This window comes from Raphanus sativus, chromosome 6, assembly GCF_000801105.2.
Source record: "Raphanus sativus cultivar WK10039 chromosome 6, ASM80110v3, whole genome shotgun sequence".
Lineage (NCBI taxonomy): Eukaryota > Viridiplantae > Streptophyta > Magnoliopsida > Brassicales > Brassicaceae > Raphanus > Raphanus sativus.
This window is the reverse complement of record NC_079516.1, coordinates 17,568,395-17,854,507: the sequence shown is the minus strand read 5'-3', so window position 1 is coordinate 17,854,507 and position 286,113 is coordinate 17,568,395. Positions and strand designations below refer to the sequence as shown.

The window sequence follows — 286,113 nt, the reverse complement described above, 5'->3', positions numbered from 1 at the left end:
GAAACATGTGGACAAATATGTTTTGAAATCTGCCATTGATGAAGAGGAATTTCCAGCAATGATCAGATCACCGACGTAGACCAAGACGCGTAAAATTATCCCTTGTTTTGTGTAGACAAATAGAGAGTAGTCGCTTCGAGATTGAGCAAATCCAAAGGTTCGAAGTGCCATTGTTAGCTTTGCGAACCAACAACGAGGGGCCTGTTTAAGTCCGTATAAAGATTTTCGTAGTTTGCAGACTCTGTTATCAGTAGGAGAGCGAAAGCCGGGAGGGAGCTTGATATAAACTTCTTCATCTAGATCACCGTGAATAAAAGCATTATGGACATCCATTTGATGAACATCATAATCTTGTTTCGCGGCTAAGTCAAGAAAAACTCGTATTGTGGTCATCTTGGCAACAGGAGCGAAGGTTTCTTCATAATCAATGCCTTCTATTTGATTGTTTCCGAGGACCACTAATCTTGCTTTGTATCGTTCGAGAGTCCCGTCTGCTTTTAGTTTGATTCGGAAGACCCATTTGCAACCAAGAGCTAGTTTTCCAGAAGGTAGCTCTTGAATATCCCAAGTGTGATTTTGTTCCAAGGCGTCTATCTCAAATCGCATAGCTTCTTTCCATAATTTATCTTCCATTGCTTCTCTCCAAGACCGTGGTTCAACCGCAATGGAAAGAGAGACGAGATAGCTGCGATGGGAGTTGGAAAAACGATCATATATAAGATAGTTAGAAAGTGGGTGATCCGTACCTGAGGTCGTTGATGGAACGGTGGTCGTGAGTTGAGTGAGAGTGACTGTATTTATTGAGACTGGTTTAATAGCATCAGTGATGTAGTCAGTAAGTCTCGTAGGCGGTTTCTTGATTCGATGTCCGCGACCCAGAGGGTCAGTAGCTGTCGTAGTAGTGTCAGTATCAGTCGGGTTCGGGTTAGTGGTCAGGTTAATATCAGGGTTGGTCGTATTTGTTGGGTTAGGATCGATGATAGGTATATCAAGGGATTCATGGTCGTCGATCATCGGGGATATGGGAGGCGTTGATGTTGGAGTTTCGGTAAGGGGTTGTGGATATGGAAAAACATCTTCCTGAAAGTGTACGTCTCTGGAGTTGAACACTTGTTCTTTATCAAGATCATAGAGCCTCCATCCTTTCTTGCCATAGGGGTAACCGAGAAAAACGAAACGTATACTTCGTGATGCGAATTTGTCACCCCGAGTTTCTTGATTGTGTGCGTAGCACAGACACCCGAAAACACGTATTTGATCAAGCGCCGGAGGTCTTCCAAATAGTAACTCGAAAGGTGTCTTGTCGTTGAGTAATTTGGATGGGGTCCGATTGATAAGGTGGCAGGCAGTAAGAACACATTATGCCCAAAACTCTATCGGAAGATTAGCCTGAAATCTTAATGCTCGAGCAACGTTAAGTATATGACGGTGTTTTCTTTCTACGCGCCCGTTTTGCTGTGGAGTTCCAACGCACGATGTCTCATGAATAATGCCTTTTTCCGAAAATATTTTGTCAAGCACATAAACTCGGTTCCATTATCACTTCGTAGTGTCTTGATATCACAGTTGAATTGGCGTTTCACAAGAGCAACAAATTCTAATAGACGAGCAGAGACCTCTGTTTTATCGGGAAGGAGATATAGCCATACTGTGCGAGAGTAATCATCAACGATTGTCAGGAAATATCGGGAACCACAGAATGCAGAAGTTCGGTACGGACCCCAGAGATCACAATGAATTAATTTAAAAGAACTAGCTGCTTTATTATAACTGTCAGGAAAAGGGTTTCGAGTTTGTTTTGATCTAAGACAAATATCACAATTTGATAAGCAAATTCTACTACTAGGTTGAAGATGAACGCCATGAATAAGTCCCACTATACGAGATGAAGGATGACCAAGACGTCGATGCCAGAGAACTCCTTCATCGTTTGTAGTTGTCTGAAACGCAGTCACAGTCTCAATCTCTCGGAAGTGATACAGTCCCTCACTCTCACGCTCACCCGCTCCAATCAGCGTCCTCGTGATGCGGTCCTGCAAAATTACAATTTTATCAGTAACTTGTCCGACCAAAGGTTGATCAGATAGTAGTTGGCCGAATGAATTTAGGTTCGTATGAAATCCATCCACATAATACACATTCTGCAAGTGTATTTGGGATGTCAACTCCACGGTTCCTTGTTGATTTGCTATGACATTAGCTCCTGCAGGTAAAGTCACAACAACCGGAGGAACATGACGTATGTTTTGAAGAAGATCATGTCGTCCAGTCATATGGTGTGTTCCCCCTGTATCCAATACCCAAAGTGGTTTATCATTCTTACCACTTAACCGAGTTTCTGGTCGTGTCTTCTGTGAGTTCATCAAAGTAACCAAAGTTTGCCATTGAGTATCGGTGAGACCAGCAAGACCTTGGCGATCGATGTCTGTTAAGGCAGAGTTGGCTCCGATTTGAGTGTTTGAAGATGCTATCTGAGACGAGTTTACTTTTGCAGTGTTATCGGTTGCTTTTGTATTGTTCTGTCCTTCTTGGTAGTTGTTTCGAGTTCGTGGTCTGGTCCCCCACCATTCTGGATAACCGATGATGCGAAAGCATCCAGTTGCTCGATGACCAAGACGGCCACAAGCAGTGCAGGTTACGTTGGCGTCAGGATTGATGAATCGTGGTCGAGAACCGTTGTTTGTCTGTCGGGAGTTATCGTAACTCGGGTTTGTCTGTCGTGGAGCAGAGGAGTTGGAATATGACGCTGTTTGAGCTGCAAAACTTAGCACGGCTGGTTGTTCTTTCTGGCTATTAGCTTGAACAGTTTCATTCTGAACTATTGTTTGATATACTATATCAAGATCCGGAATAAGAGTTTGAGCACAGATTTGTGAACGAACTGCACCATGTTTTGTGTCGTCGAGACCGAAGAGAAAATCATGGACCTTGATAGTATCTCGTTCTTTTTCTTGTGCTTCATAGATATTGCAGCTGCAGTTGCCACACTTGCAGGTTGTAATTGTCATACATTCAGCCATCGAGTCCCAAATTTTAGTTAATCGCCCAAAGTAATCTTCGACAGAGGATCCAGATTGGCGACAATTCGCAAGAGAAGCACGAAGTTGTTGGTATCGGGCTCCACTTTTTAGTGCAAAACGTCGTTTAATGTAATCCCAAAGATCCTTGGCGTATTCTTTATGAGAGATATTGGAACGTAATTTGGTTTCAATGGTTTGTTTGATCCATGTAAAGAAGGTGATTGTTAGCCATCCAGTCTTCATAGTCGGTGGAGTCGGTGTCTGGTTTAGGTATGCTTCCGTCGATGAAAGCAAATTTCTTTCGTGCGCTTAAAGCAATACGCAAATTTTGTGCCCATTCGTCGTAGTTTCGCCCATTGAGAAGAGGTTGAGAAATAACCGCTCCGGGGTTATCGTTTGCTGTCAGATCATATGGTGATATTGTTCGTCGAGTCTTCGAAGAAGAAGTAGTTTCTGTCATGGTTGTGTAGATCGAGTTCGCAAGTCAAAGTCGGTTTCGTGATTCGAGATCGGGAAGTCGTGATCAAACTTGAAAACTTTGCAAGAGAGATCGTTCGTTTCAGGTTCGTGGCTCTGATACCATGAGAAGTTCTATAATCGATAATCGTTTCTGTTATTATTCATTCATGACCTCAAGGTCTTTATATACAAGTCATAATATCATAAGTCTATCAATACTAGGAAAACCAATGCTAGCATAATAAGGAAATATAAACTAAGAGATAAAGATGATCTAGATATATCCTACTAGTAATACTCCTACTTGGTCTGAGAAAAAAAGAAACAAGCTAAGAATAAATAAGATCGATCTCCAAACGTTTAAATGTGTAATTTATCAATATTAAAGAAATGTATAATTTATCTAAACTATACTATTTTAATATGCCAAAATCAAATATACGATTAGATAAATTCGGCATATTACGCGTCTGCAGACAATAGATGTGGTATGACTTCGCGCAGACATATTGGGTCATCAAAGTGTCTTTATATTATATTGATCGTTGGGCTTATAATTGATCTCTAACTTAACTGAGCAAGTTTTATGTCTCAACCAAAAATAAACTAATGATAGTTATGTATATGATGCCTAACACTTAAGTCGTGAAGATAATCTCGACATATACTTGATCAAGAAAAAAAAATCTCGACATATATTAAACTAATCCAAACAATTTTTTTTCAAAAAAAAAAAACTAATCCAAACAATTAATGTGGATGGATACACACTCCCTTTTACATTTTCCCATCACCTTCCATTAATGACAGTAACATACTCCCTCCGTTTCGAATTATATGTCGTTTTTGAGCAAAATTTTCGTTTCAAAATAAGTGTCGTTTTATGATTTCAATGCAAAATTTATTGACTTTTTAATCTAAGATATTTTTCTATCGGTTGAAATCTAATTAGGTGTATTGGTAATGATGTTTTTATCTAGTAAATATACAAAATTAAATGTTTTATTAATCTGTGTGCCGAAGTCTAGAACGAAAAATAAATTGAAACGGAAGGAGTATCTATCTATATATAATACAGTTAACTTTCTCCTCCTTGCGCCAAATCAGCATCCAACCTGGAAACTCATGCTCTTTGTGACTGACACGTCGGATTACTTAATATAAATAGATATCATAGACATCTCTTCTAAATGCAAATCTAAAATAAAAATTATAAAACTATATAAATAATAATAACCTAGATTACGATATCCCGTCCGTAGGACGGACCGACCCTAGTATTTATATATTGGACGCTAGAGTCAAACAAGAATTTATCAAGAATTGGAATCTTTATCTGAAATCCTCTCTGTATAATAATGTCCATTTTCCGAGGTTTATATGAAATTTGGAAGCTTTAACCAACTTCTTAAAAAGTGTCAGAATACTTGAATATATCACTTTTACGGTCCGCTTCGTCACAAAAAAAAAAAGAGTTTCGAATTTTGATAGTAGCAGTGATATCGTATCTTTTGATTCAAATTAGTTTATCTAACATCTTCAACAAAACGTGCATACATATCACAAAATATCAGGTTTTTTTTCGTATTTATGTGTCCATACAGTAGTAGCAGTTTTTTTTTTTTTTGTCAACTACAGTAGTAGCAGTTTAAACTTTAAAAACACATAGAGAATTGAATAAATCATCTAAAAAGTGGAGTTGGTGTGACCGTGTGAGAGAGGCAATCCGATTCTCCGGCGGCCAATATTTTCGCAGTGCTCAAAATTGGCCCTTTTTAAAACAATTAGACTCGAGAAAGCCAGAGAAAGCTACCACAAATAATAAGTAATTAAATACCATATAATATCGTGGCAATCAATTTCACTCGTTATTATCCCACAACATATTTGTATACATCAGCATTTTAAACCAACTCTTTAGAAAAGTAAACAAAAAAAAAATTATCGATCCGGAGATTTTTGGTTCCATGATCGTATGCAGATATACGTCACAATAGTAATATTTTTTACAAAAAAAAAAATAGTAATATACAAACAATGGTCTCATATATAATTGTATAAACACCAAAACTTTCGTATTAGAAACTGACTATCTAAATAAAGAAAGGATACATGAAGATTGTTGTCGGATTCCTTATTTTTATCTGTAACTAATTATCGTATATGATAATCAGGTAAAACAAAGATTTAAACAATAATTTCGGGAACTAAAAACCAAAGTAGACGATTATCTCCTCTAATATAATAAACTAAAATTTAAAATATATAAAAACTTGAACAAATTGGATCCTGACAGACAAGTCAAAAGAGTTTTTGTTTTGTTTTGTTTTGTTTGCAAGTTTCTCATACAAGAACCTTATCTTGTCTTTTTCATTCATTTTATGTTATTTCAGTTATTTCTATTTGTTTAACTGAGAAGAAACTTTGTAAATAATGTAAATTACTAAATAGTGTAAACCCATCAATCTGAAAAATACAATGAATTAAGGGATTTAAATCCTGAATTCGACAGCGGATCCATTCTCAACCAGCAAAAATATTAAACCAAATTTTGTTGGTTGGTATGTTTTGTTACATTATGTAATATTTCTGAAATGTAAGGTTGTGATAGGCAAAAGCCATCTTTTAAAACACGGATGAGTTAGACATTTAATCGCTTTTGAAACGTGATTTATTCATAATCTTATGCGCTGAAAAACTCGCTGAAAAACTCGAATTTTCAAAAAATAGAGAATCAGTTTTTTATAGATGTCAAAGTTAAAATCATATATCTTGTTAAAATCATATTGTAATTGAACCAAAATACAAGAGAATAAGTTTAAATGATGCTGAATTATGAAAAACATGGTGAGAGGAGGAAATTAAGTTTACAGATCGACAATTGGGGAAGATGAAGATGAAGATAGTTTTATAATTGCATACTTTCCAAATTATAATACAACTAAAACTGTATATACACTCAAAACTAATCTCTGATTTTTTCTCAACTCGATAGGTCATTAATAGCTACACGTGTTATGCCTAGCGCAATTCCGAACAGAAGGTAAAAGTAAAAAGAAAATGGAGTAAATAAATAAATAGAAGTGAATTGAAAGTAAAACATGTGATAAGAGGATAGAAAGGAAAAAACTAGAGTAAATGTTTTTTTTATCAAAACCAGAGTAAATTTTTTAATCTTATAAAACTCGGAATAAAGTTTTTATCGAAAAAACTTAGAATAAAAGTTAGAATTTTTCTCTTTCTATACAGTAAATAGCTGAAATGGTGAAAAACTTTTTTTACCTAATTGGTAAATTTGTAGGTGACTGTATAACAATCTACAAGTTCCATAAAATCAAACCTAAAAAATCATGGAAATTTGGGAGCTCTCAAATTCCAAAAAGCCAGGAGAATTTATGAGACCTTTTTTTGGAGAAAAGTTAAGTTTTAAAAAATTACGAGAAGATGAAAATATAAATTAGACACTCGTTATAAGAAAATTGAATACTCTCTCTGTTTCGCAAAAAAAAAAATATTTTAACTCTTTTCACACATATAAAATATTATTGTAATGTATTCATATTTTAATTAATTACACATATTTAATAAATATTATTTGAGATAAATAAAATTATGTATAAAATTAATGCATTAAGTAACTAATATTGAGATTAAAGTAACTATAAATTGTATTAAAATTTAAATGAAATTGTTTGTATAACAAATAAATATCAAATAACCCTATTTATATAAAAAATGAAGCATAGGCCTGGTGCACATTAATTTAGATTTTTCGAAGAAATATTTTATTTTTTTCTGTAATGTGATACTTTTTTGTCTTTTATATTCTTTCGAAGTTGTTTTTTCTATGCAATGTGATAAATATGTGTTTTTGGTAAAAAAAATATGTGTTTACTTGACACTGTTTTCTTTTTCTTTGTCTAAAATATGATGATTCTATTTCATTTAAAAGAAATACTATAGTGACAAGTTTTGAGCGGATAATTTATATATTTCATAAAAATCTATGATAGACAAATTCACATATATTATAACATTTAAAACTCTATTCTAAATATCACTCTAGATGAAGTTTATACTAAAAATTATTTAAACTTCACTCATTTTCTATTTTATAATAGAGTAAGAAAATAATTTGCTCCAAAATAGAATAATAGTTTTGTTTTTTATTATTTTATTTTTTCACTTCAAAATAAAATAGAACTAAAATAAAATGCAATTCCATTATGGAATTGCCTTTTTTTAAATGAAAAATAGTATTTTACAATGGAAATTCTCTTACACCATGACAAACAACTCTATTTTTGAGAACAACAACTCTATTTTTGATGTAGTAGTAGATATTATCTCGAGAAAAGTTTACCACCATAAATTTATTAAAATCATGTCATATAAATAGAAATCAAATCTAAAACTCACTAATATAAAAACGTTAACTGACCTTTTGTTTAGCTATCAGACTAAACGAGTTTTTACGGACACAAATTAGGTTATAACTTAGTATAAGAATATATCATAAACTCCTATGATTACCATATTCGTGTTAAATGACAGATATACATAGTCACAAGCAGAACCTCAATTCGTTTGCTTTAATATCGCATTCAACATTCTGCAAATGTTTTTATATAACGATCCTGCCTATAAACACATGCTTCCCATTATAGTAGAAGAAACTAAAACGGTATTAAGATGCTTGAGAATATACAAAGAATGGAATTAAGATAAGGCATATTATCACAAGAGCATCGGCCATATTATTTGTATATATGTATGATTCATGCTTGCAAACGATTCCCCGTGGGGAAAATTTAAGTTAGATTTGTCACCAAAAAAATAATTTTCAGTGAGGAAGGAATAACCGTAATAATTAAAATTATTGTTAATCTATTGCTTATGATTATAATAATTGGGTTCTTTAGAACACCATGCTTAATTTTCAAAAAAAAAAAAAAGAACACCATGCTTGTAAATGAGCCTATCAAAAGCTCAGGGGGAATGAACTTCAAATACTATTCAGTTTTTCATTTGAATCCTTTTTTATCCACCCTGCCCCAATTCCTCATGCAGCCCTGCCCAGAACAAACTATAACAGTTATAATTTTTTCTGGTCATTAACATAATAAATTAACACTAACAATATATTCCCTTGAAGAAAATAATAACTAATATGCCATTCATTTTATTTTCAATGTTAGTTTAGATTTATGCACATAAATTACGAAAAAATCAGTTTTATATATTTTTCAAAATAAAGTCATTATTTATACATATAACTATATTTCAACTAATAATACAATAAACATAAAAAGTCATTTATCATATATATGGAGTTGATAATTTTTTTATTGAAATTTTAGAATGCATTTATTTTATAACAAAAAAATTTACTCTACAACGATATTATAGAAACGGAAGAAATATCTTTTAGTTAAAGAAGAGTTTCGGCTCCAATACGGATCCGGTTTCGAAATTGCGTATGGTTATCCGGGTTAGTCTTAAATTGCAAGAATACATGGAATGTCATGGACATTTTGGAACACTGGAACTAGTCTGACTTCGATCGCCTGATCCCCACGGTTATAAAAAAAAAGAGAAGAAAATAATAACTATCTAACAAACTGTGAGGATAGTTGGTATGTCAAATGAAATGGAATGCAGAATAACATATACTGTATTCTTTATCAAAAATAATGAAAAATATTCTAACTGCGTGAATCTTCTTGTGAATTTAAGTTGACCCACAATATACACACACAAAACCCATACACCTGCCCATATGTATACTTTATCCCCTTAAAACACACCAGTCTACAAATTATAAAAGGAAATAAATTGAAATTAAAATTATTAAATACGTACATGAACTTGATGTTTTCTTATTTCCCTCTTGTCTCTCTATATATACACGTTATTGTCACACACGTTCACACATACATTTCAGACAACATTACCAAATCTCTCTCTCTTCATTCTCAAATTTCACAAACTTCTTGTGATTTCTCTAACATGGAAGCTCTGAGTAGTGTGGACGAGAGCTCGACAAGTACAGTTTCCATCCACACTCCGGCAAAGATTCCACCGCCGCCGCGGACGGTAAATTCATCTTCTCCGGCGAGTTTATACAGAATGGGAAGTGGGTCAAGCGTGGTTCTTGATTCCGAGAACGGCGTCGAAGCAGAATCAAGAAAGCTCCCGTCGTCAAAGTTCAAAGGCGTCGTCCCTCAGCCAAACGGAAGATGGGGAGCTCAGATATACGAGAAGCACAAACGCGTGTGGCTCGGGACATTCAACGAAGAAGAAGAAGCGGCGCGTGTCTACGACGTCGCCGCTCACCGTTTCCGCGGTCCTGACGCCGTTACTAACTTCAAACCAGACTTGACGTTAGGTAACGGTGACGGTGACGACGGAGAGGAAGTCGAGTTCTTGAACGCACATTCGAAATATGAGATCGTTGATATGTTGAGGAAACACACGTACAAAGAAGAGTTAGAGCAGAGGAAACGTAAACGTAACGGTAACGGAGACGACGCGAGAGAGACGGCGTTAACTAACGTTACGGTTGGGACAGGGTTTAAAACGGCGACGTCTCTGTTTGAGAAAACGGTAACGCCGAGTGACGTCGGGAAGCTAAACCGTTTAGTGATACCGAAACACCAAGCGGAGAAACATTTTCCGTTACCGTTATCTGGGTCCGTGAAGGGGACGCTGTTGAGTTTCGAAGACGTTAACGGGAAAGTGTGGAGGTTCCGTTACTCGTATTGGAACAGTAGTCAAAGCTATGTGTTGACTAAAGGTTGGAGCAGGTTCGTTAAAGAGAAGAGACTCTGTGCCGGTGATTTGATCAGTTTTAGAAGATCTAACGGTCAGGATCAACAGTTGTATATTGGGTGGAAATCAAAGGCCGGATTTGATCAGGATACGGGTCGGGTTGTGGTGAGATTGTTCGGCGTTGACATTGCTTCGGGTAAGTCTCGAAACGATGTCGTAAAGAAGGAAGACACGGAGATGTAGTTGAGTAATAAGAAGCAACGCCTTGTAACTTACAATTTAACAACTCTCTTTGTTTTTTCTTGGGTTCAAAACTCTCTTTGTTTTTCTTGTTGTTTCTTGGAAAAAACCTTTAAATTTTTATCTGTTAAATACTTAAGAGCCAAGTGAGTAGTGAACATTTATTTTCCTTTTTTTCCACATTTTTGCAATTTGATGTGTCTTCAAGGCTTCAAGAACTCCAAAACACATTAGAAGTTACCAGAAATCCATCTCTAGTGGAAGATTATCCCCTCGTCTTCCTGTTCCTGATCACATACCAAGGCCTTCATATCTTGAGTCTAGCGAGCCACCAAAGATATCAAGTGCGTATCAGTTTTCTGATTCCAAATGCATTGTGAATTAGACTGTGCAGGAAATTCGGCTGTAGTAAGTACAGATTAGTATTTCTTCTTTTTCTCGTGGTTCTCTGATATTTTTCTTTACCCTCTGCCTAGTTGACTACAAAGGTAGAAGAACCATCTCGAAGGAGCACCGATTTGATGATGGAATCAGAGAACTAGGAGTTGGCTAGTGGGTAGAACTCTTTGATCGCCTAGTAAAGATCTAAAAAGTTACATATTCCATTTTCGTTAAGAGGGATATGTTCTCTAAAGAGTTAATTTAATATGGTTTGAACTTCATCTTTTAAAATGTATGGGCATTCAAGTCTTGAACTTCGTAGTTATTCCAAATAATTTTTTTGTTTGTTTTAGATTTTGATTGATTCCCATAAAAGCGACATGATTACATGTGTTTTTTTTTCGGACAACTAAACCAGAAATTAAAAACTAATCCAAAATATTAAGCAATTTATTCTATACAACATGGAGCTCTCTTCTTGATTTCTTTCCCAACCTTGGGATGTCATCTAAGAGTCCAGGTAACTCCTCCCTCTCAAGACTCACGCCCAAGCACCTCTCACCTACTCGAGATTATTTCTAGAATTAGGGCAAGGCTGAAAACAACAGACCAAGTAAGTTGAGCAGATAGAGATATTTTTATCAGTGTTTTTTTTTTCTGATGGACTTAATGGCAGATTCTGACTTAAATAGCTTCTCTAATGATATAACTTTGCTCGTGAAAACTATTTTATTAAGACAATAAAAATTTTGATTCGTAAAGAAATACGATTGTGTTATATTTACAATTCTAGTTGTTAGTGCTAGTGTGTTGATATGTCACCAGTCGGATTCAAAACATGCATTATACGTTGTTGACTAGATGATGGCCCGGACTGATTTTTAAATAATTAATTCAAATTTTAACATAATTTTAAATTTTAGTATAGATTATATAATTAGCTTAGAATACTAAATTAATCAGAAGATAGATTTTACCTTTTTATTACAATACAACATAGATAATAGTTTGATAATTGTAAAAGTTTTTATTCTATTACCAAATATCACATGTAAAAATACATCATCATCATAATAACCTAATAATTTTTTTATTAATACTTTAAAATAACATAAATTATAAATCTACAAAATAAACCATAAGTACCAATTATCAATGAAGCTTATGAAATCATATATCTTTTCATCAAATTATTAATTGCAATTTATATGAATTTCATCTTCAACGAAGTCTATATAGTGACACATATAGGTAAATCTATAATAATTAAAAATATACTTCAATTTAACAAAAAGTTTATAAACAAAAGTAATAAATTATATATCTGTAGTAAAATCTAGACTCACATATATAATTTTTTATCGGTGAGAGATTGTATTATTTATATTCATATTTTTTGAATGGTAACATAATCTGGTGATATAAAATAGAAGCAAACTTTTTTAAAAATAATAAATAAAAACACTAAATAATTTAATATTAATTTAAAGTAATCATAAGATGAACAAAACTATAAATTATTACTAAATTTGATAATACTTGTTAATAAAATCCCTGAATGTAATGAAAATATTTATTGAATAATCACTAAAATGTTTTAAAACTAACAATTTGAAAAAGTTATTTATTAAAACTAATGACTCAACTTAAATCATGTAATACAAAAAACAATTTTCTAAAAATAATAAAATATGATAAATAAACAAAAAAACTAAAATCATGGAGAAAGTAAGCAAAAATAAAATTAACACCTACAATTATTTGAAATATGAAAGTAAATAAAATTACAAATTAAAACTAAGAACATGACAACTAAATAAATAACCTAAGTTATGGATAATGTGACAAATAAGTAAAACAAATATTATTAAAAACAAAATAAATAAGAAAATTACCTAAGATTATTAAAAGTATTAAAAATAAGCAATAAGCAATGACAATACTTAGGTTGTTTATACGCACATGCGGGAATAATCTTCTTTCTGAATACTTATTAGTTTATGTCGTATTAATCTAAAACCAGCACAATAAGTTATTATTTATGTTTTCAAATATTTAAATCAAACATCAAAGTATTAACATATGTCAACTACTTTTTTATCAAATATATACTTATTATTGGGTTAATATTTTTTAAAAAATTCATATCTTAGAAATAGTTTAGAAAATATATTTATATAAATTATTTTGCTTGCTAATATTTAATGTAATTTTTTGTATCTTTACTGTTTTTAAAATTTATAGTAAAAATATTATTTTCAGATATCAACACAATATATATAAGAATGATCTTTCTTAAATTTTTTTTGATAATTTTACATATATTATTTTATTATCAATTATTTAATATTTAATATAGCATATAAATTTATATTATTAAAATAAAATTCGTTTTTAGTTAAATATACAATTCACTAAGGGTATTGCTTAAATTAATAAATTAGTGTATCAGTTAGAAACTAATAATAAATCAATAACCTAGCTAAAAGTCTAAAATCTAAATATGACAAATAAGAAAACTAACTAAATTTTAATATAACATATAAATTTAATATTACTAAAATAAAATTCGTTTTAATCGTATATAAGATTCATTAAGTGTATTCTTAAATTAACAAATTATTGACTTGGCTAAAAACAAATAATATATCAATGGTTTAGCTAAAACCTAATAAAAATATGATGAATAAACAAAATTATCTAAAATCATGTAAAACATGATACATCAGTCAAATCACTTCATAAATAATAATATAGATAACAAATACAACAAGTGGAATTACAATCTTCCGAATCATTATTTATTTTATTTTTTAAAAGAGAGGAAAAACTCGAATTCACGAACCAAGAATCTACGAATTTGAAGGTAAAGGACTTATACGAGGAAGAGGAATGCAGTTAAGAGGATGAGCCAAAGCCAATAAAGCTCTTCCAGTGGCCTCTTCCATGTTGACTTTATCTCCTTCAATTTTCCAGTCAAAACACTGCACCATCACTCCAATAGTGATTCCTCCTAAGATATAGGCCACATTTGATCCAGGACATGCTCTCCTTCCAGCACCAAAAGGAAGAAAGTTCAGTACATGCTCTCTTCTCTCACCCTCTTCCCCTAGAAACCTCTCTGGCTTAAACTCATTAGGATCCGTCCAAGAATTAATGTCTCTCATCACAGCATAAGCGTTAATAACAAGTGACGTGCCCTTAGGTATGTAGAACCCTTGGATCTTACACCCTTGTTCAAATTCTCTTGGCAAGAGAGCCCCTGGTGGGTGTAATCTCAGAGATTCCTTGATGACCGCTTGCAAGTAAGGGAGTTTTGGTATATCAGTTTCTTGGATCAACCTTGTTTTTCCCACAACGGAGTCTATTTCTTCTCTGTCTCTCAAAGATCTTATGGTTGTTGAGGATTTCAGCCATTGCCCATTGTGTTGATTTTGAAGAGGTGTCACCAGCTCCAAAGAAAAGCTCCTACAATTGTTATTATTTACTGTTATTTTAATTTGGTTCAGTGGGTTATGGTGTGCCAAGTACTGGAGATGAACCAGTTTTCTTTTCTGAAAATGGATCGATTTTTTTAATAGCTTGAACCGGGGTAACTCTACTTTACTCAAAGTGTAACCTCAACGAAACCCGAGTAATACTCCCATCTGATTCATTTTGTATGATGTTACTAGGTGTTTTCCTGCACCATGTGCAGTAAAAAAAATTTAAAATATTTATAACAGATAAATATAATTATATTTAATTTTTATTAATATTATAAATTTTATTTTTTATCAATATTTTAATATAAACTTGATTTAACTGAACATTAAAATTAAGATAAAAATAATTTTATTTATTTTGATTATATTTAAGAATGTCATGTATATATTTAAAATTATAATCTTAGGTAGATTTTTCTATATATTTATTTTAATTAAATATATTAAATAAATATATAAAATTGCATAATTGTCAAAATTAGAATTAAACAATATTTATAAAATCTGTAGATATATATAAGAAACTAATGATTTTACTATTTAATTTTATTTTATTATTTATTTTTTATAATTTTCTAAAAATATGTATATATTTTTGAAATATTTTTAACTTAAATGATATTTCGAAATTTGAAATGCCATAATTGAATATATCTATTTTAATGATGATTTATGAGTTATTACCATATTTTTAAAAAGTCCAAAAATATAAATTGACAATAAATATAATATATTAGCTATTACCATATTTTAAAAAGTTTACCAAAAATATAAATTAATAGTAAATATAATTTTCCATGTCATATTAATCTATAATACATGTCATCAATTTTAGTAATTATGTCATATTATTTTTGTGAAAATAATTGTAGAGAAGACAAACGGCAAAATTACTTCTCAAATATAGTCTAGGGGATGAAAATTTCATAATTGTCAAAAATTAAAATTTAAAAATATTTATAAAATCTGGAGATATATATAAGAAACTAATGATTTTACGATTTAATTTGATTTTATGATCTAATTATTTTTCTAAAAATATGTATATATTTTTGAAATATTTTTAATTTAAATGATATTTCGAAATTTGAAATGCCATAATTGAATATATTTATTTTAATGATGATTTATGGGTTATTACCATATTTTAAAAAAGTTCAAAAATATAAATCGAAAATAAATATAATATATGAGTTATTACCATATTTTAAAAAATTTATCCAAAATATAAATTAACATTAAATATAATTGTCCATGTCATATTAATTTATAAGACATGTCATCAATTTTAGTAGCCATGTCATATTATTTTTTGTGAGAATGATTGTAGAGAAGACATGTGGTAAAATCACTTCTCAAATATAGTCTAGGGGATATCTAAACACATAAATACTAAGAATTTAAACATAAAATCAGAAAATTTTCAAACAATCATAAAATACTCGAAAATTTAACTAAGTTAACAATCTAATCTATTAGTTTAGGTTCCTAGTTTTTATCTACTATAAAAAAGTTATATATAGTAGGACCACTAGTTAGTAACTTAACAACTTAAACCTAAATTTACTCACATATTATATTTTCTAACAAAAACAAAATATACACCTAAATAATTATATTCTCAGTAAATGCATGTATCAGATTTCTATCTAATTATCGTTTGATGCATATATCAGATTTCTATCTAATTAGTATATCTCTCCGACAAAAGATAGTATAATGTCTTCCTTATATTTATTATGTAGCTACATTAAGTATACAAACCTCAATTTATTCTAGGTTCACCTTAAAAAAATTAAATAAACATTACAATTAGCTGATGTTTCAATCATTATTATTTAAGGTCGAATAATTATTATTAGGTTTACGGGTTTGGTGTATTCGGTTAGTTCGGATCAGTTAGTTTGAAATTCGGTTTGTTCGGATCGGTCAAAATCTGGTGGACAAAAACAAATTGATTCGATTTTGTTTTCGGTTAGTTTGGTTTCAAAACGTTTTAGGAGAATTCAATTTTGGAGTTAATTTGGTTAAATTTTTATCTAAATTTGAAAAAAAGATTCTTGGTTAAATTCTTGGCAAAAGATTTATTTATAAAACCAAACTAACCAATTACCGAACCAAACCAAATCGAAAATGATTTTTTTTAGTTTCCGAACTAAACCGAACTTTTAAATCAAACTAACCAACAGCCAGATTTTTTTCGTTTTTGATAATAGCTGCATGCCTAAAAATTATAGTAAATAAATTTCATGAAAAAAAATCAGCAATTTTAAAATTTAAATAGTGTTATATAGAAAGTTGATATAAAATATATAATTTTAACCGAAATAATTAATATATATCTGCGCGGACGCTCCGGTTCAAACTCTAGTTTTTATTGAAGTTAACATATAAATGTCAAAACATCTTATTCTAGAACAACCGAAATATTTTAATTTTTTTTATATAAACAGGTGGAGTATATTAACCAAATAAACTTAATATTAAATTAATAATTTTAATCAATCATATAAACAAACAAATTTAATAGTTTTGATCAATTATATTTTAATGTATTAAGATTTAAAAGTGTATTATTAATTAATTAGTTTCTTTTTATCTAAAACCAAGGCAAACCGAATACCCAAAACTTTCAAACAATTTCCTTTTTCAAAAAATCAGTTTTATTGGGGGATTATTTACAAACTGCAAAAACCAAGAAACTAGGCTTGACATTTTGGGTATTGGTTTGGTTCGGATCGATTATTTAGAAAATTGGATAGTTTAGATATGAGATTTTAGGATTCGTTTAAAAACCGCTAAGTTTTTTTGTTTAGATGGATATAGATAATTTCAGGTTCGGACTGATTTGATAATAAAACTAGAAATTGTCTGATACCTAGAAAAATATGGATCTCATTTGAGTCCAGTTTAGTTATTTTGTATAATTCGGGTAACTCATATATATTTGAATGTCTATGAAAATATCAAATAATTAGGCATGATTTGGATAAAAATCTTGAATAATTCGGATAATCTTAGATATCTTGGATAGCAATATCTGGATAATTTTGAGTAGTTTGATTAAGATAATTCGATTTTTCAAAAAAATTATGATATCTTTAGTAGACTTTTAATTTATATATAATTATAAATATCTGGTTATGTTATATTTATAATTAATTTATATATATACAGAGATCTGTTTGGTTTTTTTTGTCTGGATGTAAAAACATAAGAACGTTTGGGTATTTGATGATTTCGGTTACTTTGATCTGGTTCGGTGGGTTTCTTCGGATTCTGGTCTAGTTTGTATTTGAAATGAAATGTTAGACCAAACGAGAGAGGATAAACTTACCGCTAATAACGCCTTGATATGGCTCCTACTTATCTTATACTCCGCATCATCGTTTCCACAAGCTGCCAACAATGTGTCCATGAGTTCACTGCCTTGATGCTCGTCCTTTTTCTCTTCGTATTTCACAATGAGCTTTTCCAGGAGCTCCTTTTTAAATGGTGGTGAGAGCCCTAGCTTCTCAAGCGGCTTACGCAGTATTTGTTGCAAAAATATCTTCTGTGACAAGGCAGCGATCTCGACACTAAACTCAGAGACTCTCTCCTCATCTGAGAAACTCATTCCCAAACTCATCTTCCCGAGGACACCGTTAAAAAGTCTCAACGCCTCCTCACCGATCTCAACGCTCTCTTTCTTCACTGCCTTATCAAGCAGATCTCTGTAGGACCTCTCTATCTCAACTGCACGAAGGTCTCGTGACCGCTCCAACGCCTGGGGTCCAAGTGTTTTAGTAGTGATGATCTTCTTCATGAACTTCCAGTAATCTCCAACAGGAGCTTTGATGAAGCCAGAAGATCCAAACACGATGCACTCGTCGATGCCAATAGGACCATGAGAGGAGATGCTCATGTCGTGATCTTTGAAGATCTCGTAGGCCACTGAGGCAGATGATACGAGAAGGATGGGGACATTGAAGATGCGGAGATGGAGCAGAGGTCCGTACTTGGATGATATTTTTTGGAAAGACTTGTGGAGTGAAGTAGTGAAGAGGAGGTGAAGGTGACCGATGATAGGAAAAGAAGGAGGGCTCGGAGGTAGGTCAAAGACATTATTTGGTTTCTTGAAAAAGAAGATAAAAAGAAAAAAGGTTGACAAGATGAACACGAGGATTAAGATAAAATTGTTTCCAAAGTCAACGCTAGCCATAGCTTCCATTGTTGCTCAGAAGAGAAGATGAGGGAGATGAAACAGAGGACAGCAGAGTATATAATAGTAACATTGTACTATCAAATTTTATATAAGAATTCCAACGTGAACAAACTATGATTCTAGAGATTCAAGATTCTTGTTTCTCGTTGACATGTGAGAAGTTGACTTGCTCATGTGGAAGAGTTGTCCCTGACAGAAGATTAATTTCTGTAACGTGCAAACCAAATAGATACTCCGACTGAATAGAAATATACTTACTGATTGATCAACAATTAGAATGAGAGACTGAAGCACTTTAGCATGCAACGTTGAATTTGATGTTTGGAACTCTGTAGTCGTAAGGAAAAACATTTTATATACCTAAGATGTTTGAAGTAAAATGATTAGAGTCTTGACTGGTTTACAGTGAGAACTTGCCTGTCTTTAGACGCAGTCATCATAAAGTACAGGCAAAAGCTTAGAGAATGCAGATTAACGAGGATTGTTAATCATCTCAAGAACCTGCAGATTAATGAAAACAATTGGTTGGATCTAATAATAAGATAAATAACTGACTTTTAATTTTAATTTTTTTTTTTGAACTTTTTCTTGCATAAATTTTAAAAAGGGGTAGCAAAAGTGGTTACAAGAGCCAACTTTAAGAATTGAACTAAGCCTAAAAAGAGAAAATAAATCGAAAGCCCTTTTAGAAACCCAATTAAAAGCAGACCCACTAAAAGCAAGACCCATTAAGTCGCCCGAAGCCCGGCCCAGTAGAGTAGAAATCGGTTTAGTGAAGGAAACGCAATCGACGACATCTTGGGGATGTCTAACCAGAGCCATTAGAGATAGAGAACCAAAGCTGCATGAGATCGCTTGCCGTTGAGTTGCCCGGTAATCGAAGGGAAGAGATCCTGTTTTCGATTAATCCCTTAATCTTCTTCTTGATGTTGTTCGATGATCTGAAGATCCGCCGATGAAGCCTCGAATTTCTTTCCCACCACACTTCATAGATTGTCGCTTGCCAGGAGAGAATTAAGAGTTACTACCTGAGATGATTTGATTCGGTGAAGGACAGAAGAGAGTGAGTTACCGCATCCCAGGTTCGATTACCCACCGCTGCTCCCATCAAGCTAAGGAAGAATGCTTCGGGATGCCTCGCTTTAACCAAGTGATTGAGTGCCAAGGAACATTCGGTGATTGCTCAAAGAAGGATCTGTACACCGTCGAGGATGAAAAGGTTGTTTTGCGGATGCCATTTATTTTTTACAAAAACATAATTGAAATTATGAACATAAAGCTTTTGGAAATCTCAGCAAAATTAAAAAAAAAACAATTGAAGAAGACACTTCGTAAATTTGGAATAAGAAGATTAAAAATATTAGAACTATCTTACTCTATGTTGTGTATAACAAGATCTCTTTCTCACTTATAAGTTTTCTCTTTATAACACAATCTCTTTCTAACTTATAAGTTTTCTCTTTATAACACAATCTCTTTCTCACTTATTAGTTTTTTCTTAGATTTTCTATTATTTTCTTTCACAAACATTTACGGTGGTTCATGAATAAAAAAAATGGTTTGTTAAAAATATAAGTTACTACAATAAATTACATGTTTTATCAAAAAAGAGACAGAGTTAATAACGAAGTTAACAGAGTTTATTATTCTGTTTATCTTAACATCACATAAACACGTTAACCATTTTGAAAGCTTTTGTTAAAAATGTTTTTTATTTCAAGGTTTATTATGGAAACATAAAATTTAGAGGTTTCAAGTGGAAGTATTTGCTATTTTGAAGATTTTTTGTGGGAATTTTCGGATTTTTAATTGATAAAAATGTCAGAAAGAAGAAGAAAATTTATCATACCATATTAACCTTTAGTGTATGATTTGTTAACATAACCATTTTGACATTGGTCAAGACGCAATATTTACTTTCTAATTTTCCATATATGCATGTTAAATTTATGCAACTCCTTCGACTCATCCGGTTGTAAATTGCATCACAAAATTCATATTTTATTCATCAATCGATTTTCATTTCTCTACTTCTCAAACAATAATTAAATAATGAAATTATTTGCTTTCTTTGTTATGTTCTTTCTCTTCTTGAACTGTTTCACAATTTCACAAACTCTAATTCGAGATTCTTGTAAGAAAGCTGCAGAATCATCAGACACACCTAATTTCTATGATTTCTGCGTCCAATCTCTTGAAAATGATCCACAGTGCAAAAATGCAACAAGTCTCGACGAATTGGCCATAGCAGCAACGAAGATCGCTGAGTCCGTACAAATTAACGTGAAAGGCATCATAGAGAAGATTCTTACAGATAAAAAAGCTTCGCCGGGTATTGATTTGCTTTTACGAGAGTGCATTGATTTATATGCCACCGTTACTGATTGTTTAGAGGGTGCTTTGACGAACTTTAAATCGCACGCTTACAGCGACGCTAATATGGAGCTTAGTGGTGCTTTATTCTTTACAGAAGAATGTGAAAAACGATTCAAAGAGAGCCAAAATAAATCTCCGGTTACAAAAGAGAACAATGATTTATATCAGACGATATATATTCCTTTTCTTTTTGAAACTATCCTAAATAAAAAATTATAAAATGTGTATTATTATAATAATAATGATTACTAAATAAATCTAAGAGCAAAGAGGTTGTCTTCCCGTAAAAACACTCTTAAGTATTTTACAATCATATATATAATGCCTCACTTTCCTCTCTTCTCAATGTGTCCACGTCAGATTTTCATTACTGCCTATGGGTCCCGCTTTCCGGTTAACTTGGTTGTCTGATTCGTTTATTTTGTCTGATTGTTTTTGGTTGGTTTGATTTACATAGACATTTTGGGTTAGAGTTCTGTATTTTGTTTTTCTAATGAGTTAAGTAATGGGTTGGGCTTCTGTGTTTTGTTATTAAATTATTAAACGAAAACATTGCGTTTTACTTTTATTCTGTAGGACATCATCGTTACCTTCTTCCATTGTTGAAGTCGTTGCCTTTGTTTCTCTAAATATGTGAAGCAAACAATTTGCATCTCTTTTTCTTCCTCGACTGTAAATGTATCTTAAATTCGAGATTAAGTGTTGTGTTAATTACAATAGACTCTGTAACGTTTCGGTATTTTTCGTCTGGTGATTTCGTATAAATAGAAGATGAATGAGGCTGTGACTCACAGCCTGTGACGCTCGCTAGCAATCACTCTCAGTTTAAATTTGTTCCTTCAGCTTCCAAAGAATCTCAGAAAGATGTCTTCCTCTGCTGCCATTGTTGCCCCAACATCGTTCGACTATCTCCGCCTGGGTAGATATTCTCAGTTCATCGTCGCTCGCCTTCTGCGGTTTTGGGACTCCAGAAACATTAAAAAACAAGGTGAATTCATGGGAATCACCTTACTTTTCCTTGATGAGCAGGTAGTGTACTATTAATTTATGATCCCACTTTTAAATCATGTTCATCACTGATTAGATGCTTATTTTTCATATTTTTTTGTCTCCGGTTATGTTTTATACCTCTTCGCGATATGGTTTTGAATCTGGTATTTTCTTATTGTGATTTTCCCAGTCCTTTTAGCTCATGGTCATCACTGTTTTGAGCACACTGTGGTGTTTAGATTCATATTTATCAGCATTATGCTTTTGGTTTTATTATCCTCTTTGTCGTATGGTAATGCAAGTGTTTATATACCAACAATCTTGTCTGCTATTATTTTGCATTTCTAAATTGTGGCTTCCTTTCGCAGAAGAGGAAATACAGAAGAATGATTCTGAGACTGAATTCTCCTGCAGACATAGATGACAAAGCTATCACGACAGAAAAATCTGAAGATGTGGTTGTGGCCTTCGCTGAAGCAGCCAAGGTATTCTCTCATCTCATCAAGCGACAGTAACAACTTAAATTTGCCTCATGTCTCCACAATTACTTGCTTACTGGTCATGACAATTATAGGATATAGTATTATTAACTCTGCATAATTTTTTTAATGATTCTTATTTGACTATGCAGATGAGATACTACTGAAACTGGGAGGTGAAAGCATGTTTTCTTTGGATCCTCAACTAATCTTATCGATTAGTGAGTACTGCACACTGTATGCTTATTTTTTATGATCATTTATTAGAATTTGTTCTCTTGTGATTATTATTTAAATCTTCGTGTGATTGTATGTATCTTAGGTTATTGTATTCAAAGGTGTCATCAGAGAAAAACCAATCGCCTAGGAAGAAGCACCCAAATCTACCCTGCAATGGCTGTGGTAAAAATTGCAACTCCTTCAAAGATTCTTTTGTGATTGAACATTTTTCAAGAGCTAATGAAACCAAACCAACGAGGATTTAACGTTTTCTTAATTCTTTTTCTGGTCCCTTACAAAGGACTAGCTGTAGAAAATGACGTACTTCCAGATGGACAGAGTGAAGAGAGGGGATAATGTCTAATACACGGCCTATGCAATGGTAAGGATAACTTATATGCAGAAAACGTCAAGCCAGAGAGATGGCCAAAGGACATTATTCAAATTCATAAGCTTTCATGTGTGTGTACTCTCTCACGGACAATCACTTAGTGTGGTTAAGAGTAAAGACATTGTCCTCTGATATGTTTTCTTTTTTAATTGTGTATGTTGGCTGGTCCAAGAATTTATCTTCATAAGGATTTTGCATACAAGCAAATGAACTACAAAAACACATGCATTTGCCAACATCCCCGCGCTTGCGTGGGGCTAACCCCCTAGTTTATATAAATATGATAGTTATTTGATTGAAATGCTTAAAACATATCATATGTATTTGTTATAATGCTCATGATGATGTGATCATCACTATATCTGGGATGCTGAAGTAAAATTCTTGTAAATATATTGTGTTACGGGATGAGTGTTGCACATCCACACATGTCTTTGTTCTACATTCACTACAAATCAAATGATAGTATATCTCCCTGGCGTCTTTGGCAACAATTCTTAATCAAGGTTGATAGGCTACATTCGTGTCCCATATTAGAATACATGGTTTAGTTCATCGGTTATTCGTTTATCAGTTTCCGGTTTATTTAGTGACTTCTGGTTATTGTAAAGTCTTAACTATATAAAATGATGTGGTCACTCTCTCTTTCCTTTTCTCACTTCCTCTATCTGCTATCATACCTCCGCAACCATCCATGATCATATCACCTAGACCTAGATCTACTCCGAACACGGGCTTGGTTAAAACGCCTGCTGTTTGTGGAAGACCGATTGCTATTATTATACTCTTCTCGGAAGAAAATGCCATTATCAGAACTTGTCTTACTAAATGGACCTCCAGATTCTTTATACCCATCCTCCTTTTCAGGGCCATGACCATTAGCATCTTCTCAATACTTGGAGCACCATCTATAATCTACTTTTTTTTTGATCAACCACCATCGATAATCTACATAATCGCAAAATAAGTTGTTACAAAATAAAGGGAAGAGCCATCAGTCTCCATTGAACGCATATGGGCAACTGCTTTCTTACATATGCATTGAAACACTCAGCTTATCTAAAGAAAAACTCTCAAAGACCAAAGTTTTTTTGTTGATAAAACAACTTGCATATGACAAATGAATGAATTCAATCAAACCCATCTCCAGCATCCAAACAGAGTCAAAGTTAGAAGAAAAAGACATTAAAGAAAAAAAAAGAGCAGACCTGATCATTGACTTGTTCTTGATCCGGTTTGATTTCGCCGTCGGAATCTAACGTCTTAACATTAGGGAGTAACATCCATCAGCTCTGCCTCATCAGGAATCTCATCGTCGCGTTTCTTATCAAGGTGATGACAGATGCTTGTGTGCCGCTTATCGGCCTCATCGGACGATGAAGAAGAGCAGTCGTGCTTGCCTTGGTGAGAATGAGATTCGATTCATCAGCCATCAGGCAGAGACTCTCCCTCCCGCCCGAGTCACAACCACTTGGCACTATATTAAAGGCAGAGCCTAAAACAGAGGAAATACAGAGGAAGTAAACTTTGAATGATACTTTAGTTACTTGAGTTTTACAGAGTTACAAGAGTTCAATATATAAAGGAGATGTTGAAGGATCTAGACACACGACAGCTGTGATGTCAGTAGCTGGCAGTCAGCAAAGGAGTATAACGGTTGGATAGGATTGCTGACTGCTTTATCGTACTCCCACAGCCTCCTTGCAGTCTCATGTGTTTTGTAACGACATGAGCTTTGTCTTGTTGCTGAGTTGATGCTGTGGGCTTTCTCAACTGATGATCTCGTGGCCCATTGTGTAAAGAAACATGGGCTGCACTAATATCCCCTCGCAAATTGGTGGTGGAAGGCTTCATAACACCAAGTTTGGATCGAAGAGAGAAGTAAGGTTCTTGCGCCAAGAACTTTGTAAAGATGTCTGCAATCTGTGACATAGCTGACACATGATGAACGACCAGTGAACCCTTTGCAACTTGCTCTCTAGCAAAGTGATAATGAGTTGCAAAGTGCTTAGACTTCTTGTGCAACACAGGATTGGAAGTGAGATGTACAGCCGATAAGTTGTTACAATACGCCTCAGCAGGTTTCACTAAAGGAAAGCCAAGTTCTTTTAACATGTCAGTGATCCAAATGATCTCAGCAGCAGTATCAGATAGACACCTATACTCAGCTTCAATCGAGGAACGAGACACTGAGTCTTGCCTCTTTGCAGACCAAGAGATAAGATTTGAACCAAGAAACGTGCAAAAGCCTCCTGTTGACCGACGAGTCTCATTGCACCCAGCCCAGTCACTGTCACAATAGGCTTTAAGAGTAGAGTCTGAGTCAGACCTGAAGTGTAAACCCATCGTGATTGTTCCCTTGACATAACGTAGCACACGTTTGAGTAAGTTGAAGTCTGCTACCTTGGTTTGTGCATCTTCTGGCACACCAAATTTACAGCAAACTGAAGATCAGGTCTTGTTAAAGTCAATTACTGGAGCTTCCCAGCAAGACTACAAAAGTAAGACGGCTCCGAGAAGAATTCGTCTTGATGTGGAACTCTGTCCAACTGCAACGGCAATGGCGTAGGCATGGGAGTACGATCAAGCATCCCAACATTATAGAGTAAGTCAGACGCATACTTCGCCTGATTCAGAAACATACCAGTAGGAGTATACTGAACCTGAATCCCAAGAAAGTAACTCAGAGCCCCCATATCCTTCATACGAAACTCAGAACTGAGAGAGCTCATCAACTTCTGAATAGTAGCTGCATCATTGCCGGTTAAAACCATATCATCCACATAAAGCATGAGGTAGATGATGGTTTTACCATGATTGTAGATGAATAGAGAGGGATCCTTCACGCTGCAGATGAAGCCAAACTTCAGTAGAAAGGAACTGAATTTATCAAACCACGCACGAGGAGCTTGCTTGAGTCCGTAGATGGCTTTGTGAAGAAGGCAAACGTACTCAGGATGAGCAGAGTCTTCGAACCCGGGAGGTTGCTTCATGTACACAGTCTCTGTCAAGTCGCCATGAAGGAAGGCGTTCTTAACATCCAACTGCTTAATGTCCTAACGGTTGACTGTAGCAATATGCAAGACCTCACGTACTGTCGCAGTTCTAACGACAGGACTATATGTTTCCAAGAAGTCGACGCCCTCTTCTTGTTCGTTACCTTTAGCAACGAGCCTTGACCGCAGTTTCTCTTCTGAACCGTCGGCATTATACTTCACTTTACGAACCCATCTACACCCAATAATGTGAGTATTTTCGGGACGAGGTACAAGACTCCACGTTCTTGTCTCTTGACAAGTATCAAATTCGTCTGTCATGGCTCCATTCCAACCATGGTGATTCAAGGCTTCAATTAGAGTGTGTGGCTCACGAGTAACACTCTTAACTGTATGCAACACGTACCTAGGATTTGGCTTCCTAATCCCATCTTTTCCCCTCATAACCATTGTGTGAGTATTGTCCTCTGCAGGCGGTTGAACTGGAGGAAGAACAGGTCACGAGGAGGTGGAGATGGAGAGTTATTTGGTGTGGGCAGGGGAGGGAAATCATCCTGTTGAAATTGGAACTGAGCAGGAGAAGCAGGCTGAGGATGGAGATTACGTCTGCTTCCAGTGATATCTTCAGAGCTTTCCAAGGAAGGAGAGTCTGAAGTAACATGCGTAGTTGAGAGACCTTTGTACCACGCCGCAAGCAAATGAGTAGTAGCTTGTGGAACACTCTGTTTATAGATATCAGAGTAAGGAAAACGACTTTCATCAAATAAAACGTGACGGCTGATGTAGACACGTCCCGTTGGAGGATGAAGACAGCGATATCCCTTATGTTTCTCAGTATAACCCAAGAAAACACACAACAAGCTTTTCGAATCAAACTTGTTCTGAGCGTAGGGACGCAAATATGGCTAACATGCACAGCCCAACATACGTAGAGCAGAGTAATGAGGTGCTGTTCCATTGAGCTTTTCAAATGGACTCCCAGCTTGACCATTAGCCGTGTGAGGCAGCATGTTTGACAGGAAGTTTGCTGTGAAAAGAGACTCAACCCAGAGATTTTGTGGCAGTTGTGCATCAAACATGAGAGATAGGCCAAGCTCAAGCAAGGGTCGATGCTTTCTTTCGGCTAGACAGTTCTGTTCTGGTGTGTGAGGACATGACAGGTAGTGCTTGATGCCACAAGAAGCCAGATGAGCAGCAAACTCTTTACTGACATACTCTCCACCACCATCACTTTGCAGAATCTGTATCTTCCTTTCAAACTGCGTTTCGACCATACTTTGAAAGGATTTAAAGACTGCAAAGACATCTGATTTTCGTTTGAGAGGATAGAGCCAACTGAACCTCAAAAAATTATCAATGAAAATCACATAAAATCTGAATCCTTGAACTGAAGTTACAGGAGCAAGACCCCATACATCACTATGAATCCTTTCTAAGGATTTTTCAGACTTAAAAGAAGAGCTCGAAAAGGGTAACTTGCAGGTTTTCCCTAACTGACATGAATCACACATAGTCTTAGAGACTTTATTAACCAGAATGGCTTTTGTTGAAGATAAAAACTGCAGGATCTGATGGTGAGGATGCCCCAATCTCTTGTGCCAAATAGCATCACTCGCTGTCTGCTGTCTTGATGAATAAAAGGCCAGAAACTGAGGATTCTCTAACCGGTACAGTCCTTTACGCTTGCTTCCTCGACTGAGAAGCTGCTGTGTCTTTTTGTCCTTAACAAGCACAGTTTCAGAGTCAAAAATAAATTTGCAGGGATAGTCATCAGTCAATTTGGAGACAGATAGCAGAGACTTTGTGATAGACGGGCAAACAAGAACTTCTTTAAGCGGTAAAGTACCTGATAAAGCTGGGATTGCAATATAACCAACATGAGTAATAGGTAGGAAGTCCTCATTACCTACAATCACAGCATCGTTGCCAGAGTACGGTTGAGCAGACTGAAGATGCTGAGTTGAGTTCGTGATGTGGTGAGTTGCAGCTGTATCAGGATACCAGTCATTGCCCTCAAAGTCTTCATCTTCATTAGTACGCATGACGACATTTGCTTGAGGCGGAGGGTCACGCTGAAAGTTCTCATCGAAACGGCTGTAACACTTGAACGCAGAGTGACCGAACTTCCCGCATATCTGACACGTTGGACGGTTTGAAGCTTGTGGCTGACCACATCCATTGTTCTGTCCAAACTGCTGATAGAACCCTCGGCCTTGAGTTGAGTAACCACCACATCCTCTGTATCCACCGCGGTTCTGTCCTCTTCCACGACCAGAGTAACCACCACGGTTAGTGTAGAAAGCTTGGTGAGGAGTGACTTCAGTGGACGCAGCATATGTATGCAACTTGTCTTCAAAAGACACCAGCTTTGCAGTAACATCATCAAGAGATGGCTCAGGGAGAGAGTCCATTGTGTTCTCAATCACCGTACAGATAGACTCATATTCTCTTCCTAACCCATTAAGAACACCAAAAATCTTCTCGCTTTCAGAGATAGGAATACCAATGGAATCTAGTTGATAACAGAGGGTTTTGATCTCAGACAAGTAGACAGACATCGTCTTGCTACCCTTAGTAGTAGTCTGGATCTTCCTCTGCAACGCTAGTTTCCTAGTAGCAGACACACGGTTGTACTTCTGTCCTAGAGAAGTCCATACCTCATGAGACGAACAGAGGCTATAGACAGAGCGCAGAGCAGTTTTGGTGAGTGTTCCGTAGATCCACGCCATGATGAGCTGATCTTTTTGGATCCATCGGATGAACTCAGGATTTGCAGCTTGCGTGTCTTGGTCTCCTTGTCGAATGGTAAGGGTTTCAGCAGGACGAGGTTGGTCTCCAGTAACGTAGCCGAGAAGCATCTGAGACGACATGAATTGCTCGAACTGCAGCTTCCACAAGAGATAGTTATCATCTTTCAGCTTCAGAGTAACACACTGGGTAAGGCTGGGTTGCGGGTCAAACCCGCCCCGCATGACCCGCAACCCGCGGATTTCATTTTTTTTTTTCAAAATCTTCGATCCGCTCGACCCGCGAACAGAGATAATTGCACCCGCACCCGCCCCGCTAATTTTGCGGGTAACCCGCAGGACTCGCGGGTTATATATATTTTTAAAAAATAATTATTTAATTTATTTTTTTTCTAAAATTTATATATAAATAATATATTTATAATTATTTTTTAATATATTTAAAATTTTTTAATTATTATTTTTTTAAAAATTCGTATTTTAAAAAAATATTTATCTTTTTAACAAAAAAATAACATTTAAAAAAAAACTAAAAAAAAATAATAAATTGCGGGTTGGCGGGTACCCGCAATTCAAAATCCACCAACCCGCACCCGCCCCGCAGAAAATATTCATAACTCGCACCCGCACCCGCGAATCGATTTTTAAATTTCTTCGACCCGCCCCGCGGCGGATCAAACGGGGCGGGACCCGCGGGCTGTGACTCAAATTCCCAGGCCTAGCACTGGGTAATGGTAAGATTTGACGCAGAGTGAGGATCATGATTGCCTTCCATGGCTCAGGATGTACTCTCTGAGCTCTGATACCATAAAGGCAGAGCCTAAAACAGAAGAAATACAGAGGAAGTAAACTTTGAATGATACGTTTATTACTTGAATTTTACAGAGTTACAAGAGTTCAGTATATAAAGGAGATGCTGAAGGATCTAGACACACGACAGCTGTGATGTCAGTAGCTGGCAGTCAGCAAAGGAGTATAACGGTTGGATAGAATTGCTGACTGCTTTATCGTACTCCCACAGCCTCCTTGCAGTCTCATGTGTTTTGTAACGACATGAGCTTTGTCTTGTTGCTGAGTTGATGCTGTGGGCTTTCTCAACTGATGATCTCGTGGCCCATTGTGTAAAGAGACATGGGCTGCACTAATATATATGTTATGTTTTCTTTGTTAGACATATTTATGTTTTTTAAAGTAAAATATATTTATGTTTATATACTAAACTTATATTTTATGTTTTAAGATACAATTTTATTTATTTCGAGTAGGATATGGTAAGATTTCAATAAAATAAATAAAAAATAAAAAATTTAGAATAGGTCATAGAAACAATATTGAGGAGGTTCCAATAGAATTTAATATTTATTGTATAATAAATTTTAAAATATGTACTACCTTTTAAAGTATAGCTAATCAAGCATCTTTGGATGTATATTATTGGTCATAAAATTTGAAAATACCATATTAATAAAAATCATTTAAGTAGATTATACAGCACATGGAAATTGTATTTTGGATTGACAAAAGTGTAACATACGGTTATATTCGTAAGATCAAACTAAATATACCGTGTGTATTATATCATGTCTCATGGATTGTATATACAAACTTGTTTCTTCTGATGTTTTACATACATTGTAGATGAAGACCAAACGAATGAAAGATAACTAACACAACAATGGTGTGGTCACCTGATCAGCGGGATATTCATGCTGCGGTTCATACGGTTGCTCATGGTGGTAGTGTTCTTCTTCTCCGCCGTGGCCGCCAGAGAGATCTTCAATTTCGAGAATCTCAACTCTCCGTTTCATCTTCTTCTGCAGCTTTACTGCAATATCCGATGGTCTAAATTGTCCGCAAACAATTATCTTGCGTTCCTTTTTTTCTATTACGTGTGTCTCAACTTCTTCATATATAAAAAAGCATCAAAAATGTATAATAATAGTATTAGTGTCGCTTTTCGTCTAACCATTATACACATAAACTTTAATTTTGATTTCTTACCATTCCTTTTGCTCATATTTTACAAAGTTGTTTCTACTTTTTTTTAACGATTACATGTACCAACCTTTCATATTGATGAGAATCCTTCTTACTTTTCTACAACATGCATTGCAATCCAAGTTAATCCGTATCACAGCACAACATAGCCTCTGCTTTTCACCATCAAACATCAAACCAGACACAAAAAAATAAATATTATTTAACAAAAACGGACAAAAAAACAAACCTTTTCCGACATGGGTAGAAAAAGCAACAATGTTTTATGATATGTTTTTCGTCAGGAGAATAGAGATTTTATGATAAAGTTATATATTAAGCTTTTGGAATCTGATTCTCTAACTTAGGTTGAGCAGAGAAGATACATATAACCCAACTGGTTTTGTTATGTTACTTATGATCATTGAGAAGCATCTAATAATATATCTGCCTTGTTTCTAGATGGTTTCACAAAAACGGGGATAAAAAATGAAATAACCGGTTTAAGAAACGAGCAAACACTCCCCAAAACTGGACTTGCGACCGCACCCACCGCAATTTTTAATTTTCAAGAATATTACGCCAATGCTTCTTGCAGCAATGGAATGCCACATATATACAACAATAAGTCTGTCTGTGTCGACAAAAAATAATACTAACACAGCTTATGTGAAATAGTATTTTTACATTAATAGCATTGAATTTTTTTTAAGCACAAATAGCATTAATTAGTTAGTTAAATATTCTTTGCCCAAAAAAAAAGTTAGTTGAATATTCATCTCATTAACCGAAGCCATAGATGGACGGTCATGTAAATCTGCAACTCCACGTTTGGTTACTATTTAAGGTAATAGGTAGTTGACAAAAAAAAGGTAATAGGTAAAAAACTACTTTTACTTTCTCAAAATTGATGAATTCTTGAAGTCAAATGTTCAAGTCAAGTCATCTTACTTTCTCAAAATAAAATTATATAATTTCGACTTCAGGGTGTAAAGGTTCACAGACCCAAAATATTCTAGTTATCGAGTACTAATTAACAGATGTAAAACATCTAATTTTCTTTTGAACGAAAAAAAAAAATCTAATTAACATTATAAAATGTAAAACATCTAATACTATTATATGGATGTGTCCTATACGAAAGATGAATATAGTCGCATATAGTCTTTTCTATCCTCTATATGAACATCAGCCGAGCCTTAATTGGGTGTAATTTAGGACAAGCGTACAAGAATAAATCTATTCGAGTTTATAAATAACTAGTGTCCTCCCCGTGCTATGCACGGATAAATCTATTATATTTTCAATTTTTGTTATAATTTTAAATTAAAATAATTTTTTAATTTTTACACATCCTATAAATATTTTTACATAGATAATATTGAAGAAAATAGGCTGTTACAGAATATCTGATGTTGTTTTCAAAATAGATTTTTAAAAGGATTTTGTTTTAAAAAGTATACGGATGATATATGTTATCTATATTTAATTCATTCAATTTTTATGTATTTTCCTTACAAATAAATATTTCACAAAATATACCTTTTGTCCTGAATAGAAGTAGTTAAAAAAAACAAAACAAAAAAAATAATAAATTAAGACAGAAAAAACCAATTATTAAAAATAATATCAATATTTTGATGCCACGAAAAACGTGTGAGATATTTCTTATTTTGAACTACGAAAAACCTAACCATCACATGGTGGCCCAGTGGTAAGCGCCAAAGAGGAAGCGCCCTGGGTTCGACATGCGGTGGCCACCGGGGCTAGCGTTAAATCGCAAGAATACGTGGGTTGCCGTCGGCCTCGTGGGATTAGTCTGGGCGAAGCCTGGGACCCCACGGTTATCAAAAAAAAAAAAAAAAAAAAAAAAAAAAAAAACTACGAAAAACCTATTGTTATGGCATTCATCATCCTCTAAACTCCACAAATCCTTATATATATTTTAATGGTTTCCTGTATTTTCCTTCTTTATTTCTATTTTGTTACTGACAATATAAGAAAATTGATAATTTATGCTGATAATGGATTTTGATAATTTACCCCTGTGATAATTTAAATGCATTTTTAACCTGTGTGATAATTTATCTTGATAATTGATTTTTGATAATGCAACTATGTAATGACACACGTTAATTAAGAAAATAATATCTGAAATTTCTTACATTTCTAATTTATCCCACAACTGAAAATTTAAATTCATTTTATTGGTGCATGGTAAGTTGAGAAAAACTACTCCCTCCGTTTCATGTTACATGTCGTTCTATCCTTATACACACAGATTAAGAAAACATTTAATTTTACATATTTCCAAAATAAAAATATTATTACCAATACACCTAACCATGTATCAACCAATAGAAAAATGGAAAAAAAAATATTATCAATAAATTTTGCATTGAAAACCGAAAACGACACTTATTTTGAAACAAAAAATTTCCTCTAGAACGACATATAATTTGAAACAGAGGGAGTATTAATTATTCCTGTGCGATACAAAATCGTGGGTAGTTACTTCATATTTGTCTCTTTTTATTTTTAAATTAATTTAATAGGAGTTTGTATCTATATATATTTATTGATTTCAAATATAGTATAATTACTCAGGTTTTGTGATAAAAAAAAAAGAAAACGTGAGTGAGTAGTTAAAATATACTAACATATATTATGATTTTTAACTTATACACGAAGCCGTTTGAAAATAACTGACACTATTTTTAAATTAATAGAATATGAACATAGATTTCTTAAGAAAAAATAAATCCATTTGAAAAAAAAACTGACACAATTTTAAGATTAAATATGAACATAGATTTCACCATCTTGAGATGGTTGAGCATAGTTGCAGGTTCTTGTCATCTTCTTTAAGATTTGCTCTCTCTATCTATAGAAAATATGTAACAGAGTTTTAAAATATAATTGAGAGAAACAGATTCAAAAACTGATATCTAAATTTATATTATAAGCCAAAGAAAACGCACATTGATAACAATGAAACACAGTATTTCAAAAAAAAAAGAACAATTAAACACTTACTTCTTCCCTCGATAACGTGATGCGGCACTTTGTTTTGATAATTCAACAACAAATGAAAGTAAAAGAGTAGATTCGCGATTTATATAAAAGAGGAGATGAAGAAAACAGTTTCAAAATATGTAAGTTAACGTGGGTTTTGATTTGTGAGAAAAAAAGGAATATAAGTAGTTACAAATTTGGATTGCAGAAAAATAGGATGAAAATAGAAATTTAATTGTTTTTATTTTTTAAAATACTTCTTTCCACGTGACAGAATTTAATTGGCCAAACGATTTGCGCTTTAATATAAAGGGGATGTAAAAGGAAGAGTTGATAAATCAACCCAGTAGCTAAGCTATATTCTAAAAATCAACAAAAAACCCAAAAACATAAGTAATAATTCATAGACATATGATATCTTAAATTCTAACACAAGCTAAAAAAAATACATCTAAACTATTAAATGGGAAGTACAAACTGTATTTAGCCCAAACTTTTCCTAAATATTTACAATTTTATGCCACTCTCCAAAACACATTCGTTTTATTAAAAGGTTTCATGGCATTTCCTACGAAGTCTCAGAAACCTCTAATTGAATCTCTGGTTTATGTATGATAGGAAAATGTGTTGTGCCTCACCGCTATGAAATCCAAGTGACAGAGAAACTAATTAGTTTACCGTAACATCAATTCATCAACAAGCAACAGAGATCTAAATCCAGATCCGATCGAGAAAAAGAAGCAGACATCCACAAAAAGAAAGACAAACCTGAGGTAGCGTGAAATGAGGTTGATGAATTCGCTCCTCTTTTATGATCAACCCAGATAAAACTAGGATAGGAAAAAAAAAACATATGATGGTGCAAACCCTGTCTTATTTGTTAAGTAATTTAGTAAGTTACTTGTGGAAAGTATTTTTTTTTCTATTCCGTTGACATGGTGTTTCTGTCCAACATAGGCTGGTAAGGAAGGTGAACTGGCACATGAGGGAACAATGATTATAACCGGAATCCTGGATTTAAGCGAGAAGGTAAAGGTTTTTATTAGCCGTGCACATATACAAATCTGAATAGATTATGTTCTAAATGAAATGGATTTTTTATGAATATTATGTTCTAAATGAAATGGGTTTCTTATGAATATTTGTTGTATGAGACTGTTAATAGAGGACGACTGACTTACTGATGCTTACTTCCTTATGTCATCATCCAGTTTGGAACATACTTAATTTTTATTGCTTCGAGATTATTTCCACTGGTCTCATTCATATGCTTTCATTTCTTGGAATTTCAGACTTCAGAGTGGTGAGGAAGCTATGCGCCAGTTTAGTTAAAAAAAAAGAGTTAATTCTTCTACATAAGTTTTTGTCTTCTGTTTGTTGGTCAGTGGTGGGCTTGGTCCAGTTCTAATCTAAACTCTAAAAGTCCTTTCGAGTTTTAATGTTTTGTTAGCCTATTTTTTATACATATATATTCTAGCTTTTGTAACTTTTGTTGACATATATAAAGACAAATAAAACACTATATATACTTCTAATTTAGTCAAATGATCTTTAAATTTATGTTTTAATAATCTAAATTCAAATCTTACATATCAAATACATAGATCACTATATAATTGACTAACATTTTGATGATATATAAAGAATTCTAATATCAAATTTTGAAAATAACTTTGTGTACAAGAGTGTTTGATCACAAAATTTTTGAAGCTAATTAAAACTTGTAGAAATACTAAATTATAGTTTGATAATAACTAACAAAACAAAAATGATAAGTAAATATTCAATATGTATATGATATATAAATTAAATCTTTGATAATATTTAAACATGTTATATCATGTGTATCTTTTTAATTCAAGCAATCCTATGTATTTTTAATAAAATAAATATATAATAGGAACTGTCTAATGTAATAATGGTTCAAATTAATAAATTAATTTTTTTATATGCAAGCTTTAAAATTATGAGTTTGGAGTATATAAAATTAAAATATGTCTATATATACCACCAATCACATAAATAACATATACAAAATTGGAAAAAACATTTGCATATCCGTGCAGATCGAACTCTAATTTTTGCTTAGGAGAAAGATCAGCTTCGATAGTACAGCTGTTTAGTTAAGTTAAATAAAAACTATTATACCTATTTTAACTTAAAAGGTCAAATCTTTTGAAGCTAAATCATAAATCCAAATACAATATTCACACAAAGACTCGATCTTCTACCACCTTCAAATAGTTGTGAAATATTAATATAATTATCGAAAATAAATATCCGTGCGGGCGCACGGGTTAAAATCTAATAAAACATTGTTGTCCATGTAGATAACCAAAAAAAAACGAACTGTCAATTTAAACAATTGGTCTTATTTTTAATGTAATAGTAACCAATTTGATGTTTGCCTCGGAAAAAAATTCTAGAAATTTTGTAAATAAAGGGAATACGACTAATTTTTTTTTTTTTTTTTGATCATAAAAACTCAAGAATGATCAGTTGCACATTTTAATAACTCCACATATTGATTCAACAGGTTTCCAAGCTTCATTGACTATGTACGACTAAAAGACAAATGTACAGTCATAGGTACATAACAGAGAATGCTCGATTACTGTTATTGTAAAAACTCAATTCAAAATGTATACTTTTTAGATTGTAACATGTAACCGGTGGCATATGATGCATAATTCCAGAAAATATGAACATGTTTAGAATGTTCACCAAGCGTTAGGAGCATAACACAAAACATAAACATTCAAGATTCAAGATTCAAGGAAACTACATCAATGAGAGAAATGTTTTCAAGACTCAGAAACCAAGGGATAAACATAAGTACCATAGCAGAGAAATTTCAAGTCAACATATACAATTTATAGAATTTAACATAGTTACAGTAATCATCAGCTTAGAATGCAAAATTGAGAAGATGTCATTCACATGTTTACAATGATCACTGAGGGTTAGGAGCCTAAAAGAAAACATAAACAATCAAGTTCAGTGAAAGTACTACCACCATTCTTTCACACATGTTATATATCTACAAGAGATTCCTATAAATGCATCTATTTCATAAAATGAGAGATCTTATAATACATTCAAGCGCCAAACTGAAGAAATTACTGATACTGTTCGAATGATCACTGAGGGTTGAGAGAAGTATAACACAAAACAGAAAAACATTCAGGATTCAAAGAAACTACCACCACGTGTGCAGGAATCTCTCACCTACGTTGATCTAGAAGAAACTCCAAGGTACAATCATTTCACAAGCACCAAACCAAAGCCAATCGAAACATAAACATATACAATTAGAATCTAATATAGTAATCATCATAGCGATGAATGCAAAATTTTGAAGATGTCATTTGATCCCAGAGGGTTAAGAGCATACACAGAACACAAACATTCAATATTCAAAGAAAATAATACCACAATGTGCTGTCTTTCACATATTTTGGTATACAAGAAGACTCTAATAAGATGCATCAGTTTCGCAAAAGGAGAGAACGTATTATACATACAAGCTCCAAACTATAAAGACATTACTAACATTGTTTGGAATGATCACTGGATGTTAGAAGTATAACGCAAATTAAATAGTAATATTCGAAATTAGAAAAAAAAACTACCAACACAATATGCATGAGTCTCTCACCTACCTTGATTTTCAATAGACTCCAACTAACATTAATTTAACAAAACTAGAAAGTATAAACACTGTAAACACACAAAGCAATGCTAGCAATCAATTTCTAGAATCTCACGTACGGATGCTAGACCAATGAAAGAAATATTGACTAGTTAATTTTTTTAAAAACATTTTCAGTTAAAAATGAAGTTTAGATATTCATTTCCAGTTTCTTTCGTTTAATTATATATCACTAAACTACTTTGCAAATTTTCACAAGAGAAAAGGTCAAGGAAAGCATATACCTGAACAAAGCCTTGGCGTCAACGAGATCATGAACAAGCAAGCAAGCACAAACCTAAACAATTGAAACCAGTCTTTACTTACATGTATGTGTCTGGTTCTTATGAATTTTATCAACTAAATAACAAACAAGTTTGAAAAAACACATACATACCTGAGAAATTCAGAAAGTATAATTACAAAGTAGAAACCTGAAACACTTCAAATGAGCACCTTCTGAAGCACATGCATACCTGAGAAAATCATAATTAATTAGTCTTTACTTCACGTTGTGAGTGGAAAATGAGGAATATGATATATTCATATATTTTTCTTTATGACGTTGATCGTGTCTTTTTCTCTATTCAATTAGTCAAATCTTTGCAAAGACTTTATGATATCTGTTTTCAGTTATCACAAAAGAGTCCTTATACTCCGTTCATAGTCTTAGGTTTATGTATATGATAAATTTTTATAAGACTTGGTTCATAGTCTCTGTCTTAATGAGTCTGTTTTTGATTCATATTAACTCCAAAACCAACTCATAGGATTGTTGTGTAAACTTCTTTGAAGCCGTGGGTACTGGTATAGTATAGATTCAGTCTTTCTCAAAGGACTTCTCATAAGCCGCTGGTAGTATTGTTGTCTAAAGACTCTAGCCGTTGGTAAGTTTTATAGTATTTTTGTCTAGTCTTTTTAGTAAGCCATGGGTGTTAATCCATCCAACGTTTCAGTCTTTATCTAAAACCAACTCAACTTTTGGTACATACTTTCTCTCTCTCAAGACTTGGTTTAAGCTGTTGGTCGTTTATACCATCCAACAAGGCAAAAACCAACTCAGATTTTGGATCATACACTCACAGCTGTTGGTCGTTGTCCATCCAACAAAGCTAAACACTGACATGTAGTCTTTGTCAAAATACCTTTTTCGAGGCCTTGTGGTCGTTCTTTGAAGTCTTGTGGTCGTGTTCACCGTACGATAACTCAAAGAGTCTGTAAAGATATGGTTTTTGGTTCATAGTCTCTGTTTTAAGTTGTTGGTCGTGTTCACCATACAACAACCCAAACAACCATAGTTTTGTGTAGAACTTTCCTAAGCCGCGGGTAATTTTTGTCCATCCAACAAGTAATAGGTTTTCCTAAGACCTCTTTAAACCGGTGGTCGTTTTTTTTTCATCCACCGTTAATCGTTTTCACATTCAATAGACTTAGAAGTCTGAAGGGTTCGTAGTTTCCATCTTTAAGACCTTTTATAAGCCGTGGGTAATAGTACTGTCCGAATTGTGCTAAGACTGTCCAAAAACCTTTTGTAGTGCCATGAGTAGTGGTACTGTCTAGATCCAGTCTTTCTCGAAGGAATTTTTTATAAAGCCGTGGGTGGTAGTATTGTCAAGATTCAGTCTTTTGTCTAAAGACTTTTGATAAGGCTGTGGTAGTATTGTTGTCCAAAGACTATCCATAAGCCTTGTGTAACAATCAACTCAAACTTTCATAAGCCATGGGTAGACATTGTCTAGAGACTTTTCATAACACGTTTTCTGCTCAATATTTTGTCTATAGACTTTTAATAAGTTGTGTGTAGCAACCAAGTTAAAGTTCTTGTCTAAAACTTTTCCATAAGCGGTGGGTATAGATACTGTCTAAAGAACCGTCATAGCCCATTTTCAAGTCTAGGTATTTGTTTAAAACCTTTATAAGCCGTAAGCCTTTTGCCTAAAAGACTGTATGGTGTAACTGTTTGTCGTTTTATTCATCCAAACGTTCATAGTCGTCTTTGTGTGTCTAAAGACTTTTCTTTTTCTTTTTTTAAGTTTGGGACTTGTGGGTCGTTTGATCCATCAAATGTCTCATAGTCGTTTTGAAAGCTACGGGACATTTGATCCATCCAACGTTGGATTTCACAGTTTTGTCTAAAAATCTTATTGCAAGCCATAGGTACCATCACAGTCTCTGTCTACAGACTTTTCTTAAGCCGTCTGTTGTTGTTAAGGTAAGCCGTGGGTACATATCACTCAAAGTCTCTGTCTAAAGACTTTTCTTAAACCATCTGATGTTGTTTATGTAAGCCGTGGGTAACTCTAAAGTCTGTCAGTACTTTCCATCTTTTACTTATACATGCACTACCGACCAATAGTTGTTGGGACCAAGATTTAAAAAATTCCGATTGGTATAGGCTTCAGGCAACGGGACAATGTCCCCAAATTAAGAATCTGACAGCACACTATTAGATTAGAGTCTGCCTATGATCTTTTTGGGGGAGTTTGATAAATAACCAAAACAAAGGTTCTCTGTTTTGATAAAAAAAACCAAAGCAGAAAAAGCTCATCTCTTGGATTTGATGAAAACGTTTGAAATTTTTTAATTAAATTTTATGTTTGTTGTTGAATCAAAATAAAAAGAGGAAGTAAAAGAGCTTATCTGTTTTGTTGCTTCAGCTGTTCGGCTCACAGATTCAGACTTATCTTCAGTTGTTATGGCTTCTCCGCACAAAACACACTGAAGAAAAGAAACAAGAAAACATAGAGAGGCTAAAAGTGAGAGACTTTGTTACTTCTACGGTTGCAAACAGCTAAAAGAACAAACTTAGAAACTCAAAACAACCCAAATCTCTGTTTGAATAGTAATCGTTCAATCTGTTCACTATTTATATGATCGATCCTAAGTCCCGAATCCATAATAGAACATCAAATACCCCAAATCTAAAATCACTATCAAACTTAACAAGAGATCAAACTCTAGCAACAGGCAGATAAGTACCTCAACGACGATGGTTTCGAGCGCTTCCATGTAGATTCAACATCACTACAACAAACAAACAAACAAACAACGAACGATTAAGGAAACTTGAAACCCTAACTCACAAAATCGCGAAAACAAGATCATACGAAACCCAAACCGATCGCATCAGTTTCGCGCGAGCCCTAAACAAAAATATAAGGACAAACAAATGCAAAATTCACGATCTAGAGATTAGAGAAATTGAAAAAAGAAAACATACTAATCGAAGAATCTCACCAGTTCGCATCAGGTTCTACATTTTTCACGACTCTCAACGGTCTGGCATATTAGATGGGTTTCAACTATGAGCCTAATAGAGTTTAGAACTAAGGCCCATTAAAAGCTCATTAATTCGAAATTCAAAACCTTAAAATCTACACTCCTTCGTTATCCGTATCTCACAACGTTCCATCTATGCGAGTCTTTACATTCTTCCTTCTTCAGTGGGTAATTCAAACACATGATACCTAACCTAACCACACCGACTAAAACCTTCTAAAAGAAACAATCAGTCTCAATCGAAGATGCAATCTTCTACATAAAAAATGATTTTATATATTGATGAGAATCCTTCTTTCTTTCCTACAACATGTAATTGCAATTCAAATTGATTCGGCCCAGTATGTATCATCTCTGTAGGCCTTTTGGTTAAATTGTGTATTTCCAAATAGTAAGGTCTTAAAGTTAGATGACTATAGACCAACCTGCGATTATAAAGCATGTGTAGTTCGAAACCAGGAAGCCATCTTATAGATGTTACGACGGAGGGTTATGGGACGGGGAGAGTTCATTCGGTTTGAAACTTTTATATAGTTACAAAACACTTTTTTTTAACAACTGTAGTTACGAAACTAAAAGTATACTTTTTATGTAATCAGTGTTATTTGCATTACAACTTATAGGTTCTTATTCTCATAGTATCTTTTATTAGAGAGAATATAAAAATAAAACCATGATAAAAGAAAATATATCCCACTAGATTATGTAATCTAGTGCTTTTGTTAGTGCAAATATTGTGTCATTCATTACCATTTTACATTTATATATTTAAAAAAAAATAGAATTCAGAATTTTATATTTTAATTATGAATAGTGATTTCATATCTGCTGAAAAAATTTGGACATTGTCACACAGACGCGCAAAAATAACTGATCTCAATCTTATATGGGGGTAAAATCTTGATAATACTTTAATTTAACACAGACAAAGGAAGAAAACGATTCAAGATCACCAGAAATATGGATTCTTATAAAACTAACCTAAGCAATTTACTAGACTAACCATTTGATTTCTCTAGTCCTAAAAATCTCAGAAAAACATATAGAGGTCCCTATATCACTAAACAAAGCAAGGCCGCACGCTTTCCACAGAACGCCGTCGTTTAGCTTAACGAAAAACACTCACGAATATTGTTTACTCCGCCGGTAAAGTTTCCGGCCGCCATGAAAACAGGTCACCGGAATCTAAACAAACATCGGAATATTCGAATAGTCCCTCATCCAGATCGAAAGCTCCGAAGCCCGTAACACGCTCCTCAAATCCACATAACTCGCCGACTTCCGACGAATCCGACGACGGAGGAAGAAGCGTAGACGGTGGCGGTGGTGGCGGAGGCGGAGGCAAACCTAGCTCGTCGTCGGAAGCTTCGAAAAGGTATCCGAGATCCGGAAGAGTCTCGCCGGAGCCTTGCTCCGTCGCGGTCGACAGCTCATCCTCGAAGCTTTTCATCAACGAGTCGAGATCCTGAATCTCTGAGTCATGGCCCGAGTCGTCGAACAAATCGTCTTTCAACCGCTTCACGTCGGGCGAGTCGAGGACTAGCTCGTCCAACTCGTGCCTAACTCGTTTCTTAACGACCGAGTCACTCCGTGTTAGTGTCTCGGCTAATAAATCGCTCATAGCTGTTAACCGGTTACGGTTTATTTCCTCCGGTTTATTAGTTGGTACGTTTGTTTTAGAAACCAATGGCAATATCGAAATTAGCGTGAGATGTCTGTGTAGAATCGGAAGAAGGGAAACACGAGATTTTATAGTGGGAGACAAAGAGAGAATAACCATAGAAGCGCGTGACTTCAGACCCGAATATGTGCGCGTGGAAGAGCGAATCGTCTGGGCATCACGGATCTCTTGCTTTTTATATATATAATTTTTTTTTTGTTAATTTTCTTTGGCACTTTTATCGTTTTATCTGTTGCTTTTTTCTTTTTTGCTAATATTGGTTTTAAACTTTCAGGAGTCGCTTTCCAAATTTTAAAGGTTGTATGAACTGGTTTGAATTCGGGCTTGAAGTCCGATACGTTACAGGATGGACATACTCGGTCAATTACGCTATGCGTCAATAAATATTTCTATTTTTATTGTACTTTTGAGTTAAGCTATTGTAAACACATCTTTTTAAAGCAGGGATCTGAATCTGGAATTCTGGGTATCGGACCGGCGTTAAGTATTTCGAGAAACTGGATCTGGATCAATAATATAGCGGATCAATAAACAATAAAATATTACAAGAGCAAAAAATATAAGGAAAAAAGATTAATTTTTTTATTAAAGAAATCAATAAAAATAAATTTATTCTATACTATATATATATAGATAAATAATTAAAAATTAAAACTTTATTTAATATTCAAATTCATTTTTCAAATTTTGTTTCAGGAAATTATTTTCAAATATATTTTAAAATTTATTAAATTATCAAATATTAAGATTTATTAAAATTTTAAATCATAAACCCTCTTCAAAAATCCCCCCATCTAAACTCTAATTTATATTAGTTAATATATATATGTATGTATGTCGGCAAAATAAACAATAGATATAAACATCTTTAAAAACAAAATTATTCGTATGATCACAACTGATCTAACATAAGAGTAATTGATAGTATCAAAACATTATAACGACTATATGACTTATATTAAATTAAAATTTCATTTTTTAGTTAAGTTCTTTTTATTTTATAAAATTATAAAATTTATAAATGTTTATATTTTCTATAAAAATGTAAAATAACTATTTTAATTTATTTTATTTTTAAAATTATCGTACAGAATCCATGTCAGCAAAATTAATTGACATGACATCCACGTTAGCAAAATCATACGATGTAACAGATATATATATATATATATATATTGGCCAGAAAAGTAACTAAAATGTATGTTATCTGAAGTATTCAAAAGTACATATATATTTTTGAACTGTCATATAAATCAGATATGAACTAACCCATCAAAATATATTAGGTATGAAATATTCATTTTCCATTATTTTAAATTATTTTCAACAGTATATTTAAAGAAATTGAATTTGGATCTATATTTCAATATGTTAATTTGTATATATTAATTAAAATAAATTTTAGTATTGCCATTTAAATTTTTAGCATAATATTATATAAAATTAGAAATAATTTGATAGACTACGAGAGGTGAAACCACCTAGTTTTGTAAAACTTAGGACTGGTTTTTGGTGGAAGTACTATGCTTGGCATTATTATTCGGTACTTGTACTTTAAAGCTTTAAATTAAATTTTGATCCGCGCTTTTAAATATAACTAAAAAGATATATACAGACTGACGATGCATTGATATTGGTTCGGATTCGTGTCAAAGACAAAGTATCTATTAAGTATTTTCTTAAACCAACGGTCTCTGATATTCTAGATATTACTCGAGATCTGATAGAGTACTCAAATTACCTGAAACTTTTGTGTATATTAGATATATTTTGATATTTTGAATATGATGTCATACTACTAATATTTTTTTAAATTTTGGGTTTTTGTTTTCGGTTATAGTTTCACGCTTCAAGTAAAATTTCAAATTTAGAAATATATTTTGGGTATTTTGATGAAATTTTAGATACTTTTTGGTTTATCGGGTCAGATTTCATGAGTATTTGAATATTTTTGGGTATTTTTGTTGTGTTTCATGTATTTTAAATATTTTTGGGTATCTAGTTTAATTTTTGTGTATATTAGGTTTTCTGGGATCTCAAATATGTTTTCGGGATTACAAATACTTTTTTAAGTTTTGAGTTTTTGTTTTCGATTATATTTTTTGGTATCGGATAAAATTTCAATTTAAAAAAAAACATTTCAGGTATTCAGAAAAAGAACTTTTTGGTTCTTCATGTCAGATTCATGTAAAAATTTGGGTGTTTTGGGTATTGAAGAATTTTTAGATATTTATTTGGGTTTTCAGATTGTGTTCGAGTATTTTTTTTTTTGAGATTTTCGGGTGTTTAAATTATTTTCCGGGTTCTGAACACCCAAAACCAATCTGGACTTTTTATGTATTCTTATAGGTATTTTCAATTATGGACCAAGACCGACATGAATCTCAGAAAGACAGACCTGAACACGAACCAAAATATTTGAAATACCTAGTTATGTCCAAAAATTTAGAATTCAAAGAACAAAGACCTGAAAGGAATCGATTTGTATCCGCCCCAAAAACTTGAATTGCCAAACCTTCTCTCTCATTGATTTTTTGACCTGCGCTATGGATTATATTTTTTTGAAATAAAATCATATATTTTAATTATTATATATTATTATGTTAAAAAATATTATGGCGAAGAAGAAATTTTCAAAATTATTTAGTTTATGAATTAGTTTATTTGAGATTTTGTATATATATTGTTATGTAATTCTCTTTTAGGCTTGAGTTTTTACTCAGACCCAAAAAAATGAACTGAAACCTACTCAAAAGATACATATTTGGGTTTGGTCCAATTAAGAACAAAAGTGTTATTGGATATCTTTTTTGGACCCGCAAGTCTTTGTTGAGTTCATGTCTTACACGAAAACCCATAGTGTATCCAAAATTACCCAAAATATTTTGTGTACATTAGCTAGTGTATCCAAAAAAAACCCAAATTATTTTGTGTAAATTAGCTATATTTGAGCATTTCAAATATGTTTACAGTATAACGAATAATTTTAATTTTAATTTTAATTATAGTTTCGGGTTTCAGGTACAATTTCAAAATTTTAAAATATAAATTGGGTATTTTTTGGTTCCTCGGATCAAATTTAAAGTTAAATTTTGAATTTTTTTAAGTATACGAATATTTTGGGTATTTATTTGAGTTTTCTGGTATGTTTTTGTGTTTGTGATTTTTTTTTTTGGTTTTTGAGTATTTTTGAGATTTTAGATATTTTAAGTTTTTTTCATGGTATTAAAAATTCGAACCGATCTAGACATGTTATATACCCAGAAAATACATGTGCTTTACATGTATTCATTGAATTATTGATATGTACCCGAAATGAATCAATCCGAACCCGAATCACAAATTTTCAAATACATTATTAGGTCTAAGCATATATTATTATATGAATGTCTCGATATAATTTCGGTTTTGTGATGTATTAGCCGTCGTCTAACATTATAATTGGACATTACAATTCACGTGAATATTAATGTATGATATGGTAACCATATTATTTAATAAAATAAAGGTAATAGTACTAAATAAGAACAATATTCTAAGGATATTATTGTAGATGTATATAGATAATATTCTGATGATATTAATGATACTCTAAATCAGTACCTTATATATAGGAGCTAATATAATTAGAAGATATTTAGAAAGAGTATTTAGTTGGTCTAAGTAGATTAATGAAAGGGTCTAAAACAACTTGTATAAGTCGACTTTTCAAGACTGCTTCCCTTTTATAGTATAGATTATTATGAATTTAGCTTTAACTTTTTATACTGGTCAAAATTTATTTAATTGTAATATAAATTAACTATATTTCATTCAATTCGTCTCATATTTGATAAATATTTACATTTTTTATAAAATAATCTAAAAACTGTAGTTGTTAAATATAACCTATAGTTCAATGTATCATATTATTAAAACAACTAATTTTATTATTGTATTTTTATCGTTTCAGATATATTTAATTCTATTTTAATATTCTAAGATTCTAATTTAAATATGTATATTAAAATATAAATTATTTATAAGTTTTAATATCTTAATATAACTTACAAGACAAACACCTTATTTGAGACTTCTGAGTGAGTAGCCTAAAACCTAATCAACCAACATAACTATCAACTCTGACGGTATTAGGCAACCCATTGGCTTTGCTTTGCTTTGGTAAGGCTAATCTGATTTGCTTCGTGTGTGTTAATAATTTTTCCTCTGGCTCCATGATTTTTAAAGATATTTTCGCGAATGATTTTAGATACCAGCTGATAAGAGTACCTTCTAGAGGTTTGGGCATCTACAAATGTGTAGATTCGTTTGAAGACGTTGGGAACGAAAGTGAAAACAATAAATAAGGTGAAACATGATCTAGACTTATTTAAATAGTTTATCTTGGTTCTCTATATTTTTTTATTCTAAGAAAAAATCTCAGTTTTCTTAATATTTTAACCCAAAAAAAAAACTCAGTTACATATTCTGATTTAGTGAATAGTCATTTGACATAACAACTACGATATAAATAAAACCATAATACAAAATTTGTTATACTTTAGTGATAACTTTTTAATCAACAACAAATTTTGAAAAAAAAACTTGTGATTATCATTGTTCAAAATTGATTATATATATTATATAAATGGTGAAATTACATCAAAATAGACTTTGGACGAAGTGGAACAAAAATTGGAAAAGGCAAATTTCCAAACACCTGTGAAAGTAAGGTGAATAATATTTAGATACTGGGTCTTATTATAGTTAGTTTGTAAATGTTGAACTTTTATTGTAAGAACTAAGTCTGTAAGTTTTTTGAACTAAGTCGGTACTCGCTTTATACAGGTTATTTGATTCGTATCCGTCTTAAAAATTCAAGTATTTAACATTGTCATGTCAAATAACAAGTCAATAAATTTATTGTTCGTAAAGACAAGATAAATATCGAATATCGTTTTCTTTTTCAGTATCTGCCTCTTTACTTGGTACTGATTATTCATTTTATAAAATATTTGTTACTTGCTAAATAATATTTGTGACGTGCAAAATAATATTCATCTTATTTTTGATATTAGTTTAATTCCAATACTATTTTAATAAAGAGTACAGCCCCACTACTAAATAAGATATTAAATTCTTACTCGTTAATCGGCTTAATATTACTTCTTTATATTATGCACAACTTTTTTTCTTTTAAGTAACTTTTATGTTCTTTTTAGTAGAACAAATAAGCAAACTGTCATGTCCATTTCTGATAAAATATTATTTAGTCAGTAAATTCTTAAATACTCAAAAATATTCATAAGTAATTTATAAATACTAGTACATAGCAAGTAATAAAGTGGTGCAAGTAAACTTGTAAGTAAATTATTTTTGTTCTAATACTCAATATAGAAACTATTCGTTTTAAAAAATCAAATACAAATGAGAAATTGTATTACTCGTACAAGATAAGTCAAATATCAATAACAAATAAAATAGTAAATAGTCCTTTTGTGGCCAGCGCTAAAAAGTAATGCAAAATATATAATATAGACATCTAATGGAGAAATAATTTGAAATATACTAAGTTAGATATTTTTTCATCAAAGTTAGACATCATTGTCAAAAATACAATTAATCAAAAATATCTTTAACATCTAAATTTATAGTTTAATGATTATTGTTTAGGGTTAAGTATCTGGATTTGTAAATTTATGTAAATTTATAGATGGTATTTAGAAAAATTATTATTATTTAAAAGTGAAAATTTCAAAAAATATTAAATTTGAGATAAAATTAGATTTACACTCAATTTATAGATATTTGCTGTTTATGTGATAAATGTGTGAAAACAAAGAACACGTAGAATTGTATAACACATCACGTGAGTACTTAAAGCAAATGAAGTACACCCAATCTCCGCACCATGAATCACGCCGGGCCCATTATCGTTAATTTTTTTATTGTTAAAGCATTATCGTTAATGATCATCACCACACCACATCTAATCGATTCAAATTTATTTATTAACAAGACACAAATTGTTTTTAGGAACACAGAACATGAGAAAAATATATATGATCCAACTAAGGTTGGATAGAACATCATACACTAGGGGGTGATTGGTTGAGGATGTAGGAGGTGTGGACAGCCATTTTAATTTCTACAATCCTTTTTTAAACCAATCATGCTTTTTATTTTTAAAATTGAATCTAAAGTCAAAACATTATAAAATGAAATATATTAGTTTTAGAAAGCATTTTCTCTATAGATTTTATTCAGTGCTCTAAAAATTCTCTACATCAAAATAAACTAAAGCCAAAGCTAAAAATCTAAAACATAAATCTTAGAGCAAAAAATAGAAAGCCAAAGCTTCTACCAATCATCCCCTAGATTTGGTATAATTTCATCTCTAATGGAATAACAAAAATGGTGTGTCATACCAAATTTGGTGTAAAATAAATAGTATTAGACCAAATTGAAGTAATACTATTTATCACACCAAATATTTTATATATGTATTTTGTTATGTTTTATTAAATAATATAGTTCAATTATTATTAATCATTTAAAATTTGTAATTAAATATAAACATATTATATTATTTATAAATATATTATATTATTTATATTTTAAATTATTTTAACATAATTAAAATATTTTATTTTAAGTAAGAAAACACTAAGTTATTATTATCATTTTATGTTATAAAATAATATCATAGAAATTTTATGTTTAAAAAAAAAATCACTAAATGATTATTATCAATTATTTTATTTTCGAATATTGATTATAATTTTTATTTAAGTTATATTTAATACTATTAAATTCACCAAACTTTAAAATATTTTTTATTTTTATTTTATAATATAGTTAAACATGTATTACTAACTAATACAAAATTTGTTAGATTATATATTGTTTTTTATGTGTTTTTCATAATTCATATTCTGTAATTTCTAATATAGTATTTTAAATAAAATAAATACATGTATAATATTGTTAAACCAAAATATAAAGGTAAATAAATTTAATAAATATATAATAAGAAAATTTAATAAACATAATATTAAAATGTGATAAGACAATTATTTATCAATTTTAAATAATAAAAATGTAGAAAATTATTAAAACATAAAATATCAAATAATATATAATATATAATATATAATATACAATATTACTTTGGTGTAATATTCTGTGTCATGGTTGGAGATGACAAAAAAAAATTGACACTTAAAAACTAAATTTTGTGTAATTTTAACACCAAATTTGGTGCCGTGGTTAGAGATCTCTCACGAATCATATATCCGGATTTTTTAAAGTATTTGTGATCAAAATTATTTTATCCGAACAATTAATTATCGGATCCGATCCGATTTGTAATCATTTAACTTTCGGCGTTTCGGATATCTGAAATTTTTTAAATTTTGACTGGACATCTAATTTGATCCGTAAAAACAAAAAAAATTATAAACTAAATATTTTAGTTAAAATATTATTATTTCTGACAAATAAAAATTAAATACTTTTTTAAATTTTAATAGACACTTTTAATAAATTTATTAAATAAAAATACTATAAAACTTATATACTGTATAACGGATTGAATATTTTTTTAATATTAGTATTTGTGATTTGTTTTGTTTCTTACGGAATTACGTATTAGTATTTGTTTTGATTCGTAAAGTTATGGATATCCAAATTTTTTGGTTCAAATCGAACTGATTAACAAATAGAATCGAAGTTTACAGATATCTTGTTCGACCCTTTATAAGGTATTTTAAATAATTTTTTGTTATAATATCCATTGTGTGGATGGACCATAACCAAGTACTTAACCAAATACTAGACAAGTCCAACAAGTACAAGAGGAAGTCCAAGGAGGTTTACATCCGGTTTACTTCGGTCCGTCTACATTCCGGTCCGAGATGAGAAGACTCAGTCAACCTCGTTATCATCACCTTGACCAAGTCTTCATGTATGACATCAATGTAGTCAATATAATTAATGTGTGGATTTTATTCCTTGTAAAGCACTTGTAAACTCTTGTATCAAACCACTATATAAAGTGGTGTTGGCTAATGAGAAATACACAACATTCCTCACAATTCACTCTCCACATTTCACACAGATTACAATACGTTATCAGCACGAAAGTGCTCTCCACCTGACAAGTCTCTCTCCACTTGAGCTCTCTTTTCCGGCCATCTTTTCCGGCCAGAAAATCCTAATTCCAGGCGCAACTTTAAACCGCCCTATCTCTTAAACCCCGTGAAGCCAGACGACGATCCACCTATCAATCTGAAGGCCAAGACGAGAAGAATCCATTGCCGAAGACGGCTTGTCGATCCGATCTCTGACGCGTCTTCAATCGCATAAACAATTCGCGCCGCTGACTCATGGTTTTTCGGCCAACTCCTCCACCTCTCTCTCAACTAGCTCATCCGTGGATCAGCTCTCTCTCATGGTGGTCCATTCAGATTCTTGAGGTGTAAAATGGTAAACTAATCTATCCATAAAATCTAAAAACACCATTATATCTGAAAAGAAATCTAGGATCTATATGAATCAATAATGTTAATCTTGTTTCTATGATCCATTGATCCATAAGAAACTTGATTCTGAATTATTTTGAATCCATGAAAGTTATATTTCTCTAAAGGTTCTAAGTATCTCAAAAACAGATTAAAATATCTAAAGATCTATATGAATCTTGATTCTAAGAACTATTTGAATCATAAAATTATTAGAGAAATTCTTAAAACCTTAAAGCCTTAAATTCGGTTGTTCCTTTCTCTCCTAATTCATCCGGCCTTAAATCCGGATTGTCTAAAGGATCAAAACCTATAAACAAATCCTTCGATCATCCGCATCACCAGCTGTTCAAGCAGGTTGTATAAGTCGGCTATCATCACCCTAAGCCAAAATCGATTTGATCCTTTGTGATCAGTCAAAGTCAAAATAAAATCGATGTTAAAAACCAATTGATTGCATATCTTTGACTGTCATTGCTTGCTTTGCTTTGATTTTTATAAATGCATATTTGATTTTAATAAATGCATATTTGACTGAAAATGTTTATAAAGTTTTATAACATATAGTCTTGATTTTAAAATGATATGTCATAAGATAGAATAAATATGCATTAAATCATTTGATCATATAGATTGATAATTGAACCAACCTTGAATAGATTTCATATCATACTGAATATTGATCACATAAGTTGATAGTTAATCTTGATCTTTTACCATGCTTGAAATTGATGATTAAATTATATAGTGATCTTGTTGCATACTTGATATCATCAGTTTAGTAAAAATTTGAATCATCTTGAACCAACTTTGAATGCAATTTTCATATTGTTTAAAATCTGACCATGCATAATTGTCATATTGCTAAGACTGATTTTATGTTTGCATGTCATTGGAAATCCTGATAATAATTCATATAAATTAAAATGGTTCATATTGCTTGCATCTAAATGATTCACACTGCTCGCATACAATTAGACTAAATCGTTTTTCATTTAAACTTAGCATGTTTGCTTTGATTGAAATTATAAACCTGTATAAACGGATCAAACATGGATTAGTAAATTGTTAGATCATTCACATATCATGAACTGATCATTTCCATGCATCTTCTTGTCATATAGTTTTATTAAGGATTAAGCATGCTTGCTTTTATTCATATCATAAACCAGCTTTGAAACCAATTAATAGAAAATCTAATTGAAATTGGTTTAGACATATTCTTGTCTTGGTTTACCCTGTAAAGGGGGGAATGGATCGGTTATTATTTTATGATCTTTGAAAACCAAATATCCTTCGGTTTAAGTTTCATTTCATGATCTTTGAAAATCAAGTATCCTCTTGCATTAAGAATCACATTTATATTATTGGTCCAATGCTTAGGACAGAACATACATCTGATTAGTTCTTGATCCATGCATTTATCATTTGACCATTGTGATTAATTTCATCAATCTTGCTTGATCCCATTTAATAAAATGATGATTGATCCTTATTCAAATCCTAAAGGGCTTGGAAACCCTATACGAAATTATATACATATATATAATCAATCCAGATTTGAATTATAATTAAAAGGATCACTAGATGCAGTGATCAATTGATCATTGTCATACTAGAAATGCTTAAAGCAATTATATTATTTGGGGGAAGCTTTATTAAATTATTATTGAATCATATAAATTAAATCATATAAATTAAGGCTTCTATTGCTTACATAAATTCTTGATGCTTGAAAGCAATGAATATTCAGATGTTGAAAATCATCTTGAAATCTAAATCTTGGTGAATGTATCTAAATTTCTCACTTTTGAGATAGATACAAGGCGATTTTCTTAATCATACGCCATCACCTTACTGAAAGTCTCAATGATTAATATCTCACTATTGAGAATCCTCTGGACCTTTTTGGATAGACCTGAAATCCAGATATGATCATTATATAATGGTGTTATTACCAAAGGTCCTATATGATTTGAGGGACCTAAAGATCCAAGACTATAAGTCTGTGGATGAGTATAACTCGGCTCTATTCATGATAGTCTCAAAGTTGAAACTGTGTGGAAAGACTATCACATATGCTGACATGTTAGAGAAGAAATTCTCTACATTCCACAAGTAATGTTTTGCTTCAGCAATAATACCGAGAAAAGGGTTCCTCAACATATGCAAATTTAATCTCTTGTTTGTTGCTTACTAAGCAAAACAATGAGTTACTCATGAGGAATAGTGAGATGACGCCTCCTGAATTTTAAGGCATTGCCTAAGGCGCATACGGCCACAGAGCCATATGAAAGAGTCAAACCATGGCCATGTGAAAGGCCATGGAAGATGGCAAGGGTGTGCGTGGATATCACCCACAGTCACTCCATAGTCGAGGCTGAGGCCAAGGTTATCAACCTAGCCGTGGGTATAAGTCCGACTTTAATACCCATGCCTCGACCAAATCTGCTTGCCATCAGTGTGGGATGAATAATCATTGGGCCAACCGATGTAGAACTCCCAAACACTTTATTGAACTCTACCAGGAGAGCATAAAGGGATAGAACCCTATGACCCATTGGGTCCATCTAGATGGTGCGAATAATTTCGACCATGAAAATGATGATCAGCTTGAATACGAGACTTCATATTGCCTTAAAGAGGCCAATTAGATTTCGACATCATTTTACTTTGTCTTTGTTCTCTATAGTGGACCAAGCCACATTACATTAAGAGACAAAAGATATTTTTTTATTCAAAGGTCATGGCTAGTCCAACCTCATGATGCCTAAAGGCATGCATCTAAAAATCTATAATGCATTATATTCCACATAAAATCAAAGTGGAATTTATCAAAGTTTCAAAGACATTCATATGAATGGTCTATATATTGAAACTATGGGCAAAGGAAAGAAAGGATTCCTTATGATTTATGGAAATGCCCAAGGCCAAAGGAAAGTCCTAGAGACTATACCTAGTATATCTATAGGCCTTCATTAAGCCAAGATAAATATGATTGTGGGTTAAGTACCCCAAATCACTTTCCAAAGAGTTCAGAGAAGCCTTTAACATATGGCACGACATGCTCGGCCATCCAGGCTCTATTATGATGCATAAAATACTCTTGAACTCATTTGGACATTCCTTGCAAGAAAGAAAAAGAAGTACGACCAAGGCATTATATTCATCCTATAAGACCCATTGAATTAAGAAGAAAATATGGTTTCCAACAATGAGCAAAAAGAAATAAGAGTACCTAAATTAAAATCGCCTAAGTGGTCGAGACTACATTCTCTATTGATCTAGAGATCAATATGATATTAGGCAAATAGCCAGGGTAATCATGTTTGATTCACCAACAAAACTTATCACTTAGATGGCATTACCATACTTAGCCATCTGGATTATGATGCAAAGATTTAAAAGGGCACAAAAGCTATCCCATAAGATCTCACGTTTGTGCAATATATATCTATGCACAAGAGAATTTATTGTCCCAAGCACCACGAATTAGAGTATGTTCATGAGGGGGAGTGAGGACAAATTCCATGATACATGACCATACTAAAATCCGCGAAACATGGTCCACAACCATTACCTATAAGGTTCAAAATTCAAAAGTCCATATGCTTGGGAACACCATGAGTTATAAAAGATTAACTTGCATCAGGCCATAGATATTATATCAGGCCATATAAATGATAATAAATATTCCCAGCTCAGACTAATACGGGTCATGAGTCCAGACATATATCATATTAAGATATTATGAATTAAGATATTATGAATAAATCCACCACAAATATATGTGCCATCTAAGATCATATGATCTTAGAATATCATAAGGAGGATTGGGAATATATGTTGGATATATATTATGAATATACTTTCTCCATAACATTAAAAGAAACCTTGAGCCAAAATGGGTGATTTAATCATAGGCCAAGGAACAAGGATTACATAAAGTTTATGAATCCCAATATCCAACATTGAAAGGAGAAAAGTAATAAGCTGGTAAAGAATGGTATCAACCATCATTGTCTTGGCAAAGATCCTCGGACTAGAAAAAGATTTATAGACGTCCATATGCTAAAAATGATAGCAAAATAAAATGCCAGACACATTGACCCGAGAAAGAATGACTATGTCATCCCAGCTTAGCACCACACGGTTTTGATGTCTTAAAGACACAACCAAGTTGCTACAGAGTCTAATATAAGACCGAATATATGTTCCAAAAAGAACCTCGGAAATTAAAGAAAGATGCAAAAGAAATCGAGGTCATAGATTGTCCAGACAAGGCCGGAATGGCTATGCCTAAGGTACCTACTAATGGGGTTCGGGACGCTGAGCCTCTTGGTACTGAAGACATAGACATTGATAATGAGATCTCAATTAATTATTTGATGTCTGGAAATGAAAGGAACCATATATATATATAAATGTGTCGACACATACATTAATAGAAAAAGCGCGAATATGTAGCACATGAATAATGAATCGAGGATCATGAACCCACGCAAGAGTACTCATAATAATGAATAAAAGAAAGAAACGTGGGGTTTCTAAAGTGACAAATAAAAGGCGTATTGAATTGGCCATGAATATGTAAACGCCATATGATGCCCAGTGAATAAATAATCCTGAAAGAAGGATAAAATCGTGAGACAGACCAAGGGAGGTCTATATAATCTAAAGTGGTGGATAATACTACATATGTCACTACATATAATGTCTGGAAGAAATTTAAAAGATATAGTATGTTATATATGACTCACTGGATGATGATAATATTATTGGTACGTAAAAGGTTTACCAAAATATACTGAGCTCAGAATCATAAGATGAGAAAAGAAGTTCTCATGAACAGCATTTTCCTAAAGTTGTCCCGGGATTGAATTAAATTGCTTGTAAGCAAATAAAGAGTTCTATAAGAACAGTTCAAATCAGTCTATAGAGGAATTTTAAATTCCTTGTGTTATACTAACCAGCCTAAGATAGGTTAAATGGTTATTCATGAAACCTTATAAAGGTTATAGACCATCACCACAAATTAGCCAAATTTTGGTAATACTTATGGTTAGTCAAAATTTTCAGCATGAACCAACCAAGCTGTGGTATTAAGCTATCATAAAGATAAGCTATAAGATCAAAGTTCATCTTTGAACAAAAGGTGTAGGACCGCATTATGCGTCCATATGCGACCCAACGGGTCCGACCATATTATAAGATTTGGTCCATGATAAAGCTATAGATCATGGATGTCATTAGACATAAATTTGAGGATCAATTAGATCAATTCCATGTCATGACCATGTCCGGCCTTGATCAGTCCAATCGTCCATATATATATATACATGTACGAATTGCCGGCATAGTAAGACTGCAAAATGTCTTAGATCGATCATAGATAAACTATGGATATAAGGATCATGATCTAACCGACATGACCTATGTATAAAGTTGTCTATGGCAAATAATATTATACTCATAAAGCTAAGGCATGTCCATAAGTCCTAAAGAGCTAAGTAGCTCATACTTGATATAATGATGATCCATATTATATAAAGGATCTAAAGTACTAGTCCAACCAATATTATGGAAAGACATATAAGAGTGATTTGGTCAAAGGGTCATAATCAAACGACCAGAGTATAAAATAGTACATTTTATCTAAAGTACTAAAGTGGTCGATATCAAAGTGGTACATTTTCTAAAGTACCATCAGGATTCTAAGAGACATGATATGTCCGAACAATACAAGATTATTCAAGTAAGAATCCATGAACATCTATTCAGAAAGTGATGTTCAAATCAGGGGGAGTAATATGTGTTGTACTCTTTTTCTTTAACTATTGTTTTATCCCAATGGATTTTCCTAGTAAGGTTTTAATGAGGCAACATTAAGCATATTATGAACTCATATGGTTATGACATCCAAGGGGGAGTGTTATAATATCCATTGTGTGGATGGACCATAACCAAGTACTTAACCAAGTACTAGACAAGTCCAACAAGTACAAGAGAAAGTCCAAGGAGGTTTACATCCGGTTTACTTCGGTCCGTCTACATTCCAGTCCGAGATGAGAAGACTCAGTCAACCTCGTTATCATCACCTTGACCAAGTCTTCATGTATGACATCAATGTAGTCAATGTAATTAATGTGTGGATTTTATTCCTTGTAAAGCACTTGTAAACCTTTGTATCAAACCACTATATAAAGTGGTGTTGGCTAATGAAAAATACACAACATTCCTCACAATTCACTCTCCACATTTCACACAGATTACAATATTTTTTTATTATTGGTTGATTATTCATCCTACCGGTGCAAGGCTACTTATTTTATTTATTTTTTCAACTAATTTTTCAGTATCCGATAAAATAGGTTCACGAACCATTCTCATGAAAAATGATTAAATGCATTTTAGTTGACTATGAGAGTCCGGTCACAAGGCCCCATGCCTGAAAAGGCACAACCATGGTTTTTTTTTAAATTTAAATTTAATTCAATTTATCAAAAAAGAAATTCAGATCCGATGACAAACCCGATTCGTACACACCACCCAAATCAATCTATTACATTCTTAGCTTTAGCTTTGTCCATTCACTAAACCTCCACAATCATAGTTCTGTAATGTGTCCGGCATTTCTTATTCATATCACCATCTACAACTATAGTTAATTAATATTATGTTTCTTATATACAATCACGTTACAGATCATAACTTTATGCAATATTTTTTTACAACAAAATCTTTATACAATCTATAATAGATAAACATAACTTATAGCCAGACGGTTTAGTTTGCAGTGTGGTATAACATCCAAAAGCTTGCAGACGGTCGATAAGAAATTGTATTCTTTATTGATAGAACATCAAAACAAATGTGAAAACAAAAAATATTGGATAAGTATGATATTTAGAGATATATATGAGTTATGTAGATATATATGAGTTGTGTAACGATAAACATAAAGTCCATAAGATAAGGACTATAGAGTTGTATATATACCTAAGTACATACATGAATAAGATCACGTTGTTCAGTTATTTACATGGTATCAGAGCTTAGATCTGAATAAGCAAATTTTTCTCGGTTCTTTTCATCAATATGGGTGATGATAGTAAGGAGGTGACGGTAGCTAAACCTAGCGAACCAACGATGATTTCTCCATACTCCTTGTTCTCGTCTGATAATCCAGGGGTTATGATCACCTCTGTTAAACTTCAAGGAGACAACTACAATGAATGGGCCTTGGAGATGGAGAATGCTCTGAGAGCAAAGAAGAAAATAGGCTTCATTGATGGGAGCTTACCGAGACCGAGTGAAGACAGTGACAAACTGGAAGCGTGGTTGAGTGTTAACTCAATGATTGTGGGCTGGATACGAACTTCGATCGAGCCAAGGGTGAGATCAACGGTGACTTTTATAACAGAAGCTCATAAGCTTTGGGAAAATCTGAAAAAGAGATTTGATGTTGGGAACAAGGTGCGTGTACACCAGTTGATGGAGCAACTAGCTTCATGTAGACAAAACGGTCAAGCCGTTATTGACTACTACGGACGTATGGCAGTTATGTGGGAAGAGCTGCAAAATTATAGACCTCCACCTATGTGTACGTGCTCAGCAGCAGCAGCGTACGAGAAGGAGCGTGAAGAAGAGAGGGTGCATCAGTTCATCATGGGCCTTGACGACTCTAAGTTTGGTAATGTGGTGACTGCGATAATAGAAGCTGATGAGCTACCTGACTTGGGTAAAGCTTATGCAAAAGTAATCAGAGAGGAAGCTCGTATTAATGCTTCTAAAACTAGAGAGTCGAACCAAGATGCAATTGGTTTTGTTGCAAAACGTGATGTTCCACAGAGTGAGAATCGTGAAGTTACAGCAAGCAACATGAGAAGTGAAGGGAGTAGACCAAGAGAAAGGGTCTGTTACCATTGTGGGAAGCCGGGTCATGAGAAGAATGCTTGCTGGCAGCTTGTTGGATATCCTGAGTGGATAAATGAGAAACAGAGAGGTCGCGGTGATGGACGTGGAGCAGGCAGAGGCAATGGGCGTGGCTATGGTAGAGGTGCTGGACGAGGAGCAGCAAACGTAGCTACTGCAACGAGCTCTTACGGGGCTGTATCTAATGACCTCACACCTGAGCAATGGAACAAGATCACTCAGATTATACAGGAGGGCAAGACGAACGGTGGTAATGAGAAACTCTCAGGTAAAAATCTCGGTGATGTTATTATCGACACAGGGGCGTCTCATCACATGACTGGAGAAGTGTCTCAACTTGTGAATATAAGAGATATGGCGCCTTGTGTTGTCGGTTTTGCGGATGGAGGAACAACAACATCGACGAGCATGGGTGATCTTGTCTTGAGTGATACTATATCACTTAAAGATGTTTTATATGTGCCTAACCTGGAGTGTACACTGATATCGGTTTCTAAGTTCTTGAGACATATGCATTGTTTTGCCTTATTCACCGATGCTATATGTTTGTTGCAGGACCGTTCTTCGAAGACTCTGATTGGAGCAGGTGAGGAGCGTGGTGGGGTGTACTACTTCAAGGATGTCTCAATGGCAAAGGGCAACAAGGCAGTCGACAAATCTGATCAGTTGTTGTGGCATCGAAGGCTTGGGCACCCATCGTTTTCTGTTTTTCCTTTGGTTTCTGGTGTTATGAATAATGTTTGCTCAAGTCTCTGTGACATTTGTTTTAGAGCAAAACAGACTCGAGATGTGTTTTTTGAAAGTTCAAATAAAACTACAAGTTGCTTTGAGTTAATTCATGTGGATGTTTGGGGTCCGTATAGAGTTCCTGCTTCTTCTGGAGCACAGTATTTCTTAACGATAGTAGACGACCATTCAAGGGCCGTGTGGACTTATCAGTTGATCGCAAAGTCAGAAGTAAAGAAGGTGGTGGAGAGATTTTGCAGGTATGCAGAGAAACAATTCGATAAAAGAGTGAAGATAGTGCGAAGTGATAATGGAACAGAGTTCATGTGTTTGAGTAAATTTTTCCTGGACAATGGGATTGTTCATCAGACTTCATGCGTGGATACGCCTCAGCAGAATGGGAGAGTGGAACGAAAACATCGACATATCCTAAACGTAGCCAGAGCTATGTTATTTCAGGCGAAGTTACCAGTAAAATTCTGGGGAGAGGCGATCTCGTCTGCTACACATGTCATTAACATGACACCGTCAAAGATATTGCAAGGAAGATCACCTTATGAAATTCTATTCAAGAAGAAACCACATTACAGCTCGCTACGAGTGTTCGGATCGTTGTGTTTTGTGCATCGGAAGGACAGGACAAGAGACAAATTCAGTCCTAGAAGCAGAAAATGTATGTTTGTTGGGTATCCATTCGGGAAAAAGGGATGGAGAGTGTACGATTTGGAGACAAATAATTTTATGGTCTCGCGTGACGTGGTGTTCAAAGAAGATGTGTTTCCATATGAGAAGGAAGAATCAACACTGATTGATGAGAAGCAATTAACTGGGGGACCTGATGATGATTGGGTCATATACTCTGTCTCCGACACAGAAGACAGGGGGAGTGATTTGATAACTGGAGTTACAACGTCAACAGAGAAGAAAAAGGATGATATTACAGAGTTAGAGGAGGACAGTGGTATGACTGATGATGTGGTTGTTGTGGAAACAGAGGCAGTCGATAATGAAACAGTACCAGTTCAAGCAGAGAGTAGAGTCGAAACAGAGGATAACAGAAAGAGTGATCAGCAAGAAACAACTAATGTGTCGAATCAAGAACCAGAATTAGGACGGGGGTTGAGAGAGAAGATACCGTCTGTAAAACTACGAGACTATGTGAGTTACAACGCCACTTGCTTTGAGACACCCCATCACGTACTCATCAGCTCAAATCCAGAGCCTTCGATATCGGTCTCAGGTACGTCAACAACGCCATATCCCTTGATGAATTATATATCTGACGAAAATTTTTCAGAGTCTCATAGAGCCTTTCTAGCGGCTATCACGAAAGGGGGTGAACCGAAGAGCTATAAAGAAGCAGTGAAGTATAAGGTTTGGCGAGATTCTATGAAAGATGAAGTAGTTGCGTTTGAAGAGAACAAGACGTACAGCGTTGTGGATTTACCACCTGGGAAAGAGGCTCTTGGAAACATGTGGTTATATAAATACAAGTATGGAGCAGATGGCACTATAAAAAGATGTAAGTCTAGGTTGGTGGTGCTCGGTAACCGGCAAGTTGAGGGAGTAGACTTTACAGAAACATTCGCACCTGTCGCCAAGATGACAACAATTAGGAGCATGTTGCGTGTGATAGCTGGAAAAGGGTGGTTTGTGCATCAAATGGATGTACAAAATGCGTTTTTACATGGAGAGCTGCAGGAAGAAGTATATATGAAGCTTCCACAAGGTTTTGCTGCATCTGATCCAAAGAAAGTTTGCAGGTTGCATAAAGCGGTGTATGGTTTAAAACAAGCGCCCAGATGTTGGTACGCGAAGCTGAGCGAGGCATTGACAAAGTATGGTTTCAAGCACTCATATGAAGATTACTCTCTGTTCATGTTCACTAAGGGACGCATTGAAATCAGAGTATTGATATATGTAGATGACTTGTTGATTTGTGGGAATGACATGGAGGTTCTGAACAAGTTTAAGGAGTATCTTGGGAAGTGTTTCCACATGAAGGATCTTGGCAAACTAAAGTATTTCTTGGGGATAGAAGTCGGAAGAGGAGACGAGGGTTTCATGATCACACAACGGAAGTATACATTGGATCTGATAGCAGAGATGGGTTTACTTGGAGCCAAACCGAGTGCAACTCCAATGGAACAGCAACATAAGCTTGGGAGAGACCAGAGTCCGTTTATTACACATGCGGGGAGATACAGGAGATTGGTTGGGAAAATGATATATTTGTCAATCACCAGACCAGACATAGCTTATTCTGTTCATGTGTTAGCTCAATTCATGCAGACTCCGAGAGAAAATCATTGGGAGGCAGCACTGCGTGTGGTACGATATCTCAAAGGAACAGCTGGTCAGGGCATATTACTGAGTTCGGATCCTGATCTACGACTCTCAGTGTACTGTGACTCTGACTGGTCATCATGTCCTGCATCAAGACGATCGGTAAGTTCCTATGTTGCGATGGTAGGAGACTCTCCTATCTCATGGCGTACACAGAAGCAGGATGTAGTGTCGCACTCATCAGCAGAGGCAGAGTATAGGTCCATGGCTGAAGCGACGAGGGAAATCAAGTGGTTGAAGAGGTTGCTGCATGATCTCGGCTCGCCACTCAAGGAGTCAGTACGGTTATACTGCGACAGCAAATCGGCTATATACATAGCAACGAACCCAGTTTTTCATGAGAGGACGAAGCATGTGGAGTCTGATTGTCATCAAGTAAGAGACGCTATAAAGGCAGGATTGGTTTCTACAGTTCACGTGAGGACACATGAGCAGGTTGCAGATGTGCTAACCAAGGCACTTGGAAGAGTCCAATTTGAGAAGCTGTTATTCAAAATGGGAGTTCGAAACTTCCATCTTCCCAAATTGAGGGGGAGTATTGGATAAGTATGATATTTAGAGATATATATGAGTTATGTAGATATATATGAGTTGTGTAACGATAAACATAAAGTCCATAAGATAAGGACTATAGAGTTGTATATATACCTAAGTACATACATGAATAAGATCACGTTGTTCAGTTATTTACAAAAAACAACAAAAAACAATGATCAAATTCGTATTTTTCTTTAAAACGTATTTTTAATCTGCCACATTACAGTATAGATATAACCAAGATTTTATTATTAATGGATCAATTTATTTCTTTAAGACATCTATGCTATCTGTTTTTTTTTAATTGTAAAAATGAAAGAAATTTATTAACGATATCAGAAATATGTTTAGCTTACATTTTGTTCAAAAAAAAAATATGTTTAGCTTACATTCATTTTTTTCAACGATAGCAAAATATGAAAGTAATGGCTATCCAACCGGTTTCATCAATTATTATTATTGATCAATCGGTTTCATCTAATCTTTTTAAATACACAGCTACAATTTATGTTTTTGAGTTATAGGATCATTTTTTTCTGAACATAAACTTTTTTTGATGTGGTTGTATTTAGGGGAATCGCAAGCTTGCAGATAGATTATTTCCTCAGAGCATTCAAATGGATCACAAAACATTGACCAATATTTGCGTTAAGTGAAAAAAATAATATGACTTAGTTTCGCATAGCAGGAAAATCAAATTTGAAATGTATTTGCGTCTCAGACCCGTCTACTACCACTTGACCACAAGTTCCGTCATATAGGATGAAATTATTGGTAGAAGTAAGACTTGATTGGAATCACACATATGGCATGAGATGGTTGGGCGTGAAGTGTCTTCTCTCCTGAAATGGAAGATTTACAATTCTAGCTTATAACAGTTTATGAAACAACCCATCCAGTTAACATAAGGCAAATGTTTATTTCACCTTAAAGCCTCAAAACTTTAATATTTAGCAGAACTAAAGTTTCCCGGTTCATTAGTGTGACGTTTAAAGTGTTTCTTATCTTTTAACTCTTAACCAACCACCGAGAAAGAAAAACTTGCGTAAAGACATTATATTCTTTAATTTTGGTAACTTTTAATTTTTCTTTTTGCAATTTGTAGATGCGAATATGTGGAGACTTCTCGCAGGCACATGCATGATATCGAACAAGTTTTAGTTGTGTCCTAACGTCCTCTGTGGTCCTTAGGCAAATAATTGTTCGGATGAGAGTTAGGTCCATCGATTTAGGCCGTATCAATTATTGTTATAGTTTTTTTTTAAATGTCAGGACAATTCAAAGTTATTCGACCTAATTGTATAGATCCACGCACATGTTTATCAATTTAACAAATATCAGTGGACTCGAACCTTAATCTTTGTAACTTTCTGTTTAAATATATATATGTAAGTACATGTCTATACCATATCTAGAAATATATTCATGTTCGTAGTTTTGAAATAGCGATTTGTTCTTAAAACTTGTCAGTTTAAATGAATTAGTATATTGATTAATCTAGTCAGGTCTCAAGGTCATCTTTTTTTTTTAATCTTAAAGTTCTGGGCGGCTATCTTTTTTTCAAAAACTTTGAGCCATTAATCTTTTCGACCAGCGTCTGGTGACTTTTTAATATTCAACCTTTGGATTTAAATCTGATTTATTAGATCTATAAGTGTTGCTATTTCGCTAGTGGATTGGTATGTTTTTTTTTGGATCTAGTTAGGAGTCTTCTTCCTTTGCTTCAAAGGTGTGGTGAACGCGAACTGTTGAACTCGGTCTCATAGCTTGTATCAATGGATCTGGTGCAATACTGCACCAATGGTTCTCAGCAACAACTGTAATATTTGTTTTTGTTTCTAGTCACCGTTTTTTTATTTCTTTAGTTTTAGGTGAGTTCTTGGATTTTTTCTTTTTAAAAAAAAAAAATTGTTTAGGATAGTTGTTCAAAAAAGAAATTGTTTAGGATCTTGTGTCGTCCTAGTTTACGTTTTGCTTTCAGATTTGTTAGCTGTGGCTTCACCAAAACTCACTTGAACAAATTGGAAAGGGCAATCGAAAAAGAAAATCTATTTAAAATTATAATAAGTTTTGTTTTTTAGCAAAAAAAAAGTTTTGTCATTATGAAAAGATATTAGAAACCTGTTTGGTAGCGTAAGTAATTGAAAAGGCCAATCAAAAAGCAAAACTATTTAAAATTATAGTAAGTTTTGTCATAGTGAAAAGTATTACAAACCTGTTTGGTAGCGTAAGTAACGTCTAGTTATTTAGCTTACACACGAAACAAAACCGTTATAGTATTTTATAATATATTATTAAAAAAATATATCCATTAATTTCAATATACAAATGATATAAAAAATTAAAATGGATTTCAAATCAGTTTTGATAAACTAACAAGATTTTGATCCATTTTTTAAAGCGTATAATTAATTTTTATTTGAATAATAATTTATTTAGAAATTTTATACATTTATGTTTTTTATATAAACAATTAAGTATAGCTAATCAAATCAAAATTCTATAAAATATAATTCTAGAAGAATAAGATAATTTATTAATATATCTGTCCAGTATAATTTTACTTGTACTTTAAAGCTTTAAATTATTATGAATTTAGCTTTAACTTTTTATACTGGTCAAAATTTATTTAATTATAATATAAATTAACTATATTTCATTCAATCCGTCTCATACTTAATAAATATTTACATTTTTTATAAAATAATCCAAAAAACTGTAGTTGTTAAATATAACCTATAGTTCAATGTACCATATTATTAAAACAACTAAATTTATTATTGTATTTTTATCGTTTCAGATATATTTAATTATATTTTAATATTCTAAGATTCTAATTTAAATATGTATATTAAAATATAAATAATTTATAAGTTTTAATATCTTAATATAACTTACAAGACAAACGCTTTATTTGGGACTTCTGAGTGAGTAGCCAAAAACCTAATCAACCAACATAACTATCAACTCTGACGGTATTAAGCAACCCATTGTCTTTGCTTTGCTTTGATAAGGCTAATCTGATTCGCTTCGTGTGTGATAATAAATTTTCCTCTGGTTCCATGATTTTTAAAGATATTTTCGCGAATGATTTTAGATACCAGCTGATAAGAATACCTTCTAGAGGTTTGGACATCTACAAATGTGTAGATTCGTTTGAAGACGTTGGGAACGAAAGTGAAAACAATAAATAAGGTGAAACATGATCTAGACTTATTTAAATAGTTTATCTTGGTTCTCTATATTATTTTATTCTAAGAAAAAATCTCAGTTTTTTTAACATTTTAACCAAAAAAAAATCTCAGTTACATATTCTGATTTAGTGAATAGTCATTTGACATAACAACTACGATATAAATAAAACCATAACACAAAATTTGTTATACTTTAGTGATAACTTTTTAATCAACAACAAATTTTGAAAAAAAAACTTGTGAGTATCATTGTTCAAAATTGATTATATATATTATATAAATGGTGAATTTACATCAAAATAAACTTTGGACGAAGTGGAAAAAAAATTCGAAAAGGCAAATTTCCAAACACCTGTGAAAGTAAGGTAAATAATATTTAGATAATGGGTCTTATTATAGTTAGTTTGTAAATGCAGAACTTTTATTGTAAGAACTAAGTCTGTAAGTTTTTTGATCTAGAAAATATTTAAAATTTTAAACAGCTGATTTAAGGAAAAAATATAAAATATATAGAATTGCAAATTTAAGGGGGAGAGTCCATTAAATTACTTAGAGACTAATTGGAAACAAACGTTATAAATTGTTTTGAGTGAACTGAAACATGTAAACAATTCAACCAATTAAACAGCATAACTACAATTAATTTTTGTTCATTTTGCTCTTCACCTTATATATAATTTTTACTAAAAAAGTAAATATAATATTTTTTTGAATCGCGTAAGACAAAAACATTGAATAATTTACTATTAAGATTATTTATTAATTTGATACATTTATATATATCACATTAATAGTGATGTATGGATTACTATTTATTAATTTGTTTCAATAATCTTGCTAAAAGTAAATATTTATATAGAAAATTTATATAATGGTGATATATGAATTAATAGTCATTACCATTTTAAAAAAGAACTTACCAAAACATATAAAACTTTATACGGAAAATTACATATATCACAATTAGATTATTGGTTGTCGCATTTTTTTTTGTTGAAATTGAATGTGGTAATGATAATGACATACAAAATTGCGTAGGAGATATCTTATTGTTATTTCGGAAGCTTGAAAGGTTTTATCAATTGATTTCATATCATCATCATTTCATTCAAAGATTTATGTTTTCAATTATTCTCAATTGAACAGAGTCTATTCAATAACACCTACAATGTCGGATTTAAATTTTGAGTGGTGCGACATCGACAACAGGAACATTTTGTCTTTATCAACATAGACCACTAAACGTTAAACTATGTTCTATCATTATATACGTTAGACATGTTGAATTGGTAATTTTGGACGAATTAAGTCTCAAAATAAGTGGATCTGATGATTTATAAACATCAATTTTACTGAAAAGATAGTTGCTAAATTTAGAATATGAAATGATTTTAATATTGTGCCTCGTGGTATGTTCCTATTAAAATACATCTAGGGATGTTAAAAAAAAAGGTGATATGGTAATCTTAACTATAAAACGCGTTGATCCTTCTATAGGAAGTTAAATTTTGTCGGTTGTTCTATTCCGATCTAGTTATCCAGACCATCTTAAGCTTGAGTAATAGAATAGCCGTTTGCCGTCGGAAAAAAAAAAAAACTATAAAACGCTTTAAGTCGTCATAGCTTATATTCAAATCTACCGAATACAATATTTCGCACGGTCAAATATATATTTGCGTTTTCTTTTGTACTCGTTATCTGTAATCTGCTTGCAAAAACTCTTTGGTAAGAGCCCTTTTTTCAAAAAAAAAAACACTCTTTGGTGAGAAACCTTTCACGAGAATTAGTCAAATGGTTCGACGAAATCCTAATATATCACTTTTACAAAATAATTCGAATATATCATGCTAAATCAGCAAAATAAATATTTAAAGTTGCTTAAAGAAAAGCAAATAATTAAAATTTAAAATGTTGAAAACTACTTTTAACCACTAAAAACGCGTTGCTAAACAGAGTCCAACCAAAGTTGAAATGTTTTAGGTTTGCAACAATTAATCTTACAAAAAATGATTTTCTAATTCTGAAAATACAACTTTCAAAACTATGATTAGGTAACTTTCATTATTAACTATATATGAGTTTTTGGGAAAAGTGTATATGATTATGTTTTTTTTTTTGATCAGAAAGATAGGATCTGATTGATAAAGACTGAAGCTTTAAATTTTTTTTGCTGTAAAATTGAAGCTGTAAATTTTTTACTGTAGTTCTAGATTTTATTTCTATAGAATTTGAGCTGTAGTTTTTCTTATAAAGCATGATTGGTATAAATTAATTGTAGATTAATATTATATACATATATTAAACAATATATAAAAATATGAAATAAAAGTCTTATAATAATAAAAACTTGTGCTGAATAATAATAAATAATAATTCTAAAATTTTAGTAAAGTAGATTAAACATCTTTAACAATTTTTAATAAATAAAAAATATGCTTTGCAAAATAGAAAATTAATAAAATATATACAAGGTTTTTAATTTTAGGGAAATTTGGAGAAATACACTTATATGAGATTTTAATTTGAAAATTACACTAGCATTTAATATTTTTTGAAAAATATACTTTTCTATTTATGAATTTACTAAACTATCCACACTTAATTTTTATATCATAATTTATTTAATATTTAGAATAACAGTTTTAACAAGAATAAGAATTGTTTTAAAAAGAAATCTCTATAATATTCACACAATATATTTTTAATATATCTGAATATATTTTTAGTATGAAAAGTAACAAGCTAACGTCGTCTTGTCTTCTTCCTGATATTTTGTTCTCCATTTTTTTAAAAAATATTTATCTATGGATTCAGATTTATTCTTGAGAAATTTGCCCGTATAATCATTAAAAAACCCTCAAACCCACTATCTAACTAAAAACACTCTCTCTCTCCTTATTTATCTTCCTATCTCTCTCTAACCTCTTACTAAAAATCTATTTTTTTTTTGTTTTTGGTTATTTGGCAAATAAACCCTTTGTTCTTCATGTCATCCAGAAGTTGAATTAATTTTCCCCACCCCCTTAAGTATAATTGGATTTCGAAAATTCTATTTTTCTATTATTGCACACATCGTATATTGATCTTCAAACACAAATTTGATCTCTGTAGCTTTCTCACCTCGATTTTTATTGTTCTCTTAGATCTAGAGAATTGGAATCTGGTTTTGATTGTTCAGTTTGGTTGTGACCTTAAGTAATCAAAATGTGTCTTGCTTATAAAAAGAAAACTGAGTTTTGAGATAACAAAGTTTTTTTTGGAAAGGCTAGCACTGACGTTAACTAATTCTTTTGGCTATAAAACATAAGAGTTATAATGTTATTAAACATAAAGAATTATAATATTAATATTATTATTAATTTTGAAGCTATGATATAATTACCGAGATATGTAATCTGGATAAAAATGTATTTTCACATTTAACAAAGTGTAGTTTTCAAAAAACAGAAAAGACGGTATAATTTTCAAATTTTGAACTATTTCAAGAGTATTTTTCGAATTATCCCTTAATTTTAATCATCTCTCTAATTTTTTTTTTGCTGGTTTTGGTTGGCAAAAAGACCTTTTTGTCAGAATTGTCATTCTTGTTACGAGGTTTGTATGTGTTTACGAGGGTGAAAACGTTGTTACTATAATTTTATTATTTATTATATTCTTTAATAAATGGTAATCTCTCTGCTATGGGGAGAGCCATGGACATGCATTTCCACAAGAAAATCTTAAGTTTAGGTGGTATCTTAAGGAACCAAATCCTCTCCTTCAAAGGGTTTAGCGAAAGGCAACGCCTCTGCCTCCATCTTTGCCTGCGAGGAGCTTAAGGTATAGCCCACCCAATACCCTGATTTGGTCATATAGGCTCCACTCTTGTTGTACTTCCAACTTTGAAATCCTCCTCTCCCACTGCTACTTTGATCTTCAAGATGAGGTGAACATCTTCAGGGTAAAAGATATCATTTAAAGTTGCAAGATCCCAGTCTCTTGTCTGTGGATTAAGGAGGCTAGATACCCGTAAATCTATGTTGATAAACTGGTTCTTCATCAAGGGTGCTCTCATCCATACTCTATCATTCAGCCAGGGAGACGCCCATACCAGAAACTTAGATCCCGATCCAATCCTTTGCTTCAGTCCTTTATCAAACGGTTCTTTTCCAAACATAATGCTTCTCCATCCATAGGAAGGTCTAGACCTCATACTTGCCTCATCAAAGGTCTTCCCATCAAAATAACGGCTTCTAAGGAACCTGGAGAGAAGGCATTCCGAGTCATTCAACAGCTTCCAAGCCTGTTTTGCCAGTAAGGCTTGGTTGAACAAGTGAATATCTTTGAACCCATCCCTCCTAGACTCTTCAGCAAGCACATTTTCTTCCAACTCAGCCAGTGGATCTTCTTCTTGTCTTCCATTGAAGTCCACCCGTATATTCAGAACCGGCCCTAAGTGGAATCAGACTAAACCCTTGCTTCCGGCTGACATAAAATGCATATTTATTCATCTCTTTCTTGTTTTTTTTATTCAGAACCGGTCCTAAGTGGAAACAGACTAAACTCTTGCTTCCGGCTGACAGAAAATAAGTAATTTTTTTCCCAACGAGATTTATTAAAGGACATAGACCGAGAACAAGAAACTACAACACGGCCCATTACAAACCAACCAACGGTCAAAGTTAAAGGGCCCAAAAACAAACAGCAACGCAAAACGAAAGAGCTAAGCCTACAACCCTACAAGCCCAAACACACAGCGGAGACCACTAATCTTATCCTCGACGCTGAGGACACGTGTCACCCATCGCTTCAACCTTTCCACCGCCGACGATCTAACCATCGTTTCACCAGCGACTCACCATCACAAACACCTTCATCGTCTGACAAACTTCAGCGGAGAGCATCCATCAAACCCAATTGAGATCTCATCCGGTCGCCAAGCTTTCAGACACGATCTTTAACCTAGATCTGAAATCGATCCCTTCCTTACGTAGGCTTCATCTTCGGAGAGCATCGATCAATCTCTATTGGGATCTCATCCAGAGAAACAAAGCCGACAAAGAGTAGATTGAAGGGTAACGAGACCACCACACACATAGGAACTATCCTGGAGCCGGCGGCGCAGAGCTGAAGAAGCCTCCACCCCCGGAAACTTAGACAGCGACGGCGAAGCTGCAGAAGCCTCCACCCCCCGGACACTTAGCCGATGGCTACAGAGATATATGAGCCTCCGCATCCCGGAGCTTTACCACCTCATATCAAAATCCAAACAGAAAGGAGAAGAGGAAGCCTTTCCCTCGCAAACCAGACATGCAAAAGAAAAGAAAAAAGAAAACCATAACCGGACCGACGGTAGCTGTGAGAGCCCCGACGTCGGCCGGAAAAAGAACTCATGGCACCTTTCTCTCTCTAGCTCTAGCTCTCGACTCTCTCGATGGTTAACTTTCTGAGAATAAGTAATTTTTGGTTGTATGTTTCCAATAAGTTTATATTTATATAAAGTTAAGTTTGCTCTCTCCTGAGCTATGCCACATAGGATGACAGGCTGGAAACTCATTTCATAGAATAGTGACACGTGTCCAAAGGAAACCGCAGCGTTCATCGCTCCTCTTCATGCGACAGCTAGGCGTGACGATTGCGATTCTTCTCACGACTGTAACATCTGATTAATTGATTCCTGATTAATCTTCTTGATTCATGCTTCCACGAGGTGTCTTCAAAGCGTTGTTTGGATCTGAGAGCCGGCGTGAAATATGTGTAGGGTCCCTTACCTTGAACTCATCTTCTCTTTGTATCTCATATATCTCATACTGACTACTTTTGATATCGCTAATACGAGGGTTTTTTTCTCCGATTTGAAAAGGGGTCGTTCATTATTCAGAAAGGAATCAAAACTGAAACGTTGGAGATGATGAGGTTGCTTGAGCATCATGATCACATTCGGTTGATTGGATTGAAGTAAAAAAACATCTTTCTATCTTCAAATCAGAATTAGGTTAGAGCCAGCCATTTTTGATTCTTTGTGCTACTGATAAGATCAAATTCTGCTCATGAAACATGTGTTTCTGTTTCTTATTACGGAAAATCTTGAAGACCAACTTAGGGTGAGTTAGATGAGTTAAAAGCTTAGTTTCATATCTTCGCTCTATATCAAAATGTATGTGCAAGTATCTACCTTTGTATTTGCTTATCTTATTGAATATCAGACTCATGTAAGCTAATAGTAACAATTGTATTTTTTTTTAACCTTTCTTGTGCAGATGGAAAGTTGCAATGCTACAGCTGCAGATGAATGTAAATCAGGGGAAGCTAAAATCAGAAAACAGAAACATGATTTTGCAAAGCTTGTTTTTGGAAAGAGTTGTGAGGTACCTTCTCTTGAAGCCAGATTTGTGTGGTATGAATTCAAACGCATGAAAGGTAGAGTGGATCGAAACTCATAAACGCATCATAGGAGAACAGCAGGAAGAGATTCAATCAACTAAGGTAAGCAATCTGCACAAGCTTACTTCATTATTCTTACCTGCTCTTTTCCTTTGTTGATTAGCGATTGAAGTCCACTCTTTTCGAGCATAAGGGTCATGCCACTACCCTTACCCGCTCTTTTATCTGTGATCTGGCTACAAAAGTTTGAGCTTATGTTTCCTTATTTGTGTGGGTTATAACAGAAACTTGAGAAGTCCCAATAACATCAGCTCATGGAGAAGCCATTTCAGCGGGGACTGATGAAAATTCTGTCTACATAGATTGGAACAAGTGGAAGATTAGTAGTCACGTTAAAAATGATATTGCTTATGTTTGGGAGGATTAAGAAGATGAGTGATATGGCTGATTATGCTTTCCTTCGGTTCTGATGAATAAAGTAGGTTCAGAACTTACTTCAAGTTTATGCATAGATCTTATTCATGCTTACTCTGTTAGAGTGATGAAGCTAAGATGCAAGATGAAGGGCCATCTTATAAAAGGACAAGAATCTTACTGTTTTCTAAGTCATTGATCTATACTTTAAACCATTATTGAATGATATACATGTGTAAGTGCATGTAGATATGACCATATATGCAAATATATTATTAATAATAATATACACAAAAGTATTGAGAAAAAACAGAGTGAAGAAATAAGTGAGATTTGATTAACTTCTCAACGGCTCTTCTGCTAATTACAGTCTGAAGAAGCATTAATGCCTTCACATGACAACTTAGATGTTATACGTGACCAAGAACTTAGAGAATACATGCTATTACTAATTCTGAGTAACTCTGTTTCACATAGATATTCTCTCTTAGTTAATCACATGTTATAATCATAAGTAAGCATGTAGGAATCAAAACCATACATACATTAAAAGAACTTTACCTAACAAGAGCAACCAAAACCAGTTTTTTCTTCAACTTGAAACTTAGACTTCTGGGCCACATTTTCCTGTAAATACCAACCACCACAAAACTAAAACCGTTTTCAAAAAAATCTAAAATTTACAAACAAAAAAACATTAAAAAATGTTTGGATATATTTCAGTTGTATCAAAGAGTAGTGATAATAATAAAAGTTACCTTTGAAGAAGAAAAGCACAAGAGGACTAATGGGAATAAACAATGCAAAGGTGCAGAAGATTGTTAGGAAGCGGGTCAACACAAGACACAACAACTGACTAAACAGTCAGTACCTCCGAGTTTCTGGCGTAAATACTTGAGCTCCGACCAGTCCTCCTATTATTCCAACTACTTTTAACATCTCTCTCACCATCAGTTGTCAACACAGAACACACATATTTTGTGGAAGCCGAGTTCAAGAGAGACCTCAGAGGAAGTTGCAGCTAGAGGTGTAGAGTTCATTAACTGGTGAGTTTAATCGATACCAAAATACATTTTTGTTTCTTTTTAGTTACTAATTATTTTCCCAGTGACTTCATACATGGTGACTTGAGCTGTTTTGGGGAGAATTGTGTTGACGACGTAAAGAAAGAGTTTTCTATACAGTAAGAGACCTTACCGCAGAAAGCTGAAGAAATGCATTATCTTTTTTTTTGCCAAAAAGAAATGCATATGCATTATCTATTTACTAAGAAAACTATGTAACATTTTTTCAGCTTCAAAAAATATTATGGTAGAGTAGAGGATCGATATTATAGTCTTTAAAACACATGCATTAGCCATGCATAATTTTTTTTTTCTTTTGATGATACATTTTTCCATGATTCTATACACACAACACACTGATCTTCTGTTACAACTTAAGAATTACAAGGTCAAGCTTCTAAAATAATCCCCACTGAAAATTAAATTTTCGAAATACACTATTTTATCCACAACAGACCGAGAAGTATCACAATTAAAAAATATATATATATATGACACTGGGTAATCATATGTAAATCAAACATACTACATACATCTCTCCCCCTCACCCCTCAAAACAAAAACAAAATTTATAGGAAAACTATTTGTAGCTCGAATGTAGTATTTACATTCATTATTTTTTTTCTATCCTAACCAAATGTTTTCATCGTTAAGATATTAAACATGACCCGACTGACTACGTGAATTGTTTTAGCAAACTTCTTGACACCAAGCTCCAGGGGCGAATCTAGACCATACATCTTGTGGGTGCACCATTAAAAATGAAAAAGAAAATAAGCAGAGTAAGGAAACGAACCTTGGTTAATACTTAATGTAGGTGTACAGCATGACCCTTCCACCTTAACTAACAGATTTTAGTTGTTTTCTCACATGGAATTTAAAATATAAATTATTATTATGGGTTCACAGGACCCCATAATACATAACCTGGCTTCTCTCTGCCATGTTCATATTGTTTTTTTCTTTTGATACTTTCTCTTGATGCAATTTAATTTATTTTTTTCCGTTAAAATGCAATTTAATTTTGTTGCATTTAATATATTCTTTTTCAATTTTTTTCATTTACTAATATCTTTTGTCTAAATTACATGCTAACGAAAATTCTCAACCAATAAAATGAAAAAATCTATCTTATCAAAATTTATAATACCCACAGAAGTTTAGGATTATAACACAATGTATATTAAAGAACAAGAAGAAGAAATGACAAGCTATAATATAACTTGACGCCTAAAAATATGTAGTATTAGTATCTTAATGTAACCTAAAAATGGAACTAGAAATTGTCGCAAAATATATAAAAACAAACGAACATCTAAATGCAAATCCGAACAAACAAAAATTGCTTATAAAAATAAATAAATTTATTTTAAAATTATATATATAATTTGAATAAAAAATACGCGCGGGCTTCCTCTAGTATTTATATATAAGTTGGTTATGGCATTACAGTTAGCTGTCTAAGATAATGGGTTACAGCTTCTCTCTACATTTTACAGTATTTTTTATTCAAAGTTAATACTCAACTAGATTTTAACCCGCACGTTCGTGCGGATATATTTATATTTTTAAAATATATTTTATATTATTAAAAATGTTTTAAATATATAATTTCTATTTTAGTGTTATATATTGTATTACTATATCATATTATTGTTTATATTTCTTATTAAGTATTATTAATATATAATGGTTTTTTAAAAAAAAATTACTTTGTTATTGATTTTATTACTTACTAATATATTTTCGAGTTAGGTAAAATAAAATAAAATATGAAATACTCAAATAGAGAACCCCATTCAAATTATGTTGTTTTCTTTAATTTAAACATTTTGCATATAATACATTTTTAAATTTTATTTATTTATATTATAGAAAATAAATATGACTAAAATAATTATATTTACATGTTGTGTTTAAGAAAATATACTTTAACATATCTCATTTTAGTATTTTACGGGATTTATTTATTTTAAATAATATAATCCTATTGTTTTAGTAAACTTTATACATAGTAGTATCTATCATACTATTTTATTAAATTTATTATATAGGATATTTGTTTTGGATGTTATGATATTAAGTTCTATTTTTTTTTTTAAATTAAGACGTCAAAACATTAGGTTACTTTAAATTTTTACAACATATATAGTTAGTTTTTTTCAGGTACATTTCAAAAAGTTAATCTTTATTATCCATGATTTTGTCTTTTGTAAAATTTGAAATATTATCATTTTGAGTTTGAATATTTATTTTCAAAATAATATATTTTTCGAGACAACTTTGGAAAATTACACAACTATTTGAGTTTGGAATAATACATGAATTTTGAATTTGTTTTGGTAGTACATTACTGTATCATTTTATAAAATATTTGAATTTTTGGTGATATTTTTAATTCTTTTATCAACAAATTTTGTTACAATTAAAATAAAACAAAATTTATAATTAAAATTTGATTTTTTGTCACTAATATTTTAAATGAATTACTGAAATTTCATATTTTACTAATAACATATTTTTAATAGTATATGAACTAAAGGTTATTATATACTATTATATTTTTGTATATAAACATTTTTAAGCACTATATTGCTAATAGTTTCAAAATAAATAAAAAGATAATGTATGGCTGTAAATATAAAATTTTAACTTATGTTAATACATTTATTTTAATATAAAAGTATTATATAGTTTTAGAAGTTTAATCCCTTATAATGATGATCAATAATTTATTTAAGTTAAAAATAAAATATATTTTTTTGTTAATTTACCTATTTAATATATTTTTTATATTTAATTCATATAGCACTTCTATTTTATATAATACGGAATATATCATAGAATCTATAAAAAGTTAGTATAAAGAATTTTTTATTTTCTTTTTTATAATAAGTTTTAGTTAAATTTACTTATAATAATATTATATTACTAATTTCGAAATATATTAATGTGTTATTTATAAAAAAATATTAAATTTTAAACTAAGATTTTGTTAGATTCTTTCTCAACAGATTTTATTATAATTAAAAAAATTAAATTTATAGTTGGTTTATTGTTAATATATTTATAGTTGGTTTATTGTTAATACAAATAATCAAATATGTCATATTGACTAATTCTTTAAGTGGTCCTACTATGACTTGTTAATAGTAGATAAAAAAGAACCCTAAATTAATAGATTAGATACTAACAGGCCCAATAATTTTTCTTGCTTCTGGCTCATAGATTTCTTAGACTGGCTCTACTTTTACCCATATTGCTCTATTAAAATTTAGGTTTCCATTACACGTCATGTCAACTACCAAACTATTATGAATGGTTAGACATATAACTATTTAAAACTTTTTATTGTTTTATGCAAGAAATAAATAACTTTTTGTGGTAAACGAAAATATAGAAGATTTGAGAATTTGTAGGGAAAACATGTTAGCATTTATACTTCAAAATATAATAATATATAACTAACCTTTATTTCATGTGTTATTTACAAAATATGCTATTAGGAAACTTTAATTTTTTTGTAATATTAAAGGTACTAATGACAAATTAATATTAACTATAAGTTTAATTTTTATTTTAAATTATAAAAATCTGTTTAGAAAATATAAAAAGTTTACCAAAAGTTTAATTTTTTCAATAAAATAACATATTAATTTAGTAAAACAAAAATTCAAAATTCATATAATCTTCAAAACTCAAAATAGTTGTGTAACTTTTCAATTTTCTTAGACCAAATATAAAATTTTAAAAACAAATATTCCAAACTCAAAATGATAATAAACCAAATTTTACAAATATAAAATCATAGATGCTAAATTATAATGTTTTGAAATGCAACACGAAAAAGTTATGTTGTAAAAAAATCTAAAGTAGTATAATATTTTGAAATCTTGATTTTATAAAAAAAAATTCAGAAAACCTAATGCCATAAAACATTCAAAAATATACTATATCGATAAATTTAATAAAATAGTAGAGTTAAATTAATCAAACAAAATAATGTATTTACTTATAAAATCCCGTGATATACTAAACTGGTAAGTTCTAAAATATACAACATGAAAATATAAATTATCTTAAACAAATATATTTATATAGTATAACTAAATAAATTTTAGAAATGTATTGTATGCAAATGATTGAAAATTAAAAAAAAAACAATATTTTGAAGGAGATTTTTTATTTGATTATTTCAGATTATGAATTTATTGTATTGAAATGGGAAATATATTATTATATAATAACAATAAATATTAAGTTAAAATGTATAATATGAATAATTATATATTAATAATATCAAATAAGAAACTTAAACAGTAATACTATACAGTTACGCAATACGTAACACTAAAATGTAAATCATATATTTAAAAATTTTATGTTAATATCAAAATTATATTTATAAAATAAAATAAAAAATCTGCATAGACGTGCGGATCAAACTTTAATTTATTTTTTGTTTTTTCTCTAAAACTCTTTGATATATTAAAAGAGTAACAATGCTCAGACCTACAAGCCATCTCCCTTCAGGAAGTATTTAAACAAAGAACAACCCCACTCATACAAACCAGCAACCCTCGTACCCTAACCTCCATAAAAAAAACTCTCGTGAAATAAACTAAGTAGACGTAACTCCTTTCACTAACAAAGAGATCATTCAGCCATCCCGGATGACCCGAGGTGACATAGGATTGCTTAAATCCACAACTAATAACACTTTGAAGTATAACCGAAGCGTACCTCTGTTAGCTTCCATGTTCACAACCCTAACTTCCCACTCTTCAAAACCAAAAAGCTTCATAATAACTCTAGTTTATCTTATAACCAACTTTTGACTTGTTCAATTAACTTAAGCTTCGTAATAAAGACTCATTTCCTCCCAAATTTCTGTCCACTTACAATTACAACTACAACGTCAAATATAATTATTCATTATTATATCATAAAGTTTAAACTATCAACAAAAACGTTATTGGAAAAATATTCGATAATATATTGCTTTGAATACCAGCAAATATTGACTCTATATGTGAAATACTTGTGTACAATGTGTACATTACCTCTTTTGAAAACATCACAATCAAACATTTTTACCTAATACAACCCTTCCGTGCTGGCTAGCGGGTTTGGAATCTTCTTAGATTAGATTAGCCTTTTGTTGGAAAGAAAAAACACTAATGCAACCAATGAATCACAAATTGGAAAAATGGAAATTTGAAAAATAAACTTTCCACTTCATTGTAGGAATTTGAAGGTTGAACTTGAATTAGACCAAAATATTACCAACAAATTGAAATATTAATATTATATAAAGTATGTTGGAATACTATAAGCTGCCGGGCTTTTAATAAAAACTAGATCATAACCCGCCCAATCGGGTCTTTGTTTTATGATATATAAACATTTCAAAAATTACAATCTAATGGTTCCAGTTTTATAAATAAACTGTTTAATCACTGTATTGTGTAACAGGAGCGTCACTAAAATGTTGTGACCCGTAAAGACTATAGTAATAGTTTTACAAAGTTATATACCTTAAAAAATTTAGTCATATTTTTGAGTTAATTCATATATGAACCTATTGTTTTTTTGTTTATTTTTTTGAAAATTATTTATTTTTACAGTAGTTTTCTATGAATTATTATTAATTTTATGATTTTTTCAACTTTTTTTTTTAAATTATGTTTTTAGCTTTGGAATATACCAATACCATAAAGTATCTGCAAATGCAATATATACATTTATTCTATGTAGTAGTTGGAGCAATAGTTTCCGGAGAGTGAGTTTCTTATAGAAGTATAGCATATGTTGTGGGTGAATTAAAATATTATAGAAACTATAATTTCAGTAGATTTTATTAAAAAATATGCTTGATATTCAAATTGATGGCCACGAGCACTAAATTCGGGATACTTCGTTACCATTATAAAATAATGTTGCATATATGTTAGATATAAACTAATTAATCAGTTATAAACGTACAGGATATTACGTTTGGTATTCTATGGAATATTTCCTTATTCATTTACTATTTTAAAAGAAAAAGGCAGTGGCAAAACTTATAATATTTAAGATGAATCGAGTGTTATTTTCCGAATGTACTTCAATTTTAATAATATAGATATATTAATTATGATTGTTTAAAATGCTGATAATACAATAAATGCTAAAATTTAGGATTATAATCATTAGATAGTTATCCAGTGGCATTAGTTGTAATTAAATTGTTAGGTTAAGGGTTAGTTTATTTTTGTACTTCAGTTTTAATGTTAGTTGTAATTAAATTGTTAGGTTAAGGGTTAGTTTATTTTTGTACTTCAGTTTTAATAGTGTAAACTAGTTTATTTTTGTACTTCAATTTTAATAAGAAAAGGCAATGATTCCTTAAAAATAAATTGTTAGGTTAAGGGTTAGTTTATTTTTGTACTTCAGTTTTAATAGTGTAAACTAGTTTATTTTTGTACTTCAATTTTAATAAGAAAAAGCAATGATTCCTTAAAAATAAATTCATTTAATTACTTCAGTGGTATGTCATTGTAAATAAGTTGAAAAATTTTAGGGATATTTTATATTTGTACTTCTATTTTAATAATATAGATATGAATGTAAATGACATGGATTTTAGGTGCAGTAAATCCAATGAAGTGTCAACTAAATGAAAAATAGCAACCGGGAAGAGTTTCACATCGGCCAGGCAGAGAAAAATAGAGTAGTATATATATATATATATATATGTATGTACACTGATATGCCATATGCTAAATGGCTCGAGGAGAAGGAAGTCTCCTAACGCTGTGTTGCCGCCGACCAGTTCAGCTGGGCGTGGATTTTGGGTTTTGGGTTTTGGCCCATTAAGATTTTTTAGACCAAATTAAGTTTAACCTTTTGCTTTTTCATTTCTAAAAATTAAGTAACATATGAGATTAGTGTATAAACGACTCATAGTTCGTCTAAAACACACACACAAATTTTATTTGTTTGGAATAGATCAGAACGAGTCAACAGAGGAGAGATATTGCATAAAAAATTTCTCAACGGTTATGATAAATTTTTCTTATAGTTTTGGAAAACCGTTCCAATACTTCTCTTTAAATAACTTGTCTCCTCCTCATTCTTCTCATTTTTACACTGAGACCAATAGAGAAAATCTCTTAGCATAACTCAATAATTCAAGAGTATTTCATAGAGTTTATAGTTCGTCGAAATGATCATAAGTGATGTATGTTTCGTCTTACATGATTGTATTCTGAGACTCGATATTTTATTGTACCCCATCTCATTATGGAGCGAATATTTAATTAAAGAAGTAGATAGTATCTCGACTGTATGTTACGTTTATGAAAACGTTTTCAGTCTGTTTTTATTTCGTTTTGTTTAATTCCTTAACATATTTTATATATATTATTTTAATTCGGTTTCTGATTTCTACAAAGCAAAACTTTTAGTACAAGTAATAACTTGAGATAATATAGTTTGTAATTAAAATCTTTAGGTATCATATAAATTTTGATTTACAGCTCATGTTTAATGAGTTTTAGACTTTTAATTGATGACAAGCATAAATGACAATTTCTAATTCGAGCAAGTCTAAATCGCGAGTGCATTGTACGCATAAGAATGTAACTTTACTGAGAAGAATGAGCGAAAATTATCTGCACCAATGTGCTTGATTTGCTTAGGCCACCTCCTGACCACCCATCCGTCAATATTTTTGTGTTACCCGCTCATCAGTCTGTTTGGACTTTGTTTGGCCGGGTTTAAACACCAAAGAGAAAACCTATAATAACCCAATTAACACACTTTTCACCTTACATGATTTGTCAGAATTAAATTTCCTAAGTTAAAGGACATATCTACTAGATAATTTTGTGGAACCTGATATACTGGATTTATTACTAGATCATGTCTGCTTGGCCCAGAGGCTCATTAGGCCAATTTTTCCCAAAGGCACATCTGTGGAAAAATAAGAAACTACTATTAAAATGCTTTGTTAAATATCAACTACATTTTTATCTGCGTACTCGTGCTGGTGTATTTTTTTACAAAATTTATTGTTATTTGTTTTTCATGTTAATATTAAGGTTCAATAAAAAACCCAGATCCAAAAAATCGAACCGATCTTGATCCAAAAATGTAGTATCAAATCCGAACCGATTTCGATTAAATATCCAAATTATTCAAAATTTTAGTATTTAGAGAACTGAAACCGCATCCGATCTGAACAAAAGTATTTCGAATACCTAAATGTATCTAAAATAGATTTATATACTTATATATATAATAATCATTTTAGATTTAATGTATATAAAATCATCCAAAATATATATGGTAATTTTAAGTTGGTTTAAATACTTGAAAATATATATAAATAGTCAAAAGTAAATATTTAAAATAATTAAATTATATCCAAAACGCCAAAAATACTTAAAATAATTATAGATTTTCTATCCAAATATTTAAATCAAACCAATTTATATATTAAGTTTATGTATTTTTGACATATGTTATTCAAATATATATTAATATATTATTTTTATAGATTTTGAGAAATTTAAATTATATAATGAATTTTAAAAATTTTAAAATAATTTAAATGAATTATTCCAACCCGAACCGAAACCGCAAAGATCTGAATCGACTTTGATGCAATATTTATATATATCCGAATAAGGCTAAAATCTTTGACCCCGAAAACCTGAAACTCAAATAGACTTGAACCATACCAGAATGGGTATCCAAACGCCCACTCCTACTCAAAACCTTAGTAGCATAAACACGCACAAATAATTAATTATATTTTATATGTATCATTATATAAGTAATCATAAGTAATAGTATTTTATACATAATATTATATAAACAATCACATATATTATATTTTTAAAATTTAATGTAAAATATAATAACCATAACTTGAGTTGGTATATGAAATTGGATTTTGTATGGTGTTGTTCTTATATATATTGAAAACACTTTTTAATAATGGTTATTGGAATATATTTTAGTAAAAATTTTTTTGAATATATGTATAGTTTTGAATTAATGTTTGATATAAATAAATTTAGATTATTATTTTGATTTGAAATATATAAAAGATGTTTTTAGATAATTAGATTACCTCATTTTCATATATTTTAAAATTGACCCTAATAGATAATTTTTCAAAATATAATGGATTTCCAAATTTTTAATAATATAAATTAGTTTTTTCTTAATATAATGCTATGCATATTTTCAAACAACATTATATATATTTATATTATTATTCATGTTTTCAAACAAATTTTTTTTATCTGTTATTTATGTTTTCAAACAAATTTTTTTTAATCTGCTATCCATGTTTCTAAAAAAAGAAAAAAATTCAAAACTATTATTCATGTTTCGAGACAATTCTTATTTTTTAAATTGTTATTCATGTTTTCAAACGTACAATATTTTTTTTTAATTACTATCTATGTTTTCAAAAAAAAAACTAATTTGTTACTTCGGTTTTTTTTCTTTTTGGTAGGCATTTGTTACTTACGGTTTTAATAATAATATTAGATTCACTGATCCATTTCGTCAATAATATAAACGGTGTATATAATTAATAGCGCGTGAAGGGACCACGATGTAACATTTTTTACTACCAACAAACTACAGAGACTTCTGTTCTTTTATTGTTAAAAACAAAGATTTTTATTGGCAGCATTTATGATTTATGCTCATGAACAAGAGCTAATACGAAGCTTCGTAAATATACTACTATAAACTAATATTGTCATATAGAATGTTAAGAACTATTTAGGTAATATTGAAAAATAATTATAGGAAGAAAGATGTAAAACTCTGGAGAAGGATTACAAACTAACGGTTTCAGGTTCCGGTTTACAGTTCAGATCCAAACCCGAATTCCTTAACCCGACCCGAGTTATTCCATCGAGTTCTCCATCTCTAACACCGTTACCATGCAATGAGTTTACCAAACCAAGACTCTGACTCCGTTTCCTTTTCTTAGACGGTAACTCTCGTTCATCGACACCGACGTTAACTTTCGCAGCCGTCCGTGTTGCCACGTGTACTCTACGTAGTATCTTGAAAAACTCATCCACTTCTTCCTCCGTTACCGTACGTACAACTTCCGTTGACGATAACCCTTTGTTTCCATCACCGTTATCTTCTCCGAGGCGTTCTTGTTTCTTCTCCGAGCTCATGTTTACCACAAGAAACGACACTTTTAGACGTGAAAGTTTTAATAAGCTAATTTTCTTTTTTGGTAGAACTAATATGATACTCTTCTTTATAGGCCGTCGGTGTGGACTTTAAACGGTCGAATATCGTCGACCTCAAGATTAAGAAATGGACGTTAGAGATCGATGATGACATCATCATTACGACGTTAAAGATTAGCTGCATGACGTTGCCGTTTAAGTGGGGTGGGGCATTATAGAATAAAGGAAGTCATGTGGAATCTTTGTTATCGGCTTATTATAGATAGTCTACAGTTTAAGAAAGACCAAGAACGGTTGAGAAAAAAAGACCAAGACCTTATGAATTGTTATCATTTTAACGTGGAAAAGGTACTCCTGTGACTATTTATTTAGTTTTTTTATTCGACTTGTCGTTTCAAAACAAACTCCGTGATTGCAATGGTTTCCGACTGATATAAGCACTAATAATTGATATTGGTATTTTTATATTTTCTAATGAGAAACTAATGATTTACTTATCACAAATTTAATAAATATGTTGAATTTTGTTTTAGTTTTTATCCTTAACTAGAAATAATTTAGACTTTGAACTTTTAAATTTTAATCCTTTATTGTATGTCGTCAATATAAGTTGCTATTTTCAAAAATAGGAAATATATATAGTAGAAATACAGTTTTATTCTATATATTTTTATAATAACAATATTTTTATCATAGGATAGAAATAGTTATTTATTTTTCTATGTTTTCGGACAAAAAAATATTATTATAATTTTTTTTAAAACAACAGCTTAGAAATATTGTAACTAATCTTTAGCAAAAAAAAAAAATATTGTAACTAATCTAAATATAACGTAAATCTTTGTTTCTACCAAATTTTGAAGTAGATGATGCACAGTAAAACCAACATCTATGCTTAAACCATTAGTTTATAATTTATTACGTCTAATGGTAATTTTGTTTTAGTTGATATTGATGTTTTTATTTTTGAAACATGTTACTGATTTGCTTAAAAACACTACTTTTGTTGAAAATTGAATTGTAGAATATTGTGTATATATAATGTTTTAGGCCTATCAATACGTGATTCTAGAAGACACTCGCCGATTACTAACAATGCTGAATAGTAAATAAACAAAGACTTCAAAGTACAGAGTTAAACAACGACTTAGAACAGAGTTGTTACAAATTGATTATCGTACTAAATTGCAGTCAACAATAACAAAATTTCTATATTTATTTATGTATTTATATATTTTGTTATCATTAAAATTGTACCAATTTTAATTGTTTCAATATGTTGCCATTAAAAATTTTAATAATATAATAAAATATAAAGTTTTTAACAAAAAACAAAGACCTTAAATTATTTTTAACTCATTTATATTTTCATCTCTATAGTAACATTAATAGTATTTAGAGGTGAAACTATTTCGACCGATTTCTATTTATTCTTTTTTAATAAAGGTTACTATTTTCTCTTTATTTATAAAGAAAGAAATGGCATTTTTATCTTTTATTTTATATTTAGAAATTATTGTAGAACCAAAAAAATTAGAGATTACCGTTTTAAAACAATACACTAGAGAATATTTCACCTTTATCATAAAATCAGGCTGCTTAATAGTACGTGCAACTAGAGCGGTCGAATATGGTCCAAGTATAAAAGTAAAAAAAAATAAGAATTTTTCAACAATATATACATAAATTGTGGTCTGAAACTTTAAAATTTAGATATATCATTGACTAATTTAGAATTTATATATAAATAGAGCTATTAATTTCTAAAATTATTTTATTATATTTTAAATGTGTCATTAATATTTTTTGAACAGGGTCTGAAAAAAATTTGAGACGGTCCTGCATAAAATTATTCTATTTCAAAGAAGAAAATAGCAAATACACTGAGTTTTTTTGGTCATCAGAAACAAAAAAAAATAGATTGAATATGGTCTAGTAACTCGTGGAAAAATAAAACATAGACCTCGCATCTCTCAACAATCAGGATTGAGAATACACATACAAAAGTAGGCCTAATTTGGGCTTTTCGTTAACAATATTTTGGACTTGAACTCTTTATTGGGAGAATAAATAAATATCTGTAATTGAAGAATAAACGTAGCGAGCCCGGAAGTGACAGTGGGGACCACGGTAGGCGGCTAAGCTGTTTCCTCGCTACTTATCTGACGTGTCCATTTATTACTTTAATAGTTAGATGTACTATTTATTTATTAAAAGTTTCAACATTTAAATGATAATAATAGCTTTTTTTTTGCTTATAGGGTGCAATTTCCGTTTATGATTATCGATCACGTGATCTAATGTAATCTCTACATCTAATAATTAGATGTACTATTTATTTATTAAAAGTTTCCACATTTAAATGATAATAATAGTTTTTTTGCTTATAGCCTTATAGGGTGCAATTTCCGTTTATGATTATCGATCACGTGATCTAATGTCTACATTTAACCTCTCCTGTTTTTTTTTTTTTTGAAAAGACCCCTAACCTCTCTTTTTTTTTTAATTTTGGTAATCACCCCTAACCTCTCTTTCCAACCGAATAATGAAATAGATATTTTTATAAGAGTGCCAGTTTTAATTATTAGTTTGGTTATACAATGATACTATGGCGCATGCTGAGATTATCAAATCTATGACCTTTACATAATAAAATCGGGAAATCGACCAAAAAACACTGAACTTTGCAGGAATTGCCAAAATAAACATGGATATATGGGCTGGTCAAACAAAACACAAACTTTTCATTGACTTTAGAATTAATTAACAATGTTTTCGTTGACTTGCCAATTTAGCACGCCGTCAGCAAATTTAACAGAAAAAATGACATCGTTAAATGTTGGTGTTAGGTGAAACGACGTCGTTTTGAAATAAGATGAAACGACGTAGTTTTACATGATTTCAAAATAAAATAAAGTCGACCATTGGGTTTGAACCCAGGTTATTTGGACCAAATGACAAGGTACTTTACCACTAGGCTAGTGGCTCAATCAATGAAACTATTAACACATTTAATTATATTTGGTACTGATTGAATATAAAAAAAATTATCTAAAAACTTAAAAAGATCTTTAAAATTTCTAAAAACTGAAAAATTAATTCCAAAAAAGAAATATTTCATTTTCCGGATTATAAAAAAAAATTGAAAAAAAAAATCGAAAAAAATTCCAAAAAGTTAAAATATTTCAAATCGGAAAACATATAATCAGAAACTATAAAAAAATAATTTTTATTATTATTATTATTATTTATTTTTTATAGTTTCTTATTATATGTTTTCAGATTTGAAAATTTTTATCACTTTTTTTGAATTTGTTTTCGAATTATTTTATTTTTTCAAATTTTCTTTTAATAATTTAAAAATGAAAATTTTCTTTTTGGCATTTTTATAAAAAATAAAAATAAAAAAAAATTATTTTTATAGATTCTGATTATTTTCAGATTCAAATTTCTTTATAACTTTTTTTTTGTTATTTTCGATTTTTTTTTATTTTTTTCAATTTTTTAATCTTAAATGAAAATTTTCTTTTTTTGGAATTTGTTTTTAAAAATGTAAAATTTGGAAGATTTTTGATTTTTAAAAGTAAAAATAAAATTTTATTTTTAATTTCAATTCAAAATTATTTTATAAAAAGTTTCTTTATTTTTCAAAATTTTGGAATTTTAAAGATCTTTTAAATTTTTAGAGAATTTTTTATATTCAAAATTAATACTAAATAAAAGTAAACGTGTTTGTTCATACATTGAATGTGCCACTAGCATAGTGGTTAAATACCTTGCCATTTGATCCAAACAACTTGGGTTCGAACCTTGGAGTCTACCTTTTTTATTTTCAAATCAAATAAAACGAAACGACGTCGTTTCACTTAACGTCAACAGTTAAGGTTGGGTTTCTGTTGGTAATTCTTGCAAAGTTCAGTGTTTTTTTGGCCGATTTCCCTAATAAAATCACATCTAATATTTTGTAAGATAAAAATACATCATAAAATTGTTGGGGTTAATTAAATGGACTATAATTGTTCTTGATCTAAATTGAAGTTTAAATTGAAGTTTGGCGGAAGAGAGAGGAACTTACAGTTTCCAATGTCAAACCCCTGGACTTCGATCCGCCTTGTTTCCGCTTTGTTTCCGCCGTCGCTCACCACCGGTGAACAGCAAAACCCCATCCCTCCTCTGCCGCCTCACCCCCCCCCCCCCGACTCCTCCCCCCGCCTGTCCCTCTCCCAATACCCTCCCCTAGCTTCTCCTCCATCAACTGCTCGCTCCTTGGTTGCTACTTTTCCAGCAGCTAAAGAGAGTTCTACTACTCCCATGTCCTTAGCCTCACAAGAGATCGTCCCAACTTGTGATATAGAAATGCCTCCTGCTTCCATCACCTGTGAAACCCAAAACTCTGGATTAGTTGCTACTGTAGCTACTGTGGATAATGTAGCTACAGTAGCAAACGTTGATCCATCCCCTTCCTCCCCCTCTAGCCCAAAAAGAACCCACTCACTAAAAAGATCCCGCTCTGACCCTTCTATATCTCCACCTTCCAATCATTCCTTTCCTTTAAAACCTCCATCCTCTACCCTCCCACCTTTTGTTACTCCTAACCCAAACTCTTTTTCTGTTTTGGCTTCTTCTGACTCTCTCTCCTCGGGGGAGTCTCCTAACCTTACCTGATGTGTGCAAAGTTATTTTTTTGGAATATCCGTGGCCTAAATGACCCCGATAAGCACACCCATTTTTCTGATTGGCTATCTATTTATAAACCCTCTTTTGGTGTAATTCTTGAAATCCATATAAAGGATCAGAATGTTACCTCACTGTTATCAACTATTTGTCGCGGTTGGAACTACTCAACAAACCACTTGAGTGATGAGGACGGAAGAATCATAGTTATCTGGCAGGCCAATGTTACAGTCAACGTCCTTCATCAATCGCGCCAATCTTTAACTTGTGAAGTTACTCTCCCTAGGACTCCCCCTTTCATATACACAGCAGTGTATGCTTCAAATGAAAGAGTGGAAAGAGCGGGTTTATGGGTGGAGCTCTTGGACCTGCAACAATCTTTGCTTCTCAATACTAGACCATGGTTATTGGGAGGTGATTTCAACGAGATAACGCATCACTCTGAGCACTCTCTCCTGGATGTTAGTACAACAACTGAGCAAATGGCTGAATTCAGAGATTGTCTTCACCAAATGGGGATGTTTGATTTGCGATTCTACGGTCCCCTGTTTACTTGGAGTAACCACCAGCCTGATTTCCCTATAGCTAAAAAGCTTGACAGACTGCTGATTAACACTGAGGCTCTCTCCCTTTTTCCCAACTCCACTGCCACCTTCCTCCCTCCCCTAATCTCAGACCACACTCCCTGCCTTGTAGACCTCTCCCAAGACCTCCCAAAAGCTGGAACCAAGCCTTTTCGTTTCTTTAACTATCTCACCAAACACCCGCTGTTTCACCAACTGGTGCAGGAGACGTGGAATCAAACCGGAAGCGAGGCTGTGACTCTTACACGGCTCTGTTGGAAACTTAAAAATGTCAAGAGAGTTTTGAAACAACTGAACAAAGATAATTTTTCAAATTTAAAAGAGAGAGTTGTTGAAGCTAACTGTTTGTTACAAGCTGTGCAGGTTCAAGCGTTACACTCTCCATCAATGCAGCTGTTTCAAGAAGAGCGCCTCTTGCATCAAAAATGGACTTTTTTAAGAGAGATAGAAGAGAGCTATTTTAGGCAGAAGTCAAGAATTAATTGGTTGAATGAAGGGGATCAAAAGACTGCTTACTTCTTCAGAATTTTCCAAGCAAGACTGAGTTACAACTCCATTAGAGCGTTCCTCCTGTCGTCTGGCATCTACATAACGGATCCGGTTTTGATGAGCTTGCATGCTGTCTCGCATTTTCAAAGCATGTTAGGACCTGAGTTTTATGTTTCTTCAGCAACTTTATTCCTCACCAGCCTGGTTCGCTCTACTCACTGCCTTCTCTCCGACTCCGATTCAATCTGCACAAATGATAACTATTCCATCAGTATAAGAAATCACGAAGTCTATGTTTAAACTCAATGCAAACAAGGCGCCTGGGCCTGATGGTTTGACCTCAGGTTTTTTCAAAGCTACATGGGACTTTTTGGGAAAGGAGGTTGTTAACTCAATTGCTCAATTCTTCACATCCTCTTTCATGCATACTGCTACAAACTCTACCATCCTGGCTCTAGTTCCTAAATGCCCGGGTGCTTCTCTTATCACTGAGTTCCGGCCTATTAGTTGCCTTAACACTATTTATAAAGTTGTTGCTCGACTGCTAGTAAAGAGACTGAAGACTATACTCCCCACCTTAATTCTTCCTAATCAGACAGCGTTTGTGAAGGGAAGGCTTATCGTGGAGAACACTATACTAGCAGGAGAACTTGTCAATGGATACCACAGGAGGAAAGGACCTAAGCGAATCACTATAAAGGTTGATATAGCTAAGGCTTTCGACACTCTATCGTGGGAGTTCCTTTTCAACTGTCTAATAGGGCTACAACTACCGAGTGAACTAATAGGCTGGTTGAGAGCGTGTGTGTGTACTCCCTCCTACACTGTTGGATACAATGGCACCGTGCAAGGATATTTTAAAGGGAAACGAGGCCTCCGACAGGGGGACCCTCTATCCCCTTATTTGTTTGTCATTGCAATGAATATGCTCTCTCATATGCTAAATCAAGCAGCAGTGGAAATGAAGATTCAGTACCATCAAAAGTGTAGTTCATCGAAGCTTACTCACCTTTGCTTCGCTGACGACCTGTTGATCTTTATTGATGGCTCCATCAGCTCTGTCCAAGGTGTGCTCCAAGTGCTTAAGGAGTTCGAACTCCGATCTGGCTTGGCAATTAGTGTGCAGAAATCGTCTTTCTTTGCTTCAGGACTCACGCAAGAGGAGGTTGATGCCATTAAGGTTTCCACTGGCATGCCCAACGGTCTTCTTCCTGTCAAGTACTTGGGAGTCCCTCTCACCACCAAGAAGCTGACGCTCGCAAACTGTAGTATTCTCCTGCAACAGATCAAGGCAAAATTCACTTCTTGGACAGTAAGGGTTCTGTCTTTTGCTGGACGGTTGCAACTAATCAAAACGGTTATCGCATGAATTACTAACTACTGGTGCTCAGCGTTCATCTTGCCTAAAGCGTGTGTCGAAAAAATCAATTCTCTATGTGGAATTTTCCTATGGAAAGGCAACATTGAAGCGCATCATTCTGCGAGAGTCTCTTGGGTGACGGTAGCAAAACCAAAGGCGTATGGAGGCTTGGGGTTAAAGGATCTTTCAACTTGGAATAAGGCTTGTTGTCTTAAACTAATCTGGTTACTATTTTTTCAAGGAGGATCAGTGTGGGTGGCATGGTTCAAATCAGAGATACTACAAGGATCGCTATCTAACTTCTGGATAGTCAAGCCTAGTGCAAAGAACTCTTGGTTGGTGAATAAGCTAATCAAATTGAGAAGGGAGGTTTTTACCTGGATAAGGATGAGTGTGGGGAACGGACAGAGCTGCAGGTTTTGGACAGACAATTGGTCTCCCTATGGTGCACTTGAGGAGTACATACTTGGAGGACGAAACACAAGACAGGGGATTGGTCCATCTGCTAACTTGTCTGACCTATGCAGGAATGGAGTGTGGCTGCTTCCGGCACCAAGATCAGAGGAGATACTCTCGCTACAAATACATCTCACAACCTTTCAGCTGACGGGGGAGGAAGATAAGTATGAGTGGATTATAGATGGAAAAAAAGAAGTTTCCTATAACACCAGCAAGATCTATTGTAAGTTGATGGGAGAAGAACAATCAGTACCTTGGGAAAAAGCGGTCTGGATCAAAGGTGGAATACTGAAGCAGAGCTTTCTAACTTGGCTCTTCGTCCTAAACCGATGCCCTACTCGTGATAGACTTCTGAACTGGGGGCTCAACACTGATCCCTCTTGTCTGTTGTGCAACCTACAACCTGAATCAAGAAATCACATCTTTTTCAGTGTGAATTCTCATGGCTAGTGTGGAAACGGGTCTCAACTCGTTGCGGCTTCCAAGCGGTGCGAGATTGGGAGCAAACTCTTCTACACATGCAATCTAATGGTCAAGATAAACTTCTCAAACGGCTCACCTTACTCTCCTGGCAGTCGACGATCTTTTGGGTTTGGCAGGAGCGGAACAAGCGCCTCCACAACCACCAATTCAGGCCTGAAGATGTCCTTGTGAAGCTTGTCTGTCGGCAAATCAAGGATCGAATCTCCAGTTACAGACACACTAATCCTATCTTCTCTTCACAGCTCATGCAACTCTGGTTTTCAAACGACAATCGCGACTGATGAAAAGATCGGCCTCTCCAACAACAGTGACAAGATGACAAAGAGTGAACTGGGCTCTTTTGCTACTGGACTTTTTAATTTTCTGATCCTAATCTATGGGTTTTAATTATATATGGGTTTGGCCAACTAAAAGGGTAGAACTATAGCCTTGTGCTTGTAAATAATTTTATTTCTTTTCTATTAATATGAATGCCTTCAGTCAAAAAAAAAAAAAAAGTTTGGCGGAAGTTGTAATTCTTAAGTGATGATTTTGACTAAGAGCATCTCCATAATTAACTTCAACTTATGCAGTTTTGCATATTTTATAATTATCATTTTAGTTTTTATAATTTTTATCTTATACAAAATATAATATATTAATTACAATAAAATGAAATACTACACAAAATAATATTAAATGCACATTTAATACAAATTACAAAGCAAAAATACAAAAAAAATAAAATTATATGAAAATAAAATTGTAACATCAACTAAAGAAAATACAAGATGTTAATTAATAAATTTTTAGCTTGTAATATGCATATAAAGGACTTGGTTATTAAGTCGAAACGGATGTAATATACTATTAAAATATATTAGCTTTACTAATTAATATTGTGTATGATATGTTTGTTATATTTTTATTGTTAAATATTTTTTTAAGAATGTAGAGAATAATACTTTCTTTTGCTAACTTCAAAAATGAAGTTGATTTAATGCCAATATTACAGCAACTTTTGATTAAATAAGGATCTATCATGTTTACTCTCATACTCACGACAATGTTTTGTTTAGAAAAATAATATTTTACATGTCTTAGAGCATCTCCCAAAAAACCCCCTAAAACTTTAAATATAAAGTTTTGTGCACTCCAAAAACAATCTTAAAACTATAAATTTTAAGGTTTTGTACAGTGAAATCTCAAATATAAGGTTTCACTGTACAAAACCTTATATTTAAGGTTCCTTATTTTTCTAGTCCTTTTACTTGTGTAACTTTCAAATAATGTTAATAACTTTCATGTTTAATCATTCTAGTCTTATTTTAATAAAAAATATTCAATTAAAAATACAATAAATATCATACAAAAACTAAATAATGATATTACATGATATAATAACATCATGCATTATTTTGCATTACACGATTATTGAAAATGAACATAATATCAACACACAGATTAGAGATGCAATATTATCTTAATATTACAAGTTGAAATGACAATAAACAAAAATGCTCATTTTCATAACTTTTTAGCTTATGATCCACAATAAAAAAACAAAGAAACTCATTTATAATACTTGTGTTGTATATTTTATAGTTATTGTAAAAAAATATGCTTTTAGTTAAGTTTTATCAAATATAAGGAATATTATGTAAAATAAAAGAAGTTTTAAGGTTCAATATAAGGTTTTGCTTTTGGAGAAAAACACACTCAAACCTTATATTTGAGGTTTTGCTAAACCTTAAAATAAGAGGGCTTTTAGAGATGCTCTTAGCAAAATAAGACTTTTTATGAACATTTTTTTCCTTTTGTAACTATCAATAGGAAAAATTGCTAGAGTTCTTCAAACTCCTCGAACTTCTCTCTCGTTAGTGTTTTCTCTCGAGAATCAATTCTTTCTCAACTTTTGCTTGCTTTACCATTTTTTTAAAAAGTCCAATTTCAGTGGACAAAAGCTTGTATCCAAATTTTTTAATTAATAATAATATGTATTAGAAAAAACAACCATCAATAGAAGTAAAATCTTTTCTCAAAAAGAAAAAATATCCATGGAAAGTTTGGCTATTGTAGGATTGATGATTATTATTAGCATGGATCATCTATACTATTAAAATAAAAGTACAAATAAAAATTATCTTTTAAATTTACAAATTTACAATCTTATGCTAGTATGCCACCAAAGTAACTAATAAATTTAATTTTAAGCATTTATTAATAAAAAAACAAAAGTATTACTTCTTATAATCTAACTAACAAACAAATTTATCATATTTTGGTACTGTATGCAATAAAAATTTCTATTTTTTATTATTGTCTGTCATGAAATAATTTAAAATACTCCTAATTTTGAGTGTACAAATTCTTTTTATTTAAATCCAGTATATTCTGAATATCTTAGCCACAATTTAGATGAAATGTATAAAATAAATTATTTTATATTAATAATAAAATCGAATAAAAAGATCTAACCAATAAAATTATAGAATTATATAGCACTTCTTTCTCAAAAATAGTATATAGCACTAAAATATAAATCATATATTTAATATTTGCGATAATATCAAAATAATGTATATAAAATTATAAATTATCCAACACAAACGTGTGGTAAAGTCTAGTTGTATATCAGTTTGGAAAAGAAAAAAATATTTTTTTTTATTATCTTTCTGCAATTGTATGTCTTCACGTAGGGTAGGCAGTCACATGCATTCAGGCATGCGTTCATTGTTTACTTTATTTTTACTTCTCGCACTCCTTTGCTTTTGTTTTAGGCCGGGCCTTAATCTCCATCTGCAAACCTTCTTAAGTTTTATTAATGAAATCGTAGTTGAACAAAAAAAAAAGCTGTGACTGGTATTAAATAGAATAAAAAAGTGAAAAACAAAAAAGTGGAGCGGAGGAAAAAGAAAAGCGGAACTTTTTTTTTTTAACGTCTGGATCGATTATTATCGATTAAATATGCTATTATAATGATGAGAATATTACAAAGACGATTTTACAGCCGACAATTCTACCACCATGTAAGAATACCCGCCTGACTGCACCACTCTGAGCCGTCCTATGAGATCCATGTTCGATGGTACGCCCTGCACCAAGCTGAAGATCTCCTGTAACCTGTTTTTCCATAATCTGCATAATTTGGTATTTTTTGGGGTTTGAACCCCAGACCTCCGGGTGTAGAAGTAATTGAACCCTTAGTCAAACCATTGGACCAAGGGGGCTTCCACAGAAAAGCGGAACTAAGAGTAAAATTTTTCTTTTCTTTTATGTAGAGTAACAAATTTCTCTGTTTATTTTTTTCTTTGGAGCAAATCAGATAAAAACATATTTCACTTAATTGGTGAAAGGTAGAGTAATTGAGCAGAAACTTTTTTCTACTCCACTGTATCAAGGCTATTAAAATCATCCAGTCACACTCTTAGTTGTCACGAAATTAAATAGTCTATTAACTTAGTTCTCCATACAGGCAAAAAAACAACTTAGTCCTCCATGCAGGCAATCTTGTAATTAAAGAAGGGAGTCTGGAGTCTGGACGAATGTGGCAGACGCCACTCGCCAGCGATAAGAGAAAAAGCTGTGAAGATCACATAGAGGAAACAAATCTAGAAATCACGAGTGCGTAACATTTTATTTTATCAAGCCTCAGTTCAAAAAAAAAACATTTTATTTTATCTTTTCAAAAGAACATTTTATTTTATGAAAACGAGAGAACAAGACCTCTTTTCTTTAATTTCAATTCCTTTTTTACGAAGGACCAGGCACAAGACCGACGCAGCTGGTATGGGTATCCTACAATAAAATCTATTTTAGATTTATAGGATGTCCCGAAAACATATGCATTCGATCTTATATACTTTATCGAAAGGTGTGTAACTAAAATATCCGAGGACTTGAATATTCTACACTCAAATTATAGGAATGTAACTAAAATATCCGAGTACTAACTAATATTTGAGATTTCGTATTCCGAATTAAAATCCTCGTGGGCTTGTAAATACTTCAATTTCCTCAATCATTGACTCTTTGAAGACTCCTATGAATTCAAAACATTTGTTGGTTTCTGAATTATTCTCATTAGATTAATTACAAATAGTTGTTCAAAAGAAAGAGATTAATTACAAACTTGAAAATGGGAATAAAGGACTTGTGATCGGAATGAAAAGCATTCAAATTGATTGGTGCGATTTGAGTATTAGTTCGTAGTCAGTACCTAACATATTTTCTACTGTATTTTATACTCCTTTTGTTTTTTTTTATGTAGATAATTTTAGTTGAATGCCACTGTTGAATGCACAAAGATTAAGAAATATATTATTTATTTTAGAAATAACATTTGATATATAAATTAGGTATAGTTAAACCAATCATAAATAAATCTATATTATTTGATTGGTCACACTATATTCAATAAAAGTAAAAATTGCATAGAGCAGTGTAGTAAACTATCTCTAGTTCATTTATTGAACCTTCCAACTGATTAGTGTAATTGAGTATTACTCCAACACATTTTCAATTGTAGTCACTATCCAACACATTTTCAATTGTATTTGTAATATTTGCCTACCTCACGGAGCCACGGTGCACTGTAGAACAGCGATAAGTAGTGCTGTAGTGGTCACTATTATTTTACCAACTGTCCATAAAATAATGCCAAAAATAGTATGTTTTGTTAAGCCAATCTGAATACCAATAAAAGGGCCATCGTAGTCTCTGGTTTAATTGAAGACTCTTCAGGATGAAAACAAAAGGATAGACCAAAAGAATTCAATTCATCTACGTTTTTTAGACTTCAATGCTTTTATTATTGTGATCTGTGTTTGTTCAATCGTTTTGTTTTTTAAATTTAGACTCATCGATATTAAATTTCTCATTTACTAATTTGATGAGTCTTTTTTTCAAAGTAGCTTTCTATTTTCAGACATAAATTATTTTTCTGTTTTATAAATAATAATATCATTATCAATATACATGGTTTTCAACCAATAGAAAATAAACAAAAATTAAAATTGATAAATCTATAAATTATTAAAACTGAAGCACAAAATTAAATTAACCCTAATTTTTCCCTAATAATTACATTCTCATGCCATTGTCTTAACCAATCTTAATCAACCGTAATCACTTAAAATAAACCAACTAAATATTTGGGTTTGCCTTCATCCCTATCATCTTTATCTTTTGGGTTTGTAATAGGTTTAATTTGTAAAGGATTTTCTCCACTTTCGAAACTTATTTGTAAACTAACCCATGTGTCTTCTTTATATATTTGTTGTCACTGTTTTAAGCATCCTAAAATGTATAGAAACAAAATATCTTTTTATATTATAAATGGTTAGTTATGAACTTACGATTATAGATATCTATTTGTTTCTATACTTTTTTGTTAATATAATTTTGTTGCTTAGTTAAATCAATAACATTACAAAAACCTATCATATTTTTAAATATTGTTTGTATGATCTTGCAAAAGTCAGCTTTAATAGAAAAAAAATAGAGGTAGTTATTTTGGAGAGTCGATTTTGGCATATGCTAAATTCTTTTATTTATCCTAATGTCATCTGGTGATGTGTAAGTTTATTAGTATGATTATACATATCGTATTGGCATATTCTAAGTTTGTTAACCTGTTTTAAGAATATTGTATGATTAAATCTATCTATATTATTAAAGTTGAAGTATACAATTGGATTATTTGGAAACAATGATAATAAAATAAATGAGATATGTTTGAAAATATGGATAGTAGAATAAATGAGATATGTTTGGAAACATAGATAGTAGAAATGTGTACTTTTTTATTTACATATTTAACCATTGTATTTTCACTAAATTAATAACAAATAAAAATTGTTTAGAAACATGAATAACATATTTAATACTTCTTTTTATTTAAACATTTATCCATTGTTTTTACAATAAATTAAACAACTTTCATTCTATGTTTCTTTTTATTTACAATTCTGTCACTATATTTACAATTCTTTTTATTTACAATTCTTTATGGTGAAAATAAAAACACAAACTGAAATATAAATAGTATATTATATATATTTTTTAAAAACAGTATTTTTACCTTCTTTAGTTTAGTCAAATATAAAAATTTCAAGAGTTCAATTTTCAAAGAAAAAATATCATAAAATTAATAATAATTCATAAAAAACTAATGCAAAAAATTAAAATTTTGAAACATGGATAAAAGTATATCAGTTTTAAAATATACAAAATGGACTAATCTAATTACCTTAAAACATTATTTTTCTAAAATAAAAATAAAATAAAATTGAAATTATATATATATATATATTTCAAATCAAAATAATAATTTAAAATTGATTTACTAAAATATTTTCAAATAACCATTATTAAAAAAGGTTTTCGATATATATAAGAAAAATACAACAAAAAGATTAATTTCATATACCAACTTAAATTATGGTTTTTATATTTCATATTAAACTTTAAGAATATAATATATGTGATTATTTATAAGATGATACATATAAAATACTATTAATTAGTATATGATTATTTTTATGATGGAACAATACAATTAATTATATGATAACATATATATGATACATAATAGTGACTAGGGCTGGGCGTTCATGTATCCATTCCGGTTCGTTTCGGATCTGATTGGGTTTCAGATTTCCGGAGTCAAAGATTTCAGCCCCATTCATATATTTCTAAATTTCAGTTCAGATTATGACTAGGCTGGGCGTTCAAGTATCCATTCGGGTTCATTTCAGATTTATTTGGGTTTTGGGTTTCCGGAGTCAAAGATTTCAGCCTCATTCAGATATTTCTAAATTTCAGTTCTAATTATATTCGGATCTTTGCGGGTTCAGTTCAGGTTTGGATAATTCATTTAAATTATTTTTTATAATTCATTATATATTTTGAATTTCTTAAAATCTATAAATAAAATAATATATTGGTTTGGGTTTGGTATTACTCTTTCAGATCGTGATCTGTTCGGTTCTTCAGATTTGAATTTTTTTATAGAATTTTGATATTGACATGAAAAATAAATAGTAATATATTTTTGAAATATACACCCGCACGGACGCGCGGGTCAAAGACTCAAAATCTAGTTTTACATTAAAATTCTACTAATATTTTGTCATTGTTATTAGAGTGAAAGTCTGGAAAAATCTTGGCCATAGATCTATTCCATCTTCTTCTTATATATACTATTATCACTTTGGGGAAGTGCAGAGAAGGAAAGACAGAGAGGAAAGGTTCCTCTAAAGTTGCCGGAATTGTTTAACCGGAGCTCCGACTACTCTCTCTCTCTCTCTCTCTCTCTCTCTCTCTCTCTCTCATCTATTTCTTCCTTCTTCTTAATCACTTTATGCTCTCTGTTTCTTGGGTGTGTCTCTCGTTCATCAAAGCTGCATCTACTAGCTTACACAACACAGTTGTTGATTCCTCGTATTTACATCGTGTCCCATGCAAGTTAAGCCCTGAAAGGTAACTGGGTTTTATAAAAGTAGTTACGTTTTTTTTGTTCATAGTGATTCTGTTCGTGTCTAAAGTGGGTTGGTGTATGTATTTTTCTGGATATTGAATTGAAACAGGACTCCTTTTAAAATAACAATTGAAACAGGACTTGTTGGGTAGTAAAAACTTGTGGAGACTTTCGCATAAATCAACACTTCCTGTTCTTCAAAGAGAGGTCGTTATCTCTAGGGTTTTTATAGGGTTTGGTTTGAAATGGCTGAGCAAAAGAAGCGCTCTTACTTGGGAGCCACGAAACCCTGCAAAAACCTCAAGAGGAATACTTTTCAGCTAAACCGCCTCCCTGGTTTATCTGAAGATTTGAAGACTATGAGAAAACTTCGTTTCGTAGTGAGTGATCCTTACGCTACTGACTATTCATCCAGTGAAGAAGAAGAAGAAACGTATCAGACAAGGAAACGTTATGTCTGTGAGATCGACCGTCCCTTTTCTCAATCAGAATCTGAGAGCTCGTCTTGTCATAATGATGAAAGCAAAGCCAAAACCTCTAGTGTCAAGAAGCCTGTTGGTGTAAGGCAGAGGAAATGGGGCAAATGGGCTGCTGAGATTAGACATCCAATCACCAAAACAAGAACTTGGTTGGGTACTTACGAGACACTTGAACAAGCAGCTCATGCTTATGCTACTAAGAAGCTCGAGTTTGATGCTTTGTCTGCTGGTGCTTCGTCTGAGAATGCTCTGTCAGATGAGTCTGATTCGGCATCAGGATCTAACGTTGAAGCTGTGTCAAGCATTGATCTTGATAAGAAGTTGATTGACTTTAACTTGACAGATCTACAGATTCCAGATATGGGTTTCTTCATTGATGAGTCATTGATCTCGAATGCATGTGAGCTTGATTTTCTATTGCCAGAAGAGAGCGACCGGTTCTTAGATGATATGAACATCATTCGTCTCGAATGTGACGGTCCAAGCGACCTTCCAGACTATGACTTCTCCGACGTGGAGATCGATCTTGGTCTCATTGGAAACACCATTGACAACAAGTTTGCTTTCTTCGATCATCATCTCGCAACTCCTCTTAATATCGCGTGCCTATAAGTTTTGCAGCTAGGTGTTATTATTAATTAGTTATAGGTGCCAAAGTAAAAAGCTCTGTTTTTTTTTTCAAAAGTTATTACAGTAAAGAAGAGGCAGTTTATCTCAGGTGTAGCAAAGAGATAAGTTTTGTGTGTTCGGTGTTACAAAACAGTTCTGTTGACATTAATAGTTTTGATGTTGTGGAGAAGATGAGAGAGGTGAGATTGAAATTATAATCGTTATTTATGTGAAACCTAGTTATTGTTTTGTGATTTCTTCTTCTTCTCGTCCTCTTTAAATTCATTACTAATGTTTCATTTTGATTCGGTTTACCATGATCATACAACTTTAGATTCAGCTATGTATATGAGTCCCGTCTTTTGACATTTAATCTAAACCATATGGTAACCCCTTGGAGTTCAACAAGTAACCCTTGTGTTAGGGTTTAAGCTTTTTATATGCTTTCAGTAGTCTTCTTAGAAAGTCGACACAGTAACAGGTGTGGTCCAAAGTATACGTGAAAAGCTAATGCAACATAGAGAGATTAGTGGGGTTTGGTTGATGATCACATTAGCAAACTAATAATCACAGCTCTAATTTCGTTGGTTCTTAAATCATTTCCAGAAGTTATTTATATATATAGTTTAATCTTGTTTTCGTAAAGAAAAGTATAAAATCATTCGTCTATTACAAGTTTGTCAAAAGGTTTCCTTAAAGCTATATCTTTTAAGTTTTCAACTAATTCCGCTTTAGTGAAAAAAGATTATGACTACAGCTATTTTCAGTAATTTGGTGTCAAGCAATCTCTTAAATTCAAAAGCAGCTCCCTAGTCTCGTTTTATCATAATCATTTTTTTTCTCTCTAGCTAGGCGATTTCCGGTTGGTTTATGACTATCGATTATTTCCTTATGTAATTCTTTCTCCTCCACGTTTTTTGTGTGAGCAAATATTTACCGGCTCTTTGCTACGGTTTTTTTGTATTCTTTTCATTTATTAGAGTTTCCTTATTGGTATTCACAAATCAAATTTCTTTGCCCACTATCCCGCCCTTTCCATTTCCCTACCATTTCTTTCCAAATTCTCAGATCAAGAATCTCGCAGTTTGCCTTTTTTCGATGATTTCCTTTAAGATTGTCTGGGAATTCTGTGCTACTAATGATAATCCCTCGTCAATCACGCTAGACCTCCTACCAGCTATCGATCTCCCCCGCCGTAACGTCACCTTTGGTCTCTCGCTTACCACCGGAGATATGGCTGATTTACTACACAAAGCGATCAGCTCTATGACGATTGAAGATGAAGCTCCGCTCACACTACCTGACGAACCTCGTTTCAGGGTGGTAGCTGAGAATGAGTGCAGTCTCCTGGGTCGCTTGCTAAACCCAGACTGCCAGATTATGGCGAGGATGATTGACTACATGCCTATCGCCTGGAGGATCTACGGTCGTGTTCGGGGAATTGCTCTGTCTAGAGACAGATTCCAGTTTGTCTTCCAGAGAGAGGAGGATCTGGTTACGGTGCTCAAAGATCGTCCCTGGTCTTACAATCGTTGGGCCATGACACTTGAAAGGTGGACACCGTCCCCCCCCCCCGGAGAAGTTCTTGCAAACTATGGAGGTCTGGATCCGGATCCGTCATATACCTCTAGTCTACTTCACCATTGATACCATGTTCACTCTAGCCTCGGAGGTGGGTAAGGTTAAGGAGATCGCATATGATCCGAAAGTTTCGCAAACTAAGGATTATATAAGAGCCCTGATCACTTTTGATGTTGACAAACCGGCGAAAGCTACTCGTCAGCTTAATGTTCCGGGAGGCGAAGCTGTGACTATTGGCTTTGTGTTTGAGAAGATACATAAATGTTGCTTTCATTGTCTCCGACTCACCCACGGGAAAATCAGGTGCCCTTATCTCAAGAGAGGTTTTAACAAGGACAAGCAACAGGAACCAGAGAATCAAATGGTGGTGAGAACATCTCAGGATCATGAATCTCCATCCACTAGCACTGAGCCTAAGGGCAGACAGCTTGAAGGCCCTCCAGGCTTTCCCCACCCCCCCTCTTCCCTGAACTCTCAAAAGAGGAACATGCGATGGCTTTGCTCTATATCTCTCACGCCGACGAAACAGAGAGGAGAGCCAGAATCCAGAGAGTTAAAAAAGGGATAGCAGACAATGCAGTGGAGTCATCGCTACGTATCACTAAGATCACCAATGACCTTGACAAAGGGAAGGGTCACGTGTTTGACTATGCGAGCTCTGCAGACAACATGTCACGTGCCAAGCAAGCTAAAACTGGGATCTCTTTTGAGGGCAAATATCGCTTTAGTCCCCTGGATGATGAAGAAAAGTCTTCTGGTACCAATGGTGATACTCTCTCGGCTCCTGTAGTAGCTCACCAGGATTTTCAGTTAGGCACTTCATTTGTAGGGCGAGTCTCTACAAGCACAAATGGAAAGAAGAGTCAGAGGAAAAGACCACCTGCGTGGAAGAGAAGAACCGGGACAAGGCAGTCTGGATCACAGGCAGCATCTTCGTTGCCTCCTCCTCCGTAACAGAGCATGAAAAGAAAAGCATCCCCTCCTCCATCTTCATCAGACCTCAAGACCTTGAAACTCACAGATATTTCGGTGGCTTCCGTATTGAAGCCGCTGCAACCATAATGCATATCTTGAGTTGGAATTGTCAAGGTGCTGGTAGCACTGAGACAATTCAGAGATTACGGGAGATGCGCCGGGTGCATTTTCCGGATTTCATTTTCTTGAGTGAGACTAAACAAAAGAATAAGTTCATGATAGATTTGCAACGAGAATTGGGATATGACAACTTGACCACAGTGGAGCCGATTGGTTTGAGTGGTGGTTTAGCGGTGATGTGGAAACAATGCTACAAGGTAACGATATTACAACAGGACAAAAGGATCATAGATCTCCAAGTTGAGATGGGCTCTTTGACCTTTTACTTGACGTGTGTATATGGTGACCCAATTACAAAAAAAAACAGGCTGTCTGGGATCGGCTAAGTGATATTGGAGTTAGCAGAGACGAACCGTGGATGTTAGTCGGTGACTTCAACGAGTTGCTTTGTAATGAGGAAAAACTTGGAGGGGCAGTGCGTAGTGACTCAACCTTTTGGAACTTTCGAAACTTGGTTGATAACTGCAAGATCAGAGATATGAGAAGCTCTGGTAACCCGTTGTCTTGGGCTGGTAAGAGAGACAATGTGTGGGTGAAATGCAGGCTTGATCGCTGCTTTGGTAATGATGAATGGTATCGGCTCTTTCCTAGATCACACGTGGAATATATGTCTATGTACGGATCGGATCATAGACCCCTGAGGGTTGGCTTTGCTTTCGAATGCGACGCCCAAGCTAGAGGTCGTTTCTTCTTTGATAACAGAATGGTTGGCAAAGAAGGAGTGGAAGATGCCGTGAAGAAAGGCTGGTGTAAAGAAATGTCTGGTAGGCAAGTATGTATCTTGGAACGGATTGTTAACTGCAGGAGAGAGCTTTCGAAGTGGAAAAAGGGATCTACTAGTAACGCCAAGGTTAATATACAGCGCTTTTACAAGTAGAACTTGAAAGAGAAATCACCAAGCAGTATCCTAATGAAGCTCTTATGAAGAACTTAAAGTTGGAGCTTAGCAAAGCTTATAGAGAAGAAGAAGCCTTCTGGCGACAAAAATGTAGAGAGCAGTGGTTACGTGAAGGAGACCGTAACACTGCTTTCTTTCATAATTGTGTGAAGGGAAGGAAAGCCAAGAATAGAGTGCTTATGCTAATGGATGAGCTTGGAACAGAGCACTACTCAGAAGGAGCTAAAGGGCACGTAGCTACAGAATTCTATAGAGACCTGTTTATGAGCTCAAATCCTCATGACCTGGTGAGCTTATTTGATGGCTTCACTGAACGTGTCACACCAGAGATGAACACTCTACTGTGCAAGGAGATCACGCCAGAAGAGATACGCAGAGCTGCATTTGCAATCAGGGGTAAGAGCGCACCTGGAGAAGATGGTTTCAATGGTATTTTCTATGAGAAGTACTGGCACATAGTGGGAGCACAACTGATTGATGAGATCCAAGGTTTCTTCACGAGTTCGGTTGTACCTCCATGTTGGAACCATACGCATCTGAGCTTGATACCAAAGATCACAAATCCGGTCCAGATGAGTGACATGAGGCCAATCAGTCTATGCTCAGTCCAGTATAAAATTATATCCAAGATACTGTGTGATAGACTAAAATGCATCCTGCCAGATATCATCTCCGATACACAAGGTGCTTTTGTTCAGGGCCGCCTCATCTCGGACAACATTGTGATAGCTCATGAAATGGTCCATGGCCTGAGAACCAATGTTGCAGTCTCTCAAGAGTTTATGGCAATCAAAACCGATATGTCAAAGGCTTACGACAGAGTTGAATGGTGTTTCTTAGAAGAGCTGCTCGGTAAAATGGGGTTTGATCATATTTGGATCAGATGGGTTATGGCATGCATCACTATTGTCTCCTATTCTGTTCTGCTCAACGGTAAATCCCATGGATTTATTAAACCGGAGCGAGGAATAAGACAAGGGGACCCATTATCTCCCTTTATTTTTATCTTGTGTGCTGAAGCATTGGTGAGCAAACTCAATCACTCTGAGGAAAATGGTCGCCTTACAGGGATTGGGTTGTCTTCTTCTGGGCCGAGGATACATCATTTTCTATTCGCTGACGATAGCTTGCTTATGTGCAAAGCCAACGAACTTGAAAGTCAGGAAGTAGTTGATTGTCTGAAAGCGTATGGCGAGGCTTCGGGTCAGAGAATTAATTTTCAAAAATCATCTATCATCTTTGGAGCACAGGTTCCTGGAGCTGTAAAATACTAGATTAAACAGATACTGAGTATTGAAAAGGAAGGTGGAGAGGGCACTTACCTAGGTCTTCCAGAGTGTTTCAAAGGCTCGAAGAGAGAGCTCCTCAGCTTCATAAGAGAAAAGCTACAGTCACGCCTACATGGATGGTTTGCTAAAACTTTATCCCTTGGAGGGAAGGAGGTACTTCTAAAGTCTATCGCAATGTCCCTCCCAGTCTATGCAATGTCCATTTTTAAATTGCCTAAAGATGTCTGCACAAAGATCACCAGTGCCATGATAGAATTTTGGTGAGGAGGTGGCGATGGCAGAAGGAAGATCTCTTGGGTTGCTTGGAAAAAATTGTGTAAGCAAAAGAGAGAAAGTGGTTTGGGTTTCCATGATATCACTAAATTTAACCAAGTCCTATTGGCCAAGCAAGCTTGGAGGATCATGAGTAATCCTAACTCACTTGTGGCAAGGGTACTGAAGAGTAGGTACTTTGCAAACGGAGACTTCCTGCAGAGTAGTATTGGAGCTCGGCCCTCTTATGCATGGAGAAGCATCATATATGGCAGAGATTTGCTAAGTAAAGGTCTGGTAAGAGATATTGGCAATGGCGAGCAATCAAACGTGTGGGCAGTAAACTGGCTCATTGATCTGATACCAAGAACACCTAACTACAGGTAAGACAGTGTTATTGATCTGACGCTGAAAATCTCAAACCTGCTTCTCCCTTTACGGATCATGATACTGAGATCATTTTACGCCTAAAGCCAAACAGGCTGCAGGAAGATGGTTACAAATGGGATTTCACGAAGGATGGTATCTATACTTCAAAGAGTGGATACAAGTTTGCAGATTCCTTGCCTGAGGAAGATGGTAGCATATCCCCTCCACTCCCGCCATTGGAGCAAAACTTGTGGAAGGCTCTATGGAAGATCAAAGCGCCTCAAAAATTAAGCACTTCCTGTGGAAAGCGCTCTCTGGAGTAGTTGCAGTAATGGATAGGCTACGTAGCAGAGGTATCCAGGTGGACCCGACTTGCAGAGTCTGCAATGGAGGTACTGAAACTATATGCCACTTACTCTTTACTTGCCCTATGGCGAAGGACGTCTGGGAGAGATCAAATATTAAACTCCCCTCAGCTGGTTTCTCCCCGAGCTATGTTTTTCTCAACGTCTACCACCTCCTGGAGCAGATGCGAAAACTCCCTAAAGATAGCAGCATCAAAAGGTTTCCATGGATCCTCTGGAATCTATGGAAAGCGAGGAATGGTCTGGCTTTTGAAAAAATTCAATATTCATCTATCTCTGTTCTCACTAAAGCTAGAGAAGAAGCTTTGATCTGGCTAGAGCTCAATGTTCCAATGACTGGAGAAGATATACCACCAGATATTAACATAAGGAGCACAAGCCTTTGGTCCAAACCCCCTCCAGGTTTCCTCAAATGCAATATTGGAGTTTCTTGGGTAGATATCCAAGCTAATTGTGGTGTTGCTTGGGTCCTACGTGACGACAAGGGTAAACCTATTCTTCATAATCTAAGGGTCTTCTCAAATATAGGGTTCCAAAGAGAAGCGGAACTTAAAGCCTTACAATGGGCAGTAAGTGATGTGATTAACACTCGACAGCAGAGAGTTATGTTTGAATCAACGTGTGCTTTGGCAAGAGAGACTTTCCTAAACCCTCCAAGATTTTCTCTTCACCAGTCGTTGATGTACGATATTTCCTCACGTCTTTGGTCCTTGGAAGATTGGGTCTTCCTTCACTGTGATCAAGAGAAGAATACGGTGGCTCAGGAGATTGCTAGGAGTGTTACTTCTGATCGCCGGTATCAATCTTACATAGCTTCAGGTGGACCATCATGGTTGCAGAAAAGACTTGAAAGTGAAGCTAATAACTAGCTGAGCTGCAACTTCTATCCCTACTATCTCGTGATTGCTCTGAGGTGCCTACTGGCAACTCTCATGTTTTAGAACTTTTGTTGAACTCCTTTCCTTTTGTTTTCTGTTCTTGTTGGGAGTTTCCACTCTTTTTAACCTTTAAGGCTTGTACTTTGTCTGATTTTTTTAGGATCTTTTGGAAGTTAATTTGACCAGTGTTAAAAAAAGTTCCGTTTTATTGGACAGAAATATGGATATATATATATATATGCATATATATACTTATTATTATTATTATTATTTTACTTAGAATAAATTGAAATGAGGTATGAAGATTATGACAAAATAATAATGTTTCTTAAGATTAATTGAACCGAGAGAAAGAAGACATCTACCTTCCCTAGGAGATTTGCATACTAAAATGTATAATTGGGTTTATTAAGTTGCTAGTTTCAATTGTCATTATCATTCGGTAGAAAAAATCGTAAAGCGTGGAAGTTAGTGATTTGGAACTAAATGAATAATAAAAAAAACTTAGTATTTTTTCTCTTCAAGCAATCAGCTATATAATTAATTCCTAGATAGATCATTCGGTAATGTTTAGCATTTTTATAGAATTATTTATATTACAAATGGTATTTGCTTTCGTCAAGCAATCAGCTATATAGTTAGTTCTAGATGATATAATTTTGAGTGAAAAAAAAAGAAAGAAAGATGATATAGTTTTGTAGTGTAGCATTTTGACTTTCGTACTTAGCATTTTGGACATAACTACCAGAAGAAATAACCCGAGACAACGTAGATAATGTATCAAATTAATCATTATCGTACTTTTAGTCCACATAAAAATACCAATAGGTTACCATGTGCGTAATACCGACATCCCAAGTTTTCGTCATGGGCTAGTGATTTATGAAATGCAATTGTTTTATGGATGTACTTAAAATTAGATCATCAACATAACTGTCTTGTTGCTAGATCTTGCTACACCTGTTCTGATTACATACATGTGTATTACTCTTAGATGCTAGAAAACGTGCTTATTTTATTTGAATCCCGTGATAGATTCTGGGACGAAGTGGCACACTTCAAGACATAGCTATAACCGAGCTCTTGTTCCCGCATCTTTTGGCAGCTATGGAGCCTTTCTTGCTGGTAGATCTGATTACATGTGCCTTTTTAAGAATCATTTGTTGAGAGAATTTGTACAAGTCAAATACTTTGGCTTTCTGTAAGATCTTCTTAATTACAGTGGAACCTATGGAGAGACCATAAGTTTGGATAAACTAAAAGACTTCGATATATAGGAGAAGACTTCAACTCCTATTGGAAGCTCGTCCTGATCTTCTTGCTTTTGAAACCATACCTAATAAACTTGAAGCTCAGGTTCACTTTCTTGCCCACCAAATATTGCAAAAATGTTTGCTATCAGTCTTTTTAATGTTGCAAATCACTAAAACCTCAAGCGTGCGTTGACCTTCTGGAGAAAGAGAATGTACAGAATCACAGCATGGATCTGTTTCACATTTGTAGATGGTGAGAATGCTCCATGATCAGGAGAGAACTTTGAGGACTGCCTTTAAACTCTTAACAAAAGCAACAACATTTGCGCTGTTGGCATTCAATTTCTAGATCATAGGGATCTTCTAGATTACTGCCTTGAGATTGAAGAAATGATCTCTAATGGTTTTGTTTGTCAAACTTTGGCAGCCATCGCAATGCTTTGGTGATGTCGAGTTTGAGGTGTTTGCAACTAGTTGGCTGTAAAAGAACTGAAGTTTCTAGAAAGAACAAAGTATAAGAGATGAATCTCTTAAAAGGGAGAATAAGAAATAATTCTATATCACAATCATATAGATCGTGATCACTTTAAACTTAATGAACAAGCACTTCAATTTTTATTAATAAAAAATAGAAATATGAACTTATTGTTATACATCACAACAACAAGAATTTATATAGAAAATGAAATTACAAAGTGAATAGTTGTGATCACTTTAGATTGTGATCACTTTAAACTTAATGAACAAGTATCTTTTCATTGTTTCTCTTTAATGCATCTCATCAATGAAGAGTTGTGTCTATTTCTCTATAAAATTCTTAAATAAAACTATTTAACTAAAGTCACAACTCTTAATACATGCATCTTTTCACTAAACTTAATTACAACCAACAATGGCGTAACCTTGGAGCTAAACTCACAGGAGGATGTTGAATGACTACTCCTTCCACCATTAAAACTACCTCCAGGGATTTGAAAAGAATAGAGTTTTCTTGGAAGAAGATTGAAGCTTCTTCTACTTCTTAACTCGTTTGGCCATTCTTAGGTTTTTCCTCTCTGTTGTTTTCTTGCTTTTCACGTTTCCTCTGTTATCTTAAAAATGTATTCGTCAACCAGGTCTTGCGTTTTTTCATATAAAGGCCCATAAAATGTTTTCTTCTTGGTGATAGCCCAATTTGAATCCGTAATACATCTATTTAATTATAACAATTAAGGTTTCGGTTAAATTGTGTACATATTGGACAATTGGGTTATACATTTATGAATTTATGATTTAGTGTCATTTGTGTGTATTCTCAAGTTTCCTTCATGTAGTTAAAAGTATGCTAATCGTTGTATTAAATTTGACAAAATCAGAATTTGATTAGCAAAAACCTAATCGTTGTTTGATCTAGCATAACGCATTTGGCGAATGCAGACATCTTATTTTTATAATGCAAACCAGGGTGACTTAGTCACCTCATATTCTCTTTAGTGTCACACTTTACAAACATCAGAGAAATTGTCATCTTTATAATGCAGTCCTTTTACATTATGCAAGTAATTAGTGACATAAAGTTGCTTCACATAATAAACATAAAATGTTATTTGATATGAAAATAAAGAAATTTATATAAACTAGAAAGGAGAGAGTACTTATTTGTTGGTCAACAAATATTACGTTATAAAGAGAAACAAAAATAACCTTTGTTTAGTTTACGAAAAATTTATTAATCAAATTCCATAAAAATGAATGTTATCTATATTTTGGAAAATCATAACCGTGAAAATCATAAAAAGAACAAAATATCGGGTTCACATTTTTCTTAACGTTTTAGCAAAGACAAATACACCTGAATTTTCGAGATATCGACCGACATTATAGTACGTACAATTGCAAGTGTGAATAGCAAGTACTCATAAATTAATATGATAATTAAGAAATGAGCATTTTTATTTTTAAGATTATTATTACAAGTACTAAATTAGCGAAGATTCTAAAAGCCAAACAGATAGGGACAAAGCCCCTTCGCCGCATATTACGTGGAGCTGCACACATTGGCTTCTCTGTCTCTCATAAAACACCCAAATTCGAGACCTCTTTTTCCTACATTTTATTCTGACTTAGAAAAAAAAATACGACTTATAATATATAAATATATAATTGCTTGACTTCGTATTGACTAGACTACAATCAAGTGGCAATAAAATGGAAGAATTTCGAAAACTCCAAGTCTTACACAAGAAAATGAATACATAGAACTTGTTTTTACTGTTGAACAAAAAAAAAAAAAAAGAACTTGTTTTTACTCGCTCTTTTTAAGAAAACAGTACCAAGATCAATTTTTATCTCTAAAATACAGCCCATAGTATTAGCCTTTCTAGCTGAAGTTACAACTTTCCAAAAAAAAAATTTATTGAATAAACATAAAAGTTACAGTATCATTTGCGTTTCATAAAAAAAATTACTTGCGTTTTCAACTCAACTACAAAAACGACTTTAAATAATCTCTCTTACATGATGACTAAATAAAAGTTTAGTATGAAGTACATGAGCTCAAAAGATTTAAGTCCATTAAACAAAAAGATATAAGCCTTTATGGTGTAAATTGTAAACTGTAGCACTTCACTTTTTTGTAGGTTCATATATTGTCCTTCGTTGAAGAAATTTTACATTTTGCTGTGGATTGGATGCTAAATTAGGAATGCTCATCACTTTATCTACGGTCCACATGAATATAACATATGCACCAAATATTTTTTGCATGAACATGATCACTCGTGGATTTCGACTTAACTTGACCGAACTATTTTTAAAATAATAATGTTTTCGTAAGTTTTTAGCAGGTCACGTGGATATCAATTTTACCTTTTGTCAATGAAGCTTTAGACCATCTGCAACGGAGACTCATGACAAATCCTTAACTGTTACTTTTATGTTTAACTGATTATAATATTAATATTAAAGCTAATATAGTTAAGGATCAGTATGTAAATAAGGGTTTTAAGGACCCAATCCTTAGTGCACGTGGCATGTTGCCATTGAGTCTTCTTCTGTTTCTTTCTCTTCTTCATCTTCTTCTCTGCCGATTTCACAGTCAAACTTTCTGAATCAAATGGGCAAAGCGAAGAACAGCTTTTCCGCGAATCAAAACACCCAGCCCATTGTCTCTCTTCCCTCTTCTCCTTCTCACTCTGGTACCATCTTCTTACTCTTTAATTTTCATAAAGTTTTGATTTTTTGCCTCTCCTCCATCTGGGTTTCTCTCTACACTTAATGATCCCTTAGTCTAAAGCTTTTTGCCATTGGTGGGGAACTATTTTGAAGTATTGCGTCTTCTTCTTCTTCTTCCTCGTGCGAGTCGTAGCCGTTGAGTATTGCGTCTTCTTCTTCTTCGAGCGGGAAGAGGGCTCTGTGGCGTGGCGGGTCAAACTCTTCATCTTCTTTGAGAAGGAATCTGAAAGGGGAGAGAGATGAAGAGGCGAGTGATTGCTTCTCTGATGGCCGTAGAAGATGCGCTTGGATCACTTCCAAGTCTGGTAATAACCCTTTTCTTTATCGATTTTAGTTAGCGTTTGCAATTGTTGCTTGACTTGTTTAGAAGTTTTGTGGAAGTTTTTTTCTTTTTGGGTTTTGATTTTGTCATTTCTGGGTTCTGTTCTTTAGGCCTTTTGGATTGTTTCAATCTTGTGAATGTTTATTGTGCTTGTGTATTTGTTAGATTTCGAGTTACAAGATGAAACTCTTTGATAATTTGGTGGGAAAAGCATAAAAGGTTTTGGAGATTGGCGTTGGAACAGGTTACTACTCGGTTATTCCAAACGTTTATGTCCCTGTAATTGCCTTTCCCCTCATATTCTTCTGTTATTGAATCATTTTGTTTTCGAGCTTGTTTTTATCATGTCACTGTGAGCTGAATTTTATGGTGCTACTTCAATCTTTTATAGGGAAAACAAAATAGTCACCTGAACTCGAAGTATGTGGAGACTATTTTTTCTCATTGAACGTTTTTATAAACTGCGTGAGCCTGTTCTTCTTGTTGGTGAAACTGGGGAAGGCAAAACAACAATCTGCCAACTACTGAGGGAGTATAAGAAGCTAAGGTTGCACATCCTTAACTGTCATCAATACACAGAACAGCGGGGAAGCTTTACAGTATACTTTCTTTGCGTTCTAATGAGCATGAGAGCAGAGAAGTTGTTTCATACTTTGGGTATACTTTCTTTGTGACACATTCTAATTGGTTTTACAGTAGATTCTTCATAGGACAATGGATTCAGAAGTAGTTTTATTGTTTATGTTATTGATGACTATTTATTTCTAAGAATTTCTAAAGGAGTTCACCATTGGACACACAAAATATTGTGGAGTCCTTGATTATTCAAAAAAAAAAAAAACAAAAAAATTACTATAATAATTTTTAGGATTCCAAGAGCAAATCCACTATTGTGGATGCTCTTATGTTTGAACATTGCAATATAGTACAAGTTGTCTTTTTAATTTATTTTATTAAGAACCGGTACAAATGTAATAAATATATTGCAAAAGAATAATTCCAAACGCTACCGTCCAGACTATTTCTTTTGTTTTCTATCATTTTTTTTAAAAAAATTGTTTTCTATCATTTTGTGACTGTAAAAAAACAATCTCAGATCTCTCGTGTTGTTAACTTTGCATCTTGTCCGCGAATCCCAATGGTAATTAAAAACTTTTTCTTTTCACCTTAATAATACGTACCTAAAGATATTTGAACTTTAATATACGTACGTATAGTTTAACAGATCATGCTTATGTGTAACTAATGGCTCAACAAACGTCTGCAGTGATATTGAACATTTATAGTGGCACTATTAAAACTTACATGTAAAAGTTTGGGTTTCCCTTAGCCGGGTAGACACATAGTTAAATCAAAAGGAAAACCATATGCTAAGTCTGATTTAAAAAGAAAAAAAATTATATGCTGATTTTGATTTTTTTAAAGTTTTTTTTTACTCATCTAAGTTTCCATTATTTTAAAAGTTTTTTATTGGTGTTTAAACACGGAAAAAACTCATATTTATATATCTAAATGAAAAAACTATTGATTCTGAAAGTTTTTTTTGTTTTATTGAATATGATAGTTTACGAAATGGTATACTTTGGGATAATTTTCTAGTATGAATTTTATGTTTTCTACAAGTGTATATTATCATTTTGAAGGTGTATCTATATACCAAACATCTACTTTCTCCCTTTTATAGTGTAAAATATTCCGATACTTGTAAAATTATTTTAATTTTATTAAAATTTGTTGATAAATAATATTTTACAGTATTATTTATGATTAGTTAACTTATTTAATTTTTATAATTAAGAATATAATTTAAAAGATTTTTTTTTGTATTTTTAACCAAAATATTTTTGTTTATAACAGATGTAATATATCTCAAGCTCATTTATCTAAATTTTTGTGCTATTATTAAATGATAATTTCGATGCAAGATCTTTTTCTATATAACTTGAACTAAGAATCTGAATGATAAAATCTTGCGATGCGATTTTAATAGTAATAAAAACACACACACACATATATATATATATATATATATATATATATATATATAAATAGAACCATACTGTCAAGATTTTACTTTAAAAAAAGAAGTATAATCAGTACTGAGTATAATGATTTTTAGTTTTAGTTTAAGGATATGAATGACATGAAGAACAAATACAGATGAAATCCAGATTATTTATTATGAAGATGAGACTGCATTACTTGTCCATTTATGTTTTTAGTTGCAGAACTAAAAAAATGCAAAGATAAAAATTGATTTGCATGCAGATTGATATATGCCTATAAATAATTGTCCTGCATGTATAAGGGAAGAAGGAGCTAGTGTACCACAGATCCCCAATCTAGTGTTTTGCCTCTCTTTTTTCTTTCCTTTTAAAACTAAAATTGTTTTACAATACATATTCTCATGAATTATCTTATACTGGTCTAATATTTATATATTATATACTCTTGTATCTTTGTAGACAATTATATATATTTAATTTAGATATTTTTATATATTATTTATTTGGCTGCTATTTTATACAATATAAAATATATAACTTACTAAATAATCATATATAATATTTGGAAAACTATATAAATATTTTGTTATATTTTGTTTAATTTTTGTTGTTGATAATATATAACATAAATACAATAATCAATAGTTGTATGCAAAAGTTAAGTGTAATGTTATAATATATTTTATAAACCAGTTAATGAATTCATGCATGTTGTTGATAACTCGTACTACTTAATATCAATAAAATATTAGACATATATTTTTGTTCTTAGATATACATGTATGCATTTTTATATTTTAAATTTTTAAATGAAGATTTTATTGATACAATAATATAAAATTTTGACAATATTAATTCTATAGTTGAACCAAATGGTAAGAAAAAAATCGAAAATCAAATAAGGATACAAAAATAAGAGCAAAACAAAAGTATTCTTTATAATTTCTGTAATTGTGATAAATTTTTAAATCATTTAAAATTTCACTATATTTATTAAAATGATGATATTTATTGTTATTTTCAATTTCTCCCTCCGTCTCTTTTAGGTCGTTTTAGAGATTTTGTTTTGTATTAAAATATTAGTCGTTTACAAACTCCAATGTAACATTTGATCATTTTTACTTTATATATCCTTTGATTTAAACTTTATTTTATCAGTTAACCATAAATGCACAAGTAAATTTAAGGTAAAAAGAGATAAAACAGACATTGTATGAACTGCCTTAATCCAAGTGAAATATCTAAAACGACTTAAAAAAAGAGACTGAGGGAGATCTGTTGATCACTGAATACTTAATTAATATAGATAATATCCCGGTTTGCTGAAGATTTAAGAATGTCAAAAACATATTAAACTAAACAAACATTCTGCCATACCAAAAACGCAAAAACATATGTTCTCTCTCTCACTCATATACATATATAACCGATGTATGTATGTATAACTTGGATCAGATTAAAATTTTAATTCAACGATATTTACATATTCATTTGATTCGCTGCAAATGCATGTGTCACCAGACGTGACGAGTACCAAGAAGAAATTGATCAGAACTTTCAATTTAAGTTCCTGTCCCAAACAAAAAAAAAATCATCAGGGTTTATACTCTTCGGCTTCTTATATGTAGAATCAAATGCAGAAAAACAATACACATTTCTAATAAAACTTCAACATCGACACGGTAAATGTTTATATCAGAAAATGTTTATAAACCAGTTATTAAAATCTCCAAAATACCCTCGTTTTCCCCTTATATTAACGAAAAAAACGTGGGTATTTTAGTTAAAAACACTCATTGATTGATTACATAAGAGGCTCGAGAAAATGAAACATAAATGAAGAAAAATCAAAGGAACTGCTTCGATTAGTTATGGAGAGGATCGGAACAACTTGGTACCGTTCTTTTACTGTCACTAGTCCCTTTTCCGACATAAGAATCCACGGGAGGAAACTTTCCGGCGCCGAAGTACTTCTTCATTAGATTTTCTTGGTTATTAGCCGCAGGAGCAGGAGAGGTAGCCTTCGTCGGTGCTGCTGGATATACCCGAGTTGCCCCTATAAGGGAAGTTAAAGAAGAAAGACAGAGTAGATAAGAAAGCAAGATCACCATTAGCAGAGAAGAGTTTCTCCATTCTCGAACATGAGTCATATCCCAACCCTAAACCCTAACATAAAGCTTTTCCTCTTGCTTAAACCCTAACCATCGATTTATCTCTCTCCTCTCCTCTCAGAGTTAGATCTATCTTCAATCTGTAAATATTTCTGAAATTGAGAGGGAGGGGGAAAGAGACTGAAGTTTTGTCTTGTGAGAAGAAGAGTGGCTTTCATGCAAATTATGAATGGCCACGTGAATGGGTACATATAAATACAAGACAAGATCTGAGACTTTCTTTTAGTTTTTTCTTTCGACAGATTTTATTTTAGTTTTATTAATAGTACATATGACACAGCTAATTATGATAAATAGTTGAATGGTACGGTTATTGGTGTCTAGTTTCTTATGTGTAATTGTGAATATATTTTTGTAAGAACACTAAAATAACATAAAACAGTGTTTTCTGTTGCTAAGGAATTGTCAAGAATTTCAGACAACATAAATCTATAATTAGCTTTTGTAAACGTAAAGGTATTATAGCTTTATGTATTGTAAATTTATAAAAAATTAATAAAAATACATAAATTTATACATAAATGTTTTATATATTATGTACTAGAAAATTACACCTTTTAATATATACTTACATAAATAGTTTAAAACTTAAGATATTCTTTAGACCAGCGAGAAAACAAAACTTTCAGTAAATCAATAAATCACCACCCACCAACGTACTTACCTTTTTTGGTATGATTTCAAAAAGTTGTCATTCTGGAGTTGCTTTATAGATGTAGATGTAGTCATGTAGAATAGGTTTACTTTAGTTAGAACAACTGATGCAAAAGTTAAAGTGCTATTTCTTTTTTGTCCAAAAATAAAGTGCTATTTCTTTTTGTTTTTGTTGGTCAACCTCTCTATATATACACGAAGTGATATAATGGATTTGAATGTGGATATGGAAAAGAAAACTGTGTCATTATTCTTGACTAACATGACTAAAACAGACCGGTAATAACCACGGCAGAGCTTTCGTTGTTATCTTTCAACATACTATTATATATATTGTTTCGACATACAATAATGTATTCGTCTTGTCTTCAGAAATGAGGATAACGTGACGCAACCAAATGGTAAAACGTTTGGTTTTGCTGTCCAATATATAACACAAAATGTTCGTTTGGATATGTGAGATGAGTTTGAATAAAGGGTGTCGTTTTACTAACTGCACTTTGCCGTTTTGTGTTTGTTTCTTTTCCAGTTTTGCTCTTTACTTTCGTCTCTTCCTCTTGCCTTCTTCCTCTTCGTGTCAGAATTAAAAGATGAAGATCCCATCATGATTCCTATCATGCGACTGATCCAATCATTTTTTCTTATTTAAAAGTTCTGTAATTAAGCTTATAATTAATCCATTAGATAAAATTTAGTAAATTAACCTTTTCGGACAATATCGATTCTTAGATCTAAACTATGCCAAAAGTTCTAATAATCTGCAACAACAAAAGAACAGCCACACATTTTTGTTTTCGTCTAATGGCATCAGTATTTTTTTTTATAAAATGCATTACTGACTCTGCATAACTGATTATATATACCAGATGTATATACACTGATACAACTCAAATGGCGTACTGCCAGTGAATAAATTAGTTTCTGCTAATAAATAAATTAAATCCTATTCGGCTTTGTTATTGGTAATTGTTTAGCTTAGGGTGCCTAAATATAATATTTTCATAACATACCTTCCTTACATTATGAAAAGGAAGTATTTGTTATCATCTTTTGGACTATAACGGGCCAGTACAAGTGAGCTTGTAGATGAGTAGATTTCTTTTAATACCAGCGTGGGTTTGTATCTCAAATGAGGGATAGAGAGTAATCGGGTGTTGGTTCTGTCCAAGTGGTCGAGCTCAGGCTTGATTTTCACTGACCCGGCCATGCCAAGTTAGGAAGTGATCCCTGCTGTTCGAGCGATGGCCCTATAGGTCACATGGTTCTTAGTGGAATGCATGAGGCTGGTTTCACGAGCAGCGAATACTTCCCACCGATAACGAGTCAAATTGTTTGTGTTCAAATATGAACTCATGGACGCAGTGATGGAACCACTCAACAAATACTACATCAAAATTGATTTTGATGCGTTAGGACATATCTCCTATATATATTATAGGATAAACATTTAAAAAGTTATAACATGCAGTTTGTACTAATTAAAAAGATGACCTGCTGAGTTGTCACATAATTGAAATATTAATTTTGTTTACGTGACGATTTGAAAATCAATTAAAAATTTTATTAGTCCAAAATTAAATTGCTATGAAATGTTATATTATAGTATGTCTATTATAAACCATTCATTTATCAAACTGAAATTTATTATCTATTATTTTATATATTAATTTCAGATATATAAAATATTTTAAAATATAATTTATATATTAAAAATTTATATTAGCATCACTAATTTTTAGTTTATACAATTTATATTCAAAAATTATATTAATATCTATCATGCAGTTACACTACTGATAAAAAAAAAATTTTCACATCAACATGAATACCCCCCGGATCTCCCGGCCGACTCATCTCAACAGGATTCAAATGACGTCACGGATGCTATTGGCCCTGACCCGGAGGTAAACAGCAGCATGAACACCTCCGACGAAGACATCGCTGACATAGCACCGGAGTCATATTTCAAAACCCTGAGCCTGAAGTACTTTGCATCCGAACCACTACGGATGGTGTATGGCTACCGAGACTTAATTCATTCCTGTCTGGAGAGCAATAACCCCGAATCCCACTTTATTGAAGGTACAAACCAGTATTTTTTCCATAAGAGCACGAGCAACGCATTAGAACATCTAAGACTCTCAGCTGTTGGGAAATATGATAAGGGTACTTACCTTTTTGGGATACTACTGCTGTGCAACGGAAAGCTGAAAAGGGGAAGAAAGGTTCTAGACACTCTAAAATGGAAACATACACTGACCACCACAAACAGATGCTGGCGAGAGATTAAGAAGGTACTAAGCGTTTACGGTATTGATCTAGAAGACACGTATCTGACCAACATGGCCAAGCTCAAGCCCCCCCGAACCTGCGATCTCCATAAGAAAACGCATTTGTGCAAGAAATGTTACTACTTTATAAGGGTGCAGATGTTTGTCGACTATATTGCTTATCGAAAGTGATTTTTGTTTTTTCCATTTTAATTTATTCTACTTTCCGAACCTTTACAGCCGCTCATACAACATCAAATTTATCATGCATAAGATTGTTTAGTACTGCTTCTCAAAGTGATTTTGATTTCTTTTCGTTTTTTTATAATTTATTTAATATTTTTTAGCAGCCAATGATACAACGAAAAATTATCATGCGTAAGATTGTTTAATACTTTAAAAAAAATATGGTTAAGAACTTCAGAACGTAATAAACATCCCGCCCGTAGGGCGGGTCGACCATAGTTCATTATATATGTTACTATTCATATTTTGATTTAAACCGCTTATTTTAAATAAACCGCAATTATTTCAACAGCCCAGAGCTCATGAAAATCTTGATAAGAAATTTCAACAACTCAAAATTCATTGATATATCACAGATGCAGAATTAAAAGACGGCAGTTTTACATTCAGTTTGGTTCGTAGAATCTATATGATTCTATACCGACAAAAAATCGCAATTGTTTCGTATCATGTATTTCTTTTATACAAATCGTAGTCAAACCATATTGTACTGTTCCATCTGCTTGTTCTGCACATTCAGTTCGTTGGACTTGTTACCATTCAGAGCAAAAATTATCAATTATGAAAAAAAGAAATTAAAATGGAAAATAAGACTTATGAAAACGTTCTTCATTTTTGATGAAGTCTGAGAATCAATTTGAACTACGTGGATTTTTAGAAGAGATTCTTTCAAGTTCCAAGTGACTATTAGTACTAATTTAGTTTTGATGATGGGCCAAGTTCCAACTTCCAAACATGGTTTTCTTTGCACTGTGTCTCCATAGCTAATGAGCACATACTTGGTTCTCTCATGAATAAAAAAGGCTGCTTAGCTAATGGACTAGGCCTTGTAGAACATGTTTTAATTCTTGTAACTCAATTTTATAATTTTGATTAACAAAAACAATTTTGTTTATTAGTATTATACTTTTCCACGTAGCCAATATAAGCTTAATAAATAATTCTGAAAATCTTCAAAAATAGTCAAATCAAGCTTTACTATTAAAAGAAAAATGGTCAATTTGCTCAATATTCATAAGGGCTCTCACAATTAAGAATATAGCGATGCAATGAAAAGTGTGTCAATTTGCATCATAATAAGACATTATAATCCTTCATGGAGAGTGAACATAAGAGTGAGTGTGTGTATTTCAAACGCCGAGCTATATACTATTCTATATATAACATAGATATAGAATAGATTATTCCAAAAACATAAATGTAAACCCTAAACCCCAAAACGTACATTTTAAACCCAAATCCTAAACCCTAAACCCTAAACCCCAAACCATACACTTTAAACCCAAATCCTAAACCCTAAACCCTAAACCTAAAACTAAACCCTAAACCTAAAACTAAACCCTAAACCCAAACCATATACCCTAAACCCAAACCCAAACCATATACCCTAAACCCAAACCATATACCCTAAACCATAAACCCTAAACCCAAATTCTGAACCATAAATCCAAATTATATACTATAACCCAAACCCTAAACCCAAACTATATACTCAAACCATATACCCTAAACCATAAACCCTAAACCCAAATTCTGAACCATAAACCCAAATTATATACTCTAAACCCAAACCCTAAACCCAAACTATATACTCAAACCATATACCATAAACCCTAATCCTAAATCCTAAACCCTAAACTCAAACCATTATCCATTACGTGACTATGTTATACATATTATGGTATGGAAAACTCGACACACCCACAAACTTTGTATATAGGAAATTTTCTAAAATTTTTTTAGAGAGAGAGCTGATGAGTGGCGACGGTATTGGAGAACAAAACAATGTAACTGATCAAGTAGTGAGTAAGAAGAATTAGGAAGCAGAGAAGGAGATACAAAGTGCAAAAGAAAAGAAAAAGAAATGTATCATACTATACTGTAATTTAAAATCAGTATAGTATGAGAAATTGAGAAAGAGAGAGAGAGAGAGAAAGAGAGAGAGATAAACCCTAAACCCAAATCATATAGTATAGGCAAATACAAATAAACAAACACAAATCCATATACCCTAAACCCAAATCTAAAATTCTAAACCCAAATCTAAAATTCTAAACCCAAATCATATACCCTAAACCCAAACCCTAAACCATAAACCCTAAACCCAAACTATGAACCATAAACCCAAACCATATACTCTAAACCCAAACCGTAAACTCAAACCATATAACCAAACCATATACTCTAAACCCAAACCCTAATCATAAACTCTAAACCCAAATTTTTATCCATTACGTGACTATACTATACATATTATGGTATGGAATACTCGACGCACCCACAAAATTTGTATATATGAAATTCTTTAAAATTTCTTTAGAGAGAGAGATGATGAATGTCACCAATTTTAGAGAATAAAACAGTGTAACTGATCAATTAGTGAGTAAGAAAAATCAAGAGGCAGAGAATGAGATTTATTTTACAAAAAGAGAAAAAAGAAATATATCACACTATACTGTAATTTTAAATAGTATGAAACATATGACGCATGATCTGGAAATAGGGATTATGAAAAAAATTAGAGCAGTTTACAAATATATGTCAGTTTTACAACATTTAAAACATGTCATATACAAAAAAAAATCTATATTTTTAATAAGTATATAACAAATTCAAATTATAATTTTTAAAACTTGTAAAGTAAATTAAAAAAGAGAGGTGAAAGTGAGAAAATGTAATATAGCAAATAATGCATAAATATCATAGCCTAATTGCTCTTATGGTTAGAGACTTAGTTTAAATCCTACTACGTATATGCATCCAAATTTCCCAAAGAAAAATCCCAAACAAAACAAAGACCTGTTTAAGAAAAATACAAGAGGTATTCATTGTTAAAAATAAGTATATCTAAATAAATTAATGTGGACACAAAACTTTGTACGTTATATGTATGTAAGCTGTCGATGAACAAAATGCCAATCTTACTGTGAAAATATATTTATTTATTAGTTTTGCTAAACTATTGTTTTTTAAACTAGGATTTAGCTAAATTATTGTTATAAATATATTAATATCTCCCGACAAAAAAGTAAATAAATAAATATATCTATCTATATTGTTAAAGTTGAAGTACAAAATTAGAGTGTTTGGAAACTTGAATAGGAAGATTAAAAAAAATTGGAGTGTTTGGAAACTTGAATAGTAGTTTTAATGAAATTTGTTTGGATACATGAATAGTAGTGTATATTAATTGTGTTTCCATATTTCACTTAGTTTAATAATTCAATTTATTATATTACCTTAATAATAATTTACATCATTAATTATATTACCATAATAATAATAATGTATACTTTTATTTATTAGTTAATCAATATTAACTTTGTGTCAATTATAAAGTCAAAATGTTAAATAATTAAGTTTTATATATGATTAAATGTTTGGTTTAGTTTATTTTAATAAAATATTTTTATCTTAGTTTCAATTAGTGGAAAATTACGTATCCAGAAACATAGTTCAAAGATATGTTTTTTGAATAAAATAATAACTTAAAAATAATTAAAATGTGCTATATTTATTGCCACTTGATTTTTCACTCCATATAATTATTTTACTTGATAAAAAACTCTTTGTATTTCACTTAATTTAGTCAAACACATAGAAATAGTTTTTTTTAATTAATTTATAAAATCAGTTAGACATGAACATTATATGTTCATTTAGGTACATGTTATTCCTTTCGGGTATCTAAAATATATAACTCTAATTATGAAAAATAAATATCGATGTATAAAAAATATTTCAAGAGCCAATTTAACAAAATATTAGCTTTTTAAGTTATCAACAAAATATTAGTTGGTTCAGTTGAAATAAATATATTAAAAAAATTATATGAACTAAAAATGAATATAAAATTACCGTACATTTGGATTCAAAATAATTTCGTTTAACAACAAACTAAATAAATATATTGATTAAAGAGAATAAAACAAAACCAGAGAAACATATAGTGTGTCGAATTTATTATAAAAAAGTTTTACTAAAATAAATAAATTCAATAATTACAAACAAATAATATATTTTATAAAAGTGAAAAATAATATCCGCGATTCCGAAGCGCCGATCAAATTCCAGTATATATTATATTTCGACCAAAAAAAGGAAAAGAAAGTAGCCGCCTCATCTTCCTCGTCTGGACTCGACTCGTTGGCTCTCTATATGCGGAGCCCGATTTAGGGTTTTCATCCAATTTATCCATCGATTCACCATCTCATCTCCCTCAAAGCTCCAACACTCTCTCCGGTAATCCCATCTCCTTCTTCTCAACTATTATCCTCACTCTTGTCTTCTTTTCCAGTTCTAGGGTTTTCTGCACATTAGGGTTTGATTCATGTATTCGTCTAGGGTTTCTTCCTTTCGTCGATTGAACATATGGGTATATCGATTATCACAAAAAGTATCAAACTTTCTAGTCCTGTAACGATTTATTTGTTTAGGATCTTTATGGAAGAACAAACCTTTGTGCTAAGTAACTGTTTGTTGTAATCATGTAGCTTGCAGGTTTTAAGTTAAGACCATGCCTAAAGAGAGGAAACAACGCTCTGTATCTCATGAAAGGCTTAGAGGATCGCCTATGTATTGTGAGTCAAGCCGTGCTCTGAAGCCTAGTGAGAAGCAAGTTAAGGAATGGGAAGAAGCAAGATGTCCTGTCTGTATGGAACATCCTCACAACGGAATCCTTCTCGTTTGCTCTTCCTATGATAATGGCTGCAGGCCTTACATGTGTGACACTAGCCACCGGCATTCCAACTGTTTCGATCAGTACCGCAAAGCTTCTAAACAGACAGAAGGTGCAGCAGTAGCTTCAGCTTCAGCTTCCGAGGTGACAGTTGTGAATCCGAGAGAGGATGAAGAAGGCATTGTGGCAACCGAAGGCAAACCGAAGCTTACTTGCCCGTTATGCCGTGGAGATATAAAAGAATGGGTAGTTGTTGAGCCTGCTCGATGTTTCATGAACGCGAAACATAGAAGCTGTTCTTCCGAGACTTGTGAGTTCAGCGGAACCTACTCTGATTTGAGAAAGCACGCGAGGCTGCTGCATCCGGGAGTGAGGCCATCAGAAGCAGATCCGGAGAGGCAGAGAAGCTGGAGGAGGCTAGAAAGGCAGAGAGACTTGGGTGATTTGCTTAGCACACTACAGTCTTCTTTTGGAGTAGGAGGAGAAGAGAGAAGCAGCAGCAATGAAGATGGGATCATGTCGTTTGATGATGGTGGTTGGCTTACAGTGTTCTTCCTCATCCGCGTGTTTAGGCCAGAATCAAGTGGTGGGGCAAGGAGTAGTAGTAGCAGCTGGTCAGGTACGTCTAGAGCTAGGTCACATATAGGTGTGAGAAGAAGATCTTCAAGGCTTTGGGGAGAGAGCTATGAAGGTGGTGATACAGGAACATCAGCAGCTAGAGATGGGGAGAACAATAATCAGTCTTCTGATGGACAAGAGTCTGGAACTCAAAGACGCCGTGTCAGAAGAAGATATTACATTGAGGATGATGATGATGATGAAGAGGCGTAATGGCTCTCTCTCTCAAAGTATACAATTTGGTTTTTTAACTTTATGAAACAAAATATTGGGGGAAACTTTGTATTAATAACCCCAACTCGTTAAAACCTATTCTGTAAAATTTCTTTGCAGATTGAAAAATGTTTCTATTGAGAAACAAAATGCTACAAAATAATTTAGTACCCTTTTACAAAATCTTTCATAGACAAAGCTATCTTTGTAGCTTTTTACTTCATTAAGGAGCTTGAAGTTGAAGGTGTTTAAGCAGAAGCTGCTTCTGGTGCTGCAGCTCTCTTCTTAGCCAAGTATTCATCAACCCTTTTGCTTCAATGTCTCAAGTGACACCTTCAAATCCAGCTGTTTCTATATCTTTGAGATTCACACGTATTTGGGTAACTCTGAACGCATACCTGTTCAAAGAACACAACAAGAAGGCGATTGTTGCATCAAGAAACTAAACAAGGGCGAGTAAATGAAGAAAGATCTTTCTTCCACTGTGGATAGAGAAACTGCTTTGAGCTTATCAGCAAAACAAAACATCTCTACGCACTAACTACAAATCTAGCTCCTTAGTTCTCACTTCTTGCCTTGAGGCCAAAACACATCTAACTAAATATCCCCACCAAGAGAGAGAGCCTCTGGATGATACTTTCATGTATGATTTCAGTTTCGGCATAGCACTCAACTATTAATGGGCCTATGTGGCCCATTTTGTGTGTGTTTACCGACCAACTATTTCAATATTTTCATCCTTCTTTTGATTACGTAAAATATGTCTCATCTCTCAAATGTCTTTTCCCTCGGTTTCCAATTATTGGTTGTGTAATTGTACTATTAGGATTTGTGGTAAATGTGTGGCTCTTGATAAGAACATTTTTAACATATGATTAGCTGAACAAAAGAAAAAGGTTTCATCTTATAAAATCTCTTCTCTCCATGTTCCCAGTTTAGCAACTTTGGTCTTATGAAAAACATATTTGGCTTTACAGATTTGTCTTCTTTCTATATACTGCTTCTCAATTTGTAAACAGTAGTTTTTCAACTATACATACAATTATTGGTTGTGTAATTGTACTACCAATTAGGATTGTAGTATAATTGGGTTCTAATAGAAGGGTAAGGTTCCTGTGGGTTTTTAATTAGGATTGTATTAATGTGGGCTTTAAGCCACTTTTGCTACTTTTCATATTTTATTTTTAATGCAAGAAAATGTTCAAAAAAACTATACATACAATTTGTAAACAATAATTTTTCTAATTTATATATTATTTATTTATATACATACAACCAAATGTTCAAGTACAACCCCAAACTAACGTAATCATATATTTTACATAATGACAATCGCATACAATACTACATATACTGAATTGTACCATCTGAATGTTTGCCAAATCTCCTTGCTTCACTTCACGACCAAAAGAGAACACTCTGTAGTAGGTAAACACCTGCATTTATATAAAGATAATGGCCATTATATTTGTTTTTCGTGCATTGCTCCTATTTCATATATTGTATAATTTTCTCGTTAAAAACAAAATAAAAAGTAAGAATTTTTTTTAAATGAAATATTATAAATAATATAAATTTAAAATATTTTCCTATATTATTAAATTATGAATAATGTATTAAAATATAGATTTAATACATTATTTTAAAAAGTTATTTTAAAAATATCAAAATATTTTATATTTGAAATATATATCTACATATATTTTAAACCTTTTACATTATAAAACAGATGGAGTATTAAGTTTATTGACCGAATAAAAAAACCATCGAACTATTTATGAATTTCTTACTTTTTAAGATTTCGGTTTTGTTCATCGCTGATAGCTATTAAGTTGATCTTTTGCTCTTGAATTATTTTGTGGATTGTATCTTTCAAGTCTCCAACATCAGTAAATGTCTCTGCTTTAACCTGCTTTCAACATGATTATGATGAGAATAAACATTTCAACAAATGGGTGTTATATATTTTTTAATTTTCTTAAAACACAACAAATGTTTTTAATGACATAAACCTTGAATATGATTTGGTCAAACCATTACCCCATTATTTTCACATAACTTCTTGGCTTTCTGTAATATACCCAACGCAATTTTTGTATTCCTTTGTTGAGCCAATCTCATGAGTTCTGCATCTGCAAAATATACAAACACATAAGAAAAAACAAATAAACAAAAAACAAATAAACCTTTAATGAAAATCTAAAGAACATGGTCAATAAGGCGACTTAACTGGGTGAAAATGGACAGAAAATCTGAGCAAAGCCAACCGACGTAGAAAGTGCAGTAGGAGGAGTGAAGGAGTTTTGTGGCTGTTTTGCGAAGATCACAACTTTGGAGCTGTCAATGACATCTTTTAGATTTGTGAGGACCCAAATGAGTAAATCATAACTTGAGTTGCTCTCGTCGATAATCACCATAACTTTCTTCATCTTCTCTTCTTGTTGTTGTTCTTCAAGTTTTTGTTACAATTAAAATCTCTTGTCAATGTGCTAATTTATAGTATAGTTTCTGAAGTGGAACATGTCTAAGAAAGTAATTATACGATTGGGTAAGGGAAAGGACTCCTTCACCAACTAGATTCTGTCTTTTTCATTTATAATAAAAATACACACTAAATAAAATAACAATGAGTAATAAATTATTTCATTTTTTTGACAAATTATTTCATTTTACGGCGTTGATTTTTTATAATAGTTGACATATAACAAATCACCAATTCATCATTGTTTTTTTTTAATTTTAAAATCGTTTGAGTGGATTGCGTTTGGTATTTGCCGGATACACGCCAGTAATAACATTAATCACGTAATTTTTATAGTCAAAAATCTAATTAAAATAAAATATTATTAGGGTTGGGAAAATAATTAGCTAAACTGGCTGGAAACAGTTTGAGCAATTTCAGCCGAATCCAGTAGCGAAAGTAACTCTCTGGGAGAAGGTCAAATGACCCATGTTAGATTTTAATAAAAGTACTAGATTCTAACCCACCTTAAAAATACGGGTATATTTTTTGTTTTAATTTAATTTTTATATTTGTGTTTTCTTTGTGTTTATATATATGATTTTCTTTATAATAAATCTTTATCAAAATATATTTTATTAAATAATAGCAATTTAAAAATTGATCTGGTATATTGTCGGTTGAACCCGCCAACCCGCAGATTTCAATTTTGTTTCGTCTAAAACTGAAACCCGCGGGTTGATAATTGAAAATTGAAGTCTGTGGGTTTAGTCAACCCGTTGAGAAATATATTCTGACCCGCCCGAATATATATTTCTGTTTTAAATTTAATTTTTGATATTTGCTTTTTCTTTTTGATTATATTTGTATTTTTTTGTAATTATATTTGTATATAAATTTTAATCAAAATATATTTTATTAAATAATAGCAATTTAAAAATTGATCCGGTATACCCACGGTTAAGGCTGGATTTCAGGTCGAACTCGCCCGTTGACCCGCCAACCCGTGGATTTTCAATTTTTCTTTGGTTAAAAAATATGACCCGCACAACCCACAAACAAATAATTTTGTACTCGCACCTGCTTTGCTTTAATTATTATTAAAATATATTATAATAAAAAATTTATACATGATTTAAATTTTAAATTATTATTTTTAAATTTCTGTATTTAAAAAAAAAACTTTTTTAATTTAAATTTTTTAAATACTTTGCGGATCGACAGGTAGCCACGATCCGAAATCCACCAATCCACACTATTTTCAATGTAAGAAAACATTGAGAAATATAAAAATTCAGAAATTATAAATATCCGTTGAAAATTATAACTGTTTTTTACAGTGTTGATGAGAATTTTTTCAGAAATTTTTTCAGACGCAAATACCTATTGAAAAATATAACTGTTTTTCCTGGGTTTCTTTGGAACTGAGTTAAATCACGAAAAATATAACTGTTTTTGAGAAATTGTCGCATGAATAATTTCTGAGAGAATTGAATGTTCATCAAAACTTAATAATAATAAACATATGACGTGGTTAGTAACAATATTAAAGTAGGAACAATTATAAAAATAAATAGAAGTTAGTTATTATTAATTGAATAAATAAATAATTAAACATAATATATATCAATATTTAGAAGGTGGTTATAATTATTTAGATACAGTTATAAAATATTTAGTTGGACACAACGTATTAATACCAACCCATTAGAACCTTAGTAAAAAAAAAGTAGACACAATAACTAAACTGCTTACAAAAAATGTATTATATCTGTATATATTGTTATCAGTTGTTAATATCAAATACGATCATCATTTATTCCTTTTGCTTTGTTATTAATATAATTGTCTAATAAAACTGTATTTGGAAAAATGGGCTCCTAAAAATTTGGGATTACAGTGAATGTTACGTGTATATATGTATAGTAAAAAGTCGTTATTTTTATATAATTAGTTTTATATTGATATATGAATCTAATATAATATTGATTATGTAGTAACATTTTTGTGGACCCAACTACTATCAATTGGACATGTTGAAGAATTAATAGTATTGATAATTTTACTTATGTTTTGAAAATAATAACATAAATATATTTTTAAATAATTTATTGACCATATAATATATGCTTACTATGTAAATGACCCCATTAAAATGTTTAGCTGGGCTCTGCCACTAGCAGTATCTAAAATGTAATGTTAAAAATAAAATAGTACCTGGGTTTAACTCACACAATATAAATCACTAGTTTTTTTTTTGCAAAAGTATAAATCACATGTTAAATCTTTAAATTAATGTATGTTTTTTTTAAGATGTGCAAGTACTCGGAGAAAAAATCTCAAAAATACTAGTAGGTGTGGTTAATAATTGAAATAGTAAAATGATTTCTAATTGGTTGTTGTCAACGCAAGTTAATATTTAATTGGAAAAATGAATTTGACAAAAGAAACAAGTTAGGAAAAAAAAAGAAGTAGGTCCTACGAAGACGAAACAACCTTACCTCATCAAGGAGCTTCATCTAGAAGACTAGAAGACTAGAACACGCTAGCTCTTGGCGTGCTTCAATATTGGTGCCTTTCTACTCCAAGTAAATTTAAGGCCCACAAACAGAAAGATCACACAAAGCAGGCAATAAAGTATGGGCCCAATAAAAGCACGAGATAGTTCGATCATAATTGTCATTTCTTATACTATCACTTCACATTTATTAATTAAAACATCGAAATTTTTGTTTATAAATATAACACTGATTATAATTAACTATTTCCAACAATTTTTATCCAATCAAAATTTAATAAACACAATTAGTTTTTTAAAGTTTACAATTTATCATAATTATTTAAATAAAATACATTGAAAATGTTAAAAAAATTGAAACAATATTTTTTTTCTTCTAAAATATGGATTATTTTGAGATATTGGAAGTAAGACATTTTCTTTTTGAACAACAATTTGATTTAGAAAACTGAAACTAAGAGTGATTAACATCTAGAGGTGAAGCTTGATAATTAAACTCATTATCAGAATCAAACCACTTCATTTCCTGAGTCAAATCTTCAACCATCAAATAAATCTTTTCACAAAGAGGATGAGATCGATCTTCAGCATTAAAAGCACAAACTTCATTTCTAATCTCAATCCAGCTCCAACCTGGAACTTTCTTCACACCTCTCTCCTTCATCACCTTCTTCACACTCGCTTTCTCTTCCCACTTCTTGGCATCACTATACATATGAGACAACGACACATACGTGAAATGATCATCTGGCTCCATCTCCAGCAAATGGTTAGCCACCTGAGTAGCCATCTCAATCTCCCCACAGGCCCTGCAAGCTCCAAGGAAAGTCTTCAACACCATTGGATCAGGACTCAATGGCATTGATTCGATTAACTCTTTGGCTTTGTTCACAAGCCCTGCTCTGCCTAAGAGATCAACAGCAGCTGCGTAGTGTTCTGTTCTAGGTTGGATTTTGTAAACCGGTTCCATCGAGTGAAGCAACTCGAGTCCCTCTTGTACCAGACCAGAGTGGCTACAAGCTGTTAGAACTGCAGTGAAGGTTACATGGTCTAGTTTCACGTTTTGGTTACACATTTGAGAGAAGAGATCAAGTGAGACTTGCCCTGAACCGTGTTGAGCGTATCCGAGGATCATTGCGTTCCAAGCTACTGTACTGTGTGTTGAGCAAATCTGCTGGAAGCATCTTTGCGCGTTCTCAATAACTCCACATTTTGAGTACATCAAGATCAGAGAGCTAGTTACAAACTCGTTTGATTCAAAGCTTGATTTAGTAGCCAGAGCGTGAATCTGCTGACCTAACTGAAGTGTTGCAAGGTCAGAGCATGATCTCAGAACTGCAGAGAAGGCGTAATCATCCACTTCTATATTTGAAGATCCCAAGTAGCTAAAGAACTTAACCGCATCCTCGCTTGGACCTTTTTGAGAAAGCCCTGTCAACACTGAGTTCCAAGAGACAAGATCCTTAGCTTCCAAGGTTTCAAATAGCGAGAGAGCATCGTTCATGAAGCATGTAGGAAACTGAATATACATAAAGATCAACGCGTTCGAAACTGAAGTTACTTGTTCCAGTCCCTTCTTTATAACCAAACAATGCAAGGACTGTCCGAAGAATTGATGCTCATCACAAGAGCTTAAGATGCTGGTGTAAGTATAAACATCGGTTTCGATTCTTGTCCTAAGCAATTCAACAAACAGCTCAAAAGCTGAGTCCTTTCGCTCTAGCTTAGAGAAACCAGCAAGCATCGAGTTCCATGTAATCAAATCTTTCGACCCACCCAAGCCATCAAAAACTCTCTTGGCATCAGATACAGAACCACAATCTGCATAAGAGCTAACCATAGCATTGCAGATAGTAATCTCTTCCTCAAGTCCAAGCTTCAAAACCTTACCATGTACCTCCCTCAACAAGTTACACAACATGGGATCATCAAGCAGAGTAAGAAGTGGAGCAAAAGTCCCATCGTCCATCATCTTCACCTCCATACAACCAAACAACCCAAAAGCAGTCTCCACATCCCTCACCTGCACAAACCCACCAATCAAAGCGTTCCAAGAAACAGAGTTAGGCTCCCAAATCTCCTCAAACGCATCCAAAGCATCCTCAACTCTCTCGCATTTCGCGTACATGTCAACAAGCGCACTCCCAACGTAGACATTATTACACTCATAACCTCCCTTAACAACCAAAGCATGAACTTGCTCCCCAAGTTCAAACCTTTTCGCAGAAGCAACACCTTTCAACAGCCTACTGAAAGTAAACCCATCAGCATCGGAACCGTATCTTCTCATACATGTGAACAAGCGCCACGCGTTGTCTAGCTTCCCGGAGCTTGTGTATCCGGATATCATCGTGTTCCAAGAGACTGTGTCTCTGTGAGGCATTTCGTCGAACAGGTTGTGGGCGTGACCCAGGAAGCCTGATTTTATGTAGGAGTCTAGGACTCTGTTGGATACGTAGACGTCTGAGATGTAACCGTGTTTGATGGCGTGGGAGTGAGTGGAGGAGAGCTTTTGGAGGGAGTGGAGAGAGCTCTCTAGTAGAGAGGCTAAGAAAGGTTTCATTCATCTGTTTGGTTATTACAGTGATTATGGTCTCATTTGAGTCACTGACTTTATTGGTAGGGTTCTTGTGATTTGGCTCAAACTGCTGAACAATAGAGCAGTGCACACAACACAACACAACACACACAACTATAAAAGAGAACTTCGTTTTTCTGAACTTCAAAGAGGTTTTTTTTTTTGTAAAACATAAGGGTTAAACCCCGTATCCGCTTTAGATGAACAAAACAATGTGAATGATCGAACTTGAAATTTGTTGGCGTCCCAGACCCGTCCACTGCCACTTCACCACAAGGCCCGTTCTCAAAGAATTTTTTTTAAATGTAAATATTTTTCATTTTTGCATTTTAAAATATTTTATTTATTTATTTTGTAACGAATAATTTTAATGTTATCCCAAATTGATTGTGAGATTTCAAATTTAGTTTTCAATGGTAAATATTTTTATAAATACATAAATTTGTGATATACAAAGATTAAACTAACCCTCCTAAATCATTTATAAATATCTAATAATTATTGGTAGAAGATTACAAACTCAACCTCACCCCCTATAACTAAATCTTTAAATAATATTTACTAAACCCAAAACTCAAATGCTATAATAGATGTTAAAATTATGTATGCTTGTTTTCACCATGTTGTCTTGCTTTTCATTTCAGTGCGTTAAAAGAGAAAAGTGATAAAGAGATCATGAGGGAGAACCAAGCTATTATGAGACAGTTTGATTCCAACGTTTCTTACTTGCCTTATCGAGATGACGCATGTAACAAAAAACCAAAGTGATCTGTCTATGTCTGTTTGGGTATCTCATTCTAATTCTCGTTGTTTTGGTTTAGGTGTGTTTGATGTATTGGCATATACAGACACGGAAGTTGGCTGTTCCATTCACCTAGATCGAGTCCTCTACTATACATTCACGTTGCAAAGAAGAAGAAGTAACAAAAGTCTCTCTTGTTAAGCTATTCTCATTGTCTCTGTCCCTTGCATATCTTTGATTCAGTTCTTTCAAACTCTACCAATCTAACATTAGATGAAATGTATCGACGAAATATATGTACAAAGAAAAAAAAAGGGTTATCTTCTAGCTGCCTGCACTACTCGTTTATCTCATCATCTCATTCCTCGGTACAAGAGACCAGGTTGAAGATCATCCATACTATCTACATTCCGAACCATACCGTCTATGTTCCTAAACCCTCCATCAAACTCTCTCAGACACGTCCATCCTCTTCGTCCCAAGAACTCTCTGTAATCCTCTTCCGTGTAAAACACCTTCTCCTCTTGATGAACTGGTAACGGATCAGACTCATCATAATGACACACTCTAACAGCTATTCCTGCATTTTTTGGATATATATAGATGCTGAGAAACCTCAACACCAGAAGAGAAAAGCCAAAAAGACTTTACTTTTACTTACCTTCATCTACATGGAGTGTATAGTTCCCTAGAGGCATGTCTCTGTCAAGAGAGCGTACAACCTGTTCTTCATCCTCAACCCAAAAAGCTCGCCTTGTTCTTAACCTAAACGCGGATCTGATAGCTTCCTTGATGGCCTCACCTGTACCATCGATCCCAACTCTTCTTGTATAGTCTCCATACTTCACTGTTATGATCTTCCCCACAAACTGCTGACCATCACTCCCTGCTACATAACATGACACTATGAAACCACAGACAAAAACAGAAGTGGAAACATAGAGTTCTATGAGAAAAGATAAAAACTCTTGCCGTTTCCAGCAGTAGGTTCTCTCCAATTCCAAGGAGTAGGAACTCCATTTGCAGTGACGGCATCAGCAGAAGCAATGGCGAGTGGATGCCCATCATGATCAAGCTCCCTTTCAAGATTTAGCGTTGGCCTCCCATTACCTGTACACAGTAGACTCACATCAACACTTAAAACTACAACCACAAATCAAGCTACACTACTAATGTAAGAGGCTAGAGAACTAACTAAACTAACTAGCTACCCAAAACTAAACTAGCCAAGAAAGACAACATCAGCTTCACAAGTCTACGGTTCAACAAACTATTAACTCATTGCAAGGACTGATTCAATACCATTTCAAGAAGATTAGTACCTTCAGCAGATGCAAAGGACATGCCTGCATCATCAAAACCTACAGTAACATAAAGACCATATCAGCAAAGACTTATCCTTTACAGCACAAAAAGGGTAAACATAAAGTTTCAACCTTTATCAGGAAACTGCAAAAAGGAATCAACTTTAGAAGGCGTAGTAACGCTCTTATAAGACGTGGCCACCGCCGCCACTTTCTTGCTCCTCTCCCTAAGAATATCTTCAATCTCCTTGTAATGAGACATCTTCCCGCCGGACCCACCTTTGTCGTCATTACTAGCCTTCTTAAACTCTTTCAACAGGTTCCTCCACTTGTCCGTACACATGGCCGGAGACCGATCGAACCCTCTCTCCCTCATCTTGCTCAAGATCTCTTCCCAGAGGTGCTTGTTGGACTTTGACGTGTTGAAAAGAGTGTCAGTTTCTCTCCGGAGCGTGATCAGGGTTCGGGTCTCGTCTTGCACCCACGCCTCAGCTCGCTTCTTCGGGGCCTTGGTGGTGGTGATCTCGTGGTCCTCGCTGCTGCTGCTGCTGTTGTTGTTGTCTCCCAGGAGGATTTGGTGTTGGTGTTGGTGTCCGTCGATCATCATCTCTATGTCTCGTGAGGTTGGAGATTGGTTGGAGTTGGAGTTGTCGTCTTTGTAGAAATCGATTGGAGAAGGAGGTTTGTCGGAGGAAGTGAACATTGTTTTTTTTAGTTTTCTTGACCCTCTTCTTCGTGACGAAGGAGGAAGGAGAAGATAAGAAGACTCGTGTAAAGATTAAAGTAAGAAAGTAATTTCTTGTTTCTTTTTACAGCCATTGGCGCGTGGCGTGTGCAATAGCAATTAGGCTTGGCAACTGTCGAACCGAAATTCTTGGTTCTAGAATTCATATTCGATTATGAGTTCTGTTTGATTTGGTGTCGGTTATCAATTCGGTTTGGTAATCAATTTTCATTTTCTTAAAAAAGGTTTTAACCATGTTTACCAATCACAACCAAATATATTGACCTTCTCATTCCCAATCATAACCGAAAATTATGACTAAAAATATTATCTGTCATAACCAAATTCAACCAAAATTAATTTGTAATTAAATTGAACCGAAATCTAATTTAAACCGAATATCAATTAAACACGAACAATATTTTCGTAACCGAACTAACCAGATTCAAGCCTAATTTTTATTTGAATAATTCCACGAACTTTTGTGCCAAATTGTTACCTCGAAACCACAAGCTCAATCTTAAGTTAACTGGAATGCATAGAGAGAATAATAATCCAAAGCTCATCTTTTATTTATTTTATTATAAATAATTGTCTAAAACCAAAACAAATCTTTATGATAGTTATTATTCCTTCAACGAAACATGGAAGGGAAAGCTTTATTCATCATCAAACGAGAGGTGACGAGGCTTCGAGCAACCAGAGCACAAAAACTCCAGACAAAACGTCTCCTCGTACACGCCATTGATGCACCGACCACACTGAACACACCTCTGTACGCAAAGAGAGCAAGCACGGCACTCCTCCTTCCCTTTACAATCTTCCGCTGGACAGTCATACACAATCCTCCAGTTCTCACATTTCCGACACATCTCAATATCTAGCCCCCGGACAACATCGTCGCAGGTGGCGAACGTGTATCCTCTATGGTAAAACCGCGGCTTATGCATAGTCCTGTTGACACTGTTGTCAATGTCCAACAAGTCCAACAACTCATCGTAGTGATCTTTAGTAACTCCATAGAGACCACCGGTCTCTAAATGTTTCACTTTAAGCTTCCCCGCAGACTTCAAATCCTTCAAGATGCTCACAAGGCCATCGATACTGATCCTTGTGCATCCAGGCACGCCAAGCTGAAAAAATAAAACAATATTAGATTTAAATAATCAAATATTAACTCGTCACAGCAAATGAAAGAAACCCTCACCTTGACTACTTGTGGGTTGCGTTGCAACACCTTTCTAAGACAATCCTCTGTAATTTTCGAGCAATCTACGAGCCTCAGACACTGCATAGTGCCGTGAGCCCTCTCGGTCAACCGCAGAAGAGATTCATCATTGAACTTGTCATTCAACGGTTGAGAAATGTGGACGTGTTTCCACAGTAGCGAGTCATCACAGACAGTATTATGCAGAGACTTGCAAACCATACTGACTGAAAGAAGATCCTTTACTCCCAAGTGGTAGAGACAAAAACCAAACGCTGGATGAACGTCTGCACCCTCTCCTCCAACCTCATCCACACTAGTAGTAGCGGGTATGAATGCACCAGGACAAGGTCCATCACCTTCAAACCCAAACAATGACCCGACAAACCCATTATCGTACACACTGCTCTCCCTGAACTCCTGAAATCGCATTGCATTGTTCCAAATGAAACTCAACCCAGCAAAGAGCTGGTGGTCTCCATCACCAATCACAATCTCATCTCTCCCATAACCAACCTCCAAATCCTCAAGCCACCCAGTAATAGCAGTGAAAGTATTGTTCATATCCATCCCAAACGGATCAGACGGCAGAACATCAAGTACATCAGCAGAAGCTGAATCTCCCCTGCTCCTTCCATAGTCAAAGCAGTCACCTTTCTCGATACCTAAACCCCAAGGATGTGAGAAAAGACCACCACCATAGTCAAAGGAGCCACCTTTCTCAATACTTGAACACCAAGGATGTGAGAAAACATCACCACCATAGTCAAAGGAGTCAGCTTTGTCGATACTTGAACACCAAGGATGTGAGAAAAGATGACCAGTGTTCCTTCCGTGACCAAAGGAGTCACCTTTGTCGATAGAGTGGGAGAAAACAACACCGTTCCTCTCAGATAACCCCTCAACTGGTTGCTCAGAGACACGGGAAGAAAGGTGTCTATGAGAAAAATTCAACGCCATTCCTATTAGTCAATCTAAAACCTAAAAAAAAACCCTTTTTGTACAGAATCCCTAAAAAAACTAACTTTTTTTGTGTGGGTTTATTTATGGAGACAGATAAGAAAGCTCTTTGATGGGCAACACCAAAAAAAATACTAGTCACCAGAGCTTCCAGAAACCTATAGGCTATAACTAAAAAGCTAGATGAGACGTATCAACAGTGACAAAAGAATGAATGAATAAATTGGAAATTTTCTAAATTTCTTGATCTAAACTAAAAGATAGTAGGATTTGCTGATCGAATTGGATAAACCAATATATAAGGAAACCCCTTTCAAACGTGATCAACGGAGAAACCAAACCGAACTAAACCAAACCCTCGCCGCCAGATCTCCTTTTAATCGGAATGTAAAACAACACAACGCAGCAAGTTTCTTCCTTTAAGGTGAAGCAACTTCGATTCAGGAGGGACAGAGAGAAGGGGTTGTTTTGTTCGTCGACTGAGTCAAAAAAAAAGAGAGAGAGAGAGAGAATATCGCGCGAGAAAAACTCCCAACTTTTTTTTCCTTGATCGAGATTTCACGAGGGAGATAAAAAAAATATATATATATACTAATCGAGGAAGGAACAAATAAAAAAAAGGAAAGAGATAAGATTAGGGTAACGGTGAGATCACTCAAACTCTTTAGGGGGTGGTGGACACGTGTCGTTTTGTAGAGTTCTCTGTCATTCTGCTCGCTCCTTTGATCTGTCCACAAATTCGGATTCTCTGATTTCTTTCTAGATTTGATGATAAATACACATAAAACATGTTTATTTGACGATTTAATTAGGCAGCATACACCTTTTATTTTAATTGTTGCAGCACACCTTTGATTTTTTTACTTAATTGTATATTTTTTTAATGAATACAGTTTTTTTTACTATGAAAGTTGAAGACTTTTTAATTAATGATGATAAAATTCATTTAACATCATTATTATTATTAAAATAAAGATATGGTGATCTCGTTGTAAATCAATGGTTGCTACTTTGATATTTATGCTAATTAAAGACATTGTACAGTGAGTTTGAGACATGTTTCTTTGGTAAATAGAAAGTGGAATAAATGATGTTTTTCTTGGAAACCATACCAGATTCACCAATAAGAGAATGTAGATAGATAGATAGATAGATAGATAGATAGATAGATAGATAGAGCATTAATAATTAGGTGATGTAGATTTCAAAGCGAATAAAGGTTTGTTAAGATGTGGTGGCATCTAAGCAAAAGCAAATATATCAGATAGAAAGGAATGTGTTGTCTTGATTTAATTGTGGTAGAAAACTACTTTTTTTTTTGTCACGAAGTGGTAGAAAACTACTTATAAAATCATGTTTAAGGAAAAAAGGGAATATATGCCGTATAAATATGAGTTTGTTTTTTTGAAGAGTTTGTTTTAACAACACGTTAAGTGTGACGCAGACGGGTAAGGGAATGCTTCGTTGAAGAAGTTAAGCTTCGAACCTTCATAAACGTCTCCAAGATTCTTCTCCTCTTTGTGACATATTCGGAAATGAACAAAATAATAAGAATAACGATACACTATGAACAAAGCAGACGATTTAATTTCTCGAAGATATTTGGATGGTCAGTAGGTTGTATTGTTACTAAGTTAGACAAATGTTTTTTTTCTGACAAAGGAAGTTAGACAAATGTTTTTTTTTTTGAAACACAGACAAATGTTTTAAAACAGGAGATTAATTCGTCTAAACAATAAATAACTGAATAAGCAATCCGTATAGTCTTCTGTGGTTGGGGACCTTGGGGAGCAATGTTTTAGGTTTCATCATCATGTCTCCGAGCAACGGTGATTGCAAGACGTTTTCCCTGCCTTTTTGGAATCATGTAGGTGCATAATAACGTTTGGATGTAGTTGCTGGTCCGCAAGGTTAAGTGTAATAATTTAGAGGCGAGTTTAGACAAGCCAAATTCTATTTGCTTGTGCCTTGTGTGTTTACTGCAGCCAGTCTCCTTCCGATCTAGTGACATGTCTACTCTTTCCGTGGTGGCAGGTTTCTTGTCGGTTTTTTTGTTGTAGTTTGTTTCTCAGTTTGTTCATGTGTAACTTTTGTCAAAAAAAAAATGAAAATGCTAATAGATTTTAACATTTTAACCATAAAACACATGTTAAAGACCATCCATCATGAATGCTTCTCAAAATGGTTTTGGACTCGGGATTTACCAGGCCCATCCCGAGGCCTCGTTTTAAATCTAGCTCATGCAAGACAAGAGAGAGGAACAATAAGTGATTGTCATTCTGTTGAACAAGAATCGGAGAGAGCGAGAGTCGTATTTCTCATCTATTTCAATAAGTTTTGCCCACTTAATCAAAGCAAAGAAACCTATCTCGGGTAGAGAAGTATGGTAAGCATGGGACTTCCACTTATAAGATCACATCATCCATAGAAGATGATATTCTTCTTTTACGTAAACGCCACGCTCGAATACAATGTCATCCTTGACAACTCAAACTGCTAAAAAAAACTAAAACGACGTGTTCCTGTCCTAGTCTTCAATTTTTTTGGGTTAAGTGCTCGCTTCAAAATTCCTTTTATCATACAAAACATGAAAACAACACAAAGTAAAGACTAGTAGCAAGCAGCAGCCTAGACGCCATTTGCACAAGATTTAATTAATTAAATTAAAATACTATTAAAAGAAAGGAATGCTGGCTCAGACAAGAAATCAATTTAAATAATTAACAAGAGAAAAAAAAAGAAAAAAAGTCTGATCGATCAAAGGAAAGCCGTTGGATCATTCATCCGAAAGAAAGAGAAGAATTATAACCAGATCACACAAGAAAAAAATAAAAATAAAAATAAAAACAGATTTTTTTTTTTTGGTTCTCAAGTCAACAAAGAACAACGAAACAAAACACAAAAGAGGTCCGAAGAACTTTGAATGTTGTTATCATCATCATCATCATCATCGTCATCGTTGTAATCGCTTTTTCTTCTTTCTCATCTGGGTATGTCTTTCTGTTGACCTTTAATTCGTATAATCAAATTGGTAGAAGAATGAATGTAAAAAGCTTTCATCTTGTTTTTCCTTATCTGATTCTCTCCAATCGCGTTTTCATCTGAGATTCTATTACAGACCCTCGATAATCCCCAAGAAAGGTCTTGTCTTTTTGGTTTAGATTTGTTCTGCGTTAAACGAAGAAGAAGATAAAAAAAATTTCTCGATTTTTTTTTTCCAGGTTCGTGATTTGATTTCTGTTCATAAAGTTGTAACCTTTGATCTTTTAGATTCGAACCCTTTCTTTTTTTTTTTTAAATTTTTTAAATTTTTTGCGTTTATCAGATGATGAAGAGAATCTAAGTTGTGGTTGGTGTTAAAGGATGTGGAAACAGATTCTAAGTAAGCTTCCCAACAACAAAAAGTCTTCAAAGAACGAACACCATCATAATCATCGTGGAGGAGGACGTGAACACGGTTCCCATTCTTCTTCTTCTTCTTCATCTTCATCTCACGCCTCCACTTCCAAAAGCAGTGACAATAATGGCGTCGGGAAAACAAAGCATTCACAGACAAAGAGCGCTCCTCCTGTTGCCTCCTCCTCTGATGGTAATCCAAAGAGCAACAACAACAACAACAATGGAGGAGTCTTCACTCCTTACGAAGCGTTACCAAGTTTCAAAGACGTCCCAAACACCGAAAAGCAAACCCTCTTCATAAAGAAGCTTAACCTCTGCCGCGTAGTCTTCGACTTCACTGATCCCACAAAGAACATCAAGGAGAAAGACATCAAGAGACAAACCTTACTCGAGCTCGTGGACTACGTGAACTCCGCGAACGGGAAGTTCAGCGAAGGTAGCGTCCAAGAAGTGGTGCGCATGGTCTCAGCAAACATCTTCAGAACGCTAAACCCACAGCCACGCGAGAACAAAGTCATCGACGCTTTAGACCTCGAGGAGGAAGAGCCTTCGATGGATCTCGCCTGGCCTCACTTGCAGCTCGTCTACGAGCTTTTCCTGAGGTTCGTTGCTTCCCCTGAGACCGACACCAAACTGGCCAAAAGATACATAGACCAATCCTTCGTCCTGAGGCTACTAGACTTGTTTGATTCAGAGGATCCTAGAGAGAGAGACTGCCTCAAAACAATCCTCCACCGGATCTACGGCAAATTCATGGTCCACCGTCCTTTCATCAGGAAGTCGATAAACAACATCTTCTACAGGTTCGTCTTCGAGACAGAGAAACACAACGGGATCGCCGAGTTCCTCGAGATCTTGGGAAGTATAATCAACGGTTTCGCTCTTCCTTTGAAAGAAGAGCACAAAGTGTTTCTGGTTCGGGTTTTGATACCGCTCCACAAACCCAAGTGCTTGCAGATGTATCACCAGCAGTTGTCTTATTGCATCACGCAGTTTGTGGAGAAGGATTGCAAACTCGCTGATACGGTTATAAGAGGGTTGCTCAAGTACTGGCCCGTGACGAATAGTTCCAAAGAAGTCATGTTTTTGAATGAGTTGGAGGAAGTGCTTGAAGCGACTCAGCCTCCGGAGTTCCAACGGTGTATGGTGCCGCTCTTTCGCCAGATAGCTCGGTGTTTGAACAGCCTGCATTTTCAGGTAACCTGTAACGCTACTTACTGTTGTATCAAATGGAATACTAAGTTTTGCATTAATGAAAGCAATGTTCAACAAATCATTAGGCGGCCTGTTAGGTGCTTTATATGAGATCAATGTTCTAAAAATCGCTAGGCTGTTATTAGACGCTTGATAGAGGACTAGTGACTAGGTGGGATTATTCGGAGCTTCCTCGCCTAAACGTTAGCAAATTGTTGATTTATTTCAGATATATTATACATTTATATGACATATTTTAGTTTTTAAGTTTAATCATAAGATTATTGTAATGAATTATCAAAATTAAATATACAAAACCGAAGAAATTGTATTATTTTATAGATTTATAATAATATTATTGCTTAACTTAACATATTTGTTAATGTTTAGAACTAAATAAGTATTAATGTTTTAGAAATGAATAAGTATTAATGGTTTAGGACGGTTGTATTCTGCACTGGATGATGCTTACTTGAGAAAAGGTTATTGGATAAATCGATTTGCTAATAGAAAGTTATGCAACCAGTAAATGTCTTTGGCATTGAACGTCTAGTAGGTTCAGGATCTAGTTGAGTTGTGGCTAAGTCTCTAGTCTTTGTTTCATACTATAAGATGTATCTGTTTGTTTGGTTTGTGTGCAGGTTGCAGAGAGAGCTTTATTCTTATGGAACAACAATCACATAGAGAATCTGATAATGCAGAGCCGCAAAGTCATTCTCCCAATTATATTCCCTGCGTTGGAAAGAAACGCACAGAAACATTGGAACCAAGCTGTTCATAGCTTGACGCTAAACGTGAGGAAGATATTCCAAGACCTGGACCCTGAGCTGTTCAAGGAATGCCTTGCTAAGTTCAAAGAAGACGAATCAAAGGAAGGTGAGACCAAGGCCAAACGTGAAGCCACTTGGAAACGGTTGGAAGAAGTTGGAATGCGAAAAGGGTAAATGAGGGTTTAGAGCTATATAGAGAATTGTGATATCATCAATTCAGGAGAAAAGTTTCAATATTTGGGTCTCTTCTTCTTCTTCTTCCAAGTTCCCATTATTATTATTATAATATTTTTTTTTGTTTCCTGTAAAATCTTCTTGTTAATTGTTTTTTTTTGTTGTTGTTGCTACATTGTCTATGTTCCCACGTTCTTGAGACTGTCTTTGTTCATTCATTTTCTCTGCTTTGATACCTGCAAAATTGCCACGCTAAAGAATCAGTTTGTTGTTTGTATTATAAAGAAAAAATCGTGACTTTATCAAAAAGATTTGGGTTTTGAATCTCAGTTTAGTTTCATTGGTTTGTGACTTTGGGTTAGGGTTATGACTTAATAAACGTTGTGGACGTGCTGTTCCGTGTTCAGACAGTGTTAACTTTTTAACTGGTCATGCGGTCTTATCTCAGTCACCATCCTCTCTCTCTCTCTTTTTTAACTTTCTAATCTCTATCCACTTCGTTTTCTCTCTCCACATGCCAACGAAGCAATATAGCTATGAAAAGCTAAACCCTTCTTCCTCTGCTTATTAGATTACTTGTGCTTCATTTTGTTATTCATGATGAATCCAGATCTTGCTTGTTGATTCATGATACAAAAGCTTTTACCTTTTTGCTCTGAGTTTGTCTTCTTTGTCTGGATGACAGAGATCTAGTCAATATGCTTGGTGAGATGATCTTAGGGGTTGTCTGAGATCTGACTTTGCTTTTAAAAGTTTGATTAGTCTGTTGAAGTTAGAAAGTTTGAACCCATATAATAATAGATCGGAAGATGTTTAAGCAGATACTTGGGAAGCTTCCTAAGAAACCTTCTTCTTCTTCTTCTGCTAAGTTTTGGGATAACAACAACAACAATCAAGTTGATGAGAGACCATCATCAAATGGAGATTGTGTTGAGGTGTTGCCAAGGCTGAGAGATGTTTCAATCTCCGAGAAGCAAGAACTCTTCCTCAAGAAGCTTAGGCTATGCTGCGTAGTGTTCGACTTCGTCTCCGAGCCTCCTCAACTTAACCTCAAGGAGAAAGAGATCAAAAGACAAACACTTCTCGAAGCTGTAGACTATGTCATCTCCTCAGGGAACAAGTTCCCCGAACCAGTTATCCAAGAAGCTACAAACATGGTTTCAGCTAACCTCTTCAGTAATAACACTCACCAACAGTGGAAGAACAAGAAAACTCCACAAGGATTAGATTCGGAAGAACCAGAAGAAGAAGGAGTCTCTTTAAACCCTTCTTGGCCTCACTTGCAGATCATCTACGAGTTCCTCCTGAGACTCGTCGCCTCTCCCAACACAGACGCCAAGATATCCAAGAAGTACATCGACCAAACCTTCGTCCTCAAGCTCCTCGACCTGTTCGACTCCGAAGACCACAGGGAGAGAGAGTACCTCAAAACCATACTCCACAGAATCTACGGGAGGTTCATGCCCCACCGCCCTTTCATCAGGAAGACAATGAACAACATCTTGTACGACTTCATACTAGAGACAGGGAAACACTCCGGCGTCGCAGAGTTTCTCGAAGTTCTCGGATCGATCATCAACGGGTTCGCCTTGCCTCTCAAGGAAGAGCACAAGCTCTTCCTCACTAAAGTGCTTGTCCCTCTCCACAAACTCAAATGCTTGCCTAGCTACCACCAGCAGCTCTCTTACTGCGTCATACAGTTCGTTGAGAAAGACTGTGAGCTCGCTGATACGGTGATCAGAGGGTTGTTGAAGTACTGGCCGGTTACTAACAGCTCTAAAGAACTCATGTTCTTGAATGAGTTGGAGGAGATACTAGAAGCCACTCAGGTGACGGAGTTCGAACGGTGTATGGTTCCCCTCTCTCGCCAAATCGCTCAGTGCTTGAGCAGCTCTCACTTTCAGGTAGTTTTTTAGAGTTCGTTATTGTTTTGTGTGTTTAAGAGTCTTTTTTTTACTGTTTATGTGTGTGTGTGTGTGATTAGGTAGCGGAACGGGCTTTGTACTTATGGAACAACGATCATGTCAGTAGTTTGGTGAGACAGAACAGTAGGATCGTTTTACCGATAGTGTTCCCTGCTTTGGAGAAGAACGGTAGTAGCCACTGGAACCAGGCTGTGAAGAACTTGACTGAGAATGTTCTCAAGGATTTGTCTGATACGAATCCGGAACTGTTTGAAGAGTGTTTGCGCAAGTTTCGAGAAGATCAGCAGAGTACAGCGGATGCTAAGAAGAAGAATGGAGAGACGTGGAGACAGTTAGAGGAGATTGTTGCTTCCAAAAGACACACATCAATTGAGAAGTGAGTTTTTTTTTTTCCTTCAGCTTTACACGATACAAAGAAAAGATTATTTTATGTTATGTTTTTTTTTTTGGTCTGGTCTTTGACGTATGAAAGGTATATACAGTTTTTACTTGCTTGGTTGCTTCAAGTCTCTGGTTTTGTAGACAGATGTTTGTCCTTTTTCAGTTCTTGAATTGTCTGTCTGTATACTTCTGTTCATGTAATCATCTTCTTATGAAAAAACTCGAGTTTTTCTATTGTCTGAAAGTCACTTAGATTGAAGTAAACGAGACATTATCAGTTGATTCCATAGAGACAAGTTCAAAAACTACTTGCCCAAGCGATTGAATGTGGAGGCATTGACTATAAGAGTTTGCATCTTGTCGAGTGCTTGGTCTGCGTGAAACTGACTCCGGTTAGGGAAAACCGGCTAGGTTCGGGTTTCCTCGGTTAGACAGAAAACATCTTACCGGTTCAAAGTAAGCGATGGAATGGATGCCTGTGTGAATCTGAATGAACAAGAGGAAGATTTTTGAAGAATATAGAGAATTGCTCAGTTTAAAACCTTCAAATTGATATTTATTAACATTTAAACTTTAAAGTTATTTTATTAATATTTCTAACTTTCAGAATGATATTTTTATCATAAAAGATGAAACAAGTAAATTTTATTGAAAGTTTATATATGATATAAATATCAATTTGAAAACTAAAAGAGCTAATTAAATAATTTCAAAATTTAGAATATTGATAAATGTTATTTTGAATGTTTTTTATCGATTTTTTTTTGTAGGTAGGCCAATGAAAAGTTGAAATTGTAATTAAATAACAACAAAAATAAGATGATGCAATAAATAAATATTCTAAAGTGAAGGAAATTTGTCAAAAACTAGAAATAACTTGGGAAATTTTTAATTTTACCACTTGGTTGATATAACTATTCATGTTTACCCAAGTAACTAATGCTTTTCACCCATGTATTACCATGTATTAATGTTTTCTTTTGCAAAATATTAAAACATGCAAGATTTTGTCAAATTTTCAAGATCAGCTTCAAAACTTTATTACTTTCTAAAATTTATTTATTTAGCACTAAAAAAAATTTTTACATGAAGCACACTGTCACAATTTAATTCCAAAAGGAAAAAAAAAATTATTATTTATGGCATATTTTAAATATTTTTTTCATATATAATAACTCAAGTATATAATATTATAATTAAAAAGATCCCAGAATACTTCCTTTGATATTTTATCGTCTTTTCGTCATTTTCATTATGCTATTTGTTATTTTTTTATTATCATACATATTATGTATGTTTTTGTATTATTTTCAACGGTCTAATCAATAAATTTAAGTTAGACAAAAAAACACTAAAAGTATAAAACAGTAATTCTTTTTCTCAAAAAGAAAAGAGAGTATAAAACAGTAATTTTGTTCCTGTAATTGAGAAAATATTATTCTATAAATGAAGTTAAAAAAATAAGGGAAGTAGCCGTTAGGGGAAAGTTTCAAATTATATGAGTTGAGAGACCTACCGAAGAAGAGAGCTGCCTAATCTCGATAAACGTTTCTGCGATTTTGGGGATTAAAATTAGGGTTTTGGAGACTATGGGAGACTCCTCCGTCTGTCTTGTGAGATCCTTCTCGCAACCTTCAGAAACTTCGTCTCACGAGGTCAGTTTCTCTCTATTCGATCTGTTTCGCGAGAATCGTTGATGGATCTGTAAGTTTCTGGGAAGAGAATTTGAGATTTGAGATTTGGATTTTGTTTTTGATTTGCAGGTGATTCCTCGTGGTGTACTTACGGAATCAGTATCCTTCGGTAGATTCGCGTCGGAGACTCTACAGTGGGCGAAGTGGTCAGCTTTTACTCAGAACCGTTACTTGGAAGAGGTTGAGAGGTTCACAAAGCCTGGCTCTGTGGCGGAGAAGAAAGCCTTCTTTGAAGCTCACTTCAAGAACCGAGCTTCCGGGAACACTACAACAACAAAGACTGTGTGTGAAGTAGTACAGAAAGAGAATCTCATTGATTCTGAAGTAAGGCATGGAGATGTGGTGAAGACTAGTCATGAAACTGTGTGTGAAGTAGTAGTAGTGAAAGAGAATCTACTACCACTTGTGGATGAAGAGGTGTCTAATGCTGAGGTGGGTTCTGTTCCACCTCCATCAGTTTCTGTAACAGAAGCAACAGTTGCTGATCTTCAAATCGGGGAAGTGAAGGATACAATTGCTGAGAACATTGATTCCATGGCTGTTGATGAAGACGAGGAACTTGACAAGGTAAAAATGCATTACATTGCAAAGCCAATGTTGTTGTTGTTGTTTTTTCTTTTAACGTCCATTTGCATTTTCAGGAGAATTCTATTTCTTTCAGCAAAGAAAGATGTTCTAGTTCTTCCATGCCTGTTCCTGAAGACGAGGATCTTGACAAGGTAAAAAGTGTTCTTCTGCATCAATAGAACTCTTATTTATTAAATTGGAAAGCCAATGTTTTTTTTTGTTATTTCTCTTAACGTCCATTTGCATTTTTTCAGCAGAGTTCTACTTCTTTGAGTAAAGAAAGGCGTCCTAGTTCTTCAGGATCAAAGACCTGCAGTAGAAGTTCAATTCCAGAACCCTCCTTGTCTGTAGGACTGGATCTGCCACTTAAGAAACCAAGGAAAGAGCCCCTTTCGGCTAGGAAAAGGTCAACTAGTAGTGTATCGGATAACCAAAACAGATCACCTCACATGTCAATCAATTGTCCTGCTGGTAATGCCGACAAAAAGATGCCCCAGGACGGTTCTAGAAGCAGTAAGGATAAAAGGAAAGCAGACAATAAGGAGAGATCAGGTCCAAGTTCAGTTCACATGCCACTCAACTCTGCTATCTCTACTCGACAAACGACCAAGACAGGTCCAAAGAAGCTACTACCAAGAAGATCCACTACACAGGAAACAAGTTCATCAAATGCTGGAACCAGTTCAAATCCGAAGGGCAACGAACCAACAGTAGCTTCAAAAGGCCGCAAGAGACCATTGTCTAGAGCAGCCAATGAAGATTCAGATGCTCCAAAATGTTCAACCAGAGTAATTCTCCTCCCATGTTTCTCTCTTCCATGCGTATATCTCATACATATTTGCTGAGACTGACTCTTGCATATATTGTAGGCCTCTGCTTTCAGGTTACTAAAACTTCCTCCTCCCAATACTCGGCCACTAGACGAGAAAAGGTATTGCTCACTTTATGCAGCTATACTTAAACCAACCCTATACTTAACTTTGTTTCTTATATACAGGAAAAACATAACTGTAGGCAGTTCAGTTTCTTGCAGAATACCCAACAATGTGCAAAGACAGCCTTCTCCGAGGTAGGCAATTCGGTTTCTTTCCAGTACATTCTTATGTTACTACTGCAAAGGCTTGAGGTTGTTTATTGAACGTGTGTGTTAGTTCCCTTCTCTGGTTTATGTGGAAATAAGTTTTTGTCTAACGCATTTGCAGCTGCGATAATATTTCAACTCATAGCAGAACTAGAGCAAAGTCATTCACTGTTTCTTCTCCCTTCAACTTCAGAAGTGATGAACGGGCAGAAAAGAGGAAAGAGGTGTGACTATAGAAAGACTCCTTTATTTCTCAAATTCAGATAAAGAGACATTAATAGAGAGCATAGTCTAACGGATCTCTCTTTTGTTTATGGCTGTGTTTATTGTAGTTCTTCAAGAAGCTAGAAGAAAAGAAAAGGAAAGAAGAGGATGCTGTCAAAGAGCAAGTTAGCGGTGTTCAGGTATAACAGATTGATGGTTATTGTAAGTTTGACTTCAACCAAGATGAAGCTTGACATTATAATCATGTGCAGGCACCAATGATAAGTCTGACTTCTCCAAGATTCCGCAGGAATCAAACTCCAGGAAGAGAGAACATACAAAAGCCTCGTGAATCTCCCCACAAAGTTTCCTCAGTGCAGACCTCTACCACCAGAAACCCATCGACAGAGAAGTACAAACGCTGCAAGGTTCATCCCTCGCTGACAAAGAAGAAAACTCAAGAAAGTTCGTCTCCTAACGTTCTATAGAAGTAAGTAAGGTGCACAAACCCGATCTGTCATATGTTTCATTTCCTCTTCTTCAACACAGCTGATATTAAAAAAACACAACCGATGATCATCATGAAGATTCATCTTTTCACGTTGAAGATTTCGAAAGTTTGTAGTTCAGCATGTAACCTTGTCAAGCTTATGATATAGGTAAACTAGCCCTTGATTCAAACTGTGTAACGTAAGCTTTTAAGTAGTTGCGTAGTTGGATAGATAGAACTTAATTCTCAATATTACTATGTACTCAATAGTTTTTCTTTACTAATGACTGAGCAAAGTTCTTCTCTTTTTCTTTGTGTGTCTGTGTTTTAGTGTTTGTATAAGCTTTTAAGTAGCTGCGTACTTACTTGAATAGATATAAATTAATTCTCCATATAACTATGTACTCAGTAGTTTTTTTCTTAACTAATGACTGAGCAAAGTTCTTCTCTTTTTCTTTGTGTGCCTGAGTTTTAGTGTTTGTGTAAGCTTTTAAGTAGCTGCGTACTTGAATAGATATAAATTAATTCTCCATATAACTATGTACTCAATAGTTTTTCTTTTAACTAATGATTGAGCAAAGTTCTTCTCTTTTTCTTCGTGTATCTGAGTTGTAGTGTTTCTGTTTAAATAGAAAAGAGCCATGTTCAAGAAATTGCACGGTGGTGGTTGAGGCTTTATAGAAGATTGTTAAAACAGGCGTCTAAACTGATTTTTTGAGTGCCACTTAGATTAATTTTTAGAACACTGGAGAAATAAAACAAGACCGACATTTAGGGTTGTTAGTGAGATATGAATTTGTAGTGATTATTAAAATTCTCAAATTCTGATTCTAAACATTCTTACTAAAATTTAATGTTATTGGTTTGATGATTATTTAATAACTTACTAGATTTTGACCCGCCCTTAAAAAGGGCGGGTATATTTTTTGTTGAAAAAATTATTTATGTAATAAAAACTATGATTTTTGATAAATTATATATTTTAAAATTTTATGACTTATTTTTGTTATTTTAAATATGACTAAATATTTGAAGACTCTAGATAATTCTAATCAGTAATATGATTTTATTTATTGAACCCGAAGTTCAACTTATTTTACACTGATTTTTTTTAATTTAAATAAAATATTTTATATCTTCCACCCTCTCTGTATTGAAAAATTTATTTGTGCATTTCAAAATATTTTCTTTAATTTCATTAAATTTAGTTTATGTGATTTAGTTTTTTATTTTCAATGAAACTATTTTTTTAAAAGTTGAGATAATTCAGACCCGTATTATGATTTTGTTGATTTAATCATTTGTTATTTCAACTTGATTTTATTTTGAGGTTTCATTTATTAAATGCTTTCAAATAATTAATAACGTGAAAGATTTTCTAGAAAATATGGCGTAAATATTTAAGAAACAAAAAATTTTAAAATGGTAAGAACTGAATTATTAAATACTATTTAATATAATTGCAAAATAATGACTTTTTATTGGTTGCAAATACTGACGGAAAAAGTACATACAATATTTGTAATGAATTGGAAAAGTTAAGACCATATTCATAAGAAGTATTATGCTTTAATAGTATAGATGCTCATGCCTAACTGATTTTATAAATTGATAAAAAGACTGTTTATTTTGTAAAATAATTATACTAAATGAAAAATTAAGTGACAATAAATGTAACACATTTCTATTTTTATTTAAGTTATTATTTTATTCATAAAAACATGGCTTTGAATAATTTTTTTTTGATTACGTTATTTTCCACCGGTTGAAACGAAAATAATTTTATTTATTGAACCCGCAGTTAAACTTATTTTACACTGATTTTTTTTAATTTAAATAAAATATTTTATATCTTCAACACTCTCTGTATTGAAAAAAATTATTTGTGCGTTTTAAAACATTTCCTATAATTTTATTAAATTTAGTTTATGTGTTTTAGTTATTATTACAAATTTAACTATTTTTAAGAAGTTGAGATAATCTAGACCCGTATTATGATTTTGTTGATTTAATCATTTGTTATTTCAACTTGATTTATTTATTTTAAGTTTCATTTAATAAATGCTTTCAAATAATTAATAACGTGAAAGATTTTTGGAAAGTTTTGGCGTAAATATTTAAGAAACGATTTTTTTAAAAAATGGTAAGAACTGAATTATTAAATACTCTTTAATCTAATTGCAAAATAATGACTTTTTATTGGTTGCAAATACTGCAGGCGAAAAGGTTCATACAATATTGGTAATTAATTGGAAAAGTCAGGACCATATTCATAAGAAGTATTATGCTTTAATAGTATAGATGTTCATGCCTAACTGATTTTATAAACTGATAAAAGACTGTTTATTTAGTAAAATAATATATTAAATGAAAATTAAGTGACAATAAATGTAACATATTTTTATTTTTTTTATTTAAGTTATTATTTTATTCATAAAACATGGCTTTGAATAATGTTTTTGATTACGTTATTTTCCACCGTTGAAACTAAAATATTTTTTTTACTAAATCAAACATTTAACCATATATAAAACTTAGTTATTTACATTTTTGATTTTATAATTGGCACAAAATCTATATTGATTAACTAATAAATAAAAATATGCACTATTATTGTTATGGTAATATAATTAATGATGTGTATTAACGCTAAGGTAATATAATTAATAAAATTATTAAGCTAATAAAATATGGAAATACAATTAATGTAATACTACTATTCATGTTTCCAAACAACTTTCATTTAGAATACTATACTTGTTTCCAAACATCTTCAAAATGTACTTCAACTTTAATAATATAGACTAGATATCTGAACGATCGCACGGGTATTATTTTCAGTTTTAGTTTTCATTTATTTATACTAAATAATGTATTTGTAATATTTGCTCGTTTATATTGACTAAGTTAGGGTGGGTATTTGGGTACCCACTCAGATTCGGTTAAAACTTATTTGGGTTTGAAATTTTTGAATTTAAAGATTTTAACTCTATTCGGATATTTATAAATTTTGGTTCTGGTTTGATTCAGATCTTTGCGGGTTTGGATAATCCGTTTAAAATATTTTAAAATTTTCAAAATTTATATATACTTTAAATTTACCTAAATTTAAAAATAAAACAATATAACATGTAAATTTAAGTAATGCAAGCCAAAGTACCTAAATTAAAAATTAAAAATAGTTTTAACTTGAATATTTGGATGGAGAATAAATATATATATATATATATATATATGAAGTATTTTTGTGTTTTGATTATTGTTTATCTACTTTAGATGTTTACTTTTGACTATTTTTTATATTTCAAATATTTTAAACAACTTTAAAATAACTTATATCTTGAATATTAACTCTCAAAATAGCTAACATATTCAAGTATATAATATGATTTTAAATACATTCGGATGCCTGAAATATTTCGTTCGGATCAGGTTTTGGTTATGGTTCTTTAGATACCAAAATGATAAATCCATTTGGATATTTATATAGTTTCGGTTCAAATTTGGTATATTTTTCGTTCAGATTGGTTAAATAAAAAGTTGATATTATAATTTTCATGAATTGTTTGTCCAATAAAAATATATTTTTAAGTTAATATAAATAAATACTTCTGACATTGATTTAATAGAAAATTTAATGAAGTGTATTTAATTCAAATTTAATTTAGGAAAACACATTAATCTAAGCGAAAAAGACAAAACATTAGAATAAGAAACATTATTTAATTCTCAGTGGCATAATAGTGTAAATAAGTGTGAAAATTAAGGAGAAATTTTAAATGGTATTACTCTTTTAATAATATAGATTACAAAACTTTTTGTTATTAAAAATGTTTAGTTTTTAATGATTCTAAGTTTCCATTAGATCCAATGTTATTGAAAATTAAAATTCTAGACAATTTCACTTATAATTTTTTAAAAAAAAATCTTATATATTTCTACTAAATTTTTAAAATTCTTGAACTAGAATATTTTCATGAATTTTTTAAATATGAAAAACTCTTTAGAAGTTTTGCAAACTTAACAAATCTCTTGACTTTTATAATCAACAACTCTACATAAATTTTCCTCCCACTAACTATAAGTTTATAACCAAATGTTTATAAAAAAGTTCAATCTCTAAACATTGTTAATCTTGTTAGTGTTTACAACAAAACAAATGAATAGGGATTTCAAAGATCTTGACCTTGTAATCTTTTTCATGTCCTTAAGGATGTATGATGATATAATGATGATGATGTTGCTGCATTGAATGTTTGATGATGTGTATTTTATCACACATTATCCATATAGATTTCACGTGGTACAAACCCTTTTTTTGTCAACTCGTGGTACAACTTAACACGTTCACTTGCACATTCAGGACCCAGCCAAAACAAGTTTTTTTTACATGGTTGTTTCTTTTACAACTTGGATTAGCTCTTTTTAACAACTTTCATAAAAGAGAGTTCAAGGTGAAAAATGAATTCATTTAAAATGTATTTTGGTTTTATTTTTATTTGATGACAAAAATGATTAGGTATCTTCCCAATTAGACATGTACATACATCAGCATTTCACTGTTAAAAGCATGTTTCTAGTAAATTAAATAGGTAAAAGTCTTCAGTCTTGTCAATGAACAAATTTTAAACCATCATTTGAGATTAGAAAAATAACAATTTATATATTAAGTAATTACAAATTATCATGGTGACTCTTTCCAAATAATAATGATTCTCATCTCTTATATAATATGGGACATTATTTCCCAAAGAAGTTTTTTTTCTATTTACAAGGTTTTGGTCAAATGTAAATGGCAATTATTGAGTCTCGTCGCTTGCAACTCTTGATGATGTTCTCCCAAGATAGTTTATAAAATTGAAGGGAATCTTTATCAGTTTACGTTTCACCTAGCTGTTAATTCAATAGTTGTTAAATCGTAGTTTATTTATTGTTTAGTGTGTTTTTGCATTCCAAACACTTAAATTCCACTATTTTGAAAATTCCTTAAATATTGGCCCCTAATGATTCATAAACTCATCCTATGCTTTAGAAACATTTTCTGAAACATATGTGTGGACCGTGGTACTTTAGAAGTTATGAATAATAAAATTTATTATTAATTTTTATGAATATATAATTTTATTTCAATATATATAAACACACATTTCAAATGAAATTTTAATCCAAATAAAAAACTTCGAACTTATCAGTTTATTAGTCATACTAAACATCATCACCATCTAATAAAATCAAAAGAAAACAAAACCTTTGTTTTTCTAAAATTTTAAATATTATCTTCACTTGGAAAGAAAACAATATGAAAAAAGCAGATGGGAATATTCTTGTACATGAAAGCCACAACTTGCGCTTTGTATTGCTATTTGCTAGGTTGATATTGCCTCCAACCTTACACATCTTCCTATCAAATTTTGTTTGGTTTATATAAAGTTATAAAAACAAACAATACACATTTAATAGTGTTTGGTTCATAAAGTTACGGAAACAAACACTAGTCATTTAATTGTGTTTGGTTTATAAAGCTACGGAAAACATATACTAACACATCTTCATACACAATCAGTACTAACACATCTTCATACACAATCAGAACAACTATTAGAAGAATCAGTTAATATTCATTCTTAACTTCACTATAAAATGGAATCAGGAAACTGAGTTCAAATGGAATCAAGAAACTGAGTTCTTTCTTTTTCATCAGAGAAAGGAGAAGAAAAAAAATAAAAAGAGGAATGTCATCATAGTGGATAACTATGTCAGGACTCATGATGAGTAGTAACATTTAATACTCTTTTAACTATTAAACTATAAAGATCCGTTGGATTGATAACTTGTTCCACCACTCAAACCTTGTTTCGGATGCACACGCATGTATGTATCCTAATACAATGCATTCACGATGTTATACACCATTACAAGTATACGTATATGTGTACATATACATACATACATACAAGTATCAAAAGTTATGAGAGAATGTTGCAATAGAGAGATCCTAATTGCTTTAAGACCACCGCATAAAGAGACATTTCCTCTTCATTCACTTCCCTCAACGCACAAATTTGCAGACTTTCCGAGAAAGAAAACTAAAAATAAATAAAAAAAAAAGAGAATTTTCACCGTCAATTCTCTATAGAAAAGAATTAACCGATCATTTTTTCTTCAATGCTCTGATCAGACATCAAAACCAACACAAGAGAAACCACTTGGGCTGTCTGTAAATTCCAGAGGTTCGATTCTTGTTGTTGATGATGGTGATGATGGTTTGATGGAGATATGGGTTTTCAGAAAGTTCGATCCTTTTATGGTTTGATCATAACTTTGCTTGGTTCGGACAATTAAAACTGTTGATCTCTCTCTCTCTCTCTCTCTCTCTCTCTCTCTCTCTCTCTCTCTCTCTCTCTCTCTCTCTCTCTCTCTCTCTCTCTCTCTCTCTCTCTCTCTCTCTCTCTCTCTCTCTCTCATGTGTTTGCTGTTCAATTAAGATTGATTTGGTTATGTAAGGTCAAAACAGAGTTGCCTTGTGCAGAGGAGAAGGAGAGGTTCTTTGCGTGTGTGACAAACAGTTTTCTTTTAAGATTCATTTTTTTTTCTTCTTACCATTATTGATTACTACACTTCTCCTTCTTTCATTCTTGAGATGATTTGATTTGATTGTTTCTGAGAATCTTTCAATTTTCTTGATTAGAAAGAAAGAAGTCTGTTCTTGATTAGGAAGAATAAGCCTTGTCATAATAACCCACCCATAACATTGCTTCCTTAATAGTAATTTATAACCTATCGTTTGGGAGTACTGTGACTTGGATCCTAATATGTTGCTGTTTCCTTTGTAGATCAAAAAGCTATAGAAACTTGTTGAACAATACTAGACTACAAAACTTTGCAGGTAAGTTTAGTAGTTTCAATGGTTTTTTCTTTCCTCTTTCAGACAAATCGAAACGTGACTTGTCTTTAATTTGAGATTTGTTTGGTGAATCTGTGTTTCAAGAATGGATGCTACAACTAGTGGAACTCCATCTTTACAGTATCATAACTTACCAGAGCAACCGGTTGCTTCTCCTCCTCCTCTTGTGACTCAGTTTCAGAGACAAAAACGCCAATGCTTTGGAGATTCAACTCCAGGAGAGTTCCCTTTAGCAGCTAACCCTTCCATTGTCCTTCATGTTCTCACTGAATGTAGATTGGATCCTCGTGACCTCGCTAATCTCGAGGTTCTTTTCTCATATCTTTATACTGAAACCCAAAGATTGATGGTGGTTCTGCTGATTTGAGTCTTGCTCTTGTTGTTGTTGTTGGTTTAGGCAACATGCTCCTTCTTTAGCCAGCCAGCAAACTTTGCCCCGGACAGTAGTTTATCACTACCTGAGCTCGCTGCTCTCGACATGTGTAACAAAAGGGTGATTTTTAAACCTATGAATGAACAAGAACGTGAAGAAATGAAAAGCAGATGCGGAGGGTCATGGAAACTAGTCCTTAGGTTTTTGCTGGCTGGTGAAGCGTGTTGTCGAAGAGAGAAATCTCAAGCAGTTGCTGGTCCTGGTCACAGCATTGCCGTCACATCGAAGGGACAAGTCTATACCTTTGGTCACAATAACTCTGGACAGCTAGGACATGGCCATACCGATGAAGAAGCTCGGATACTGCCCATCAGGTTACTTACTCCTCATTAATTAACATCAAATCATTTAGTGTTACAACCACTTACCGTGTTGTGCAGGTCACTGCAGGGAATCAGAATCATCCAAGCAGCAGCTGGTGCTGGTAGGACGATGCTGATAAGCGACAATGGGAGTGTTTACGCTTGTGGGAAATATCTGTTCGGTGAAGCTGAGTACGGAGGAGGGCAAGGAGGGTCTAGACAGGTTACGACTCCTCAGCTTGTGACATCTCTAAAGAGCATATTTGTTGTGCAAGCGGCGATAGGGAACTTCTTTACCGCTGTTCTGTCACGAGAAGGGAAGGTTTATACATTCTCTTGGGGTGAAGATGGTAGACTCGGTCACCAAACCGAGGCTAATGATGTCGAGCCACGTCCTTTGCTAGGTCCGTTAGAGAATGTACCCGTTGTCCAGATTGCTGCTGGTTATTGCTACCTTCTTGCTTTAGTTTGTCAACCAAATGGCATGTGAGTTCCTTCTCTTATATACACTAAGACCATCTCCGACCCATTTCTATATTTCATTTAAAAATGAAAATAGTATTTCTCTATATCTTCTCCTAAAATATAAAAATTCTATTATTAGAGTCATACGTTGGAGCAGCTCATTTTTATAATAGAGTTTCTCTATTTTAACGGAAAATATAGAAGTGAGTTGGATATGCTTATATTTGTCCCAAACCGGTTCTGACGCAATAAGCATGTTTGTTTTAGGTCGGTTTATTCGGTTGGTTGCGGTTTGGGAGGCAAACTCGGTCACGGGTCGAAAATCGATGAGAAGTACCCACGTGTTATCGAGCAGTTTAAGGTACTGAACTTTCAACCTAGGGTAGTTGCAGCGGGTGCTTGGCATGCAGCGGTGGTAGGTCAAGATGGAAGAGTGTGTACTTGGGGTTGGGGGAGATACGGTTGCTTAGGACACGGTAACGAGGAGGGTGAGTCAGTTCCTAAGGTCGTTGAAGGGCTAAGCCATGTCAAGGCGGTTCATGTCGCAACAGGAGACTACACTACTTTTGTGGTCTCGGATGATGGAGATGTTTACTCTTTTGGTTGTGGTGAATCTGCTAGTCTCGGTCACCATACAGCCGTTGATGAACAGGTTAGGTCTTGCTTATGGCTTTGATTTAACATATAAACACACCTTATGTTTTGGTTTGGTTTTGTTTTTTGCTGTAGCGTGATCGGCAAGCTAATGTGTTGAGTCCAGCGGTAGTAACATCGCTGAAACAAGTGAAAGAGCGGGTGGTTCAGATTAGTCTAACGAACTCGATATACTGGAACGCTCATACGTTTGCGCTCACGGAATCGGGGAAACTATTTGCGTTTGGTGCAGGAGATAAGGGTCAGCTTGGAGCAGAGCTTGGTCGTGACCAAACAGAGAGGTGTGTACCCGAAAGAGTAAATATCGATCTCAGTTAGTATTTGCACGGAAAAAGCTAGGAAGTTGCGTTTTAACTTTGTTATGTTTGGAAGTTTGTACAAAGGGGGGTGGGACATAAGTTAAGGAACTTGTCTTAACATAATAATTGTTTGTGGTTTTAGATTATTCTAATTGTTCAAGGGGTCATGTTTTAGGTTATGTTGTTAGTAATTGTCGAATAATTTCAATTAATCCATTTGGTAAGTGAAATTGTTAATTTCATTTGTATAGAAAGCTTAAAGTGCTAAACCCAAATTCTGGTTGAAAAGGTATTCAACGGGCTGTTTAAGTTTCAGTGTAGATCACGAATATCACTTGTAATAGCATTTCCAATGTATTACTCTGTTTTTTATTCTAAAATAGAGTAGTGTTTTGTTCCAATGTATTATTCTATTTTTTACTCTAAAATTAAATATTTAATATTTAATATTTATTTTAAAATTAATAATATCACCTTTCATTTATACTATTTGCAAAACAGTCCATTTTAACTTTGTAACATTTCTATTAAATACAATATTAATCATAATTAATTTTTTTATTATATAATTAAAATTACTCAACAATGTTTAAAAGGGAAACATTTAATACACTAAAAATTACATTACATTACTTAAACACAATAATACATCAATTTATATAAATTATTCATTAGAATTATTATATTCATTCACTACAGATCTTTTACGCTTTATATTATATATTTTGTTGAATAAAATATTTCATTAGATGTCTGTTTATATAATTAATAAATATTAACAGTAAATTTAATAATATATATAGTAAAATAACATTATTATACTTATTTATAATAATATTTTATTAAAAACGAAAATATTTAAATGTGAATGATCATTTTATAAATAAAAAAGTTCAACTCCATTTTGGAGTAATGAGTTGGTTTACTCCATATTTGGAGTAATCATATACTATATCACTCCATTTTGAAATGCGTTTTAGAGTGAAGTTGGAGATGATTTTACTGTAAAATAGAGCTTGGAGTGGATTTTAGAGTGGAACTAGAGATACTCTAATTTTGTGAGACACGGGAGAGCGCCCAAATGAAATAAATATATAGACATTGGTTACACCATTTTTATTGGCAATTTCTTCCAAATAAAATAATGAAAGAGAGGAATTGAAAGAATGATATATATGAGGGAAAGTTCTTCAATCTCTAATGGTTCAAATTATTTTAAGATAGAAAAAATATAATTTTGTCATAAATTGTCAATATTTTTATTTCTGAAAAATGTGTATGTCTCATTAATAATGATGTTGTCAGATAATCTACGGATCTATAGTGACCAAATAAATGAATGGAAATATGTTATTTTTTAATTCCTTTCAATTTACATAATTTACAAAGAGTATTTACATAATTTACAAAGAGTATTTGTTACTTATGATTCATTAACATTTCTTCATGTTTAAGAAATAACATACTACTTTTGTTTTTTATCAAATTAAATTAATCACCAAAGCAAAATCTGTTAAAATTTGGATAATTATTTTATGATTAACTATAACTAAAGTTACTAAATTCCACTAAAGAGCATTTATGGAAAAAGCGTTCTATTTGTTGTTGTTTTTTTGCTAAATTATAAAATAGAGTAATACATTGAAGATGCTGTTCCAAGTGATATTCGTGATCTACACTGAAACTTAAACAGCCCGTTGAAGACCTTTTATCTATTTGTTGTTTTTTGTTTGCTATGTTTGATAGGATTGAGACAAAATGAGAACAAGACATTTTTAATGGGCAGGGAAAAAGCTTAAATTAGCAGTAGTATAAATGGTATGCCATCAACTTTTTTTTGGCAAACCTTAAATTTCGCATGTTGATCAAAAAGCTATATAAATAAAGAGCCTCTCTACACAACTAAAAACCGTAAATAAATAAAAGGAAAATACCCATTAAACTTTTTTTGAAAACGTTTTTTGGGGACTATTAACTAACATAATGGTGCGCCTTCACGTAGCTCTCCTTCTTCTCTTCATCGCCGTTTCCACCGTCATCGTATCAGCTACTGATAAACCGTCGGTGACCACCTCTGGACCTCCAACCGCAACAGCTCCGACCAGTGGAGATATCGAGGTAGCACAGGCTCCAGCAGACGACAACGCCATCGGAACAACCGATGACGATGCGCCTCCGACTCCCGGAGATGATGATGTGGCAGTCGCCGGACCTATCGGAAGCGAAACTTCTTACGCAAACTATCCGCCGCCTCAGCAAACTTCAGGAAGTGGCCTCACCGCTATGATTGGAACCGTTTCTATTGCTGCTACGATGGTTGGATCGCTATTATTTTTCTGAGGCGTGATTGGTATATGTAATCTAAGAAATTAATATGTTTTTAATGAATATTTTGTAATATTTTTCTTGTGTAGAATTATCATGTATAAGCATTTTGCTTGTCCCTTCATGTATAACATTGGGACGGTACAGATCATTACAACATAAAAACTTTGTGTATGTGATTCATATATATGGTTTATAATACCTTGTGATATTCATAAACCGGTATTTACGTGTAACCTAACTACAATAGTTACCTTTCACGGGAAAATTCCTTAAAAATACACATACTAGATTTTTTTTGCTGAAAAAATATACGAACTTTTTAGGTTTTCCAAAAAATACACAGACTAATTTTGGTTGTCTATAAAATACATAAACTTTTGAATCAGCGTTAACGTCTTCTAACGGTGTGTTAACGTTCTGTTAATCAGAGTTAACGTCGTTAAAATCGAGGTGTGAAATTTCCAAAATTCAAAAGTTCATGCATTTTATGGATAACCAAAATTAATCTGTGTATTTTTTTGGGAAATATAAAAAGTTCGTGTATTTTTCAGCAAATAAAATTCAGTCTGTGTATTTTTAAGGAATTTTCTCAATTGTAAAACCATCGATAACCTCTTTAGTCGAATTTCCTTCTCCGTTCAATATGATCAGTTCGTTTCAATTCGGTTCAGGTAAAAAGATACCCAAGTCAATCTATAATTTCGAACAGAAAAAGAAACAAAGAATAAAGAATAAAGAATAACAAAATCATTAAACAAATTCTCTAATATTTTGACCATAAGTTGAATGATATTGTATGGTTGCCGAGAAGAATCATATTTGTACAACAAATAAAAATAATTATAAGTATACATTTTAGTTTTTTCTAGTGGGGGAAGCAAACGTGGTAAGCAAGAAGTAGTCATTATTTTATCTGAAAAAGCGAAAACCAAGATTATGGTTTTGGGGGAGTCTTCTTCTCGAACCGAGATTTTCATGTGCACGTGTGTTTGGTCACTGCTTCGTGTTTAACAAAACTTTCTTCATTACACAAATATGTGCACTAAACAAAACTGTATTTGTTAAAGAAACAAAAAAACAAGAATGTTATAACAAACAAAAAACAAGATCACGAATATATAGTTTCTTTTTTAATAGTTATTTAACATTTACACCAAAAAAGAAACTTTTAAAGATCCTTGATTCTTACATCATTAAACCTTCTTGTTTTAATATTATAACTAGCATGCATTTCAATTTAGTGGTCTTGTGTATCAATAATGTAACCTCACATTAGACTCATTTGAATGCCCAGGAGAAGATCTATTCGTGGGCTGTACCTCCACCCGAAGGTTAGGCTTGTGTATCATTAACCCGGATTTAACCCTTTTTTTATAGCAAAAAAAAATAATGTAACCTCACATTCGCGAAACGAGATTATCCTTACGGCTTAACACGTAAAGAGTTAAGACTGTAGCTATATAATGCCGATCAATGGATTATTTGTTCTTATCATCTGGAGTTTTGAAAGGGTTTTTTTTTTTTGTAAACTAGTTTTGAAATGCTTTCAACGAGAGTTTTCCCATTTTTATTTGCTGCGGTAGTTACTCTCGATTCACCCGTCATCCTCTTTGTTCGATTCAGTGATGGTTTTTCTCTGAAACATACTTGACAGTTATTAATATACGACTTCTCACTTTTGGGGTTCTTGTTTTTCTTTTTCAGAGTTTCAATTATTTTTCGTAAGAAAATCTGCAGAACCTATAAATTAAAGACAAAACATTTTCCACGTAGTCAGTATTCGTGTCGCGTATGGACTTTAATCTACAAATATATACTGCCTCGTAAACCAAGAACCCAAGCCTACCAAAAAAGTTAGTAGGGGTATTGACGTAACTTCACGAAAAGGATTATAAGCCACAGTCATTTTCGAGGAAACTTAAATGCTTATGGAAAGACATAAAGAACACAAATTAAAAAAAATTAAACATTTGTTCTCTTCCACTGTCTTGTCTATAGAGAGTAAAGAGAGAGAGAGACGACGACGTTACAGTACTCTCTCACACGATCACATTCACCGGTAACAACATCAGTACTCCGGTTAGACAAACAACAACAAACCCTTTTAAAATGGAAGATTCTAGAGCTTCTCCTTTAGACCCTCGAGCTCAAGAGTTTGTACCACTAAACCCTATCTCCTCCCGTTTTTACTTTCCCTACACTTCTCTTCCGCCGCCGCCGCCGCCGCCGCATTTTCCCACGCCTCCTCCGTCGTCGTACGGATTATCTCCGACGGAACCAACGGTTTTCACGTTCTTTAACCTCCCACCACATCCCTTGATGTTTTCTTCTCCTCCTCCTCCTCCACCACCACCACCACCGCCCCCGCGTCCGTATTTTAATGGTGTTTCAGCCGTTCAACGGCTTCCTATCCCGTCAAAGTCTCCCACGCGATCTCTTTCTCTGATCTCCGTACCGCGTGACGTCACCGAGTCTACGGTGAGACGCGACTTGGAGGTGTTCGGCGACGTGCGTGGCGTGCAGATGGAGAGGATCTCTGAAGGAATCGTGACCGTCCATTTCTACGACATCCGTGACGCTAAAAGAGCTGTTAGAGAGATTTGCGGTAGACACATGCAGCACCAAGCCAAGGTTGGTGGTGGTGGTGGAACCGTTTGGAGCTTACCATCTTCTTCCTCATCGGTTCGTGGGTTTGTTTCCGGTAGACCTGTGTGGGCTCAGTTTGTAGTTCCGGCTACTAGCGCGGTTCCTAATGGTTGCAACCAAGGAACGTTGGTGATCTTTAACTTAGACCCTGAAGTCTCTTCCATTGCTCTCAGACAGATTTTCCAAGTTTACGGTATATGTTTTTCTACTTGTAATGTTTCTGTCTTGATGATTATGTTTCGTTTTTTTTAGTTTTGCTTACTCGATTTGTGGATATGTCAGGAGTAAGAACCATTTTTCAATTACAATATAATTAGTATCAATCATTCCCTTATTTAGATTTTGACATATAGACAATATTATTATACCGTTTAATTATCAGCAGTTGATAATACATACTGTAATTTTTGTCTTCAGGTCCCATCAAAGAGTTGAGAGAGACACCGTACAAGAAACATCAAAGATTCGTTGAGTTTTACGATGTGAGGGATGCAGCGAAAGCTTTTGATCGAATGAACGGCGAAGAGATTTGTGGGAAGCAAGTTGTGATCGAATATAGCCGACCAGGTGGGATTAAGAACAAGTTCATGTCATTAAGGCAACCACATGTACTGTTTCAACCGGCTCAACCGCCACCTATTCTAGCTCCTCCTATGAGACAGTCTCTTACCCTGATGAAGGATAAAAACAAAAATGTGAGCCCTAATAATGGAGTTGATGTTGTCGAAGCTTCTATGGGTTCGTTGTGTATCAATGATGATGAGGATAATAAGATCCGAGGAGCGGAGTCCGAAACAAAGAGCAAGAACATGGCTAAGTGGGGGAAGAAAAGACTTATGAAGAGCATGGAACTAATTCAGTTCCTTATTAGTGAAGAAACCATGGATGATCCAAGTTGCAGAGATCCACGTACCACTTTGATGATCAAGAACATACCAAACAAGTACAGGTTCGGCTATATAATCTAATTATTAGTATTAGAGTTACTTTACTCCAGTTATCAGTATTATAAAGTTACTTTATTCTAATTATCAGTATTTTAAAGTTACTTTAATGCTAAAGACCAACGACTAGATCTTCCAGTTAAGTTTTTGTATGGATTATAAAGTTCGAAGCTTTTTCAAACTCTAGGACTGTTAAAGATCAATTTAGATCTTTCTAATCTTTCATTATAATATTCACATGGATTCGTGTGCCAGTATGCTGTTTATATATTCAAAGCTTTATATTCTAGATAAAATTCTCTTATGCTATGTTCCATCAAGCTTTTAATTATCTTCTTGTTTCATATTACACTAATTGACTATCATTTTCCTGGATGATCGTATATTTCAGATTCCTATAGGTTTTGTTTATGAAATTCCACTTTAATTTTGTAAAGGTATAATGTATTTTAATGGTTTTATATAGTCAAAAGCTGCTGTTGAATATGCTGGATAATCACTGCGTTCACATCAATGAAGCGATCACCGAGGAAAGGGACGAACATGAAGCTCATCATCAACCCTTTTCTTCTTATGATTTCGTGTATCTCCCGATGGATTTCAAGTAATCAAACATCGAACTTTATTGACAGTATAGTATCGGTTATGTCTATTACTAAAAATGACTGACTCTTTTATTTATTTTTGCTGTGAGATTAGCAACAAGTGTAATGTTGGTTATGGGTTTGTGAATATGACGTCTCCGGAGGCAGCTTGGAGGCTTTACAAGGCGTTTCATCTTCAACGTTGGGAGGTTTTTAATTCTCGTAAGATTTGCCAAATCACATATGCGAGAGTTCAGGTATACATTATATTACACATTCATTTAGTGTTTTGAAGTCACAGACAACATAAACTTTATTTAACCCTCAAAATATTCTGCCATATATAAGTTCCACCAGATGACTCTTGGACATATACCAAAGTTTCAGCTATAAGATAAACAAAAGTCTTGTACTGAACTTTATGATAATTATGTGTCATGTCACTATGTGTTTATCTTGTTATTTTTAATCGTCAAAAAGGGTTTGGAAGATCTAAAGGAACACTTCAAGAGCGCCAAGTTCCCGTGCGAGGCTGAGCTTTACCTTCCGGTAGTCTTTTCACCTCCACGAGACGGGAAGCAGCTAACGGAACCTGTCTCTATCAACATTGACGGTTGCACCGGACTCGATAGTAAACATCTTGAGCCAATGGACGGTCAAGATCACTCTGTCAGTAGATCAATTTCCGGTAGTGACCATTATAAGAGTCTGGAAGATGAATTTTCCAGCAGTAGCATCGACGGTAGCCAGGGTTTAACGGTGGTAGGAGAGACATCTTTCTAGAAATTGTGTTTGTAATGTAAACCATAAAATATAAGAAGTGTAAGTAGACACATTTTGTTAAGTTTTTGTACTTGGTATGTTGTCTCAACCTAACTTATTATAAGCATCAAGTTTTTTTTTTCGTGAACACTCGTCACCAGTTTATTATAACATCAAAAGTTATAAAAAGTGCATGATAGTTTGGGTAAGTGTAACATTTTATCAAAAAAGAAAATTCAAGTAAGCGATTAAGTGGTTAACCATGACGTGATGGTCCAAGTATTAAATGGTAAATTTCATATTAATTAGGGGGATGTATTTAACCGAGAGTTTCAGGTGATTTGTATCAAAATGACAAATCCACTGTTATTCAAACATGAATTTTAAAAATTCATTTAAAATCCACTGTTATTGAACTTGACATTTTGTAAAGTACTCTGAAATCCACTGTTATTGGAAATATTTTAAGTTGCGGAGTTTTAAAGTTTTGAGGTGATTTTAGGGTGTTTGGGTGGAGTTTCTTAGTTAAAAAAATTAAAACTCAAATCTCATTGTTTTATGTGATATTCTAGAGTAATTTAACAAAAATTACCTAAATCTCTGCAACTTATTAAAATCATCTAAAACTCCATTAAAAATCAAATCACATCAAATGTTAAATTGAATACATCCCCCTTAGTGCTGCAAAAAATATCCTTAAATTTGATTCTATTCGATAACCGTTTGATTTGAACCGAAAAATTTGAAATCTGTAATTCTGTGAAGCAAAGTAAATATACTAATATTAAAATATCTGTAAAAAAATAAAATAAAATAAATCACAAATACAAATATTTTTAAGATTGGATATTGATCTATTATATGCACATAGATATATTTAAAGAATTATATATATAAGTTATATAAATATCATATTGTACATAAGTTTTAAAGTGTTTTTATTTACTAAATTTATTAAACTATCTATTAAAAAACTAAAAAGTGAATAAATTTTCATTTTTGTAATAACATATTGTTATTTTAAATTTATTTATTTATTTTTAAGAATTACTGTTAAAAATCTAATTTGGATATCTAAAACATCAAATATTTGGATGGCTACATATCGAAATAAAATCAGATAATTAATTATTTAAACAAAATATATCGGATCACGAATATCTACGAATACTTGAATACCGATTTGCACCCACTCCTAATATTCATCCATTTTGTTTCGTTGTAGACAAAACATGAACTTAGAAAATATTTTGGAATTATATATTTCCTTATATGGTGAAAAGGGATTGGGTCTAGAACTGGGTTGACCTAGGGTAAGGGAGTTCTTTTTCAGGCAAAAATCTAATCGTTGTTGTTCTAGTGTTTATAGCTGTCTTACTCAGTGACGTGTTGAAAGGGACAATAGACGGACTCTGTGATAGTGATGATCACATCCTGTATCTCCCTCTGATTGACGGGGTTTCGACACGTGGTGATATCTTCGCCTTTTGTATCGTGCCTGACTAAATTGATAGTGATCGTTGACTACAGCTTTTAATCTTCTTTCCTGGTGTTAGGTAAGATTAGATTAGATGTGCTTTGCTCTAATTTTTTTAGAGTATGAAACGTGAAATCATATTTGAATTAGATGGAAATAATCATTTAGGCATTTAGGCTGATTTAGAGATATTGGGTCTAGTATAAAATATTACGAAATCCAATTAGAATTGAAAATCACTTTGAGAAAGTGTTTTGAAACCCGACCCGGACCTGTGGTTGAACCGGTAAATCCGGTGTCCCGAAATAAATTCGGTTTGAGTTTTGTGAAAAATCCAAAATTTGAAAACCTGTAAAAACCCGCAAAAACCCACCAAACCCCGAAACCTAGTACCGGTTGAACCAATGGTTGAACCAATAGATAATTTTTATATTTTTTAAAAAATTCTTAGTTATGTTTTAAGATACCGTTTTATATTCTAAATTTTCAATTAAAAAATTAGGTTTCTTTCAATTTTTTTTCCGTATTCTTCTTTATGTGTTAACATCTACTGATTTTGTATTTCTTTTTTCTTATCTTTTTCTTTCTTTTTGATTATTTTGTATATTATAAATCTGTAGTACTAGGTTTTACGTGTTCTAAGTCTTGCGTATATTGTTCTGGTGATAAGTTTTACAATGTAGATCAAACTTTCTGATTTTTAATCATACATAATACGAATCACACTATTTAGTACAATTATGTTTTATTTTTGGTTTATTTTTAGATTTAAACTTTAATTTTTATTCACATTAAACGTAAACATCTATTAAATTTTATTCTTAATTTTTAGATGTTACAACTCTTAACTAGTTACAAATTTTTTAAATAGTCTAAATTATATTTTGAAGCATATCAAATGAAAATAAAATATAAAAAGTAAAATTAAGCATGTTTTTAAACATAAAATATATGCATATCAAAACCATTATTTTGTGTTTTAATATATTTCACAAAATATTAGTTATCTTGTTTAATATATTTCAAATATTTATAATCATAGGTGAAAATTCATTACAATCTTTATTGAATTAAAATAAAAAATAAAAATGAAATATTTTCCATGTAATGATTTTTCACTTAAGATAATGAAAAACTAAAAAATAATAAACAAGACAAAAGTAAAATTTTGTTTGTCTGTAGTGCATTTTCATTTTGGATCTGTTTCTTTCACATCAAACAAAAATATTCTAATAAAAGCGGCCCAATTCTAAACACCGATCCAAGTTAACGATGGACCTCTAAGAATCTAGGCCGCAGTCAAAATAACCCGGCCCATTAACTGAATTCCCCTAATTTGAATCTTCCCCGTCGCTCGTTCTCTATATATAAGAAAGACCCTTTAAACCCTAATTCATTCAAACACCTCCATAGCCGTCGTTAATCTTATATTCTTCTTCAGCCGTCGTACTTTCTTTTCATTTGAATTAATCTTTAGATCTGAATTGCTTCATAATGGTGAACTCTCTTAGATTACAAAAGTGAGAGATGTTCAAGTTTCCGGAGCAAAGATAAAACTGGCCAGAATTTAAACAGCACTGTGTTAATGTATCTCTTTAATGTTCACAGTGTTACCTGTCTTCTGGTATATTTTATATGTTTTGTTTTGTGTGGCAGTGATGATTAAAATCTAACAGCTTTACGCCAGTTCTGCTTCAGAAAATTCTTGATAGAAGAAGCTGTATATAAATTCTGAGCCTTTTTTACATGATTAATTATTTATTGTTGCCGATGAGGAAATCCAATTACGCGAGGTGCAGTGGAGCTGAGACCCATGTTTACAGGGAGAACCCCTTGGCAGAAACTGCAATTTCTATGAAGCTTATGGATTTAAACTGAGGCGTTATCTCTGGATAAAAACTAGTTGTGTTAATATCAGCTCTGTCTCTGGTTTTGGCTTTCGTAAGTTTAATTAAATAGCCTCGAGATAAATGAACTTAAATTAATAACCCAACAAGAAATAAATCGTAATTTTGTAAGAAAAATTTTCAGGAAAAAAATTAGTTTTATATTTATAAACTTTAAATTGTTTTGATAAGTTTCAAACTAGATTTATCTTGCAAGACAATCATCATGAGGAAGTTTGCGATACTTATCTCTGATCTTCGAATTAAAAAACTATCTTTCCAGGAAATTTTGAAAACCTATGTGAGAAGGATTCATTGGTGGCTGAGTAGAGAAGCCAAGTCAATCTATTAACGCAACTGAAACCCATCGAAACATTTGTTCATTTAACCTTTTTTTTGTTTTACCTCAGACCTGTATGTATCTAGTTTGAACTAGCGTGACTTTTAGCTTTATGTTTGCCCCTGATGCATCGAAAGTTGAGGTTATCTGGTTACATGCCATTGCTCGATAAGATCTTAGGTAATTTCAATTGCTGGTCTGCAAAGGCTTTGACGTTTGCAGGACAAATTCAACACTGGACAAATAATATCTGGTTCAAGGGCCACGTACGTACGGAAGCATGCTTTTATCTAGATGGGGTGTGAACGTCACGCCTCTCTGTTGTCTCTGCAACTTGCTCGAGGAAAACAGAGATCATCTCTTCCTTCGCTGTGAGATAAATGAAGCAATATGGGATTTGGTTTTGCAGAGATTCATGTATCGTCCTCTTGCATTCCATACGTGGACTGCTTTCTCTGATTGGTTATCTATGCTCAAGAGACTCGTCGCTCAAGTAACAATATTAAGCATCTGGACTGAGAGGAATAAACGACTACATGATGGTGAAGCAGCAGCTATTTTCAAAATCATTGACCACTTCGTAGGGGATACAATCCGGGGGAAAAGGAAACTAAAGTCCTTCACCCCCACTTATGCAGCAATGGCTTCGGTTTGAATAACACACCTTTTCTTCAAATTTTTTTTGGCTCAGCTTTGTTTTTTTTGTTTTTTTTTTTTGCCAAGGCTGACTCAGGCATCTATTTAAAAATTTTGTAATTATTTACAAACTCTGCTCATATTATGGTATTCACATTTTGGCAAAAAAAAAAAGCTTTTACGTTATTAAATTTTGTAGTAAGCGGATTGGATGTAGTTAGTTTATATTGAATGTCTCCATGATTTCGTATACTAATAAGCTACGTGAGTTGATAAAACAAATTACCAATGATAGATTTTCTAGATTAATCATTTTGCCAGAGTTATGTGGTTTTGTGTCTTTGGGCACACTAACATAATAGCATTATATTAGTTCTTCAACTGATTTTGAACCATTCATGTAATTTTCATAGGGGGAACAGAATATACTAGGCTTCATGAGTTACGTAACTAATTGCTAATCCAACAGATAGAATCATTTATTTATTGACTTTGACGATCTTAAACCACTGGCTCATCGGATCACACGAGCTATCTTCGCCGTTCACACACCTGCAGTTGGTAGCTACGAGGGTATTGTCTCCATCGACGTCAAGACAAAGCGAGTTATTAGTTGACGTCGCAGCTAAGAGCATATTAGAGGCTGAGATGGTTTGCCATTTAGACAAATTAGAGCTCGAGCAACGCGTCTCACTGAGCTTGACCGGTGCATTTGGTCCAGTGTTCGCTAAGCATAGAGACTTGTTTTGAAGTTTTAAGGTATTGTCAGTAGTGTAGTTCCATAGTTGAGATTCATTACATCGACCGAGAGTGACCTTGGTGGGATCTAAGAAAGATTGTAGCATGCAAAGTCCAGACAACGGGTGGAAAACAAGATTGTTGACTTTGGATTGATGATCCGGTCCTGGTAAACCAAGTTTGTTAACCAAAGAAGGTGAGATGTTAACTATGTAGGGAAGAGAATAATATACATAACAAAGAAAAACAAATCATTGCAGTTAAAACTTGAATACTGTACATAAATTTGTTTTTTTAGTCAACTTCTGGATTTTTATTAATCCATAACAGTAGCCCAATCATTGTAGGTAAATTTGTTAAAAAGTTTTTTTTTTGTTAATTACCCAGATAGTTAAACCAAGTTTTGACCCATAGAAAGATTATTCAGAAGAACAATTGTAATTTATTAATTAAATCTAATTTGAAGATTATTCCTATATGATTATGTATATTTAATTTGTTTTTTTGATAAAATATTTAATTTTTTAACTTAGTAGAGATTGATTTTATACTATCAAGTATCATGTAATCCAAATTTGAAACTTGAATGTTCATGAAAAATAAAATAAAAATACTCCTTCCGTTTTTAATATAAATGGTTTTAGAAAAAAAAAATTTGTTCCAAATAAACGTTTTCAGTTTTCTATGTAAACTTTATTAATAATTAATGTTACTTTGACGAATGATAATATACTTTCTATTTTATTAACTGTTGGATTATGGTTAGATAAATAATTAATGATGTTTTTGTTTAGAAAATGTAAAAAGTTAATTATTTTCTTAATCTACTTGTCCAAATCTAAAACAATTTATATTAAAAAAGGGGAGAGTAAAAAACTTCCAGTGATAAAAATTATTTTGACCATCAAAAACATGTGGAATAGTTACCTTGAAGCTGGGATTGAATCAGAGACAGTCTTTGCAGGAAACTGTTGTTTCGAACACTTATCCAATCAGAATCCAAGACACTGTAATATTCAATCATTCCGACCACACCTTCTCTGAGATAGTAACTTCCACCAAGTTCCCAAATCGCCCAATCTACGTCATTTTCCGCCGCCCAACCTAATAGACATCCTAAATTCCGGTTCTGGACAACATTTACGCCTCTCACATCGATTCCAAACTCACTAAGAAACACCGGGAATTCCCGGAGGTTGAAACCGACTCCGTCGTCGAGGATTTTCAGAATGTCCCCGCATGCGTCGTTAGGGTTTTTGGAACTCCATATTTTTGTGTAGGGGATAGAGTATTGATGGATCTCAAAGACGAGTTTCCCGGAGAAAGTTAGGTTAACGGGTCGTGACCGGACGAAAGAAAGGTCGGTGTCGTAGGTGAGACCAGAAAGGATTATAAGTACGTTAGGATTTGCTCCGTGGACCGCCTCGGCTCCTTGTTGCATGTATCTACATGCATATATAATGAGACAAAAATTAGAGCTATTTTATGTTATCATATCTCACTCTCATTCCCTTAATATATAGAGCAGATACAATTTTAATCCGGACTGGATGTGGTCTTTCCTCGGGCAAGAGACCTAATATTTATGATGCTTGGTAGTTAATGGTTGAGATACTTTTTGGCCAAGAAATTAAAACAACTGAATTTTGACAAGAGAAGTACAAACAAGTAGTGAAATAGATCATCCGATGTTGTTCTGACCGATGTTACATACCGTAACTAGTAATATATTATTCTGTAACAAAAAATCTGATATATTTAGTAATATATTATTTTGTAACAAAAAATCTGATATGTTTAGAAATATATTATTTTGTAACAAAAATCTGATATATTTTGTGAAGCGGTGTCGTTTATGTCTGGGTTTCCTACTGGGCTGAATCAATTGACTAAAGAAGAATCATCAATTGGGCTTGAATCCGGTTCAGAGTAAACCAGCTCGAGATAAAGCTCGAGTTAGTGATCGAGTTTGTTATATAAGGAGTGGACCCTACAGTCAGTTACACCATCGTCTTCTTGATCAAACAGAGAGAGAAGACGAAGTCGTTACAGTAGAGAGAGAAAGAGATCACGGGAGATTACGAGAGCTGGAGGAGAAAGCTTGACGAAGAACAGAGACGATCCGGTAGGTGATCATAGCTCTTGACGTCGCAGAGCTTTCTCCATATCATTCTACGATCCGCCGTCGCTATCGGAGGAACTGGAGGTTGAAAGGCTGTCATCTCCGTCGTAGTCGCTCACGTAGTCTACTCCATTGAGATCTCTGTATCTTTGCTCGTAGAAACTGCACAAAGAACAAACGGTATCAGATTGTGATATCGAACACTTGTAATCGCTTTGATTAACTAGTGGATTGCTAGCGGAGCTAGCTCCGGTGAGGATAGCGGCCTCTCACATCGAGAGGTGCGGTGAACACCGGGTGAACAACTTGTGTATGTTTTGCATTCTTGCGTTTCATTGAGTTCGTGACTAGTATTGATCGAATCGGTTTAGGTAGCTTAATCAAGCCGGAAACAGAGTTGAATCTATAATCGGACTCAGATCGAATACCTAACAAGTGGTATCAGAGCCAGGTTCTCGATGAAGAGAGCCTGGAGGTTCGATCTAAGGTGTGTGAGGTTGTGGTATTCTGGATAATCTGTGGAGTTGTTGCTGTTTGAGTTTTTCTAATTGATTGATCAGGATGAAGCCTGTTCACGGAAAGTTTGAGATGGAAAAGTTCGATGGATCGGGAGATTTTGGTATGTGGAAGTTCAAGATGTTGATGCAGTTGGAACTGCAAGGTCTGGGACACATCTTGAGTCCTGAGGAAGGAGGTACTAAGAAAGAAGCTGATGATGATGCAGAGTCATCATCAGACGAAGATGTCAAAAAGGGGGCATCATCTAAAGAGAAAGACACAAGGGCTCGAAACCTTATTTGCTCAAGTTTGACAAATATAGTTCTGAGAAAAGTTATGAAAGAGACTACAGCCATGGGTGTATGGAAAGCTTTGGAAGGAGACTATCAGACAAAGACTCTGCCTAATCGCATCTACCTCAAGCAAAGTTTTGCGAGTTATAAGATGGATGAGAGCAAGAGTATTGAAGAGAACTTGGATAAGTTTCTAAAGCTTGTGGATGATCTGGCTAGTCTGAACATAAATGTGTCTGATGAGGATCAAGCGATTCAAATCCTAACCAGTCTACCTCCACAGTTTGATTCATTGGTTCATACTCTTAAGTATGGAAATGGGAAGGAGACGTTAACAGTTAAAGAGGTGACTACATCAGCATACGCAAAGGAAGCAGAGCTTAAGGAGAAAGGACTAGGAAAACGTCCTAAGTCAAATGCTGAAGGGTTAACTGTTTCAAGAGGAAGATCAGAGAAGCGTTCTGATAACCAAAACAAGAACAGATCAAAGAGCAAAGGCTTCAGATCGAAGTCAAGAGGAAAATCTCATGTTAAAGCTAGAGAGTGTTGGGCATGTGGAAAGGAAGGTCATTTTAAGCGTGATTGTCCTGAGAGAAAGGAGCAGAAAGCTACTAATTCCGCTAACGTGGCTGAGGAGAGGGAGTTTCCTATGATTCTTACTGCAAGTACACATGATACTAAAGAAGAATGGGTGCTCGATTCAGGATGTACTTTTCACATCACACCTAACAGGGAAGTCCTATTTGATCTGGAAGAGTTTGAAGGTGGTGATGTTCTTATGGGAAATAACACTGTGAGTGAAGTCAAAGGGATTGGAAAGCTAAAGATAGTGAATCCAGACAAGTCGACAGTGATATTAACAGGAGTAAGATACATGCCTACGATGGTGAGAAATTTGATTTCTTATGGTCAGATGGAAAAGAATGGTTACAAGTACACTGGTGAAGACTACACGGTCACGTTCTACAAGGATAAAAAGAAAGTGATTACTGGAGTTTACAAGGATGGGTTGTACTATCTGAAAGGAACCGTAGTGAAGGCTGAAGCAAATGTTGTTAAAGCTCAAGTGAATCTCACTAACCGTTGGCATTCAAGGCTCGGTCACATGAGTTTAAAGAACATGAATATTTTGGTGAAGAAGGGTTATCTGAATGAAAAGGAAGTTCACACGTTGGACTTCTGTGAGATTTGTGTTCTTGGTAAAGTTCATAAGTTACCATTTCCGAGTGCAAAGAAGACTACTACTGAGATTCTGGGATACGTTCATAGTGATCTGTGGGGTTCTACGTCGAATGAAGAAAGTTTATCAGGTTGCAAGTATTTCTTAACACTCATTGATGATTTCTCAAAGAAGGTTTGGATCAGGTTTCTAAGATCTAAGGATGAAGTCTATGAGAATATTTCAGAGTGGAAGAAGCTTGTTGAAACTCAAACGGGAAAGAAGATTAAATGTCTGAGGACTGATAATGGGTTGGAGTTTTGTAATAATCTGATGGATTCTATGTGTAAAGAAGCTGGTATCAAACAACATAGAACGTGCACCTATACTCCTCAACAGAATGGAGTGGCAGAACGAATGAACAAAACCATTGCTGACAAGGTTCGATGTATGTTGGCTGAATCTAAATTGGAAAAGAAATTTTGGGCTGAGGCAGCTTCTACGGCAGTGTATATCATCAACAGAACTCCTAATTCGTCTATAGAGTTTGACATTCCAGAGGAAGTATGGTCAGGGGTTAAGGTGGAGCTCAATCATCTACGCCGTTTTGGATGTGTTGCTTACGTGCACACAGTTCAAGATAAGATGAGTCATAGAGCTCTAAAGGGAATCTTCGTGGGATATCCACAAGGCACTAAAGGGTATCGAGTTTGGCTACCAGAAGATGGGAAGTCTACTATTAGTAGGAATGTGATATTTGATGAAGAAACTCTTTATCAAGAAGCTAAAGAAAACGAGAAGGAATCAGTGCCTAAGTATAAAAAGGTTACATTCAAGGATGATCTGATTCAAGGACCTACTAAAGAAAAGTCTACGTTTGAGTATGGCTCTACGTCACAATCTAGGAACACCGGTGAAGGTGGAGTTTTTTCTATTGAAGGGGAAAGCTCAGATTCAGAGAGTGATGAGAACGAGACAAAAAACGCAGTGGATGGTTCAGACGACTCATTAAGTGGTTATCTTTTGGCTAGAGACAGAGTACGCAGGCAAACAAAGCCTCCTGCAATCTTTGAGAGTGGAGACTTTGTTGCATATGCGTTGACAAGTGCTGCGGATATGGAGATTAATGAACCTAAGACGTATGCTGAAGCTATGAGGAGCAAGGATAGAGGCAAATGGAATGCATCTATGGGTGAGGAGAAAGATTCGTTGGATGAAAATGAAACTTGGGATATTGTTGACAGACCACAGAGACAGAGGGTCATAGGATGCAAGTGGCTCTACAAGTATAAAGAGGGCATCCCGGGAGTTGAAGATCCTAGATACAAATCGCGTCTATTGGCTAAAGGATATTCTCAAGTTGAAGGTGTGGATTATAACGAGATCTTTGCTCCGGTGGTTAAGCATGTTTCAATTCGGATTATGTTGTCGTATGTGGTTAACTATGATACAGAGTTGGAACAGATGGATGTGAAAACTGCGTTTTTACATGGAAACCTAGATGAAACTATCTACATGGAGCAACCAGAAGGTTTTATTAAGATGGGAGATGAAGGAAAAGTTTGTTTACTGAAGAAATCCTTGTACGGATTGAAGCAATCTCCAAGACAGTGGAATCTAAGGTTTGATGTGTTCATGAAGAGTGCGGGTTTTAAGCGGTGTATTAAAGATCCGTGCGTGTATTTGAAGGAAGGAAAAGCTGGAGATAATATATATCTTCTTCTCTACGTGGATGATATGCTCATAGCAGCGAAGAGTAAGAAGGAGATTACAAAGCTAAAGGAAGTTTTGAAATCAGAGTTTGAAATGAAAGATCTGGGTCCTGCCTCCAGGATACTTGGAATGGATATCATCCGAGACAGGAGTAAGGGAGTGTTGAAGCTATCTCAGGGAAAGTACATAAAGCACATTTTGAGAACGTTTGGGATGGAATTCTGCAAGCCAGTGGTTACACCAACTAATTGTCAGTTTAAGTTGAGAAGCTTGACTGATAAGGAACGGATCGTGAAAGCTAAAGAGATGGATTCAATCCCATATGCAAGTGCAGTTGGGAGTTTGATGTATGCGATGGTTGGTTCAAGACCTGATCTAGCGTTTGCGGTGGGTCTGGTAAGCAGGTTCATGTCTAAGCCTAGTCAAGAGCATTGGGGAGCTGTTAAGTGGATATTTCGTTATCTACAAGGTGCTTCTGATGTGTGTCTAACGTTTACGAAATGTGGGCATTTTGAGATTGAAGGTTTCAGTGACTCTGACTACTCTACTGATCTAGACAAGCGTCGTTCAGTTACAGGATATATTTTTCAAGTGGGTGGCAATACCGTTAGTTGGAGATCTGCACTTCAGCATGTAGTAGCATTGTCTACTACAGAGGCTGAGTACATGACATTATCTGAAGCAACTAAGGAGGGCTTATGGTTAAGGGAATTCTGCGGTGAATTGAGTTTTACTTCTGAGTTCTTTAAGCTCAACTGTGATTCACAGAGTGCTATTTGCCTAGCTAAGAATTCAGTTCATCATGAGAGGACTAAACATGTGGCTAACAAGATTCATTTCATCAGGGATATTGTGGATTTTGGGTGGGTGAAGATCCTAAAATTCACACTACTCTAAATCCTGCAGATGTGTTAACGAAGACGGTACCTGGTAATGCGTTCGAGAAGCATCTCGTAACGCTTGGGATCGCCTCGTGATTTCGTGTCCAAGAACTCCGAGACGCCTCTGTTGTTAGTCGTCTCAGCATAAGGAGTTCATGAAACAAGAAGAGAGCAGATGGGTTAGTGATCTGTTCTTGGATAAACAACAAGGAGAAACTAATGAAGAAAATAGAGAAACTTACTCAAAGGTAGCGAGAGGATGAATGGGGTAGTTCGAGTTCTCAGCTGCTGGTAAACAGAAGCTAGTGAGGTTGAATCATTCATTATATTTTCGTATTTGAGAAAGACGGAGTTTACTTACTGTTCGGAAGAGTGTTTGACTCTTGAGGTGGAGTTCCAGCGTATTCAGGTGGAGGTGGAGTTGTTTGTGGCTCAGGTTCAGAGAATGGAGGCACATGGATTGATTCTGGTAACTTGAAATCGGCAGGAAGAGTGAGAGTCGGAGAGGGTTCTCGATCTGGTATAAACATCAGTGGTTCTGGGCTTCGTATCGGAGAAGGAGAGGCAGACATGGGTATGGCTTGACTTACTTCATGGCTGTTGAATCCGGTATGGCTATCTTGAGGAGATTCAGGCATGATTGTGTCGGGAGGTGTCTCAGTTGCGGATTTGGTTTCGGCGGAGGAAGTTTTGTGACCTAATCGACAAGGTGGAGATTTGTGAAGCGGTGTCGTTTATGTCTGGGCTTCCTACTGGGCTGAATCAATTGACTAAAAAAGAATCATCAAATGGGCTTGAACCCGGTTCAGAGTAAACCAGCTCGAGATAAAGCTCGAGCTAGTGATCGAGTTTGTTATATAAGGAGTGGACCCTACAGTCAGTTACACCATCGTCTTCTTGATCAAACAGAGAGAGAAGACGAATTCGTTACAGTAGAGAGAGAAAGAGATCACGGGAGATCACGGGAGCTGGAGGAGAAAGCTTGACGAAGAGCAGAGACGATCCGGTAGGTGATCACAACTCTTGACGTCGCAGAGCTTTCTCCATATCATTCTACGATCCGCCGTCGCTATCGGAGGAACTGGAGGTTGAAAGGCTGTCATCTCCGTCGTAGTCGCTCACGTAGTCTACTCCATTGAGATCTCTGTATCTTTGCTTGTAGAAACTGCACAAAGAACAAACAGTATCAGGTTGTGATATCGAACACTTGTAATCGCTTTGATTAACTAGTGGATTGCTAGCGGAGCTAGCTCCGGTGAGGATAGCGGCCTCTCACATCGAGAGGTGCGGTGAACACCGGGTGAACAACTTGTGTATGTTTTGCATTCTTGCGTTTCATTGAGTTCGTGACTAGTATTGATCGAATCGGTTTAGGTAGCTTAATCAAGCCGGAAACAGAGTTGAATCTATAATCGGACTCAGATCGAATACCTAACATATTTAGTAATATATATACGCAGATCACTCATGATCACTAATATATAACTTTAGCAATTGTTTGAAAAGTACCGAACCTATATTACCTACTGCTTTGACCAAAAAATTTATATGAGTAGAACGCAATATGATTGGGAAAAAACAAACACATATATTTTTTCTTTTGCTGGCGAGCAAGTTGCTGTAATTTACGACAGTATAATCTTTTTGAATTATGGTCATAACCTTAACAAAGTAAAAGCCAACTATTATGTACTTTGGTAAAGCAACAAAACAATAAAGTCAAGGGCGAATAATTCGTTATGCAAATGTACGTACTTGAACCAATCGTCGACGTTTTGTCTAGGTCCTCTAAGTTCATTTCTGAGGCTCATACCAACCACATTGGAGGCATCTTTGAAGAGTGTAGCTATCTTAGTCAGACCTGCGATCCACGTGCCAGGTTCAAAGAAAGTATCGCCAAAGAAACCGTTGCTGTCGTTGTAGCGGCAGCACCACCCTGGCTTGGTCAAGTGGTTGTCTAATACCACCATCAAATTGTGGTTTCCCAACGTAGTCACCACGCTCTTTAAAAAGACGCAAAATAAAAGATTTTGTTTTTTTTTCAATTTCAAAAGAAAAAGTAATTTTTTTTTGTTTTTAAATATTTCTTGGGTGAAGATTTATTGGTATAAATTCATTTAGCTTAGTACATCAATGTAATTTGATGAAAACTGCAGTTATTAAAAGTGAAAATCTAAAAAATGCTTGTAATGGTTTCTGTAATGGTTTCTGTAATCTCAGTTTTTTTCCAGGTTTTTATCTTTTTTGCTACGGAGAATTCTTGTAAGCTCTGATCCTTTGTAACTCACAACCCGTTCATTCTAGTAATGCAATTCATATTCTTAGCCAAAAAAAATCGATTGTAAATTAGTTGAAAATATTATTTTAAACTATTTGTTTAAATATAAACCTACGTTTATGCCAATTTTTATAGTTTGGAACTTTCAGAAAACAATACTTGCAATTAATAAACTAATAGTTTTATTTCAACATTAGATCTGGTAATTCTTTTATTTATTCTAAAAAGCATCTAAGAAAATATTATATTAATACCTTGTAAGCTTCAATGAGTGGAAGATCAATCATCGATGGGTTCTTGGTTTGGAAACCAGAAATGTCATCACTAAGACCAAGACTCTGAAAAGATTGTCTCACAGTAACATTAGTAGCCAATGTCTCATTTGTAGCTAAATCTAGTGGCCAAGTTAACCTAACACAATTGAAACCCATTGCCATTATCTTCTTGGCCACGGCATCAAGCGGTTGCTTGCTGAGCCCTTCTGCCACCACAGGCTGCAGATGCGCTGGCCAATTCACACACGCCAGTTTCACTCTTTGTCCTTTTTCGTTGATGATCCAACGAGAGTTCGTAGAGAGAGGAAATGCCACGTTGTTGGTGATGGAGAACAATAAGAAGAAGATGAAGCAAAACATGCGTTCTAGTACTTTTGTTGTCTTCATGTTAAATTTATGTTGATATTTTTGCGTTTAAAAAATTTTGTTTTGGGGTTGGTGAATCATATGGAAGAGACATACATATATAGAGGAAAAGGATTTGGAAGTAATCTGTATTTTATCATGACATAAGTTCCGTTCAATATGTTTTCACTTCCTTTCTCCTATGTTAAAGTTAAAAACACAATGTCATATTTGGTGATTTTTTTTTTTTGAACATTATATTTGGTGATTTTTAAAAGTACATATTGGCGTCTGGCGATATGCCTGCATTTATTTATGGTCAAAGTCAAATAGGTAATATTATGATAATAAATTTTACTTTTCAGGAAAAAAATCCAGAATAATTTGAATCAAATACAATTAAAACGACCTTTTTTGACATTCCCTTGCCTTTTCAAATTATTTACATGAGTGCCATTATCATTTATTTTTAAAAACAAATATTATGGTAACTATTTAAATTGAGAAGATTTATTTCCTATTTTCCTATTAATATGAAACATAAAGTAATTCATGAATTTTAGTACATTAACAGTTTTTAGTATATTTGACAACTTTTCTAAAAATGGTAACTTCTAAATACTTCACAAGATTACAAATAATCGTAAAATAAGTGTTATATGTCAGAGACAATGGGGACTATTGATTGGATTTTAGCTGTAGAAAATTTACTGTATAATTTATACTATATAATTTGATGTACCTGTATCTAATGTAGCTATATAAATTAAATAAGAGAAACGATGAAAAAAGAAATATATTCTTACAGTAATATTTTTAAAAAGAAATAGTTTTCTATAACCATATTTTTTTTGCTTTAGAAAATAAGGATTCTACAAACATTTTTTTTTTATTGACTTTAGCTTTAAAAACTACTTAAAACACGATTGGTAACTTAAGTGGTTGTATATAGAAATTAAAGCTAAAATCATTAGTTACAACCCAACCAATCACCCCATATTCTAATAACTCTTTTTCAGAAATATAAAAATCCTATTTAACTACTAAAATTAATAGATTGACAATATCCTATTAATACTCAATGTCTTCAAATAATATTACAATCTGAAATAACCAATAAATTATATTAGCTTTCGAGATATATGATCAATATACATTGTATTAGTATATAAAATCATATATCATGTTGTTAAAATTTAATAAAATTGTAAATTATAAAAGTTATAAAAAGTAAAAATATGTTTAAGTCAATGTTTTTAAAATTTATGCAGACTTTGTACCTGACTGCTTAGTCATTGGGTTATTGGGTCGGCTGCAAGTAAAATGTATGTCAATAGTTTAATCAATTCAATATATAATTATACATATCAATATTAGAAATACAATAAAATCATGTTAAAAATTTAGTAACATTTTAAATATATTTTATTTATTTTTTGTTTCACAGAAATATATAAAAAACAATTAAACAGTTCTGTAACAGTTGGAGCTACCACATATAATAAAAGTACAATAAAATTAAAATGGCCAAGTATTTAAATATCTAATGAAAACATTTATATTATATTTTAAAATTAAAAAATAACAAGTTAAATCAAATTGGATTACACACCGATCACTTTTCGATTAAACTGGTAGCATCGGGTTTTAGCTATTTTGCGGGTTTATTGAACTTTTAAATAATGGTTATTTCTTAAAACCCAAGCTAAATTATATATCGGATTAATAGATTTACCGGTTAGATCGCGAGTACAGATTGAATACGGGTTTGGATTGAGTTTTAAAAACACGGATTTAAATGCAAAAGGTTAAATAGACAACATACCATGCACTTTATAATATTGTTAAAGGAATTTCACATCATAAAGTATCCCGCTCTTTTAAAGAGTGAGTCAAAATCTAGTCTATTCAATTAAAACATGATCATTCTAAAACATTTACATTACAGTATTATTATAGCTAGACCATTTCGTTAGTATCTATCTTATTAAAATATAATCATAATTATATAAACTTAACATTTAGTTCATATATTATTTACAAAATATGTCGTTCAAAATCTAAAGTTTAATTATTTATTAAAGATATTAAAGAAAAAATCAATTTAACTTTAAATTTATTTATCTTATTAGAATAAATTCACATGATTTTTTATGCGTGATATTTCAAATTAGACCATCTCTTTTCTGTCATCAGTATAAACATATATTCGATTAAAACTCTGCTAACTAAATATGAGACTCTGAATCTATGTAGATGAAATGAGACAGTTGAACTCGAATACCAGACTATCCACCCTTGTGTTTTGAGTCAAGGGTATATATGTAATCATGAATGTTAAGAAACTCTCCTTGATCCTTTTATTAGACCAATTTAAATCTATGAGAATGTTATTCAATCAATAATTTGAAAGCAGTTGTAAATGTTTCGTAATCAATAAATAACTAAAATCTAAATGTAGTTTTAGTTGTTGAATTCTAAAATCTCTCCGGTATCTTTTGGATTTTGATTTCAATAATTTGTTAATGAGACTCCACAACAAATTATTTGAAATCAGTTTTAAATACAAATAATTTTTAAATCCATTAAAGTTGAATAACACAAGATTTCAAAAACTAGATTTAAATCATTCATTAATACTAGATTTTAAATAAGATTTATAAATGCAATATCAAATAATACTAAACTTTAAAATAGAATTTAGAATCACCATTGAAATAATGGTTGATTTTGATTAGATGTGAACTCTATTAAAATACATGATTGAACAACACCCATTATATTTTTATAATATCTCACAAAAATTAGTCAATCTAGGAACTTTATTAAATGTAAATATTTTATAATTTTAGTTAAAATATCTTATAATATTTTTTATTTAGATATAAATATAAGTATATTGAAGTTCTAACAAGATATTTTGAAAAATACTCTACAAAAGTTTATTAAAAAGTTTCGTTTTTATAAAATAAATCATTAGCTTCATAGTTAGTATTTAGTAAGCAAAAATATTACAAATTAATCACCAATACCATTAAAAGGGGATCATTCCTATATTATACCCTTAATGAAATGTTAAAATTTTCTAAAAATGTCCTTAATGATATGACTAACTAAAAAAATTCATTAATGACAATATTGTCTTTCGGTTTTGTGGGTCTATTTCAATATTTAGATAGACTTGCTAACTAATTAAATGAGTTATGATTTTATATAATCAATTTCATATCCCATAAACTTTTTAATATCAATATCATAAATTAAAGTCTGCAAAAAATTTAATAAGTTGATATTAGAAATTGAAATTTTGTAACCACTCAAGGATAAGACTTAATCAAAAATATTATTGACCACTTTATATGTTTAGCAATATTTTATATAAATTATAAATCTTTAAAATTATATAATAGCCTAATTAAGAATTTCGGATAAAACCATTACTTAACTTATTTACAAACATAAAACGTATGACGCATTTTAAATTTCGTCATACTGTACACACTATAACAAATCCACATAATTGAAATTTGATCATGTCACATTTTATATAATTAAAACAAAAAATTATCAATCTTTATATTGAAAAAACAACAAAAAAGTACCCGCTCTTTCAAGGACGGATCAGAATCTAGTTATTAGTTTATAAATAAATTAACAGTCTATCTTATTTAAAAAAAAATCACAGGACTTTTTAATGTGTGATTTTTCAAACTGGTATATCTCTTAGAAAATAGTAACTGTGTATTTTATAATACAAAACTTCATTAAACGTGTGAATATTTATTGTGATTAAATTATTAAAAATATTCACATCATCACACGACTTTTGACGGACTGAAATTTAAATTATTTTTCGTTTAAATTTATTTATATTTTACCACTTTTCTATAGTTTTTGGGTCTAGAAATGCACGACACAAATAGTAAATTGTAGGGGTCGGAAAAGGCGATGTTCCCTCTTGTTTGGATATCTGAACCTTTTTTTTTCTCAAAGTATTAGCAAATTCTAAAAGAAGAAAACTTCTATTTACATATATTTTGTATATCAACAATGTTACAAGGGGATTCATATCTGAACCCTTTAGCTGTAGTGTTATGTAATGTGTAAAAAAACCGTGATACAACTTTTGTGGTTGTCAGATGAAAGATTTAGTTTGGTTAATTAGGAAACCATGACAAAATCTTTATATGCTTTCTTGTTATACCTATAGTAGCGATACAACCTTTAAATAAAAAAATATTTTTAAAATATAAGTGTAAAATGGAAATTTTATTTGAATTAAAACTCTATAAATTAATAAATTATCAGTCCCACTATTATTAATTTATAGAGTTTTGCTGTATATAAATTGACGACTTTTAGAATGAAAACACAACCATTCAACTTAGTAGGGATTCACAACCTTTGAAATTAATTAGGATTGTTATTATTATTATATATATATTTTTGAATCCGTTTGGATATCTAACCAATTTTGGTTAAAATGAAGTACTATTTTCTAGATTGAATTTGGTCTGATTTTTTGGATTCAGATTTTTCTCAACCGTATATTTTTTATTGTAACAATATTTTAAAAGAAAGTAATGATGGTTCATATTTATTTTAGGTATGCAATATTTTAATCTAAAGCCACATTCTACTATGTATTTGATCCATTTAGTTAATCATTAAAAATTATTCTAGGTCCATTTAAGGAAAACGATGGACTCAGACTAAAAGAACACTACTATTTAAGATTGTCAAATTCCAAATTATTCTTTGTTAGTGATGTGACTAAGAGAATAGAGGTTAGAGTTAGGAAAGTAAATTTATTGTGCAATCCATGTTTCAATAGCTTCTAAATTAATCTTTGATATATCGATCCTTTGTAATATTTAAAAAAAATATTAATTAGTAAGATCTTACACTTGTTAAAGTAATCAATTATTTTTTGATTAAATATATATGAGTTTAGAATAATCACATAAATCAAAATAATACCTCTTGTTTATTTACAATATTTTCACTGTAAGTAAATCTAAATAATTATTTTAATTATTTTGTATGGTATATAATCAAATTTGATGATATTGAGATATATATATATATATATATATATAGTATTTTAATATAAATATTATTATCATATGATTTATTAATATTTTTATATTTGATGTAATAAGAAATTTAAACTGTTCATCCCAATTTTTTTCGATGTGATAGTTATTCAATGCAAATTTCAAAATTAACATATTTATGTTTTTAATATTGTACAAATTTTAATTGAAACGATATTAATATATGAATAAATATTAAATGAGATTTTCTATTCAAACGATTTTATGATCATTTGTATCTTGTTATAACAAAAACATTTATTCATTGATCACAAAATTTTCAAAGTGAGATTTTTAATTTTTTTAGTAATTTATAGTCATTTTAAGAAATTCAAAATATAACATATAAGAAAAAGTTTAATTTTTTTTTCTTTGAAAAAGAATTTTTTTTTTTACCTGTTTGAATCTAGGAGAGTTGCAAGTCCGTGGATGGACTACTTCTCGAAGGCATTCAAATGAGTTTTAAAACATGGACCCATATCCGCGTAGGTGAATATAACAGTGTGACTTAGTTTTGCATAGCAGGAAAATCGAACCTAAAACATTTTAACGTCACTGGCCCATCCAATGCCACTTGACCACAAGACCCGTTCTATAAATCTAAATTTTTTTTACTATATAGTTGATGTGATTTTTTAATTTCTTTTAATAATATAAAATTAAACAAAACGAGAAAGGATACAAAAACTGTTATCAAATCTTTATTATTCTTTATCATTAACTGCCATGTATATATTAATCATATTAGAAAATTCTGTAGATTTTATTTAGAAAAGAATTGAGAATATTTTTTATACACTAATAATCATTTTAATAGTTTATTTAATAAAAACATATAATATATATTAGGATGAACCAATATATTTTTCTAAGTATTCTAAGAATCAATCTAGTGATGACACGTAGTTAGAAGAAAAATATTTCAATGCTCCGTGATTAATATATAGGGGATATATATATATCTCCGTTGCTAAATTGACATAACAATAATAAGTCTTTCTTTTTGTTCACAAATAACAAAGGCCATAACAGGCGACAATGGAGATTTCAAACTCAATCTGAGATCGTGATCTCCAGGCCTCGATTCACTCATTGGTGATCGAATCCTTATCATCCGGTTGACCCTTGTCATCTGGCGGAGAGTTTGATCCCCCTTGCACAGAGTTTCTTCGACTCTGTTTTCATCACGTTTTCCTTTTCAAGCTTCGTCGGTGTTTCTCGTTGGTTCTTGCGATTAGAATCAGTTTCATCGGACTGATTTCTCATCTGTTTGGGATAATTGAATCCGTGATCTTCATTGAGATCAGGACTTTCTTATCTTGTCACTTGCTTCTGCATCACGCTACTGCTACGCTGCGTCGGATTGCTTATTGCCCTCGCCTAGCTCCGTCGTGTCCCATTCAGGTTGATATCAGGATTGATTTCGGGGCATCCGTTTGCTCTTACACTCATTGGTGTTTTGCTTCTCTCATATCACACGTTTCATCGGACCGGATCATCTCTGTGTTTGATATTGATACCATCTCTTTGGATGGGATCGATGTCCATGGCTCGCTTAACCTATCAGGAGGATCGAAAAGGAAAAGGAATTGCTTATGATGAGGACGATGATGATGCGCCTATCAGGCTAGTAGACCGTGAAGAAGCATCTGTAATCAAGGAGTTCAACTTAACCTTGTTAGGGAAGATACTCAATCCGAAGAAGCAGGTTGTTGAAAAGCTACTACAAACAATGCCATCTCAGTGGGGATTGTCTGATAGAATCACAGCGAATGACATTGGCAATGGGAAGTTCTTGTTCAGTTTCTTGTCTGAGGAAGATCTCAATTCCGTACTTCGGCAAGGCCCTTTTCATTATAATTTCTGTATGTTCGTCTTGGTTCGATGGGAGCCTATCGTCCATGATGATTATCCATGGACCATTTCGTTTTGGGTTCAGCTCGTTGGCTTCCCACTACATCTATGGACTGATGTCAATCTTCGGAACATAGGAGGAAGGCTTGGTCATGTTGATACCCTTGAGCTATCAGAAGGTCGTATGCTTATTGATATTGATTCTCGAAAACCTTTAAAGTTTTCACGGAAAGTTGAATATAAAGGAGATGAGGTAACGATTGAGATCAAGTACACACTGTTCTTTAAGCATTGTACAACTTGCGGGATGCTCTCTCATGAGAAAGGATATTGTCCAACGACTGATGTCAAATCCCGGCTTCAACTTCCTGAGCGATCTGATGTATTTGCAAGGATGCAGCTACCGTATGAGTCCCGAGCTGCACCTGTACCGAACCGTGAATTTTCTCAGTTGTCGTTGAACACGAATCAGAGGATGCTGAGTTCGGATCAGTTTAACTCTGCACGAACCAAAAGCTATGAGGAGCGCTCTTATCACCAGTCTTCGCTGGTGTCCCGTGATACGCAATCTCGTCATGTGGAGACAAACTCGAGGGGAAGTTCTTTCCAGGAGAGAAACTCTTACCATTCTTGGGATGCAAATAAACGAGGGAGTCGTCACTCTGATAGGATAATTAGACGTAAGGATGATTATTCAAGAAATAATAGATACGGCGGAGCTCGAGCCAACTCTGGTCCCTATGATCGGAAAACATAGAGGATGTGGAGGGAGAAACAGAGAGGAGTGGAGGCTGATAGAGACAAGAGAAAGATGGTAGACGGTGATAGGGAAACAAGGCGGACTGATGGTGATGGTGATACTGATTCAACGAACATGATAATGGATAAGGCTATGGCTTCTTTTGTTGAAAAATAGAGACATGAGATTGTTCCTTATGAACATATCTCCGGCTCATCGGAAGTAGAAGTCAGAAGCTCACCTGCGAGGAAGAACGAGCCGACTAGTTTTCGCAAGCTGGCGAGCACCATATTAACTCAGACGCGTCTGGATCACCCAATGGAGGAGAATGTGACTGTCCAACAAAGGGGAGAGCCGCTCCCGATAAGTTTTTATCCTTCAACTGATAAGGAGGCCTTGAACACTGATGAGATTATTGGTGCATTGGATGGTATGGAGAACCTTGAGCAATAGGACACATAAATGATGGAAGCGGAGGTTGAAGATGATGATCTATTAGGCGTGGATTTAATGGAGATGGAAGCTGGTAATGAAAAAGACTCAGCTCTGGTGAGGAGGAGCACAAAGTCTGATTCTAAATCCACGAAGAACAAGAGGCATAGCAACAAAAAGAGTGCTTCTTTGAGCATTCCAAATTGGAAACACACTGCATCATCTGGACTGCAGGCTTTGGGCGGAAATGGAAAAGCAAGGCGTCACAATAAAGGTGTAAGAAAGGCACATGAAGGATCGTCTAAACATGATGGTTTGATGAGTTCCAAAAACTCATCCCACAATCATCCATGAAGACGCTCAGTTGGAACTGTAGAGGGATAGGGAGCGACCTCACAGTTCGACGCCTTACGGAGATGTGTCAGAAGCATCGCCCAGGACTCGTGTTCCTTTCTGAAACAAAGAATAAGAGGCGGATGTTGCAAAATATTCAAGCCGATTTAGGATTTGATTGTTTGTTTACTGTTGAGCCACTTTGTCTCAGCGGAGGTTTAGCGCTTTTGTTTTTGGATGAGTTTCAAGTTAATGTTTTATTTTCAAATAACAGAATGATTGACATTGAGGCAGTCATTGATGGAATAAAAGTTTACATGACATTTGTTTATGGAGACCCTGTTTTAGAACGTAGAGATCAGGTTTGGGAGCGTCTTACGCGCTTTGCCACAACTAGAAATGGACCATGGTTCATGATTGGTGACTTTAATGAAATTGTGGATCATACTGAGAAGGAAGGGGGGTAGACAGCGCTCGGATAATTCTTTTTTACCTTTCAAACAAATGCTAAGTAATTGTGGTATGCTGGAATTTCCATTTACTGGAAACAAGCTCTCATGGGTAGGAAAAAGATCTGGAGGTGTAACTGTGAGATGCCGCCTAGATAGAGCAGTGGGCAATGAAGATTGGCATGAAAATTTTCCACATACATCATCGAAATATCTCAGGCTTTGGGGCTCGGATCATCGTCCAGTTCTAGCAGAGATTCTCAAGAGGCCAAAGAGAAGGAAAAAGAAATTCAAATTTGATAAAAGATGGCTGGATAACGAGGAGCTGCGACAAGTCATTCTTTAAGGATGGAAATCGGATGATCTGCCACCGGACGCAAGTATAATGGATCATATTGCTAACTGTAGGAAAGCTCTGAGTCAATGGAGGAGAGAAAATAATGTGAACTCTGAAAAGCTGGTGGAAGAGCTTAAAGAGAAGGTAGAAGACCTATACTCTGATGATAATGCTACATTGGAACAGATAGCTGATGCTCTAAAGGAGCTTTCCAATGCTCTTAAGGCAGAGAAAATGTTCTGGAAACAAAAGAGTAGAGTTTTTTGGCTCAGAGAGGGAGATCGAAACACTAAATTTTTCCATGCATTAGTTAAACAGAGGAGAGCAAAGAATAGGATAACACAACTCCTAGATGCAAATGGGAATATGGTCGAGGATGAAGAGGGATTAGTAGCCATTGCTACTAGTTATTTCCGACAAATATTTGAATCCTCCAATCCAGAGGACATAGCGGAAGCACTCACGGAGGTTAAAATGACCATCACTGGACAAGTAAATGATGATCTCACAGCACCAGTAACAGAATGGGAGGTTAAGCTAGCACTCTTTGCTATGCACCCAGAAAAGGCACCGGGACCAGATGGAATGACTGCTCTTTTCTATCAGAAGTTTGGGACATTGTGAAAGATGATCTAACTCATATGGTTAATCAATTTCTTTTTCAAGGTACAATGGCGCATGGCTTAAATGATACAAATATCTGTCTCATACCTAAGACGACAAAGCCGAATGAGATGACACAGTTTAGACCTATCAGTCTATGCAATGTCAGCTACAAAATAATATATAAGGTCTTATGCCAAAGATTAAAAAAGGTTCTTCCGCACTTGATATCTGAGACACAGTCGGCTTTTGTCGCAGGAAGACAAATATCAGATAATGTGATGATAGCACAAGAGCTGTTCCATACTCTGAGAACTAAGCCCGAAGGACGAACTAAGAGAATGGCTATAAAGACAGATATGAGTAAGGCTTATGATAGGATGGAGTGGTCCTTTATAGAAGCAGTGATGAGGAAGATGGGCTTTTCAAAGGTATGGATTGAATGGATTATGAGATGTGTTACTTCAGTTAAGTACCAAGTTTTGATGAATGGAGAGCCTAGAGGACACATAGTTCCAGAGAGAGGTCTACGACAAGGAGATCCTTTGTCTCCTTTCATATTTATTCTATGCACGAAAGCGCTCGTTAACCTTCTTAGTCAAGCAGAGAATCATGGTAAAATAACGGGGATGAGAGCCGCTCGTTCTAGCCCCCCGGTATCTCACCTTCTTTTTGCTGACGATAGCCTTTTCTTCTGTAAGGCGGAGCCCCGTGAATGTGAAGAAGTTATGAAAGTAGTCAGGACATATGGACAGGCATCTGGACAATGCATAAATTTTGATAAATCTTCTCTGCTCTTTGGCAAGAGGATACGAGCTAGTGACCGGCAACAAATCAAAAATATTCTGGCAATACAAAATGAAGGTGGTATGGGGTCCTACTTAGGAATACCAGAAGATATAAGTGGGTCTAAATGTAAACTATTTGCATTCCTAAAGGAGAAGCTGCTACACAGAGTGAATGGGTGGACTGGCAGATGGTTATCGAAAGGAGGAAAGGAAGTACTAATCAAGTCTATTCTACTTGCTCTCCCGGCGTATGTGATGTCTACCTTCTTACTCCCTCTGGAAATCTGTGAGAACCTTGCTAGTGCCATTGCACAATTCTGGTGGAGTTCCAATCCGCCAAAAAGAGGAATACACTGGGGAACATGGGATAAAATGTGTAAACCTAGAGATGAAGGAGGTATTGGATTCCACTTGATACATGAACTTAATCTAGCCCTTCTAGCTAAACAGTTATGGAGATTGGTTCAGTTCCCAGATTCACTTGTGGCAACAGTACTGAGAGGCAGATATTATCGTCTGAGTTCGCCATTGCGAATAGGCTCAGTGGATTCCCCATCTTATGTGTGGACAAGTATCATAGCAGCAAGGAAACTACTGCTATTGGGCATTAGAAAGAAAGTACACTCAGGATATGAGATTAAAGTATGGCAGGATCCATGGATTCTAACAATACCAGCAAGACCGGCAAGATCTAGTGTTCCAGTGGTACACCCAGAAATGACAGTCAGTAGTCTCATTGATTTTGACACCAAAGAATGGGATTTACGTATGCTGGAACAGTATGTTCATCATGAGGATATACCGAGTATACAGAGTATGGCCATAAGCCCAACTCATCGTCCAGATACATTTTGTTGGAACTACACCAAAACGGGCAATACACCGTAAAATCTGGATACTGGGTTGCCACAAACATTCTGAAGGATGATGGAGAAAGAGAAGTTCTGGAACCCAGTATCACCAAACTCCAAGCCTTTGCCTGGAAGGTCAGTGCTCCACCAAAGATCCGCCATCTTTTGTGGCAATTAACTACAGGACAAGTAGCAGTTACAAGGAACCTAGTACGAAGGAATATGAGATGTGACAACTACTGTCCAAGATGTGGAGAACCAGAAGAATCCGCTACTCATGCAATATTTGAATGCCCACCAGCTCTCCAAACATGGGCTCTGTCATCGACACCATCCAGCCCTCAGATTTTTCCTACCACGAGTATTTACAATAATATGGATTATTTGTTTTGGAGGAAGAATAGCATATTGGAGCCAGAAAATGATAGAGACCCATATCCATGGATTATTTGGTACATTTGGAAGGCTCGTAATGATAAGTTATTCAGGGGAATAGACAGGGATCCAGGCGACCTAGTTAGGCATGCAGAGAGCGAATGCCAAGCTTGGCATAATGCTAGAGAGAATATGAATACGCCTCAAGCTATTCAAGTGCCTCAAGTCTTAAGCTTGAGTGACATATGCATGATAGATGGGTCATGGACTTCTATGGACCAGTTTAGTGGATTCGGATGGGTTTGGAAAGATAGCAGTGGGAAGATCCAGCTAATGGGGACGAGGAATGTGAGGAGGAGGGAGTCCGCTTTACACTCGGAATTGGAAGCTCTGAAATGGACAATTGAAACAATGCTGCAACACTCAGATTGTCAGAGATTTGGTACAGATTGCAAAGACCTGATTACGATGCTGACAGAACCACAAGCCTGGCCAAGCTTCTCAACTGAATTAGAGATGATTCAAACGATCAAGATGTGCTATTCGGACTTCAAGATTTGCTATGTTCCAAGAACGGAAAATGTGTTAGCTGATTTTTTAGCTAGGAATGCTCGTACTTTCCACAGATCATTATGTTATTTTGGTTGTTCTATTCCGGTCTGGTTACCCAGACCATCTCAAGTTTGAGTAATAGAATAGCCTTTTTTTGATGTTAAAAAAAAAAACAAGGGCCATAACAATAAATCTTATTATTGCAATATTGGATTAAAAAGATGACGAAAGAGTACGACGTAAATATTAGACTACGAACAAAATGGTTTTAGTAGTACACTAAACCTTATGTCACTTATAACATATCTTGATAGTTTTTTCCAGCGAATAAGTTCTCCGAATTTTAGACCTGAATTTTCGGATACAAAGTTGGAGTCAGCCTAGGTTTCGCACATGCGAGTAGAGGTTTGGCCATGAACAAGTTAGTATCCGCCGGAAAAAGCTCGACTTGACTTGTATCATTAGGGAGGGTCCATTCGAACCCCTGGAGAAGCCTGGCTAGCAACATTATAGTCATAGATGTCCCAATTTTAATACCTGCGCAGCCACGTCGACCGGTGCTGAATATTACGTACCGCATCTCAGGCTCCATCAAAGTCACGTCCATTGAGTTTCCAACATGGCCAGCAAGGTGGCGCTCTGGCTTGAATACGTTAGGCTCGTCCCATATATTAGGATTGCGACCAAGCCCTAGACGGCTCACAAGAATTTGACTACCTATTATTGCAAGAAGATTAATCAAACACGTCATATAATGTTCGACTACATCCAGTTGGAGTACTATATATATTTCATTTAATGATTTAATGCTCGACTATATTTTCCGGAACTTAATATCAATGGATAACGTTAAACAGCGCTGCTGTACTCGTCGTCCTTTTTGTCTTAATAACGAAACGATTATACTTTTTTGAAGAAAGGGTTTTCATTAATATAGAATTTGAATCAAACTTACAAAGCAATCGTCATGCATCACTTATTCTACTTTTTTTTGGACGAAACATCACTTATTCTACTATATTCAATCTTTATTATAAAAATACACTTCAAAAGTCCATATTCTATTCTAATCTTGGGAAATACCACCGGGCTAAACTCCTAATCCTTCGTTGTATTAAAAACGCATTTTATTGGAGTTTCATTTTATCAAAAAACGCATAACCTTGGAAACTCAAAGAAAGCGTAGCATAATAAAAAGCAAAAAAATATGGTTATATATATACACACATATATATCCCTTGTTAAGTTGACATAACAATGTCTTATTATTGCAATATTGGATTATAAAGATGACGAAAGAGTACAACGTAAGTAGTAGGATACATGGTTTTAGTAGTATACACAACCTTATTTCAACTATATAACATATCTTGATAATTTTTTTCCAGCGAATAATTTCTCCGAATTTTAAACCTGAATTTTCGGATACAAAGTTGGAGTCAGCCTAGGTTTCGCACATGCGAGTAGAGGTTTGGCCATGAACAAGTTAGTATCGGCTGGAACAAGCTCGACTTGACTTGTATCATAAGGGAGGGTCCATTCGAATCCCTGGAGAAGCCTGGCTAGCAACATTATAGTCATAGATGTCCCAATTTTAGTACCTGCGCAGCCACGTCGACCAGTGCTGAATATTACGAACCGCATCTCAGGCTCCATCAAAGTCACGTCCATTGAGTTTCCAACATGCCCAGCAAGGTGGCGCTCTGGCTTGAACACGTTAGGCTCGTCCCATATATTAGGATTGCGACCAAGCCCTAGACGGCTCACAAGAATTTGACTACCTGTTATTGCAAGAAGATAAATCAAACGCGTCGTATAATGTTCGAGTACATCTTGTTGGAATACTTTATCTTATTTAATGATTTAATGCTTGACTAGATTTTCTCGGAATTTTATATCCAAAGCAAGATAACGTTTAACAGCGCCGCTATATTCGTCGTCATTTTTGTCTTAATTGGATAACGAAACGATTATATTACTCTTCCTTCTTTTTTTATAGTACTCTCTTTGTTATCTTCTTATGTAAACTAGATCCCTATCCGCGCTACGCGCGGATTATTTGGTTATATAATTTTCTTTTAAGTTTTATATAAATATATGCTATCATTTGATAAGTTTATCCTAAAGAGTACTAATTTACAAAGTTTGAGCATGGAAAATAGGTAGAGACCTAGTTATCCTTCAATTAATGTTTTGTTGATGTTCTTTTTGACCTTAAACCATATTTACAGCAAATTTTAGACCTATTTACAACACATCTTTCATGAGTTTAATATTTGCAAGAAAAAAAGCGAATTAGTGTTATGATTTTTGAATATATCAAAAAAGTGAAAAAAAATAATAGATATTTATTTCAGAAATTTGTGATTTTACATAGAGAAGTATGAACATAAAATAAAAAAATCAGAAGAAACAATGTCGGCAGTGTGTAACACTAAAAGTAGTTTTTAGTATGAGATTAATATGTAAAATTTAAAAAGCGTTCAAATTAATTTAAACCCAACAATTGAGCATTTTGTTATATTTTTAAAAAATTTAAATTATTGTATGTGAAAATATGTACGCTTATTGAAGTAGAACTCTGTCAAGAAATTGTTGTTTTTATTTTGTATTTATTTAGATTTGGTTAATTACCTGAGAATTTAGGTTATGATTGGTTGGATTGTAACTGTAAAAGTTTAGATGTAAAATTTATGATGTCAATAATTTGGATGTAACTCTAAATTTTTTTATATATTTTTTTTCCCACAAAGATTATAGCTGCAAGATTTTAGTGGTAGATATCTTAAAATAAATGTGTGAGGTATGTAATATATAGAAAATAATTATTTTACATCAACTAAAATAATTATATTAGTAAACATAAATAAATTATGAAGCTATTATTTAATTTAATATATAAATGATATTTATGTTATTTTAAAACTTATATTTTATAAAATTATTCAAAGGTAAAAAAAATTATAGATGTATATATATATGTATATATAAATAATTTTAAAAATTAGTATCTAAATAGTAATAAATTTTACATATAATTATCTAATTTATTTGATACTATACATAATTTTTCATTACATAAGAAAAAAAAATAGTTTATTCTTTTTGATGTAGCTTTATAAATAAAACTAACTAACAATTGGCAAAAGTCAGTCAAGTTTGATGTTAACTTTGAATTATAAGACCAAAACTTACTCATGATCAGTAAATTTGATGATTTAAAAATAAATAAAGTTAAAAGTGAGATAAAGACCAATCAATCATCCACGATAAGTTATATCATATAATCACTTAAAATCAGATATGAGTTTTAAATCAAGGTGATTATCCCAAACAAAGACTTCTCTTCAGCAAAATGGAAATCCCGACGCCATGTATGATCGCATCCGAACTCATCATGAACAAAAGTGATATATTTCAATTTCCCGACTCTGGCGTATTTGTTTTGAGAATAAGAAAAACAATGTGACTACATGAATTATAAACAAAGCTTTAGTGAGTCTGCGAGAGTTAAGAAAGAACTTCGCAAGTCACTTCTTACTACACAGCAATATCTTGATATAAGTTGTTGGGAAAAGTATCTTTCCTAGCAAAAAAAAAAAGATGAGCACAAAAAATTACTCGTCATAGAAAAAAGCTACTACAAATGATCAAACACAATAAAATTACTTATCTCACTTGAATCCTATGCTAGCTACGACATACAAATATATTCCCATTTCTTTCTGCTAAAGCTACATTACACAATATATAACTTCATTTTACTAATCAGCAATGGATCCACAGCTCTTAGAAGATGCACAAACTACACTTGCAGAAGGCACCCATCAACTTCATCCCCTGCATCAAGTGGGATTCAACATTCAAGTGGAGTTGGTACAGATGGCAGAACTTCTGGTGAGACAATCTTAGTAACAGTTATAACTTGGATCTTGCCTGTGATGTTGTAGTCAGACACCTTGATCCTGAAATTATGTGTTTTTCCAATTGTGTGGATTAAAGCCTGGGGACAGTAATCTCATGACCAGCACCAAGTTCTTGATTAGCCTAAAAAATTTCAAGGAGGAATAAAGTGAGTTTTAATGAAATGGGAGAAGGTTTTAAGTTGATGGCTAGTTACCTCAGAGTAGTTGTCAACCAATTCTGCAGCACCCTTCCCTGTCAACTCATGTCCTGCATCACTAAGTAAGACGAAAACAGCCTGTTCATTATTGTTGTAGACATAGATCTTCGCAAGGTACCTGCAAAGAAAAGAACACAAATACCAAATTCTAAAATGATTAAACATGAAGTTGTGAGGTTAGAGTTCATACTTTTCTACACCAGCAACGTTAGTGTTGACACACTTAGCGCACATCAACGAAGAAAGGCCTCTGGTGGCCTTACTTTTACAACCGCTGCAGGCAATACAATACCACGAAGTGTCATGCTAAACATCATCAAATGTGACTAATGGCCATGCAGACGAAAAGAGCTTCCTGTGACAGGTTAAAAGATAGTTATTTACATGACAGGCTTCTTTTTTACAGAGCTATCTTAAGCTCTTATTTTACTTTGGCATATTCATGTTTGATGTAATCAAATATTTGCCCAATTGTCATTATCTCAGCCCTAGTAATCTCATATGCATAACCCGCTTAGCAATCTCTAGGTTAGAACTCAACCTGAGACAATTTACAAAACAAAAGGTTTGCCAGGTTCACTCAAGAGAGACTGAATAGAACATTACTTGAAAGTGACAAACACAACACTATTGTCTCTAAAATTACTAACCAGTTTATGTAGTCAATTGTGGGCTGGACATCTTTAACTAAATTACCTATTTTTGGTTAGAGCTTTCGAAACACATGTTAGTGACACTGTTTCATGAATGGCCAAAAATTCATAAAGTCAAGATGAACACAGAGTACTTGAACTGCAACGAAATTCTATGTTAGACATCAACATGAACTTTATGAGATATGAGCAAACAAATGCAACTTAATTTTTTTTAGAAACTATCAATCATGGATATAGAGGCCGCGTGAAGAGCAAACTAAATTAATGTAAGACATTAACCTGAACTTGATGAGTTATCAGCAATGAAAGTCTAATTTACAAAGGAAAAATCATAAACTGAGAACATTGACACGGTTTATTTCAAGTTTGAATCAACACTCAGAGAAACAAATTAAGGTGAATTTTTTTTTTTTATAAATAAGACAGATTACCGTAGAGGTCACCCCTGAGACCACAGTTAGCTTGGAAATTGGATGGAACCTGAACCTGTCTGGAGCAAAACAGAGGTAGATGTCATCAAGGCTGGAGAGAACAGAGTGTGCGAGAAAGAAACTGTTAAACTCTGATCAGCAACTCGATAAATATCCTTGCTTTGAGCAGCGTCAATTATGAAGCCTCAAAGTTGTCCATGCTTTGAGATGAGGCAGGTATGTTGGAGAGGAGACGAAACCTTGCATCACCGTCTTCTGTCGGAGTAGAAATCAATTGGTTTTAGGGAGACCGGTTTAAACAACAACAGAAGGTAATTGCAGATAAGAACTCATACCTGTTCATCAATGAGGAGGAGTTCCAACCCAATAAAGGTCCCACCTTTAGCAATGTTTCTTGCCTCCCAGAAACGGACTAACCGGAGCTCTGATTCAGATTGTCCTGATGAGATGTCTTTGAAATACATGACGACAGGAGATTTGTTGGTGGTAAGATGAGACTGCGTGGTGAATTTCATGGCCTAGAAGTAATTTCTGCAGAATAGTTTTTTTTTTGATTCAGGATGAATTTAGGTTCAGAGAAAGAGTTTTATATAGGAGAAGCATCAAGGGGTGGTGGAACGAAACATTGAAGAATAACTTCAACATTGTCATTAATTGAGAATGAAACGTAGAAAAATCATACAGTGGAGAACATGAAGTGGAAGAGTCGGAGGATATATCGACGATTGAAGACTAAACAGATTTTTCGAAGGGATTCACCGTTTCTTTCCGACTGGGCCTATGGGCCAAAAAGAAAACAGACATTTTACAGATCAAGAAAACTGAGAAGCCCAACCCGGTGTGACGTGGCTAAAAACAGGTTTCCTATTGGTTGATTTTCTTGACTGACGTGGACACTCTATCTGAGGACTATATTCCCCTTTTAATACTTGTTTGATGATTGGTGCCTTGTTGCCAAGTGAATATTCGCTTAAGATAAGTGAATATATAGCAGGAACATGTCAGTTTGCTTAGTAAAAAAAATATATATATGTCAGATTGCATTTTCTAATGTTTCCTTTTTTCTAATGTTTCCTTTTTTCACACACTATATTTTATTATATATATTTTTTTCACACACTATATTTTATTATATTTGAACAAAATTTTTATTTTACTTTGCATTAGCATTTGGCTCCGCCTCTGACCATATATCCCCTAGACTATATTTGAGAAGTGATTTTACCAAATGTCTTCTCTATAATCATTCTCACAAAATAATATGATATGACTACTAAAATTGATGACATGTCTTATAGATTAATATGACATGGAAAATTATATATGTTAATTTATATTTTTGGTAAACATTTTAAAATAAGGTAATAACTCATATATTACATTTATTTTCGATTTATATTTTTGGATTTTTTTAAATATGGTAATAACTCATAAATCATTATTAAAATAAATATATTCAATTATGGAATTTCAAATTTTGAAATATCATTTAAGTTAAAAATATTTCAAAAATATATACATATTTTTAGAAAACTATAAAAATTAAGTCATAAAATCAAATTAAATCGTAAAATCAATAGTTTCTTATATATATCTACAAATTTCCCCTAGACTATATTTGAGAAGTGATTTTGCCACATGTCTTCTCTATAATCATTCTCACAAAATAATATGACATGGCTACTAAAATTGATGACATGTCTTATAGATTAATATGACATGGAAAATTATATTTAATGTTAATTTATATTTTTGGTGCACTTTTTAAAATATGGTAATAACTCATATATTACATTTATTTTCGATTTATATTTTTGGACTTTTTAAAATATGGTAATAACTCATAAATCATTATTAAATAAATATATTCAATTATGGCATTTCAAATTTTGAAATATCATTTAAATTAAAAATATTTCAAAAATATATACATATTTTTAGAAAACTATAAAAATTAAATCATAAAATCAAATTAAATCGTAAAATCATTAGTTTCTTATATATATCTACAGATTTTATAAATATTTTTTAATTTTAATTTTTGACAATTATGAAATTTTACATCCCCTAGACTATATCTGAGAATTGATTTTTCCACATGTTTTCTCTACAATCATTTTCACAAAATAAAACTATAAAAATTAAATCATAAAATCAAACTAAATCGTAAATCATTAGTTTCTTATATATATCTACAGATTTTATAAATATTTTTAATTTTAATTTTTGACAATTATAAAATTTTACATACACATTTTTAAATATAATTCAAAATAAACAAAATTGTTTTTATCTTAATTTTAGTGTCCAGTTAAATCAAATTTATATAAAAATATTGACAAGAAAAAAAAATTATGATATTTGTCTGTTAAAAAATATTTTAAATTTTGTTTACTGCACATGGTGCAGAAAAACACCTATTATCTATATATACACACACATAGGGGTGTCAAAATGGATCATGACCCATGGGTTGACCCAATCCAAATTGACCCATTAACCCAAATGAATTGTTTATTTTTGATCCAATGGGTTGATGGGTTAACAAGTTAATGGGTTAACAGTTTAATGAATTAACAAGTTAATGGGTTAACAAGTTAAATAGGTCTATTGGGTTGGATCAACTCTAACCTATTTGGTTTTTAATTAAAAAAAAAAGGTCAAAATCACAAAAATACATTTTCCACAAAAAAAATGGAAAATATAATTTCCCGCCAAAACCGAAAATGCAATTTCCCACCAAAATAGTAAAAAAAAACAATTTTCCGCCAAAACCGGAAAAACGTAATTTCCCGCCAAAGCCGGAAAACGCAATTTTCCGCAAAAATTAGAAAAACAAAATTTTCACCGGAAACGCAATTTCTCGTCAAAACCGGAAAACGCAATTTCTCGTCAAAACCGGAAAAACGCAATTTCCCGCCAAAACCGGAAAACGCAATTTCTCGTCTAAACCGGCAAATGCAATTTCCCGCCAAAACCGAAAAATACAATTTCCCGCCAAAACCGGAAAAACGCAATTTCCCGTCAAAACCGGAAAAACACAATTTTCCGCCAAAACCGGAAAAACGCAACTTCCCGCCGAAACCGGAAAACACAATTTCCCGTCAAAATCGGCAAAACGCAATTTTCCTGTCAAAACCGAAAAACGTAATTTCCCGCCAAAACCGGAAAAACGCAATTTCCCGCGAAGACCCAAAAATGCAATTTTTTGCAAAACCGGGAAAACGTAATTTTCTGCAAAAACCGGAAAAATGCAATTTCCCGCCAAAACCGGAAAACCTAATTTTTGCCAAAATTGGAATAACGTAATTTTCTGCCGAAACCTGAAAAACGCAAATTTCCGCAAAAACTGGAAAAATAAAATTTTAATTTGATTAACTTGGTCTTAAACTTAACTTATGTCTTAATTCGATCTATTTAGTCTTAACTTAAAAATAGTTCATTATAAAGATGTTGGATTCATGGGTCAACCATTAATCCATCTGATCCATTTAATTTAATGGGTCATGGATCAACTCAACCCATTTAATAAATATGTTGGATTGACCCATGACCCATTAATAGTTAATCCATTTGGGTTATGGGTTGGGTTGACCCATTTGACCCATTTTGACACCCCTACACACACACAAAAAAAAAAATATATATATATATATATAATAATAATAAAACAAATGATTTTACCTTTAGGAATGAAATAACCAGCAAGCGTAGTATCTTGTCGGGCTACATGAGGAGGCATGAAGGCATTAGTAGGGTGAAGCCGGAAAGATTCTCTACTACAAGCTTTGATGTAGTTGAGTTGTGGTATGTCTGATTCTTGCACAAGTCTGTTTTTGCCAACTACCACGTCTAATTCATTAGTGGCTTTCTCAAGAATCTCAGGATTATTCAACATCTCCGCTATCGTCCACTCCACGTTGTTGTGGGCTTTTGGGTTTCAGCTTCTTCTAGTTGGGCCTTTCTGAGTGGGCCTCGACTTTAGTCAGCTGAGATTGAGTGATCGAGCTGGACTTGCGTGATCACTTAAGCCCGTTCCATTGCGACGTCGTCTTGAGAGAGATAGATGAGGAGAGGCCGTTATAACTGATATAACGGCCACAACGATCTTCATCTTCTTCACTCGCGAGATCTGGAAACAGAGAGAGAGAGAGAAGAAGTCAGACGAGAGAGAGAGCTTCACGAGAAGAGAATCAGAGAAGGAGAGCTTTACCGGTAGCTATTTCAATAGGAGACGGTGGTGAGGAGTCTCCAACGTTGATCTAGCCGAGGATCCGATTATCCGTGGTATATTTCGGAGGTAACAGTGCACAAGACTATTTCGTTGTATCTAGATCTCTGTTGTACAAGTTGTTACCGAAGCTCCATACTGATTCTAGTGAAATTGAGGGTACCGATCCCTCCCCGGACATTAGGCAACGAAGTCCGGGTGAACAATCGTCTTTTGCATTTCTTTTTTTGTGTTTGATCATCTGCACAAACAAACGAATCGATTAGCAAACAGATACTAAACCTGAGTTTTGAATCAAGATAAGCATAAGAAATAACCAACAAGTGGTATCAGAGCTGTGGTTGCTTGCTTGAGGTTACTTGATTCAGGTGGAGCTGATTGATTGAAGGGAGAGTCGTATGGAGAAGGATAAGGATAAGGTTGAGATGGATCCCACTCGGGGTCGCTTTCAGATGGACAAGTTCGACGGAAAGGGAGACTTTGGGATGTGGAAGTACAAGCTCCTTGGTCAGCTTGAGATTCAGGGGCTTGGTTCAGTCCTTGAGGAAGGAGCTACTCTCTTCAAGACGTCAGAGAAACTGGAAGAAGGATCTGATCCTGTTCTTGATCCTACAAAGGTTGCCAAAGATACACGAGTCAAAAATCTTATGGGAACCTGTCTCAGTGATATGATTCTACGCAAAGTAATGCATGAACCTACAGCTTATTCAATGTGGAAAGCTCTAGAGCGTGACTATCAGACCAAGACTCTGCCTAATCGGATCTATTTGAAGCAACAGTTCGCTAGTTTCAAAATGGATGAGTCTAAGAGTATTGAAGAGAACATGGACGGTTTTCTAAAGTTGATCAACGACTTATCTAGCCTCAATATTACAGTGAGTGATGAAGATTAGGCAATACAGTTACTTACCGGTTTACCTCCGCAGTATGAAGCTCTTGTTCATACTCTGAAGTATGGAACCGGCAAGGATACTCTCACTGTAAGAGAAGTCGTATCATCAGCTTATGCCAAGGAGATAGAGCTGAGGCAGAGGGGTCTTCTTGGGAAAGCTGGGAAGTCAAGTGAAGGTTTGTATGTTGAGTCTCGCGGAAGGTCCAGTAAGAGGGGCGGTCGTGGAAATGGTAATGGTCAGTCTGGCAGAGGCAGATCTAAGTCTCAAGGCTCACGTGCTCAGTCCAAGCCTAGAGCCAACAGAGAAGGGAAGACAGCCTGTTTTATCTGTAAAAAAGAAGGACATTGGAAGCGTGAGTGTCCTCAGAGACAAAACAAGTCACAAGAGTCTAATGATTCAGCAAACACAGTTTCAGAACGGAAGCAGCCTCTAGTCCTAACAGTTAGCACCCATGATTCTAAGCTAGAATGGATTCTTGATTCAGGTTGTTCATTTCATATCACGCCACAAAGGGATGTATTGTTTGATTTCAAAGAAGTTAATGGAGGAAGGGTCCTCATGGCAAACAATACTCAGTGTGAAGTAAAAGGAATCGGAAGCATCAAGATTCTAAACTCTGATGGGATGGAAATTATACTTACAGATGTGAGGTATATGCCGCAGATGAGTAGAAATTTGATATCGTATGGTATGCTTGAGAAGTCTGGGTGTTCCTACAAAGGTGAAGGCTATAAGGTTGAATTCTTCAAAGATGGTGAACGAGTGTTGTCTGGAAGTTATCAGAATGGACTATATTACCTTCAGGGGACGGTTGCTAAAGGAGAGGTTAACATTGGGAAGGCAGAGCCGAGTGCAGTTGACTTGTGGCATTCCAGACTTGGGCATATAAGTGTTGCTAATATGAACGTCTTGATAAAGAAAGGATACCTACAGATCAAAGAAGTCAAAGATTTAGCCTTCTGTGAGAGTTGTGTTCTTGGAAAATCGCATAAACAGAGTTTCAAGAAAGCGAAACACACAACAGAGGGTATATTAGACTACGTTCACTCAGATTTGTGGGGATCTCCGTCTACACCAGAGAGTCTTGGTGAGTGCAAGTATTTCGTGAGTTTCATTGATGATTACTCAAAGAAAGTTTGGGTTTACTTCCTAAAGACTAAGGATGAAGCATTTGACCGTTTTAAAGAGTGGAAACTGGAAGTTGAAAACCAGACAGGAAAGAAGCTTAAGTGCTTAAGAACAGATAATGGTTTAGAGTTGTGCAATCACAAGTTTGACAAGCTGTGTAAAGAGTCTGGAGTTAAACGACATTGTACTTGCACCTATACGCCTCAACAGAATGGAGTTGCTGAGCGTATGAATAGAACAATTATGGACAAGGTTAGATGCATGCTATCTGAAACTGGTTTGGGTTCTGAGTTCTGGGCTGAAGCAACCTCAACCGCAGTGTATCTGATTAACAGAACTCCCGGGTCTAGTATTGAGTGTGATATTCCAGAGGAACGATGGACAGGTGGGAAAGTTGATTATCTCATCTGAGGCGTTTCGGCTGCTCAGCGTATGTACACAGAGTTCAAGAGAAGACAAGTCCTAGAGCTGTGAAGGGTGTATTTGTTGGTTACCCTTTTGGGGTGAAAGGTTACAGGGTTTGGCTTCAGGATGAGGGAAAGTGTACTACGAGCAGGAATGTTGTGTTTCGAGAGGATGAGTTGTATAAAGACACTCAGAAAGCTGAGAGTAATTATGATGCTAAATGAACCAAGGGCGACAGCAAGATGAAGAAAAAGGTTACTTTCAGTAGTGATTTGATCCAGGGACCTTCATCAGGAACAGTTGAGATTGGAGAGTCGTCAGGTTCAGGTGGAGTTTTCTCAGAAGTATCAGATGAAGAGAGTTCTCAGAGTTCTACAGATTCAGAAGGGGAGTCAGATGGTTCAGATTCAGATTTGGGTGGAGGAATTGTTGTCAGTTCAGGAGATCCGTCACTTGATAACTATGTTCTAGCTCGTGACAGAAACCGAAGACAAAACATCAGGCCACCGTCAAGATTTGATGATGCAAACTTAGTTGCATACGCTTTGAATGCGGCAGAAGAATTGGAGATTGATGAACCCAAGTCTTACGCTGAAGCTATGAGAACTAAGGAAAGAAAATTTTGGAATGCAGCTGCTAAGGAAGAAATGGTATCACATGATAAGAATCGAACTTGGGATCTAATCGAAAGGCCCGAAGGTCAGAAGCTTTTGGGGTGTCGATGGATTTTCAAGTATAAACCTGGTATTCCTGGAGTTGAGGATCCAAGGTTTAAAGGACGAGTGGTGGCTAAGGGATATTCTCAGAAAGAAGGGATAGATTACAACGAGATTTTTTCACCAGTAGTGAAGCATGTGTCTATTCGAATTATCCTATCCTTGGTGGTTAATTTGGATTATGAACTTGAGCAGATGGATGTTAAGACTGCTTTTCTACATGGTGATTTAGATGAAAGGATTCTCATGGAGCAGCCCGAAGGTTTTATAAAGAAAGGTGATGAGAATAAAGTTTGTCTACTAAGGAAGTCATTGTATGGACTTAAGCAGTCACCAAGGCAGTGGAACCTAAAGTTTGACAGTTTCATGATGAAACAGAAGTTTATCAGAAGTGAATATGATTCGTGTGTCTACATGAAGAATGTTAATTCTGATGATGCGATCTACCTACTGCTCTACGTGGATGATATGTTAATTGCTTCAGGGAGTAAGTCAGTTATTCAGGCTTTGAAGGACAGTTTGAGTGCTCAGTTTGAGATGAAAGATTTGGGAAAGGCGTCGAGGATTCTAGGAATGGATATCACCCGTGACAGAAAGAATGGAATTCTAAAGCTATCTCAGTCTAAGTATTTGGAGAAGGTATTGAGAACTTTTGGTATGCTTGATTCAAGGCCAGTGGTTACACCTACAAATTCGAGCTTCAAACTAAAGAGTTTACATCCTAAGGAGAGGGCAGATGAGTATGAACACATGAAGGACGTGCCATATGCTAGTGCAGTTGGCAGCCTTATGTATGCGATGGTTGGTTCAAGACCAGATTTGGGGTTTGCAGTTGGATTAATCAGTCGGTTCATGTCTCATCCTAGCAGGGCGCATTGGGAAGCAGTGAAGTGGGTTCTACGTTATGTGGCAGGGACTTATGAGAAATGTTTGACATTCAAGAAATCTAAAGAGTTCAGAGTTGAGGGGTTTTCTGATTCAGATTACTCTGCAGACCTAGACAAGAGAAGATCAGTTTCTGGGATTGTTTTTCAAGTTGGGGGGAACACCGTGTCCTGGAAGTCAGGACTACAGTCAGTGGTAGCTCTCTCCACTACGGAAGCAGAGTACATGGCTTTAACTCTAGCAGTTAAAGAAGCCATTTGGTTGAGGAATTTTGTTACTGAGTTGGGCTACAAGCAAGACAGTGTAAGGATACACTGCGATTCACAAAGTGCTATTGCATTATCTAAGAACGCAGTGCATCACGAGAGGACTAAACACATGGATACTCAGTTCAATTTCATAAGGGATATTGTGTCTAAAAAGATTGTCAACCTAGCGAAGATACATACATCTAAGAACCCGGCAGACTTTCTAACTAAGTGTTTACCTGGCACTAAGTTTGATTTCTGCTGTGAGGTTCTGAACGTGTGCTGAGAAGCACAGAGTGTCTCCAGGTAGCTCCGTGGTGGTCTCGCAAACATAAAAAAAATGGTGTGTGTGTGAGATTCATTTTAAAAAAAAAAAAAAGGTGGAAGCGAAGAAGGAGTTACCTGTCGAGATACAGAGGTCGTGGCAAGTAGACCTCAGAGTTAAGCGTTTCAGGTGGAGACATCTTCTGAGATCTGTTACGCAAAAGAAACGAAGAGTCAGTTCTGGTGATTCTTCAGAAGAGTTCGTCTGAAGATTCAAGTTTCAGTGTTCATCGGAAAAGAAAAGTTCTAGAAACTTATCTGGTTACACGAGTGGAGTAAAGACTGAGGCTTTGAAGATTTCTTCAGTAAGTTTTTCAGATCTGTTGAGCTACAGCTGAGTGTGTTCGTCACATGCAGAGTCGTCGAGTTGAAGCTTCTAGTGAATTTCTTTTTCTGGGGTTTTCTGAGGAGTTTTAGATCGAGGGCTGAGCTGGTTTGATGATACAGAGATGAGAGGGAATGGTTACTGGAGAAGTGTGGTGGATTTTGCTGGTTTGCGGCGAAAGGGTTTTCGATTGTCGTCGGTGGTGACGAAATCGCGTCAGACAGACGAATAGAAGAAAGAGAAAGCGTCAGACCAAGTTTAGGGCTTTCTCGGTTTTGGTCTGAAACCAAAGAGGTGGAGATTTGTGGGCTTTTGGGTTTCAGCTTCTTCTAGTTGGGCCTTTCTGAGTGGGCCTCGACTTTAGTCAGCTGAGATTGAGTGATCGAGCTGGACTTGCGTGATCACTTAAGCCCGTTCCATTGCGACGTCGTCTTGAGAGAGATAGATGAGGAGAGGCCGTTATAACTGATATAACGGCCACAACGATCTTCATCTTGTTCACTCGCGAGATCTGGAAACAGAGAGAGAGAGAGAAGAAGTCAGACGAGAGAGAGAGCTTCACGAGAAGAGAATCAGAGAAGGAGAGCTTTACCGGTAGCTATTTCAATAGGAGACGGTGGTGAGGAGTCTCCAACGTTGATCTAGCCGAGGATCCGATTATCCGTGGTATATTTCGGAGGTAACAGTGCACAAGACTATTTCGTTGTATCTAGATCTCTGTTGTACAAGTTGTTACCGAAGCTCCATACTGATTCTAGTGAAATTGAGGGTACCGATCCCTCCCCGGACATTAGGCAACGAAGTCCGTGGTGAACAATCGTCTTTTGCATTTCTTTTTTGTGTTTGATCATCTGCACAAACAAACGAATCGATTAGCAAACAGATACTAAACCTGAGTTTTGAATCAAGATAAGCATAAGAAATAACCAACAGTTGTTCATCGTATTGTCGATTGTTGCAACATTGATATCCTACATACGGGATGATATATGCATGAAAATTTAGCCCTAGTTAATGTTTTGTCACAGTTGGATAGTTCGAATCACTTACCTTGCATTGAGCCCTAATCTCATCAAATGTGAACAAAGGCAGTCCTTGGTCATCTTTTAGGGTTACGAGAATATCGAGCCAATCTTCTTCCGTCTCTTTTCCACCTTTCGTCCTCCACAAATGCAGTCTATCGTGGATGATCGGGTCGTTGCATCTGTTGAGGATATCAACCGCTTCTCTGACCTCTGCCTCCTCGTTATCGATGTTCCATCCTCTAAGAAAAGGTATGTAATTCGTTACATTAAAGCTGAAAAAACAGTCAAGAGCTCGGTAAATTGCGTCAATATGCTCTTTCTCTTTTGGCCCAAGACCTCCATCCTCAGCCGCTACATCAAAATGTCTCTGGCCAAACATCATCCTCATCATCACAGCATGGCAATACGTTAAGGCAACATCTCGCACGTTTATGGACCCTTTTCGGGGTAGATTGAAAACATATGTGACGATATTATCCGCTTCTAGGGTTCTATCAGCAAGGGCTTTGTTCAACGTTGTCGGAGACATTAGTTTTGTGGTCATCATTTTCTTCATCAGCTTCCAACTCTCTCCGTAGGAAGAAAAAATAACTTCTTTGTAGCCATGGCTAATGAAATTGCTCGAGTACGACTCTGTCCTGTCTGCAAGAGCCTCGTCTTTTTCTCTAAGCACTTCTCGGGCGATCTCGCTTGAGGTTACGGTGATGACGTGGACGCGGGAGAAGCGGAAGCAAGCTATCTCCGTTTGCATGTCCTCCATGCAACGGTGGATCCACACGTGAACCGGTCGGTTCATGATCGTATGGAACAAGTTCCCAATGATCGGCCATCCCCGTGGGCCCGGAGGAAGCTTGCCTTTTGATTTCTTGGATCTCAAGGAAGGCATAGCGAGAGCCAAAACCAGCGTAAAGGAAAATATAAAAAGTGTGAAACTAGATGGATTCATGATACTCATGCTCATGGCTAAACAGTTTGGTGTACTGGACTTTTTATAGGGGAGTGTAAAGTGGTTTTACTTTTGAGCTAGTAGTGGATGACTCTTACTACAAGTTGAGTAATACGTACGTTTGCCTTACTCTCTACTTTTTAGTGCCGGCTTAATATCTTATCTGTCTGACTGTTTTTCTTGTTCTATTTTTATTATTTGTTCATAGCATGTTAAAAACGTTCATAGCATGTTAAAAGCTATTAGGGCATGCACATTTGTTGGGACTCATAAAAAACCCTTAGCATATTCTAATAGTATTTTTGTGATTAGGGACTTAAGCTAAGGGCTTTTAAACTTTAGTAGATTATTAGTGGGATTGTCTTGTCCCTTAGATCATTATTAATTTTTTTTTAAAATAAATTATTACAAAAGAAAAATCTAATCTATTAAAACTGAAGTACAAATAGAATTTGGCCATGAATTTTCCATAAAAATTACATAAAATGCCACTGTCATTAAGATTATTCCTTTAATACATTATTAAGAAGTTTTTTGTCGCTTAACCACAGCCCATGACCAGCCCATTCACATACAAATTGATATTACAAATTTACAAGTACATTTAATTAACTGATACATTAAGAACAATCATGAACATATTTTTTTAAAACCCAGTCACAAACCACACGTATTTTGATGTAATTGAATCACACAAAATCATTGTCTTCAAAACCAGTAGTATACCAACTGAAATCAATCATTGATAAACCAGACCTTTTAAACACAATTATTTATAATCCATATATATATATATATATAGTATACCATTAGTACAAAGAAAAAAAAAATAAAATGAAATCGAATATTTATACGGTCACGAGTCAAGCTCTAGAAATAAACAAAAACAACGCAATAATATTTTTGACAAATTTATTTTAGTAGAAATTATAGTTCCAAATATGTTTATATATTTTATGTATTTATAATTTTTTTTTTGTTTTTAAGGGATGGTAAAATTTTGGAATTGAAAAAAACTATGATCCACTTCTATATTACTTTAATTAGAAAATTTAAATTTTATATGAAACTATTTTATTAAACTTTTATTATAACTACAGAGACTAATTTTCAATCTAAATTTATATTTAAATATTACAAATTTATCATTTAATTTAAAAAAAAAACTAAAAATATAATATGAATATCCGCCCGGTCGGGCGGGTCAAAATCTAGTTTTACATTAAAATAGAAAACTTAAGAAAATTACATAGTTGAAAAAAACAAACATCATATATTATTTGTAAGATGTCCAAATTTAGCCCATATATTTTCAATCAAATCATTTTTTAAATGTTGATGGACTTGTCTATCCCGAACGCTCGGTCGACGATCAATTGTACTCACGATAGATAAATGCATATTGACGGAAAATGTAGGCACCTCTTCTCTTTCTTGAAATTCATCAATGTTGTCCCCAGTTCCTAATGATCGTTCATCTTCGACAATCATATTATGCGGGTATGTTGGAGTATCGCTAAAATAATCATTCCAGAGCTTCATATGGTCATCCTCCCGGTGTCTCTCGATAAAAATAAGTTTTTTTCGCTCTTTTGGTCCTGGAATGAAATCATTGTCTTCAAATAAATCATCAAATACGGTATCGATTTCATCATCATCATCATTATCTTTGTGGTAATGATAATGGGATTGAAGCCATTGACAAATTTTACAAGAGAGAAAATGTTATGAAATTTAAGAGAAGACTAGATTTTGAAAAAATAATTCATACTTCTTAATATTATATACAATTGAAAAAATAACTATTTAGACTTTAATGAGTTTGTATTATGTCATTTGAAAAAAATGAAACAATGGTAATAGAAAACTTTATTATTGATATGAAAATATTATTTTCTTTTTTTTTTGGTTACTATGATAAGTTTGTATTTTTATTTATATTTAGATCTAAAACTTAATTCTAAAATAAGTTTAAAAAAAATTGAACACTCAAAATTGGCATATCATTATTATGTAAAAAGTGGCATAATAATATTTTTTAATTTGCATATATATATTCATCCGATCTTTAAATAATATTATAGATGGAAAAATAATATCCAATTAAATAGAAAGTATATACTGCATAAAAATTAAAATTATTATCATTCACAAAATATAGAAAGTATTAATTACCATAGTTATAGAGAATATTCTATTTTTAGTTTAAATTAAATGTCAATGGAAAAACTTGTAAATATATTGAAATACAGGGACATAATCCTAAATTTTTAAAATAGGATCCTGCCTTAATAGTATAGATGATATTTTGGATATTTTTAATGATACAAGAAATCTTCTACTTATATGGCAAAAAAAAATGCATCTTCTATAAATCTCCCGTGATACTATAGTTTCTCTTTACTACATCTTGTGACTTATTGGTACAAAAAAATAAACATGTGACTTTGGTGGGATGTCAGTTATTGGTAGGAAGAAACCAAACTTGTGACTTGTTAGTAGAAAGGAAAAAAACATGTGTATTTGGACCTGAGATCATGTGACTTTATGGTACGAATACACTTATATTCTCGATCATATGAACCATTGCAAACTCAAGATACAAATACATGTGCAAATAATAACCATTGCAAACTCAAGATACAAATACGACAATAATAACCATTACAAATTCAAGAGTATCATAAAAATACTATTAGGTTCGGATACAAATACAACAATAATCCGAGACAATGTCCGAGACATGTTAGAAAAACAACAAAATCCATGTCACAAAAGTATATTACATCCATTTAATCATTTTGACATTACACAAACATAACCACCATGGCTATCACAACTACAACAAGAACCATACCTATTACAAAGCACTCAAACCCATACTTCTGATCTGATTTCTCCTTCACTATATCACCCACAATCTTCTCTAGGCTATGCAGTTTCTGCTCAGTCTCATAGTCAGGCAAAACGGTCAGATTTTCTACCTTCTCAGCTAGCTGAAGCACGTGTCTATCTCTTGCTCTCATCTCCTCTATGACCGCCTCATCCCACCACTTCCAAACCACATTCGCTGTCGTCTACATTCGCGCAGGTGTAGTATAACTGACATATATCACATACACAAGTCTACCTAAGCCACATTCGCAAGACCTATAAAACTATCATACATACCAAGTCAGTTAAATGTTATCTTACCTGGATCAATCCTACTGTTGCGGAGCCGTGGCTGAGCACCACAATAGCAAACCTGTGGGCAGCCAAACTCAACCTCCGGTGCAGAGGATACTGAACCTGTGAACGACTTTCCAAGCTTAGCTCAGCTTGATCACGTCGTATTAAATCCTCCATCTATCTGTAGTCACTGTTTTCATTGTTTCCAAATAAATCCTCTGAGTCAGATGGCTGCGTATAGCTGTAGTCGACTCCCATTTTTTATTTAACCTGCATAAATTACATACACTTGATTAGATATTATTATACACATATATTAAGCTGCAGTCAACTCCCATTGATTAGAGATTATTATACACAAATATTAAGCAGGAACATCATTTATTGAAAACCATTAAAGGTAACAGGAACATAGAGCAACAAGAAACATAGAGCTACAACAAACATTCACAAGTCAAGAAACATTTTTTAAGCAACAAACAACATGGACCAACAGGAAACATAGAGCAAACATAAACATAAACATTTTTTAAAGACAAGCAGATTTTTCAGAAAAACTCGGCTAGTAGCTTATTCTTCACAGCTTCTTCCGCCTCAGTCAATGGTTGAGTCTTGGCAAGGGCAAGGATACTGTCTAGTATACCTAGCTTTGACAGTCTCTCCTTCTTCTCCAAATCCGCCTTCTTCATTTCCCAAACTGACGCATACTCAGCCACATACTTCCCTTTAGGCGTACTTCTTTTAGCCTTAGCAGCCTTGATACCTTCGGGCCTGCTCTCAGGATCAACGAAGCCTTCTGGCCTGCTCTCAGCATCAACGAAACCTTCGGTGGTAGAAGTTTGGGTATTTGTCTCATTATTCTTCCTCTTCGAACCGCCACCTGCTTTAGGTGTGTTAAGGCTCATCCACTTCTGTTCATACTTAAGCATACACCACGCGTGTTCAAGGGTGAACTTGTGTCCTTGATCAGAGGAGAATATGTCATGCGCCTTCTTCAGAACGTCAGTGTCACTCTCACCACTCCTAAGTTGTCTCTCTGCTGCCGAGTATGAGCCACATAACTTGTTTACCTCATCATTGATTATGTGCCACCTCTTCTTGCAATGACCGGACTCTCTCTCACCATCCTCTCTTCCGTGTGGACTTGATGCATAATAATCAGCAACTCATTTCCAGAAGGTCTCCGACTTCTGGTCATTTGCAACAATAGGATCCTTAGAATTGTTAAGCCACACACTGATCAGCCACTGGTGTGTCTGGAGGTGCGTATTGAGATTGTTGAGAACTGAAAGCGGGGATAGGTTCGAAATCTCCAAAGTTAACACTAGAATGAAAACTTTCCTTAGAAAGTTTTCATTGAAAACACTACCTTGTTGACTGTTAAGCAGTCCTACGTAACTAGAGGATTGAGTAGGATGATAGTTTGGATCCATATCAGAAGGAAAAGAGATGATAGATGAGAGAAAGTGAGTGTGTGTGTGTGTCTATTTAACAGAGTGAGATGGTGTTTAATAGGAGCAAGTGAAGAGCTATCAACCCACATAAATGACTAACCATTAACAAGAAATGTCTAATCTGAAGTAATTACACAACTTAAAGCTATCAACCAACCTAACAATATCATTAATAACATAAGGGGATTTCGTTTCAAACTGACTACACTTAACAATGTAACTACAAGGAGTAACCACGACAATAAATTATAGTAATGCTGGAAAAAAATACTCGCACCATAGATATATAATCCATATTGGACTTTTTGTTTTTCCAATACAGTCGAGGACTCTTTTAAGATGACTTAAACGGCTCCCATTTGAGGGGAAGCTGTTCAGATCCCCGAAGTAGGCTTAAATACCTATGTGAATATTGGGTATCAGTGTCGCTACTTTCTGTCAAAAATTTCCTGCGAAGGGATCTTCACGGCACCTCCTCCACCATAGTGTGAGCTGCTCCCAGCGGAGAAAAGCAAGGCCTACTTCGAAATTAGCTTTCAACAACGTTGTCGACTCGAGAAGGGTAGGCTCGTAGCTTCGCCAGAAGCGACGAAGGGGGCTGGGGAAGAAGGCCGACGACTACATGAGGGGGAAGCTGTCGTTGTCTGGGCCAAGAGTCATAGTTAGTTGCTGTTTCCATTTGGTTGTTTTTTTCTCGTTGTTGATACCGGCAAGACCAAGCCAGATGTTGTCTGCTTAACAATACAATCTGGTGTTCTGTCTATTGTATTGTATCTAACCATAATTTTTATTTAATTATCTGAAGATTATACATCAATGAACAAATTCTTTCTACAATGTACTTATATATTTATAGTAATGTTGGAAAAACACATTAGACCAGTAAATTACTTGTACCATACTTTCAATTTTGACCCAAAATTATACCACTTAGCAATGATTTAATTCGTATTGGATTATATAAATTAAGATATCTAAACATATTTGATGTATCAAAATCTTTCATCTCAATACATGAAAGCGAAGTGAAACAGTTACCTTTATCTCGACGATTGATGATACCGTCCTCGATCGAGCTCTGGACCGGAACCGAACTGCCGCAGATACGGAGATGATTGAGCTCTGGAACCAAACCGAACAACCGCAGATTCCGTCCTCGATTGAGCTCTGGAACCGAACCGCCACCGGCACCGAGTTGAAGAGATCGAGATCGAAGAGGTATAAATGATGATGAAACGGAAGCTGATGAAACAGAGATGATGAAACGGAGATGATGAGACGGAGATGATGAAACATAGATGATGAAACAGAGATGACGAGATCGGAGATCGGAGATGGAAGAGATCGGAGAAGACGCAAACGGAGATGATGGAAGAGATCGAAGATGCTGAAACGGAGATGACGAGATCGGAGATCGGAGATCGGAGATGGAAGAGATCGGATCTTCAAGAACGAGATGTTTGGTTCTCGATTTGGGAAAAGAGAGAAGAATGAAATCGTGATTTGAAGAAGAGAGAAGACCAAACCGAACGATGCTCGAGATGTTTGGTCTCGATTTCATCGACCACTCAGCGTTTGCCACGTTGCCTTTAAGGACGCAACAGAAAGGCCCTTATTTAAGGCCCGTTCGCGACGATCTTTATTGTTTTTGATTTAAATTCGACCCAATAAATCAAAGGGACGGGCCGAGGGACGGACTTAGGGCCGCCTATGCAGATGCTCTTAGTTTAATGAACGAATACTGCATGTATATGCTTGCTTATTTTGAATCTCTATTGTTCATCTTTCATAGTTCGCTTTTAGAACCTTTGAAATACTGATTTGGACAACTGTCACAGTTTAACTGATTTAAGCTAAGAAACAAAATTTAATTTAAATACATAATAAACCAATTATAAAATATTATTAGTAGTTGTCAGAGATATTACTTTACGGTATGCAACCGTTAATGATGCTCGATCTTTAGTGTCTTTCTCAGTAACTTTTTTTTTTGAAAAGATCTTTCTCAGTAACTTGTTTTATACTGATCGCTATACTTGTATAAATATCGATTGTATACGTGTTTTTATATAAACATGTAAAAAGGTAATTGAGTAGTTTTAGTTATTGATTTAGGGTATGACTGGTTTCCCCGCTACCACCCGCAAACGCAGCTTTTGCGGTTCGCAGCGGTTGTTGGCGTTTCGAAACAATTATAGAAAACGCTACAAATCGCTTCAAACCGTTCCGAACCTCTTAAAATCAAAAGCTGGTTCCAGTTAGCGTTTGCGGTTGCGGGCGGTTGCGGGAGGATAATTTTTTTTTTCTTTAAAAATAAAATGAATAAAAATAATACTAAAAATATCCAATAAAATTTTTAAATTGAAATAATAGATATTGTAAAATATGTATATATTATATTTTAATTTATATTATAAAATTTTCAAACCAAAATATTTTCTATAATTTTTTAAAAATTTAATAATATGATTTTATAAATATAAATTTTATATTTATTATATTTTTATAATTTTTATATTTTTTATAATTATATAAAATGTAAATATTATTAATTTATTATTTAAGAGATGTTGCGTTTGGTAGTTTACCAGTCATAAGAGTCCCGCAAACGCAACAATTACTAACCGCTGTACCAGTCGTACAAATCTCTATAAAACGCTTGAAACCGCAACCACCCGCACCCGTAAACTCCCGCAACCGCAAACGCAACCTCTGCGGTTAAACCAGTCAGGCCTTTAATATAGTTGTTGCTATAGTTTATGCCTTATTATATTGTTTAATGGTATACTTAATGGCAAATTATTGTTCGATTTGATATGGTATAACACATTCTGTTGGTTTAATGTGACTTATATTGAATCTCATGGTTTATTAAATCATATTTATATAAGAGCCTCCCCATTGAAAATTTTTTTTAATGGGTTCACACGCATTCCGAAGAAAAAAATTTATTATAACTATATGCAATGAACTCGTCCCGTGCAGCTTCTTTGGGATGAACCTCTCTCTCCTAAAAATCTTCACTGTAGTGTGGACCTCACGTGTCGTGGTGGTCCGCGATTGGTCTATTTTTTTTTTAAGAAAATCAAAAGAAAAAGAAAAAATTTAATAATAAAAAATTGAAAAGATGAACCCTAAGAGGAATTCATTGATGGAGATGCTCTAATGATGTTTATTAATGTAGTACCCCTACTTGTATAGTTGTATGAGAAAATTTTGAATACTTCAGAATTATTTATTCTCTTTAAAAGAGAAGAGAGATCATGTGAGATTATATCCAACCAAGAAACATGAACAATTAGAATTCTCATCTCCGCTGCACTTTTTCTTACCAATATAAGTATTTTATTTTTCATGCTTTATATACAAGGGTAATAATTTACAAGAAAACTGATAATGTGATATACGATTTGTTTAATAAATTGATTGATTGGATAAGAACCTTGTTAAATAGCATGAATATGAATAAGTAGCACATATGATGATTACTATAGGAATATTATTTATTTTAACATAGGGTAATCATGATATTGTCTTAGTTTATATAATACACTTTGTATATTATATTTCTGACCATTATTTATATGAGTATTAAAACTAACGCAAATTCTTGACCTTAAAAGATCTATAAGTTTTGGAGAACAGTCAAAAACGAGGTATAATCACCTGAATGTAATTACCTAAAATTCATTATGTATTTTGCATCTACAAATTACAAGATCTGAAGTCTGTAAATATAATTCAACTATTTTGGATGTTAAGTTCCAAAGTAAATTTTCTTGGAAAATATTTATGATGCAAAGATGAGAATACATTTTTTACACTAGTAATACTTTTTAGAAAACACATGATTGACAAAAAAGATTAAAGAAGTTTATATTTATAACTTGTCTCTTTGAGATTCAGAAAAATAATGAGTCTTTGATGTAAGCTCGGAACCAAAGAGATTTTTTGAGAAAATAAAGATAGTAATAAAGAAATGATGTGATTCAATCATCTAGAAATAAAATTATTGTAAATACAATACAAGGTAATATAAAGCTTATAGAATGTTCAAGAAAGAGATTAGTAACAGGTTCCTGGTTTAAATTAGAGTTATCTAATTTTAGGTTGCAGCTGTAACAAAGAGATTAGTAATGGGTTCCTGGTTTACAATTGATGTTGTTGCATATTTTTTTATGGGGAAAATCGCATAAAAAACTTTGAAATTGGTATCTACTGATACTTTAAACCATGAAGTTTTTTCCGACTAACACTTCAAACCTTTAAAGTGGCATTTGTATCATAAAAACCTCCAACTTAGATTACTTCTCCATGAAGTAAAAAAATGACATGTTGAACAGGTAAATGTGATGATGTGTATGTTTTTTCCGAAAAAATAATTATTCAACTAATAAAATCAATAAAAATTAAAAAAATAATCAGAAATTAAACTAAAAAAATCAGGTAACTAAATAAAAATTCTGAAAATTAAATAAAAATTAAAAAGAAAATTAAATTAAATTTCAAAAATAAATAAGATTAAATAAAAACTCAGAATTAAAGAAAAATTATAGAAAATCAAAAAATTAGAAAAATGAAAATTCATAATAGTTTTTTTAATTACAAGGTTATTTAAAAAAAAACAAAAACATATAATCGTTGACAGTAAAAATTTCAAGCATATCACTGATGACAATGGTAGTTTCTCACATTACTATTAACAATGACGTTTTTATGTCTCTCAAACGATAGTTTCCGACATCATCGTGAAAAATGATGGTATATATGTCTATAACAATTTTGACAACCATCATTTAAAATAGTATCTACCATTTTAAAAACCTTGATATATTTTACATTTTAAATGACGGCTGTCGAAAACATAGTTATTGACATATCCACCATCATTTTAAGGATGGTATCGGAAACTATCTTTAGAAATATGTCAAAACAACACTGTTAATGGTTATGTGAGAAAGCACCATCGTCATCAGTTATATTTTTGAAATTGTTATTGTCAACGATGATATATTTCTTTTTAAAATTAATCTTGTAATTTTAAAAAGTAATATGAATTTTTTATTTTTTAAAATATTGTGATTTTTCTTTAAATTTTAATTAATTTCTGAATTTTTATTTAATTTTCTGTATTTTTAATTTAATTTTACATATTTTGAAGTTTTTATAATCTTCTGAACTTTTTTTTTAATTTTCGAATTTTTATTTAGTTTTTCTGAATTTTTATTTAGTACCTGATTTTTTTTAATTTTCTGATTTTTATTTAATTTTATTGATTTTATTAATTAAATAATTATTTTTTTCGAAAAGACCTACACATCATCACATTTACCTGTTCAACATATCATTTTTTACTTGATTGAAAAGTAAACCAAGTTGAAGGTTTGTAAGATACAAATGCCACTTTGAAAGATTGAAGTGCTAGTTGAAAAACTCAAGGTTTAAAGTGTTAATGGTGCTACTTTCAAGGTTTTTTATGCGATTTTTCTATTTTTTTACGTTAGATCATTTTATTTTTTAGACTCTAGGACATCGCAAGTTCCTTTTTTTCTCTCACATCGCCAATTATATCTTCGAACAACCTTGTATGAGATTTAGATGGAGAGTAATAGCAATTACATCCACCAGAACCAAGCTGGTCTAGACACCATTTTCGGCCAAGTTTTCGTCCTCCAAATCTTCTGTACAGAGGAATGAATGTTTTGAAGCTTGTTTGGAAAATTTGACCACCACAAAAACAAGCTATCCAAATATTTCTTCTCTGTGATGTTTACATTTTATGCAATAGTAGGCGGTAGGCGGAAACTTGGATGCAAAATCGTTGATCGGTGGGTCACCGTGGTGAAAAGGTGGTAGGCGGAATAGTTTGGCGGTAAAGCGATTTTATCCCGAATTAGCCGCATAATTGAGCAAATCGACGCTTAAATGTGTAAGGCGATTTACTTTCGTTCTTCTATTTTCTTATAAATTCCTGAAACCCAGAAATATTTTTCCCCAGAAAATCTTAACTTTAGTTCTTCTATATCCAAACTGTCTATAATTGTGTTTGTGAATTCGAGTAAGTAATCTTATTTTTTTTTGAAAAAATTGCCAAAACGGAACAGTAAAACAAATACATTGTCCCTTTGCCATAAATCATTTTTTGGCAAGTTTTGGACTTAGCTACCCTTGAATAACTTTAAAAATTCATATAAATTATTTTAACAATCAGAAAAATATGAAAAAATATTCAAAATGTACATAAACAAGAAACCATCTTATGAAAAATAATTTTGTAGACTAAATATTAGTCTATCAAAATTTCATATTTTGTTCTACGGACGGCAGACAACTTAATCTACCGGTAGATTATACATTTCGTGTAAAACAAAGTTATATACAAACGGTAGAACAACCATATCTACCATTATATACAACTCTACCATCGTAGAAGAATTCAGCTGCCAATGAATACAACTCTACGATGGTAGAACGACTCAGCTGCCAATAAATACAATTCTACGACGGTAGAATTACTCAGGTACCATTTCCTTTATTTTTTGAATTGTATTTTTTAGCAGCTTCTACCAAAATGTTGAACTCTACCGTAGCAGGTTGTCTAAACTTTTTTTTTATTTACTTTCTACGGCCGTAGAGTGTATAATCTACCATCGTTGAATTGGTTATTTTCCTAAAATCTCTCCTAAATCTGTTGAGAATATATTACTAATCAAATCTTTCCATAATTTTCGGTTTTCCTAATTTTTTTTTTAAAACGTGTTTTTAAAAATCTTTTCTTATTTGTTTTTATTTTTTTAAAAATCAATTAATTAATGATTTTATAAATCAATTACGAAAATATATGATTATATTTATAATAGGGGTTTAATGGGGTTTACACAAAACTACTATTTTTAGAACGTACATTCTACTATATAATAATTTTCTAAATAAGTGGAATACGCATTCTACTAATCCTAAAGCTATCTACTTTTCGTCCGGATGCATCTTCTACTTTTATTAAGTATTCTAAATTTCGCGGAATGTGTTTTCTAAAATGTACTCTTACGGCCACTAAATGTAAAAAGCGTGTTCTGGATTTTTGTCAATCTTCTAAACTTTTAGAATGCGCATTCTACGGATAAGATTACCTGATTTTTGCGAAAATTAATGAAAGTTTCAGTTAAGAAAATATTCTAAAAATCTCCTAAAATATTATAACTTCCTAAAACGTGTTATTTTCGATTTTACTTGTCAAAAAGTTTTTAAAAATGATTTTCCCTTGTCTTCTTCATTAATCTATGGTTTTTCCATAGTTTTCTTTTGATTTTTTTTTCATAAACTCTTGTTTTATATGATACATATCTATACAACATGTGGTATTTTGAAATTAGGTGCAACTTTTTTGTAAAGTTTTATTTTTATTTTTATAAAGTTTACAAATTTTATTTTTATTAAAAACATTTTTAAAAGTTTTATTTTTATTAAAAAGTTCTATAAAATTAAAAATGTTACAAACATTTTAAACTTTTTATAAAAATTAAACTTGTAAAATGTTTTTAATAAAGTTCGTTTAAAGTTTTTTTAAAAAATTATAAAATTTTATTTTTATTTTTATAAATTTAAATTTTTTATTTAATTAAAGTTTTATTAAAAACGTTTTAAAATTTTTATAAAAATAAAACTTTGTAAAATGTTTTTAATAAGTTTATTTAACGTTTTTATTAAAAAATTTGTAAATTATTTTTATTTTTACAAAGTTTATTTTTATTAAAAAAATTTTTTAAAGTTTTATTTTATTTTCCCTTTTTAAAACGTTTTTAATTAAAAATTTTAAAATTCTTTTAGTCTAATGTGTTTAATAAAAGCTTTAAACAAACTTTATAAAATTTGTAAACTTTATAAAAATAAAAATAAAACTTTACAAAAAGTTTTTAATAAAAATTTAAACAAATTTTATAGAAATCCATTTGAAATTTATTTTATTTTATTAAAAATTTTGATAAAATTAAAAGTTTACATACATTTTAAACTTTTTATAAAAAATAAAACTTTGTAAACTGTTTTTATTACGTTGATTTAATGTTTTTTATTAAAAAATTTTGTAAATGATTTTTATTTTTATTAAGTTTTACAAAGTTTATTTTATTAAAAAGATGAAAAGTTTTTATTTTTATTTTCCCTTTTTAAACGTTTTTAATTATTATTTTTTAAATTCTATTACTTTAATGTGTTCAATTAGATTAATCAATAGTTAGTTTTGGGATTATGAAAAAAATTATACTAATGGGACAACTAAATGATGGTTTTATACTATAGGGATAACCATGCTGAATTTTTTTTCCGTTTTGGCAATTTTCCCATAAAAATATGAAAAATAAGAAAAACTAACTAAAACATATAAATTTAATATTATTAAAATAAATTTTGTTTTAATAAATATAGATTCAGTAAGAGTATTTTTAAAATTAATAAATTAGTGACATAGCTAAAAACAAATAATAAATCAATGATTTAGATAATACCTAATAAAAATATGACATAAGCAAAATTACCTTTTTCCGTCAAAAAGTCATTCTATTACTCAAACTTGAGGTGGTCTTGGTAGTTAGACCGGAATAAAGCAAAATTACCTATTAAAAGATAGAGAAAATGACAAATCATCAAATTTACTTCTCGAATAATAATAACTAGATCTTGACGCGTGCGACCGCACGGGTATTAATTTTCTGTTTTAGTTTTTATTTATTTATATTAAATGATGTATTTGTAATACTTGATCGTTTTACATTGACTATGTTAGGGATGTGTATTGGATACCCACTGATTCGGTTAAAATCTATTTGGGTTTGAGATTCCCGAGTTTAAAGATTCATCAACATTCAAATACTTATAAATTTTGGTTTCGGTTTGACTCGGGTATTTGCAGGTTCGGTTTGGATACGGATAACCCGTTTGAATTATATTAAAATTTTCAAAATTTATATATACTTTAAATTTCTCAAAACATATAAATTTGAGTAATGTAAGCCAAAATATCTAAATTAAAAATTAAAAAACAGGTTGAACTTCAATATTTGGATGAAGAATAAATATATATTTAATATTTTTGGTGTTTGATTATTGTTTATCTACTTTATATGTTTACTTTTGACTATTTTTTATATTTTCAAATAGTTTAGACAATTTTAAGTTGACGAAAAAGACAACTTTAAAATATCATTAATTGTTGAAGAATAAAAAACAAAATACATTAATCTAACTAAAAAGACAAACATTAAAATAGGAAAAAACACACATTAATCTAACTGAAAAAAACAAGCATTAAAATAGGAAAGAAAAAGAAACACATTAATATACTTGAAAAAGACAAGCATTAAAATAGGAAATTCAATTTAATTCTCAGTGGCATGCAATTGTAAATAACACTGAAAACTAAGAGGTATTCTATATGTGTACTTCTGTTTTAATAAGATAGACTAGACCATGACCCGCCTGACCAGGCGGGTGTTTATTTAATTTTTTAATTTTTGATTTACACTAAATGATATATTTGTTAATAGTTACTTGTGATACATTCAGAGGCGTATCTACTATAGGATTAGGGGTTTAGTTGACACATGCTTAGTTATGAAATAATTGGTTTTGCATAGGAAGCCAAAAAGAATCAGCAGCTAAAATGATATTAGTGTATGTATTGACACACCTAAATCTGGGTTCACATCTCTAAATTATACTTTTGTTATCATATTTTTAAAATTTTATATATCATGACACATGTAAAAAAAATTGATGGGTCCGCCATTGGATACATTGAGTTCTTTTTGAATTTTAAAAAAACAATCAAATCTGTGAAAAATATTTTTTATTATAAAGAAAGCTTAAAGTGAACAATGATAGATTATATATGAAATATATAAATCAATTTAGTTAATTTAAAATACATTGAAATAATTGACTTTGAATCATATATAAATCAATTTAATCGGCTCATTGTTATTACATTTTTTGTTAGGGCCAGTGTTTTAGATCAAATTAAGTTGGTCTAGTGGCTCATGACTCCTCTCTCTTATCCTAACCGACAATTTTGTTTTGTAACCGTTCGGTGTTTAGAAAAAAATTGTGAAGAATGAAAAAAATAAATATCTCGATTTTCGGTGTTCTCCCATGGCGATGACGATTTCAAAACTCATTAATCGAGGGTCTAATGTTTGATACTTGTGAATCTGATGTTTTTTCTTTACGAATCAAGGTATGGAGTAATTAAATCTCTTTTGAAATAATTGGTTTATTTTTCATTCTGTTTCAAAGTATATTGTTTGCATGTCTAGTTACACCTAGTTAATTAATAAATGTCCATAACATTTATAAAGCAAATCAATTGTTTCCTAAAAATAATGTAGTTAGCAAGAATATAGGCAATTGCCTCATTCTTAACTATTTACTTAATCTTATATTTAATATTGAGTACTCTGCAAGTTCAGTTAAACAGATTTTACTGGGAAAAAACATAGATAATTTATTCATACAATAATTTTTTAGATTTATTGAGACCTAACTCTATGTGAGGTGAATAAACATTGGTTTAGATGAAAAGGGAAATTCAATTTTATGTTGAAGAATAAAAAACAAAATACATTAATCTAACTAAAAAGACAAACATTAAAATAGGAAAAAACACACATTAATCTAACTGAAAAAAACAAGCATTAAAATAGGAAAGAAAAAGAAACACATTAATATACCTGAAAAAGACAAGCATTAAAATAGGAAATTCAATTTAATTCTCAGTGGCATGCAATTGTAAATAACACTGAAAACTAAGAGGTATTCTATATGTGTACTTCTGTTTTAATAAGATAGATAGTATATGCTGGGAAAAAATTCCGAACCCGAAAAACCGAACCGAATCCGATCCGAAAAAGTAGCACCGAATCCGAACCGAAATTGATTAAATATCCGAACGGGTTCAAAATTTTGGTATTTAAAGAACCGAAACTGAACCCGATCCGAACCGAAATATTTTGGGTACCCGAATGTATCCGAAATAAATTTATATACTTAAATATATACATTATTTTTATATGTAATGTATATTAAAAATATTAAAAATATATAAGATACCTTTAAGTTTTCCAAAATACTCGGAAAATATATGCAAATAGTCAAAAGTAAATGTTTAAAATAGCTAAAATATACTGAAAACCCCAAAATAGTTAAATATCTATTGATTCTTTATCCAAATATTCAAAGAAAATCAATTTATATGTTAAATTAAGGTATTTTGACATATATGTTAAGAAAATTTATATGTAATATATTATATTTCTTATAGATTTTGAAAATTTAAAGTATATAATGAATTTTGAAAATTTAAAAACATTTTAAATGGGTTATCCGAACCCGAACCGAACCCGCAAAGATCCGAACCGAACCCGAACCGAAATTTAGAAATATCCGAATGGGGCTGAAATCTTTGACCCCGAAAACCCGAAACCCGAATGGAATGAACCGAAACTCGAATGGGTACCCGAACGCCCAGCCCTAATTCAAGTGGTTGTAGAGTGTAGTTAAGTGTATAATCCCCGACACATGTTTTAATAAAAGGCCAATTCTGCTAATATCCATGTCTTCCTTTTATCAACTCCCAACCCCCAGTCTTCAACTAGAACCACACCACATGAACTAGAACCACACCACATGTTTGAATTCGAATGATTATGTTATCTTTCCAAAATAAGTCTTATCTATACCGCAAGTTTAGTTTTGTAATACTGTCTACGGTAATAAGATATGCTAAACGTAAGTTCGTGTATTATGTTTCAACACATATTCAGTTTGCCCTAATTCTCTTGAACGTGTATACTCCTCCAACGGCCAAGGAATCAATGAAAACGCAAACACTAGAAATAATATTCATACATATATGGTTATAGCATATACAATGCTTTTATTCATAACATCTTCAACGTCTAAAGTTTGTTCCGATCACATAACTCGAACTGGAACAAGCTTGAGAGGTACTTTCTTGACGGTAGTAAGAGTACCAGCTTCTTCTGTGTCGATATCCTTATGTGTCATTCCATCAGGAACACTCCAATCAAAGAAGTAAAGTAAGTTCAAGAGTCCCAACTCAACAGTAGCTATCCCCATGGGCATCCCAGGACACATCCTTCGACCAGAACCAAATGGTAAGAGCTCGTAATGTTGTCCTCTATAATCCACAGGGCTGTCAACAAACCTCTCCGGGTTAAACTCTTCTGGTTCTGTCCAGAGTTTGGGATCTCTTCCTATCGCCCAAGTGTTGACCAAGATCCTTGTCTTGGGGAGAATATCATAGCCTTGAACTTTCATGTGAGACATTGTTTCCCTTGGGAGTATAAGAGGAGCTGCTGGGTGTAACCTGAATGTTTCTTTTATTACCAGCTGCAAGTAAGGAACTTTATCGACATCTTCTTCGGTGATTGTCTCCTTATTGTTGCCAAGGCACTCTCGGATCTTGTCTTGAACTTTTTTCATCAATTTAGGTTTTTTAGCGAGCTCCGTCATTGCCCATATCATGGTGATGGCCCCTGTGTCTATCCCTGCCAGAAATATATTCTACAAACAAGATAAAACCTAAGTTAAAGCTAAAACAATGATCATGTGAATATGTTTAAAGAAGTTAAAGACTTCTTGATTTACCGCGAGAAAGCCCTTGATATGGTCTACCGTGAGCTTCAAGGAATCATTTTTGCCTTGTTTATGAATCACATCCAACATTGAATCGATGATGTCTTCATGATCTTTGGTTCTTCCAGGACTCAAGTGGTCATCAATCACATGCTGAAACAGAGTATCTAGCTTCAAGAAAACATCGTTGAGCCTCTTGTGCTGTCCAGAGAGCCAGTCAACAAGCCATCCAAGACCAGCAACAGGAAAAAAATCAGAGCAAGTGAAACTAGCTAGGGCAGTCTCGGCTTCGAACACAAGCTCTTCGATCTTATCCTTATCGATGAGCTTGCTCTCGTGGAAGTTCTGTCCCAAGGCAACTCTAAACAAGATACTAGCAGTTAGCCAGAAAAGGGTTTTGCTCAAATCAACCGGAGTTCGATTCACCGCAGATTCCGACAGTTTCTTGACAAGAAAGTTACATTCTTCCTCTCTTATATGCCCAAACGACTGAACCTTTTTCAAACAGAAAAGCTCACGTACCGCGAACTTGCGACGCTCCTTCCACTCATCACCGTACGGCGTGAAACCTACATCTTTAAAGTCTCGCGAGAGTAGCCTTGTCCCCACGAGCTTAGGTCTGCTGCAACAGTCTAGGTCGTGAGTTCTGAGAACTTCTTCAGCTGCTTCTCTTGATGTGACTACAACCACTGGTACAAACCCGAAGTGAATAAGCATCACAGGCCCGAATCTTTGGGCTAGACTTTGAAGTGACCTGTGAGGCAGCTCTCCGATTTGGTGTAGGTTTCCGATGACCGGGAACGTAGGAGGGGTTGGAGGGAGATTCCATTTGGATTGTTTAATCTTCTTAACGAGAAAGATTAATGTAACAAAAGAAATGAAGCAAAAACAGAGCAAAGAGATCGTCATTTTTCTTTTTCTTTTTTTGCTATGGAGAAAGTGGAAATGATACTCCAACACGGAAACTTGAGCACCTCGAACTCATGAGCTATTATTGAGTATATATCAAGAATAAAAATATAAAATAAAAAGGTAGAGAGAAAATACGGAATCTGACTGGAATTTGAATTCTATTTTTTATCAACAATCATTTGTCAGTTTGTAAAATGTCTAATTTTCAAAGCAAATATAAAATTTAATTATTTAACAAAAACATTTTAATATAATAGTTTTATTTTGTGGCTAAGAAGCCTATTACGGTTATCAAAGCGTTGGAAGTGGTCACGAGGGCATGGTCGCATGGATGGAGTATTGCTTTCTTCTTTTTCAATACTAGTTTAATACGACAACTTGTCTCCCAACTTGTGGTTGCCCATGCGAAGTAATCTACGAGTAATTGTTAGGATGGTGCCCAACGGTTTAGTAGTGGCTAAGGATATTTTTTTTTTTTTTTTTTTTTTTTTTTGATATCTCTGGTGTCTGGGCAGCCACTTTCCCAAATATCCCCCGAAGGGATCCAGCGCCCCAGCAGTAAGGATGTTAAATCGCTGTGGCCGGGTTTCGAAGCTGGGTGGCGGGCACCTCAGCCGAGGTTCCATTACCACCAGGCTACGAAGCCCGGTTAGTGGCTAAGGATATTTTAAAATAAAAATGGTATTGCTTACGAAAATCATTTTACCTTATTTATGGTGCTTACAGAGCATCAAGAAGAAAGTCGCTTAAGCATCTATCTTTTTTGTTTCTTGAGTTAAATCATTTCCTTTCCTAAGATGGCTACTCTTATTCTACGATAATCCATATAGCAGCTGCCCAAGCATTTGCTCACATTTGAGCTTTTCGTTTTCTATGGTTTATATTTCTTGTTGAGTACTTCCCAGTCGTCAGTCTGTTCGTGGATATGATATCCATGTCGAAAGGTCTCTAAATGTCAATGTGAATCAGATTAAAAAGTTCATCACAAATGTTATTAATTATGAGATTGAAAAAGTATGTGTTTTTATTTAGCCTCTGAAAAGGGATAAAAGTAGGTTTCAGTATTTTCGGAGAGTCAGGGTTCAGTGCTATATATTAATAAGAACTCGGATAAAAATATTATCTTTTAAGATATGCAAAATTACTGATCGGACAATAAAAAGATATGTAAAACTACTGTATAGTGATACTCCTTGTAAAACAGAGAAAATATAAAAAGAGAAAAACATATTTTCACCAAAAAGAAGAAAGAGACAAAATATGAATAATGAGTGTTTTTGTCTGAAAATGTTAAGAGAATATGAAATCACGAGTTGTTTTCAACAAAAATAGTTTGGTTGGTATATACAAATGATAAAATAATATAATTAATAACTATAGTGTTTTAAATTATCAATTAGAAAACAATTATGAGAACCTTTTAACAAAAAGAAATCTAGAAAACAATTATGAATGTTAACATATCCCAAATTACCTTCCCAGCCTCGATTTTCTTTTTCAAAGACATCATCTATCTTATCCTTTTAATTTAGTTTCTTTCAGTGACGTAACGGATGAGAACTTCTTTTCGACAAAAAGGACAAAAAGAAATATGCATGTGTTATAATTCGAAGAAAAGAGTAAAAGTATAATATAACTAAAGTAATGTAACAAATTTGCATGGTTTGGAGTGAGATTCCATTTGGATTGTTTAATCTTCTTAACGAGAAAGATTAATGTAACAAAAGTAAAAAAAAAAAAAATGTAACAAAAGTAACGAAGCAAAAATAGAGCAAAGAGATCGTCATTTGTTTTTCTTTTTTGCTATGGAGAAAGTGGAAATGATACTCCAGCACGGAAACTTGAGCACCTCGAACTCATGAGCTATTATTGAGTATCAAGAATAAAATTATAAAAAAAGGTAGAGAGAAAATACGGAATCTCACTGGAATTTAAATTCTATTTTTTATCAACAATCATTTGTCAGTTTTTAAATTGTCTAATTTTCAAAGCAAATATAAAATCTGCTCACTTCTAGAACATAAATTAGTTTGGGGCACATAGTATTATTTATATATAAGTTAGGGATATAAAAATAATTTTATAGTAATTACTAGAGAAAATGAAAAGGAGTGTGGAGCCTGTGCCACATGACCCACACCCCCTCCTCACCTAAATCCACCCCTGAGTTTAATACGACAATTTGTGGTTGTCAATGCCGAGTAATCAGAGCTGGTCCTATATTTTTGGAAGCTACAAGGCAAAAATAAAAATAAGGTTGAAATAAAATCATGCACTAAGGTAGAATTGAACAAGCCCTTCTTACAGTAGAAAATAACCTTAGAATCACTAGGCTAAAGACATATTTTACGAAGTTTATGGCCGATTAAATACTTATTATTGTGGCGGCCGGAAGCCCATACTTCCTTCGCTTGGGTCCAGGGCCGGCACTGCGAGTAATCTACGAGTAGTTAGATGGTGCCCAACAGTTTAGTGGCTAAGGATATTTTAAAATAAAATGGTAATTGCTTTATTAGTTAAGAAAATCATTTTATCAATATATTAGTAAGAGCAAGGATAAAGATATTAATTTTTTTAAGATATGTTAAATAACTGGTCGACAATAAAATGATATGTAAAATTACTGTAGACTGATACTCCTTGTAAAACAGAGAAAATATGAATAATGATTTTTTTTGTCCGAAAATGTTAAGAAAATATGAAATAACGAGTCGTTCTCTACAAAATAGTTTGGTTGTTATATACAAATGATAAAATAATATAATTACTAACTATAGTGTTTTAAATTATCAACTAGAAAACAACTATGAATGTTAACATCTCCCAAACGTGTGAAAGGGTGAGAGTAACAATAGAAGATAGGGGATGGTAGAACCTCTTTCTTCTCTCTAGAAGTTTTTTTGAGAGAGAGAGATTCGTGGTGGTCCCCGACTTCTTTCCTCCTTTTTCTGGTCCGTGACGTCGACTCCAGTACATGGCGATCCTCTTGGCGCGATGTAGTTGGCTCTGCCCCGGTGGTTCGCGATCTCGTCGACGGAATCATCCGGTTTTAGGTGATTTGATGGTGTAAGATCGACAGTTAGGGTCGACTGGAGATCCGAGAGTGAGGTTTGTTTGGTTGATATGAAGTGAAAAATAGGGATTTGGATGAGATCTCGATTAATATCGATGGATGCTCTCCGGATCCGAGATGCGTTGTGAAGCTGATGGAGCCTGATACATCCGATACAGTTGTCGGAGGTGGGCTTTTCGGTGAGTGGAGATGAGTTCCCGGTGGATTCCGGGAGAAAAAATGATTTATAATGGTTTGATGGAGAAGCTTGAAGTCAGGAAAGAGAGATGTCTCGTGTTTTCCGCGACGGCTATGGTGATTCGCCGATGAATTTGATGGCAATGCAGGTCTCTCCGGCGAGATTCCGTCGGTGTTTTGGTTCTCCGGCGTCGGCTCCGGCCGGGAGAGATGGCTTCGGTGGAAGTTCGATGGGACGCGTGTATCCTAGGTTGTTTGAGGGTTGGACACGTGTCCTTTGTCTTGTCTAAAACCGACGCGTGTAGTCGGTGTTTTGTTGGGTTGTTTTTTAGTTTGGGTTTTGTTGCCTTTTTGACTTTGGGTCTTTGTCGGATATCGTTTGTAGCCCATTTGTGTTTTGTTGGGTTTCGGTCTTTGTTTAATAATATTATCTTTAGAGGAAAAAAAAAACTTCTCCCAAACGTTTTTTTTTCTTTTTGCCAAATTTCCCTTGGATCAATACCTTCTCAGCCTCTATTTTCTTTTTCAAAGATATCATCGATATCTATCTTATCCCTTTAGTTTAGTTTCTTTCAGTAACGTAACGGATGAGAACTTCTTCTCGACAAAAAGAAATTTGCATGTGTTATAATTCGGAAAGAGTAATATAATATATGAGTTGCGTAACTAAAAGAAAAACTAGACTAAATTGGCCACTAGCTAGCCAGGATCCAAATGTTTAAGAAATTCAGAATGTTATGCGAACAATGGTCTAAATTCAAAATTAAAGATCGACTATATATTATTATTTTCCGTGAATTTGAACAGAACTAAATAACTGGGTACAGCATGGAGATATTGAGATATTAATTGCAAGTTTGCAACGTTGAAAGCTAAACTTCATAATTATTGAGATATTATTTTATATATTGAACTGATAGATATAAATTATCTAGTAAACAGTTAATACCTGGAAATTTACAAATGATTAGTGCATAATTAAGTAAAGACATATGAGTGCAAATATGTACAGTTGAGAAGTTTGCTTTTGACTTTTAAGCAAATGAAATTCATGGAATTGGGTGACGTAATAGACTCTTTGCTACTCTCTCCGTTCCAAATTACTTGTTCTTGTAGAGCAAAATTTTTATTTTAAAATAAATATCATTTTCGGTTTTCAATGTAAAATTTATTGACAATACTCTCTATTTTATTTTTCTATTAGTTGAAATATTGTTAGATGTATTGATAATAGTGTTTTATTTTGAAAATGTATAAAATTAAATGTTTTCTTAATCTGTGAGCATAAATGCAAAACGACAACTAGTAAGAAACGGAGGGAGTACAAGATATACAAAACTTAGCCATTCATGATAATCTTGTAGAAGAAAAGTTACCGACGCAATAACTTTAGAATTTAATTTTCTAGGGAACAGAGCCCTTTTTCAATCCAAACAATAACAATCTCAACAAATGATTAATACTAACTACGATTTCAACTAAATTACAATTCAAAAATACTATCTAAATTTTTTAAAACATGCTAAAATTTACATTGATTATAACATAATTTAGTCAACTGTTAAAAAACAAAATGACGTCGTTTTGTTTTAGTCTTTTTCTTTTAAATATGCTCATTCTAGAATTTAAATCCGTGCATTGATACATTTTAAGAGAAACACTCTAACCACCGAGACAAAATTAAATGTTTGATATATTATTACAAATTTGAAACTACATGTAGTATAATTCTTCATCTTCTCCAAATAAAACTTTGGTGATAACTTTCGGATTTTAATACATTAACATATTTATAATTACTATATCTTTAATATAATTATATTATACTAAAATATAAACAATATAATATTTAAATTAAATTAAATATAATTAAAATTCTGAAACTATTTATAAATTTTATTATATAATATATTTTATTTTTTTAAACTTGAATGGTATTAATCTTTTATTTTTTTAAAAATTAATATATTGTAATAAATATTTTATGTTTTGATATATATTAGTTCTTGTTTACTGTGTCTAATATTTTGAACAAAATATTTCAGTGAAAAAAGGTAAAAGTCATTTTAACACAACCAACATTTTGAACAAAATATCACAAATATATTATATTAATTTTTAAAAGAAAAAATTACCATTAATTTTTTTAAAATTACAATAATTTATATAATAAAATTTTATAAATAGTTTCAAAATTTTATTTATATTTAATTTGTATCATTTAAAATATTTATTATTTATATTTTAGTATAATATAAGTTTATTAAAGATATGATAACTAAAAAACATGTTAATGTATTTATACAAATAAGAAATAATTATCACCAAACTTTTAATTGGAGAAGATGAAAAAGTATAGTATTATATGTAGTTTCAAATTTGTAACTATATACAAATATTTACCTTATTCCAGTGGTTAGGATGTCTTTTTTTAAAGTGTATCAGTGCATGCGTTTGAATCCCAAAATAAGAGTATTTTATTTAAAAAAATTAAACCAAAACGACATCATTTTTGTTTTTGTAACAGTTGACTAACTTTTGTTACGGTCAATGTAGATTTTGACACTTTTAAAAAGTTTAAATAATAATTTTAAATTATAGTTGAATTAAGGTCATGTTTAGTACTGATCATTGAAATTATTTGGGTCGAAAGATGTTCTTTTCCCAAATTTCCTATAAGGCTATATGATCTTCCAACATTATCCACGGTGGTCCACATGTTTGATTGATTGAAAACCTAACATAGCTTCGAATTTAAAATTCAAGTTTCTTTCTTGTTCTAAAAAATTTCCCAAAATCAAATTTATCTTTGAAATTTATGAATTTTCAAATTAAAATTGAAAGATATTTATCATCAAAAAGAATTTCAAATCAATCTTCAAAAACTTTTATATTTTATAATTTTTATTGTTAATAAAAATTAAAAAGTCATAAGAACTTTTATATACCAATAGAGATACAATAAAAATATGATTAGCAATACTAATTGATAAAATCTTATATTCTAACATAAAATACATAAAAATATATAAAATAAAATTAAATCATATATAGTCAACTATTGTATTCAAATTGTTAAATAAAGTTTTCTATCATTTATTTTTAGATTACAAATTAGAAATATTGATTGACGTTAATAGCTTATTTTATATTTTACATAAAATAAATAAAATAAAAGTTAGGACTAAAATGATAACATTAAAAATTAATAAGAGTAACTGGAAGACATAAAATTGAAAGGACCAATAAATGTGAAAATTTAAGTATGATATTTTGAACAGTTCCATTTTCAAAACTTCAAATTTGAAGTTTATTTTGAAAAAAAACTCCATTACTAAAGTTTCAAAATTCTTTTTAGATGTTTTTAGAGAGAAAAGGGTATCATTTATATTTTTCCGATATTCACTTTTTTAGAGGATGAGATATTTTTTTGTCGTTTATATATAATTTAATCAATAGATCGATTATCATTTACATTTGGACAGATTTTTCTGTTTGTTTGACGGTTTTGTTATATTTTTAATCTTAAATTGGATCTGTTTTCTACGATTTCTTTGTTTTTTTTTTAATTTGGGATTTAATGGATTTAATTGTTCGTTTCTAAGAATATTTTCTTTTTTTATTCTGTCATTTTTGATATTCAAATTCGGCCAAGAATCGATTTGTAAATAGGGGTTTGTGAAATATCAAACTAAATTCCACTTTGGAGAATTAGACAAGAGTGTCTAATATATAAAGATATGTCTAACTCTAAACAGTAACGAGACATTTTGGGATGAATTCCAAAAGTAAATCTATATGAATAATAAAGAGTTGGACATGAGCTTTAATAAACCCAACCATTGGTATTAGAGCTTTAAGTTCTCAAGATCATTGTTTAGATGAGGAAACTATTCATCGATGAAGCACTGTTTACAGTGATTACTGTTCATCAAAGAAAAAAACAACGTCAAAACCGAGCAATGGAAGATGAACCTGTATGGACAATTAGAATGAAGAACTTGCTTAAAGTTCATAAGGTGTGGAGTATCATGGAGACAACAAAGAAACAGAGAAAGCATAAGAAGCCAGCTGATATATAAGAGGAGTAGGAAGAGCATGAATACCATGTAGGAGATTTTGTGTGGGGAAAATCAAGAATCATCCATGGTGGCCATGTCAGATATAAGATCCATCAGAAGCTTCAGATTTAGCGTTGAAGATAAAGCAAAAGGGAAGTTGATTGTGCGTATTTTGGAGACGGGATATTTGCTTGGTGGGGTCCCTCGCAGTTGAAATCGTTTACGGAGAGATTCAACGAGTGTTCTAACGTAAGCAACTCAAGAGGCATTGTAACTGCAGTGAAAGAGGCAGTTGAAAAGATGGGTAGACACATGGAGCATTTATTGAACGTGATTGTTCAGATAACCGTGTTGTTAAGAATGCTGGGATAAAAGAAGGTGTTGTTCTTCGTGATGTGAGAAGAGAGATGTTTTTTTCTCTTCTGTTTGGAAAACCCGAAGGGATTCTTCAAGATGTTAAAGGATTTGAAGAGACGTTTAGTTTCAGCAGTTTGCTTGAGCTTGAGGATGTGAAGAGGAATGTGTTTGCGTTTTACCGGTATAAAAAAGGGTATTGCTTGACTGGTTTCCTGAGCCACAATCAGTCCCGAGAAATGAAGACAAGAAAAATGATGATGAGATGAAACTGAGAAGGTAACAAAGACAAAGCTCCAAACGTAAATACATTGGGGATTACTTGTTGCTTGCAGAAGAAGAGGGAGAAAGGTTATTGCTAAGTTTATATAATGATTCAAGAAACTTCCAAGAGGAAAGTGAATTAAAGACATTGATACTAGCTTGTGAAGATGAAATACATTCCATCATAAAAGATGAGACATGGTGCTTAGTGGATCTTCGGTACATAATAAAGAAAAGTGCTCTAAATGGTCATACGAGATCAAATGATTCAAAGTAAAAGGAAGTGAAGTGACATATGGTTTAGGACATACAAAGAGAGCTTGGAGCAACAAACAAAATCAAGTAATTCTTGAGCTGCGTTTTAAACAACGTTCCAAAGATTCATCGGTTTATAGGAAAACTATGAGTAGCTGTCTCAGATACATGAGGGATGTCGACGGTCTTACGACCAGACTGGAGCTATCTTGCTGTGTGAGGATGATAAGATGCGATATGAAAAGATTTGAATTGTTTCATGGAACTACAATTATGATACATGCAACTGCTGAGATACCAATTGTTGAAGATATTGATAGAGGTCACATAATTGACTCGGATGATGGAAAAAGCGTGGCAGGATATATCTTTTATGATGGTGAAAATTCAATTACTTGGGTTCAAGCAGACAAGAGACTGTTGTGTTACTGTCACATGAAGCTGAAGACATGGCAGAGACTGAATCTATGGAACAAGCTATATGGCTTCGAGAGTTACATCGGCATACATCTGGGAGTGAACAGAGAAGCGATATTGTGATGAGAGCATTCAGGAAATTGAAGCTTAAGGAGATGAGAGGTATTGATGAAGACTTGTTGAAAATGGATTTCAATCTTAAGGGGGAGAATGTTGGATTAAGCTTGAAAGAAAAAGAAACTCTAGATGTATGTTAAAACCTAATCCTACCGAATTATGGTTATTGGAAAAGATTAGGAAAAAAGAAATATAAAATATGTTAAGTTCATAGAGTTTATGAGAAATCTAGTCTCTATATAAGAAAATACGAAAGTGCGGTATAACTTATGAGTTTTGTGATTGAGAGATTGATAGCTTAAAGTTTTGAGTTATTTTTTTGAGCTCAAAACCTATGTCTTGTACCAATTGTTGGCTCAAAAATTCAAAAATTGAAAAAAAGAGAGGTTGGTTTATAAGAAATTCATAAAAAGACCAAATTATCTTTCAAGATATGAATGAGATCCTTCGAATTATAAATAAGAGGTATGTTTGGCAAAAATCAAATCAAAAGAGTCTGGAAGTCAGTTGGGAATGTCTGTGCACATGCACTTAGAAACAATATAATTTAGTTTCACGTGGCTTGTATAATTCAACAAGTGTTGACAGTTTTTTTTTTTTTTGGCAAAAGTTGGCCTTAAAATGAAAGCTGTGAATATTTTGCTACGAGTACAGATTTTTAATTACATTAAAAGTCCATTGAGTCGGACCGTAGATATTCATCTCTACGCAGCCGAATAAAAACGTCAATGAACTGGGCCAGACATTACCGAATTTCAGCCCAACAAAATTGGATAACGTGTAATGTTAGGCTAATTCTTGTGTTCTTATATCTTTTCACTTGTCATGACTGATTAACTTGACTTAAAGATGATTTAAAAAATGATTTTGAGAAAAAACAGGTTAGGTCTACAAACTTCATCACACTATATCGATATATGCTGGTTATTCGATGCTAAGACTGCAATTACTCTACTGTATTTATCCGTACGTCTAAACAGAAACAAGTTAATTTTAAATGTATACAAGTAACAAATCCTGGTTCGAACAATAAGCAAACAAATAAATTATGGAAGCAGATAAGAGACGAACAAACGCTATTAATAGATCTGGTAGTGTTTTCAGTAATTAAGAACTGGCACCAGCTCAAGAGGAACTTTCTTGGCGATGACGAAAGCTCCAGCTTCTTCCATTTCTATGTCTTTAATTGTCATTCCATCAGGCAAACTCCAATCAAAGAAGTAGAGAACGTTAAGGAGGCCAAGCTTCACAATAGTCATCCCCGTGGCCATCCCAGGACATCCTACAACCTCCAACGAATGACAACAATTCACAATACTGATCCTTGTAGTCTATATAGGGTTATAAAAAAACCTTGGGGATAAACTCGTTAGGGTTCGTCCAACAATTGGGATAGCGCCCTATCGCGTAAGTATTGATCTCGACGCCGGTCCAACAGATATAGTAGCCCTACTCAAATTTTAATAAAATGTGCCCCTTTTATAGTTTAAAAATTAAAAATATATATTTTCTAAAATATTCTCAGCTGAAAAAACCCAAAAAAGATTGTGGACCCTAATCCGTCACTTCCTCTGCCTGTGCTTTAGGCCGGGATTGTGGATTATATTCGGGAATATTATAGCCTTGAATCTTGATATCTGACTTTGTCGGGGAGCTGGTGGGTGTAATCTAAATGTTTCTTGGATCACAAGTTTCAAGTAGTGAACTTTCTCTAGATCTTGTTCAGTGATTTTTTATTTATCGTCTCCAAGGGTTACTCGGATCTCTTGTTGGAGTTTCTTTATCACTTTTGGATGTCTGGTTAGCTCTGTCATGGCCAAAATCATGGTGAAGGCTCCTGTGTTCACCCCTGCTAAAACACATCCTGAAATCATAAAACAAACATATATTACTTAATTATCATTTCAAGTTATATAAGTCTTATAATATTGTAAGATATCTAAAAATAGAAAAATGAAAGATTGTTTTACTCATGGACATAACTTCTAGATGATCATGTGCGACTTTAAACGAACCGGCTTTGCTTTGTTTATTGATCAAATCCAACATAACACTAAGGATATCTGAATGATCATCAGATTGTTCGGGCTTCAGATGATCATCGATCACATGTTGAAAGAAGTTACTAAGTCTGGCAAAGGCTTTGTGCAATTGTGTTGGCGAGAGATCCGGTCTATAACCCACCCAAGACCCCCGGGGAAGAAGTCAGTGAACGCGAACGTGCCAACATTGGTCTCAGACTCGAGCACAAGCTCTTCAACTTTGTCCATATCAACAAAATCAAACATGAGAATGTTTTAAATAAGACAAAAAGAGTCAATAACAAAAGGAATAGAGAGAAAATCGACATTCTTGATCTGATCCTTCTTCTTTTTTTCTTCCTGTTTTTATTGTGTGTTGTTTTTAGGTAGGTTTGTGTTAGAAAAATTCTTGGGTTGACACCAACCTATAGTTATTTTAGATTCTATATCTTTAAAAAGATAGAAAAATAAAAAAGATTTTATCAAGTTATATTATGTTTTTAAAATAAATAAAAAATAGTTTTAGTTACCAAAATAAAATAAAAAAGAATTCTTTTAATATTGTTAACACCGTCAACAAACACAAAACTCTAAATCCTACATTCTAAACTTTGGATAAACTCTAAACCTTTGGATAAATCCTAAACTCTGAATCGTAAACATTATAAACTAAATCTTAATAACATTAAACTCTAAATCCTTAATCCCAAACCCTGAATTTTTGGATAAATCTTAAACCCTAGAGTTTAGGATTTATCCAAGGCTTTAGGTTTAGTATTTAAAATTTAGAGTTTAGTATTTAAAATTTAGGGTATAGGTAAGATAAAAAACATAAAAAATAGTAATAGTTTTAGAAAATAATATTATTAACGCCATCAGCAAAATATTAAACCCTAAACCCCAAATTTTTGGCTAAACCTTGAACCCTTGGATAAATTATAAATTTTATGGTTTAGGATTTATCCAAGAGTTTAAATTTTATGGTTAAGGATTTAGGTTTAGTGTTATTAAGATTTCGTTTTTAATATTTATAATTTAAGGTTTAAGATTTACCTAAATGTTTAAGATTTATCCAAGGGTTTAGTATTTACGGTTTAGTGTTTTGTTGACGGCGTTAACAATATTAAAAAAAATTGGTAACTATTATTATTTTTTTATTTATTTTAAATACATAATATAATTTGATAAATTTTTATTATTTTGTTTCCTTTTTTTAAAAGATGCTGAGTCTAAAATAACTAAATCTTATTGATTAGTGAATTTAAAAGTTCACCCAAGGATGTGAATCCAAGAATTTCTTCTCAGTCAGGAATTAAATCAAGACGGCCCTTTTAACTCAGTGGTAGAGTAACGCCATGGTAAGGCGTAAGTCATCGGTTCAAATCCGATAAGGGGCTTTTACTTTCTTTAACTTTCTATATAGTAACAATTTCATTCGAAAGGCTATAATTTCGAATTTTTTGAATTTAATTCTAATGAATTTCATTTTAATAATAACTAATAATAAAGTGAGAGAGTAATTTAGAAAATACTCAGTGTGTTATGAGTGAAGAAATATTAAGTTTTTTTTGGTCGATAGTGAAGAATATTAAGTTAACCTAAGAACATCCGCAGTAAAGAGATATCGAGATCGTGTACGTCTCTTAGTAAATAGTAACTAGATTTTGGTCCGTTCTTCGAACCAGTTGATAAAATATTTCATACAAATAGTTAGTGATTTTATTAGGATATACATTATTAAGTTTCAAAATCTTATTATATCAAAGAAAACAAAATGATTTTTTAGTTAAAGTTATATAATTGATCACTTAGTTTATTTGAAATTTTATAACATTATTATATTTATTCTTTTTTTTTTTTTTTTTTTTTGACAAATTCTATGTGTATTTTATAATAGTTATATTTGTTGAATTCATTAAGTGAATTTTGAGATAATTTAATAGTATAGATTTCTATGGGGTTTAATAATTTTAGCTGTGTTTTTGTGAGTAAGACACATGGTCGAACGAGTAAATCCGGTAACTGTATATAATTCAATTTAAATTCAGTTAAAATACAATATTGGGAAACCAGATAAAATTTGGTAAAATTCAGAAAACTTGTCACTCACCCGCAATCTAATACTTGTTGACCCAATAGGAACCCTTATAAATAATATTTTTAAAAATATGATTCAATTTTTGATATACTTTATAATAGCATGTAAATTTAAATAGACATATTTAATTTATGATTCTTCAATAGTCTGACGATTGATATATTTGGTATATATATTTAGGCCGTGTATAATAATATAGGTTCTGTACCTTCTATTTTTAATGTTCTGATTTTCCTAATATTAATTGCAGGTTGGTTAAATGCAAACTAATATGAGTTTTTTAAAAAAAAATTTGTTAGAGTTATGGTTTAAATTGACAACGACCACATATACCTTTATAATTTTTAATGTAAAAGAGTAAAGAAAAAGAAAACATATGAAAGGAAAAGCTGCAAGATGGAGAAGTTTAACATAGTTTTGTAAACATCAAATCTCAGAGAAGCTGGAAGTGAGTCTACAAATTTCATGGAAGTTCGTAAAGCTTTCAAAATATATACGATTGTCTTGATTCATGTTAAAAAGTTTAAAATATATTTATTTCTAGAAATCTAGAAATTAGTGAAATGAAATGGTGTGACAATCTTGTTTAACTAGATTTTTCAAAATATTTATTTTTAGTAGCATAGATAAAGACATTTTTATAATTACTTTTTAACAGTTAAACCAATAAATAAATTACATTTGTAGATTTTCTTGTGTTTGGAATACTTTTAAAAAGAATCATTTTCTATTATTGTTTTCTCTCCTTACTTTTTAATATTTTTTATTATTTTAATTATGAAAAACCTTATGAAGTACAGGTCCAACCAAGTTTCCCACTTGGGTTTTTAAATAAAAGAGTAGAATATAATATATCCGGTTCTTAAAGAGGGATTTTCAAAAACCACCTCTGATCTTTAAGTTGTCATTTTCTAAAAGAAATAAATTTTAATTACAAAATTATATATAATTAAAATATTATTATTTTGAGATTAAAACCTATTGAGATATTTACTGATGGAATTACCCTAAAAATATATCAAATGTATATCATAAAATTACGAGAAACTCAAACGAAAATTTTTACTTTTTAAATTTTCAGTTAGATTTCCTATTATTTTAAAATATTTACAATTAAATATTAAATTTATATGTGCATATATGTATATGTATTTTGAGGACTCAAAAAGATAATTCTTTACTTGTAAAAAAGAATAGAACATTTGGGAATATCTAACTAAAAGTTCTTAAAATATTAAAAATACATATATTATAATTTAATAAAAATTATAAGAAACTCAACCCAAAATATATCATTTGAAATATTTTGAATTAGATTTTTCATACTTTTGAGATATCTCCAATTCAATAACACTATTTTTTAGTATATTATAGATATATTAATATTTGGGTTGAGAATTCAATGGTAATGGAAAGAAACTTCCATCCGAGTTGCTCTTATACATAGATACTTCCAGGGGCGGAGGTAAGAAAAGGGTAGGGGGTCAGCTGACCCCACCTCATTTTAAAAAATATATGTATTTTTTAGATAAATAATGTGTTGACCCCATAAAAATATTATTTCTGACCCCACAAAAATTCAACACACTAACACAAAATGATAAAATATAATTATCTAACTAAATGACTAAATGGGTCCATGGAAACCAATTCCCATTAACCAAAGTTGAGTTCATAATAAGTTTAAACCCAATTTAAATATAACAATAATCACTAAATTTTGTTAGTTGATTAAAATTAAGTATTTTATTTTTGTTAGAAAATATAAAATTCAGAATACAACTTTAAAGATCTGTCTTTATTTCTTCATTTTGAGTTAATTATGTCTTCTTTTAATTTTTCTATATTTTATACTTTATGAACTTCAATTATAATTAAATTTCAAAATTTCAAGATTTTTGTTAACTATACAATTTGAATATTTTTAACTTCAAATTTTATAAAAATTTAAATTAGGTTAGTTTATCAAATAAATAATAGATTCGTTTTGAATTTTTTTATTTACTAGATAATGATAATTATGTTAATTTATTGCATAATATTGAAAAAATAATATTATAATATGATTTTAATAATTAAAAAATAAGATAAAACAAAAAATTTACAAAAATTTCTACCTTTGTTATTTGAATGTAAGCTTATAAAGAATACATAATTCTAGTATGAAAAATTACATTTGCAATTTTTATACTTAATACATGTTTTATATATAATTTTTTTGTTGACCCCGGTAGAAGAAAGTTCTGGCTCCGCCAATGGATACTTCCATACCTGTATGGTGTTTACGTTGACTGAGTCGAAGACTTTTTTATGAGATTAAAAAAAGTTTACGTTGACTACATGTAACTTTTGCTAGTAATAAAGGGAAGCTGACTACTTATCTGGTCCACTACGCATGTCGTCTACGACATTTAATCTCCGAGGTCCGGCGGCCAAAATACTATAGAATCAGATTGCATCCGCAAACTTACATTAAACCAGTTTATATAACCGGTTTGGTTAAAATGTATAAATACTTATAGCCAGTCTAATCATTTAAGTGAAATTGATGAGTTAAATGTATTACAATTGTGGAAGTCCCTTTGTCCGGTGGTTTGACAGTTCGATTGCTTCTATATCTGGAGGTCTGGGGTTCAAACCCCAGAAAATACTAAATTATGCAGATTATGGAAAAACAAGTTACATGAGATCTTCAGCTTGGTGCAGGATGTACCATTGAACATGGATCTTATAGGACGGCTCAGAATGGTGCAGTCATGCGTGTATTCTCATAGGATGGTAGAATTGTCGGCTGCATAATCGTCTTTGTAATATTCTCATCGTTGTAATAGCATAATTAATCGATCCAGACGTTAAAAAAATGTATTACAATTTTATTTTAAACCGGCTTAAGATTAGTTACCATACTCTCAAGTTTCATCTTCGTTGAAGATTAATATTTCTCTCAACAATTATTATTAGTTTCTAATAATGCGAATACTTACATTAACTAAGTTTGATTTTTTTTTTTCAAATTTACAGAAGGGTTAGTGAGGCATTCTCTGTATTGAATGGCTCAGTTAGGTCCAAAATAAGCATTCCATCATTCAAATAATACTGTTTGTAGAAATCAATATTTTTAGATTTAATAAAACAAAACTGTCTTCAAACTCTTTTCATTATTCTAAGACTCATGAATATTGAGCATTCAACATATTAATGTGTTTAGGTTTTAAAAACTTTACATAAAATGAAAGAAATGAATTAAATGAAAATAATGAAGATATGCTTTTAAAAATTCCTATAAAGGATTACTAATCTATTTTAAGTAATCCATTCACTACGATAATAACTGTATATAAACTAGAGAAACATATATTGGTTTCTAAGGCATATATAACTAGAAGACCTTTAACTGCTAGGTAGATTCTTAAAAATTGTTGCTAGAACTAGGCATGGGAATTAAAATCCGGATCCGCGATTCGATCCGGTATCTGTTCCGATCCAGTTCCAAAAGATTGATATCCGGAGAGTCTGGATACGGGTAGTGCTTCTACGTATGCAGATAGTGAAATTTTAGGCCGGGTATCCGGAATCGGATCTTAACCTATTATATATTTAAAATATAATTATATTTATATATGTATACCATATATAGTTTATATATAAAATAACTAAAATTATAATTTTATTAAATTTCAATGATTTTTTTTTTTAATAATTTAAATAGACTAAATAAATGGTTAATTAACTAATTTTAAATATTTTTTTTAAAGATTCGTATCCAGATATCCGCAGGTATTCGGATTTTAGTCAGGATATCCGGAAGGCTAGAATCTGGATCCGAGCAATTTTACGGATCCGGCCAATCCGGATCCGGATATCTTAATATACACCGGATATCCGGTCCGTCCCACCTAGCTAGAACTACTTCTTATTAAATATACTATATCCAATCGTTCTTTCAGAAAAAAATGTGGCCATATGTTGCATAGATAATTTGATATATATATATATATATATATATATATATATATATATATATATATATATATATATGGTCAATATCTTACATACACATGGTAGATATAGATAAATATATAGTTGAACCTTGAATATATTATAAAAAGGTAAGTTAGAAACTATGAATCAGTGTTGAATAAAGAAAAAGAACTTTCGAGTTAGTCTTACTTTTACCAGGAGTTATGTACTATTGAGAAATGTACAATATTTTAATTAAATGAAAAGGAAATTAGAAAATATATTTGTAAATGTAATAATATATATCTGATTATATCTGGGCTAACGAATAATTTAAGCAAGTTATATCAATATGCACTGTTTTCTAATAAATAACTATATCTTGGCCCGCCTAATTGGACGAGTATTTGTTTTATGTTTTTAGTTTTTTGTTTATACTAAATAATATATTTGTAATATTTAAACATAAATTTAGATTAAAAATCAATATTTATAGTTATCATAAAAATTAAAATTTTAATAAAATATTTTGATATAAGTTTTAAATTTCCTTAGTAAAATAATATAGAGGTGAGATATATTTTTTTCCAATTTAAAAATCTTAAAATCCCTTAAAATAAATTTATAAATACATAAAATATATGAACATATTTGGAACTAAAATAAATTTATTAAAGAAAAATAATCTTGCACTGTTGTTGTTTATTCTATAGCTTGACCCGTAACCGTATAAATATTTGTTTTCACTTTAATTTTTTTATATATATGTATATATATGTATATATATATATATATATATATATTTTTTAAATTAATATTTATTACATAAATTTTAATATAGCATTTTAAAACAAAATTTTTATTTATTACTTTGAATAATTATATTTTATGATTAAAATCGTCTATTATATCACAGTGTAGCATATAAAAGTCAATTATTTATAACTAATTAGACTTATATTATGAAAGCGTTATACTAATAATACATGAATAAATTATTTTTATGTGAACTCGGCTGGATTTTACGAGTTCAAGACGTTAATTTCAGAGGTTGTGGACACTGAATGCTACCGTGAAGGGATCAGTCTAGAAGCAATTAATTTGATATGCAAACTAGATGTAAAGAGAATAAATATGTAACAAATGTATTCTAACCCCGATTAACTTGTTCTAGATCTCAAAGAGTTAAGAGCATATTTCGGTTAGCTTTTTGTATCACCACGTGTTTTCCTAAGCATATGTTATCCTCACTTTCTCATTAAAAACCATAACTAAGATACCAACCATCCTAATGTTTCTCAGTGCTCAAGGATTTCTATAATATGTATAGAGTTCTCAATAACTTATAAACAAAATAAAACATCTAACCCCATAAAATGTTAAATTTCATTTTGAAGAAACTTTTAGGCTTTTATATATTTTTGAACGAAAGGCTATTATATGTATATCTTTTTGAAAATCTAGAAAGTCAGTCACGTTGCACACAATAAGATGGTACGACCAAGATCGAAAATTCCATTTTATTTCCAACCTTGATAGATTACATTGACGGTCAAATGTTCAAATTAAATACTATCCACACCATATTGACCAGCGAAGGGAGAAGACCAAGATCTCTTTGTGTCTGATCTTTTCATTAGGAACACAACAAACTCGAATGCTCAGAAAGTTTACTCTCTGTTTCCAACACAAGCAGAGGAATCCTTCATATGCGACCGAACCAGATGGGAGCGAGCGATATAATAATTTGGACGCCCCTAGCTTCAGGAATTTATTCAACGAAGTCAGGGTACTTTGAAACAGCAAATGCAGAGGCCATAACTATGCCTAACTTCAAGAGAAATACAGAATTCAACTGGATAAAAAATGTGTGGACCATTACAACGGCCCTCAAGATCCAAATCTTTATTTGGAAAGTACTACAAGAAGCTTTATCTTTAGGACCCACACTCCAAAGATGTGGCTTACTAGCTGAGGCTGTTACTTGCTCACGCTGTGGAGAAGCGGAAACTGCAATTCATATCTTTCTCAATTGCAGATTTACCAAACGAATCTGGAAGATCCTCCCCCTCAACAGACCTACTGATCCAACTACTTTCGACTCCTTTGAACAGGCCATTGCTAAGCAAGGTATGATTTGTCTTCCACCCTACGGAGTGAGTATTGATCTGTTCCCTTGGCTTTGCTGGTGTATATGGACAGCTAGGAACTCTCTGATCTTTGAGAAACTTGATCTTAGCCAAGAAGATATAGTATGCAAATCCCTGCACCTAGCCAGAGAATGGAAAGAAGCTCAACTTCCAAAAGAAGTACAACATTCACTCCAACCGAGACCTTCCCCAACTTTAGATCAGGAGGCTGTGACTTGCCACACGGATGCGTCATGGACACCAAAAAATGGGGAAGCAGGCTTTGGCTGGATATTTTTAGACTCTACGGGGTAGGCACTCGGAGAAGGATCCTCGACGGAACCCCATGTGGCTTCTGCGCTCATGGCAGAGGCCATTGCTATTCGTGAAGCTCTGCTACATGCAAGGCACTCCACTTCACTAAAATCTCCATTCGCTCAGATAATCAGGTGCTTATCAAAGCACTCAACTCGAAACAACACCCGGTGGAAATCTATGGATTAACACTGGACATCGAGTCTCTATCATCTATGTTTTCTTCGTTGCATTTCGCCTTTATCCCTATATCTCTAAACTCTGTTGCTGATAAGCTTGCAAAATCAGCATTATGTAACTCCAACTCTTCTTTGCGTTGAGGCTTTTATTTAAGTAATTGGTCCTTCAAAAAAATTGATGTAATTCAATAATTTATAAAACATAAACTAATATATTTAACATATGATAAGATTATTTTATAATGAACGGTTATTCTATTACTCAAAATTTGAGATGGTGTAGGTAACTAAACCGAAACAAACCACCAATAAAACAAAAAAAATTATGGAAAGACCTCGTAGTCCTAACTTATAAAAAATCCAAAATCTGATTCGCGCTCGTAGAATATGAATGATCTTGAAATTCGGAAAGCATATCTACAAAATCTCTATCTTCTCTAACTTTGTAGCAAAACTTGGCCAAATATAAGATTTTTTAATCATGGCGATCAAATCTTTGTAATCCGTCTCAAATTTTTGACATGTCGAATGCTGAAGCATACTTTCCATTGCCCATCTTAGTGCTTCCACTTTAATTGCAAGGTAAACCCTCTCCGTGGATAATTTCATGTCTCCATTAGTTCAACCTTCTCCAAACTGTCAATCCAAATCCATTCATGTCCACTAAACGGTGATATGGCTGATCATGACGCATCTATCATTTAGATATCATTCAAGCTTAAGATTTGAGGTTCGTCAATACTGTAATCACCAATAGGTGACACCGTCTCGTTTGCATTGAACCAGGCTTGATACTCGATCTCTACTTAAGAACTAGTGCCGGTGGATTTCTATGTATAATAATTTAATTAAAGTGAAAATAATACTTTATATCTCAAACTAGTGTTCAAAACGAGTTCATATAACTCGTCAATTAATAAACTCAATCATTTAACTTGTTTATTAATTGATCTTAGTCAAGAATATAATTACGTTTATTAAAAATGAGTTAAACTAAGGGTCCGACTGAAAGACTTTTGTTTAAAACGAGTTCATATAACTCGTCAATTAATAAACAAAAGTCTTACTTATAAAATACTTTTTGATGAGATAACTACGGTTAGAAACTCCTACTGAGATGTACTAACCAATTGGTATGTGTATAATTTGAAATGATAAATAAATTTTATTTTTTTATTCTTTTCTTATAAGATTTATATTACATCATTTTTAATCTAATAAGAAATGAAAAAAAATATATATACTTAAATCTTATAGAATGTGTGAGAATATTACTTTACTATTTCATTTAGTGATGTAATGAAAGAAAAATATATATGAAATTAAAAATGATGTAATATAAATCTTATAAGAAAAGAATAAAAAAATAAAATTTATTTACTAAAAATATTTATGATAAAAATAATATATATTTATATAAAGGTTATATAATTATCATGGGATAAAAAATTAATAATTTAAAAAGTTATTTTTTGTTGCAGAAATCATGTTATTTAGTTTTAGAAATATAACATGAAAAAGAGAAAAATTTAAAGTGACTTTAGCCATTTCAAAAAAAATTAATGCTGCAAAAATGTGACTGATGAAGTTTAGATTTTAAAACTTTTGTAAATTTCTAAAGCCATGAAAAACCTAACGCCAATCGGAATCTAAGTAAACTGATGAGATTATTTTTACATCCCTAGAACTATGGTCTGACATGCACCTTTTTTACAAGAAATTATATGTATAACTATTTTCATATCACATGCATTTTTATTTAATAAATAAAATATACAAATTTGTAGTTGCAATAATTATAGTAATTGAGGAGATTTATATTTATACAAAAGTCCTTGTCAAAAATATCCAGTAATACTTATATATATATATATATATATATATGTTTGACAATTTCTTTTTGACATCTATATATTTGACAATTAAGACTATTATTTTTAAAAATACTGAAATGTGAAGTCAAACTTAAGGAAATAAAGCAGAATTCTGATTTTCTAGATCTAATAGAGTAATCGAATACTTTAATTTTTTGTAATGAAAATGTTCGATGAAATTTTATTATATTGGTAAAAAAGAAAAAAAATAAAGTTTGATTCAATTGAGATTTCATAAAGTTTTAGACTATCTAACAGTAATATTTAAAGGAAACTGAAGTAAAAAAAAGGAAGTTCTAAACTGAAATAGTAAACCATAATTTTTTTATGTGAAAAACATTTAAGATGTTAGTTTTTCCAAAATATGTAATAAAATTAGAGAGCATTTTACAAACTCTAAGAATCATAAACTATTTTTTAATGTAATTCAAATTAGTATCATCACAAACTAACTTCTCTTTATCAATATTTATATCATTCCATCTGGAAGATATTAATAATGTATATTGTTTTATAGAAATAACTATCATTGTTTAATTTCATATAAGTTAAGTGGCTAACCACTTGATTCTAGGGATGGACATTTTACCCGATACCCGAACCTGTATCTGAACTCGATTCGAAAAACCCGATTCAAAATCTGAAGTGAAATAGCAAAATACCCGAACAGATATAGATTTAGGAAATATTGGATATCCAAAGATAACCAAATATATGTATACTTACCCTTATATTTCTAGTTTACCTCTCATTTTATTTAAAATATTTATATTGATTTTACACATATTTTAAGATCATATAATATACATATAATTACAGAAAAAGTGATTTGATACTCAATTAAAATGAATATCAAGCTTTTTGTTTCATTTATTAACAAAAGTTACATCCAAATTCTAAAACAATAGTCAAATTAACGTCTATTTATTTTTGAAATATTACTTCCAAATCTATTAATCATTCAATCTATTAAAAAAATCAGTTAATTGAAAGCTAAATTTTTAAATACAAGAAACTTAAAAATGAAAATTTATGTTTTTTCTTTCAAAATCTAAATATCCGAACCTGACCGAAATAACCGAATCCGAATAAAAAATACCGAACCCGAACCGAATTACAAATTTACCTGAACCGGTTGTACACCCCTATAGATAAATACCCGACCCCGAACAGGTATCTGAATGCCCACCTCTACTTGATTCAATGGAAAAATGCATGAGAATTTTAAAGTTTTTATTCTATGGAGTCAATTTTTCAATTTATGATGCTTATCTAAGAATTTGTTCAATGGGAATTTTCCCCTTCAAAGTTCTAAAAACTCATATATATGATATATACATTCACATGTATAAGTATACGTTTTTAGAATTTAAAAGGAGAAACTTTCATTGAACATGCTCTAAAAACATTTCTAATCCTACTCTATATCTTTTTACTCTATATCTTTTATTCAAAATAAAATTAGAAGTAAGAAATATTTTAAATTTATTTCTTACTATATAGTAGAGTAGAAAATTGGTTAACTCTATAATTGAACTATGTTTTCATTATTTGTTTATTACTCTATTTTCACTTCAAAATAAAGTAGAATTCGAATAAAATTGAACTCCAACAAATATCTTACAATTAAGCAAATAAAAATAATAAAAAGAAAAAAATTATATTAATTATTAATAAAATCTCTAAAACTCGCATGAAGTATATAATGACATATGCATAATATAAATAATTTGTTTCTATTAATATTATATAAATTAATAAAATAACTTAAAATATCAGTAAATGACAAATGGAAATGCTTTATGAATTTTAGATTATTCATAGACAAAATAGTAGAGGTTCATCCCATCAGACACGCGCCATAGAGTGAGTCGCCATTACTCGACTTTTCTAATCCAATAAATGCATGACAGTGATTTAGTCAAAACTTTACCACTAGCTAAATTAGCTATACTTCGTTGTCTATTTATTACGCATCGTCCACAACTCATTGCTCTTCACTCCAAAACATATACGAGAAACCTACTAAAAAGAAAAGAGAACTAAGCAAGAAATGTCTATCTTTCTCTATTTCATCCTACTCTTACCTCTCCTTTTAATCTTCTTGAAACAGATCTCACCTTCTAAAGGCAAGCTTCCTCCAGGACCAATAGGTCTTCCCCTCATTGGAAACTTGCATCAACTTGGCAAATCTCTCCACAGATCGTTCCATAAACTCTCTCAAGATTATGGACCCGTGATGTTTCTTCGATTCGGCGTGGTCCCCGTGGTTGTCTTTTCCACAAGAGAAGCAGCTGAAGAAGTTCTCAAGACTCATGATCTCGAGACTTGTACTCGACCAAAGCTATCTGCGACCAAGTTGTTCTCTTACAACTACAAAGACATTGGATTTGCTCAGTACGGTGATGATTGGAGAGAGATGAGGAAGCTTGCAATGCTCGAGCTCTTCAGCTCGAAGAAACTAAAAGCATTCAGGTATATTAGAGAAGAAGAGAGTGAATTGCTCGTCAAGAGACTCTCGGAATCTGCCGAGACACAAACTCTGGTGGATTTGAGAAAAGCTCTTTTCTCTCTTACCGCAAGTATTATATGTAGACTCGCTTTTGGGCAGAACTTCCACGAGTGCGATTTTGTTGATATGGACAAAGTTGAAGAGCTTGTGCTCGAATCTGAGACCAATCTTGGCTCATTCGCGTTCATTGACTTCTTCCCCGCGGGTCTTGGGTGGGTTATAGACCGGATCTCTGGCCAACACTCGGAGTTGCACAAAGCCTTTGCTAGACTTAGTAACTTCTTTCAACATGTGATTGATGATCATTTGAAGCCCGGACAACCTGAAGACCATTCAGACATCATTAGTGTCATGTTGGATATGATCAATAAAGAAAGCAAAATCGGTTCGTTTAAAGTCACCTATGATCATCTAAAAGGAGTTATGTCGGTGAGTAAAAACAATTTTTCACTTTTCTATTTATTTATTTTAAATATCTTAAAACATTCTCCGGATTCTCTCTCTCACCATGTATTTTCTGAAATTTACTTATAAAATACTTTTTTTTGGTCAAACTTATAAAATACTTTTTGATGAGATAATTACGGTTAGAAACTCCTACTGAGATGTACTAACCAATTGGTATGTGTATAATTTGAAATGATAATTAACTAATATATACTTGTTTTATGATCAGGATGTGTTTTTAGCAGGAGTCAACGCAGGAGCAATCACCATGATATGGGCGATGACAGAGCTAACTAGACACCCAAAAGTGATGAAGAAACTCCAACAAGAGATCCGTGTAACCCTTGGTGACAACAAAGAAAAAATCACTGAACAAGATCTAGAAAAAGTTCACTACTTGAAACTTGTGATCCAAGAAACATTTAGATTACACCCACCAGCTCCTCTCTTACTCCCAAGAGAGACCATGTCTGATATCAAGATTCAAGGCTACAACATTCCCAAAAACACAATGATCGAGATCAACACGTACGCAATAGGGCGTGATCCCAATTGTTGGGAAAACCCTAATGATTTCATCCCCGAGAGATTTGTCGATAGCCCTGTCGAATATAAGGGTCAACATTACGAGCTGTTGCCATTTGGTGCTGGTCGCAGGATTTGTCCCGGGATGGCCACAGGGATAACTATCGTTGAATTAGGTTTACTTAACGTTCTCTACTTCTTTGATTGGAGTTTGCCTGATGGAATGAGCATTGCAGACATAGACATGGAAGAAGCTGGAGCTTTCGTCATCGCCAAGAAAGTTCCTCTTGAGCTAATTCCAACTCCACATAAATGGTGAAGTGGTGAAAAAAGTAAACGATATTTTACCAAAAAAAAAGAAATGTAAACGATATGCATCGGTCACTTGCAGTTGGTTCGATTTTGATTTTCTTTTCATGAGCTGTAACTGGTAGAATTATGTTTCATACTTTTCGTAATTAAAGTAAGAAAATAAAATAAGTTTAATTTAAAAACCTCTGTTACACCTTTGGACACGCATAATCTTATCTCTTTGTTATGCTACCTCAATTCCCACAGAAACATTAGAAAGAAATTGAAAACCCCAACTGTTGCCCAAAAAAAAAAAAAAAAACCCCAACTCCCATAAACGTGGTCTATCGTAGCATGAATATACATATGTGAATACAAAAAAATATTTGGACTTTTTCAGGTGATGGTTTTAAATAGGTAATTTTGATGAAATTTCATAAATTTCAAAATACTACATTTAATTATTTTCAGCTGATGGTTTTCTTTAGACTTACTAATCTGTCTATAGTTCCAAAATCTCATGACCGGCGATGTCCACCATATGATTCTTGATTAAGATTAAAACCATATCCAATCTTTGAAGCAGCTCATTTTGAAGATTTTGAGCCACAAGCATGCAGAGACTCTACTGTCTATGCACCAAAATTAATAGGCGGGCCAGGGTCTCAAGATAACTAGTTGACACCCTACGTGCTTAAAGCTCATGAAAAAAACTCACGCGCCAGTTAGTGACTACGATTTCATGTTTAACGTACATGTATCCGATTTGTTTTGAGTACTCTGACTTTAGAACGTGATTTTTGTTATTTTTATTATATATAATATTATCAAATTTTATGTTTATCAATTTTTAAAGTGACTTTACTTTATAACCATTAACCAATGTATTAAAAGATGAAAAATAATTAAAATTGTCATGGACAGTGCGGTTGAGACGCTAACATGTTTCATGTTTCAATCCACCTGCTACACGAAACTAAGTTAAATTGCTCATGGATACCTATATGGATATAGACTTATACTTTATGGTCAATTTAAATACCCAAAAAAGAACTATTCATGGACTATACCTCTTTTTGGAGATTAATCGGATCTTTCCATAGAGGCAGGATACCGCCATGTTAATCCAAAAAAATAATATCTAAAATTAATATATTCAATTAGTTTAAAGATATTTAGTTAATTTATTAAAAAATATCTAGTTAAATTATTTTCTTTAATATTTTATTCAATTCATTTATTATTTATCTGACATATTAGTCAATTTGACATTTTTTACCGATACTATGTTTAATAAACATATGAAAAAGTATTTGATTCATCAAAAATATACTATATCAAATAAACATAGTATCTATATAAAAACAAAATTTTGTACACTTATGAAAAAGTATTTGATTCATCAAAAATATACTATATCAAATAAATTTATTCTAATATATTTTTTCTAAGTGTTGTGAAAATTATGCAATATGCACAAACGTGAGAAAAATTAGAGAAAATATAAATGGTAAATTGAGATAATAAAATTTTAAAATATAAATTAGATCATTAAAATTTTGAAAATTATAATTGAATCCTAAAAACGTTTTTTAACTAGATACTGTATCATCATCCAATTAATTTTTTTTTGTAACTGAATCATCCAATTAATTTTGTTAAGACACCGGCAAATATACAGAAACACATATTTTATATATATATATATATATATATATATATGTCTGTGTGTGTCAATTGTGAAAGACATAAATGCGTATAGTTGACGATTAATTTCATAATTTGAACGATTCTTCATAGCACAGTTGTTGAATAATTGGAGTGACATGTTGGTGCTTGGTACGACTCTGCTTGCATTAAAGATTTAAAGTCATCATAACCATTTAACAACAAACAATAAATGAGAGGATGATTTTTCTTCGAGTGGTGAGTGGTGACTATTCGAAGGTTTTAAGCCGCCGATTCATGTTCACTACAAAAAGAAATAAAGTTGCATGTTCTGAAACTCGAGACTAGAAAAAGTGTTGGTTCTCGGTTTTTTTTTTTCACACTGAAAATAAGATTATATTATATCGGAACTACAGTTTTGTCCGGCGAATACCATCCCGGAAATACAAACTCCGGCGGACAACGAGACAGTCCCCAGAAAAGATAGCCCACAAGCGGGAGATAACATGAAAAAAAAACAAACATACATATGAAATAAACATTCGAAACTAGACTAAACCTTAAAAACAGATCAAATTTGATTCCAGAATCTTAAGAAACAAACATGCAAGAGACATAAACAGCAGGGAGCCTTCTTTGAACAAAGACAAATCGATTAGAGCAATCATGGCCAATTCTTCGATTTGCGAATCCTCCTATAGTGAATAGCACATGCAAGTAGAGAACACTGCTTCAGATTACCAGCAAGCCAGAACCACATTAATGTTCTTGAGCTTTAAGCCAGAGATGGCGATGTCGGAATGACTTGAAACGCCTAAAAGAAGCAAGACAAAGGGGAAGATCTCGATCAGACCTTATAGTTGATGACAAGGAGCGAAACAGAACACCACCAGGTTCATTCATTCTCAAACGAGAAGGAAGGAGATCGAGGACCAGAGGTGAACCAAAGAGACTCAGAAGCGGCATGCAAATGTTTCAATCGAGCACTGGAATTAGGACAAAAGCAGATCTGGATAAAAGGAGATGAAGAGCAAGGTTGTCTAGTTAATGCATGTTGATAATAACAAAAGATTAAGCCCGACTCCGGCTCTGAGTGAGCAGCCGGAGTCGGAGAAGCGAACAGATCGGAAAGTGTATTATAGAGAGAAGATGGAGAAGAAAGGTTAGAGAGAAGGTGAATTTCGTTAGCATGTGTTGGTTCTCGGTTTGATTCCATTAGTTTTTTTTTATTTGTTTATAAAATTCATTTTCTTTTTTCTCAGTTGGTTTCGGTTTGTATAACAATTATAAAATTATTTAACTGACAATAAAATTTTGGTTTCAATTTATTTTTGGTTTGATTCTATTTCTGATTAATTTTGGATAACTCAAGTGAAAATCTTTTTTCAGTTTTTAGGTTAAATATTTGGTAATTTAAAATTAAAAATAAATAATATCTTTAGGTATATAAATTATAATTAACATTTTAGATATATAATTCATATCCATTTAATTCTTGGTTTGGTTCTAGAAATATATAAATTGCTTGAGTATTTGTGAACTTGGGTTTCAATTTTAATTTTTTTTTTATTCGGTTAAATTCAATTTTCGATTCTTGGTTTATATATCAATTCCTACTCTAAACCATTTTCTGTGGATACTATCTTTAGGTATATAAATTATAATTAACATTTTTTTTTACAACGAAATTACAACGAAATATGTGAAACCCCGAAAATCAAAATCCCTAAACCCCAAACTTACATATCTATACTTTCATATCTTCTACACATTCAACCTCTTTTTCCAACTGAAACCATAAACTCCAATTTTTTTTTAAATGCATATTATATAAAATAGAATTTGATACACATATGAAAATAAGATCTTCTAATAAAAATCAACATTTGTTACATATTTTACATCATGAAGAATCGTTTGAGTTCTCATCAACATCACTACAATGATCATCATCGCTTCTATCGAACTCATCTTCACGTGCTTCATCCGTCACATCTTCGGGAAGATCTTCATATTGACGGTTATCCGGGTCGATCAAAAGAATTTCATCAGTTTGTTGATCAGGTACCTCAACTTCATTGATTGCATCTTCTTCTTGCAAAGGTGGTTCTTCTCCAGCAACAATCCGTCCACGAGGTGTTATTTTGATAGCAGTTAACCAATTTATCCCAGAACTTCGAAGGCGAGGGTATGGAAGGAAGCTAACTTGTTCGGCTTGGGAAGCTAAGATGAAAGGCTCGAATTTGTTATATCTTCTCCCAGAATGGATATCCACAACACCAAATTTGTTAAACCGAACACCACGGTTCTCCACCGGGTCGAACCACTCGCATTTGAAGAGGACACATTTTAGCTTCAACAACCCTGGAAATTCCACTTCAATAATCTCTTGCAAGATCCCGTAAAAGTCTGTTTCACCTTTCACACATATCCCGTAGTTGCTTGTTGCCCGACGTCTCCCATACTCATATGTATGAAAAGTGAAACCTCGTGTGAAGTACATAGATGATGTGGTGACCTTTGCTACTGGACCTTGGATCAAATCATGAAACCATACAGGATAATATGGATCGTCATAATCAACCTACAAATAATACATCACTGTTAGAATTTTACCTTAATAATAATAGTACCAAAGATTACTTAATATGTTAATATTACCTGTCCTTTTAACCACTTGACAAAGTGCTTATCTTTCCTTGCATCCACCTCGGTTCCGGATATTCCTGGTATTGCTTCTTCAACTTGAGATACAAACAAGCTGCAAATTAAACAAATGCATCATATCATATAATTAATTAACATCATATCATATAATACACACGAATATTATTTACCTTTCAAAAGAACGCATCACAGCATCCTCGCAGTTGAGCAGAATATAAGTGTGGGCACTATGCTTATCCTCATCACTGAACCACCATACTTCTCTCAGTTTACCACCAAACCGTCCAATTTGGCAGAAAATGTCAGGAACACCGTCTACTGCATAAGATTGTGGTACTCCACCATCATCATATCTTCTAGGAACTCTTTTCCTCGTACGAACCGTTGAAGCAAAGTAGTATGATGTGAAGTTAGATGTTTCTGCTGTCAAACTTCCAGCCACAATCGAACCTTCCACCTTTGCAAGATTTCTTGCTTTCCCCTTCAAATGTTTCATAGAGCGCTCATATGGATACATCCATCCATTGTGAACAGGTCCGCGAAGTAATGCTTCGTACGGGAGGTGGACAACTAGATGTTCCATGACGTCAAAAAATGATGGAGGAAATATCTTCTCTAGGTTGCACACTATGATCGGGATGTTCTCATGAAGTTGTTCGATGACTTCTTCCTTGAACGTACGTGTGCTAAGGTCTCTGAAGAAAGCTCCGATCGCTGCATATTGCAAATATAACTCAAATTAGTAACATTTCATAGTATATATATATATATATATATATATATATATATGTATATTATTAATTAATATTTACCTGCAAGTGCTTCATGTACATTTGTTGGAAGGAGCTCAGCAAAAGCGAATGGAAGTAGTCGTTGCATAAACACATGACAATCATGACTCTTCATTCCTGAGAACTTTTGACCTCGTTCAACACACCTTGACAGATTTGAAACGTAACCATCAGGAAACTTCACTTCTGATGCAACCCAGTCAAACAAAGTTGACTTCGCTTCTGATGACAATCGAAAGATGGGAACAGGAACATTTCCATTGCTCTTGATATGTAACTCACTTCTTGAGCAATATCGGGTAAGTCCATCCTTGACTTTTTGTTATCTTTTGTCTTTCCTGGGACGTTCAGTATTGTATTCATGATGTTGTCAAAAAAGTTCTTCTCTATATGCATCACATCCAGGTTGTGGCGTAAAAGAAGATCTTTCCAGTAAGGTAGCTCCCAAAATATACTTTTCTTATGCCAATTGTGAGAAACCCCATACCCATCAGGCATATTACCAGGAACATGCCAGTTTCCTCCTTGCTTCACAGTTTTCTGAGCTCCGTAATAATCAATGTCCTCCTCGATCTGCTGGCCTGTGAGATATGGAGGAGGACTGTCTCTGACAACTTTGTTTTTCCTAAACAATGTCTTATTTCTTCTGTAAGGATGGGCAACAGGAAGAAATCGACGATGACAATCAAACCAACAACTCTTTCTACCATTCTTCAGTTGAAAAGCATCCGTAGATCCATGACAATATGGACAAGATAACCTTCCATGAGTTGTCCAGCCAGACAACATTCCATAAGCAGGAAAGTCACTTATCGTCCACAGCAGAACTGCTCGCATCGTAAAATTGGTTTTCGTGGAACAATCATAAGTTCTTACCCCTTCTGACCACAACTCCTTTAGCTCCTGTATCAGTGGTTGAAGAAATACATCCAACGACCGTTTTGGATGCTTCGGCCCAGGGATTAATATGGTCAAGAATAGAAATTCTTGTTCCATGCACATATCCGGCGGCAGGTTGTACGGCGTAAGAATAACTGGCCACAAAGAATACTGTCTCCCAGACATACCAAATGGACTAAATCCATCGGTGCATAACCCAAGATAGACATTCCGAATATTTTCAGCGAAATCTGGGTATACCTTGTTGAAATGTTTCCACGCCCTTGCATCTGATGGGTGAGCGACCTCGCCATCCTTCTGGACATGTTCAGCATGCCACCTCATCCATGCAGCAGTCCTCTCCGATTGGTATAATCTTTTTAACCTGTCTTTAATGGGTAGGTACCACATCCTTTGGTACGGTACCCTATTCCTCCCACGTCCTTGCGGCTTGAATCGTGGTTTCTTGCAGAATCGACACTCTTCTAACTTCTCATCATCCTTCCAGTAGATCATGCAGTTGTCGATGCAAACATCTATCATCTCCGAAGGCAACCCAAGACTATAAACCAATTTCTGAATCTCATAATAAGATTCAGCTGACACGTTGTCTTCTGGCAAATACTCTTTGAACAACTCCGCCCAAGCATCCATGCAATTCTCAGGTAAATTATGATCCGTTTTAATGTTCATCATCCTAGCTGCTAGAGACAATTTAGAGAGACCTTCTCTACAACCAGTGTAGATTGGTTGATTTGCAGCATCTAACATTTCATAAAACCTTTTTGCATCCAAATTAGGTTCTTCTACATTTCCAGTTTCATGAGCTATTGTAGTAGTTGTTTCTAAAAATGCATCAGTAATCATGTCTTGAACCCTATCATGATCTACCATCTGCTCCTCCTGATGATAACTAGATTCATTATGCAAATGATTCGGTTCTTCACTATTACCAGCAGTTTCAAAATTATTACTACTACTAGCTTCATTTCCACCATAACCCTCCCCATGTTGATACCAAATATAATATTGTGGTGTAAATCCTCTGTTTAGTAAGTGCTTCCATACAGTTTCACTACGAGCAAATTTTGAATTCTTGCATTTCCGACAAGGGCAGAACATCTTACCGCTTTCCTGCGTGATCGGTGTACAGCCCGCCTGGTGCATGAATGTCTCTAGCCCGCTTAGAAATGCATCCGTCACTCTACCGGAATCATCTTTATGCGAATACATCCAACTTCGTAACTCGTAAATATTGAAGCCATCAGCCATTTGTTTTTCTTTTTTCTGGTTTTTTTTCTTTGATTTCGTTTGTGTGTTATTTGAATTGAGAAATGATCATATATATAGACGATTTTCGTAAGTGGTAGGTGAAGGTATAACATGGATTTTACAACGAAAAGTTTTACTTTGCTTTTACATCGTTTTTACATATTATTTACAACGAATTTACAACGAAGTTAGCTTATTTTGAACTCCACTATATGCACGTTTTCACCAAAAGTAACGGTTATATGATTCCTCGTAAATGGCTTGTATATTTACAATGAGTTTACGACGAATTGGGCTTTCCACGTAAATCACTCGTAAATTTACAATGATTTTACAACGAAGTTAGTTACTTTAAACCACACTATATGCACGTTTTCACCAAAAGTAACGGTTACATGATTCGTCGTAAATGACTTGTATATTTACAATGAGTTTACGACGAATTGGGCTTTCCACGTAAAAGCCTTGTAAAATTACATTGGGTTTACGACGAAACGTTTTCGTTGTAACTTTACAACGAATTTACGACGAATATTTTTTTACTCGTAAACATAGTCGTAAACACCATGTAAATTTACGAGGAAATAATTTCCTCGTAACCTGTCGTCGTTATACACGCGTTTTCTTGTAGTGGTTCAATTTTAATTTTTTTTTTATTCGGTTAAATTCAATTTTCGATTCTTGGTTTATATATCAATTCCTACTCTAAACCATTTTCTGTGGATACTATATTTTTTTGTTGATAATGAAAAAAATGAAAAGATACATAACTTTTTTTTTTTTTTAGCTTTACTACAAACACTAAATTTCACGAAATTTTGGTGTTATTCCATCTTTTATAAATATCGAGAGTCACTTAAAAAATATTTTTAAACTAAGAAAAATAAATAAAAGACTTATATTTTGTTATTAATCTATTAACTAAAGAACAAGTTTTGTAAAAAAGAACAACATTTTTCATTTTTAAGTCCGACTGATATATGGTCTAGTGAAGATCATCCAGCCCAACACAAACATTTTTTTTTCATAATTTTTTTTAACGCTGATTTATTATGATATTACAATTATTAAAAAGATTACATAGACGATTCGACAACCGATAATACCACATGTCTTATAAGATCTACGCCTAACTACATTATCTGAGCCGTCCTATAGAAATCTACGTCTGACCAGATTTACTTGCATCATATTGAAATCTCTTGTAATATTTTCTTCCATAATTTGAATAGTTGCATATAATTTTTCTTTCCATAATATGTATAGTTACCTAATAAATTGTGCTCTCTCCAGGACTTAAAACATAGATTTGGGATAATCTGCAATAAATTGCATAGTCTGTGAGTCGAACCCCAGACCTGGATGTAGCTACGGTGCTTCCACTAAATATTCATAAACTGGTTATATATATATTTGTGAGTTTCATAATTCTTTTAGAACCCTTTATTATAAGTTTATTTTTTTATATTCTGAGATAAGTTTAGGATTGTGCACTTCTCTCTTCAGGGGTATCCGCACCATTTATCACAAAGGCATTATCTAATCAATATTTATAGTAATTCATTAAAAAAGCACTAACAAGATACTAATTTCTTCATATAATTTTTTAAAAATAATTATATATAATTCATTTATTTTTCTTAATAATATAAAATTATGTTTATAATAAAAAATATATTTAAAAAATGAAAGTTGTGATAAAATATTTTTAACTTTTTTAAACAACAATATTTCACATTTAAAATATAATATAATTTATATAATTACACATATTATTCATTATCTTAACAAAAACATAACATAATATGTATTTATATATATATATATATATATATATATATATTTCTAAAATAAATATACCTATATTATTTGGAAATAAATAAATTGTATGTCATATATTAATTTTTTGATAATATTATATATAAATCATTTACTGCTCTACCAATAAATAAATAAGGATAAATTATATATAATTTTTTATTTTATCTATAATATCAAAAGTTATTTTAATATCCAAACATAAATTTTTTATTTTAAATAATTTTTACATTTATTTTTAAATAATTATATTTCACATTTTAAATTTAGTTTAATTTATATAACTAAATAAGATTCATTATTTTTCATAAAATATATTAGTAATACATATTATACTATAATACAATATATACTATAATTTAGTATATTTATTTTAAAATAAATATATTATATACTATCTTTTATGATAATTTTAAATCATATACTGCTACTAATCTACTACTAATTCTACAGCATACTAATTCTACAATATAATGCTACTGTTTTTCATCAACCATACCAATCGAGACATTAGTTCAAGTCTTTTTTCTTCTGCATCATAATTATTACTCCCTATATTTCATTTTAATTGTCATTTTAGGTTTATAAACACATATTATAAAATATTTAATTTTGTATATTTTCAGAATAAAAACATCATTACCTATACAACTAACTATATTTAAACTAATAAAAAATAATCTGGAGAGTATTATTAATTAATTTTGTATTTGAATTCCAAAGCGACATTTATTTAAAAAACAATTTACTCTATAACTAAACCGAAACTTTGGGAGTATATTTTTACAAATTATGAGAATAATTATTAAATGTGTTTTGAAAAATTTTAGAACAATTATTAAATTAATTATATAAGTGGAAATTTTACATATTTTTGCTATGATCTTATATAAATATGAAAGTTCAAGAGAAAATATTCTATTTTACATTACACATGATATTTTCTATAAATTTATCTTCAAAATAGTAAAAATATTAAAAATATAATATACAAAATATTAATGAATCATTTTGTTAACCATCAGACTAGGAACGACTTCTAAAATTTGGTGAACACTTTGAAATATATGTCATAAACCATCTATGAATAATGATTCACAGTCCATTTAAAAAAAAATCAAAATCCGTAATTTATAGGTAAAATTACTCCAACTCATTATTGTTTTTGTTTTCAAAATAGAAATTTTTATTTTTCCTATATTCGTAGAGAAAAAAGCATTCTTCTATATTAATTTATTTTATTTTATATTTATAGATCTTTGTTTTAGAGAAATATATTAGAGCAAATTTTATTTCTATTATAAAATTCATCTATTTTATAGATAAAATAAGGAAATGCATTGGTGATGGGCTTACATGTCTCTTATATATTTTCTTTGTCTTTGCTATTAAGTTTTCTTCTCATCTCTTTCACAAATGAAAAAAGCATTCTTCTTTTTCATTGTGCTTGGTATACGACATAAACTTTGAATGAAATTGTGGCTGGTGTTTGTTAGTTTTTTTTTTTGTCAACGGTGTTTGTTAGTTATTGTTACCCGGAAAGAAATTGGATTATTTAAAATCTTTTATTTTTCTTATGAAAATGATGGGTGTATTTTTTCCAGGAGTGTTCTCTTTCTTTTTGTAGAGTTATGTTTATCTACATAAATAAAATTGTTATTTCTTTTTGGAAAATGACACCTAAGCTTTTAGAAAATCACTTCATTATAACTTTGAAAGATTTCTTAATTATTTTACATTTTATACTATTTCTTATACCAAATTAAGCAATAAATATTTAATAACCACAAAAATTAATATCCATTTATGCTATTGTTCTTTTCATCTTTCATTCAAACCAACAAAAATTATATTGATATATAAAAATTAATATCCATTTATGCTATTGTTCTTTTCATCTTTCATTAATATTTAATAACCACAAAAATTAATATCCATTTATGCTATTGTTCTTTTCATCTTTCTCCGAAACAGAAAAAAATCATATTTTGATATATAAAAATATTTGGGGGAAGTAACGCAGAAGGGGGATATTATTATTGGTTATCCGCCAAAAACTAGAATTTAGTTTCCTATAAAATATTGTTTTGTGATATTAAATACTTGTTTTATATTAACATATAGTATAATATTTGTTACAATAAATTATATAATTTTGGCTATAAATTTACAAAACAAAATTTGTAAGAAAAACAAGAGCACAGCCTGCGATTAAAAAGGACAATCATCTAGTTGCATTGCATATCACATTCGCTAAAGGACAATCATCTAGTTGCATTTATTTATATGTATTCAATAAACATATTACCCATGCCACATTGCAAATTAAAATTTAAGAACATACGATCCTAGATATTTTAAGATATGTTTTTCTCTTCAATTTGTTCAACGGGGACAAATTGGCACAAGTTCAAGCGGAGCTTTCTTGCTAATAATAACCGCACCTTCTTCTTCCATATCGATATCTTTCACTGTTGTACCTTCAGGCAATACCCAGTCAAAGAAGTAAAGCAAATTCAACAATCCTAACTCGACCATCGCGATGCCCATTGTCATACCTGGACAAATCCTTCGACCAGAGCCAAATGGCAAAAGCTCAAAGTTCAATCCTCTGTAATCAACAGAACTATCACTAAATCTTTCAGGGTTAAACTCATCAGGATTCTCCCAAAGTTTTGGATCGCGTGCTATCGCGTAAACATTGATCATGATCTGTGTTTTTTTGGGAATGTCGTAGCCTTGAACCTTGATTGGTGACATTGTCTCTCTTGGTAATAAAAGTGGAGCTGTGGGGTGTAATCTGAATGTCTCTTTTATTACAAGCTTGAAGTAGTTAAGTTGGTTAAGATCTTCTTCTGTGATTCTCTCTCTAGATTCACCAAGTACTGTTCTTACCTCATCTTGTACTTTCTTCATCACACTTGGGTTTCTCATTAGCTCTGTCATTGCCCAAAGGATGGTCGTCGCACTTGTGTTTACTCCGGCCAGAAATATATCCTAAATCCAAGAGTGTTGAATGAAGACCATAATTTTGGAAAATTATGGGGAAAAAAAAACCGATTGCTACTTCTTAATTGGACACCAAATTGACTCTTACCATGCATTCAACATAAGCTTGTTATCACAGTATATGATAATGATAAGACATTATGAAAACAAGTTTATAAGCATATTATAGTATAACTTATTCTAATATATATACACTGTTTCTTTCGTATATATTTTCTTAATGTTACAATTGTTGACTTTTCATATAGTTATCTAAATAAAGCTTATAGAGTGTTATCCACTTATAGAGTTCTACAACTTGGATTAAACTAGTGTAAATATGACACTGATCCGCAATGATTTTGATACCTTCTTCAATTATAACGTATACCCCCCCACAAGCACACACAAAACTACCTACCACTTGAATCCAAAATGTGACATTAATTGCAATACTAGTGGAACCACGAACTATTAATCAAGTCAGAAAACACAATCAAGTTTAAGCAAGAAAGTTAACAAAATTACTGAAAGAGATATTAGATTAAATTGCTTACCGAGATAATTCCTTTGATATGATCAGTAGTGAGCTTAAAAGAACCATCTCCACCTTGTTTATTCATCATATCAATCATAACATCCACAACATCTGGACTCTCCAGTACACTTCTTCCTTGCTTTAAATGATCATCAAGCACTTGGTTGAAGAAATCATCGAGCTCTGAGAATAGTCCTTCTAAGCTCTTGCTTTGACCGGTAATTCTATCAACAATCCAACCTCCAGGGAAGAAATTAGAGAAAGCAAATTTGGCCTGAAGCTTCTCCGACCTAGACGCTAGTTCCTCCATACCATCTTCATCGATAAACTTGGATTCATGAAGATTTTGACCGAAGGCTAGTCTACAGATGATACTAGCGACTAAAGTGAAAAGGGCTTTCTTCAGATTCACAGGAGATTGTTTCTGAGAAGCTTCAGAGAGTTTCTTGACCAACAAGTCATTCTCTTCTTCTCTTATATACCTAAAAGAGTTGAGTTTTTTCAGGCTGAACAGCTCGATCACAGCGAGCTTCCTCAAGGCCCTCCATTCTTCCCCGTAAGGAGCGAACCCGATGTCTTTGAAGTTGTAAGAGATTTTCTTTGTCGCTATGGTCTCTGGTCGGCTGCAACAATCTAGGTCATGGGTTTTGAGAACTTCTTCCGCTGCTTTGTTTGAAGAGACTATGACAATAGGGACAAAACCGAAGTGGAGTTTCATCACTGGTCCGTAGGTTTTGGAAAGTTTTTGGAGACATATGTGTAGTAACCCGTCAAGGTTGTGTAAGTTCCCGATGATCGGAAGTTTCTGTGGGCCTGGAGGAAGGTTTATTTTCGAGGTTTGGAACTTTTTAGTGAAGACTATTGTTACTAAGAGAAGTAGCAAAAGACAGAGGATAATAGACATCTTGTGTTTTTTTTCTTGCTGCTCTGTTCTACTTTTCCGAGTGAAGAAAAATTTAAATTTAAAGGTAGATGAAACTAGACTTTTCAACATTGGGATCAAGAAAGCATTTAAGAGTTCAGACTTGAGAGGATGATCTGCACGGCTACTCTGAGTTCACGGGTCGTTTTCGATGATAGTCAAAGGGATAATGATGGAGTCACAAAGAAAATTCAACTCGAGTGTCTTTTTCTTTGTGTTTATTTAAGTGGTTGATGTATGAGAGAGTATATATCGAGGACAACCCTTCTTCTAGATGACATTCAGTTCCAAATAAAGGATATATATCAACAATAGTAGGATCTGTATCTGGATAATAAATGTGAACTCGGGTCAAATTTGATTCTTGACTTCTAGATTTATTATTAATTTAGACTATCTATATTTCATAAAAAAATGTGGTTTGTGGTTTCTAAAAATAACAAGCCAATTTATCCAAATACAAATATATTATTTCATGTTAATCAAAATTAAAATAAATAAATATATAAATTGTTCATTTCTTTATTCAACGTATAAAAGTAAGTTTCCACCGTTATAAATTATTTATATTTCTTTTTATTTACTATCTGTTAATCAGAGTTTTTTCCCATGTAACATGCCATTTTCTACATGGATATCTGAAATCAAATGAATTAATTTTGCGGTTGTATATCAACCAAATTTAAAAAATACATATAATGAAAATATATCTTAAAGCAATATTTCTAAATTCTAATAAAACAAAAGAAGTTATTTTCATTAATGGAGTTCACTATATGTATTTTCCAAAAAGATTGTCGAAATTGGAATATTGTAAAAGTACACTATCTATTTTATTATTCAACACAAAAGAAGACACACTATACGTTTGATCAACAAGCTGCAGATCATTCCATAGAGATTTCTTTATAGCTTAAACTATTTCAATAGAAGTAAAAATTATATGGAGGGGGAAAATAAGAACATATACTATGATACATATCATTTATCTTGATAGTTCGTTTTTTTTTATCTTTTGTATACTTCAGAGTTGAGCCATCATTTAGTGATGAAGAATTGGAAGAAGCTTAAGAGGAACTTTCTTAACAACGGTAATATTACCATCTTCTTCCATGTCCATGTATTTCCCCTCCTCAGGCAATCCCCAATCGAAATAGTAAAGCAAATTCAAGAGTCCCAACTCAATGGTTGCAATCGCTGAAGCCATTCCAGGGCACATCCTCCGTCCAGAACCAAATGGTAACATCTCAAAGCTTTGTCCTTTGTAATCCACAGGAGAATCAATAAATCTCTCCGGGATAAACTCTTCTGGATCTTCCCAGTGTTTAGGATCTCGTCCTATCGACCAAGTGTTAACCACTAGGAAGGTTTTTGGCGGAATGTTGTAGCCTTGAATCTTTATTTGACTCATTGTTTCTCTTGGGAGTAACAAGGGAGCAGCTGGGTGCAGTCTTAACGTTTCTTTGATCACAAGCTTCAAGTAATGCAGCTTATCAACATCTTCTTCATCAATTCTCTCATTTTGTTTGATTTTGATGCATGTACGGATCTCGTCTTGAGCTTTTTTCATCACCCGTGGGTTTCTAACGAGCTCTGTCATTGCCCAAATCATGGTGATGGCACTTGTGTCTACTCCAGCAAGATATATATTCTAGGTCAAGAAAGAAGCAAGATCGTTAAGTAAATATTTAAACTCAAGATTTGTTACCAGTTGTACATCAATCAAAGCAAACCTAACCTAACATATACATATTTTGATTCATTTCATTAAGTATTGTTATCGATATTAAAGATAAAACCCCATAAATTTAAGTACTAGAAACAAGCTTGAAGTTGAAGTAGTCAAGGAGTAAGTATAGAAAAAAAAAAATTGTTAGATAATGAAATAGATATTTTGCTTACTTGGATGATTCCTTTAAGATGATCAATGGTGAGGTTGAAAGATTCACCTTGTTCTTCTTTATGCATAGTATTTAAGAGCGAGTCAACTATATCAGGGCGATCTGGATTTGTTTTATCTTCAGGGTTCTTCAAGTGATCATCAACTATATGATTCAGAAAAGTATCAACCTCGCCAAAAAGTTTGTGAAGTCTCCTATGTCGTCCTGATACAACGTCCATAAACCATCCCAAACCAGCAGGGAAAAGATCAGAGCTACTTATAGACCCAACTTTCTGGAGCTCAAACATGAACTCTTTGATCTTTTCCTTATCAACATGTTCGTTCTCGTAGAATCGCTGTGCAAAGGCAGATCTAAATATGATACTTCCGGCTAGATAGTAAAGTTCTTGGCTCAAATCCACTAGAGACTTCTTTTGAGCTAACTCCTTCAGTTTCTTGACCATCAAGTCATTCTCTTCCTCTCTGATGTACCTAAATGACCGAACCTTCTTGGCGCTGAAAAAGTTGAGAACGGAAAGCTTGCGTATCTGCCTCCAAACCTCACCATATGGTGCAAAGCCAATGTCTTTACCGTTACGCGAGAACTTCAATGTGGCGTGGGTCTTAGGCCTTGTACAACACTCAATGTCATGGGTTTTAAGAGCTTCTTCAGCTGCTTCGCTTGATGAGATTACAACTATTTGGAGAGAACCAAGATGGAGAAGCAACACGGGTCCATGTTTCTTGGAGAGATCATGAAGACATCTGTGAAACAATCCTCGAAGCTGGTGTAGGTTGCCGATGATAGGAAGCTGTGGTGGGCTAGGAGGAAGATTTTGTGTCGAGTCTTTGGTTCTCTTCACGAATATTAACGTGAAAAGAGCGGGGAGAAGCAGAAACGCAGAGATATATAGAACAGTAGACATTGTTTTTGTTTTTGTTTTGTGTTAACGTTCTGTTTTTTGATCAAAAAAAACGTTCTGTTTTTGGTGATTATAAAAACGTAGCACGAGACATAAAAACAAGCATACATTTAAAAGCGACTTGACCACGGGAAGATAAGTCATGGTCCAGACATATAAAGTTAACATGTCGTTTACTGTGGTCTGTGGGTAATGATAAGCTTTGAGAGGTTAAGAAACATTCACCTAAAAACTGGAGCACTTCTTATCCTGAAGCTTTTTTTTTTCTTATCCTGAAGCACTTCTTATCATGAGGCTTTTCAACCAAGTAATTGTTCTGATTATAAATAAGTTGGATCATTCACAAGTAATTGTCATACCATAAGCCCATGTGCGTCAAAGGTTTCTTCTGATTTGATTAGTATAGCTATGATTGACATGTATCTTTAAGGGTAGCCACAAAGCAACTCTCATTCTCTAATTGACAATTTTTTTAGTTCTTGATGTTCCAAATCCAATATTTCCTTTTCTTTTATTTATTTGCACAATCAAGCTTCTCCATTGAGGTAGTTCATTATCAATCTTTTATCATTGTTTAATCTTTGCTCAATAAATTAAAGGTCAGAAGCTCACAGGAGCTTATATCTATCAGAGTCCAAATGAAACATCCGACTACAAAAAAATAGTTCTAAAAATAAAATTCTGAATACTGAATATGGATGATACATGTGGATGTTAAAACTAGATACAATAGAACATCCAGATACAAACCAGTGCATCAAACCATTTTTAGCAAAATAAAACTTTAGTTTGCCCCCCAAGTTTTATCCTTAAAAACACAACACAAATCTAGTCTGAAGTATATTTACACAGTTCAACTTCTTGTACTCAAAGACTCTTTGACCCCATCACTGACGAAGAATGGGAAGAAGCTCAAGAGGAACTTTTTTAACAATAGTAAGAACACCAGCTTCCTCCATGTCCATCTCTTTCTTCTCCTCAGGCAATCCCCAATCAAAGTAGTAAAGCAACTTCAGGAGTCCCAGTTCAATAGTAGCAATCCCTGAAGCCATACCTGGACACATCCTCCGTCCAGAACCAAATGGTAACATCTCAAAGCTATGTCCCTTGTAATCTACAGGGCAATCGATAAACCTCTCTGGAATAAACTCCTCTGGATCTTTCCAGTGTTTAGGATCACGACCTATCGACCAAGCATTAACCACTAGAATGGTTTTTGGTGGAATGTCATAGCCTTGAATCTTGATTTGACTCATTGTTTCTCTTGGGAGTAATAGAGGAACTGGTGGGTGTAGTCTCAAGCTTTCTTGCACCACAAGCTTCAAGTATTGAAGCTTTTTGAGATCCTCTTCTGTTATTCTCTCCTTGTATTTGGTTCCAATGCAATTTTGGATCTCATCTTGTACTTTTTTCATCACTCTAGGGTTTCTAACGAGCTCTGCCATCGTCCAAATCATGGTGATGGAGCTTGTGTCTACTCCAGCAAGATATATACCCTAACAATAAAAGAACATTAGATTATATAAGTAAGAATGTGAAGTAAAGAGATATGTTTGCTTACTTGGATGAGGCCTTTGAGTTGATCAATTGTGAGGTTGAAATTAGATTCATTTTGTTCTTGTTTAGGTATCATTTCTAAGAGGTAATCGATGAAATCAGGACGATCTTGTGTGAAGTTCTTGGATTGATGATCATCTATTATATGGTTAAGAAAAGTATCAACCTCAGTGAAAACATCATGAAGTCTCTTATGTTGCCCGGACACAAAGTCCATAAACCATCCAAGACCAGCAGTGGGGAACATATCAGTTAAATTGAAAGTCATGTTACTGTGAGCTTCAAGCATCAGTTCTTCGATCCTTTCCTTATCGATATGCTTGTTCTCCAAGAAACTCTGTCCGAAGGCAGTTCTGAAGATGATACTCGCAGTTAGGCAGAAAAGGGTTTTGCTCAAATCCACTGGAGATGGCTTCAAAGCCGATTCTCTCAGTTGCTTGACCATCAAGTCACTCTCTTCCTCTCTAACATACCTGAAAAACCGAACCTTTGTCACACTGAAAAACTCACGAACCGCAAGCTTACGCAGCTCTCTCCAGTCCTCGCTAAAGCCGATGTCATTACCATTACGTGACAAAACCGTTGAGGCGATAGTGACAGGTCGTGTACAACACTCAAGGTCATGGGTTTTTAAAACTTCTTCAGCTGCTTCACTTGATGAGATCACAACCATTTGGAGAGAACCAAGACGGAGATGCAACACGGGTCCATGTTTCTTGGAGAGATTATGAAGAGATCTGTGAAACAACCCTCGAAGCTGGTGTAGGTTTCCGATGATCGGAAGCTTTGGTGGGCTTGGAGGAAGATTTTGTTTGGAGTCTTTGATTTTCTTCACGAATATTAACGAGAAAAGTAAAAACGAAACGAAATACAGAATAATCGACATAGTTTTCACTTTTTTTCTTGTGTTCTGTTTTTGATAACTATAAAAACAGAGCACTAAGACACTAAAGCAAACAAATAGTTTAAAGCAAACAGACCATGATTATATGTGTCCCTCACGTGGTCTTTAGGGGGAGGGACCACCATTCATTAATATCAAGTAGGACTCAAGAGAAAAAGTCGCTAGATAAGAAACTTTTTCGGCGCGTCCTTAGCTTTTTCTGAAAAATAGATTTTACGGCGTCCAACCGATAATCATGCTCTTAGAGACTCAAAGTCCAGATCTATAAAGTTAACATGTCGTTTACTGTTTGTGAAGATAAGATTTGATTTTAGACCCCAAAAAAGAGATAAGCTTTGAGAGGTAAAGAGGCAAGTACTGAAGGTCTAGTGGTTCCCCAAAGAGGAGAAGTTGGAACCGTATCTAATCATTTTCGTTCATTTAATAAGTTGAAATGATTTAGATCCATGAAAAAAATCTGGTGAGTGGACTAATCAACGGCTACTGATAATTAAAAAGTTGGTGTAAAATATCTGAACCTAAGCTAATCAAAAACTTTTAAACTCGAAACGTCAAAAAAAAAAAATTCGAACACTTATTATCTTGAACCCTTTCAATTAGGTAAACACAAATTATTGCTCCTATAATCAAGTTCAAGACTATTTGATTTGCTTATAAAAATAAGTTTCTTTTTTTACAAAAAGATTATAAAATAAGCTTGATCATTTGTAAATATATATATCGTACTAATTTAGAGTTACTATTTAAAAATAACATTAACACTACATATGTGTTTATTTTATTCCAATCTGATGATTAGAATAAATAATATAAATACAGTTTTTTTTAAATATAAATACAGTTAAAATCAGGGAAATTAAAAAACAAAAAATTAAAGGTCAGTAGCTCACAGGAGATTATATCTATCAGAGTCCAAATCCGACTACAAAAAAATGGTTCTAAAAATAAAATTCTGAATACTGAATATGGATGATACATGTGGATGCTGAAACTAGATACAATACAACATCCAGATACACTCTTTGACCCCATCACTAACGAAAAATGGGAAGAAGCTCAAGAGGAACTTTCTTAACAATAGTAAGAACACCAGCTTCCTCCATGTCCATATCTTTCTTCTCCTCAGGCACTCTCCAGTCAAAGTAGTAAAGCAAATTCAGGAGTCCCAGTTCAATGGTAGCAATCCCTGAAGCCATACCTGGGCACATCCTCCGTCCAGAACCAAATGGTAACATCTCAAAGCTATGTCCCTTGTAATCTATAGGACAATCGATAAACCTCTCCGGAATAAACTCTTCTGGATCTTTCCAGTGTTTAGGATCCCGACCTATCGACCAAGCATTAACCACTAGAATGGTTTTCGGTGGAATGTCATAGCCTTGAATCTTGATTTGACTCATTGTTTCTCTTGGGAGTAATAGAGGAACTGGTGGGTGTAGTCTCAAGCTTTCTTGCACCACAAGCTTCAAATATTGAAGCTTGTTGAGATCCTCTTCTGTTATTCTCTCCTTGTTTTTGGTTCCAATGCAATTTTGGATCTCATCTTGTACTTTTTTCATCACTCTAGGGTTTATAACGAGCTCTGCCATCGTCCAAATCATGGTGATGGAACTTGTGTCTACTCCAGCAAGATATATATTCTAGGTCAAGAAAGACGCAAGATGGTTAAGTATATATTTAAACTCAAGATTTGTTACCAGTTGTACATCAATAAAAGCTAACCTATCAACAAAAGAACATTAGACTATAAAAAGTAAGGATATGAAGTAAAGAGGTTTGTTTGCTTACTTGGATGATCCCTTTAAGATGATCAATGGTGAGCTTGAAAGATTCGCTTCGTTCTTGTTTAGGTATCATTTCTAAGAGGTAGTCTATGAAATCAGGACGATCTTGTGTGAAGTTCTTGGATTGATGATCATCTATTATATGGTTAAGAAAAGTATCAACCTCAGTGAAAACATCATGAAGCCTCTTACGTTGCCCGGACACAAAGTCCATAAACCATCCAAGACCAGCAGTGGGGAACATATCAGTTAAATTGAAAGTCATGTTACTGTGAGCTTCAAGCATCAGTTCTTCGATCCTTTCCTTATCGATATGCTTGTTCTCCAAGAAACTCTGTCCGAAGGCAGTTCTGAAGACGATACTGGCAGTTAGGCAGAAAAGGGTTTTGCTCAAATCTACTGGAGATTGCTTCAAAGCCGATTCTCTCAGTTGCTTGACCATCAAGTCACTCTCTTCCTCTCTAACATACCTGAAAGACCGAACCTTTGTCACGCTGAAAAACTCACGAACCGCGAGCTTACGCAGCTCTCTCCATGCCTCACCGTATTCCCCAAAGCCGACGTCATTACCGTTACGCGAGAAAACGGTTGAGGCGAGAGTGACAGGTCGGGTACAACACTCAAGGTCATGGGTTTTAAGAACTTCTTCAGCTGCTTCACTCGATGAGATCACTACCATTCTAAGCACCCCTAGACGGAGGAGTATCACAGGTCCATGTTTCTTGGAGAGACTATGGAGAGATCTGTGAAACAATCCACGAAGCTGGTGTAGGTTTCCGATGAATGGAAGCTTTGGTGGACTAGGAGGAAAATTTTGTTTCGAGTATTTGCTTTTCTTCACGATTATTAATGAGAAAAGAACGAGGAGAAGCAGAAACGAAAAGATATACAGAATAATCGACATTGTTTTTTTTTTTTTGTGTTATGTTTCTTGGTAATTATAACAACAGAAACTCAAACATTAAATAAACAGATGTTAAAAGCGACTTGACCACGGCAACAGAAGTCACAGTACAAGACATATCACATATGAGGTTAACATGTCGTTTACGTTTGTGAAGATAAGCTTTAAGAGGTTAAGAGCCGTTCCCTTATTATCGAGAACTAATCAAGTGAGTGTGGTCTAGTGGTTCCCATTAGAGGAGAATTTGGAATTGTCTATCTAATCATTTCCAATTGATAAGTCGAAATGGTTTACATGCATGAAGAAATCTGATAAAGTGGGCTAATCAATGGCTAGACTATTGATAATTGTGTTTTTACCGGTTTCTAAAATTTGATTCGAATATTTTATCGGCTCAAAATATGCGTTGTTTTTTAATCTCTTAGTTTTTTCAAGAGTCTTTCAGATATTAAGTTTAGCTGGAGTAGAAGGTGTAAAACTGTGTAGATGCCTGAGAATTTTGGTTTTAGGTGGATGACTTTCCACTAGGTTTTGGTATTCGAGTATCCCTTCGGGTTTAAATTGGGTATTCAGATTTTTTGGATTTATAGTCATAGATTCCATTCTAATATTTTATTAGCATGGATCAGATTCGGATAATAGCATTTTGGGTTTGGTTTAAAATTTATATTGTATCCTAAAATCTATGTATAACCATATATGATTTGGATTCGGTTATATCGCTTCGTTTTGAATATAACGAAATAAAAAATGTTAAAGAAAACATTAAAATATTTAAATTAAATATAAACTAATCCAACATATGTCAAATTAATAAATAACACTAAAATATCAAATTATGCATAAAAATAAACATTATTTGTAAACAATATGCATCACTTTATAGATAGAGTAGACTTGTTTTCAAAGAGCAAGTTATGAAATTCTTATTTATAATTAACTAAGTATTTATGAAATTCTTATTTATAATTAAATAAGTATTTAAAATAATTATGAAATTTTAATATTTGTTTTTGTATATATATAATGTCAACATAAATATTGAATTGAGTATTTGAATACTTATATATATTTTAAATGCCCTATTTATATTGACTATTCATTTTGTATGTTTCGGGTTATGGTTCAGATTTGGTTAATAACATTTTGGGTTCGGATGTTTTCTACCACTGTACAAGATCCGTTCGGATATCCTTACATAGCGGATCAGATAACAAATCAGGTTTTCGGTTCATGTATGGTTCAGATTCCAGATTCTGGATTTCATTTCCAGCCCTACTTCCCATACTGCATCGTGCTCATAGACACAAGATATAGACTTGAGTAAGCTTTACAATGCCAACAGAATGAGATTGAGGTTGATCAATCAGTTAGATAGAAAATTATGTGCATGTTATCGGAAACTATTTTTTAACAGTTCAATATAAGAATCTTTTTTTATTATTTTTAGTTTGGATTTAACTAAAATTTTGCCATGACATAATTTTGATTTATTGTTTTAGTCTAAACATTAACTTACTTAATAATCAGTTTTTTTGTAAAGAAAATCATTATAGAGTTACTATTTAGAAAATATATACTCTACTAGTTTAGGGTTACTATTTGAAAATACCATTTACTTTACATATGTGATTTTTTTATTTAACTTGATAATTTTAATGAATAATATCAATAAAATTATTTATTACTCAATCATATTATAAGGGAACACTTCCATAAAAATATTTCAATTAAATTTATCTAAGCTTTTTAATACCCAAAAAACTTTGCTACCAAATTTAATACCTTAAATAATTGTTTTGAAGGAAAATATACTTTTTCTATTTTAGAAAACAAACTAAATTTATATTTAAAATTTAAAATATTTTTTACACAATTTAAGATTATCCATAATTTAGTTACTTTTATTTCTAATACTTAAAATAAAACTAAAACTTTTAAAGATTTTTTTTTGTGAATTTCAGGGATTTTGTTAATTTCATTTGAAACTTACTAATATTTTGATTAAAATAAACACAATTTGAGTATTACAATGATCACATTTTAAAGTTTGTGTATTAAAAATAGAAAATTAATTAGTTAAAGTATCAAATTGGGTAATGAAGATTTGAGTATTGAAAAGTTTAAAAAAGTTAGTTGAAGTATTTTTTATACAATTTTCCTTATTATAAATTATTATAATACTCGAGCATATATGATAGGAGGCTTATCATCCTCTATCTTTTTTATACAAATTTTTTCATTAAACCTCAACTTGTTTGCATACAATAGTTTGATGAAATTATCCATCTTTTTGATTAAAACACAATCTGCTACAATATACAATAAAACAGATAATTCTTTAAATGAAAATGAAGATGACAATGAATTCAAGATGGAACTTGAATACGTCGATATAGGAGCAGTCTCATCCACGAAAGAAGAGTAGTCTCGATTGCCTCTTTTGCTCCGTGCAACTGTTATATAAGACTACAAACCGTTGAAGAAGCTGAAACATAATTTCGACAATGAATCCGATGAATCATCTACTTGGGTAGGGTGATGAAGTAGTAAACAAATACCAACCCGATGTATTCACTAGTAAATTTTTCATACAAGAGAAATATGGCACTGTACGAAATCAAAGGCCTTGATGAACCCAAATCACCATAAACACACTATTCAATACCATATAACTGAGTCCTGGTGGCATACTGAGAGCTAACAAATCCAGCAATTTTAATGAGTCTGGCCCAAATAAGTTTCTGGCTTCAACTCAACATTTATTTGGATTGATGGATGGTCCATTTATCAAATTGCACAAATGGTATATGGTTCTGTCAGACATTTCCTCAACAGAAAGAAACAGAGGAACGTCAGTTTTATTCTTCACACATAAACAGAGGAACTTTAGAAAAGACTAATGACTTAATACTTCACAGGCACGAGTAGAAGCTCTTTTTTCTTGTTGACAGTGAGACCCGGAGCTTCTTCTATGTCAATATCATCGACCTTCATGCCTTTTGGTAACTCCCAGTCAAACTGATACAACATATTAGCAAGACCAAACTCCACCATCGTTGTCCCCATGTAAATTGCAGGACAGATTCTCCTTCCACCCCCAAACGGTAATAGCTCAAAGTGCTGTCCTTTTGCATCAATGTCACTATCAACAAACCTCTCTGGGAGAAACACGTCAGGGTCTTTCCAAGTATCAGGATCACGCCCTATAGCCCAGACATTCACATGAAGCCGTGTCTTTACTGGAATCGTGTAACCGTTGATCTCAAACTCAGACATTACTTCTCTTGGGAGCAGTATAGGTGTTGTAGGATGTAGCCTCCAAGTTTCTTTGATCACCATTTTGAGGTACTTGAAGTGATCTGTGTCGTCTAAGGTGATCGTTGATCTGTTCCCCATATGGTTTCTAATTTCAGATTGAACTTTCTTCATTACATGTGGGTTCCTAGCGAGCTCTGTCATTGCCCATGTCATGGTTATTGCAGAAGTATCGATGCCAGCCAGAAGAACGTTCTGTAACAAAGATTATAAAATCAGGTCAGGTTCTCATGTTATCATTTACTACAAGGAGTGTCAAGTAGGCATCTGCAAATTAATCGAGAACCAAACCAAAACCAAATGGGAAGAAAACAAAATGAAACAGAACTTAAAAGAACTCCGGTTCGTAAAACTGAAAATCAAAATTGCACCTAAAATCTAATTGGGACCCGAATACAGAAAATATAATTTGTTTACCTACAAAAATAATAGTTATATTTAGTTTTAAAATAATTATATATCTAGAAGTATAATTTATAAACCAAAAACTGAATTATCCGAATGTATTTTTTATTTTGGATTTTCGGATTTAACTCGAGATTTTGGTTATGAAAAATTATCGTTTATAAATGGACTAGTCGGAACTTCGGTCGCCGGATCCCCACAAGTTTAAAAAAAAATGGATCCAACACATCCCAGTCCGACTGTACAGGACTAGTGCCAGGTGTTTTGTAATTACCATCAAGATTGCTTTGATATGGTTTCTTGTGAGCTTGTCATTTCCAAGAACAGCTTCTTCCCTCTCTAACTTCAACAGCAGATCCACAAAATCATCACTCCCTTGTGTTTTTTCCTGTTTGTGCATATCAATCATTTGTTCATAGAACGCATCAAGATCTCTCACGCTCTTCTCTCTACGACCTTGCAAACCTGTAAACCAGTCTATGATCCATCCGAAACACGGTATAAAGTCTGAGGCTGAAAAGCTTCCCAACATCTCAAGTGCTTCACGGACTAACTTATTGAAACTATCACTGTTGAGTACAGTTCCTTCAAAGCTCACACTAAATGCTGCCCTGCAAATCACGCTTACAGTCAAAGCAAGACACGTCTTGTTCAAGTTGATAGGAGTTTTCAGAGAAGCTGATTCAGTGATTGAATCGATAAGCTTCTTGACCTCCTCTTCCTTTATAGGCTGAATGGAGTGAACTTGTTTAGTACTGAAAAGTTCCTGAGCAGCGAGCTTTCTTACTTCTTTCCAGTAATCATCATAGGGCGAGAAAGCAATATCCAGATAGTTGTAAGAGAGGTCTCTTGGCCCTAAAGAATGATTCAAGATTCAAGATTCATGGGGTTCGTTGAGAAAAGTCAAAACTTGTGTACCTGCCAAGCCTGGGCGGCTACAACAGTGGAGGTCATGGATTTTCAGGGCTTGTCTTGCTGTTTCAGAGGTGGAAACTATGACTGTTGGGACTTTTCCAAGCTTCAAAAGCATGACAGGACCATACTTCTTTGAGAGCCTCCATAGAGACTGATGTGGCAACTCTCCAATCTGGTGTAAGTTACCTATGATAGGAAAGCCAGGAGGAGAAGGTGGTCTCCGTTGAGGTAGCCGCCGGTTCTTGTATTTGATAGCGGCGAGAAGAAGAAAGATGAGGAACAGAAGTGAGAGAAGCGAAATGTCAACCATTTTCCTGACAGATGAAACGTAACACTCATCTCCTAGGTAAACTATATACTAGCGCATTGCTTTCTTGTTTTCCCTTTTTTTATTTGAACAACAGCATGTTCCTGTCTTTACTCACCGTCTCATATCCTTTTTAATGTTAAACTTAGACTCAGAAATAAAATTAGGGATGTTAGTGGGACTTATATTTATATAGAGTTTGTTGGTTCTAAAAATTGAGAAATTTGTTAAATTTAAAAAGAATTGTAGAGAATTTTGTATATTGTGAAAATCTATGAAAATAAAGTAATGTAATGATTTCAAAAATCCAAGAGAAACATGTATTTATGAGTTAAAATATCAAGACTTTAATTTCTAATAACACTTAATTTAATAGATCTGTAGAATTATTAATATCTAAATTTTTTGAATAAAAAATGATTTTCTATAGAACTAGAGAATCAGTAAACCAATAACATAAGATTTTAACGAGAATATGAGAATTTATAAACCAATAACACCACCAAACTTGAAAATTGTAAGACACCCCCTTTACTTTTTAAGACATTTATGGGTTATTGTTGGCCTTTTACATGTTGATGGTGTGACCAAGCGGCATGACTGAAGTTGATGGGCCAACGGCCAATTTTTTAATACGTAATGTCAACAAGAGCCCCAAACTCTAAAAAAAGACACAATGATACCACAAAACCAAAAGCGACCGGATCTGGTCACTGCTACCCGTTTTGTGAAAGAAAACATGCAGCAAAGGTAAGAGATCTAGAATTAAATTTGGTTTCAACTAAGTGTTAAGATATTTTACAATAAACTCATGAACTATAGAAGTGCTAATGCACTTACACAAGTGAAGATAATTTATCTCAACTTCAGCGAATATAAGGCATAGACAAAAAAAGAACTCAAAGCCCAAGATCCAAAACCGATATCCATAAAAATCTGAGAACCCGAATAACTTGCAAACCCAAAACCTCCACTCCAAAGATCCAAATGAATATCCGAGTAAATATTCAAAACCTAAATGAATATTCCAAATATCTAATTCAATATTTATTTGATATATATCTAAAATAAATATTTAAAATCAAAATAAATAATATTTTCTATTTGATATCTAACCGCGAATTTTTAACATTAGTCTAGTTAAATATAGTTACCATGAATAGTTTATAACAACAGAGGTCATGTAATTTCAGAGCTTGTATATTTTATCGGCTGATCTGATCGATCCTAAAAAAAATACACCTAGTGTTAAAAATGGATTACCCCAAAAACGTAGCACACTATCTAAGCTGAATTTAGAATATCTTCAGAACTCGTTTTGCTGTTTCATTAAGAAACTAAAACCGTTGAGACTTCGAAGCTTCAAAAACATCGCATGACCATACTTCTTAGAGAGTCTCCATTGGGACTGATGTGGTAATTCTCCAAACTGGCGATGATTGGAAAACCAGGAGGAGATGGAAAGCCAGGAGGAGATAGAACTCCTTGTTGCTTCTTCTTGATTTTAAAGGCAGTGAAAAGAAGAAGACATGTGGTGGAAGCACCGTGGCCTAGTGGTCAAGGTTTCTACATTTAGATCTGGGGGTTGAATCTCAGGCAATGCAATTTCTACATCAGGAAGTCTGAGTTTCAATTCTCGAAGAAGGCGAATTATGCAAAATATTGGAAAAAGTCTTATCTTCAGCATGACGCAAAGAATACCGTCAAGAATAGATCTCATATGGCGGCTCAGGGTGATGCAGTCAGACGTGAATACTCATAAGGTAGGTAGAATGGTCAGCTGTAATATCGTCTATATAATATTTCTCGTAGTTTCTAATAGCATATTAAACCCGACAAAAAAAAAGAAGAAGAGATGTGAGAAAGAGAAGTGATAGAAACCAAATCATTGCCATTTTTACTAGCATATGTCATAACTCTTGAATGATGAAGATGATGTAGGAATCTTGTACTTTTATATATACAAATACATAGCTGTGAGCTTGCTCACTTTTATGATCATCTTTCCGATTAGTGCTGGTCGCGGTCCGAATACTACCATTTTCATTATTTTAGATTTGTTTCGTATTTTGTGGATATATAATTTTCTGATTTGTTTTGCTTCGAAAAATATGAATATCCAGAAAATTTACAGATATTTTCAAGTATTTACAGATATTTACGGATATCTCATCCATTTTGTTCAATACAAATAACTTTTAAAAAACCATACAAAATATCTTTAACATAATATAAAATATAAAATAAATACTAGTGAAACTATATGTTCATATTTTAAAAAATGATAATTAAATGTTCATAAATTTTAGAAGAATTATAGTCTTTATAACATTTTATATTTCTTTTTTAATTTAATACTTTTATAAGTAATTTTATAAATAAAAATAATAAAGTTATATGTTAAAATAATAATATAAAATTGTATATTTATACTTCTGTATATAATTGTAGATATATTCATATATTTGTATAAAAGTCCGTACGGATCGGATATATGACTGAAAATTTTAGTATTTATTATTTGCTTTATTTTTAACGGATGTTAATCTTTAATATTTATTTTGTTTTGAAGACTTACATATATCCGAATTTTTCGGATCAAATAAAAAAAAGGAAACGAATAACTAATCGGAACAAAATTAACGGATAAAATATCCCTCGCTATTTCTGACTTACTTTCAATTCTACAGATTAAAATCTATTTATAAAAATCATGAGTATTAGAAGAAAAAAAGTGCTCAACCTAGAACATCACGGCGGTTCTATAAGAGATCTCAGACAAGCCGTGTGTTTAGAAACATTGTTATATCGTGTTTAAACAGATCAAAGCAAGAAAGAGAACATACTACGTACACCTAAAAGTGCAAATCAGACCAAAAGTAGTAAACAGACTGCACGGAGATTCCTGTAAACTGCGGTTGGTTTCTTTGGTCAGTAAATGACTTAAAATGTTGATAACGAAAAGGAGACACGCAGAGGCAATAAAAAGGATGAAGTTGAAAACGTTTTAGAAGTGATAAGGTGGCTTCGTTAACGGTTGACCAAGGTGATTCTTCGAGAAATTGAAGTGAGGGAGAAGGGTACAAAGTGGTTTTATTCAAAATCATGGTGTTGACACACAAGTATCTTAGTTTTCAAAACAACTTCATGCACAAGAACACATTACAAACGGCAGAGTAGGTTTTGTTCAAAACCATGGTGTTGACACACAAGTATCTTAGTTGTTAAAACTACTTAATTCACAAGAACACATTACAAACGGCAGAGTAGGTTTTGTTCAAAATCATGGTGTTGACACACAAGTAACTTAGTTGCCAAAAGAACTTCATGCACAAGAACACATCACAAATGGCAGAGTAGGTTTTATTCAAAATCATGGTGTTGTCACACAAGTATCTTAGTTTTCAAAACAACTTCATGCACAAGAATACATCACCAATGGCTGAGTAGGGTTGTCCCCTAGATGACTTAGCTCCCTAATCAAATCTTAGGTATTATATGTCCTCTCTTAAATGATAATTTTCATTAGTTATATTTGTATATTATAACTTATAAAACCCATTAATACAGAAATATTTTTGACACTCAAAATCAGACAATCATTTTTCCATAGCCATCATAAATATATATCAAGATCTTCGGAAAGTTTATATATTTTACCACCATTTTATGAATTATAAAACTCACACAATTAAAAAAGATGTTTTCTAAAATAACCGAAATTCATGAAAATTTTGGTAAAACTTGGATTAAAAGGTTAACATGATATATATCTTTTTTGTATGCACGAACATGATATATATCTAAAGATATACTAACTATAGAGCTCTGACCACATATGTTTTGATTAACAAATTTATATTTTCTTGATTAAACTGAATGTTGTAGACTAAAGTTCTGTAGAATAACTGTTTTTAATTAACATTAACGTCTTATACTCAGGATGGAGTTTAGACTCTTATGCCATGAGTTTAATTTCTCCTAGAAACAGAATGATGTGTTCTGTGGCTGTGGTAGATAAGACTTTGCTTGGTCCAAAATTAACTTGGTAGGGTGCCTCCTTGAAGTAGTCGGTTAGTCCGTGATATTGAATGGTTGTCACGTGTGACGTCGGATGATTTTGTAGTCTCAGACACTCTGATCTGGTGCCCGGGCCTGGATGAGAGAGTGCAATAATGGAAGAGGGAGAGAGAGTACATCATTCAAAATTAAAAATCAAGATAATACTAAAAGCAAAAATATTTTGGTAGTGGGTTTTAAAATCAACTTTTTAATAAATAATTGACAAGTTGCCAAAAAAAAAAAATTGACAATATTTTAGAAAAAGAAAACTAGTGTTCTGTTCAATCATACCCTATACAAGATTTGGTGGAATAATTAGGTTCAGTAGTGGAATCAAGATAAACGTGTTTAAGCTTTCAAACGTTTGTCTAGGCTTTGAAGATGTCAAATCACATAACATTTTCTGTCTCTACATCCTTTTTCACTTTCCCTTTCATACAACATTGTTGGATTAGCAAGAGGAGATACAATGAGACGCAAGATGTAGTTTCATAGTACAACGGATGCAACAATTTATTGTAATCTCATGAAAGACTTAGTTTAAAACTGATCAGTGATTTAAATACTTCACAGGAACAAGTAGAAGTTCATTTTTCTTGCTCACATTAAGTCCAGGAGACTCTTCCATGTCAATATCTTCAACCTCCATGCCTTCCGGTAATTTCCAGTCAAAATGAAACAACATATTAGCAAGACCAAACTCCACCATTGATGTCCCCATGTAAATTGCTGGACATAGTCTCCTGCCACCGCCAAACGGTAACAACTCAAAACACTGTCCTTTTGGATCAATGTTGTTATCAATAAACCTTTCAGGGAGAAACATCTCTGGATCTTTCCAGGCATCAGGATCACGCCCTATAGCCCAAACATTCACATAAAGCCGTGTCTTGGGTTGAATCTTGTAGCCATTGATCTCAAATTCAGACATTACTTCCCTTGGAACTATAAGAGGTGCTGGAGGGTGTAGCCTCCATGTTTCTTTGACTACCATTTTCAGGTAGTGGAGCTTCTCTATGTCATCCAAGGTGATCGTTGACTTGTTCCCAATTTGGTTTCTTATTTCGGATTGAACCTTCTTCATTGCTCGCGGGTTTCTCATAAGTTCTGTCATTGCCCATGTCATTGTTATTGCAGAAGTGCCTATGCCCCCAATAAGAACATTCTGTCAAAATATCATAAAAATAAAGATAAAATATTAGAATCCTCAGGTAAAATTCTTAGGGTTGCAAATATTTATATCTGTAGTTACCATTAAGATTGCTTTGACATGGTTTCTTGTGAGCTTTCCATATCCAAGAACAGATTCTTCTTTCTGAAACCTCAAGAGCAGATCAACAAAATCTTCACTACCTTTCTCCTTCTCCTCTCTATGTAGATCAAACATTTGTTCATAGAAAGCATCAAGATCTCTCACACTCCTCTCTCTCCTCTCTTGTAAGCCAGTGAGCCGGTCCACGATCCAGCCGCCGTTTGGGAAAAAATCAGAGGCAGAGAAGCTCCCAAGAAACAAAAATGCCTCGTTTATGAACTTGTCGAAACTATCGCTGTTGAGCACGGTTCCATGGAAACTCACGCCAAATGCTGCCCTGCATATCACGCTAACAGTTAAAGAGATAAACTTCTCGCTCAAGTTAACTGGTGCTTTCTCTTGAGCTGATTCGGCGACTATGTCTATCAGCTTCTTGACTTCCTCATCCCTGATGGGTTGCATCGAGTGAACTCGTTTAGGGCTAAAGAGCTCTTGCACACACAGTTTCTTGACTTCTTTCCAGTAATCATTATAGGGAGCAAAAGCAATGTCCAGATAATTGTAAGAGAGCTCTCTTGGCCCTGAGAAATGATCCTATATGAATAAAGATTTAAAAAAAGCTATAGTATGTGTTGAGTGAGTGTTATGGTACCTGCTAAGCTTGGACGGCTACAACAATGGAGGTCATGGATTTTCAGAGCTTGTTTAGCTGTTTCAGAGGAAGAGACTACGACCGTTGGGACTCTTCCAAGCTTCAAGAACATCACAGTACCATACTTTTTGGAGAGTCTCCATAGGGATTGATGTGGTAATTCTCCGAGCTGGTGTAAGTTTCCGATGATCGGAAAACCAGGAGGAGATGGTGGTCCTCGTTGCTGCTTCTTGCGTTTGAAGACGGCGAGAACAAGACTAGTGACGAAAAGAAGTGACAGAAAAAACCAAATAGTAGCCATTTGGTTTTCCTACAATGATGATAGTGATGAGGAAGCTTGTGATTTTATATACACATTTTTAGCTTTTATGAACATTGCTCTGTTTTCAACTTTTTTTACTTGATTTTCAAACTTTCTCTTTAAACAAATATTGTCGAAACTTAGAGGAGAGTATAGTATAAATCATATAAACTGATACTCTGTGCTTGATTCTAAATTATATTAATATAGAGTATAACATAATTCGATAAAAAATTAACATACAAATATTTTAAATTTTACAATTAAGAACTTATATTAAAATTTTATATAAATATATAAATTATTATTAGTTATTTTATTTATTATCTAAAAAATCCCAGAACCTACAAAAGAGTCGGACTAATTCTCAAGTGGATTTGCAACTAATAGATGGATTTTTTTTTGAATATTCAAATAAGACTTAACATAATTTCATATTTGTGTGGCCATAAAATAAAATGCAGAAACAGGTCCATTATAAGATTAAGAAGATCAGGTAACACATCTATTATATTAAAAAAAAAGTTATGACTTCTCATTCATGTGTGATTTTTTATTAAATTGGACCATTTCCTAAAAATTATAACTGATATTTATCTATTTGCATAATAATATCATAACAATAATTGTGATTCCAATTTATTATTTTCTTTCCCTAACAACTAATTAAAAGTATTGTTAATGAAATCTTTTCCTCCTGATTTCTTTCTTCTTCTTTTTTTTTTGTTTAAAATTGTGATATTTAATTTTGTTGGTTTAGTTGTAGCTAAGATATAACCATGATTTTAATTAAAAAAACCATTATAAAACGTATTTTTCTGAGTTCAAGAGCACTATAATAATACATGTTATTCATATAGCTTCTTAAATCATATGATACAACAAACTATAAGACAATAAATGTAAAATTAAATAAGGGGTAAATATGCAGTAACATATACACGTAATCTATGTTTTTTCTGACAAACATAAATAATCTATGTTACTTTTATACTTTGTTGTATAGTCTATAATGCTCTAAATATTTTGTAGATTCAATACAGATTGATATATTTTATGCCACTCTTATATTTTTATACTATTAAAACATAAGTCATGAATTCTTTCATGTGTAGTTTTTTAGTTTGGACAATTCCTTAAAATTTCTCAAATTTTACAGGTCGTAATTATAATATTTTCTTTATCCTTTTATTTGAAATACAAATAAATATTGAAATTTTAACAAAATCTTTTAAAAATCTTTTCAGATTCAGTCTAAAATTTATGTCCAAAATTACTTAAACTTAAATTTTAATTATTATAAACTATACTTTTATTATTTTACTTTTAGTTTATAAACGAAAATTTAAAGTTATATAAAAATATTTAATTTTATTTTAATGAAGATAACAATTTCAACTGATTA

The 286,113-nt window shown here is 33.2% G+C and overlaps 32 protein-coding genes, 7 long non-coding RNA genes, 3 other non-coding genes and 3 pseudogenes across 61 annotated transcripts; 20 read left to right on the top strand and 25 right to left on the bottom strand.

Annotated features, from left to right (window-relative positions):
• The first annotated feature begins 9,399 nt into the window (after positions 1–9,399).
• On the top strand, positions 9,400–10,668 carry LOC108806942 (AP2/ERF and B3 domain-containing transcription factor ARF14). The gene has a single exon (XM_018579158.2). The coding sequence runs from the start codon at positions 9,489–9,491 to the stop codon at positions 10,491–10,493; it is 1,005 nt and encodes a 334-aa protein (XP_018434660.1). The 5' UTR covers positions 9,400–9,488; the 3' UTR covers positions 10,494–10,668.
• Positions 10,669–13,723: 3,055 nt separating this feature from the next.
• On the bottom strand, positions 13,724–18,566 carry LOC108810431 (cytochrome P450 705A22-like; annotated as a pseudogene).
• Positions 18,567–30,219: 11,653 nt separating this feature from the next.
• Positions 30,220–31,241, bottom strand: LOC108810389 (heavy metal-associated isoprenylated plant protein 26-like). The gene is made up of 3 exons (XM_018582503.2): positions 30,986–31,241; positions 30,824–30,908; positions 30,220–30,661 (listed from the first exon to the last, which is right to left on the bottom strand). Exons 1-3 carry the CDS (start codon positions 30,995–30,997, stop codon positions 30,423–30,425), a joined length of 336 nt encoding a protein of 111 aa, XP_018438005.1. The 5' UTR covers positions 30,998–31,241; the 3' UTR covers positions 30,220–30,422.
• Positions 31,242–34,140: 2,899 nt separating this feature from the next.
• Positions 34,141–40,258, bottom strand: LOC108811992 (uncharacterized). 2 transcript variants are annotated; one of them, XR_001943430.2, is made up of 5 exons: positions 37,839–40,258; positions 37,687–37,739; positions 34,932–35,062; positions 34,519–34,761; positions 34,141–34,390 (listed from the first exon to the last, which is right to left on the bottom strand). It is a non-coding gene; the product is annotated as an uncharacterized LOC108811992 (long non-coding RNA). The 2 variants fall into 2 exon arrangements; XR_008934984.1 differs by having other exon boundaries at positions 34,141–34,761.
• Positions 34,422–35,238, top strand: LOC108811993 (uncharacterized). The gene is made up of 3 exons (XR_001943431.2): positions 34,422–34,523; positions 34,708–34,779; positions 35,043–35,238. It is a non-coding gene; the product is annotated as an uncharacterized LOC108811993 (long non-coding RNA).
• A 1,329-nt stretch (positions 40,259–41,587) lies between the features above and the next one.
• LOC108806988 (uncharacterized) lies at positions 41,588–42,433 on the bottom strand. Its single transcript, XM_018579214.2, has one exon. It carries the CDS (start codon positions 42,339–42,341, stop codon positions 41,856–41,858), a length of 486 nt encoding a protein of 161 aa, XP_018434716.2. The 5' UTR covers positions 42,342–42,433; the 3' UTR covers positions 41,588–41,855.
• A 25,699-nt stretch (positions 42,434–68,132) lies between these two features.
• LOC108809262 (uncharacterized) lies at positions 68,133–72,645 on the top strand. 4 transcript variants are annotated; one of them, XR_008936011.1, is made up of 5 exons: positions 68,133–69,459; positions 71,156–71,376; positions 71,483–71,723; positions 71,880–72,105; positions 72,288–72,645. It is a non-coding gene; the product is annotated as an uncharacterized LOC108809262 (long non-coding RNA). The 4 variants fall into 4 exon arrangements; XR_001942804.2 differs by lacking the exon at positions 68,133–69,459 and having other exon boundaries at positions 69,466–71,376; positions 71,483–71,614; XR_001942803.2 differs by lacking the exon at positions 68,133–69,459 and having other exon boundaries at positions 69,466–71,376.
• Positions 72,646–80,942: 8,297 nt separating this feature from the next.
• Positions 80,943–82,494, bottom strand: LOC130496111 (uncharacterized). 2 transcript variants are annotated; one of them, XR_008935135.1, is made up of 3 exons: positions 82,208–82,494; positions 81,360–81,437; positions 80,943–81,261 (listed from the first exon to the last, which is right to left on the bottom strand). It is a non-coding gene; the product is annotated as an uncharacterized LOC130496111 (long non-coding RNA). The 2 variants fall into 2 exon arrangements; XR_008935134.1 differs by lacking the exon at positions 82,208–82,494 and having other exon boundaries at positions 81,360–82,196.
• A 760-nt stretch (positions 82,495–83,254) lies between these two features.
• LOC108809093 (protein NIM1-INTERACTING 2) lies at positions 83,255–83,964 on the bottom strand. Its single transcript, XM_018581220.2, has one exon. The coding sequence runs from the start codon at positions 83,675–83,677 to the stop codon at positions 83,324–83,326; it is 354 nt and encodes a 117-aa protein (XP_018436722.1). The 5' UTR covers positions 83,678–83,964; the 3' UTR covers positions 83,255–83,323.
• A 14,988-nt stretch (positions 83,965–98,952) lies between these two features.
• LOC108809464 (ethylene-responsive transcription factor ERF119-like) lies at positions 98,953–100,545 on the top strand. Of its 2 annotated transcripts, XM_056988515.1 has the most exons (3): positions 98,953–99,205; positions 99,342–99,395; positions 99,436–100,545. In XM_056988515.1, the coding sequence occupies exons 1-3, from the start codon at positions 99,087–99,089 to the stop codon at positions 100,292–100,294; spliced, it is 1,032 nt and encodes a 343-aa protein (XP_056844495.1). In that variant the 5' UTR covers positions 98,953–99,086; the 3' UTR covers positions 100,295–100,545. The 2 variants fall into 2 exon arrangements, with proteins under 2 accessions (XP_056844495.1, XP_018437105.1); XM_018581603.2 differs by having other exon boundaries at positions 99,313–100,545.
• Positions 100,546–101,389: 844 nt separating this feature from the next.
• LOC130496406 (uncharacterized protein At4g02000-like) lies at positions 101,390–102,446 on the top strand. The gene has a single exon (XM_056988451.1). The coding sequence runs from the start codon at positions 101,886–101,888 to the stop codon at positions 102,438–102,440; it is 555 nt and encodes a 184-aa protein (XP_056844431.1). The 5' UTR covers positions 101,390–101,885; the 3' UTR covers positions 102,441–102,446.
• Positions 102,447–108,012: 5,566 nt separating this feature from the next.
• LOC108807972 (homocysteine S-methyltransferase 1-like) lies at positions 108,013–109,296 on the top strand (annotated as a pseudogene).
• Positions 109,297–111,226: 1,930 nt separating this feature from the next.
• Positions 111,227–112,581, top strand: LOC130496354 (uncharacterized). 2 transcript variants are annotated; one of them, XR_008935458.1, is made up of 4 exons: positions 111,227–111,447; positions 111,578–111,789; positions 111,972–112,085; positions 112,198–112,581. It is a non-coding gene; the product is annotated as an uncharacterized LOC130496354 (long non-coding RNA). The 2 variants fall into 2 exon arrangements; XR_008935457.1 differs by having other exon boundaries at positions 111,227–111,789.
• A 2,838-nt stretch (positions 112,582–115,419) lies between these two features.
• Positions 115,420–116,141, bottom strand: LOC108810763 (CLAVATA3/ESR (CLE)-related protein 27). The gene has a single exon (XM_018582851.2). The coding sequence runs from the start codon at positions 115,960–115,962 to the stop codon at positions 115,678–115,680; it is 285 nt and encodes a 94-aa protein (XP_018438353.1). The 5' UTR covers positions 115,963–116,141; the 3' UTR covers positions 115,420–115,677.
• A 2,412-nt stretch (positions 116,142–118,553) lies between these two features.
• On the top strand, positions 118,554–119,099 carry LOC130495617 (F-box protein At2g35280-like). The gene has a single exon (XM_056987034.1). It carries the CDS (start codon positions 118,554–118,556, stop codon positions 119,097–119,099), a length of 546 nt encoding a protein of 181 aa, XP_056843014.1.
• A 4,143-nt stretch (positions 119,100–123,242) lies between these two features.
• Positions 123,243–124,845, top strand: LOC108813877 (uncharacterized). The gene is made up of 2 exons (XM_018586559.2): positions 123,243–123,395; positions 123,647–124,845. The coding sequence occupies exon 2, from the start codon at positions 123,670–123,672 to the stop codon at positions 124,660–124,662; it is 993 nt and encodes a 330-aa protein (XP_018442061.1). The 5' UTR covers positions 123,243–123,395; positions 123,647–123,669; the 3' UTR covers positions 124,663–124,845.
• A 1,039-nt stretch (positions 124,846–125,884) lies between these two features.
• LOC108837482 (uncharacterized) lies at positions 125,885–127,135 on the bottom strand. Its single transcript, XM_018610522.2, has 4 exons — positions 126,893–127,135; positions 126,703–126,794; positions 126,453–126,571; positions 125,885–126,098 (listed from the first exon to the last, which is right to left on the bottom strand). Exons 1-4 carry the CDS (start codon positions 127,089–127,091, stop codon positions 126,056–126,058), a joined length of 453 nt encoding a protein of 150 aa, XP_018466024.1. The 5' UTR covers positions 127,092–127,135; the 3' UTR covers positions 125,885–126,055.
• A 2,888-nt stretch (positions 127,136–130,023) lies between these two features.
• Positions 130,024–132,292, bottom strand: LOC108813451 (putative pentatricopeptide repeat-containing protein At3g25970). The gene has a single exon (XM_018586010.2). The coding sequence runs from the start codon at positions 132,202–132,204 to the stop codon at positions 130,096–130,098; it is 2,109 nt and encodes a 702-aa protein (XP_018441512.1). The 5' UTR covers positions 132,205–132,292; the 3' UTR covers positions 130,024–130,095.
• A 929-nt stretch (positions 132,293–133,221) lies between these two features.
• Positions 133,222–135,034, bottom strand: LOC108813452 (trihelix transcription factor GT-4). The gene is made up of 5 exons (XM_018586011.2): positions 134,398–135,034; positions 134,284–134,322; positions 133,934–134,071; positions 133,623–133,847; positions 133,222–133,541 (listed from the first exon to the last, which is right to left on the bottom strand). Exons 1-5 carry the CDS (start codon positions 134,966–134,968, stop codon positions 133,315–133,317), a joined length of 1,200 nt encoding a protein of 399 aa, XP_018441513.1. The 5' UTR covers positions 134,969–135,034; the 3' UTR covers positions 133,222–133,314.
• A 503-nt stretch (positions 135,035–135,537) lies between these two features.
• LOC108806160 (F-box protein SKIP14) lies at positions 135,538–137,728 on the bottom strand. The gene is made up of 2 exons (XM_018578198.2): positions 136,197–137,728; positions 135,538–136,122 (listed from the first exon to the last, which is right to left on the bottom strand). Exons 1-2 carry the CDS (start codon positions 137,154–137,156, stop codon positions 135,649–135,651), a joined length of 1,434 nt encoding a protein of 477 aa, XP_018433700.2. The 5' UTR covers positions 137,157–137,728; the 3' UTR covers positions 135,538–135,648.
• A 2,259-nt stretch (positions 137,729–139,987) lies between these two features.
• Positions 139,988–142,911, top strand: LOC108813070 (serine/threonine protein phosphatase 2A 59 kDa regulatory subunit B' eta isoform). Of its 5 annotated transcripts, none has more exons than XM_018585503.2 (4): positions 139,988–140,146; positions 140,275–140,377; positions 140,482–141,752; positions 142,391–142,911. In XM_018585503.2, exons 3-4 carry the CDS (start codon positions 140,520–140,522, stop codon positions 142,691–142,693), a joined length of 1,536 nt encoding a protein of 511 aa, XP_018441005.1. In that variant the 5' UTR covers positions 139,988–140,146; positions 140,275–140,377; positions 140,482–140,519; the 3' UTR covers positions 142,694–142,911. The 5 variants fall into 5 exon arrangements, with proteins under 5 accessions (XP_018441005.1, XP_018441007.1, XP_018441008.1 ...); XM_056987958.1 differs by having other exon boundaries at positions 139,995–140,146; positions 140,318–140,377; XM_018585505.2 differs by lacking the exon at positions 140,275–140,377 and having other exon boundaries at positions 139,989–140,146.
• Positions 142,912–143,157: 246 nt separating this feature from the next.
• LOC108813244 (serine/threonine protein phosphatase 2A 55 kDa regulatory subunit B' delta isoform) lies at positions 143,158–145,233 on the top strand. The gene is made up of 2 exons (XM_018585741.2): positions 143,158–144,597; positions 144,678–145,233. The coding sequence occupies exons 1-2, from the start codon at positions 143,503–143,505 to the stop codon at positions 144,996–144,998; spliced, it is 1,416 nt and encodes a 471-aa protein (XP_018441243.2). The 5' UTR covers positions 143,158–143,502; the 3' UTR covers positions 144,999–145,233.
• A 1,237-nt stretch (positions 145,234–146,470) lies between these two features.
• LOC108813243 (protein WVD2-like 7) lies at positions 146,471–149,342 on the top strand. Of its 3 annotated transcripts, none has more exons than XM_018585740.2 (9): positions 146,471–146,654; positions 146,763–147,260; positions 147,335–147,412; positions 147,515–148,048; positions 148,130–148,191; positions 148,258–148,329; positions 148,463–148,565; positions 148,674–148,745; positions 148,856–149,032. In XM_018585740.2, the coding sequence occupies exons 1-9, from the start codon at positions 146,589–146,591 to the stop codon at positions 148,895–148,897; spliced, it is 1,527 nt and encodes a 508-aa protein (XP_018441242.1). In that variant the 5' UTR covers positions 146,471–146,588; the 3' UTR covers positions 148,898–149,032. The 3 variants fall into 3 exon arrangements, with proteins under 3 accessions (XP_018441242.1, XP_056843937.1, XP_018441239.1); XM_056987957.1 differs by having other exon boundaries at positions 146,472–146,654; positions 148,490–148,565; positions 148,818–149,342; XM_018585737.2 differs by having other exon boundaries at positions 146,474–146,654; positions 148,818–149,342.
• Positions 149,343–155,040: 5,698 nt separating this feature from the next.
• LOC108836109 (ultraviolet-B receptor UVR8) lies at positions 155,041–158,324 on the top strand. 4 transcript variants are annotated; one of them, XM_056987954.1, is made up of 7 exons: positions 155,041–155,342; positions 155,869–155,921; positions 156,024–156,246; positions 156,337–156,686; positions 156,753–157,160; positions 157,407–157,791; positions 157,869–158,324. In XM_056987954.1, exons 3-7 carry the CDS (start codon positions 156,025–156,027, stop codon positions 158,109–158,111), a joined length of 1,608 nt encoding a protein of 535 aa, XP_056843934.1. In that variant the 5' UTR covers positions 155,041–155,342; positions 155,869–155,921; position 156,024; the 3' UTR covers positions 158,112–158,324. The 4 variants fall into 4 exon arrangements, with proteins under 4 accessions (XP_056843934.1, XP_056843935.1, XP_056843933.1 ...); XM_056987955.1 differs by having other exon boundaries at positions 155,041–155,363; XM_056987953.1 differs by having other exon boundaries at positions 155,042–155,265.
• Positions 158,325–159,997: 1,673 nt separating this feature from the next.
• LOC108836110 (anther-specific protein BCP1-like) lies at positions 159,998–160,642 on the top strand. The gene has a single exon (XM_018609312.2). It carries the CDS (start codon positions 160,076–160,078, stop codon positions 160,430–160,432), a length of 357 nt encoding a protein of 118 aa, XP_018464814.1. The 5' UTR covers positions 159,998–160,075; the 3' UTR covers positions 160,433–160,642.
• A 1,777-nt stretch (positions 160,643–162,419) lies between these two features.
• LOC108838721 (protein terminal ear1 homolog) lies at positions 162,420–165,446 on the top strand. The gene is made up of 5 exons (XM_056987858.1): positions 162,420–163,259; positions 163,484–164,015; positions 164,477–164,614; positions 164,710–164,851; positions 165,075–165,446. Exons 1-5 carry the CDS (start codon positions 162,530–162,532, stop codon positions 165,375–165,377), a joined length of 1,845 nt encoding a protein of 614 aa, XP_056843838.1. The 5' UTR covers positions 162,420–162,529; the 3' UTR covers positions 165,378–165,446.
• Positions 165,447–168,316: 2,870 nt separating this feature from the next.
• On the top strand, positions 168,317–168,465 carry LOC130497334 (small nucleolar RNA snoR137). Its single transcript, XR_008936330.1, has one exon. It is a non-coding gene; the product is annotated as a small nucleolar RNA snoR137 (small nucleolar RNA).
• A 15-nt stretch (positions 168,466–168,480) lies between these two features.
• Positions 168,481–168,575, top strand: LOC130497263 (small nucleolar RNA Z223). Its single transcript, XR_008936268.1, has one exon. It is a non-coding gene; the product is annotated as a small nucleolar RNA Z223 (small nucleolar RNA).
• Positions 168,576–170,174: 1,599 nt separating this feature from the next.
• On the bottom strand, positions 170,175–180,164 carry LOC108806019 (glycosyl hydrolase 5 family protein-like). Its single transcript, XM_018578030.2, has 4 exons — positions 179,632–180,164; positions 178,855–179,102; positions 171,361–171,878; positions 170,175–170,599 (listed from the first exon to the last, which is right to left on the bottom strand). The coding sequence occupies exons 1-4, from the start codon at positions 180,037–180,039 to the stop codon at positions 170,175–170,177; spliced, it is 1,599 nt and encodes a 532-aa protein (XP_018433532.1). The 5' UTR covers positions 180,040–180,164.
• Positions 180,165–192,708: 12,544 nt separating this feature from the next.
• On the bottom strand, positions 192,709–193,160 carry LOC130496570 (dihomomethionine N-hydroxylase-like). Its single transcript, XM_056988728.1, has one exon. The coding sequence runs from the start codon at positions 193,155–193,157 to the stop codon at positions 192,750–192,752; it is 408 nt and encodes a 135-aa protein (XP_056844708.1). The 5' UTR covers positions 193,158–193,160; the 3' UTR covers positions 192,709–192,749.
• A 612-nt stretch (positions 193,161–193,772) lies between these two features.
• Positions 193,773–208,737, bottom strand: LOC130496204 (dihomomethionine N-hydroxylase-like). Its single transcript, XM_056988068.1, has 4 exons — positions 207,822–208,737; positions 207,710–207,742; positions 201,301–201,541; positions 193,773–194,187 (listed from the first exon to the last, which is right to left on the bottom strand). The coding sequence occupies exons 1-4, from the start codon at positions 208,680–208,682 to the stop codon at positions 193,814–193,816; spliced, it is 1,509 nt and encodes a 502-aa protein (XP_056844048.1). The 5' UTR covers positions 208,683–208,737; the 3' UTR covers positions 193,773–193,813.
• Positions 196,011–198,546, bottom strand: LOC108806021 (uncharacterized). Of its 4 annotated transcripts, XR_008935312.1 has the most exons (6): positions 197,952–198,542; positions 197,617–197,871; positions 196,720–196,884; positions 196,527–196,587; positions 196,332–196,453; positions 196,011–196,246 (listed from the first exon to the last, which is right to left on the bottom strand). It is a non-coding gene; the product is annotated as an uncharacterized LOC108806021 (long non-coding RNA). The 4 variants fall into 4 exon arrangements; XR_008935311.1 differs by having other exon boundaries at positions 196,011–196,453; positions 196,527–196,677; positions 197,952–198,546; XR_001942488.2 differs by having other exon boundaries at positions 196,011–196,453; positions 196,527–196,647; positions 197,952–198,545.
• On the bottom strand, positions 203,365–206,473 carry LOC130496205 (uncharacterized). The gene is made up of 3 exons (XR_008935313.1): positions 206,362–206,473; positions 203,539–203,667; positions 203,365–203,453 (listed from the first exon to the last, which is right to left on the bottom strand). It is a non-coding gene; the product is annotated as an uncharacterized LOC130496205 (long non-coding RNA).
• A 16,494-nt stretch (positions 208,738–225,231) lies between the features above and the next one.
• Positions 225,232–227,025, bottom strand: LOC108807373 (cytochrome P450 71B19). Its single transcript, XM_018579651.2, has 2 exons — positions 226,031–227,025; positions 225,232–225,946 (listed from the first exon to the last, which is right to left on the bottom strand). The coding sequence occupies exons 1-2, from the start codon at positions 226,925–226,927 to the stop codon at positions 225,335–225,337; spliced, it is 1,509 nt and encodes a 502-aa protein (XP_018435153.2). The 5' UTR covers positions 226,928–227,025; the 3' UTR covers positions 225,232–225,334.
• Positions 227,026–236,687: 9,662 nt separating this feature from the next.
• On the bottom strand, positions 236,688–237,936 carry LOC108807969 (cytochrome P450 71B21-like; annotated as a pseudogene).
• Positions 237,937–238,994: 1,058 nt separating this feature from the next.
• Positions 238,995–239,066, top strand: TRNAT-GGU (transfer RNA threonine (anticodon GGU)). Its single transcript has one exon. It is a non-coding gene; the product is annotated as a tRNA-Thr (tRNA).
• Positions 239,067–245,308: 6,242 nt separating this feature from the next.
• LOC130495963 (uncharacterized) lies at positions 245,309–246,572 on the top strand. Its single transcript, XM_056987641.1, has 2 exons — positions 245,309–245,857; positions 245,930–246,572. The coding sequence occupies exons 1-2, from the start codon at positions 245,437–245,439 to the stop codon at positions 246,169–246,171; spliced, it is 663 nt and encodes a 220-aa protein (XP_056843621.1). The 5' UTR covers positions 245,309–245,436; the 3' UTR covers positions 246,172–246,572.
• A 3,639-nt stretch (positions 246,573–250,211) lies between these two features.
• Positions 250,212–252,202, top strand: LOC108806179 (cytochrome P450 71B22). Its single transcript, XM_018578223.2, has 2 exons — positions 250,212–251,165; positions 251,413–252,202. Exons 1-2 carry the CDS (start codon positions 250,278–250,280, stop codon positions 252,025–252,027), a joined length of 1,503 nt encoding a protein of 500 aa, XP_018433725.1. The 5' UTR covers positions 250,212–250,277; the 3' UTR covers positions 252,028–252,202.
• Positions 252,203–255,507: 3,305 nt separating this feature from the next.
• On the bottom strand, positions 255,508–258,415 carry LOC130495616 (uncharacterized). The gene is made up of 6 exons (XM_056987033.1): positions 257,886–258,415; positions 257,581–257,771; positions 257,147–257,347; positions 256,505–257,048; positions 256,329–256,428; positions 255,508–256,251 (listed from the first exon to the last, which is right to left on the bottom strand). The coding sequence occupies exons 1-6, from the start codon at positions 258,413–258,415 to the stop codon at positions 255,571–255,573; spliced, it is 2,247 nt and encodes a 748-aa protein (XP_056843013.1). The 3' UTR covers positions 255,508–255,570.
• A 4,890-nt stretch (positions 258,416–263,305) lies between these two features.
• LOC108813363 (cytochrome P450 71B23) lies at positions 263,306–265,586 on the bottom strand. The gene is made up of 2 exons (XM_018585900.2): positions 264,640–265,586; positions 263,306–264,091 (listed from the first exon to the last, which is right to left on the bottom strand). The coding sequence occupies exons 1-2, from the start codon at positions 265,522–265,524 to the stop codon at positions 263,480–263,482; spliced, it is 1,497 nt and encodes a 498-aa protein (XP_018441402.1). The 5' UTR covers positions 265,525–265,586; the 3' UTR covers positions 263,306–263,479.
• Positions 265,587–266,345: 759 nt separating this feature from the next.
• On the bottom strand, positions 266,346–268,417 carry LOC108806890 (cytochrome P450 71B3). The gene is made up of 2 exons (XM_018579099.2): positions 267,445–268,417; positions 266,346–267,193 (listed from the first exon to the last, which is right to left on the bottom strand). The coding sequence occupies exons 1-2, from the start codon at positions 268,348–268,350 to the stop codon at positions 266,585–266,587; spliced, it is 1,515 nt and encodes a 504-aa protein (XP_018434601.1). The 5' UTR covers positions 268,351–268,417; the 3' UTR covers positions 266,346–266,584.
• A 594-nt stretch (positions 268,418–269,011) lies between these two features.
• On the bottom strand, positions 269,012–270,866 carry LOC108810973 (cytochrome P450 71B4). Its single transcript, XM_018583040.2, has 2 exons — positions 269,909–270,866; positions 269,012–269,843 (listed from the first exon to the last, which is right to left on the bottom strand). The coding sequence occupies exons 1-2, from the start codon at positions 270,788–270,790 to the stop codon at positions 269,235–269,237; spliced, it is 1,491 nt and encodes a 496-aa protein (XP_018438542.1). The 5' UTR covers positions 270,791–270,866; the 3' UTR covers positions 269,012–269,234.
• Positions 270,867–271,679: 813 nt separating this feature from the next.
• LOC108811121 (cytochrome P450 71B4-like) lies at positions 271,680–273,542 on the bottom strand. The gene is made up of 2 exons (XM_018583172.2): positions 272,597–273,542; positions 271,680–272,448 (listed from the first exon to the last, which is right to left on the bottom strand). The coding sequence occupies exons 1-2, from the start codon at positions 273,494–273,496 to the stop codon at positions 271,843–271,845; spliced, it is 1,506 nt and encodes a 501-aa protein (XP_018438674.1). The 5' UTR covers positions 273,497–273,542; the 3' UTR covers positions 271,680–271,842.
• Positions 273,543–276,273: 2,731 nt separating this feature from the next.
• On the bottom strand, positions 276,274–278,487 carry LOC108811157 (cytochrome P450 71B34). Its single transcript, XM_018583202.2, has 3 exons — positions 278,138–278,487; positions 277,494–278,074; positions 276,274–277,009 (listed from the first exon to the last, which is right to left on the bottom strand). The coding sequence occupies exons 1-3, from the start codon at positions 278,442–278,444 to the stop codon at positions 276,404–276,406; spliced, it is 1,494 nt and encodes a 497-aa protein (XP_018438704.1). The 5' UTR covers positions 278,445–278,487; the 3' UTR covers positions 276,274–276,403.
• A 4,398-nt stretch (positions 278,488–282,885) lies between these two features.
• LOC108831159 (cytochrome P450 71B37) lies at positions 282,886–284,830 on the bottom strand. Its single transcript, XM_018604721.2, has 3 exons — positions 284,408–284,830; positions 283,756–284,336; positions 282,886–283,668 (listed from the first exon to the last, which is right to left on the bottom strand). The coding sequence occupies exons 1-3, from the start codon at positions 284,706–284,708 to the stop codon at positions 283,054–283,056; spliced, it is 1,497 nt and encodes a 498-aa protein (XP_018460223.1). The 5' UTR covers positions 284,709–284,830; the 3' UTR covers positions 282,886–283,053.
• Positions 284,831–286,113: the final 1,283 nt, after the last annotated feature.

Bases quoted from the DNA above. Each gene is read 5' to 3' on its own strand.
- LOC108806942 (XM_018579158.2), top strand. From the start codon at position 9,489: ATGGAAGCTCTGAGTAGTGTGGACGAGAGCTCGACAAGTACAGTTTCC.
- LOC108810389 (XM_018582503.2), bottom strand. The intron at 30,662-30,823 runs GTTGGTACATGT...TTATATATGAAG, and splicing joins GATTCTCATCAATATGAAAG to AAGTTGAGACACACGTAATA.
- LOC108806988 (XM_018579214.2), bottom strand. From the start codon at position 42,341: ATGAGCGATTTATTAGCCGAGACACTAACACGGAGTGACTCGGTCGTT.
- LOC108809093 (XM_018581220.2), bottom strand. From the start codon at position 83,677: ATGAGCTCGGAGAAGAAACAAGAACGCCTCGGAGAAGATAACGGTGAT.
- LOC108809464 (XM_056988515.1), top strand. From the start codon at position 99,087: ATGCTCTCTGTTTCTTGGGTGTGTCTCTCGTTCATCAAAGCTGCATCT. The intron at 99,206-99,341 runs GTAACTGGGTTT...CAATTGAAACAG, and splicing joins TGCAAGTTAAGCCCTGAAAG to GACTTGTTGGGTAGTAAAAA. The intron at 99,396-99,435 runs GTTCTTCAAAGA...GGGTTTTTATAG, and splicing joins CGCATAAATCAACACTTCCT to GGTTTGGTTTGAAATGGCTG.
- LOC130496406 (XM_056988451.1), top strand. From the start codon at position 101,886: ATGGAGGTCTGGATCCGGATCCGTCATATACCTCTAGTCTACTTCACC.
- LOC108810763 (XM_018582851.2), bottom strand. From the start codon at position 115,962: ATGACTCATGTTCGAGAATGGAGAAACTCTTCTCTGCTAATGGTGATC.
- LOC130495617 (XM_056987034.1), top strand. From the start codon at position 118,554: ATGAACACCTCCGACGAAGACATCGCTGACATAGCACCGGAGTCATAT.
- LOC108813877 (XM_018586559.2), top strand. From the start codon at position 123,670: ATGCCTAAAGAGAGGAAACAACGCTCTGTATCTCATGAAAGGCTTAGA.
- LOC108837482 (XM_018610522.2), bottom strand. From the start codon at position 127,091: ATGAAGAAAGTTATGGTGATTATCGACGAGAGCAACTCAAGTTATGAT. The intron at 126,572-126,702 runs GTAATGGTTTGA...TGTTGAAAGCAG, and splicing joins AGTTATGTGAAAATAATGGG to GTTAAAGCAGAGACATTTAC. The intron at 126,099-126,452 runs GTAAGAAATTCA...ATATAAATGCAG, and splicing joins CAAAACCGAAATCTTAAAAA to GTGTTTACCTACTACAGAGT.
- LOC108813451 (XM_018586010.2), bottom strand. From the start codon at position 132,204: ATGAAACCTTTCTTAGCCTCTCTACTAGAGAGCTCTCTCCACTCCCTC.
- LOC108813452 (XM_018586011.2), bottom strand. From the start codon at position 134,968: ATGTTCACTTCCTCCGACAAACCTCCTTCTCCAATCGATTTCTACAAA. The intron at 134,072-134,283 runs GTACTAATCTTC...TACTGTGTACAG, and splicing joins GTCCTTTGCATCTGCTGAAG to GTAATGGGAGGCCAACGCTA. The intron at 133,542-133,622 runs GTAAGTAAAAGT...CAAAAAATGCAG, and splicing joins TACACTCCATGTAGATGAAG to GAATAGCTGTTAGAGTGTGT.
- LOC108806160 (XM_018578198.2), bottom strand. From the start codon at position 137,156: ATGGCGTTGAATTTTTCTCATAGACACCTTTCTTCCCGTGTCTCTGAG. The intron at 136,123-136,196 runs GTGAGGGTTTCT...TTATTTTTTCAG, and splicing joins GCAACCCACAAGTAGTCAAG to CTTGGCGTGCCTGGATGCAC.
- LOC108813070 (XM_018585503.2), top strand. From the start codon at position 140,520: ATGTGGAAACAGATTCTAAGTAAGCTTCCCAACAACAAAAAGTCTTCA. The intron at 141,753-142,390 runs GTAACCTGTAAC...GTTTGTGTGCAG, and splicing joins TGAACAGCCTGCATTTTCAG to GTTGCAGAGAGAGCTTTATT.
- LOC108813244 (XM_018585741.2), top strand. From the start codon at position 143,503: ATGTTTAAGCAGATACTTGGGAAGCTTCCTAAGAAACCTTCTTCTTCT. The intron at 144,598-144,677 runs GTAGTTTTTTAG...GTGTGTGATTAG, and splicing joins TGAGCAGCTCTCACTTTCAG to GTAGCGGAACGGGCTTTGTA.
- LOC108813243 (XM_018585737.2), top strand. From the start codon at position 146,589: ATGGGAGACTCCTCCGTCTGTCTTGTGAGATCCTTCTCGCAACCTTCA. The intron at 147,413-147,514 runs GTAAAAAGTGTT...GCATTTTTTCAG, and splicing joins AAGACGAGGATCTTGACAAG to CAGAGTTCTACTTCTTTGAG. The intron at 148,566-148,673 runs GTGTGACTATAG...TGTTTATTGTAG, and splicing joins GGGCAGAAAAGAGGAAAGAG to TTCTTCAAGAAGCTAGAAGA.
- LOC108836109 (XM_056987954.1), top strand. From the start codon at position 156,025: ATGGATGCTACAACTAGTGGAACTCCATCTTTACAGTATCATAACTTA. The intron at 156,687-156,752 runs GTTACTTACTCC...CGTGTTGTGCAG, and splicing joins GCTCGGATACTGCCCATCAG to GTCACTGCAGGGAATCAGAA. The intron at 157,161-157,406 runs GTGAGTTCCTTC...TGTTTGTTTTAG, and splicing joins GTTTGTCAACCAAATGGCAT to GTCGGTTTATTCGGTTGGTT.
- LOC108836110 (XM_018609312.2), top strand. From the start codon at position 160,076: ATGGTGCGCCTTCACGTAGCTCTCCTTCTTCTCTTCATCGCCGTTTCC.
- LOC108838721 (XM_056987858.1), top strand. From the start codon at position 162,530: ATGGAAGATTCTAGAGCTTCTCCTTTAGACCCTCGAGCTCAAGAGTTT. The intron at 163,260-163,483 runs GTATATGTTTTT...TTTTGTCTTCAG, and splicing joins ACAGATTTTCCAAGTTTACG to GTCCCATCAAAGAGTTGAGA. The intron at 164,615-164,709 runs GTAATCAAACAT...CTGTGAGATTAG, and splicing joins TATCTCCCGATGGATTTCAA to CAACAAGTGTAATGTTGGTT.
- LOC108806019 (XM_018578030.2), bottom strand. From the start codon at position 180,039: ATGAAGACAACAAAAGTACTAGAACGCATGTTTTGCTTCATCTTCTTC. The intron at 171,879-178,854 runs GTACGTACATTT...ATATGCATGTAG, and splicing joins AACGTCGACGATTGGTTCAA to ATACATGCAACAAGGAGCCG. The intron at 170,600-171,360 runs GTAACTATTCCA...TTGGTTTACCAG, and splicing joins GATTCAATCCCAGCTTCAAG to GACCGGATCATCAATCCAAA.
- LOC130496570 (XM_056988728.1), bottom strand. From the start codon at position 193,157: ATGACGTGTTTGATTAATCTTCTTGCAATAATAGGTAGTCAAATTCTT.
- LOC130496204 (XM_056988068.1), bottom strand. From the start codon at position 208,682: ATGCCTTCCTTGAGATCCAAGAAATCAAAAGGCAAGCTTCCTCCGGGC. The intron at 207,743-207,821 runs GTAAGTGATTCG...TCCCGTATGTAG, and splicing joins AGATTAGGGCTCAATGCAAG to GATATCAATGTTGCAACAAT. The intron at 201,542-207,709 runs AACAACTGTTGG...CCAAAAGCCCAC, and splicing joins CAACAATCGACAATACGATG to AACAACGTGGAGTGGACGAT.
- LOC108807373 (XM_018579651.2), bottom strand. From the start codon at position 226,927: ATGACGATCTCTTTGCTCTGTTTTTGCTTCATTTCTTTTGTTACATTA. The intron at 225,947-226,030 runs GTAAATCAAGAA...TCTTGTTTGTAG, and splicing joins ATATCAAGGGCTTTCTCGCG to AATATATTTCTGGCAGGGAT.
- LOC130495963 (XM_056987641.1), top strand. From the start codon at position 245,437: ATGCGACCGAACCAGATGGGAGCGAGCGATATAATAATTTGGACGCCC. The intron at 245,858-245,929 runs GTATGATTTGTC...GTATATGGACAG, and splicing joins ACAGGCCATTGCTAAGCAAG to CTAGGAACTCTCTGATCTTT.
- LOC108806179 (XM_018578223.2), top strand. From the start codon at position 250,278: ATGTCTATCTTTCTCTATTTCATCCTACTCTTACCTCTCCTTTTAATC. The intron at 251,166-251,412 runs GTGAGTAAAAAC...TTTTATGATCAG, and splicing joins ATCTAAAAGGAGTTATGTCG to GATGTGTTTTTAGCAGGAGT.
- LOC130495616 (XM_056987033.1), bottom strand. From the start codon at position 258,415: ATGTGGTACCTACCCATTAAAGACAGGTTAAAAAGATTATACCAATCG. The intron at 257,772-257,885 runs GTTATCTTGTCC...CCATCCTTACAG, and splicing joins GGCTGGACAACTCATGGAAG to AAGAAATAAGACATTGTTTA. The intron at 257,049-257,146 runs GTAAATATTAAT...TGCAATATGCAG, and splicing joins TGTACATGAAGCACTTGCAG to CGATCGGAGCTTTCTTCAGA.
- LOC108813363 (XM_018585900.2), bottom strand. From the start codon at position 265,524: ATGTCTATTATCCTCTGTCTTTTGCTACTTCTCTTAGTAACAATAGTC. The intron at 264,092-264,639 runs GTAAGCAATTTA...TCTTGGATTTAG, and splicing joins ATATCAAAGGAATTATCTCG to GATATATTTCTGGCCGGAGT.
- LOC108806890 (XM_018579099.2), bottom strand. From the start codon at position 268,350: ATGTCTACTGTTCTATATATCTCTGCGTTTCTGCTTCTCCCCGCTCTT. The intron at 267,194-267,444 runs GTAAGCAAAATA...TTCTTGACCTAG, and splicing joins ATCTTAAAGGAATCATCCAA to AATATATATCTTGCTGGAGT.
- LOC108810973 (XM_018583040.2), bottom strand. From the start codon at position 270,790: ATGTCGATTATTCTGTATTTCGTTTCGTTTTTACTTTTCTCGTTAATA. The intron at 269,844-269,908 runs GTAAGCAAACAT...TTTTATTGTTAG, and splicing joins AACTCAAAGGCCTCATCCAA to GGTATATATCTTGCTGGAGT.
- LOC108811121 (XM_018583172.2), bottom strand. From the start codon at position 273,496: ATGTCGATTATTCTGTATATCTTTTCGTTTCTGCTTCTCCTCGTTCTT. The intron at 272,449-272,596 runs GTAAGCAAACAA...TTCTTGACCTAG, and splicing joins ATCTTAAAGGGATCATCCAA to AATATATATCTTGCTGGAGT.
- LOC108811157 (XM_018583202.2), bottom strand. From the start codon at position 278,444: ATGGTTGACATTTCGCTTCTCTCACTTCTGTTCCTCATCTTTCTTCTT. The intron at 278,075-278,137 runs GTACACAAGTTT...ATCATTCTTTAG, and splicing joins TAGCCGCCCAGGCTTGGCAG to GGCCAAGAGACCTCTCTTAC. The intron at 277,010-277,493 runs GTAATTACAAAA...TCTTTGTTACAG, and splicing joins ATATCAAAGCAATCTTGATG to AACGTTCTTCTGGCTGGCAT.
- LOC108831159 (XM_018604721.2), bottom strand. From the start codon at position 284,708: ATGGCTACTATTTGGTTTTTTCTGTCACTTCTTTTCGTCACTAGTCTT. The intron at 284,337-284,407 runs GTACCATAACAC...ATCATTTCTCAG, and splicing joins TAGCCGTCCAAGCTTAGCAG to GGCCAAGAGAGCTCTCTTAC. The intron at 283,669-283,755 runs GTAACTACAGAT...ATATTTTGACAG, and splicing joins ATGTCAAAGCAATCTTAATG to AATGTTCTTATTGGGGGCAT.